Raw genomic sequence first — 284,880 nt, forward strand, 5'->3', positions numbered from 1 at the left:
GCTCCCCTCATTTGTGAAATGGGAATAAGGTACCTGCTCAGTGAGAGTTAAATGAGACAATGTGACTGGAGGGCTGGGGCACAGGCCTGGCTCACAGTAGGTACTCAGTGCCTCACAGTAGGTACTCAGGCTTCCTCCTTCCAGCTCCCCACCTCCTGCCCCACACCCACAAAAGTGTGCAGTGGGCTGAGCCACCCTACAGACGGTGGGAACAAGTCTCCCAGGTGTCTGCACGCCCAGCCCAGCCAGTACCCAGACTGGCCAAGCCAGCCTGTCCTTCCCTTTCCCCACTCTGCCCCTTTCCACACCCCGGGAGTTCCCAGGTTGACTGGGCCTCACCTCAGGACGGAGGGTCATGGCAGATGAAATGAATCCACATTGCTCAATGTAGTGATTTTGTTGTTGAGAGCAGGGCCTGGGCTTCCCAGCAGGGTTGCCACAGCCAGCTTCACAGACCATGCACTGCACAATGCCAGCGTGGGTGCCGAGCACACAGACTGAGACGTGAATGGTACCCTCAGGAGGTGGGCAACGGCCTGCCCCTTGGCTGTTCTGGAAACATCTGCAGGCCATTAGGTGTTGGAGCCGACAGGGCACAGGCGTTGGATTCAACCTCACTTGGTTTCAAATCCGTTTTACCACTTACCCACTGTGTGTCCCCGGCCAAATGACTTAACCTCTCTGAACTTCTGTAGTGAAATGGGAATAGGTACCCACATCACAGAGCTACTTGGGAATTAAACAAGGCAACGTGGAAAGGCCTAACATAGTAAGCCCACAATCACTCTTCTTTCCCGTCCTTGAACTTCTGGGATTCTTGTTCCCCTCCCCTAACTTCCAGACTGTTTGCACACCAGGACAAGTTCCTCCTAGATTGGCTGCAAAACCTTTCTGTCCTTGTCCCAGAAGCCTGGACCAGCACTGACACAGATCAGGAAGGTCTTCTAGGAATTGACCTCACAGATGCCTTCATGAGAATATACACTGAAGCATCAGGTGTAGAAACAAAAGACTGGAAACAGCCTGCGTGCCCATCAGAGGAGGCAGATTCATATATTACGTGCTTCCACGTGGTGGAGTACCACGCAGCCGTAACAGAGAGGCAGCTCCCAGCATACTGACAACAAGCCATCTCCAAGATAAAGTGAGGGGAAAAGAAAGGTAGAACAGTTCATTTAATTGACCTGCTGGGGATTCAGGATCTGAACCACAGAACATGGAAAATGACATGAGGGACAAATTCTCAGTTTGCCCAAGGATGGTACATAATTGGTACTACCTGGGATGCAGGGGAGAGAAGCTAATTCATGACACACTGTGATCCCGAGGGGCCATAAGACCTAGTTCTCTCATGGAACCCCACTGAGAAAGGCTGGCCAAACCATCTCTGGAAGGACACATGAGAGACTGAAAATAAGTTCCTTGAATGGGGAATTAGGAGACTGGGGTAGGTGTGGAAAGAAGTCATTTACCACACATGAGATCCTTGGGTACTTTTGAATTTTTGCCATGAACATGACTTTGCATGTTCAAATGACAGCAAACCATTTTAATTAAGAAATCTTTAAAGCCAATATGTACGAATTGGTAATAGTAACAACTTGCTATTTGACATGGGGCAAGGCTCATGGTAACTCCATTTCCCCATCTTTAAAATGGAAAAACCATCGGAAAAGAGAACAGAGAGGTGCTCTCGCATGCCAGCGCCCACCACTGTGATCCGGGTTGAGGGCCACCACTGGATTTCCATGGGGCTGTCCTCAGCATTGTGGGACCTCACCATCCTGGGCCACCCAGATTTGGGCACATGCTCTATGTCCCTGCAACTGGGGCGTGTTGTTTATGCCATTTTCCAGGGAGCATAATCACAGCAGCCCCTGGCTGAAGGGGTCTAATTTTAAACACAGGGTTTTGAGCAGACAGATCCTGACTACCTCCAAGACGCATGCACTAAAAACAGATGACCAAATGCAGAGGACAGAAGAGAGAAAACAGATCTCACCCCCCTCCCTCTCTCTCCTTCCACAAACTCCAGTAAGTACCTGTCCCAGCTGTGCCGAAGGAGGAGGCAGGCAGGTATCAGTGCTCTGGGGCAGTTCCTGGAGTCTCAAAGCTGCCTGACCCCAAGAATCTCACTGGGAGCACCAGTTCAAAACAGACCACCAGCCCCCAGCCAGGTGATTCTTAGGGATCTATTTGAATCTCTTACTTCATAAATGGCTTTCATTTATTTGGAGCTTTGTGTTTGTTGTTTTATAATTTGTTTAGATCAGAATCCTAAATGAGATCTATACCTTGTGATTGGTTGTTATGCCTCCAAATTTCCTTTATTCTGTCAATTCTCCATCCATCTATTTATTTACTTAGTTACGTATTCATCTATCCTTCCTCTCTCTCTCTCTCTCTCTCTCTCTCTCTCTCTCTCTCTCTCTCTGTCTCTCCCCCTCCCCCACCATTTATTTGTAGAAGGAATCAGCTGTTTATTAACAGTTTCCCACATCTGAAGGTGGTTGACTTCCTCCCCAAGGCTCTCCTTAACATACTCCTGCGGCTCCTGTAGTTCCTGTCAATTGTTGGTTGAATCTAGTAGCTTGATCAGATTCGGGTTTGAGTTCTGGGTGAGACTACTTCATGGGTGGGGCCACGGTCTTTCACCAGGAGGCTCATCCTGTCCGTCTTTGTGTGATGCTCGTCCATCTTTCTGTGATGTGAGTACCAGTGGCTGCCCAGTTCATTCCTGGTGGGTGGGACGCACTGATGAGTCTTTGAGTGTATCATTCCTTCTACCTTTTCAAGCTGGTATAAGTCTCCAAGTAGAAACGTCCGCTCATCAACCATTTGATTGCCCCCAGGTACCATTTATACGTGAAAGGTAGAACTAATGATCATTATTTCCTTTTCTTTAGGAGCTTAAGTCCTTTTTTGGTATGATAAATATGGGCTTGCAGTATGAGTGGGTACATTACTCTGAGCCTCTGTCTCCCCACCTGTAACATGGAAATGCTCGTGCACTCCAGCCTCAGTTAGGTGCATGGGGAGAGCTCAGTGCTCTTATCAAAAGCTGTGTGTCCCTGTGCCTTCTACGCACTGCACAACCAGGGCACACAGGAAGGCTTCTCAGCTGGCCCCAGCCTCAGTCCCAAAGCCACTGCTGGAAGATGGCAGAAGCCAGCAGGGCCTTCCCTAAGCAATGCACTCACAGGGTTTGCCTCTGGTGGCCCTCTCTGTGCCCGTTTCCTGTACAGTGAGGATGCTGGTGCGTTCCTCCAGGGTGGCTGTGGGTATGAAGTGGGAGAATGCGCGCACACACACACACACACACACACACACACACACATACACACACACACACACACACACACACACACACACACACACACCAGGCAAGGTCCCTCTGAGCAGCCTATTGTTCTGCCACTTCCCCATCCCGGAGAGGGCGGCTGGGAACTAGGCCGCCCGGCCCTTCCTGATGGGCGCTGACGCGTGGGCCACGGAAGGAACAGTGTGTCTCGGTGCCCTGCGCATTCTGTTCGCACCCGGGGGCCGCACGCACGTCCGCACCTCCACCTCGGCGCCCCCTCCAGCGCTCCTGCCCCCAGCAGCCTTCCGCCGCGGGTGCGACCGACCTGACTGGGGAGGGAGTATCTGGGAGGCACAGGGCTGGGGGCAGGTCCTAAGGGATCGCCCTGAACCTCCCCCACTCCCGCGAGGGCGGCGCTCCTTCACCCATTCTACAGCTGAGGAAAGTGGAGGCCAGCAGCGAGCAAGGATGCCCCGGGCAAACAGCAGAACTGCGCTAGTGGCTCGCAGACTCGGGTTCTCTTTCCTACACCGTGTTGCCTCCCTCCCTCACTGTCCCGCAAGGCAGCAGGGGAGGGCAGCACTGGGAGGGGGAAAGGTTCTGGGAGGAGGGACTCTGGGAACCAATTCAGGGCCTCAGGGCACCTTAGACGGGCGGATTTCCAGGCCAGTTGTTGTCATCCCAAAAGGGATGAGCAGAGGGAACCGGAGCCAATACTTTTGAGCTCCTACTGCTGTCAGGCCTCCTGCAATGACACTTTCTTATTGAACCCTCATGACAACCTGACCAAATAGGTATTATTTATCCCAAGTTCAGTTTCTGGCTAGGACGTGATTGAACCCAGGTCTTCCTGGGTCCAAAGCCATTCTTGTTGGGGAGCAGCGTGATGGGGGGTGGGGGTGGGGGTCTGGCAAAGGAACTGCAGAGTTCAAATCCTGACTCCACCACTCAGCTAGTTGCTCCGCGATAGCTAAGTTGCTTCACCTGTGTACCTCAGTTGCCTCATGTGTAAAATGGAGCCGATAACCATTAGGAGTACCTGCTGCATACGGTGCTTGTGAGCATTCTGGAAGACAACGCATGTAGCTCAGTTCTTGTTCTTACTCATTTCAGTTCTAGAACTAAAAGGGGCTGAAATGGAGCTTGGGTGACAAACTGTCTCAGTCTGCTTGGGTCTGAAGGGTGTCCTGGGTGCCAGACTTTTGGTGCTAAAATGGGGACACCTCAGGGAAAGCGGGAGGGATGGTCACTCATAATGACGCTGGTGTTTTAAAACTCCGCACTAATCTCCAAAGGGCAGGAGGATGGCTGTTGCATGCTCTCAGTGCTGGTGAATTTTCCCAGAAGCCTTCGGGCCCCACGCCCTTTGTCCTGGTCTCCCTTTTCTTCCCTTGCATAGCTGAAGGGAAACCAGACATTCCTAACATGAAAATTTTCCACATCCTTCAGGGCAATCTTCTGGTGCCAGAAATAGTCAGCAGGATTTGGGATTCAGCCCAGGCCACTAAAAATAGCTCCCAGGGCCCCCCTGGAAGGCCTGCACCATCTCGGTCCCAGGTGGCCTGCCACCCAATGAGCGGCCTGCCCCAGCCAGCACCTTAAATGACCATGAGCTCTGCTCATCCTGCTGACCAGTGGCAGCAGACACAGAGAAGCCTGGCTCCCACTAAGCTTCCTCAGGCCAGCTGTCAGGCCTTCCACCCAAAATGTGCCTTCCTCTGCCCCATGGCATGTACTTCCCCTCCATGCAGACAGGACAGCACACTGCATGTGTTCACACCTGGACAATTACACGAGGGCCTCAGCGCTGCTCACACAAGCAGGGACACACAGCTGCTCCCTCCCTGCCTGCCTACACCGGCACACCTCAGTACCCACAGAATAGCCACACATACACACAACAGGCATCTCATCTTCACAACTCAAATGTTTCCACATTCGTAAGGCAGTGTTTCCAAATCTTTATTGCCTTCACATCAATTCCTCCACGACCCCCACCCCTGAGAAGATTTTTGTCAAACTTGTTTTTCGCTGTTTGTACCTGGGGTTGACAATAAAGGTTGAATATGCACTTTCAAACTATTCCCAAGATTTGACATCTGCACGCCTGCCTACCTCCCATCGAGTTGGTGAGAACCCAAGGCCATCAGATGGGGAGGATGCCTGGGGGACACTGTGGGGGCTTGAGATTCCTGCCCAGCCTCCCGGCCTGAGCCTCACAGCCCTGGTCTGAGGTGCTCTACCCGGGGACAGGGCCCAGGGCTGGAGGCAGGGACTCCTGGGGATGTCACCACATGCTGGAGCAGCATGGCCTGTGCTCCCGGCCCACCCTAGTCTGTCTGCCTGCCTGCCTGCCCTCTGTGGGGGAAATGGAAGCGGAAGAGGGAGTGCGTTCCAGGACCAGCCCAACCAGGGAGCAGAGGCCACATCCTTGTTCTTGTGGGAAAGCAGAGGAAGGAGAAGTACCTGTGGGATTTGACAAGACCCAAGCATTGAGGCAGGAAGTTGAGTCCCAGTCAGGCAGCCCCACTCTGACCCGAGCAGGGTCCTTGCTCCTCACTCAACCTCAGCTCTACTGGTAGGTGGTTTGCACAGGGTGCCTTCCTGCACAGATAACCTGTGGCCCTGTTTGTGCATTCATCCCCCCAAATACTCATATGCATTGGAGCCTGTGTTGTGTTGTGTTGGGTGTGGGGATTAGAGTTCCAGACAGAGGGAAGGTTCAGTATAAATAAAATCAGTGTGGTTTATTGCCATGGTTGGGGGAAGAGGTACTATGCCAGTAGCAATATATACTGAGCCCTTGACATGTGCCAGACACCGTGTTTACTAACTCATTTGGCCCTCACCACAACTTGATAAAGTAGTTCTATTTTGAATCCATTGTACAGATGTGGAAACTGAGGCACCAAAAGTTAAAGCACTTCCCCTAGGTCACAGACATAGGAAGCACGAGAATTTAAACCCCAGAGGCCTTGCTCTTAGCAATTCTGTCAGGGACCACACTAACGGGCCCATGGAGGCCACAGAGAGACGTGAGTTTTATTCTGGGTATGATAGGAAGCCCCTGGAAGGTTCTATGACTTCATGTATCAGTTAGAGTTAGGTTCAGTTGCAAGAAAAGCCCAGCGTTAGCAGTGGCTTAAACAGCAGAGGAATATAGAAATACAGTTTTTTCTCACCCAAAAATGCCCACCAGATTTAAGAGAAAGAAGATAAGTCAAAGCCTGGGAGACAATATTTGCAAAAGGCATATCTGATAAAGGATTGTTATCTAGAAAATACAAAGAACTCTCAAAACTCAACAATAAGAAAACCAACCACCTGATTTTGCAACTGGGTAAAAGATCTGAGTAGATACCTTACCAAAGAAGATATAAAGGTGTCAACATAATATGTCATCAGGGAAATGCAAATTAAAACAACAATGAGATACTGTTACATACCTATTAGGATGGCCAAAATCCAAACCACTAACAAGACCAAATGCTGGTGAGGATGTGGAGCAATAGGAACTCCCATTTATTGCTGGTGGGGATGCAAAATGCTACAACCTCTCTGGACGACACTTTGTCAGATTCTTGCAAAATGAAACAGTCTTACAATACAGTCAAGCAATTGTGCTCCTTGTTATTTAACCAAAAAAGCTGAAAAAGTTATGTCTGCACAAAAACCTGCACACGGATGTTTATAACAGCTTTATTCATAATCGCCAGAATCTGGAAGCAACTAAAGTGTCTTTGAGTGGGAGAGTGGATAAACTGTGGTCCATCCAGACAAAGGAATATTATTCAGCACTAAAAAGAAATGGAAAGACATGGAAGAAAGTTAAGTGCATATTACTAAGTGAAGGGAAAAAGCTAGTGCTTTTCAGCCTATCTCCCCTGGGGTCGTTTCCTTGGCTTGGGGGTATTACCGTGCCTACACTTTGCAATGTTCACATAGGAGGTACAGGGCACTGGTCCATTTGTGTAAGAATAGGGACTCTCATGTGGGCTCTGGAAAATTCAGTTCTAGGGCAAGTAGATTATGCCTGGGACAGGTCCTGAGGCCCTTCTTCCATCCATAAAATCTATTGAACAACAATAAATTGGCTTCAGACCATTCGTTCCTCATCCCCTGGGGACAGGGGTCCTTCCTGTGCCAGACTTCTAGGGCTCAAGGGTCGCTTTCTCTAGGAAGCCTTTGCACCTTGTTCTTCCCTCTACCTGCTCCTCCCTGCATCTCCCCATCCCCTTGCCCATGCCCACATCTTGCCTGGCTTCCAGATCACTGCACTAAAATCATGGGTCCACCCATCAGTCTCTGCCTTTGGCCAGGAGAACCCAAGGTCAGGGATCGTGTTTTCTCCATTCCTTTGTGTCCAGTGTCCAGTGCAAGGCCTGGTACCAGAGCTCAGTCGGGGCTGGTTTCATGACTGGACTGTGGGCTACAGCACCTATCTCACCAAGGACCATCTGCCTTAGCCTCTCTAGTGTCATCCACAGTGGACACCAAACCCCAACCCAGCTGGCACTGACAGCGCCCCCACCACCACCACCTTGAGGCTCTATCAGGCTAGCAATATCCTAGAATGAGGTCCCTCATGATCCCCTAAATATGTCTTCATTTACTCAATCATTCACCTCCCCAACTTATGCCAAGCTGTGCATTGGAGGCTGGGGACACAGAAAGGAAAAAGGCATGATCCTACCCTTAGTGGCCCACAGTCTGGTGGGGGAGGCAGATGTCCTCTCCCCCGTCCTCCCTCCCTCCTCCCCGCTCTGTCCCTCCTAGTCTCCTTTCCCTCTCCCATATATACTGATTGAGCAGCAAGCATACAACCTCACAGAGTGATGAGCGGCAGGAAGGTGCTGTTGTGAGCTCCGTGGGGGAGAACCCCCAAAGGTCACTAGAGACCTTGGCAAAGGACATTTCCAGGAGATTCCACATGGATATCTAATCCTCCTATTAGATGAGAAGCTGTGAGTCATAAGCCCCAAGCAGCCCTACAGACTTCCCCATGAATCACCCACTGCTCCGTTCTCCTCATTAGAGGCACACGCATGGGGAATTCTCCTTCGGACAAGAGGGAAGAAACATGGGGGAAGTGGTGGGAAGATGGGGTTCAGAGTGGAGTCTCTGAGTAGATTTTCCCACCATCGTCCTTTCCAGGATCACAGTCCTGACCCCAAGAACAGAGCCCCAGGATTGCAGGTCTTGGATAGCCAGGCCCCTCATGTTTCCTGCTTATAAAGTGCTTTTATATACTTTATTTGCACACCACTGTGTGTTACTGGAACGTCTCCAAGGGAAATTGCCTCATGTGGAAGGGAAAGAGGTTGGTTGAGCAGAAAAGAATCACTTCCCCATAGCTTGGGACCAGGATCCACCCCAAAGTGGGTGGGGGAGGGGAATTGTTTAACATCTTCAGAGTTCTTTCATTGATTCATCAAAGTTATTGAATACACTCTACATGCCAGCCAGTGTTCTAAGAGCAGGAGGCCCCCAGTGAACAAGACGAAGTCCCTGCCCTCAAGGTTTTACATCCTAGTGGGGAGATAGACCATATACAAATAAAGGTGGTTATAAGGTGCTGTGTTGAGAAATAAAGCAGAGAAAGAAATATGGAACTGCCAGGGTTGGGAAAGGATGGTCAGGGAATGGCCCACTGATAAGATGACTTTTGAACAGATATCTGAAGGAAGATCGGTCCGGGCAGAAGGAAGAGCATGGGTGCCTGAAGCAAGAGTGAACTTTGCTCTTGCTGAAAAGAGTGACGGGGCCAAGTTGGCTGGCAGACATGAGAGGGAATAGTGGCAGAAGATGTGGTCAGAGACATATCATCAAGACAAGTCGTGTCAGGTCTTATAGCCTTTGTAAGGACATGGCCTTTATTCTGAGAGAGCTGGGAACCATGGGAAGGTGTTGAGTAGAGGAGAAAAATAATGCGTCAAAAGTTTCACTCTGGGTTTCTAAAAGTCTAACTCCCTTCCAGTCATGGCAGACCACATAACTCAAAACCACCCTACTGCTGAGCACTAGGAAAGTTGGACAAAACATCTTAAAATATTTCAGTTTGAGGACATTTGAGCACTAAAAGGGCAGTGAGGAATTATGGGATTAAAATCTGGAAGAAAACTCTGAGGGAAGGACACCGTATCTGGGGCCTCCTTTCCCCAAAGCGCAGTTGCCTCTTGGGTATTTGAAAGGTATCTGAAATAGGAGACTGAAAGGCTAAGAGGTAGAGAGCTTTAAAAAGACTCATGAGTCAAACGGGAGAGAAAGTAGAGTTCAGAGTACACCAAGGGGGAATCTGGTACGTCCCTAGGCTTTTTCGCATATTACCCAAAAAAGTAATCCAAGCTAGGGGGGGCCTGGTAAATTCCCCACACTTTTAGTTGAACCCCCTAAAGGATATACCCTCAGAATAAAGCTCAACTTCAAGTCCTCTCAAACCATCTCAATCTCTGCTTGGATTATGGTGATCCGGGATTCCTAGGCTCCCTAGCCACGTGCAATAAAGTAAAACCTCTCTAGAAGAGGGTAATACCACCTTAAGCAAAACTATTACTAAAAATTTTCATACACAGTGTCTGACAATCAAAAATAACCAGGCAAGCCGGCCCGGTGGCTCAGGTGGTTGGTGCTCCGTGCTCCTAACTCCGAAGGCTGCCGGTTCGATTCCCACATGGGCCAGTGGGCTCTCAACCACAAGGTTGCCGGTTCAACTCCGGTTCAACTCCTCAAGTCCCACAAGGGATGGTGGGCTCCGCCCCCTGCAACTAAGATTAAACACGGCACCTTGAGCTGAGCTGCCTCCTGGATGGCTCAGTTGGTTGGAGCACGGCCTCTCAACCACAAGGTTGCCAGTTGGACTCCCGCAATGGATGGTGGGCTGTGCCCCCTGCAACTAGCAACGGCAACTGGACCTGGAGCTGAGCTGCGCCCTCCACAACTAAGACTGAAAGGACAACTTGAAGCTGAACAGCACCCTCCACAACTAAGATTGAAAGGACAACAACTTGACTTGGAAAAAAGGCCTGGAAGTACACACTGTTCCCCAATAAAGTCCTGTTCCCCTTCCCCAATAAAAAAATCTAAAAAAAAAAAAAAAAAAAAAAAAGCATCTTATTAAAAAAAAGGTAAAACATTAAAATAAAACTACTAATGATGTATTTAAAAAATAATAATAAAAAAATAAAATAAAAATAACCAGGCATATGAGGGAATAAAATATGTTTAAAAAAACACACACAAGAGAAACAATAAGCAATAGATATAAACACAAGAGGATCCAAATAGTTATTGGTCACAGACATTAAAATAACTAGGTTTACTATGTGAAAGAATAGAAATGGAGAAAGAATTGAGAATTTTCTAAGCCTAATGAAAGAGATTAGGCCCCAGATTCAAAAGCACCACAAATCACAAGCAATATAAGTAGAAAGAAAACTGCAGAGACATTATAATAAAACTGCTAAAGAAAAAAGAAAGACAAAGAGGAAATTCAAAGCAGCCAGAGAAAAAGACAGATTACCCTCAAAGGGACAACACTAAGATATTAAGCCAGCTTCTCATAAGATACAATGAAAGTCAGAAGACCATGGGATGTATCTTCAAAGCCGTTTAAAAAAATAAGGTTGCAACTAGAATTCTTTGCCCAGGGAAAATATTTTTTCAATAATGAAAGTAAATAAAAACATTTGTAGGGAAGCAAAAACAGAGACTTTGTCATAAGATGTGTGCTATATGCAATGCTAAAAGGATGCTTTGGCTTCTGGTTGCAGATAGACTCAGAGGGATGGTGCAGAAGCAGGGAGAACAGCCATGAAGCTTTTGCAAAAACATAGGCAGCATGATGGTAGCTGGACCAGAGAGGTAATTTTGGAAGTGATGAAACGTGGGTATATTTTGAAAACGGTTATATTTTGAAAATGAACCTGTCTCAATTTGTGGATGAATTAAATATGGATTATAAGAAAATGAGAGCAGTCAAGGATGTCTCCAAATTTTTTTACCTGAGCTAATGGAAGGATGAAGTGGCCATTAACAAGGGTGGGAAGACCGTGAGAGCTGGTTTGGGGGTAAATCAAAGGTTTGTTTTTGGAATTGCCTGGTTTGGAAGTCTATTTGACCAACAAATGGTTATGTCAAGGAGGCTATTGGATATACAAGTCTGCAGTTAGGGGAGAGGTCTGGGTTAGAGATTAAAGTTTGATAGCTGTCAATATATATTTGTTCCTTTTTTCATCTTTCCCTGATGATAATGATGATGAGGATGGTGGTGATACTGATGATGATGGTTAAAATCATTAACATTTATTGTTTACTGTGTGTGGAGTGCTGTGCAAAGCATTTTATGTACATTATTTCATTTAATCTTGATCCCATGTGAATGAAGCAAATAGCTTCATCCCTCCTTTCTTAAAGATGTAAAAACTGAGGGTTTGAGAGGAGAAGTAATCCGCACGAGGTCATACAAATGTTAGTTGCCTATCAATTTTGTCCCAGGCTCTTGAAAGAATATCTCAGAATTTTCTTTGGATTAGTCTAACATCTACTGAACACCTTCTAGGGAATAACTGTTTCTCACTCCTTTATTCAGAAGACATATGTAAGTGCCAGCTGCTCACTCAGCCCTCGGCTGAGTCCCGGGGCCTAGAGATGCGTAAGGGAGGACCTTGACCTTGACAGACTCACAAACAGGTAGCTCCCAGCAGTCACACACACTCATAGCCAATGGGCTAGATCACAGCAAGGCTGCAATTTTTTGTTTGACCCACACAAAGTTTCTGAAATCAGTAGATTTTACATAAAAATGCAAATTCCTGTCTTCTTTTAAAAACAGGAAGTTCTGGCGACACTGGGTCTACATTTCCACCTTGACTGGCAGCTTTCCTGGGGTACAGAGCATGGACTTTTCCAATCACCACAGTCCTAGTGGCCCAATTCTCATTTATATGGCCTGCCTCACCCACGAGGTGGTTGGGTTACAGCAGTGGGGTGTAGCCAGATGTACTCAGGACGCCGTGTGATACACAGACAAGGAAGTCTTCAAGGTCAAAGAAGACTTTATGGATTTGGCCATATGTTGAATGGGGGGGAGATTATTTAAGCCACAGGAATAGCATTTCAAAGATAAGGGTAGCAAGAAAGCATATTGTGCTATGATAACTACACGTCTCAATGTGCATGAAGGGCTAGTGGGGACAGGGAAAATGATGCTGGACATGAAGGCAGTGGTCACATCCTGGAGGGTCGTGGATTCTGTGCCCAAGTGAGTCTGGTCTGAAGAGTGTAACAAGTTGAGAGAGAGAGAGAGAGAGAGAGAGAGAGAGAGAGAGAGAGAGGAATCAATAAACACATGAATGAATACGCAAAGAATGAAGAAGGAGGCAGCCAACCTCAAATGTCCATTCGTGGCAGCCTTGATGAAGCTTTTAAACCTGAACTTTGCAATGTGGTACATGACAGAGGATTGCCCAGAGTTGGAGAGAAGAGCGGGCGAGGGGGCAGGAGTATGTGATGCTCCAGCAGGACATTGCGGGGGACCCATTTCTATAGGGATGTCACATCTCCATTTACACCAACCCACCTTTCAAAGGTCTAGGACCCCTTTCTGCCCCTTCCCCAAAAAGTGTCTATTCTCTCTCCCCTCTGTCTCCCTGAACCAGCCCAAATGAACCCCAGGGATTCCAGAGTCTTCCCAGGCTTGGGTGGGTGGGTGGGGGTGAGGGGACTTAAAGCTGACATTTGGGCCAGAAAGGAGGATAGATGAAGGTCACTTCAGGTGTTTCTTACAGATGAGAAAACTGAGGCCCAGAAAGGGTCACACCTTGCCCACAGTCAATGGAGCAGGGCTGGTGGTCTCCAAACAAAGGCCAAGCCCAAACAAAGCTCAACCCAATGTGAATGCAGGCCTGGGGTTATGTGTCAGGATGGGGCAAGACTACCCACTTCTCTGTTTCTTTTCTCTTCACCAGAACACTCTAGGGAGGGGTGCTGTTGCTCAAGTGACAGAATGGGGACCTGTTGAGTCACAACAGGACAATGAGCCTTTCCCAAGCCTCTCTGATGTGTCCAGAGGTGACCGCCTTTTGTTTAATCCTTGAAGAGCCTTTGAAGGTCACAGGTTATTGCCCCATGTTAGAGATGGGGAAACTGAGGTTTAAAGAGTTCGGTAAATTACCCCCAGTAAGTCACACAGCTAATAAGCGACAGAATCAGGACTTGAACTCAGGTCTAGCTAACCCTAAATCAAGTGCTCTAGCCACCAGTCCACCAAGATCCCTCCCCCACTTCAAGTCTTTGCTGCCCGCTGACCTGGAACCCTCTTCACAGCTCACCCTTTAAATGAGCAACAGGGTTGTTATCATTCAGATCTTAGCTTAGCACCCCCCAAAGAGGCCTCCCTGATCACCAAAATCTAAAGGAGCCCCCTTTCCCTTTCATTAGCCCACCTTCATGGTCTTCATCATCTTATTTCTTAATTACCTTATTTATATATCCCTTTCCGCACCCCATTGTTAGCTACTGGAGAGTAGGATCTGTGTCTTGTAAGGAAGTATCCTGGGCCTATAGTCAATAAATATTTGACGAGTGAATGAACGACAGGACGTGCTGCTTAGCTTAAAAGGCCACAGTCAAGATAAAGGTGGCTTTACAGTAGGTATTTCCTTAGTGGAGAAGTTTTGTGGTGCTAGCAACATGCGTACACTTTGTTTTCAGGAGGAAAGGGGAGCAGACGCTCCTCTGTCCCCAGAGATTGTTCTCCAACAGGCTTGCCCTGTAGAACTCCAGGAAAGTCCCCAGAGGTGGGCAGCCCTCCCACCTGCTCCCCAGAAAGCAACCTGCGGAGAAAAACAGCCTGGGGTGATTGAAAGCACTGGGGCGGCCAGGGAGGTGTGGGAAAGCCAGCTGGCCCGGCGCTGGGCGGGCCTACCCTGTGTGGCTCGGGCTTTGTTTGCTTCTGTGTATGGCAACCAGAAACCACCGCGGCCAGCACTTCTCACTGCCGCCTGCCGCCTCCCGAGGCCCCTGCCACCCCACTCCCCTCCCCCCTCCTCCCTCCCCCCCATCTTAATCTCTTAAACTGATTTGTCAGCAGCAGGAAGTGACATGACAGCTTTCCTCACAAAAGGGAAACTCCTCCGTGTTACCATGGGGATGGAGGTCACTGTATGATCACAGATTTATATAATCTTAAAGGTGTACACACCACGATGGCATCTTCGATGGGTGTGGGAAGGAGGGAGGAAAATGGAAATGGACGCCGGAGGCTGCAAGTTCAAAGCAAATTAGCTACGATTTGCAAAATTCCAAGGAAAGGAAAGGATGCTGTGGAGGCGTTTGGAGTTCAAAGTTCCTAATGGGATAATGGGTGCCTGGAAACCGCAGAAAAGCATAAAGTGTACATTGATACATTTTCTACGTCCTAGAATTAGAGCTGGGAGGAGCCTTACCCACCAGATCCAGTGCAAACTGACCATATTATGGTGGGGAAAACCCAAGAACTCCAGAGATCATTAGGAGAGGGAAAAAGGTCTAAGTGTTTCTCCAGGACCCACTCCCTACCAGGCACTTACATTCATGAGTCCATCTCCTCCTCACAAGTGAAGCAGGTTTTATTATCTTCATTTTACAGATGAGGAAATTGAGGCCCAAATGGATAAATAGCTTCCCAACCCCAAATTACATGATACGACCATGGTGACATCTGGTTGGCTACAAAGTTCATCTTTTCCCCACTCCCTCAAGCTGTCTTTTGGACTCAACTAGGACTTTGGTCCCCATTCTTCTTACAACGTCCTTTACTTGCTGTATGACCTTGAGCTAGAATTAGAGGGCTGTCGCTTAACCTCTCTGAGCCTCAGTTTCCTCCTCTGTACAATGGGTACTATTAAAGGTTTAATGCGAAGATATGCAAAGCAGTTAGCACAGTGACAGGCACATGGTACTAGCTCTGAAATTAACAGCTGTTATTACTACATTTCAGTATTAAATGATTGTCTCTATTTCAATCTCCCACTGAGAATCACACATTTTAATAGTTTAAGCATCTTTTCATCATGTTACCTTTTTTCTCCCCCCTAAGAAAAGCAGTTTCAGGCTAAAAGTGACATTTTTCTGGAGGACCTGAAGACCAGGAATCAGATACATGGGGAAGGGGGTTGTTACGGTGGCTCTCCCTGGCTGGCAGGAGGTGGAGTGGCTTGTGCTGGGAGAAGTGAGTGAATTGTTTTCACTGGAGGCTCTGTTAGGCAGCCGCTGTATTTTTCCACTGCGTGGATCACATTGGAGATTAATTTTGGTTCAACCAGTGCCTGCCAAATAGAAAGTGATGGCCGGAGCCCACGGGGAAATCAGCCGTGGCATCTGCATGGGCTTGAAGCTGCTGGTACATTTCCACGAAGGGAGATGCTGGCAATAGTAAATTCCTAGGGTTTGATAAAAACACTGGGTACAGTTTGTTTTGAAAGGTGTGAACAGACTTGCAATCGGAAGCCCAGTGGAGGAAATGAGCTTGCCAGCCCAGGCTAAGTTCTTAGAACTTAGAACACAGGGATCTTTCACATCCTGGGAGGCAGGTGGCAGATGGTGAACCAGTAAAGAAAGGTCAAGGACACTGATTCTGTGTCAAGACCTTGAATGATGGGATTGGACAAGGATCACTACTCAGGGTGCTACTAGAGTTGAGTAGGATGTTTTCTTTCCTGCTTCCTACAACACTTTGTCCAGAAACAAGTAGTGGGGGCAGGAGTCAAGGGGCCAGTAAGCCAGGAGATTCACTCTTATTTAATTCAACATTATAGATTAGATTATGGGTTGGTGGTCAATTACACCTGCTGTTTTGGCCTGTTTGGCAAGAGAGAGTAAAAACCCAGAATATTGCCCTAGAGCAAGTCAGATTTACTTGCCTATCTTTTTCACCAAAATTATGAAATCAGAGCAAGTGACCTGGAGGCAGCTACCAAAAACGCTGTGTACATAGGTAGAGATGGTGACTGGATGTGTGCCAAACGTAAGCCGTCAGGTTGGGGGTGGGACTTTCAGGTGATTTGTCTATGTTGTACTTGTTTCCAGTGCTTGGGTTTTTAACCATCTGACGTGTTATTTTCACAAAAAAATAAAGGTCTTTTCAAAAGCATAAAGAGAGTATCTGAGACAGGCAAGTGCAAAACATAGGATTAGAAAACAAAACAGATGTAGGCCCCATTCCCCCACTCCAGCCACTTGGCCCTGTGGGTCCCAGCATCTGTTTACAAAAGCTCTTGCTGAGTTGTTTTGGGAGCAGGGAGCACACACCGCTTTGCATGTAGTAGGAATGTATGTCAAGTGTTTTGGAAAACTATCGTCCTCATGACTAGCTTTATATATTACGCTGGGGAAGGTAGTAAATGAAAAAAACCAAACCCAAGCAAATGACAATTTCTTTCTAGCTTTGGCTCTGGGGACACAGGCCCCCTGGGTGACATGTTAAGGGATACATGGGGGGACACTTGGATACAATACTATGTGTTCAGCTGCGCCTGTCTACCCCCCTTACAATCTGGCCATCTTGTGGGACCGAGGGGCCACCAGAGTATAGCATCAGATCCCAACACACATCCTGGAGGTCCTTGCCCAGAGTCTCCCTCATTTCACTAGTGGGACAGGGATCAGGGGCTGCCCAAGAAATAAAGCATTGCGAGTTCAATAGAAATGCCATAATTTATTCTGTTGTATAAAAAAAGTCATCCTTATATAACAAAATGTCTTCTTAGAAGAAGAAATATATTATTTCAGGTCATAAATAATCAGCAAACATACAACTAAAAAAAATAACACTGGTGCTTTCCATCAGTGCTGAAAACAAACCTACTTAGGATATATTTACAGGGTATTACAGTACTCAAAACACAAAAATTGAGGTATTTGGTTCTAGGAGTTGACACATTTGTGAAGGCAGACCGCCTACACAAAAATAAATAAGGTATATTCTCATATGTATATGTCGTCAGGAATGGTAATACTGGTAGGTATGTCAAGCATGAAGTTTCTACAAAAAAAACAGGGGCAAGCAAGAAGAAATGGGCTCACACAGAGTCCTTTCTCTCTGCCTCTTTTTGTCAGGGGGACTTGATGTACCCAATATATATATTGGTCCCGAATGTGCTGAGTTCAGCAAACGTCTTGACACTAAATCATCACTGTGACTGCTCAGGAACCCAGTGGAACTCGGGTGAAATTAAATAAATAAGGACCAGCCCTCTTGAGCTCTCTCCCTGGGGTTATTGCATTTCTCCCCTCAAGAAGGAGCCTGGAGTCCCAGTGGATTGTGAAGATGGCTTCCCGTGGCCTTTCAGCAGCTGGGAGAGGTCGTAATGGGGCTCTGCAGGTAACTCAATGCACTGTTCGTGGAGTGAACGGGGATGGAGACTGGGAAGTTGAAGACTGTGGTGGTGGAGGTGCCCCGGTCCAACACAGACATGGCGGGGCTCCCAGCCTCTGCCGAGCAGTGTGGGGCCAGGACCTGAGACTCAAACTGCAGCAGCTGGCCCATGAAGCTAAAATTGGGGGAGATGATGCTTCTCCTTTGCTTCACAAATTCAAAGGCCTCGTCCAGCTTGACTCGGTTAGTCCGCATGAGGTAAGCGAGGCAGATGGTGGCTGAGCGGGAAATGCCTGCCTGGCAGTGGACAAACACCCTTCCTCCGGCATTCTTGATGGAGTCTGGAAAACAAAGGGCGGCTGGTTACTTGAGAGCTCAGGAGAATGGCCCCAACTCCAGGCATAGGGTGGCTAAAAAATGTCATGTGTGTCCTATGCAGACAATGTCACCTCATGCCATCACACAAACACTGTTTAGGCAATGTGGGCACTGTGCAAAGAACAGAGGGATTTAAACCCAGACTGAGCATCCAGTAAGCAGATGGATGTTGGGCAAATCAATTCAACTTTCTGAGCCTTAGTTTACTAATTTGTAAAGTGGGACATCAAATCTCTAATTTGCAGAGACGTTAACCCACACCAGACGGGTATTTAATGTCTGGAGGAAGGCTGAGAAGAATGCCATTCAAGTCCTTGCTGTAGTTTGGGCTCAGTGGCTAAGATTGGGGGAGTGAGGCAGAAGTCCCAGGAATCTGTTCCATTTACCTATAAAGTCGATTGCCTCGTTGAACCAGGAGCTGATGTCTGCCTTGTGGTTGTCCTCCACGGGAATGCTCTTGTATTGGTAGTGACCCTCAAAATGGTTGGGACAATTGGCTGAGACGTTGATCAAGGCAGTGATGCCCAAGGCATCCAGCATGTCCTTGCGGGAAGCATGATAGGCACTGCCCAGGTACAGAAAGGGCAGGATCTCCACCGGGCCACCCTGAAATTCAGAAATATCCAACACTTGTCAAGCTTTGCTCAAAGTTACTGCCAGTGCCCACACCCCCACAAAAACTCCCTGCTGGAAAAGTCAGTTTCACATATTGGCTGAACTTCTCAGCACTGTTGCTGGAGTACAAATAGGGGACTGAGCCCATTTGCCTGGGCAGGGCCAATGGTCATTTCTATGGTGCCAACGGTTAAGAGAATCAGCTCCATCAGACCATTTAACCACGGAATAAATAATATCCCTGAGTCCCCTCTGTTATAAATAGAGAAAGCCACTTTCTCTATTCTCACTAGCACTGCTTTTCCAGGCCTTTGCCAGCTAGCTGTTCCTGCTTCCCTCTGGCACGGCTCCCTACTAACCTGATCGTAGAGTGGGGTGCTGCAGGAACTGCACCCCGATTCGGCGCTGTCAGGGACGCTAGTACTCAGGGGAAGGCTGAGCCCCATGGGGGTCGACTGTTTGCTGCACAGCTCTGGGCAGGAAGCTGAAAAAGCTTCATATCCTCCTGAGAATACAAAGACATTCATTTTTTTCCATTAGTACCGCTGGGACAGGGCGCCTTCGTACAACTCCCCCACCCACCAGGACTGGAAGGTTACCCCGGGAGTCTTTGTTCCTGGAGCCAAACAAAGCCAATGACGAGTCCCCAGAATACGACTTGGGCGACCCCGCGGCTCCAGGTGGGGCAGGAGCTAGGGGCCGAGTCCCGCGCCAAGGCAGCAGGGGGCGTGCAGCCCGCCGCGAGCTTCCCGGAGCGCGTACCTTGGAGGAAGAAGACTTGCGCGGCGCGCGCCTCGCGGCAGAGCGCGCCGGCGGCCAAGGCCAGGGTGCCGTCGCGCTTGGCGGCGTCCAGGGCGGCGCTGCGCTCGTCCAGCAGCACCACGGCGTGGTAGGCGCCGGCCAGCAGACGGCCGCGCAGCTCGGCGTTGGGCACGATGTGCTCCAGGCCCATGGCGCCCTTGGCCCGGCGCCGCACGATGGTGCTGAAGCGCACGTTGACCGAGCCGGCGATGTGGCCGGCGTTAAAAGCGAAGAAGGAGCGGCAGTCCAGTAGCAGGCACTGCGCCGCACGCTCCCGCAGCAGCGTCCGCAGGCTTCCAGCATCCAGTGAGCCCACCTCCATGACCATGGCCGGTACCAGTGCCCCCAGCGTGTAAGTCCTCCTGTACTCTTTGTCTTCCAAGCCAAGGGCAGGGAGAAGGCTTTCCAGGAAAAGCCCGACCTTGGTGGCTTTCTTTGCGCGGTACCCAAAACTGCCTTTGGACTGAACAGGGGCTGTGTTGCGGGTTTCTGTGCTGCTCTCCTGACTACCCCTTTAGCCCGCGTCGCACCTTCAGCCTGGTCGTTCTTCGCAGTGAGCCCAGCCCCAAGAGTGCCTTTTTATGTGCCCTGGACAGGGGCGGGGCGGGCGCGCAGGGGGAGGGGGTTTGTTTGTTTGAATGGCGGTCACGTGACCGGGGCGGTGACGTCACCCGCCCTGCCCATCTTGGCGCCTCCGGAGCTAGAGGCGAAGACGTCATCGGCTACAGAACGGGATCCGATGGCCGCGCGCTGGCTTGGTCCGCGGCCCCCAGCTCGGCCGTCCGGCCTGCGCCTGACGCGTCCCCGGAGACCCGGCTCGCGCCGCTCTCCCAGCCTAGCGCTGAGTAGAGGAGGGCGCGCTGCCAGCCGAGCGATGGCGGGGATGCGAGCGGTTGGGAGAGCAGGCAGCTTGCCACCGGCCTCTGCCTCCCTTCCCCACCTGCCGTGCCCCCTCCCCACACCCTCGCCGCTTCCCCGAGCGGAAAGTGGCTTCCTGCGCTGTTGCATACACGTGTGCCCCTTCTCATTTCCTGGCCCCAACTGGGGGAAACAGAGTCCCAAGGAGAAGCGATTTACTTGCCCAGTATTACACTGCCAGGTGGGGGATGGGGTAAGAGAGGAGCCTGAAATGAGGGTTGGAGAAAATTTTAGCAAATTTGTCCATAGAAATGTTCCTACCAAGAACAATCAGGGTGAGTTGGGATGAAGGGGTTCAAGGAAATGTTTTCCAGACTCCAATTACTTAAAAATACATACATTTAATAAGTAAAATGCGTTCCAATCCAACCCCTAGTAAAAAAAAAAAAAAAGTTCTTCCTACTCGTGTGGCCTAGAAGACGTAGAGCCTAAAGCTAGCGGGTCAGGGGACTGAAATCTCAGTGGGGGGGTCGCAAGGCGCCCTTGTGAGGGGTTTGCCTTTTGAGAAGGCGATAGACAGCGCCCCCAGAGGCCACCAGGCATGTTTCTGGTCACGTTTGCTTAAGACAAGATGGGGCTGCTCAATCTCTTTACTCCACGAATATATACTGATTGGGGGCTTACTAGGGGCTGGGCTCGGGGGCCGCAACTAGGAACGAGAGCCGAGCCCGACACCCTCGCCCTGGTTCTCGCCATCTATATGGGCTGAATTTGAAATCCAATACTATGGCGCTTAAGGAGGATAGGATTTCCAGGACTTGGACAAACGTTTGGGAAGACCCCATTCGGTCACCAGCGCCCTGAGCCCTAGCGACGGCCCCCTGGGCAGTGGAGCCCGCTGCGTAACACCAACGTGCTAGGTACACAAACAAACATTGCGCCACCGGACCAGGGTGCCGAGTCAGGAACATTTTGCGGTTTCTTCCGCTCTCCTCCTGGGGGGGGGGGGGGATTTCATTGCCACACTGTGTCGTTGATCAGTGATTGTATCACCAGAGGCGACTTCTGCATTTGCCTCCCTTAGCTACCGTGTTCACACATGCCCAAACTTTGTGCCTAAGTTCTAGAAAAGTTCAGGGCTGAGTGCTTTTTTTTTTTTTTAAAGGGTGTCTTCTACCTGCAAATGAACATTGGTTGAGGGCAGCAGAAAGGTCCTCAGATAATGGTAACACCCACCCTGTGTTTAAAAAAAAAAGAATTTTTTTTTTGTTTATACTACTTATTTAGCTGAGGAATTCATATTTTTTGCATTGAATCATAAAATGTTACAGCTGCTGACTTTTCACAGCATACCAATTTGATCTGCCCCAATTTCTTTTTTTTTAACCAAGAGCATTCATTATACCTTTCCCTGCCCACGTTTTTAAAAAAGAAAACTGTTGGGGGAAAAAAAGTTTTTTAAATTAAAATAAAATACAAAAAGAGAACCATTGTATACAAATATTGATTGGTGGTCTGGCCCTGGAGTCAGGTGCCTGCTGAGTGCTGTGAAGTTTTCCTCCTTTTCCCCTTCTGGAAAGAGCATAGCTTGGACCCCAGGCTGTCATTTTGCTTCTCTGTGATCCTAGGTGAATCTCTTCCCCAACTAAGTCTCTGAGGCCACATCCGTACAATGGGTTTACAACTGGCTACTTTGTGGATGATTGAGGTCCAGGTGAGAGATGGTGGGTGTAAGGAACCCAGGTCTTACTGCTCTCCTCCTTGTGATTCACTAAATCTCTTGGTTTTCTCCTTCCCGGCAGAGCAGTTCTTATATCACCATGGCACTGTGTATTTCCGGGCCTGGCACCAGAACCTGGGGAGGAGGTCACCACAAGACACCAGAAGGTGTGGTTAGGGACAGAGGCCCAGCACAGGGAAAGGTCCTTCCTTGAGACCAACTAATACACCTGGTCAAAGGGTCTGATGGTAAAGATGTAGCCACTGAGACACCCAGTCTAGGCAGTGGAGATGCTGCTTCTGGCTGGCAAAGGAGCCAAAGAGAGGTCCAGCCTAATCTGGTCTGTGGTGACAGAAGACACGAAGGGCTGGAATTGTGGGCCTGGTGGGCAAAGGGCACGGAGGAGGATGAATCAGTGGACGCTGACTCGGAACAGAACGGGGCCTTTCAGACCTGGGCTCTTCCCGATTTTAGACGTGCCTAGGAATACACCTGGAGACAGTGCAGGGTAGTGGGAAGGGTTTGACTCAGAAGGCCTGGCCCAGACACCCCACCTTTGTGTGTGGCCTTGCGGAAATCACTGCCCCTTGCTGAGCCTCTACTCGCTCCCCCTGTGATGGAGATAATAACATTATGTCTAGGGGTTGTGGAGAGACTCAGTGTAGCCAGGGTTGGCATTACCTAACAACCGTTGTCCGAATCCTGCCCTCAAAGTCAACTTTGGATCTGTCTTGGGGTCACAGGAGAAGAAAGGGTGGCACTCCCACAGATGACAGAAAGTGGCCCCAGTTCCCTGCTCTGTGATGTTGGACAAGAGGTTTAATGTTTCTGAGCCTCGGTTTCCCTATTTGTAAACTGGGAATATGATCCATGTAGGACTAAGTAAGACCATGGCTCAGAAAGGGCCTGGGGCTCTTGGGAAAGGGAGCTGGCTCCCACCATTCAGAATCCACAGCCCTTTTACTGTCCTTCTTGGGCTGTCTGGTGGCTCCTCCCTCTGCTCAATACCCTCCATGACTCCCCTTCTCCCACCAGATCTAAAGCTCACCATCACTGGGTCTCACCTACCCATCTGGCCCAGCTCCCAGCTACGCTCATTGACTCTCCAGTTGTTCTGTAGACAAACTCGGTGGGCCTATGTTCCCCGGATGTTTCTCATCCTTATCCACCCCCACACCTTTGCTCACACTGCTTCACCTCTCCCTGCCAGGCTCGAGCACAGTCTTCCCTCATCCTTCAAGACCCAGCCAAAGTGCCATCACCATGAAGCCTTCCCTGGTCTTTCCAACTTCTCAGGCCCCTGGGCCCTGGGTAACTTTGTCCCAACATTCCGATTGTGTCAAAGTCCCTTAGGTCCTATCTTCCCCTCCCTGAACTTGCTTGAGGGCAGCGCTGTGATTATTTTTCCTCTTTGACCTCCCTACCTTCCTACCTTCAGTGCAGCCCTGGCACGTAGTAGGTCCACAATTCGTGGCATGCTGGAAGAATTTTTTCAAAGCGCACTGTTGGAAAACCACCAGAAGAGCAGGAAACAGACATGGCCATTTATTAGGTCTCTCCCCTATTCCAGCTGCATTGCAGGTATCATTTCATGAACTAATCATGAGAGGATTATGAACCGTGAAGTGGTTGTTACCGCCCGTTTCACAGGCAAGGAAACAGGCTCAGAGAGAGGACGAGTTCAAGGTCACACATCGGGTGATCATCAGACGGAGGTCCAGACCCTGGGCCTGTCTGACTGGGAGATGGAGCGGGTTTCACTGTCGGAACGTCCGCCGGTTGATGCCTCTGCCTGTGCGTTCCCACTCCAAGCAGCACTGGGAGGAGCCTCTGACTCCCAGCTTGCCTGGATCTCTGCTCGCGGGGCACAGCGGTCCCTGGCAGCAGTTTTGGGGGGAGCCTAGACTTCCTAGGACCCCCAATTCAGGCCCTGGTGTCCCTGCTGCCTCTCTGAAGCTACTCAGTGCCTTGGGCCTTAGGGGCGCCACAGGCAGAGACTCAGCGGCCACTTGGCCCATCCTATGGGGCTGCTGAAGGGTGACTTCACCCTCCACACCCAGTCAGTTAGGACAGAGCCGGCTGCCATTGCACAATCCTTACAAACAGATCTCCACGGTCAGGGACCACAGAAAGTCATCTCAGCCGGCCCCCTCTTGGAGACAAGGGCCCAGAGAGGTTAGGCAACCTCTCCAAAGTCACTCAGTGTCCAGAACATTCTAATTCTAGTCAGCGTTGTGGGAACTGTATATTTTAACCCTTAAGTATTTATCCGTGGAGGTTAGGATTATTTTCATGCTCTTCTTTATAACTGTATGGTTTGAATAATTCAGCACAAATGTGGAACTTTTATAATCAGGAACAACAATCAGTGAAAAATATAAACAGGCAATGATAATTAAGGTTAAACCACATTGATAGTATTTAGGGTAACTTGTTAAAAGCAAGTTACAGCATTAGACTGCCTGGGTTATAATCCCAGTTTAACCACTCACCTGCTGTGTGTCTTTGGGCAAGTCACTTTAATCTCTCTGAGACTCAGTTTCCCCATGTGTACAAAGAGGGTAATAATAGCATCTGTCTTGTAGGGGCTATATCAAGATCATATGAGATGGCCATGCCGCAAACTATATAGCCCATGGGCCAAATCTAGCCCACTCCCTCCTTTTCTACAACCCACCAGCTAAGAATGGTTTATACATTTTAAATGGTTGGGGGACAAATCAAAAGAATACTTTGTGACACGTGAAAGTTGTAAAATTAAAATTTCAGTGACCATAAATAAAGTTTTACTGGAACACAACCACACCCATTCAGTTACTATCTTCTGTGGCTGCTTTCAAACTACAGTGGAAGGTGAGTAGTTGTGACACTGCATGGTTCACAAGCCTAAAATATTTACCTCTGTCCCTTTACAGGAAAAGTTTGCCAACCCTTGATATGAGGTCATGGATGAAAAGCACTTTAGAAGAATGCCTGGCACAGGGTAAGTGTTGAGTAAACTTTGATGTTATTAACATATGGATATTTATAAAATCTTCTCCCCCTAGGATGTGTTTAAAAGCAGTAATTGGTTTTATAGTGTATTTCGTTGGGCCTAAGGCATGTTAAAAAATAAAATTCAATCGAGTAAATTTGACGATCTAATTTGCTTTATGAAGCGATTCCTGATGGGGCCGTTAGCAACTAGAAGCGTGCTTTGAGGGGTTGTACAAAATGGAATGTTTTGATGGGCAGAAAGAGGGTGAGGCTAAGAAGTTAAAAGAGTGGATTATTTCAGGCAAGAACACCTTCCCTTAGGGGGAGGCAAGGGGTCTTATCAGGCACATGACCTCGCTAGTGTTGGTCAGGAAATTCCAGACTGATTAGTTTAAAATTCCACTCCTAGGAAAGGCTAAAACTGAAATTAGGTTAAGAATTAAGTTTGGTTCGGTGACGTGGCTTAGCAAAGGTGACTCCATTTTGGTGGCTGTTTCTTTTTCTGAATAGGCACATTTCTCATATTTTCACATTCGTCAAAGTGGAATAATTAGTAGTGTTTTTCTTTCTTACTGGTACATAAGTTAATGAGCGAAGGTCTTTTAACTGCTGACATTTTAGATCCAGTAGAATACAGTAACTTAAAACGGTTTAAAATGGGCAGTAATTAAAATTCTGCAGTCATTCAATTAGCACACATTCTAGCAGGGGGACTGACTTGCTAATAAACAGGTATAATCCAGGTGCTAAGTGCCAGGGTAGACATTGGGGAGGCCAGACAGGGTGCCCCCACTCACCTGAGAGAGGGTTATGAGGAAAAGATGCCGGGAGGAGGGCATGCCTCCCTGCAGACAAAGGCTGATGTAGAATAGAAATGTCTGGACGAAATACCTTGGAGAGATAGGTCTCTGTTATCTACCACTTTCCCCTTGGGAGCCTCAGTTTCCTCCCTTATAAAATGCGGCAGTCATAGCCCCAAGAGACCACCTCTCAGATTCTCTCTGAAACAAGATGAAGCCCCAGTAGCATGTGTGAACAGTCCGTAGGGCTGCCCATTTGTCTGTCCCACTAGCACAAACCTCAAAGCAGGTTTTTTGTTGGATAAACTCATGAAGATGAGCCTGGGAGCCCAGCAGAGGGACCAGGAAATAGCAGGGTCTCCATGAGTCAGGCAAGCCTGTCTCTGAACCAAGGACACAGCCCGCCAACACGGCCCGAAGCCACACCCCAGCTGCCGGGGGAACTGACACTGGGTGAGAAGTGACAGCTTTCTGTTATTAACTAATTTTTTTAGACAGAATACAAATGGAGATGTAACTTCCTTTTTGTAATTAGAAAACACTAATTAATGTTGGAGGGAGCAAATGAGGTCATAGTTTGTCTATTCCAAACTCTTCCCTGAGGGAAGGAGAAGAAAACGTTATTGTCGGTGTGTTCACCATCAATGGCTGAAGACGCCAAAATTGTGCACCCCAGTTTCACCTTTGTGGGTGACCTATTTGGGGGCACCTCTCATTAATAATACTTACCAATCTCTTGAGCACTTGCTATGAGCCTGGCACTTCGCTAAGTGCTTTATGGCTATTTCCTTGTGTGATAATGACACTGTGAGGCAGGAACCATTACCACCCCCATGCGAAGAGATGAGGTAACTGAGGCCCAGAGAAGTTAACTCACTTGTCCAAAGGCGCTCAGCAAGTGAGTGGCTCAGTTGGGTGCCTGGTGCTCCCTCCCTCCGTTTTCTAAGTCCTTTGTCCTTATCTCTCCATAGCACACAGTGGGTGTGTCATGAGGGTAGCATGTCACACCATTTCACCATTTCTTGGGATGATGACTCTTAGGGAGCTCCTTCTAGTTTCAAAAGGAAAGGGGAAAGGAAACATGCCCCACACTCAGGCTTTCTGCCTGGCGCTCCCTGACTCACCAAGCCACATTGCACAAATGATTCATTCACTGGCCCTGAGCTCAGTGGCTTTGGCCACCCATTGAGAGTGAAGTCACACCTCCAGCTTTCCAATGCATTCATTGGTTCACTCACCCAACTTCAGGCAGGCAAGAAGCAGGCCTGGTTGGGCTGGATTGGGTTCAGGGACAGGAAAGCACACAAGCGCCTCTTGATGTCCTAAAGTCACAGCTGGGCTGATCACTTCTGGCCTAAGAGACCCTCCGAGGGGTCTGTAGTAGTTTGCTAGGGCTGTTGTAACAAACTACCGCAAGTGGCGGGGCTTAAGACAACAGGAATGTGTTGTCCCACAGCTCTGGAGGCCAGAAGTCCTAGAACAAGGTGTTGGTGGGGCTGGTTCCTCCTGAGGGCTGTGAGGGAGAATCTGTTCCGGGCCCTCTTCTCGCTTCCGGTAGTTTGCCGGCACTTTGGCTTTCCTTGGCTTGTGGAGGTACCACCCTGATCTCTGCCTTCATCTTCACATGGTCTTCTCCCTGTGTGTGTGCCTGTGTCCCGATTTCCTCTTTGTATAAGGACACTAGTCATATTGGATTAGGTCCCACCTAATGACCTCATTTTAACTTGATTAACTCTGTAAAGACTGTGTTTCCAAATAAGGTCACGTTCTGAGATACTGGGGGTTAGGACTTAAGCGTATCATTTAGGAGGCAGATAATTCAACCCTTAACAGGGCCCGTACTTCCAAGATAGCCCCCTGATAATAATATGTTTAATACCATAAAAATGTCCATTTGGTCCAGGTAAATACATCCATTTCACGTGATCCTCATTGAAAATACTGAGGGTGTTCCCTCCCCTCCCCCAGAGTTAAATAAGTTGATTCTGAAGTTGATACAACATAATAAACAATCAAGAATAGCCAGGAAAACTAAAAAAGAAGGGCAGTGTGGTGGGGGTAAGCCTTATCAGATACTAAAACATGCCATAAAGCCTTAGCAATTAAACTGGTGTAGATGGGAACATGACTAGCCAGACAGATCAACAGAACAGAATAGGAAGGCCAGAAGTTGGCCCAAGTACAAGTGCAAATGTGGTGTATGACGAAGGTGGCATCTCCAATCACTGGGATGCAAGGGACTTTTTAATAAGTGATCTTGGGACAATCGGACAGCCACTTGGAAAAAAAAGACTCCAGACACCACAAATGGGCCAAAGATCGAAACCTTACCACTTGTAGAAGAAAACGTGAGGGGATTCCTTTATCACCTGTGAGTGAGGAAAGCTTTTTTCAATGTAGGACTCAAAAATGCAGAAATTATAAAAGAAAAGCCTGATACATTCAACTCCATAAAAATGAAAGCTAAAGTAAAAAAAACTTTTCACGGCAAAAGAAGCTCCATAAGCAAAGTTAAAAAAAATAAAAACCAAAAAACAACAAATGAGAGACAATATTTGTAACTTAAGGACAAAAGCTAATTTCGCCAATAGTTAAGGGGTTCTTAAAAATCGAGATAAACAACAACAAAGGATTTTAAAGTGGACAAAAGCCACAAGCAGATAGTTCACAGACAAAGAACTGCAGAAGGACCCTGAGCATGTACAAAGATGCTCATTCGTAATCACAATGTGAGACAAGAAAATTATTATAACTACAGTGACAGATTCTCATCCATCAGATTGGCAAAAACCCCCCAATTTGTCAGTACCCTCTGCTGAGACAGGGCAATTTGAATATGGACTGGAAGTTAGATGATATCATGGACGTGTTAGTTTTGGTGGTTACTTAGGAGAATGTCTTGTTCTTATGAAAGCACGCTGAAGAATTTAGCAGTGGAAAGAGATGATGTTAGCAACTTGCTCTAAATGTTCAGAAGAAAACACACACAAAGAAGGAAATATAGCAAAACGCTTAACAATTGTTGAGTCTATGTGGTAAGTATAAGGGTGTTCAGGGATGGTATTTTTCTTTCAACGTTTCTGTTGGCCTGAAATTTTTAATAATGATGTGTGGGGACCGGTCACATGGCCTCACAAGTGAACCCTGGGTGAAACGGAAGCTGTGAGCAAAAGCAGCTAGCTCAGCGGAGATGGTAAGAATTGTGAACCCGATGCAGAGCTTACTGTGGGTGCCAGCCCCAGTTTCAACAGTCAACTCATTAATCTTCATACTGTCCCCTCGAGGATGTCCCCACCTACAGACAAGGAAACCAAGGCCCCAACAATCTGCCACTTCCATGGAGATTTGTATTCCCCCAGCTCTGCCGATTGATTTTAATCTGATTCGTGAGCCAGTCCCTGGGAATCATGAGTAGGGTCTAGAGAAACAGCCTCACATTGGACTAAGTTACTAAAATTGGACTATGTTATTTTACTTAATGAAGCATCCAAAGGATTAACAGGGATCTTTCTGATACATCTTATAAGCACTGGTCATTTACAAAGACTAACATTCTGTTCTCTAATTTAGACTCAATAATTTCAGACACTACTTAAGGAGAGAGAACAAGGAGACTGTAAAAGAGAAACTGAGCCTTCAATCTAATAATTCATCTAGCAGCTGGGCAGTGGAAAACTATGGTATTCTTTATTTTTTTAACTAATTTATTTTCCAATTACAGTTGACATACAACATTATATTAGTTTCAGGTGTGCAACATAGTGGTTAGACATTTCTACCTTACGATGTGATTCCCCTGAGAAATCCAGTACCCATCTGACACCATACATAGTTATATAATCTGTTTAACAAACAGTGCTGGGACAGTTGGCTACACATCTAGATGCAAAAGGAGGAACTTAAACCCTTACCTCACACTACACATAAAAATTAATTCAAGATGGATCGTTGGCCTAAATGCTAAAAACAATAGAAGAAATTATAGGGGAAAAAAGTCTTCAAAACCTTGGGTTAGGCAAAAATTTCATAGCATGGTTTATTAAAAAAAAATTGTCACCCCAATAAATTAAAAACAAACAAACAAACAAAACGAAAAAAACAACAAAAAACCAATCAACCAGAAATTTACATTTCCAAAATGGAGGCATATAACGAGGGTCAGATTTGCAAGATGATTAGTGCCTCATACCAAGTCCCACAGCACAGGTCTGGGGAGACTTACACATGTCCTATGCCTGGAACTGGAGGTAAGTTCAGATGCCTGATGTGTTCATGTATCCTGCTTATGAAGAATAAAGGGATTCAGAAAACAGAAAAAAAAAAAAGAATTGAAATTCATCAAGATTCAAAACTTTCATGCTAACCATTAAGAAAATGAAAAGAAAAGCAATAGACTAGGACAAAAATATTTACAAAACCAAATCTCATAAAGCACTTCTTTCCAGTATTTACAAAGAACTTCTACAACTCGATAATACGACAAACAACCCAATCAAAAAAACCATATGAACAGATATTTCTCCAAAGAAGATATACCAATAGCTAATAGGCACAAGAACAGATATTCAACATCATTAGTCATTACAGACGTGCAAATGTGAAATGAGATCTGTATCATAACCCACTAGAATGACTTTAAGCAGAAAGACAGATAATAATACATGTTGGCTAACAGGTGGAGAAAACAGAACCCTTATGCATTATAGGTGGGAATGTAAAATGGGATGACATCTTTGGAAAATAGTTTGGTGGTTCCTCAAAAAGTTAAACAGAAACTTGCCATGTGACCCAGCAAGTCTGCGTTAAATATCTGCCTAAGAGAAATGAAAACATGTTCACACAAAGATTTGTGAGTCAGTGTTCTTGGCAGTATTATTCACAATAGCCCCAACTGGAAACAACCTAAATGCCCACCAACAGATGAATGGATAGGCAAAATGTGGTGAATCCATACACGGGAACACTGTTTAGCAATAAAAAGGAACAAACAAATGACGGGCTACCATGTGGATGAACCTCAGTGATGTTATAATAACGAAAGGAGCCAGACGCAGAGACCACACGGAGTGTCATTCCACTTCTATGTCCAGCAAAGGCAGATTGATAGAGACACTAAGTGGGTTAGTGGGTCTCTAGGGCTGGAGCGGGGACAGGGAGCCCCTGTAAATGGACATAAAAGAGGGATCTGACCAGGGGAACCCTGAGAATGTTCCGAAATTGATTTATCGTGATGGGTGCGCCACTTGGTAAAGTTACAAAAAAAGCATTGAATGGATAAGCTTATGGAGTTAATTTGTCATATTTAAGATCTAGCTCAATAAACCTGTTTTTTAAAAACCCTAGGTTGGGGTTGAGATTCAGTTTACCCCTGACCGAGGAAACCTTCCTGGGTTGTCATAGGCTGGGATAGGTGGCACCGTTTATCCGTAGAGTGCCATGGTTCATAGTGCCAGGCACAGCCTCTGTGTAGTGTCAGAATTGGTTACATACTGGACTCTCCATTTCCGTATAAGCTTCCTGAGGACACTAACGTAGTGTGTATGTGTGAAATCCTAGAACAAAGTCCAGGACTCCTGTGGGACTCGACAAAGGCTTGCTGAATGAATAAGTGTGGGTGGAAAGGCAGAGCCAAACAGAAAGAGAATGTGATTTCATGAGTGAGGTCTTTGATTGAGACCTACATGAGTGTGAGAATAATAAAAAAGAAAATGATAATGTGACAAAAGTACAGTATATTTACTATAATGCGATTTTATCCTATAAATAAGAATTTTGGGCAAAAGGGAAAAAATAAACCACCTGTATGTGATGAAGTGAGTAAACTCTTTCTTTTAAAGGGTTAGCAGGGATTAGAAAGTAAGAACAAAGGAAATATAGATATAGGTGAATGAAAACCTTGGTTAGGATATTTGATGTACCTGGAGGATAAAGATACGACATGGAGGGGAGGGGAAAGCGGGAGAGGACAGGAGGGGGGGAAGAAAGGAAAGAAAGGGAGGGAGCGAGAGAAAGCATGGCTAGAGCAGCAGCGGGCCAGACCCCGTAGGGCCTGGAAGGCACTGAGAGAACCTGGGCTCCTCCTCTAAATGGAGCAGGAGCGGGGAGTCTGTGGGGAAAGCAGTGACAGGGAGGACGTGTGTCATCAACAGGATAATAATAGGATTCACTTCACTTGGGAGTGTGAGGACGCGCTGACTTCACAGTACAAAGTTGAAGCACAGTGACACATAGCAAGCACCAAACCCACTAGTTAGTGTCACGATCACTCTTTTCTCCCCCTAACACTGTAGGTGCAGAGAGGTAAAGCACACGCTCTCTTAAGGTCACAGCTGTCCGTCTTATGGCCCGTGGGCAGCCAGGGCTAAGCAAGCACCTGCTCTTCAGGGTGCTTGCTTAGGAAGCCCTACGGCAGATGGTCAGCTCCTAGGGGACGGGTGCTGGGCAGTGAAGAACAGGCAGAGTACAAGGTGACCGTGACCCACCCACCATCTCCACTTCCTTAGCCTCTGAACCTCCATTCCTCACCTGGGGATGGGAGAGTAGCAGCATCACCTCCTACAGGGGCTCTAAGGGGCCAGCATAAGGCTGGGCCAGTGAAGCCCTCAGCCCAGGGCCAGGAGTCGGCATCTCACAAACGGTGCTGCGGATTCCGGTTCCTTCATGTGACACATACTGATTGGTACACATCACTGGCTACACCAGCCGGGACGCTGGGGACACAAGGTGAACAAGAGATACTTCTCCAGACTACACACATACACACACACACACACACATACACACACACGCACCATTAGTAAACTACCTGTCAAAACAACAAATTCCAGAATAGAGGTAATAAAATTCTTTCTGTAGAAATGAACACAGTGGGAGATACTTAGGCTTCCTTTCTCTAGGATAAACTGCCATTTTTCACTCGAAGCACGTATCATTAAAAAAAATTAATAGTAAAGGAAATGATTTGCCAGCTGTTAAAGAAGCTGCATGTTGACCTTCTTTCACTTCCTTTTTCTTTACCTATTCAAGGGACAGGAAACACCCAAAATTAGCCAGTAGGAAGGAAAGGTCAAGGTGGGGGCTGAGTCAGTGAGGCGAAGCCAGCAAGGGCTGAGCTGCCCCCACTCAGGCCTCCAAAATCCCTTCCAAAGTCCCTGGGCCTCTTCTGGGCCCGCAGCCTGGCCCCCCGACGGGCCGGGGTAATGGAGAAACAAGGGCTGGAGCAGGACCCAGAGTCCTGGGCTGGTGGGTCCTGGGCTCCCAAGCCAGCTGCCCCACAGGAATCCAGCCTCAGCACTCCAATGGGTCATGGTCCCGGGTGACTCATCCTGGTGACCTCAGTGTGACACAGCCAGCTGGCCCTGCCTCTGGGTGTTTCAGAGAAAATTCCAGGCATCTGGTATAGAGAGCCCACCAAGGGCTGCGTTAGCTAACATAACTGCCACGTGATGCTCTGTGAGGGCTGTACCAGGGTCCTCCTTGCTACTGCTGAGGACACTGAGGCCAGGCTTAGGGTACCTGGGTGCTGGTCCTAAGCCACACAGGCCCCTGAATTATTTCAGGTCCCACAGCACCCTGTGGCCCACAAAGCCGGGCTGTGGTCAGGTAGTCTCCCTGCTAGACTCAGAGCAGGGGACCTGATAATGTCTGTGACCGAGATGAGACCCCCAGGAAACCTGAAGCACGGCAAAGCACTGAGAAAGCCCCTCCCCCAGCCGTAGGAAGGCCAGGGTCCCAGCAGCACCTGCGTCCCACCTACCAGAACAGAAACTGGCATTACTGGGACATCTGCTCCGTGCCAGGTGCCTAGAGAGATTAAGGTCTCCCCGGGTCCCCAGGTGACATTACAGACCAGCACTGGGGCTCAGAGCCATCGAGCACACGTCTGGAGTTCTGGAAAAGGGGGCAGAGCCCTACCCAGCACAGGCCCTGCGGCGCTCTCAGAGGACCCGAATGGTGAGGGGGCTGGATGGCTTTGTTCTCGGCCCTGGCCACCTCACCCAGGTCTCCGCCTCTGGCATCTACCGAGAGGCAAGCTTAGAGAAGGATCGGGGTCGGGGTAGGTCACAGCCTCACAGCTGGCCTTGGCCACCTGCGTGGGCTTAGCCAAGCTGGGCTGGAGGCTGGGGCCGCTGGGAGAGCCAGCCTCTGGGCCAGGAGCCAGGCTGACCTGCGGCCCTCAGGCTGGGACAAGTGTGTCCCTTCCCACCTCTCTCTTTCTTAGAAGCCCTCTCAGCCTTGCACTTCCTGAAATCTCTGCCTCAGTCCCAGCAACCTGCTTAATCCCTCGTCTCTCAGGGCCTCCTTTCCTACCCCAGGTGGGGCCTCTGGTTCCTGGGAAGCTGACTCAGAAGCAGAGGGGAAGGGTCCCAGGAATTCAGCTGCCATGGGGCTCGAGGGGAAGAGAATACACATCTGGGACCTTTGAGGGCTGCATTTCAGCATCAGCTATTACTCTGTGGCCTTGGAGGCATGGCCCCTCAGAGCCTCAGTTTCTTCAGCTGTATATGGGGCTGAGCATGACAGCAGCTTTGCAGAGCACACTTGTCGATGGAATAATGAAACTTTGATAAGATACAAAATATGTTCTCTGGGCCAGGCACTGTCTCAACTTCTGGATATGCATTTCCTAATTAATTCTTCTCTTCACAACAAGCCAATGAGGCAAAAATCAGTGTTTTCCTCATTTTCCAGCCATGGGACAGAGAGGAGAGATAGTTGCCCAAGGTCACACTGCTGGTAAATGCTAGAGCTGGGGCAGCTGAGCCGAGACAGAGAGATCTTCCGTTTTGCCTCTGATGAGTACTAATACCACCTCATGGGATTTTTATATAGACTGTGACCCATGCAGGGAGCAGGCTGGCCCATTCACTGCGTGCCCCAGCACATAGTAGGGAGCCTGGCACGGAGTAGGTGCTCTGAATGGAAGAAGAGCCAATAATTGGAGATTTTGGAGAGTAAGTACCCTGGGCTTATAATGAGACACCCCCAGTTTGCCAGCTCAGTCATTCCAAGTTTTGTGACTTTATATAATTGCCTCTACCTCTCGGAACCTCACGTCTCCTCATCACAAAACGCAATAGTTACAATAATAGTATGAAAGGGTCACTGTGAGGATTAGAGGCATATAGAAAGGCCCCTTCACCTGCAACTTGGAAATGGTACCATATTATTCTTTTGAATTATTAATTCAAACTTTTGAATTTTATTCATTGAAATCAGAAAATGCCCACAGAGAAACTTTGAAAAGCGTGACTCAGTATCTTCAGATGTGTTTTGATGCTATTGCTCTGCCTGAGGACACGGATCGAAGGAGACCTTTCCCAAGTCAGGATGGAGGTGGAGGTTGTCAGCTTGAGGGAGGGACGTGCAGGGACATTTGGTATCACGCTGTGAGCCAACATGTGATGAGCATGAGCAAGGATCTGAGACACAGCCTGAGACCTGCGTGGGGCCAGACCGGGAGCAGGCCTCCCGTGGGACGTTCAGACCAGAGCCCACTCCTGACTGCAGGCCAGCTGAACGGCCTTCACAAGACCACGCCTCTCACCTCGGCCTCATCATCCCAGTGGAAAAATGGACATCCAGAAGGGGCAGGGGCTGGCCAAGGGGACTGCAGACCATCAAGCACAGAGCAGAGGCCAGAATCTCCCTCACCTGACTGAGCATTCCCACAGAAGCCACTCTGCCCACTTCTGGTGCTCGGGTGGGTGCAGACTGTGGACAGGTGGGTTCCAACCCAGTGATGGCCAGCCCCAAGACTCATCTGACTCCCACTGTCGCCTGTCCCTGGCTCAGCCCAGGCATGTGGTAAGGATCAGAAATACCTGCCAAGTCAATGACACGCTACTAGGTGCTGGGCCCAGGCTGGGACACTTGGAGCCTGAGAGGGCCGTGCAGGAGTTGACCTTGAGATCACAGATGTGAAAACTGGGGGAAGCAGTGAGAAGGGGGGCACAGATGTGAGAAGGGGGCACACCCCATCGGGGCAGAGGGGTGGTGTGGAGGGGCACAGGCTCTGGACCACACAGCCTAGGTTGAAGTCCCAGTTCCCCCATGGAATCTGGGGGCCTTGAGCCAGTTCCTTAGCCTCTCTGTGCCTCGGTTTGCTGGGGTCACAGCGTGCTCATTCCCAGGGTGCCGTGAAGACTCCTGAGACGCACACACTTGGCACAGGGCATGGCCCACAGTCCATGTTCAACAGATGGTAGCCGGTGTTATTGTCTAGCGTGGTTGTCTCTGAGCCACACATTTGCTCCCGTACACATGTGGCTTCCCCGGTAGCTGGATTGCTTCTGAGAGCAGGGCTGTCACCTCGACTCATTGGGGCAGAGCTCTGAAAGGCACCAGCGTTGCCCAGCTGCTACCCTTGGTCCCCTCCAGTTCTTTCTGGATGATTCCAGTCGGTCTGAAGCCCCTTAGTTCCCGCCCTGGGCGGTCACACAGCGATTTTCCTGAAGCTGAGAAACTGAAGCCTGTGAGTAGCCTGACTCTAAACAGTCCCAGTCTGCTGGTGAAACAGGGTCAGCCAAGAGCACTGGACAGGGAAAAACGAGCTCGCAGCGACCCCCATCTGGGCATTCTCCCCTGTGGGCCTCCACATTCCCTGTGGTAAAATAAGGGGTGATCTAAAATAATGGCGATCTCCGTCCGCTGTCCCTTTGATGGCTCACTTCGCTCTGTGAGTCTCTTTTTGTGTTTTCTGTTAACAGAGGCATCATTCCCACAGTAGCCAGCACGGATGGAACACCTGCTGTACCCCAGAAACTAAACTTAGTGATTGATCGGATAACCACGATCAGTTATCAGTGATCGGATGTGATGAGGCACCGGCCATGAACACGTTACCAATTATCTCAGTCAGTCCTCACAGCAGTCCTGTGCGTGGGGTCCTGACCATAATGGTGAGCAAGTAGTTTCCGTGGGAGGAGATGGCCTCATCCTGCTGGGATTGGGACCCGAGAGCCAGGCTCGTCATCGATAGCTGATGTCCAAGTCACTACCATGAGGTAGGAATTATCTCTGTTTTACTGATAAAATCAAAACCTGCAGCCCAGAGTGGGGAAGTGACTCAGCCCCTGTCACACTGTTGGAGATGATGGCTTCTGAGGATGTCCTGCTTCTACATCCCTATATTCTGATCGTTTCAGCTGAGGCATCAAAGAAATGCGCTTGGGGCTTTGTGACTGTCCCTTGCCACTCCGGTTAGTCCAGGCCCAGAGCTGAGCTCCAGATAACTGAGGGGCCAGCCTTTGGCAGGTCTGGCTTCCAGAGAAGCAGAGTCTTCATGCGGGAACAAAGACACAAATCACAGAAGGTCCCGCCCGTCCATGACCTGGTTCCTCAGTGAGATTCGGGGAGGGATTTATCCCACCAGGGCCCTTGCTCAGGCTTCACATTCGTCATCTTTGTGGCCCAGGACGTTTCCAGATCCATATGACAACCTTCACTTTGCAGGAAACTGAGGTCAGAGGGTTTATCTATGCAGGAATCCATGACTAGTGCCCCCAGCAAGTTATATCATCAAGGAGACTTTTGAAAATTCCTGCAGATTATGGAGGTTGGGTTGTTTTTCCACTTTGGGGGAGAGAATTCGAAGGTGCAGCCAGGCAGAGAAAGAGGTGCTGAGGAGGAGAGGTGGCTGCGGCTTTAAATACGCCTTCACTGAGAAGTCTGTCCCCTTTCAGTGGCTGCCATGGAATGAATGGTGGCTTGATTCCTCTTTGCAATCTTCCCTTTATAGACTCACCACCCCCCACCCTTCCAGACCTCAGGAGCAAAGAAAAGGGGAAGCCGCTGTTTGATTTCTGAGGGCCCAGGCAAAGTGAGAATGGGAGCACTCTTAGGAGGAGGGTGACTCATTCCCCAAGCAGAAGAGGCCTTGGGAAGACCTGGGCTTTTGTTCCCTTTGGGACCAAAATGAATCACCGATCTCACCAAGTCACACAGGCCAGTCCCAAACTTTCCCAGGTAGAGCCAGCACGAGCATCGATGAGTCAGGTGAGGCCCCATCACTGGACAGGAGCCAGGGCCTAAAGCCTGAGCTGTCCTCACTCGTCCTACAGTTTGGTACGTGGAAGAGGCCAGACTGGTCTTGGTTCTTCTTGGAGCAAAGTGGAGACTGGAACCAGAAAAGGAAGTTTTGAGGCACAAGGCCTCTAACTGGACAGGTCAGCAAGGTGAGGACCCCATCTGCACGCTGGCTGTGCAGGACTGCAGCCAACGAATGTGCTTGTGCGTCCATGGATTCAGGCGGGAGAAGAGCGCTGACTGGACGCCCGCCCACCGGGTGCCGGGCGTGTGGCCTGCTATCCCTTCTCCAGAGCCTGCAAAGGAGGAATGCGATCCTCATGCACAGATAAGGAAACTGAGGCACTGGCCCGGGTGGCCCAGCCAGGGATCCATCCAAGAGCCTTGCTTCTTTTGACCCTGTGTCTGCATCAGCGGGTGGACAATGCCCTGTCCCACATGTCACCACCTGAGTTGGTCCAGGAGAGCCTAAAAAGCCCAAGACTTTTCTCAATGAAGCTGCCTGGGTTATTTCAGGAAAGGAGCCTGCTGCAAGGAGAAGCAGAAAGTTGGGCCCGTCCTGTGGGGCGCCAGCATTCCAGAGGCCAGATGTGTGAGCCTGATGTCACTCCCCACGTCGTGGCCCCGGTCCAGGCTGTGCTCTGCTGGCTGTGACCCTTGCTCCGCATGCGCTCCTCCTCCCATCCTCAGCATGAAAGCGACTGAGTGGTGCTGGCAGCTGCTCCGCAGCATCTGGCGGAACATTCTGGCCCATAGCTGGGCCCCTCTTACTCCCCAGCCATCCCTGGGGGCCACCAGTGACTCATATTTCCATTTTCAATGCAGAGCCAGGCACCAGATCTTTCCATGACCACCAGGACTGGCCATATTGGCTTCGGGATTAAGGACATGAGATATGACATCAGATAGGTTGAGTTTAAATCCTCCTTCTGCAGCTTATGGGCTGTGTGATTGCAGGCAACTAGCTTGCCCTCTCTGAGCCTCTGTTTCCCCATTTGTAAGTAGTGACCTCGTCTATGAACTCTGATATCTTCTTTGTTGAAAAAGTTTCTTCCCTTTTGCTTGCAGCTCTGAAAAATGAACCATTCCCTTCTATTAGCTTTCTTTTTTTATATACTCACCATTCATAAGCCAAAGAAAGAGGAAGCTGCTGGTATTGGAGTTCTTAAAATGGAACAGTAATATTTATATACAATTTACTACGTGCTAGGATTTATTATAAGGTGCTAAGATCTATCGTCAGCCCCATTTTATAGATGAGGAAACTGAGGCCCAGAGAGGTAAAGTAACTTACCTACGGTCACACAACCAGTCAGTGGCAGAGCTGAGATTCACACCCATACTGTCTGGCTTCAGAGTCCATGCTCTTAGTCATTACGCTGAGAAAAGTAAAGATGAAACACATAAAGCACATTGCATGCTGCTGAATGTTTGCTGCTAGTATTATTACTATTATATTATTGCTTTGCCATTACCAGGTCTCAGTCTTATTTTTGATCATGAGAAGAAGTGGGTCAGGGCTCCCTGCCCTTCTGGCCAAATCCAAGAGTCAAGCTCTTGATTTAAAGAGGGCCAGCTGGTCTACCCAAATGTGTGGTTCCCTTGACATGACAATTAAATGTTCTTTCCATCTGCCCTTGAGCAACTGACTTCATGTCTCTGGGCCTCAGTTTCCCCATATGTCAAATGGAGATGCTCTGTTATAACGTATCCGTGATTGGGAACAGGACAGAAAGGGCTAGGGGTGTACTGAGTGCACTGTTAAATATTGGCAGGTTCTCAGCAGACCCTCCGGCCCAAGCAGCCTGGCACCAGAGGCCTATATTAACCACTGGGACCTACTGCTTCCCAGATAGAATGTTCCTACTAAAAGGCAGAGCTTACAGTTTGGGCCCCAAACCCCCAAACCAAAAAGCCAATGAGATGCTCGTAACAGAAGAGCCACCTGAGACAAAGTGTCCCTGTGAGGTTGTAAGTGAAAGGCTAGATGTAGGATTATCAGGAAAAGACAAAAAGAGAGAAGGGCCAGCGATATTGATAACAGACAGAAGAGAATTTGAGGTAAAAAGCACTCAATTGAATGATACGGGGACCCTTAACCCTCTTTACCTCTGGGTGCTCCCCTCAATTGCCTTCCTGTTCTGTTAGGCTTCCCAGACCTTCTCCACTCATCTCATTCTTCCCTTGTCACTGCATGACCCAAGGGCTTGTCTTCATATTCCATGAGGGACTAGTTGGCTCCTCATGGCCTCTGCTCTGCTGTTTGGAGGCTGCTGGCATGTTGAGATCTTTCCTGCCTGCTCCTCTTTGACCAGACGGGGTATTGCCCCTCCCTCCCCCTATTCCCAAGGCCCCATCCTTGCCCGCTCTCAGGGTAGGAGGGAATTTGTCTTCCAGAAGGAATGGGGGGCAGCTGGGTACCCAAAGGACCGCCACCTGGTGAGGTGCTGGCACGGCCATCTCCAGCACTAGCCTGTGAGTGCAGGGCCTGGCCCACAGTCAGTACCTACTAGAGGTGTGTTGAGTGAACTTAAACTGAACCCTTCGTCTTTAAGATTTTGTTCTTTCAGCCTGAAAAATGTGATAAGGAGGTCTTGTCTGGCAGCATTTGTCCTGAGCTACAGAGAATTTTAAAAAAATTTCCTATCTAAGGTATTCGGCTACAAAATATGTCCACTGGAATCTTCCAAGCCCATACCCCACCCCTTCCTTCCTTCATTCAGTGTGTGCATTGATTGTTTGTGCTACCAAGTTCTCGGTGTTGCAAAATTGTGTAAAGCTTCGAACAGCTAACACTGCAAAAGGGACAGGAAATCCTCTAGCCATTGTTCCATGTCTATGGAGCATCAGCTATTGAGCGCAGATGTTTATTGCATGCGATGCAGTTAGGGAACAAACACTTTATGGGGCTTACAATCTGGAGAGGGGAGGGTGATGACATCAACACCATCAGCATGGCAAGAGCCAGGCAGCCCCACACAAATAGCTACCTTTCAGGACACTCACTCTGGAGTCCAGCCAGACTGGCTTAGCATCTCGGCTTCTTCACTTTCTTCGGGTGACCTTGAGCAAGAGGTTTAAGCTCCTTGAGGCTCAGTTTCACTATCTGTAAAATGGAAATAATAATCACTTTCTTCTTAAGGTCATAATAAGAAACAACTCAAGTTGCTGGCGGGTTGTTTTTATTGTTATGATAACGATGATGACAATAAAATAACTACCAGATGAGTGGTACAGAGGAGGGAGGGGAATACTTCGCCTAGAGGGGGTGGTATAGATAAGGATAATTTTTAGGAGAAGGTGGTTGCTAGTGTTGAGTCTTAAAGGAGGTGTTGGATTTTTATACAAGGAAGTGGCCGAGAGTGAATCAGTTCAAAAGCAGAAAAATGAATGATTCAGAAGGTCATTAAAATAAAACAAAGAATCTAAACCAAATGACTGGATCCCTTAAAAATAGGACATTGCATTGCCAAACTAAGAAAGCATTAGTCAGGCGGGGGAGGTGGTTACTGGGAAATTTCACCCAGTTCAGCATTATTGAGAAGTTGGGGGTTCCTGGAGCCTTCAAGTGGGTGTTGTGCAATCCTGTGGGGTCAAGTTTGGTCCAGGGACTCAGAGGGAAGTGTTTAGGGCAGGATCGATACTAGAAAAAAGAAGCTACTTGAAAAGTAGAGCTGTCTCAAGAGAAAGTGGCTAAATGTGTTGGAGGTGTCTGCGGTGGCCCCATAGGCCAGCATACATCTGTCCCCAGGAACCATGACGTGGGACATCGGAAGGCAGGGATGGTGCATATCCAGGGGTCTGGGTCTGACCTACAGGGAAGACATACCCCAGTCCTTTCCCCCCAGTGTCCTGCAGCCCCTCCTCACTTTTCCCCACACTCTCACACTACAGGGACACAATGGCCTTTTCCATCCACCTGATGGAACTAGGCAGACAGGGCTCAAATCCCCGCTCTGCCATTTACGTGCTGTGTGATCTTAGGCAAGTCACTCCACCTCTCTGTGCCTTCATTTTTGTCTATAAAAAGGGGATCATTATATTCACTTCACTGGATTATGGTGGGGCGTTAATGAAACATACACCTGGCATATATAGGTGCGCAGAAAATGTCAGTTCTAGCACCTCCTCCCATTCTGTTTCTTTTTCTGACTTCACCCTTCCGTACCTATTCTGATGATTTCTTGCTGGGGTAACCATGGATTCTACAGGCAAATAATTGAACACCTCCTACCTGGTGCCCTGCAAGTAAGGTCACTGACTCATTTGTATCTTTCGACTTACATTTATAAATACCTGTAAAGTGATGAGCATTGTTCTTTGGGTAAAGGCTATTATTATATAAAGACAAATGAGGGGCATACAAGAGATAAAGTGCCACAGTGCAAAGGAAATGAGAAGGAGAACCCAGCATTCACAGTGCCCCTACTGTGTGCTGGCTGTGGAGATGGACGTGCGGCATCAGGAGGTCAGGGTGGCACAGTCGGGCAGACAGACACACAAACCCAAATGCCAGTTGTGGGAACGCACAGAAGGCCGTGCTTTTATTGTCTCGGGCAAGATGGGGAAGGCTTCTGAGAGGAGGTGACAGATGAGCTGAGTGCCGAAGGGTGAGTATGCCCCAGGTGAATAAAGCCAGGAAGGGCATTTTAAACTGAGGGACAGCGTACGTGACAAAGGCCCAGCCACGTCAAAAGACAGAATATTTGGGGAACGTTTGGGTGCCTCTTTAGAGGAATTGAAATACAATATTTTCATTTAGTACAAGAGCTGGCACAGAGTAAGTGCTCAATAAAAGCTGGTCATTATTACCATCAAATGGTCCATGAACTTGACTCCCAGTGATTAGCTGATATTGCTAAGACTCGCTGCAGGCTCAGGGTGAGAAGCAGGAGAGAAGTAACTTTCAAACAAGGAGAGGCTGTGGTATGGGCCAGGCCAGGGCTCATTTCCTGTTTTAGGGGGCCGGGCTGGTGTCTGTTCTCCCTGGGGCTGCACGTTCTGTTCCCTTCTCCAAACATCTTGCCAGCTGAGCAGCGCTCTGCTAACGGGAAGGTGGGCTGTGCTGGGCCCCAAGTCATCTGCTCGTCCTGATGAGCCAGGCCCTGGGGATTCCGCTGGCCTCAGGGAGCATTTAGAGAAGTACCCAGCAAGTCATCTGCCCTGTGTGGTCACTGCTTGTCAGGGGTGCGTGGGGTAGGCGGGGAAATGGGCGGGTTGCAGCACTGAGCGCTGGGCCCGAGCTGCCTGCCTCCCTGGGTCTGTTACCAGATGACAGTTATGTAATGGGTTCACCCATGCCCTCAACAGTCGTGTGCTGAGTGCCAGCCAGGTGCCAGGCGTTGTTTCAGGCTCTGGGGACACCGCGGGAACAGACACAGCATCCCTGCTTCAGGGAGTCGACATTATGGAGGAAAAATATGTCCCCTAATGATGTCCTCTTGAATTGATGGAGGGTTTACTCTGTGCCAAGTCCTGTACTGTGCACTCTGCCAGCAGGATCTCATTTAATCTCAATCGCTTACTGTCTCATCATTTTAACACGTTGCGTACGGATCACGAGAATCTTCACGAGGGATTTAAACCCCGCCGTACGCAACGTGTTAATCCCGTTTTATAGATCTTATTCTCCCGCTTTGAGAACACACCCAGAGGGCCCCCCTTCCCCAGATCCATTCATCATTGCCTCTCAAAGGGGGTGAGCTGAGGTGAGGTGCAAACAATGACACCTAGCTTTACTCTCAGCTGGCTCACGGTGACCTAACGGGGCAGGAATGAGGGGCCTGGCAGCTTCTGATAACAGTCAGGCACCGCCCGCCCAAACTACTCTCCCAACTCCGAGAGCTTTCAGATGCTTTCAGGGCCTTGTAATCACATCCTTTCCCAACATTCCTTAATCATCATTACTCTGGACTCAGGCATTTAATTGCTCATCTGTTTCTTCCTTCTCTCATGAATGGAGAGTTTCTTTCATGATTGGATCAGGGCCAGAGCAGCCTTGGACCAAATGGTGCTGTAGCTGAGTCCCCCGCCCCGGGAACTGCCCTTCTGCCACTCACTCCCTTTACCTGTGCATGAGCCTCGCTATGTGCCAGGGTCTTGGGTCAGGAGCCCCCAGGGAGGTGCAGGAAGAACCAGGCCTGTGTTACGAGGGTGACAGATGGGAGGCTACTGCAAGAATCCAATAAATGCATTTGAAAAAACTTGAATGGATGGATGGCAGGCTCTTCTAGCAGCAGAAGCCATCTGTGGGCATGAGATCTCGTCTACTTTCAAGAATATGTCTTCTAATACCTGCAGCCTTTGGATAGATGATCGTGGGCTGGCAGCTGTCCAAGAGATAGTACTGAATTTTAAAATTAGGTTGCAGGAGAGTGTAATCCCTTTTGTACAAGAAAAGTGAGTGGATGGTAGATAGATGATAGCTAGCTAGCTAGATAGACAGATGCATAGACAGATAGGGAGGGAGGGAGGAGGGGAGGGAGGATGAAAACTGCATGGATATGTCACCCAGGGGGACGTGGCCCCTCCAGCTACCCTGCCCCTGAACTGAGGCTGGTCTCAGCATAGCCTGACCATCTCCCAAACCACAGACCCAATCCTGAAGTATTGCCAAATGTGTGAATTTTGTTTTTAATTTTCTTTATTATGGAATATACATGTAAAAAGTATAGAGGATCCGGTCTACCAAATTGCCAGAAATAGAAATCTCAGTAACAGCCTTTACTGCTGGTTTCCTATAGAAATGGCGGAGGGCTGGGGAGCCTTCTGGGAACTCCCACTTAATCACCCCTGCTCCTTTCCCAGAGCCCCTCCGTCCACCTCGGCCCTGGCTCTCCACTCCCAGCTCTACCTGTAAACTCTCCTCCCGCTCTCCAAGCGCCTGGCGTCCTTTCCTTTCTTCTTGCCCTTCCTGGCATTTCCCACTTGGCAAGACCACAGCTAAGGGGACTGAACATTTGGCAACACAAACAGTGGGCCGATAGGCTGGGGCACGGCTGTGCTTCAGTGTCCCCAGGGTCTCACTTGTACCCACCAGAAACTATGCCATTTTCTACTCTTGGAACAATTAATTTCTTCTCTGGATTATATTAATTTCACATTTTAAACATAATTATACCCCTGTCCAGTCCTGTCCCTAACATTGCAGGGCCCCGGAGAAAGAGAGCGGAAGGAGGCCCCTGATCTCCCCTTACCTTCCTGTCCCTGATCAGCCTCTGGGCAGCTGTGGGGACAGCCCCGCCTGCATTTGCCCTGCCCACTCCCCCACACTCAAAAGCAGATCCTTTGTCACCCCAAGCGCTAGAGGTTGCCTTGAGAGCTAGGACCTGGAAAGAGGTCTCAGGAAGTGGACTTAGAAACAGTTAGGCAGGGAACGCCCAGGTCCTGGGTGCCCAGAACATGGAGAGGGCTGTTAATACTGCATCCAGCCAGTGACAGGACTGCCAAGTCTCTCCTAAATTCAGTATTTTTGGAATAGTTTACATCTAGCGGCACAGTGTTAACCTTTATATGGCCCTCAAATTATCCAGCCACAGTTAGAGGAACCAAGACCATTGCAACATGCCGCAGGAACGGAGGACACAGCGAGGGGGAGGGCTGGCACTAGGTAGACCTGTAATGTATTTTGGATTTTGTCACGCCTCAGCTGAGGGTCCTTGAGCAAGTTCCCTTACTTAACTCTCTGAGTTTCAGTTTTCTTCTCTGTCAAACAGGAATCGAAATAACCACCTTTCAGGGGTATTGGAGAGATTGAATGGCCAGGCAAATGAGTGTCACAGAGAATTTTTAACATGTAATTACTACTATTTTTGAAATGTTAATCAATGCCAGGAATATTTTGACAATCCTCATGGGGTGGTTTCAACATGCTTATTTCCTGGTCCTACTCACTTTCTCCGTCACCCCTTCTGTCATTCTCAGCCCTTACTTACCTCACCACCATTCTCCCTGCCCTGCCTTTCCCATCAGCCACCTCACCACTCCTGCCCCCACCCCCGCCACCTGCCTGGCTGGCGCAGCCTTAGATGTAAAGGGCCAGGGGACTACTTTCTCTTTTCCTTCAGGCTGCCCTTTTGACCTTCACCCTCTCCCTGACCCATTTCAGACCCTCTTTCTCACCTCTGTAGAAGCAGTGTGAACGAGGTCAAATCATGGGCTGACAGCTGTCCAAGAGATAGCATTGAATTTAAACATTAGGTTGCAGGACAGTACAATCCCTTTGTACAGGAAAAGTAAGTGGATGGTAGGTAGGAAGGCGGATGGATGGATGGATGGATGGATGGATGGATGGATGGATGGATGGATGTGTCACCCTTCCCAGGCTCATTTGCATGTTACACTGGATTAAGCTGAGGCTTTGGTGCTTGGTGAGCAAGCCAAGGTACAGAGGGGAATAAACTGGCCCTGAGATCCAGAGACTCGGATTCAAATCCTATGTCTGTTCTTCCTAATTGTGGGGTCTCTGAGGAGTCATTGCATCTCTCTGAGCCTGAGCACCCTCATCTATAAAATGGAAGAATGATTCGTACCCAGCAGTGTTGTATCGCAGATCACCAATAGCATGGTTCCAGGATTTTAAATAAACAAAACAGCTACTATGACCTTCTAGTACATATTCCCCAGTGCACATGGGCAAGAGTTTTTCTAGTCATATAATTAAGAATGGAATTGCTGGATCATGACTAAAGCTGGCAAAACTGGCAGTTCAAATGGGGAAACAATACCCTTTGGCACACACACACACACACACACACACACACACACACACAAATCAGGTCCAGGTGAGTGAAGGCCTTAAATGTGAAAGAAAAACCTGAAAACTCCTTTTAAAAGGAGAATTTTTTAAGAGAAGGAAATCCTGCTATTTGTGACAACATGGATGGATCTTGAGGGCACTATGCTAAGTGAACTGAGTCAGACAGAGAAAGGCAAATGCTATATGATCTCACTTACATGTGGAATCTAAAAAATACCGAACTCATAGAAAAAGATTGGTAGAGAACAGGGTCTGGGGGTGGGAGAGATGGGGAGATGTTGGTCAAAGGGTACAAAATTTCAGTCATAGGTGAATGAGTTCTGAGGATCTAGTGTACAGCATGGTGACTATATTACAATATATTTTATACTTCAAATTTGCTAAGAGAGTATCTCTTAAATGTTCTTACCACACACACAAAAATGGTAACTATGTGAGACGATGAATGTCTGAACTAACCTCATTGTGGTATCATTTCACAATATACACGCATATTAAGTCACGTTGTATACCTGACACTTCTTTGATGCTATTTGTCAGTTATAGCTCAATAAATCTGGGGGGGGGGAAACTCTTAGAAGAAAATATGGGGTATCTTTATGATCTTAGATTGAGACAGATTTCTTAAGCAAAATACAGAAAGTACATCCACAAAGAAGAAGATTGATGCATTTAATGAAATTCAAATAATTTCTGGTCATCAAAAAAGATGAAATGACAAACCGTAAATTTGTAGAAGATATTTGTAATGTGTAATCAATACGTGATTAGTATCCAGAATAAAGAAGTCCTACAAGTTCATAAAATGAAGGCAAACAATCTAATAGGAAAATGTGCAAAAGACTTAAGCAGATATTTTACATAAGAGAAGGCAAATATGACCAAGAAACCTGTGACAAAGATGCTTAATCCTGTAATTACTCATGAACATGCCAACTAAAACCACATTGAAATATCATTTCACACCCACCAAAGTGGTGAAAATTACAAGTCTGGCAGTAAGTGTTAAAATGTGGAGCAACTAGAATAATCATCGACCCTTGATGATGGTGTACATTTGTACTGCTGCTCTGGGAAGTAACACGCACACGTATCTGATGACCTGGCAATTCCATTCTTAACTAGATGACTAGAAAAACTCTTGCCCATGTGCGCCAGAGTATATGTATTAGAAAGGTCATAGCTGTTTTGTTTATTACAAGTCCTGGAACAATTTAACATACACATTAGGATGACTATTAGAAAACAAACAAAAACACCAGAAAACAACAAGTGCTGGTGAGCATGTGGGAAAATTGGAACCCTTGTCCTTTGCTGGTGGGAATATAAATGGTGCAGCCATTGTGGAAAATAACATGGCGGTTCCTCAAAAACTGAAAATAGAATTACCGTGTGATCCAGCAATTCCACTTCTGGGTAGATACTCAAAAGAACTCAGAGCAGGAGCTGGAACAGATATTTGTACACACGTGTTCACAGAAGCATTATTCCCAAGAGCAAAAAGTTTCCAACAACCCAAGTGTCCATCCCCAGAGAAATGGATAATTTGTCAGGGAGGAAAAGTTTCCTCTACCCTTCAAGATTCTCCTGGGTGGCATAATGACCAAATTGACATGAGCCAGATTAGCAGGAGAACAGCAAAGTGAAGTTTAATAACGCGAAGGGTTCGGAATGGGCCTCCCCAAGACCTGCCGCTTGGGCATGTGAATTATTTTCAACTGAAGGCAATCGAGACCCTGCAGGCTCACGAGAAACTTTTACTTCTCCCTTAGAGAATTTAAACTTAAGACTTTGCCCATATTAAGAGTTATTACTAGAGATAACTTTTTATGACCTATTTATAGGGCAGGGTAAATTTCTAATGTTCAGTGACCTTCCTCCTCGCTAAAGCCCTAAGATGCCTTATCTCAGCCTTAGCTCAGAATGTCACCTGTACCTTATTTTCTCTTTCTGTCTCTGAACTTTTCGTGTGTTGGGGGACTCTGACTCTGTCATGTATGTGGGGTTCCCATACAAATATATGTAATGAAATTTGGTTATTTTCTCTTATTAATTTGTCTCATGTAAATTTAATTGTTAGACCAGCTGAAAGAACCTAGAAGGGTAGAGGAAAATTTCTTCCTCCTCCACACAACCATATCTCCTGTATACATGGGAGAGACCCAAGAACACTGAGTAACTCACCAAAATGGCAAAAGCCCTCCCCTTAAATATTACCTTCAGCTAAAGATAAAAGAAGATGTTGGGGGTGGGGAATCAGTTACAGAGGTGACCAGTAAGAGCACAGCAAACAACAGTAAGATTGTTCTGCTGAATTAGGTCCATGCTTTCTCCACTGATAACAGTTTCTAGAGATGTGGCAATCTTCCTCTTCCTGGTACAGTGAGGGAAGCACCCTTACAAATGGAGATTTCCCTTAGAAAGGTAAATGTCCTTTTACAAAGGGTAACTTCTACTTGGTTCTCAGAGCTTCCCCCATATCTGCTTCTTGAAATTATCCAGCCTAAAGCAATCAGTATCCCAAAGAGGCTTATTTTGGGGTGGCAAAACTGCTCCCCTTCAATAAACAAAATGTGCTAGATACAACAGAATATTATTCAGCCTTAAAAAGGAATGAAATCCTGACACATGCTACAACATGGATGATCCTTGCAGGCATTATGCTAAGTGAGATAAGCCAGTCAAAAAGATAAATACTGTATGATTCCACTTGTATGAGGTACCTGGAGTAGTCAAATTCACAGAGACAAAAAGTAAAAGGGTGGTTGTCAGGCGTTATAGAGAGAAAAGAGTGGGGAGTTATTGTTTAATGGGCACAGAGTTTCTGTTTGGATGATGGAAAAAGCTCTGGAGACGGATGGTGGTGATGGTTCCTAAACAGTGTGAATGTGCTTAATGCCACTGAACTGTACACATAAAAATGCTTAAAATGGAAAATTTTATGTTTATATATATTTTATGTCCTTAATCATTTCATTTACTAAAATATTTTAAAGATGAAAAAAATCCTGGAAACCATCCACATATCCATCAGCAGAAGAACAGATAAATCAGAGTACAGTATACCCATGCAATGGATCGCTGTAAAACTATAAAGAAAAGCAAAAGGAGTAAGTCATACAAAATTCAAGATCATGGCTATCTCTGGGTGGGTTCAGAGGGAGGGGCACACGGGCTTCTAAGGTATTGGTGATGGTCTGTTTTCTTAAGCTGGGTGATGAATACATAGGTGTTTAGTCAATAATTCTTTAAATTGTACATCTGTGTTAGATACACTTTTTGGTATATCTGTTACATAATTTTTAAAAAACTGTACATAGAGAAAAGGCTGGAAGAATGCTAAATGAGATGATGTCTCAGTAATGGGCTTTTTTCTCTTTCCATTTTTCTGTAATGTTAAAATATTCTTTTGTACTTTTATAGTGAAAGAGACATTAAATTATACTGAGAAAAAAAGAAATGAAGAGAGCTTTTCCCTCCAAGTTGTTCGGAGAAAAGGGAAGTGAGAGGAAAGGGGTGGAAGCTTTGGGCTTCCCCTACTTCTAGTAGTAACAGAAGATGACATTGGAATTTTGAGGCAAAATGCTAATTAAGAGATAATGATGAGTTCTGTCCCCTTGAGGAGGGGACAGTTCCTCCAAAAAGTGAGCTCCCATGTCCTTCTCAAAAAATCCCTGCCAGTTTCAGGAGTGGGCAGAGGATTTTAATGCCCTTTTGAAAGAAGGGACATAAGTCAGAAGATGAAGCCACGATGCCCAACCAGCCCTTGGCAGGATTGAGTTCAGAGGAAACCCTTGGTGTGCGCATCCCCTTTCAGTAGCTTTAAAGACCAGATGAAAGAGAAGAAAAAGAGCGCCATCGTGGAGCTAAGAGAAACCCTTGCGCTAGGAGATGGTTTGGGAAACTATGATCCCACAGTCGGCATACTTTTGGGTAATATGATTGCCATTGGGGTAAATTTAACTCAAGAGATATTGGGTTTGTCTTCCCGGTGCTGTCATGTTGCTGACCTTGTCATTCTCCATCATCACTGAAACGCCCCACACAAGATGAACTCAATCGTTTGCTCTCCAAGAAGCATTCGTTGTACTCCACACACGTGTAGGCAGTACCCCCCATGTCTTGCAGGGTTTGTTTGGGGTCGGGACGTATAGGTGAAGGAGACCGCCACTCACTTCAAGGAGCTCCCCCTCAAGAATGGGAGGCAGATATAATGGCGCTTAGAAAGGATGGGAAGTGCTTTGGTAAGACGTTGTGGGCCATAGGGGCGTGACATCTAACCGAGCCTGGGAGTGACAGGGAAAGCAACCAAGAGGTCACGGCCGGCCTGCCGAGTCCTAAAGGAAGAGTTGCGGTAAACTAGGCAAAGGGGTCAGGGTGAGGAGCTGTCTTCTAGCCAGGGAGGATCGTATGGGTGAGCACATGGCATGACGCTACAGCCTTAAGTAGTTTGTTTTTCCTAGAGTGTGATATTGTGGTTTACAATAAGGAATGTGGATTTGGTCTTCCTCCCGTCTCTGGCACAGAGCTCCTAAAACCCTTGGAATTTTCTAAGTGATGAGAACAAGGTGTGTTGAAATTCATAACAAACCTCTAGCAATTACACCTGAGTTTATGTTAATGAGTGACTTTTGGAAAGTACCTAAGGAATGGGGCCGGTTCCCCTAGGGAACCAACCAGGCAATTAGAGGGTTGAGACTTAGCCCCCACCCCACCTTCAGGGAGTGGAGAGGGGCTGGAGATTGAGTTCAATCACCAGTGGCCAATGATTCAATCAGTCAGGCCTATGTTATGACTCCTCCATAAAAGCCCAAAAGGACGGGGTTCAGAGAGCTTCCAGGTTGGTGAACGTGCAGAAATGTGGGGATAGCAGCTGCCACAGAAGGCATGGAAGCTCCATGCCCTTTCCCCGTACTCTGCCCTATGTACTTCTTTATCTGGCTGTTCACCTGTATTCTTTATAATAAACTGATATACATGAGTACCGTGTTTCCCCAAAAATAAGACCTAACTGGAAAATAAGCCCTATCATGATTTTTCAGGATGACATCCCCTGAACATAAGCCCTAATGCGTCTTTTGGAGCAAAAATTAATATAAGATCCGGTCTTATTTTTGGGGAAAGACGGTATTAGGTTTGTGCAAAAGTAATTTCAGTTTTTACAATTATTTTTAACCTTTTAAACTGCAATTACTTTTGCACCAACCTAATAAATGTCTGTCCGAGTTCTGTGAGCCACTCTAGCAAATTAACTGAACCCATGGAGGGGGTCTTGGGAACCTCCCATTTAGAGCTGTTCAGTCAGCAGCACAGGTGATAACCTGGACTTGAGAATGGCATCTGAAGTAGAACAGTCTTGTGGGACTGAGCCCTTGACCTGTGGGATCTGATGGGCTCTCCAGGTAAAGAGTGTCAGAACTGAGTTAATTGCTTGGAGGTGTGGAAAGCGCATGTCAGTGGGAGGTTTAGCTTAATCTGTCAAGTTTTCATTTTGTTTACACAGAAAACGTATTCCTACACTACTTGTAGTACATTTAAAAATTAGTTTTAAAATAACCTAATAAAGCCCTTGACAGAGAGTGGGTGTTCAGTCAGTGTTCTTTCCTTTCCTCTTGCTTACAGTGAGATTTGGGGTCTCTCCAGGTCCATTTCCTAATTTACCCCAATTCCAACCCCAGCCCAAGGCCAGAGTTATTTCTATCCCATCGTAGTCACTCAATGAATATTTGTAGAACTTCTCTGATACGGTTAGTGGATCTCTTGGGAGTGAGTTAAAGGACCTGTTGGTGGACCCCTGACCCCAAGGTCTCCCCTGGAGACCACCCGAGGGACTGAACTCAGAGCTTGGCAGGGTCCCTGAGAACACTGCTGTCCCTCTATCCTTGTGGTGGACGCTCAACTCCTTGGCAAGTGCCCACTGTCCCTTCTCCATTCCAGGCCCAGAGCTCCTGGCTGGGAAAGCCGAGTGATGCCTGCCTCCATTGCCCTCCCAAAGAAAGGCCGGAGTCACCCCTGGCCCACCAGAAAGCCCAGTTCAGTGAAGAAAACCTTCAGAAGCGGTCAGTCGCCTGTGCTGGAGGCTGAGGGGACAAGAGAGACTTCACTCTCCATGTGGACCCTTTTCCCAGTTTGAATATCTTTTTTAATGTTACATTTTAAATTAAATAACTACTATTGCGTTAATTAAATAATTAGTTCATGTGAACAAACAGAAAGTTTCAGAAAAGCTAATTCTGTTTTAAAAACTCTGATTTAGGTCAGATTAGAGTTTTTGATGAATGTATGATGGTGGGGCAGGGCAGAAAGAACATTGGTTTCTTGATGGCTAAATATGAAGGATGGGGGGGTGACTCTTCTGGAGAGGAGGGTACAGCTGACGTCTGTGTCCATAACATAAGCACTTCCTGGGGCTAAGTGAGGATTTCTCGAGCTTAAGCCACATAGAAAGCCCTATCTAGGGTCTGCTGAAACTGTAGTTGTCTTGTAAAGGAGAAGAAAAGAATGACAAGGGAATGGATGAACTCAGAGTGAGGAGAGGCCTTGGTTATTCTGACAGATTTCACTTCACCAGTATGGCCACCAGACTAGTGAGGACGTGGGACGTGAGGTCCAGCTAGAACCAGATGCAAAACAGTGGGGGCTCTAACATGACCACAGAATAAACACTGGACCCTTCAACTACTCTGTGAAGTGGTTCTGTCTGCATTTTGCAGAGTAGGAAACAGGCTGCGGTGGGAATGAGACGTCCTCAAAGTGGCCCAGATAGGAACTGACTGAGCTTGGCTTAGGACCCAGATCTCTGACCCCAAAGCTTCCTCTTACGCCCTTGACCTCACCTCTAGTGCGGTTCTTGGGCTTACAGGGAGCCAGGTTTTCACTGAGCTTTCTCCATTTGCTGGCATCTTGGAACATGTGGATCTGGCTGGAGATGCCTGAACATATTATTATTGGGTTTATATTTATCATTATTTATGGTGCGCTTGCACTTGTATGTGAAGGGAGTTGCTGTCCTGTTTGCTGGTGTATCATCAACTTGCAGATGGATGGATGGATGGCTTCTAATCCCTGCCGATGACCAGTTTACAGAGGAACAGGTTGGGACTCAGAGAAGTAAAGGGACTTACTTCAGTGACTCAGGAATCACACCCAGAGTCGCCCAGGTCTCCCTTTCCTGTTTCCTCTTCAGAGTCAAGGTCGATTTGATACTCAGACAGTCTCAGTCCACCTTGAGGAAGCATAGCACAGTCATCAGCCAGGAGGACAGACCCACCTGCCCCTGGGTGTCAGAGCTGCCAACACACGGCGACACCCATGCACCATGACACACATTCACACTGAGGTCACACAAAGGTGTCCCGAAGCTCCCCGGGTCCAGCCAAGGAGCAGGAATGGAGGGAAGAGCCCGTGGGCGAGGGGCAGCAGCAGAGCCCTCTCAGAAGGAACCCACAGTGCAGACCCAGCCCAGCCCCAAGCCACGCCACTGGCAGTGGAGGGAAAGGTCCAGGTGAGCTCCAGGTTGGAAAGAGGTGAAGGTGAGTGAGCGGCGCTGAGTCACACAGCCTGCGAAGCTGACTGTTGGAGGCAGAAGTTAGCGGTGTCTGGCGAGAGACCTCAAACTTGTGAGCTTCACAGCTCTTGGAAAGTGTGGATAACATGCCAGACACTAGGCAGGCCAGAGGTCCACTGTCTGTTTGAGACAGAGGCCCCCTTCCTGTGTGGACCAAATGCTGCTACTCTGTATCCACCCTCCCTAGACTTCTCCTTGGAGTAGAAGGGTGTGGACAAACTGCCACTTTACTGAGCATGTACTATGTGTCCAATTCTATGTTAAGCTCTAGACCTGCATCAAGTAATTTAATATGATATACTCGTAAGCATTACTAATCCCAATTTACCAATGAGCAGATTGAGGCACAGAGTGGTTCAGTAACTTGTCCAGGCTCACACAGCCAGGAGAATGGAGGAGCCAGGATTGAAATGCATCTCCGTGTGTTCACCAGCCTGGAAGCTCTCTGAACCTGGTCCTTTATGGGTGTTCAGTTTTGAGTAATTTGTTATGCAGCAATAGATAACCAAGGCACCCAGCCTGTCTTCCTCCCCCTGATTAACACCTACTTGTTCTTCAGGTCTCAGCTCAGAGTCTTCCTCCTCCTCCTGGAAGCCTTCCCTGGTTCCCTGTAGAAGACACCTGATGATTTAGCCTTCCACCATCCTCTCCATCTTTGGCAATGCTGCCCTAACTCTTTTTTTGGGAAACCACCCTTCTCCCGTCTGAATCCGTGTGTGTGGCGTGAGACTGATCCTACTACAGGCTCTAAGGCCTGCCGTTCAGCCTAGGCCTGGCCAGTCAGCATGCTCCATGCTCCTGGAAGCCACTGTACAGGGCTGTGACCCGGCCAGGCCCCTGGGGGTCAGCCTAGGAGCCTTTTGCCGGAGGTATCAGGAAACAGGTCATCTTTATCTGCTGGAATTGCTTAGCTGGAAAACCTTAGCCTGCAGCTACAGGCAGACATTTTGCCAGCACGAAGGGGAGTTGGAGCCAGAAGGAAGAGCCTAGGGACGGGGAGAGAGATTCCTGATGCAACTGTGGAAGTGCTTGGATTAAACTGTGCCCGAAACCCAAGTCTACCTCTGGACTCTTCTCTTTGCCTGCCTGAGACAGTGTGCGTTGATTTGAGATGACTTCTGTCACATCAACTGAAGGAGTGCAGACCAGTTCATCCCATGGGTAGAATTAGGCACCCGCTCCCGGCCTCCCAGACCTCTGGTGCTGCCCTTACCACACAAAACTGCATCCACACAAGGACTTGGTGCCCCTGACCCTGGTTTTTGTAATGGCACTACACTCTTGCTTACCTCCTCCCTGCTTCTTCCAAACAGGGATGTGTCATGTTCATTTCTACATCCAGAGGACTTGTCATAAAGAAGTGCTCAGTGAGTAACTTGAATGAATGAATGTCTTCTGGTTGGTCAGGAGACTTTAATAGAGCAAGAAAGGAGAGTTGTTCGGTTGAGGCCCAAGTTACCCTTAAGACCTCTCTGAGCAGACACAGAATTATTATTTCTTAATCTCTTCATCTAGCTCACAGCTGAACCAGCCACACCCCATGGAACACAAACAAGTCTTCTATTACAGAAAAACAAATCTGACGTAGCCATTCCCCTGCTTAAAACAACTTTCAGTGATGTGTTTGATGGGAGGGGTGGAGGGGAATGAGCATTTGGGTCCAGGGAACATTCTATACTATAGAACATTCCACTGTTTATAGATTGATTCATTCAGCAAGCATTTAATCAGCACCTACTATGTGCTAGGCAATGGACATGTTATTTCACCTTCACAGCAAGCTTTTAGGGCCATGTATTTGTTATCTGTTGCTGCATAACAAATTACCCCAAACTTAGGGCTTAAAACAACAAATATTTGTTATCTTGCAGGATCCAGATACAGCTCAGCTGGATGCCTCTGGGTCAAGTTTTCCCATGAGGCTGCAGTCAAGCTCTCTGCCAGGGCTGCGGTCGTCTGAAGGTTCAATTGGGGCTGAAGGATCCATTTGCAAACTCACTCCCAGGGTTGTTGTCAGGCCTCACGATTCACTTACAAGCTCACCCACATGGGCTTCTGTCCCGGGCTGCCTTATGGCATGGCAGCTGGCCTGTCCAGGGCGATTGATCTGAGAGTCAGAGAGAGTGTCCAAGACAGAAGCCACCATCCTTTCATAACGTAGTCTTAGGAGCAAAATGCCATCACTTCTGTGACACTCTGTTCTTTGGACGTGAGTCATTAAGTCCAGCTTACACTTAAGGAAGGGGATTCCACAAAGACACGAATACCAGGAGGTAGAGTAATTGGGGTGGTGTGATTTTAGAGGCTACCTGCCACAGGTAAGGTATTATCCTTCATTTCATACTCAGACACCCAGCGAGTTACGCAGTGTGTCCAGGTTACCCAGCTAGAGTGTTGTCTGACTGAAGTGGTTTTCCGTTTTACTAGACCAGCTGGGGGATAGAGTCTGTATTAATTATCTCCTCTGTGTAACTGATTACCCACAATTTAGTGTCTTAAAATCAACATGTATTATCCACATAGTTTCTAAGGGCCAGAAATTCAGGAGTAGCTCAGCTGGGGCAGTTCCTTGCCACATGGACCCCTGTACAAAGGTGCTTGAGTATCTTTATGACACAGAAGCTGGCTTCCTCCAGAACGAGTGAGTCAGGAGAGCCTAAGCAGCCTCAATGCCCTTGACAGCCTGGCCTCAGGAGTCACACACTGTCATTTCTGCAATGTCCTGTTGCAGAACAGGTCAGCCCTATTCATTGAGGGAGGTGATTACACAAGGGCATGGGAATATCAGGAGACGGGGCTTACTGGAGGCTGGCGACACAGGGTGCCACCAGATTAGGAATCCTGAAACTCCACTGTTATTAAGTCACTGCCCTGTCAAAGAGCCCGAGCTTTCCCACTTACTCCTTAGCTCCATCTCCCTCTGTCTTTTGGGCAGATAGACCATCTGGGACTAGGAACCTCATTGTTTACAGACCTCAAGAGCCCCCAGAGATCCTTGTTGATGTGCCCCCTGCCCACCCTCTTTGTCTGTGGGAAGGCCTGCCTCCCTGGGAAGCCTCCATTCAGCTTTCCCCACATACTTAGTGCACCCATTCCATGTGCAGACTCTGCTTGGATGCTGGGGTATGACAGTGAACAAACAGGCATCCATCGTCCTTGGAGAGCTTCCGGTCAGGATGGGAAAGTAGTCATTAGCCTATTAATAATGTAACAAGTTCTCCCAAGGAAAATGACAGGTGCCATGGCAGCCTATAATGGTGGGACCTGGCCCATGCTGCATATATTATTTGAGCCGAGTCAAATAATTAGTCTGGGCAGGTGTACTAGCACCTGGTTTGGGTGTAAGTGTCTGAAAATCCAAAATAACAGTAGCTCAAACAAGATGGATGTTTATTTCTCTCTTGCTTAGACATCTGTTGGTGTTTGAAGACAGGTACTGTGCCACTCAGTGATAGGGACCCAGGTTCCTTCTATCTTGTTGCTCTGCTCTATGTGGCCTTCACCACATGGTCCAGTCTGGTAAGCCAGATGGAGAAAGGGACACAGTGTAATATACCAACTATCCCTGAAGCTGTCATAAGATGCTTCCCTTTACATCTCAATGGCCGGAACTTAGTCAAGTGGCCACACCTAGCTGCAACGGAAGCTTGGAAATGGAACTTTCATCCTGAGCACCTATATGCCCAGTCAAAAGTTGAGAGCTCCATCATCGTACAAAAACAGCAAAGATAGTGAACCCTATCTTGCATTTGCTCTGTGCCAGGCACTGAGCTAAGTCCTTGACATACATCAATGCACTTCATCCTCATGATAGATTTATGAGGAAGGTACTAGTATTGTCCCTATTTTCCAGATGAGGAGACTGAGGCACAGAAATAAAATTAAGAAGTGCACAGGAAGCTGGACCATGAACTCATGCAGTTTAACTGTAGTCTGTTCACATAGTTAACAGGAAGAAAGGGAGAGTAGCTGATGGGAGACATGTGCATTCTCTGTCTATACAGCAGGGTGGGAGGCAGAGAGGGGAAAGTGCTCCAGGGAAAAGGAGCAGGAAATGCACCTCCAGGAGCCAGGTCCTTCATCACAGCAGTGCCTCTCAAATTTAAAAGTGCCAACAGATCGCTTGGAGATCATGTGAAATGCACACTTGATTCAATAGGTTTGGGCTGGGGCCGAGAATCTGCACCCTGGTACCCCAGCAGCTGGCCTGTGAACCACCAGCAGGCTGCGGACCACATTTTGAGGAGGGAGGACTTGTGGTCAAGTCCACCACTGCATGACTCCCTCCTGCACAGAGCCAACAAACAGTCCTTTGGGCCCAATGGCTGCTCAAGGCCCCTTCATCTTCCTGTTGCCCCCAGCTTTCCGGTTTAGGCTCAGATTGCCTCCTCTCTCCCTAGAGTACAAGGCCCCTTGTTGAATGATGAATGAATGAATGAATGAATGAATGAATGAATGAATGAATGAATGAATGAAAAGGGAATGCCAGAGGTCAGAGAGAAGGAGAGACAACTAACTGATCAGGCCATCTGCGTGCTGCAGGGCAAGAGATTGGTTCACAAGCCCACTCTGCACAGACCCTGTGCTGGCACTGTGAATTCCAAATCCTTCCAGAGGAACAGGTACCATGTTACCCTCTATTTATAGAGAAACAAACTGCCTGCAGGCCCTGCTCTTTGAACATGAGCCCCACCTTCCTCTCTTGGGATTTTTCAAACCCCATGTCACCGCAACCTAGGAGGTGGGGCCAATGACAGAACCTGGGGAAATTCAGAAGGAGTTTCCTCTACAGAAGTCTTCTGTGTTACCTCAACCACCATCTATCCTTTAGTCTGGGGAGATGTTGATTTACCTCGAATTTCACAGAAGGAAACTGAGGCTCAGAGAGGTCCGCCCTGGGCCAAGTCTGCCTTTATGACAACCTGCATTTCCTGACTACCATGGGAAGATGGAAGCAGAGACAGCTACTAGGCTAAGCACAGTAGCATCAGGTGACTGAGCCCTTAGAGGTGCCAGACGCTGCACTAAGCCAGACTGCAACTTTCTCATTTGAATCCCAGAAAAAAGCACCTCGAGTAATTGTCATCTCTGTCTTTGAGCAGAGGCGAAAAAGGGTGTGGCTCAGAGAGGCCAAGTGACTTTTCCAGAGAGGCACAGCAGTGAAATGCCCTTCTTTTTTTTCTTCTTTTTTTTTTTTGGTAAAAATGTGCACTTTACAAATCTGCCCGAGCTCCTCCTTTCTCACCCAGTATTAGGCCCTTACTCGGAGCTAGACTCTGCACGGCCCAAATCAGGACCATTCCATTTAGTCTTCACAACTCAAGGAACCTGTTCTACAAATGCGGAAAACGGAGGTTCAGGTAGAGGGATTTGCCTGAAGCCACCAAGAGAAAGAGAGGGAGGCAGTGAAGGAAAACACAATGGGGGTGGGGGGCTTGGAAGGGACGAGTACATCTTCGGGGGTTCCCTTCCCACCCGAGAGCCTCGACCCTGGCAGGCCCGCTCCTCCGCTGCCCCGGCCCGCGGGCCCCTTTAATCGAGCGGCGGAAGGGGCGTCCAGGGCCGGCGGCGCCCAATGGGCTGCGCGGAGCGTCACTTCCCGGCGGCGGGAGGTGAGCGGCGAGTGTCTGGGCTGGGGGCGGCCGGCGGGGGCGGGGCGGCCGGAGGAGGCGTTGGCAGCCGGCAGGGACCCACGCGGCGCCGCGGCCCGCCTGGCCTGCAGCGCTCCCACCCCCGGCGGCGACGGCACGATGCCCTTTGACTTCAGGAGGTGAGTGTGGCGACTCCGGCCACCGGGAAATCCCCTCCGCGGGCACGGGGTGCTTGGGCACGCCGCGGACCCCTCCCGCCTGGCACGCAAATGCGGCCCCCGTCCCAGTGCATGCCTCGTTAGGCCCTCAGGGGCCCCGGGCCGGCCGCCATCCGCGCACAAAGCCAGCCGGAGCCTCCGAGGGCTCCCTCGTGCAGCCCCCCACTTCCCCGCGCAGAGCCCCACCTCCCCGGGCCTCCCCACCTCTTCCCTCCGCGGAGCCCCTTCCCCAGCCTGTCCTCACACCTCTCAGATCCGCATCCTTCTCCCCCCCATAGTGGGAAACAGATTTGCTCCTCCTCTAGATGGGAACACAGAAGCCATCCCCTTCCTCCTTTCCATAGAGCCCCCTTTCGTGGAACCCAACCCAGCTGACAGGTGCGACCCCCGGCACCTTGAATGAGCCCTCAGGGATCCGCAGGAATCTGCAGCCCAGCCCTGCCGGGTGGCAGCTGGAAGGTTTTAGGTTTCCATAGGCTCAGCCTGCCCCAGGCTGGGCAGAAGAGGGGGCCTGTCTCCCAGCCAGTCCTGGTCCTGTGCGCTGGGTATGGGGGCGCTATAGGGAGGGGAGGAGGCCATGGAGCTGGGGGCAGGACTCAGCAGAGGGTCTGACCTTGGCTTTCTGCAGTTACCACAATGGGTCCTTTGTGGATCCAACTGCCTCATGGTCCACGTTGTACTGGGTTAGGCCTCTGGAAGCCTGCCTGGGAAGGGGTATCCCCACACTTCTCCTTGAGGCATGGAGACCCAGGAGATGCCCGGGCCGGAGGCAGGCACACTGTGGGTGTCTGGCCAGGAAAACTAGCTGAATTCGAATCCTGGCTCTGTTCCCTCCACTGAACAGCTGGCTGTATTCTAGAAGTTCAGATATTCTAGAAGTTAGGGCAAAGGCTCTGGGTTCAGACTGCCCCTTGGCTGCTCAGCTGGATGATCTGGGCAAGTGTCTTTGCCCTGTGAGTCTCCACGTCACCACCTGAGGATTGGGGCTAAATGTTAAGTCCCACCTGTGGGGACTGGGTACATGAGAAACTCTTTGTCAGCCTGGAGGGTTTAGAGCTTAGAAGTGGGAACTGGTGGATGAGCAGCTTCTCCATGAGGGCCACAAAAATAGGGATTCTGGGACCTGCCTCACAGAAGGGAGCTCTCCCTCCCTGCATGCTCATTCCCTCCCTCCAGGTGTGAATGAAGTTGGTAAAGTGACAGCTTTCCGAAGTAAAGCCTGGCAGTGACCCCCATGGCAGGTGGGGATTAGGCCTGGAGAGGGTGTTGGCCTCGGACTTCTTGTACTGGCTGACGTGGTACTTCGCTTGTCCTGGGCACCGATGCCATCTTGCAAACATCTGTCAGCTTCCTGCCCTTTCCATGCATCCCTGAGGCTGGCACCAGGGTCTCAGACAAACGTTTGCAGACACTGGGCAGTTTCGAACAAGGAAAGCCCCTCTGATGGAATTCAGGGGCAGTCTTCATACCAGCATTGACATCCAGGCTGTGACAGCTATGCTTGGCACATCGACTCCTGGATCCACAAAGCCTCCTCTTACCAGGCTGATAATTCCTGCCCCTTCCTCCATCCCCATGTGATTCAGTGATTTTGACCTTGTTGGGGGAAATGACTGCTTTTGGTCATTTCATCCCTTCACTCTGCACCTAATTCCCCCATCGTCAGAGGAGGAAGTTGAGGTCCAGGGCTGAGGGTCTCGCCCTGGACCTCACAGCAGCTAGACTGAAGGGTGGGCCAGAGGCCCATTCATGGACAGCTCCTGACCCGGTGCCCGTTGAGTTGGAGGTTGGAGTGTCCCGTGCCATGGGCCCAACTTAATGAGGCATTTGAATTAATTCCTTGGGGGGCGTAGGCTCCCCATCTAATGGCAAGAGTGGCTTCAACACTTTACATTCACACCTTGGAAGATGAGCCATTTGTGCCCAGTAACCTGCACTCTTTAAGATGTATTAAATCCTTGGCTCAGGTTCTAAGAAAGGTTCCACCGTCCCAGGCACCGCTTCTGTGTTCATTTATCAAACCTTTACCACATTCGGCCCTCTGCCATGTGCCCCACGGAGCGGAACTGGGAGACACATGGCCCTGTCCTCTCAGCACTGAAGAGGAGAAGGGAGGTGGGCATCGTGGGGTCCCGGGAGTGGGTGTGTGTGTGTACAGGCACTACTGTGGGGTGCAGTCTTGACGTCTGTTCCCTTGCACCTGTGAGAGAGTTTTAGTCTCATTTTAAATCAGAAGCAGGGGAGACCATTTGCCGGTGGCCAAGGTGAGCTGGCAGAGCTGGGGTTTGACGTTGGGGCTGTTAGCTCAAAGCCTTAGCTCTGGGAAAAAAAGGAAGGCTTGGAGTGTCCCACAACCCTGTCACGTCTCTTAAAAACCATGGGGAGTGGAGAGGGGCAAACTCTGATTGGACCCCCTCCCCTACTTTGAGGCTTGGGGGAAAAAACAGGTTTCCTGCTTGTTTTGTTCTCCTTAAAACAAAATCAGGAGGATTTTGCCCTTTCTTATCAATACTTTTTTTTTTTTAACTGCCTATGGGACCTTGTGCAATTTACCTCCTGTGTGTTTTTCTGTCTGTGAACTGGGGATGACAACAGTATCCATTGTTGAGAAGATTACATGGGATAATGTGTAAAGCATTTAGGCACAGAGTAAGCACCCAATACATTTTGGGTACTGTTTTCATTATTTGTGTTTTTTTCATTTAAGGAGCTATATTTCCTAACATGGTATAATTCACTTAATTATTATGCTCATTTGCTTTCTCCCTTCCATTAAAACAAGAGCTCCCTAGGGCAAAGATTTTATCTGTGTTATTACCTGGTAACAACTAGAATAGTGCCTGGGCCAGACTGGCCCCTGGGAAGTGCCTCTCAAGGCCTCCAGGAAGGCAGAGGCATGTGCGATTTGACAGCCCCTTCACCAGGCAGATTTTCAGCTATTGGAGGTCTTCCTCCCTTCTTGCCTTGAGTTTGCTCTAAATTGTTGGGGTTGGGGGAGGAGGCAGAGTGAAAGGAAGGATCCGGGACTTTCAAAGGTTACTTGTGTTTGCTTTGCTCCTGTTGCATTGGACGTTGCCTTTGTGGAACTGGCCTTGTGACCCAGATCCGTGGGCGTTGGCCTGGATCGAACCCAGTTCCGGCTGGTGGGGGGCGGGACTGGTACCACCTGCTGCCTCGGGCTCCGCCTGGGGTAGGTGATGGGGGACAGTTCTGCAGCCCAGGTCCAGGGGAGACTCAGCACTGCTCTCAGGGAGGTGGAGGTGGCCAGCTTCCCCACAGTGGTGGCCCTCGTTGAAACCCGAAAACCTCGGGTGTGCGGCTCCCTGCCACTGACCAACGGCGCCCTGGGACAGTTAACTTACCTTCTTAGGGCCCCAGTTTCTTCATTTTAAAAAACGGGAGCATAACTTTCACTGCCTCACCTGGAAGGGTAGATGTAGGGCAAGTGAGATATTCCTGCAAGGTAGGGCTGGCTACATAATTTGGGGGGCTGAGTGCAAAATGAAAGTGCAGAACTCCTTGTTGGAAAGGTATTAAGAATTTGAGGATGGTGACAGCAGAGCATTAAGCTAAGCACGAACCCTGGGTTGGCTACACAGGTCGCACACCCATGACGCCAGTCCTGTTGCAATGCCTCTCACCCTGGCCTCTCCCCGGAGACCCCAGTGCTCTAACTCTGGAGCAACCCAGAGTGAGCTTTTGGAAATGACCTTATTTTTTCATGTCCTGGTTTCAGCCTTCAAGCAGGGCCCATTGTTCTGAGAATCAAGTATGAATTCTTTAGCTCCTCATGTGGCCTTGCCCAAGGGAGCCCCTGCAAACCCTGTACCCCCCTCACTCCCGTTGTCAAGCTGTGCCCCAGCCACCACAGGGGGAGTTAATTAACACTCAGCAGATAGTAGCTAACTTGAGTGCCTGTATGTCTGCCCCATCTCATTCCAGAAAGAATTTGGGGAAGCTGACAGGAACACAAACTTCACAGCAAGTTTAAAAAAATATAACTAGACTTAAACAATCAGGGCAAAGGGGGAATAAAGATTAGACCAGAGGAAAATTTATGTGGAAATTAAGCCAGTATTTCGAGTTTATTGAGCATGTACTAGGGTCTGGCCCTGTTGTAACGATCTTACGTATATCAACTCATTTAATCCCCCAGCAGCCCTACTAGGCAGACACTATTCTCCCACTTTACAGGTGAGCCAGCTGAGGTACAGCAGTTAAGGATCATGGCGGGTGGGCAGAAGACACTGGGATTGAAACCTTGCCATCTGGCCCCAGAGCCCCACTTGTGTCCTGTAGGCTCATCTCTGAAGCTTTTCCCCAAACATTCACTAAGTTCAGAGAGACTGGAACCTCCTCTCATTGGATTCGTTGACTTTCTTGTCACTAATGCTTTCCCAGCAGTGCTCATTGAGAACCTTGCAGTCATCAACCTCTTTTGCTTTTTTTTTTACTAGCCTCATGCGGTCTGATTCTGAAATTGTCTTTAAAGACCCCCACTGTGGTCTCACACCAATTTCTGAGCATCTTGCTCTAGAAGGTACAGGTTTTTCCTCTTCGGAACCCTGGGGCTTTAGAGCAAAAGGCATGTGTGTATCTGCTCGTCTGGACTCAGAATGGCGTGGAAACTCTCTCTTCCTGAGGTGCTTTGGATTCTTGGCCATGATATCATAATATCTTGAGACCCGGCTTCAGCCAGCTGTGGCCTTGTTGAGTTCCATTCCCCATCTGGTAATCCTTTCATACTTTGGAGTTGCTGTAGGCGGTTTTCCTCAGGCGTTGGCCAGGCAGGCAGGGTGTGGGGAGGGCATTTGGGGTGAGGCTCACCCGCATCACTGAACCTCCATTCTGGCTGTACGTTAGAATCACTGGGAGAACTTAAAACATCTCCAAACTCAGGCTGCATACCAGACCCAGCATTCAGGATCTGAGGGTGGGGACCCCAGGCATGAGTTTTTAAAGCTCCTCGCGTGATTCCAGTGCCCAGCCAAGACTGAGATGGGTCTACGTCGGGAGAACCAATAGCAGCCGGATCGGGGAGTGGGTCCTTGGAGGGGAGGCCGGGGAGCCGAGTGTGGGCCCACCTGTCACTCCTGCATGACCTTGGGCAAGCCAGTTCCCTCCTCTGGGATTGATCTCACCAGTAAAGGGGTCCCTAAGGGGGGTCTTATCTTTCCACTGATATCCTTGCTCTTTAAAGTGTGGTCCCCAGACGAGTAGCTGCAGCATCACCCAGAGTCTGTTAGAAATGCATAATCGGTGCCCACGCTGAATCGGAATCTAGGTTAACGAGACCCCCACGTGATTTGGATACACGGAGAAGATGAGGCCCTGTTTGCATGACTGACTTGATACAGCATCTCCCGGTCTATACTCCTCCACAGTGTCCCCTGCTTGGAGATTCATAGCATGTGCGAACTTGCTAAAGGCTCTGAGAAGTCCTGCATGAAAGGAACCAGAGTCACTTGGTTCAGCCCCGCTTTTGCCAAACTTACTGTCTAAGCCACCCTGTTATTCATAGAGCGCTGGGTACCATTACTCAGTGTAGTTGGGAAACAGCTCTAATTGATCCTTTAGAGGAAGTGGTGATTAGCCTAATTGTCTGTTGTCAACTTTAACATTTAGGTCTGTTGATTTAATTACGTTGGCTGTATGTGCAGCAAAAGTAAAGGACAGGACAAAATCTCCAACACTAGTATGTATTGGTTTTTAAAAATCTTGACGCTTGGGGGTGGGGTAGGGGTTGGCCAGTTAGCTCAGTTATTTAGAGCGTGGTGCTGGTAGCACCAAGGTTGCAGGTTTGATCCCCGCATGGGCCACGGTGAGCTGCGTCCTCCTTAAAAAAAATTCTGACGCTTGGGAGAGGCAGGAACAACTCAGGGGTGCTTCTCTGTACTGCTGAGAGCTAGGGGACATGCACAGTGCTTTACTACTCTCCTGCCCTCTGAGTGGGCATCATTATTCCTGTTTCAAGTCCAGGGAAATAGTTTTTCAGAGATGCTGGGTCACAGTGAGGGGCCCTGGGGATCTATACACATCTGACACTGTACTCTGCCCCCTTGAACTCCAGCCTTCCTCCCAGAACCTGCCGGGCAGCACGGCTGGACAGGAAGCAAATCTGTTTGAAATGGACTGAATGTTCTGTTTAGCCAAAAGGTGGAAGCCCTAGAGGAGATGAGTGGAGATGAGAGGTCTGGCTGTTAGTCAACTTGAGGCTAGTCACGGGTCCCTGAAACACTGGGGAGGGGTGTTGTGACAGCCCCTCCCCAGCTAGTTTTAACTTTTTTCTCTCACATTCCAGTAACGCTGATCTTATAAGTAATGCCTGCTGGTTCCTCAACTTCTGACGTATGTTGCACTGTGCTGGACTCAAAAGTCACCCTGGCCCTCAAGAGAGATGTGATTATTAGGAATTTATTTTCTTTATTTTTTACGTTGACATATAGTCACATTGACCTTGCGGGAAGTGTACTCTCCTACGAAATTTAAGGCGGTGTATCATGTAACCACCCCCACAATCTAGGTACAGAACAGTTCACTCACCCCCAGAAACTGATGCTTTCACTTTATAATCACATGATTGATTCAGTTTTTTACAAACTGTGGTCAGAACACTTAAGATGAGATCTACCCGCTTAACAGGTTTTTAAGGGCACAGCACCGTGTTGTTAACTCTGGGCAGTGTTGTCAAGAACTGACTCATCCTGTGTAACTGAAACTCCGAGGGGATTGAATAGCAGCTTCCCGTTTCCCCTTTCCCCGAGCCCTGGACACCCACCATCCTGCTTGCTGTAAGCCTGACTGTTTTAGATACGTCATCGAAGTGATGTCAGGTAGTTTTTGTGCATCATGACGGGCTTATTTCACTCAGTATAATGTGGTCCACGTTCATCCATGTTGTCGCATATGGCAGGATTTCCTTCTTTAAAGGCTGAATAATACTCCGTTGCGTGTGTATATCATATTTTCTTTAGCCATTCATCCGTATGGGGGCATTTCGGTGGTTTCCACCTTACTGTGAAGAATGCTGCAACGAACATTGGGGTGCACCTATTCCTTCGAGATCCTGATTCCAATTCTTTTGGATAAATACCCAGTCATGGGATTGCCAGGTCATATGACAGTTCTGTTTTCAATTTTTGAGGAACCTCCGTACCCTTTTCCGTAGTAGCTGAACCATTTTACATTCCCACCAACAGTGCACAAGGTCTCCTTTTTCTCCATATCTTTGCCAACACTTACTATCTCCTGTCTTTTTGATAATGGCGCTCCTAACAAGTGTGAGGTGACATCTCATGGTGGTTTTGTCTTGCATTTCCCTGATGATTAATGGTGCTGAGCACCTTTTCATGTACTTGTTGGCCATTTGTATGTCTTCTTTGGAGAAACGCCTATTCAATTCCTTTGCCCAGTGTTTGACTGGTGTTTGGTTTTGCTGTTGTTATTTTTGTTTGTTTGTTTTGGAGGGAGTGGATTTGAAGGAATGTCTTATTGTTTTGGATATTGACCCCTTTTCAGATACATGGATTGCAAATATTTTCTCCCTTTTCACTCTGTTGTTTCCTTTATTAATTCAATTTTAAAACAGGAAGCTAAGGCTCAGCGCTGGGAAGTGACTGGCCCAGGGCACACGGCCGGGAAGGGCAGGGCTGGGAGTTGAACTGGGTGAGTCTGGAGCCAGGGGGCTTTACCACGCGGACACCTGGCCTCGCTGATTCCTTATTGTTGTTAATTTTTATGATTCCCCACTAGGTCTTCTCTCTCTAGCACCAGCCGCTGACATACTGAATTTCACCAAAACGTCCCTTGAGAACTTTGTGGGACCCTGGTGATATTTGGGCTGTGGTGATGTTTTGCCGGGTCCAAGAGTACGTTAATGGTATGGAAAAAGTGTCTCCAAATTTGCAGGGGAAAGTGTACTCTGGCCACCCCTGTAGAATATTCTACACTGAGGACCCCTTTCTCCAAGGGCTGCATACAGTGGGCTTCCCAGAGAGTATGGCCAGGCCCACCCTCAGAACAAACCCTCACATTGTGCCCATTTGGCAGATCTCTCTGGATTCGAATCCCTTCCTCATGTTTTCTAGCCGTGGGACCCGGGGAAAGACACTGCCTCTGGGAACCTCAGTTTTCCTCATCTGCAAATTGGGGTGCTCATACTTTCCTCGCAAGTTTTTGTGAGGATGAGGTGGGCCCATGTGGAATGTCAGATGTGCTGAGAAAACGGGAATATGTTTGCCTCCTCCTGGCTTTGCCTGGCAGGATGTCCCCGTGCTTCTCACTGAGCCCCACGAGACCTCAGCAGGGGATCATCTGATGGGTGGACACAGTAAAACCAGGGCCCCTTGGGTCTGCAGGGCCAGTGACACACTCACGTGAGGACACCTGGGGAGGTTAGATCTGGAGCCAGACTCCTCTCTCTGAGTGGCTGCCACACAGTGACCCCAGACACCAAGGCATAATCTGTGGTGAGAGAGAAAGGGGTCAAACAGTCACCCACCCCGATGTTCCAGGGCCCAGGCAGGTGCCTCGGGGCGGGGGGGCGTCTGGGCAGGTGCAGGCTGTGACCCACCGGGTCACAGCAATGCTCCACGGGGAAGGGGCAGATCTAGCGCACTCTGTGACTTAGTGGGCTTGCACGTTCCTCAGTGTCAATGGCCTGTGGCTGGCAACGTGCAGGCTGGCCAGCTGGGCAGGACTTGGGGCACAGCCCACGGACTCTTAGGACGTGTTCTGGTGGCACGGACTGGGAGCTGGAGGCAGAGCAGTGAGGGACCCACAGGTTTGGGGTGAGGCAGCCTCGGGGCACCCCTCCTCTGGATGGCACTGGCATGGCACTGCCAGCTCTGCCGCTGGACCTCACTTTCTTCTTCGGCAGTCCGGGGGCTGGCCAGAGCCCAGTCTGAGTGACACCCCCTTGTTCCAGATCCTTTAACACTTTCAGCCCCCAGGGTGTCTCTTTCAGGTGACTTCCCAGGGCTGTGCTGTAATAACAACGACAGTGCCCACAGTGGTCCCCATTTATCAAGTGTCAGGCTAAAGGCCCTTTTGGGTTCCCTCCGTTCATCCTCATAGGCGGTAGGACCCAGGTATTATTCCCATTTACGTGATGAAGATGCTGGGCACAGAGAGGGGACAGGACTTGGCCAAGGTCACACACACCGCAGGTGACGCAGCTGAAACTCGAGTGCTCCTCTGTGATGCCAGAGCTGGCTTTCTAAAACCACACATTCGTGCCTCCGGGGAGCGTTATCAGCTTGATATTTTTGGGGCCACTCCATGGACAACCCCAATGTCAGCTGCCATCTACTTAGTTGTGTTTATAGTTTGTTGCCATGGAAGCCTTGGGTGGCCTCTGGGTCGCTGGAGAGGAGGCTGGGCCAGGTGATCATTTCCTGTGTACTGTGCGTATCTGTGGGTGGGAAATTACCACCGAACCCCTGCTGGGGAGCAAGGCAGGGGGTGCAGCCCTTCCTGTGGGGAGTGGGGGTGCTGCTCATCGTGCCCTTTTTCTGACCAGTTTTTGGAGCCCCCATTAACAGCCTCAAATACCACCTCCTGCGAGAAGCCCTCCCTGTTCTTCCTGAGTGGGGATGCTCCTCCCGCTGCACCGTGCTTTCCCACTGCCCTCCCTGACTGCTGCCCTCTTGTCTCCCTCTGACTCTGTGCCTCCCTTGCTCTCTTCCTGTGTCATTCACAGGCTTCCAGGCCCTGAGAGGCTCACACTTGTACTGTCTTCTGCAGGCCCCAGCCAGGGACTAGCCCACAGTCAGGGCGTGGCAGTCCCTGAGTGATGTGCTCAGCAGAGGCTGCGTGGCATTGTGGCAGAGCGAGGGCTTTGAGCATGTCTGACAGGCCTGGGATCAAGTCTCGGCTTCACTACTTTCGAAATATGTGACTTTGGGTAAGATGCTTCACCCCTCTGGGCCTCCGTCGCCTTTTTGAAAGTCAAACCTAATAATAAATAGTGCCCGGCTTCCAGGACTGTCATGAGGATTAATTGAGGCCATCTCAGCAAAGCCCTCAGGACCTTGGCCTTACAGCTGTTAGGTGCTCAGAAATTATTTGTTACAGAGTAAAGCACCAGGATATCCAGGCTGTCACAGAAGATTTTTGGGTTGGCAGGAAATTGGACTCCTTTATATTGGCGTAAGTCAGCTAATGCCCATAAACCTGAAAATCTCAGTGATTTAATGCAACAGAAGTTCATTTCTCTGTCATGTACAGTCCCAAGATGGGTAGGGGTGTGCTGTCTGTTACTGGAACCCAGAGACCCAGGCTCCTGCCATCCTGTGTCTCTATCCTCCTGGCGGGTGTATTCATGGCCTGGCAGTGGGAGGAGAGAAAGGAGGACACGGAGGGCTGGGCACAGGGTCTGGATGTGGCACCATCACTTCTGTCCTTGAACTGGCCTCACCCTGCTCCAGGAGCGGTCAGGGATGTGGTCTAGCCATGTGCCCAGGAAGAAGAGAAAAGCCTGGGTTTTGATGCGCATGTCACTATCTCTGCTGTGGTAACCAGTCCACGTTCAACCTTTGGGTACCATCTTCATAATTTGGGGGCATATTCCTAAACAACATGTGTTGTTTGGTAATTTTTCTTTACTCAGTGTTTCGAAGTTAACATTTTTATTTAATCTTTGAAAATGGAAAAGCAGTATCACCTGCTGTAAATAGATACAAATCATTGCAGGGTTGTTCAGTCTTGGCTAGCTGGTGCCTGCCGAGGTTGGTAGGTCTGCTACAAAAGGGACTATTAGCAAGCACTAGAGATGAGAGGCTGAAGACCAAATAGCACTGTGCTGGGTGTTCTTTTCGATGATTTTGAAATTCTCAAATGAGAAGGGAATAACCTCACGGTGATGTCTGATGTCACTGAACCACCAGGTCCTGTATTGCCCTGAAATCACCTCAAGTTCCACTGGTGACATAGGTGCCATGTCACTATGGGAAATGCTGGCTTAGGGGACAGTGAGCACACAATTTGTACACAGACGAATCCAAAACTCGGAGCAGGGAGAGGTGGATGAAAATCGCCCTTTCATCTGTAACACTCATCACATTACGGTTTGTACCTTGATCTGTGAGGGAAGAATTAATGGTGTCACTTTACCAATGGGGAAATTGAGGCTCGGAGCAGAGCATGAGCCCTCTCCATTTCCCAGGGCCGCACAGCAGACTCGAGTGCTCTTTCCACTGTCCCTGGCTGCCTGCTGTCTTCGGTCTGGGAAGGCTTCCTGTCACCTGTGCGACCATACTGGACAGGGTCACGTTTATTCACTCTGTCCCTCCCATCTCTCTATTCCTTTTCCCATCGCCTGTCTGGTACATGTGGCTGTATTTATGCAAGAATGCCGGCCTGCTTTGAGGAGCCAGGAAATCAGAAGACAGCCCTGGGCATGCTTGGGAACTTGTCACCCATTTGCTGTCCCTGTGGGTGACATGATTTATTTGGTGACAGCATCAGAGGGCAGTGTTTATCTGCATGCTGTTGAAGGGAGTGTGCTCCCCGTGTGTCTGGCTTGTCTTTCTGCCATTGTTTTGTGCTCTTGACTCGGGTGGAGTCCATGAGTGATTTGTTCACAGGCAGAGGAGTCTGGCTTCCTGTCCTGCTCCCAGTTTCCCTCCCCTGATGTCCCACCCACCCAGGTTATAAGAGCACCAAGCCCTACCCATTGAAAACAGGTGTGTGCCCGGAATCACCCATACCATGGCTGAAAAGTAATGTCATTCCCATTGTGGGGACGAGGAAGTCGAGGCCCAGGGAAGTGGGACTTGTTCATGCATCCATCCATCCATCCATCCATCCATCCATCCATCCATCTGCTTACTCAAAGATTTATTGGGGAGGTTTCCAGGGAGTAAACAAGACTGACATGGTCTTTGCCTTCATTGCATTCCGAGGGTGGTGGGGAAGGTAGGCAGGTGAACAAGTAAGTGCACAATGGTTCTTGTCCCTCGTGGTGAGTCCCGAGGAGGGAAAGGAGATGGGACGATGCAGGGCTTATAGAGGAGCCACTAACGGGGTTAGTTTGGCCGACTAGGACTCTTCCTCCAGAAAGATCTCCCCAGACGACCTCTTCAGTCTCATTTGGGCCGCCCCCCACCCCTTCCCTGGCTGTACCTTTGTATCACACCTGGGCATGTCCTTCCCATCACATAGCACAAGTGCAGTGATTTCTGTGGGTAGCCGTCAGTTAACGTCTGTTTGTCTCCATGGATTCTAAGCCCTTGAGAGCAGGGACCAAATCTATTCGATCATCACTGGATCTTGGTGCGGATCCCAGGGTCTGCACACAGCAGGTGCTCAGAAAATACTTATTCAGTGAAGGAAGGAAAGAGGCAGGGAGGGGGCCAGTTGAGTCAGAATCAGGTCCCAAGTCTGTGGATGTGGATGCTCCCCTCACCTCGCACCTGCCACGAACCCCAGTTGAGATGAAATTCCCCGCCATGACCTGGCAGAGGAGGCCAACTCCACCTGCATTGGGTGCTTTGTCGCCGTACCTCTGGAAAATGTTCCTGGTTTTCTCCTAAGGGTGTGAGTGCATCGGAAAAGATTTATTTCTCTCGCAGTGGGAATGGAAACTGTTCCCTATGGATTACGTCCGGAGGAATGGGGAAATCAGACATTACTCGGGCCCTGCCCAAAGGAGGAGAGGGTGGCCTGTCCTAATGGGAGGCTACCAGTAACCCCCACCTCCCTCTAGCTCCACTTAGGTGAAATGGAATGTTAGCCCCAGAATCAGAGGAAGGGCAGTTGATAGGGAGGGGACACCTGACATTCTACCCTCACCCCAGCCTGCGGGTTAGGCCTGATTATTCCCATTTTGAGGAAACGGAGGCTCAGAAAAGTTGAGAGCCTGGCTCCGAGTCACACAGCGGGCAGTGTAACAGAGCCAAGCCTTACACTCAAGACTTGCTCACCCCCCAGAATAGGTGTTGGCTCACCTATGCCTGGCGATCCAAGTTTGCCTGTTTTCCTGTTTCAGTCAAGCAAGTGTTCTCTCTAGAACTGGCAGGTTTCCCTGATCATCTAGGTCTTGTACTCCACTGCCCCTCACCTCTCTGGTCCAGTCTGCTCGGCCTGGAATGGACCTGGGAATCTGCATTTCCGAAGTGTCCTCAGTGATTCTTAGGATCAGGTAAGCTGGAGAAACCCTGAGGAAGGGTTCCTCATTGTGACTCACGTATGATTCTGGAACTGAGAACCACAAATCTTAATTGACTCAATAACAGTTATCACAAAAGTGTTGTATCGGACGTAAGTGTTTAGAAAGCCCTTAGAAGATGCGTGCGGTTTGGGGATCATTGTGTTCGCTGAGGAAACCGAGGTTCAGAGGGGTTAGGTAGCCAGAAAGGGGCCACAGAAACACAGCTCCCGTGAACTTGAATCTCATACTTTTTCTAGTCGACTGCAAGGGGCCTTTGCATCTTGAAGAGTGTTAGGTCCCCGGAGCCCTCCCAGTGACACAGCTGTGGGTTTGCTCTCTTTGTCACAGGTGCAGAGAACTAGACCTGACCCGACTCTGCACTCAGATGTTTCTAGAAGGAAGGAAGTGAGAAGCCACAGGTGCTAGACAGCTGGGTGGGGTTGTGATAATAGAAGTGAACACTTACAGAGCATCATCTGGGATCAGGCACAGTTCTAGATACTGTAAATAGATCTTATTTACTTCTCACAGCAAACCTAGGAAGCAGGGGCTTTCAGTGCCCTCATGTACAGGTGAGAAACCGAGGTGCAGTGATTTGCCACAGTGTTGGTGTGTGTTAAGGTTCTGGGCTGATTAGGGTCAGTAAATATGGGGGCTGCGAGGGCCTGGAGGTGGATACAGCCAGTCTCTTTATTTGGAGCTGGGGGCCCCAAGGGTCTGAAAGCGAGGGCCCTGCCCAGATTCACCCAGCAAGCCAGGTGGCAGGGGCTGGTTCTGCTCTTAGACCCGCCCGACCTTCCTCAACTCGCTTCAGTTGGCTGAGCAGCGAAACTGGGTCACGCTTGAAGCCAGATGGTTTGTCAGAACTGAGTTAACCTTGAGTCAAAGGAGGTACGAGAAGGTTCACCCAGCTGCCTCCTCCCTGTCCCTCCCCACCCCACCCCATCCTGGATCAGGTCCCTCGAAGTGGGGCCACACAGGCACGTCACCCCACTTGGACCTCTGCCTGCCCCACACTCACCGGAGCAGGACAAGTCGGGTACCCGAGACTCGGCTTGTCCTAGAGTGCTGTTGTGTGCTGCCAGGCAGACCTGGGACACATGGGCTCTGGAGCCTGACGCTTCCACCCACTCGCTGTGTATGCTTGGGCAAGCTCACTTCACCTCTCTGAGCCTGCTTTCAGGTCTGCAAATGGGAACATGAACCCTGACTCCACAGGGTTGCTACACAGAGTTAAGGAGAGAGCCTCCCCCAGTTCCTGGCGCATAGTAGGTCCTAATTCAATGTCATGGACCCTCTATTTTTCTTCCCTTATTTATGAAACTTCCTGACAGACTTGATCTAAAGCAGAGATTGTAAACTGGTAGCATTAGGAGTTGAATTCTGCCCAATCACAGATGTGATTATTGGGTCCCCACATTAAAAAAAAAAAATTTAAGTTAAATACCAACGTTTTCAGATTAGGAGATCTCACATGAAAATCTGGATTTCCAGTGCCTCTAGAAAAATGGGGCTCCCTGCCCTCCCCCTCGAGCCATGCGACAGCATGCAGCTGTTACTAAGGGACATCCATGTCCTGTGGACGGGGCAGATGTTCTCCAGCTCCCTCCATTCCCCATTGCCTCATACCCACCCTCATTTATGAGATCCGCACCCTAGTTCTTAATAGGCCAGCTTTTGGGGACAGGGTAGTCTGAAGAGAAATGGGCTACAGGCAGAAGTTGGGCTGGGCAGAGCCCTTGGACCCTGCAAGTGGGCAGGGAGGTGTGTGGGCTGGGGTCAGAGGCCCAGGGCCTAGACCGGGAGGTGTGTTGGTTTTGGGGTTTCAGGCACCTAATAGGTGCCTTTTGTCGGTGGATTAGCCTACAGCACCTGGTTTCTGCTGGCCAATGTCATCTACCCCAGGCCACCCCCCACAGGGTCTTCCTATGGGCCTCAAGCCAACAGTGGACCCAGGCAGGGAGGTCTCCCTATGGAAGGAGCCAGTGGCCTTTGGGAGACAAGAGACCAGGGTTAAGAGCTTGGTCTGTGAGTCTTCCACCAGCCTGTCAGTGCCCTGCTCTTCCTTGGTCACTGTTGAGTCCCCCAGGCCTGGGACAGTAATGGGCACACTAAAAAAAAGTTTCAAATAGTGAACGAGCAGTCTCCCTGGGGAGCAGCTGCTACCTACAGGCTCTCTGATTTGCTGGCACCTTACCCACGTCATCAGTGGGAATGGCAGTGTGCCATCCTCCTGGGGGACAGTAGAGCGTCAATGAGAGCACATGGGTAAATCGCTCAGGGCGGCACCCTGCTGGGGTAAGTGCCCAGTACCTGTGGCTGTGACTGTCTTTCAGTTTGCACAGGTATTTCTGTGTGAACCTCAGTACAGGCTCCCACATGGGACTCTGGCCCTGTGGGTGTCAGTGTTAAACTGTCATTCTGGAATCTACCTGAGCATGCTGGTGTAACAGCCTAGGGGAGAGGCCCTCTGGGGCGGGCCAGCCTTGTTTGTCAAAGAGCGCCTGTGTGTCCTTATGTGTATGTAGGTGTGTGTGTGAGTGTGTACGTTGTGGAACTGTGTGTTCATGTCTTTGCTGACGGCCCACAAGATGACCGTCACTGCCGCATCTGGCGTCACACCGTGAGGCTCCCTAGGTTGGGGACATGGGTTGTGGGCCTGGTGTCCACCCTCTTACCTAGCTGAACCGATTTGCCATGTGCTGTGTGGTTGCCTGAAAAGATAATGCACAGAAGATACAATAAGGAGGAATATTTCCTCGGCCCAGCTGCTGGTGACTTGTGAGCGGCTCCTGGATCTGTTGCTGCCTCAGGTGGAAGCAGCTGGAAGAGTCCCAACTGCAGTCCCCTTGGTGCTGGATGCTGGCCTTCGGAGGTCGCTTTACAGCCTCGAGCGCTCCGGAAGTAGAAGCGGAGGGGCTGGTTGGGCTGCCCGGAGGTGTCTTCCTCAGTGGGACTTTCTACCAGGTACCCCTTCGCAGTTTCTAGAACACACACCCAGATTTCCCTCACTCATCTCCGTGAAAAGCTCACTGTGGGCTGAAGGGCAGAGTGGGGCAGTTAAGAGCTTCCTGTAGGGTCCGAGTGAAGGTGCTGGTGGTCTGCACTTCCCACACACCCGGCCCTTCTTTAATCACGCACTAGAAAGCGACTCAGGACTGGCTCTTAGCTAGACCAGAATCCTGTGTTTATGCAGAAGAAAAGTCACAGGCGCCAGGATTGTGTGTCCCGGAAGCCTGGGGTGGGGCCGAAGCCTTTGCTGCATCGCCAGCTATCCTGTGGCCATGAGGATAATAATCCAGGCTGCTCCTGAGGAACCCAGGAAAGGCTGTCTTTTTAGACCCTGCTGTGCGCCCAGCAGATCCAAGTTGATAATCCCGCTGGGCATTGGGACGTGGTGGGACCGGTGGGAGTGCCCTTCTGTCCAAAAAAAGAGAACGGGGCCATGAGGGACTTGCCCAAGATCCCACGGCTCCTGCGTGCTGGGAGTTTGGGGCCAAAGTCCTTGCTTCCCTGCCCTCTAGGTAACACCGGAGAGAGCATGTCCCTCCTTGTTTCTGAAGCACTTTGGACTGTCACATCAGGTCAAGTTCTGTGTGTAGCCCACAGGGCCTGTGGCTCGGAGGGTGTGACTTCTGAGGCTCACGTTGCCTTTTTCTGCCACCTAGTTCAGGCTCCCTTTGTAGCTTCCTGGGCCATCCCCCCGCTCCCCAGGCCTGAGTGGGCAGTGAATGGCCTTACCCAGGAGGAGTCTGCTCCCTCATGTCCTCTCTGTGTCCCCACCCCCCAAATCATCCTTGGGCTTTGGGTTGAGGCAGGGCCGTTCCTGTAAATACCAGCCTCCTTACATGTGCATTTTTTCTCTATGATTTTTCCTGTTTTGATGAAACACTGCTCTTGGCTGTGCAGGGTCCCAAGAGGGGACTGAGGCCCTGGCCCGTCCAGCCGGTCATTCAGGAACTTTGCTCCCAGGCCCAGCCCCACACCCTGCCTGAATTCTCCTGGGGCCATAACCTTCCTGCTCTGTGTGAATGGGGCCCGTCCCTCACCCTCCCCTCACCCTCGATTCCCAGGGTTCCCAAGGTCACCTCCTTATCTCCTCTGCCAGCTGAGTGAAAAAGGCTGCATTCCAGCCAGAAATTAGCCTCGCCCCCCTCCTTTCTGTTTTCTTCCAGACTCGGGGTGTGAGAAAGAGAGAGTTCATAATCCATGCTCACCTGGTTTCCAGGCTGGCTCTAGGAAAAGGACAGAAGGGGTGCCTGTTAAGTACATTAGCTCGTTCATTAGTTCACCTGTTCGGTCATCCATCAAATGCGCTGAGTACCTACTATGTGCCACGCATCGTTCTAGGCACTGGATATAAAAAGAGTGGAAGTTAAAAAGTGTCACGGAGGTAACAGTGCCGTCCGCCCGCCCTGTGAGTTGTAGCTGCTCTCACTGGCTCTTACTTTGTCAGGTTCCCTGGGGCTGCCACCTCTGTGGGGATCACTTTAAAAACTCCCCTTCTTTGGGTCCGCTGGAGCCCTGTGCAGCCCGCACACTTCTTGGCTGAGCTGAGCGTGGACTAGATTCCAGCCCTCGCTCTCTGCCCTGGTCAGGTGTCATTAGGCAGGGGACAGCATGGCTAATGCGTAGGTGGTGGCTCCAGGATCTGGGAGCCAGGCGTCTCTAACTCCATAGTCAGTTCTTCGGGGCTCTTGGTGATCTAATGACCTGCTTATCTCCATTGCTTTATTTCCCTGTGGTGCTTCTGGCCTTTATGCTGTGCTGTGCCTGCCTGCAGGCCTTGTTTTAATCACCCCACTCGGCCAGAGGTGCTTTTGTTGAAAGTATTTGTCCTGAGTAATTCCAAGCTTTAGATCACCTTTGACGCACATTTACCCAGCCCATCCTCCTGCGTGTTTGTTCATTACTTATTCACTCTTTCAAAAAAAAAGGGAAAAAAGAAAGGAAGCATTTCTTCAGTGCCAGGCCCTCTGACAGGATCAGGAAGGACACCAGACGTGTCCCTGTCTTCAGGGAGCTCACAGGTAGAGGCAGTGAGAAGGTGGGCGGTGGCAAGAGACCCGATGGGAGTAGCCGACCCTGAAGTGCATTCTCAGGGCACCTGGGTCCTGCCTTCTCCCATCTATGAGCTCATGTCGTCCTCATGGCCACCCCTAGGAGGGTAGGATCTGTTATTATAAATATTTTGTACAGTGGGAAGCTGAGGCACAGAGAGGTTAACTCACTTGTCCCGGGTCACTTGGCTAGTGTCAGAGCCAAGATTTGAACCCAGGCCTCCTGGCTCCCGAGTCTGAGCTCTTCACCTTAGCAACATACTGCATGACTGTGAACTCGCTAGATAAAGAAGTGGTGGAACAGCACGTGCAAACCTCAGAACTACAAAAGAAAACAGAGTGCTCCAAGGCTTGTGTGGTGGAATTCAAGCCAATGGGCGCCTGGATGGAGCAGTCCTTGGGCTGCTGCCGAGTGCAGGCCCTGGGGGTCAGGGCAGGGGACAGACTGGGGTGCAGTCCTCCCAGAGCGGGCCTGCTGCATGATCTCGGTCTGTGCGAGGAGGCAGTCCAGGGTGTTCGCCACGCCTGTGTCTCTTTGTGAGCACAAAAACATCTTCCAAAGCCAGACCCTGAGTTCCACGGGGCTTGGAGCTCTGCCTGAGGACCTGGGCTGGTGCTGGGGGAGGAGGAAGGGCCTGGCGAGGGTGGATGTAGGCTAGGCCAGCCTCGGCCGGAGCCCGGCTCTGTTGCTGGCCGCTGGGGTCACTCTGGGTGAAACGTGGTCCTCCCTCCTGGACATTAAGTGCTCTGCTTTAAATCCAGCTCAGAGAACAATCCAGAACCCTTTCTTTGGCCTGCAGCGCCCGCGGGGTCCGTCCTTCCCCATCCTGGCTGACCTCTCCTTTGCCACCTCCCCTACCTGTGCCGCAGCCATGAGGCCATTGTTCCTCCCTGAGCAGATCGCCCTCACTCCCACCTCGGAGATTTAGCTGAACGCTGGCCATTCTCTGTGCTTGGAATGCCGTTCCTGGGCGCTTGGCCTGGGCGGCTCCTTCCCTTCCTTCAGGTCTTTGCTCAGAGGGGCCTTCCCTGACCACTCAGCCTGAAGTGTCCCCTGTCACGCTCTATCAGAGCACCCTGTGTGCTCCTTCCTGGCTCTTAGCATAGTTCAAAACAATCACATCTCGTCTGTTAGTCAAATGGTGATTTGTATGTTCCCTCCACGTAAATTCCTCATTCATGGGCCTCGCCTGGTTTGCTCACTGCCGTGTCCCAGCACCGTCCATGGTGCCTGGCACTGGTGGACATTAAATATTTGTTGGCTGAATGAATGATCCTTAGTTTCCTCCTCCATAAAACGGGAAGCATCTTACTGATCTACTAACGTTGGTGTAAAGATTAAATACGTGTGTTTAGATTAAGGTGCCTGGCACATAGTAGGTACTTAGGATTGGTAAATGGAGCCAGTGTTGAGCCAGTGCTGAGGCCCAGGTGTGATTTCCCAGCCTGGTTTGGACTCGGTGCAGACTGCAGAGCTATGTTCTTTCACATCGGCAGGCCAGCCTGGCACGCGCCGGCTCTAAACCTCAAGGCGATGGGCGGGCAGGAGGAGGTGAGGGAAGGAGAGAAGGAAGGACAGAAAAAGGAGAAGTCCTGGGGTTCAGTGGACTGTGTTTCAGAGGAAACATAGAAAGAGATGGTTTATCTCAAGGCTGGCTTCGCCCACTGGAAAGTTTGTAAATTTCTGCCAAGGACTTTTATTTTTTGGACCAAAAAAAAGTGGGGGTGGGGGTGGGGGTGGGGGGGCTCAGGTATCCCAGTTAATAAATGTAGAAAGAATGATGGAATTTGGAAGTCACCATTAGACCATCACAGTAATAACTGCTTCGATGAAAATCCACTGATGAGCGCTAAAACGAGTGAGCAAAAGTTTAAGCAGAAATAAGATATTTGTAGAGTCTCAGAGTATTTTTCCCCCTCCCCCAAGTACTTAGTCACTGCAAAGGGGAAAAGGTAGCTTCCAGCAGAGAATCCTGGCAGATCCCATATGAGCCCCGTGATCATGGCCAACATCACCGGTGACAGGACATACAGCCATCGTGTCCCTTTATGTGGCACAGTGACAAGGTCACATCACTGGGGGGGGGAGGTTTCTTCCCAGAAACGCACAATCTGACTTAAGTCACAAGAAAAGACCAGACAAACCCAGTTTGAGAGGGAGTCTACAAAATAACTGACAAACACCCTTTAAAAGTGTCAGTTATGACAGACAAGGCAGGACTCGGAACTGTCACAGATTGGAGGGGACACGAAAGCCAAACGCAGCGTGGGACCCTGCATTGGATTCTAGACCAGAAAAGGACATGAGGAGAACAACTGATGAAATCCTAATGAACTTGGCTGTTGCTTAATGGTGTCGTACCAAGGTTAAGTTCTTAGTTTTGAGAATTTTTCTGTGGTTTTCTATGGTTCTGTAAGATGTGAACGTTAGGGGAAGCTGGGTGAAGGGTATGCGGGAACTTTCTGTTCTCTTTCTGTAACTCTCCTGGAAGATTCAAATGATCTTGAAATAAAAAGTCGAGAAGGACGGCGTGAGATTCAGAGGAAAGATAAAGAAGTACAGAAGAGAAAAATGTGAGTGGGGACTTGTGGCATCAAGACCACACAAAGGAGCATGTGTTTGTAGAAAGCCTGGGGATGGGGATAGGAGCACGTACCTGTCAGTTGTAAAATTCTGTTTTCCGGAAGAATTTTTAGCGGCTGGTTGGCTGGCTGGCCTTGGCTTTGCTCTTCCTTAAGGAGATCTGGCCCTCCCCTCCCAAGCTCTGCCACCACTTGCTCAGCAGGAGGTGTGTTCTTTTGTGAGGCCCATTGATGTCAGGTTGTGAAAAACCAAGGCAGCCACAGACCAGGGAAGTCCTTAGCAGAGTTTGCCAAATTTCAACCACTCCTGGGCCACTTTCACACTTTTCGCCATATCTACCTCTGCGCATACTGTTATAACCTTTATAGTTGATTTAAATGAGGTGATAAAAGACCTACTAGTACCAAGTGAGACTTTCTCCTCCGCTTGTTCAGGAGCAGTGGGACGGGAGTAACTCCCTCACTGGGTGATCCGTGGTATTTGCCAACCTTTCCGGGTTCCACCTAAGACCACCTTTTGCAGGATCACTGCAAAGCCCCCCCAGAGCCACCTGGCCCTTCCTGAGGGACAGGAAATATAGGACCCTGGGCCCAGCTGGCCACATTGTCATCCTGGGAGGCCCTGAGTCCCCCTGCCGCCTGGCCCAATTCTTTCTTTTAGCCCCAGGAATTCAAACCTGTCTTTGTATACGTCCAGGTCTGAAGCCACTTCCTCTAGGCAACTGTCCCTCATCTTCCCCACCTTCAGAGCACTATGGGCCTTTAAAAAAAAAAACACCAAACATCTGATTTTCTTGGAAATATTAGAATTATTCTCATCGTGCCTATTGTTCCTAGTTAATTCCAAGAACTGGGCTTTGTCACATTGAGCTGGTACCTGCTTTGTCACAGAGTTGCGTAGGGTTCTACAGATCAGGACTTTTAATTGCTCTTGACATCTACCCTTTGTAAGAAGTGCATTGTGTATCACAACCCAGCGTTCAATGTATAAAAACTCAATAGTGTTAACTTTATTATAGTCAATGTAAACATATTTTCTATTCTATTGTAGTCTCATTTTTTTTCATGCTGGTTTGCAACCCCCTAAATTGATTTCTCAGCCCCACAAACTGGTCGTAACCTACAGTTGGTAAAACATTGCTCTAGAGGGTTAAAGCATGAACCCTAATAACAGATCCCATTTGTTCGAGCACTTAGTAGGTGCCAGGCACTGATGAACACTGTCTTGTTTAATCCTGACCTCGTTGGCACATCAGACCACTGAGTCTCAGAGGGGGTGTCACTTAACCCAGCTCATACAGCAGAAAGGGCAGAAGCAGGACCCCCACCTGGTTGCCCATGGCCTTTGGGCCTTGGAATACTTCCCCTGTGGCTCTGCCATTGAGCCTTGCTCAGGATTCTCCCCAGAGGACGTCTTGGTAGATACACGAATGACAGAACCAAACATCAAGTTGGCATAGAAAGAAATTCATAAACAGTCTCTTTTATATTATGCTATGCCCATGCAAGGGGTTCCCAAACCTGGCCGATGATTTGAGTGGTTTTTTTCTTCTTAAAATTATTTTTAAATTGCAGTATAGCTGATCATAAAGTGTTCTCATCTTAAGTGTGCAGCTGGACAGCTTTTTACATACATACCCGCGTGGCCGCCCCCAGGTAAGACACAGATTTCCAGCACCCTGGAAAGCTCCCACAGGACCCATCCCAGTCAGGACTCCCACCAAGAGGGAACCCTTCTCCTGACTTTCTTCACCGTTGATTAGTGTTGCCTATCCTTCCATGTCACATAAATGGAATCCTATAGTACGCGTCAGTGTGTGTCCGTCTTCTTTCATTCAGTGTAACATCTGTGGGTTTCACCCACGTTGTTACGTGTATCAGTAATTCATTCATTTTTAGTTTCGTGGTGTCTGATTTGGAGGAGGTTCTTTTAAGCTCTTTAAAGAGCTTTTTCATAGAATATTACAGGCACATCAAATAGCATAGAAAATCATCTGTACCCCTCCACCATTTTAAGAACCAAACCTTAAGCCCCCATCATTGCTCTTCTGCTTTCACGTATCCATCTGTGGTGCGTCCCCACCCCGATCCCCGGATAACTACTCTCCTAAATGTGATGTTGATTTTTCCTGTGCCTGTTGGTGAGTTTTTACTACCTATGTATGAATTCTTATTAGATCCTTAATTTGAGTGAGTGAGCGTGTGCGCACGCGTGCATATCACTTTTTTTTTTTTGCATTGTTCAGCCCAGATTTAAATAAACTTTGTTTTAATGTTCCAAGACTTTCTGGAATTCAGAACCTCAGCTCTGTGCTGCTGAGGTCAAGAGAGTTGGATCGGAGTCCAGGAGGAAAGGCCAGTCGGGGAGGGGCAGGAAGAGAGTAGAGTGGGGATTGAGGCCTGGGGCCTGGGGGTGTTTGGAGGAGGTGCTGCCAGACTGTGTGAAGCAGCTATAACTGGGGGGTCCTTGGGGCCTCTGTCTTCATATCTGAGCTATGGGAACTCAACATACCCCTCATTCTGACCTGATTTCCTGGGTCCCCGGGTGCCACCTCTGCTGAGCCCACCCTCAGAAGGACTTGTGGGGGAGAACGAGGTTCTCCTTTGGGACGAACATGCTTAGTGTGGTCCTCTGTACCTCACACCCTCAGGTACTCGTAGTAACAGGTAAGGCGGTGAGCACCCACTCACGGGGCCAGGCATTGTGACTCAATAAACACTATGTAGCCATACCTGGACCCCCTCAGAGCAACTCAAAGAGGTGGGCACTGTTTGACAGACTGGGACACTGAGGCACAGGGCAGTGAAGTATGTTCCCCAAGGCCACAGCTGGCGAGTGGTGGAGCTGGGTCTCACGCCCAGAAAAGCTAGCTCACATTGTAGCTCGAGGGCCTAACCCAGCACCCAGAGCAGGGTAGATACTAGTGATATGTGCGGAATTGATGCTGAGTGAATGGGCAACAGTGCAGATGCAGAGCTGTGGGAAGCCACCGTGAGGAGGCCTCCAAGTGGCATCTGCAAATCTGAGGCTTTGGTGAATCCAGAAGCCAAGGCTTTGAGTCTCAGCTTCCATGCTCCTTAGCAGTGCCACCTCTGGGGACCATATCTTCCTCTTCTGGAAGGTGGAGACTATGACAACCCCTCCCTCCCGGGGTCACTGGGACTGCACGGTCAGGATGTAACACAGCACAGACCTTTCTGGGCACAGGTGGGCCTCCCCGGTAGGCGGGTCCCAAAGACCGGGGTCCTCCTGTGGGAGAGCGCGGGAGTCATCGTTTAGGCCCATGGGATTCACAGGTGGGCACACATGAGCTGACCGACCCAACTGATGCTGCCCCTGAACTTTCCCATGTCCGCGGGTCTCCCCGCGGAGGCCAGCCGGCTGCAGGAACAATGCTGACTGGCCCTGGCCACGGTCTCCGCCTTTCAGCCCTTTGCTGTCATGTGACACCAAGAAGACAGCCAGCCAGGCCTTGGCCAGCTGCAGAGGTGTCACTGCCCCTGGTCGGTCCTGGCTGTGTCCTGGCTGGGCAGGACAGCACTCGCCTCTCCCCACTCTCACTCTGCATTGAAGCCACCCTTCCTGGCTGGTAGTAACCAGCGGGCTCTCATCCCCACCCTCACATACCCCCACTGTTGACCTCTGCATTCTGCACTCAGCAGGGCGGTTCACAGGAAATCCAAGCACGTTTTCCTCACAGCCTGGAACTAAGCTTCTGTGAGTGCCTACTGAGTGCCCAGGGCTCTCTCTGCATTTTAGTGAGTGATCACATTTGTTTCTCAAAATCACGTTAAGAGAGGTGTAATCTCCCCCCCCCACCCATTTTACAGGTGAGTAAACTGAGGCTCAGAGAGGTCTAGCCAGTTGCTAGACATAGGCACAGTCACAGTCAGGATTTAAACCCCAGCCTGTGTTGTCTGTACTTCACCCCATGCTGCTTTGTAGAGAGAAGGCAAAAATAAGCCCATGAATTGTGGCAGCCACGGTACTGGTGATAGATGATAATTGCAGCCAGCACCTGCCACGTACGTGCGTGCTCCGTGCTGTGCACTGTAATCATTGCCTTCCATGTGCTCCCATTACAGTCCTTCCTTCCTGAGGTAGTTGGTCTTTTTATCCCCATCTTACAAGTGAAAAACACTGGAGGTTCCAGAGGCAGGCAGCAAATGCATGAGGGGGAGAGCCCTGCACATGTACACCTTGGGGATTGGAAACCAGGTACCATGTTTCCCCAAAAAGAAGACCTAGCCAGACAATCAGCTCTAATGCATCTCTTGGAGCAAAAATTAATATAAGACGCGGTCTTCTTTCACTATAAGACCTGGTATAATATATCATATCATATAATATATATAATTAATATAATTAATATAATATAAATACCATGTCATATTAATTTTTGCTCCAAAAGACGCATTATAGCTGACTGTCTGGCTAGGTCTCATTTTTGGGGAAACGGTACACTGTGGTCCATCTAGACACTGGAAGATTATTCAGTGCTAGAAAAAAAATGAGCTACCATGCCCTGAAAAGACATGCATATTGCTGAGTGAAAGAAGCCAATCTGTAAAGGCTACATACTGTAGGATTCCAGTTATATGACATTGTGGAAAAGGGAAAACTATGGAGACGAGATCAGGGGTTGCCTGGGGTGGGGAGAGGGATGAATGGGCAGAGCTCAGGATTTTTAGGACAAGTGAAACCACTTTGTACACACTGTAATGGTGGATGTATGTCATCACACATTTGTCCAAACCCATAGAATGTGCCACCGCAACAGTGAATCCTCATGTAAACTATGGACTCCAGGTGACAATGACATGTCAATCTAGGTTCAGCCCCTGTAACAATGCCCCACACTGGTGGGAATTGTTGATAGTGGGAGAGACTGGGCATGTGTGGAAAATCTCTGCACCTTCCACTTAATTTTGCTAAAACTATTCTAAACAATAGTCTATTTTTCATAAAAAGCAAAGAGGTATGCAGTGTACTTGGCAATGGAGCTGTCACCAGCCTGACCCCCTGGCATGTACTCTTCGCAGGACCCCAGCAATGACGCGATGGGGGCGTGGCCCTGCTTATGACGGGGCTTCCCTGGCTGGATTATCTGTGGGCTCGTCTTTTCCAGGAGTTCTTCCAGGCCTGCTCTCAGGTGTGGCTTGAAATCCAGTCCAGGAGTGTGCAGTGTGTGGGGCGTCAGAGGGAAGCAGTGGTTGGAGCAAGGTGACCAGAAGAGGCCGAGGGAGGGCAGGCACACCCTGGCGCTCTGCCAGGGGTGGATTGATCCTCCCACTTGGGGGTGAGGAAGGAGGAGGTGAGGGAGGCGGTAACCACATTCTTTGGTCCCCATTCCCCGGGACAGTGTGTGCTCAGGCTGGCCTCGCCGCTGCCAGGGCGTTGCAAAATTCAGGCTCAGTTGAATCAATGTCCTTTGGAAAAGTACATTTTGCTCAGGAGCCAAGAAAAACTGAAGACTCTGCAGCCGGCACACTGGAGTCGAGAGCCAGCCGTGACTCACACCAAGTGGGAGGGCGGAGGGCTGAGCTCAGGGCAGGCCACGGCCCTCGCGTGGGCCCAGGCTCCCTCTGCTGCCAGGCCCCTCGGCCAGCTCAAGGCCCTCTGCTGGGACAGTGTGTGTGTGTGTGTGTGTGTGTGTGTGTGTGTTGTGTGCACACCCTGTGGTAGTATCCTCAGTCGGCTTCGTCAGGGCTCAGACCCCCCTCGCTGTTTAGAAAAGGTTCTGTCCCTCAGAAGCTATGGACAAAATGAATCGCTATAAAAATCAGATAACAGCTCCAAAAGCCTAAAGATTTAGGGGCACCTGGGGGTCTGGGAAGAGTCCCAGGTAGGACTCACAGGTATTTCTCACTTTTGACATTAGGAAATTTGGTGTCGCTTCCTGGACTTCAGTTTTTCTGCCTTAAAAATGGGCCTGGACTAAATCAGCCTTGAGGATACCCAGGAAGCATGTCGCTTGTGTACACATCCCCATAGGGTGGGGAGGAGAGGATTTATTAGGTCTCGGCAGACATTGCTAATCCATGTCAGCACTCGTCCACCAAGTCCACTGTCACCCTTAGCAGCTGGGCTGCTAAGTCCCCAGGCCAAATCTGAGCCACAGAAGTGTTTTCCTTGATTTGCATATTGTTTTATTTGAAGAAAAACTGGTTACCATCATTTTTAAATGGGTGATTTCGCCTTAGACCCCACATTTCTGGTTTTTCCTGATCTGACCACCCTGGGGCTCCTTGCTCTAGCCACGGGCCAAGCTGGGGGGCCTTCTACCCCCGTTAGATGGGCTCTGGACCCTTCAATTTGCCCCAGGCCTCACCTAGCCCACTGCTCTCCTTTCCAGCACTTGCCTCGCCTCGCATTTTTCTACTCGGGAGAGTCGTCTTCTTTCAGAGACACGGAATGCCTAGTTGTCTCTTTGGGTGACATGAGCAGCTAGGTGATCAATGCCTGGGCCCATTAATTCATTTGGGATGCTCAGTGTTTCCTAGAACCTTATTCAGAGGGAAAGGTATTTCCTATCTATGAATAATTACTCCCTGGTGAATTTGTTTTATTTCATTTCCCCACATAGACTTTCCTTGAAGCAAGGGCTCAGATAAGCCATGAACTATTAAGGAAAACACAGGTTGAGGCAGATGTTGGACATAGGTGGTTGGGGCGGCGGTCCCATCCCCTCCCTGTCTCACTACCTCCCTGCCTCTCATCTGTGAAGTCTCATTGCTGGTGAGTGGTTAGGAGGCCAAGTGACTCCCTGAGGAAACTCACCTGCACATCTCAGGTGAGCTCCGCCTCGGAAAGACCCCCAGTCTTCTGTGGCTCAGTGTGCCTCTTGTTGCTTAAAGATGAGGCTCTCTACTTAAGATTGCAGTACCAGAGCCTGGGTCCCCAAGATGTGTAAGGCCAGTTTCTGCTCTTGTGAAGTTCACAGCTTCATGGGGAAGACACCAATAATACCGTTTCCCCGAAAATAAGACCTACCCGGACCATCAGCTGTAATGCATCTTTTGGAGCAAAAATTAATATAAGACCCGGTTATATTATATTATATTGTATCATATCATATCATATCATATCATATCATATCATATCATATCATATCATATATCATATCATATCATATCATATCATATCATATATCATATCATTTCATATTATATAAGGCCCGGTCTTATAGTATACTAAAATAAGACCGGGTCTTATGTTAATTTTTGCTCCAAAAGACGCTTTAGAGCTGATGGTCTGGCTAGGTCTTATTTTCGGGGAAACACGGTATTAATGAGACAGAGTGGGCTGGGCTATTCACTCATGAGTGCGGTCCACACATGTTAATGATACACACCATGTGCCAGCTGATGACAGATAGAAGTTCAGGGGCTGTGGCAGCCCAGAAGAGGATTTCTCAACAGGCCTGAGACTGATGGAGGTGGCTTCTCAGAGAAAAGGATGAATGAGCTGAGTTTTAAAGAATTACCTGGGGCTTCTGACGTCACCTCCCACTCCAACTGTATCAGCCTCCTTGCTGTTCCGGGAACCTGCCTATGTGCTCCCTGCCTCAGCCCCTTTGCACTCGCTGTCCTTTCTGCCTGGGATGCTCTTCCCTGCATATCCATATGGCTGCCTAGCTCACATAACTCAGATCTCTGTTTGCATGTCACCTTGTCACGTGAGCCTCCTCTGAGTCCCCTCACACCCCATCTAAAACAGGACCCACATTACACTCTCTCTCCTTAGCCTGTTTCAGTTTTCTTCATAGCACTTATCAGCGATGACGTGATAGTTCACTTACTGTTTGTCTGCCTCACTAGGGTGTAAACTGGGTGAAGGCAAGGAGTTTCGTACCTGACCACTGTTGTATTCCTAGCTTGGTCCACAGTGGGCACTCAATTATGACAGAAAAAATGGATGAGCTGGTGAATGAGAGAGAAGGGGTGATGCAGACCTAGGGCACAGTGAATGCAAAGGCACAGGATGGACCCTTCTGGAACAAAACTTGGGCGGGGCAGTAGGGTGGGGCGAGGGGTGGGTGGGCAGATAATACACAGACAGGGGCTAGCTAGCCCAGAACAGGCCTAAAGACCCCGTCTTTGTTTCTTTCATTTACAACCTGTTTGTTATAGATCAACGGAAAAGTACTGAGACGTACCAAGTGCAAACAGTCACCAGCTAGCCTCTCACCCAGGCCAAGGAGAACACTTTGATCCCTTGCCCTGTGCCTTTTTGCATGAACTTGTCTGAGAAATCTCACCTTCTAATTTGTGGGTGACACCTAGCTTTTGAAAGCACACAGCTGGACCCAGCACAGCGTGGTAACTCCCTGCTCAGAAGTTACTGAGGGCGCAAACCACAGCTTTGCCACATACCTGGACTGCTCCCTAGCAGGAGCTGTCACTCTACCTGAGACATCCTTCCAGTCTGTCCCCCAGCCTCATTTCTGCTTGTCTTTCTAGACTCAGGATCTTAGCCCGAGAGTCACCGTCTCTACACAGTCTCTTCTGAGCTTTAGTTTCTTTTGGTGTAAAAATGGGGACGAACCCCTTTTTTTTATCTTAGACCATTTTGAAGAGTCAATGAGATGACATGAGATAAGAGGCTGGCCTAATAAATCCTCTCTTTCCCCTTCCTATGACACCTGGTCCCTCTCCAGCTTTTTTCTCTGTGATTCTTTCCTCACCCTGCAAACCTCTTGAAATCTTAATCCTGTCCTAGGCTTTCACCGCCCAGGCCAGGCCAGAGCTCAGCCTTGACTGTTCAAGGTAGCGGAGAATGTTGTCCAAAAGGTGGTCTCATGGCACACAGTAAACTTGAACCCCCTGGGAAGGAGGAGGTCAAGGCCCTTTGGGATCCCCTCCCTGAAAGGGGCACCTCCCCCAGGTATCTTGGCATAGCTGTCTTTACCCCCAGTATTCTCCTCTTATGCTTGAAAACACAGGCACCAATAGCTCCTTCCTTTTAAATCTGTTGAAGGCCGTGCCCTGGCGGGGAGCCACAGCCATGAGAATCCAATCCCCGGAATAGCTCCTGCTGCTCAGCATTTAAATGCCGCCTGTATTTTTATCCGATGATGGGTCACTTCTGAAACACACCCCCCTCAAGTTCAGCCCCTCTAAGAATACATTTCCATTTATAGCTTCTGCCCTCGGGATGTTGTGTCCTGGGCCGAGGCCGGCGGCCACGGCCCATTTCCAGTGATTTAGAAATACTTTGAGGCCCTAGCTGTCCCTCAGCCTGCGCTCCCTGTGGCCTTGACAGCAGAACGCCTGACTCCCAGCCAAGCTCAGGCTCTGTCTGACACCAGGCCTTTCCTCTTTCCGTGAGAGCAGGAGCTCATCGGGCTGTTGCTGGTGGGGGACGCACATGGGGATGAGACCCCTGTCCAGCTGTGCTCTGCCAGGGCCTCTGGGTCGCACCACACCTCAGTATGGGACCCGTCCTCCTCTCCTCGCTGACAAGTACCCATAGACTGCTGTCTTGCCAGGTTCTATGTGGGCACAGGAGGACGGGTGAGCACGGGCAGCCAAGGCCCCCAAAGGCCAGTGTGGAACTTTGGGGAGGCCGCAGAGGGACCGCAGAGGGTCAGTCCAATCCTGATTCTGCTTCTTGGTGGCAGTGTGAGCTCAGACAAGTGGCTCCATTTCCACATTTGTGAATGGTATAAGTGTTGCGGGGGGGTTCGGTGGGTAGCGTAGGTCAACTCTGTAAGTAGTGCTTGTCTTGTGGAGCAGGAGCCCAGGAAATACCAAGTCCCTTTCCCACCCCTCTGGTGACCTGTGGGGTAGGTACAAAGTGAAAATTAGGGGAAATAAATTAGGAGTTGGAAACAAACACGTGACTTATGCCTTACCCGTTCTAACACTGGCATCTCCTGAACTGCGCACAGTGCCAGTTCCTGCCCTCCCGCCCCCATTCTGGTTTAGTTCATTCTATGGGGGGGCCTGGAATCTGAAAATTTAACCATCATCCCAGGAGACTCTGAGGCCCATGGACCACACTTTGAGAACCGCTGCCTCCTTCATCCATTCCACAAGTGTTTCTGCAGACCCGCTGTGTGCCTGTTGCTTCTCTAGGCCCTGGGAATAGAGAGGAATTCAAAGGTAGGTGAGGTCCCTGCTCTCTTGTAGCATATCTTTTAATAGTGGATTGGGGCTGTGAACAAATACATAAAACACAGCATTGTGACGGGCCAGCCGCCACGAGTCGATCAGTACCTGAATGGGGGAGTGGGAATGAAATAAAAGACACACACAAATGCTAATGCGGCCGGTCTTCAGTCATTCTGAAGCCCTGAGTTTATTATCTCTAACCAATATATACAATTTGAGTACGTGCAGTTAAACAAAGAAGATATGCATTATCTCAGTGAAAGTAAATCTTTCCAGCTTCAACCTTACTTTGACATAGAAGATACAAGGTCACTGAAACTCACAAAAGTAAATATTTCAAGGAGACAGAATCTACTATTTGTCTAGAAAGCCCTTAGTTTTCTGTGTCTGGGAACTGGCCGTTTTCACCACATTCCTCAGCAGCCGTTAGGCGCTTTTCAGATAAGGCAGAGACAATGTTATGGGGGCAGAAACCGAGCCAGTCTGCAAGGTTCAGGGCTGCAAGAAACCATGGCTCCCCACATCTCCCCCTTTTTTATTTTATAAAAGCAAAGTCCATCCAGCCAGGATGGCGAGGTGACGGTGCCTGACTTAGGCATCCCAGGACGCCTGCCTCAACTTACCCGTCATTGGTACTCATATTTTATTAATACAAGCCCTGTCTTAGGTGTTGAAGCGGCTCCCAAGTATTTGCCCGTCGTTGACTAACCCGCCCCTCTAAATGCATGGGGGAGAAAGACTTAAGGCTTCGCCTTAAGCTCAAGCTGATGGATGTCAGCTCGTAAGTCTAACATCCTGCTGATGAAACATCTGATGAGGATGGGGAGTAGGCACAGAACCAAGCAGACACAGATGCCCAATGTAAGAAATATTATAACAGAATGGGTAATATAAGGCATAGAGGGCAAAACACTCCTAAGAACATCAACAAACTCAGAGGCAGCCTGAGCTGCATCAAATTTTAAAGGTTTAGCTTCTCTCATACTTTGAATTTTATCATGAAGCCAGCTTTTTTTTATACACACAGAAACAAGAAGGTTACATAAAGCGGCTAAGGCAGCAAGTACAGATTAGTTATGTTTTCTCAAAGTTTGGCCCTGACTGTCTTTATCTCTTTGGTAATTTCTCATCCCCAGAACAGCAGGTGTCTGTTTTTTATGCTTATCGGAGTTTCCCTCAGCCATCCTCCCAAACTCTGCTTGAAGTTACATTTTCTTAACCCTTAATGCTCCAATTCCCTACATATCCCCTTTTTTTATTTTTATTTATTTATTTATTTGAGATCGTGTCTGGCTTAGGTAGTCAGTACAGACATTCTCACTTACCCGTCATTGGATATCGATCATCAAAGCGATCGACTCCTGTCTTAGGTTGTAAAAACGCTTACTGATCATTACCCGTCATTGGCTACCGATCTCCTTTGAGGAAAGCCAGAGACAGCAGTGGCTTTTCCCAGGCAGGGGGAAGGAGAGGAAAGGCTCCTTTTTGGATCTTTTAAGGCAGCTCATTGGGGGTCCCCACTCGGTTTTGCCTGGCTTAGGTTGTATCTCCCGTGAGATATCTTACCCGTCTTTGGCTGCAAACCATCTTTTGGGGACCAGATAGAGAGACATAAGGTGTAAAATATAGAGATAAGCAAAGTTCCTAAAAAGACACAGTCTTACAGGCTCTTCTTTCCTTAAGGAAAGACATGGGGGGGACAGTCGGCTAGGCTGTTGTGTGACTACATCTCCCCCTTTTTTTTTGAAGTATGAGAAACACAGAACGTGTAGTTATTTCATTTACAGCCTGTCGGAGGGCTATTTGTCCACATCTGAGGACTATGTAAAATAAACAGAACAATAAACAGAATAGCAATATCCCCAGCAAACCCTCTACCCAAAGTCTTTATCCATTTAACAGGGTCTGAAGCGGAAAGTCCTTCTGCAGCTGTAGAAAGTGAGAGCTTTTTCACACCCTAGGGGCGTGGATGGGTATCTATAGATGTCTCTTCTTCTGTGGGCTGTCGCTCATGGTATGGTTTAACACCGACCAGGAATTCACAAAGGTTTTTCTTCCGGACCTGGAGAAATACAAGCAAAGCCTCTTCCCCGTGTTATCTCGCGGGGAGAAGTAGGATCAGCTTCCCCACGTAATATTTTAAACAAAGGTTGTAATTTACCGGTTGTCAACCGCAACTGAGGTCTAATCCAATTAATGTCTCCCAGTAACTTTTGGAAATCATTTAATGTTTTTAAACAATCTCGCCGGATTTGTATTTTTTGAGGCACAATGGCCTGAGGCATTAAACAGTATCCCAGATAAGAGTAAGGAGGCACTTGTTGAACTTTTTTTGGGGCTATAACTAGCCCATAATTGTGGAGCTTTTTTTTTGTAAATGAGCAAAAGCAGCAAGCAACTTTGGTTCACAAGAGTGGGCAAGAAGTATGTCATCCATGTAGTGGATGATGTAAATATCTGAAAATGTCCTTTAGGTAGGTTTTATAGCAGCTGATACAAATTTTTGACATAATGTAGGGCTACTAGCCATACCCTGTGGTAGCACTAGCCAATGATATCTCTTAAAAGGTTTTTGTAAATTAACAGAAGGAACACTGAAAGCAAATCTAGGGCAGTCATCAGGATTTAAAAGTATAGTATAAAAACAATCTTTTAAGTCCAAAACAATTTTATATGTGTTTTTTGGTATGGCTGTAGGACAGGGCAAGCCTGGCTGTAAGGCTCCCATTAATTTCATGGTTTTATTAACTTTTTTTTTAAATCTTGTCATAATCTCTATCTACCAGATTTTTTTTAATAACAAAAATGAGAGAATTCCAGGGAGAATTGGAGGGAACAATGTGTCCCTTTTAAAGTTGCTCCTGTACTAGCAGCTTGTAAACTCTTTTGTAGGGGGGACTTCTGATCTTTTACGCCTGGTAGTTGTCTCATTGTCACAGGGGCTACAACAGGGGCCTCAGGCTGTGGATCTAGCCCTGTAACTACACTTGGAGGAGAGCTTAATTGTAACCTAGGCTTCTATTTTGATTGAGATTTTAATAAAGGCCCAGTCTGTTGAGCCTGGACTAATTGCATTTGAACAGAGAGGGAAGTGAGTGCAGCTTGTAATCTTTGCACCTCTGCTTCCAAGGGGGATCTTTACCCCGAGGATTCCATTGATTTCTAAAAGGAATCTGGGGACTCCGAGGACAATTTCCTTCGTCCACAGCAACTTTAAGCTCAATCAACTGTCCCTGAATCTTTTTTAGCTGATCTGCAAAAGAAAGTGTAGTGCCTGCAGGTTGTCTGCCTTCTTGAGCCATAGCCACCAAAGGAGGGTATTTGTTCCTATTATGTTTGGCTGCTTCATCCTCTAAGTCTTCCTGATCCTGAGAGTCTAAATCTTCCCAGTCCTCGACCGGAGGTTCATAATAAATAGGCTCTGTATCTTTAAAAAGTTCTTCTGTGGGTTTGGCTTCCTCCCCCTTTTTTCTCTCTGCCAGAGAAGCGGCAGATGAAAGAATTTCTTCATTGCCAGCTTGTTTTACTTTCTCTAGTTTACAGCTCTTACGCCTGAGATCTAAACAATCTCTAATCAAGGTCCACAACTCGAATGTTTCTACAGGGATCTGCTGAGGTCCGTGGGCAGCATAATAATCTTGTAACTGCTCTCCCACTTTCTCCCAAGTTTCCAGACTGACAGTGCCTTCTTCTGGAAACCATGGACAAACTTCTTTTACAAATTCTAAAAACTTATCTAACTGTTCTCTGCTCACCCGACTGCCACGGGCGGCAAGCAATTTCTTAAGTCCTCTAACATACAGGTCCTTGCTGCTAGCGTGACCCATCCTTCACCCTAACTCGGCCCTTCTTTCAAACAAAGAAAACACTCTGATGCCCGTCTGGCCGTGCCCCTCGCGGAGCCAAATCTGTCTTGGCTAAGGCGCTCCGGTATAATTCCCCGGACAGGTAGACAGAAGTCCAGTCGCCGTTATGCCGTATGACAGAACCGGAACCGCAGATTAGGGCCCAATCAAGCTCCGTAACACGAAGTCGTGGAACTATCACTCACTCACACACTCATTCGACCGAGGGGTATTGTGCCTTACTCACCACGCATCCACTGATAAGCTCTCTACGAGCTGGGCCCTTGCCACGTGGTGTTCCTCACTGTTACCCCCGTATTCAGGTCCCTGTTCGGGCGCCAAGTGTGACGGGCCAGCCGCCACGAGTCGATCAGTACCTGAATGGGGGAGTGGGAATGAAATAAAAGACACACACAAATGCTAATGCGGCCGGTCTTCAGTCATTCTGAAGCCCTGAGTTTATTATCTCTAACCAATATATACAATTTGAGTACGTGCAGTTAAACAAAGAAGATATGCATTATCTCAGTGAAAGTAAATCTTTCCAGCTTCAACCTTACTTTGACATAGAAGATACAAGGTCACTGAAACTCACAAAAGTAAATATTTCAAGGAGACAGAATCTACTATTTGTCTAGAAAGCCCTTAGTTTTCTGTGTCTGGGAACTGGCCGTTTTCACCACATTCCTCAGCAGCCGTTAGGCGCTTTTCAGATAAGGCAGAGACAATGTTATGGGGGCAGAAACCGAGCCAGTCTGCAAGGTTCAGGGCTGCAAGAAACCATGGCTCCCCACACAGCATAATATCAGGTAGTGATCTTAAAAGCCGTGAAGAAAAAGCAGAGGAAGGAGATCAAAGATCAAAAGCGTGTTTTAGTTGGTGGCCAGGACTGGCCTTTCTGAGGAGGTGACATTGGAATATAGACTTCATGAAGTGAGGGAACAAGCCATGCAGCTGTCTCAGGGAAGGACATTCCAGATAGGACAGCAAAGGCCAAGGGCCTGAAGTGGGAGCAAGGAACAGATGGCATTAGAATGTAGAGCTGGAAGACCAGTGCCCCCTCCCTCCCTGCAGGGCCCGTGGCAGGAAGCTAGTCTTGGCTGAGTCTGCCCACTGTTGAGGGCGTAAGGGACCTGTGTCATTGTTAAGTGTTCTGCAAAGCAGGAGCTGTTTGTTACTTATCTCTTCTTCTTGTTGCTACAGAGCTCGATACTAGTATCTGCCATTGTTATGAAAAATCCTGAATTCTAACAGGTAAAGGGTGTGGTCTGGCCCAGGGAGGCCTCCATCTTTTTGCCAATTGACCATCTGAAACATTCTGAGAATCTCCTGGTCACCTTCCTGATCGGCTCATTTTACTTTCTTGCTCATCATCGTTGCCCCCGCGGCCGGCACAGTGCGTCTCACCACTTCTCAGGCACTTGGAAAGCCCAGGAGGACACAGACGATGACTTGGAAAGAATCTGGAGGCCTTGTCTTTCACTAACACAAAGTGCTGCTGCCCTGTCTGTGCTTCACTTTAACTCTCTGCAGATGAGCAAGTGTGGATGCCACACCCCCTGGGCTTCCTCCTACCTCTGTTGTTTTGGGATCCTAAGAACAGGTTTTGTGTGGGAAGCTGTTGAGTTTTAATCTGGGCGTGTGCAGTATGATTGGCAGGCAGGATGCCTCTGGGAATGAGGAAGCGCCGTTGGTGTCACTGTGTGGGCTCCAGAGGACAGGGTCCACATCTATCTCGGTGACTTTCTCCTGGCTCTCTGGAACTTGGCACAATAAATTAGGGCATAGAAGAGTTGACTGTGGGAGTTAAAAGAGAAAGGGCCTGAACCCAGATCCTTTGGGGTGTACCTGGATATCAGGGTCAGGCGGAAGAACGGGAGCAGACAAGAGGATCCTGAAGACTGAGGCTGCTTGAGGCAGCCAAACGAAGAGACAGATCCAAGAAGGGACAGTCAGTAGGCTCAGTGCGGGGGCAGTACTGAGGAGAGCCAATGGTATCTGGCCCTTGGAGACTCACGGGTGATTTTAGCTAGAGCAGGAAGAGAGAGTGGGTAAGGAGGGCTGGCATCACACTGCTGTGGGATAAGGCTGAAACGGAAGGTGAGATGTGAGGTTTTTATTTCTAGGTCAATCATTGAGAAGTATGCTGTGTGCTTCCTATAACATCACATTGAATGGTACAGAATAACTGGGTGTCTTCTCTGTGAGACGCTAAGATTGATCATTGGGTGCCGGTGGCAGCTACCTGATCCATCTATTCGCGAAATTTCCCATCATTGGTAATATTTGCCTAGATTCAGTATTTCATCAGAGGATGCACAGTGATGGTTTTTACAATTTTGTTCGTCCTTCCGCTTTATTCTTTGAAATTATTCTACAAAATAGAACTTAGTCCTCACCAACTAATTGGCTGCCTAGAAACACATTTTATATATACAATGAGTCAAAATAAGTGCTTTTCCTTTATCAATTTCAGAATAATGAGTTGGTGGCCTAGCATCTCCTAAGGTGTCCAATGAGGCTTTTTTGTTCTTGGAAGTATCATTATGAACTCATAGATTGCTTAATGTATATGATGTGTTTCAGTCATGAGTATCATTAAAAATTTTTTTTCTAACAGCTTTATTGAGATGTATTTGATATACAAGAAACTTTATATACTTAAGGTGTACAATTTGAGAAATTTGACATGTGTACACCCATGAAACGATCATCACAGTGGAGAATGATCACCTCCCAGAGTTTTCTCGTGATGTCCCTTCCTCCCTCCCCAGGCAGCTGGTGATCTGCTGTCATTCTAGATCACTTTACACTTTCTACAATTTTATATAGATGGAATCATACCATGTGTGCCCTGGTTTATTTTTCATTCAGCATAATTATTTTGAGAATCATCCATACTGTTGCTCAAATCGATACTCCCCTGCTTTTTATTGCTGAGTAATAGTCCATTGTGTGGATATGTCATAACTTGTCTACCCATTTGCCTATTGACGGACATTTGGGTTATTTCCAGTTTGTGGCTATTACAAATTAAGCTGCCATGAATATTCATATATGTGTGTGTCTATGGGAATATGCTCTCATTTCTCTTGGGTAAATGTGTAGGGGTGGAAAGGCTGGATCATATAGGTATATGTCTAGCTTTTAAGGAAACTACCAAACTTTCCTCTGTAATGGTTGTACGACTTTTCTTTCCCACCAGCAACGTCTGAGAGTTCCAGTTGCTCCACATTCTCACCAACACTTGCTATGTTCAGTATTTATAATTTTAGCCATTCTATTAGGTATGGAGCAGTGTCTCATTGTGGTTTTAATTCACATGTCCCCAGTGACTTTGACGTTAGCATAGTTTCATGTGGTTATTCACCATCAGTAAATCTTTGGTGAAATGCTCAAATCTGTTGCCTAGTTTTTAATGGGTCATTTTGTTTTCTTACTGCCGACTTTTGAGAGTTCTTAATATCACCTATAAATCCTTTATCAGACGTGTGGGTCACATATATTTTTCCCCATCTGTTGCTTGTCTTTTCATTCTTTTAATGGTGCCTTTCGAAGAGCAGAAGTTTTTCATCTTGATGAAGGCTTATTTACCAGTTTTTTCTTTTATGGATCCTGCTTTTAGTGTCTTATCTAAAAAATATTAAAAAATTAAAAAATAAAAAATTTTGCCTAACCAAAGATCACGAAGATTTTCTCGTTTTCTTCTAGAAGATTTATAGTAAGTCCTGAAGTCAGATCCAACTTTGTTCTTTTTCAGAGCTGTTTTGGCTATTCTGAGTCCTCTGTGATTCCATATGAATCTTGGAACCAGCTTGTCAATTTCTACAAAAACGTTTGCTGGGATTTTGTTTGGGATTGAGTTGAATCTGCAGATCAGTTTGGAAAGAAATGCCGTCTTAATAGTATTGAGTCTTCTGACCCATTAACACAGTCTATTTCTCTGTTTATTTAAGTCTTCTTTAATTTTCTCCATCAATGTTTTAGAGTTTTCCGTATCTGGGTCTTATACTTCTTCTGTCAAATTTATCGCTAAATATTTAACAGTTTTTATGCGTTTCCTAAGAATAATAGGAGTAACCATTGTGTTAGGTTTTGGTTACACCTTCTATTGTTTCTTTCTAAAGATACCAGCAAGGATGTAAATTTATTTTCATTTACCCCCCCCCCCCCATCCTCCCACACAAACACACACGTAAAATTGAACAGAACACAGTGTTCAAAGCTCGGTTTTTTTCTCTTTGTGTACGGAGACCTTCCTCACTCTCCTTTACAGCTGTATCACCCTCCACTTCATGGATGGTCTGTAATTTATGCACCGGTCCCTGTGGATGGACGTTTGGATGGCCTCCAAGTCGTTTGTGATGAATAGCCCTGTGCACATGTCATTTTATGTTTTTTACCTGGAATTTACTGAATACCATTAACAGGCCAAGCCCTGCATGACCCACAGGAGATTTAGGGACAAAACTTGACCGGTACCAGCCCAGCAGGAGTGGAAGACCCTGCAGCAATGTCGGGGCTTGGCCAGGAATATATAGGTATGCAGAGCCCTGGGAGGTGCAAGAGGCTACCTTGGGAGGGGCCTTCTGGAATTTCAGTGGTTGGATTTATTCCTCTTCCTCTTTGGCCAGACTTGGTGGCTTTTGTGGGAAGGAGGGGAGGAAAGAGGGCAGGATTTTGTGGTCTGAGAGGGTATTCTGACATGGGAGAGAGGTCACAGGTGGAGGTGTTTGGAGCTCGGAGGCTAGCCTGTAGATAGAGGCCTTCACATGGGCACCGAGATTTGAGGAGAGAGCCACAGGGGATGGGCTGGAGCGAGACACAGTTGTGTGTATTAGTGTTGCATGCAGAGGTTCATCACCCAAACCTCCTGTCAGTACAGGAGGTCGTCTCCCTGTCCCAGGCAGGCCTGTGGCACAGGGGTTAGACACAGATACCGGGAGCCAAATTCGGGAGTTTGAGTCCTGACCCTACCTCTTGGGCTAGTGCAGTGGCAAGAACGAGGGTGTCGACCACACGCGAAAGCCCTCACTGTGGGGCCGGTCGTGAGGCTGCGCCTGCTACTCTTATTATCCCTCCCTCAGAGCTCCTCCGTCTGGGCTGGAGAGGGAGACAGACAGACGTTTCTTTTCCTTCCTTTTGACACTCGAGGGAAGAGTGATGTGAGCTCATGTTAGCAGTTTGAATGTCAAGGACAGGATGGGGGTGCGGTGAGAATGATTCTAGGCTGCATTAGAACTGGTGCCTGCAGGGCTCAGCTCTGGTGCGTTCATTTACCTCTCTGTTCTCCAACACGCGCACACACACGTACACGCGCACACATGTATGTACACACGTACACACACACACCCCGGTGGTTCTCAATAAGGTAAAGGAAATGAGCAAGTGAGCAAACAAGCACACTGTTCACCTAACTCCCTGACACTCGGCGTTGAGGGCTCTGACAGGCTGGTGGGCAGGGCTGACCAGGCCCAAGAGCCAACTAAAACCCTTGCTGGCTATTTTTGGGACAAATGACCCACCACTTCCAATGACTTGCTCCTAAATGGCGTCTAATTTCATTAAGCCTTGGAAACAGTGACATCACAAGCGCCTGCCTAGTACCCGCCCACGTATGGCGAACCACAGAATGATCTGAGATTCTAGGGCAGAAGTGAGGTCCCAAGCAGCAAACGTTAAAATAGCAAAGCTGAGGCATTCTGTTATGAAAAGAAATTACAGAGGAAGTCCATTAGTCAGACATTTCCAGCGGCAGTTTTCCTTGCTTGGGAATGGGAGAAGACTTACGCCTGTTTATTTTAGGTGAGGCTATACAGCCATTCCTCGCCCTGTCGGCTAGCCGTGGCCCGTAAAGTGAATTTCTGTTAAGTAAATCCTATATTCTCATTGACTACTAGTGTCCATGTACATTTTATCCTAAGGAATGATGAACTGAGAGGCACAGATTCAGCACCTTTTTGATTAAACTAGTGACACGTGTACTTACTGTACCGCTAGAGAAAGTAACAAATCCGGACAGACGTTATTTTTCTCCCTGTGGGGTCCGGGTCCTTTGCCCAGTAGGCTCTGGCCTTCTCAGGCACAGAGCAAAGAGGGAGAGGGAAAGACCGCTTACTTTTACAGATTCCTGGTCTCCAGAGGGGCGATCAAGGCAGGGTCAGGCCTTCACCCAGCAGGAACAGAGGGAACCAGAGGCCTCTCGGAGAGGGCACAGGCTCGATGGCAAAAGGAGCAGGATTCCTGCATGTGACATTTTGGTCTGTGTACAACGGGAGTTCTCTGCTTTAGCACGAAGGACATTTTGGGCCCATAATCCTTTGTTGTGGGGACTGTCCCGTGCATTGTAGGATGTTTATCAGCATCCCCGGCCTCTACTCACTGGGTACCAGCAGCATCCCTAGTATGACAACCAAAAACGTCTCCAGAGATTGTCGACCATCCCCTGGGGGGGCAAAATCACCCCTGATTGAGAACCACTCGCATGAGAGATAGCAAAGATTTCACCAGCTTTTTAATGGCTTGTTTTTGTTGTAAATACTCTGACTTTAATTATACCTTGAACTGGGCAGGTCACCCCTTTTCTTGGGGCTTCCGCTTTCTCATCTGTACAATGAATGGGTTGGACATGGTGACTTCCGAATACCTTCTCCACCTGACAGTGGAGAGTGTGAAAGGCAGGAGGCCCTCTGGGGTCTCTGTGTGAATCCTGTCCCAGCAGGTGGTAAGCCTGGGCCGCCTTGCCTGGGCACTGCTCCTGTTCTGGCATCCAGGTCAGTCTTACTCTTAAATCCAGTTCATTATGCTTTTGCTTTCATTTAAGCCCATTTTGACTTTTTTTTCTAAGTGGAAATTTCTAAATATCCACAAAAGTGGAAGAGCCCCGGGGGCCCCTCACCCAGCTTCCTCACCATCCATTTCATTTTAATCTTGTTCCTAAGGCCAGCCAGTGGGCCTTTTCTCTATGCAGATTCATTCACAGACTCATTCGTTCAGGTCAGTTCCCCAAGGACTTGGGTTGGGCCGGGCTGGGCAACAAGGAGGCCCAAGTCCTGCCCTGGAGAAACTCATGGCTCAGTGGGGGGGACAGGGAAAGAGCATCTTTCCTTTGACAACCATAAAGAATCCATCCTTTAGGTCTCTCTGTTCGAGACTAAGCAATTCCAATTCTTTAACCTTTCTCCCTAAGAAGTATTTTCCACCCACATGGTCTGGTTTCTCTCTGCATTATTGGGGAAAACAGCACGAACATAAATTAGGCCTGGATTCAGATCCTTGCTCTGGCACTTCATAGGTGGGCAAGCTTAGCCAAGTCACTGTCTTCTCTAAGCCTCATCTGTAAAATGGGTTAACAATCCTTAACTCGCAGGTGAGCCGAGAGAACTGGATAAGAACATGCTAGTCAAGGGCCTTGCATGAGCCAGGCACAAACTAGGTGTACAGTAAACATCCCTTCCCCCGCTCCCATTCTTCTTACCCTTTCTTTCACATTCTCTTGACAGTGAGTAGCCACGGCTAATCTCATCACCCATCATGCAGTGAGGGGCTGACTAATGTGAGACAAAGAGGATGGACGGCTCACTTCCTGGTCTGTCACATGCCTGAGTTCTCACCACCCTCCCAGTAGCCCATTTTCTTGGTGACATTCACTGCTGAGTCATTTGGCTTGTGGTCAGCTCTGAACCCAGGGTCTTTTTCAGCTCTCCCTTTATCCCACCACCACTCCTCAGCTTGGATTTGTGGTATGGGAATGGGATCATTATTAGAGAACATTCTATTTAGGTGACCCTAAATAGCAAAGCCAAAGGCATTGCTAGACCAGGGGCTACGTCTACATTAACCACTTTTATTTTCCCACCGTCTAGAAGACTGACAGTAGGTATCTAGTAAATATCTGTTGAATGAATTAATGTGTTTTGAACTGGTCCCTGTCTTCCAAGAGATTCGCACCTGCTCTGAGGCAGCATCTCTGGAAAATCAAATAAAACCTTGTGACTTTAATTTACCAATAATTGAGTTCTAAATTGCTTCACAGAAGTGTGGACCCAGACTTGGGTTTGAATCCCAGCTCTGCTAATCATGGACTTGGTGACTTTAAGCAAATTGCTTATGGTTGAGCCTTAGTCTTTTCCTTGGGAAAATGGGATATCAGCATCTGCCAGGGTTATTGTGAGAATTAAATTTAAATATATATGTGCAAGAGCCCAGCACAGGCTAGCAGTGATCTTGGTTTCGTGTCATTGGCTCTTTCTGGATCACTTACCTCCTTTGATGGCTGTTGCCTCCAAGTCTAACCTCTTCTCTTAGACCTTTGTTCAGCCTTCTTCCCCCTTCCCGCCCCCATCAAGGACATACTCTGCCTGACACCAACTACATTCAGCAAACATTTGTTAAGCCAGTTCTTCAAATTCAGATGCCTACAGGGACCAGGCGTGTGTGAAGAAAGCAGGCTAGGTAGGATTTTTATGTGAAATCTCCCCCTTACATTTAAAAAAAAATTTCCTTTAAATTAATTTTTTTAACTTTTCATTTTGAAATAATTTCCAATTTGCAAAAAAAATTGCAAACAAACAATACAAAAACTTCCCACGTGCCCTTTCCTCAAGTTTCTCCAAATGGTAACATCTTATATAACCAAATACCATGATCAAAATCAGGAAGATAACACTGTGCAGTACTATTAACTAATCTACAGATCTAATTCCTGTCCCCTCTGTCGTCTCATGATGTCCTTTTTCTGATCTAGGACATCCCGCCCAATTTGGTGGTCACGTCTCTTCCACCTCTTCCAATCTCTGACAGTTCCTTAGTCTTTACTTGCCTTCATGACCTTGATACTTTTGACAAATGCTGGCCATTCATTTTGTAGCATGGCCCTCAATTTGGATTTGTTTGTTGGTTTCTTATGATTCATTTGAGCTTGTGCATTTGGAGCAAGATCCCCACAGCAGTGATGGTTTGCCCTCACCAGTACGTCATATCAGGAGGCAAATGACATGTCTCCTTACTAGTGACACTCACTTGGTCATTTGGTTATGATGATGTCTGTCTGCCAAGTTTCTTCTCTGGAAAGTTACTCTTTTTGCTTCTGTAATGAGTAAAGATTTTGTGGGGAGGTATTTTGAAGGTATATAAATAGCCTGTTTCTCATCAAACTTCTAATTTATTCATACCTTCATTTATAGCTATATAGATTCTTGCCTTTCTATTTTATCCAGTGGGTTATAATCTATTACTGTGATTATTGATTTTAGTGTTCACATTGTCCTTTCTTGGCCAGTGTGGGCCCCGTTAAACTGGTTTCTTGTCCTTTTCATACGTCCCCATCTTTCTTGCTTTCTGATATGAAATGATGCTCCAAGGTCATCTTTTATTTTCTCTGCCCCAGCCCTGGAATTAGCCATTTCTCCAAGGAGCTGCTGCTTTTTTTGAGCACCAGATGTGCCCATTGTTCTCTGGCTGTCACTGGTCCTGGACCCTCTCTGTGGAACGAGCTGGGAAATATATGTATATATGGTGTGTCTACACCTACATGGATATTTATGCATGTTGAAAACTATGAATTCACAGCGATTCTTCCATTTCCACTCCCCATCACAGGGTTTATTCTGCTTTTCTCTCTGTACCTCCCTTTCCCGACAGTGAGGCACCTGGGCCCCATTACCTCACTGTATTTACTTATTGGATCGGTCCCCCTGTATATAACAGTCTCCTGTCTCTCCTTCCTCATCCTTACTAGGTTCTGACACTCTGCCCTGGGCCACCCCCATCTTGTCACCCTGAGCCACCTTGGACTTCCCATAAAACTCCCAGGTTTGAAATGATAGTTCATATATTTTTAAAACTGTGAGGCCCAGCTTCTGCCCGTGGGCCTTGGATGGTGACTGGAGTAACTGGACCAGGAAGCTGGATTGTTAGCCCTTCCCACCTCTCACGGGGGGCACTCCCACTGTCCCCCCTCCCAGCACCACTTGCAGGTGAACACAGCCTCCAGCACACCGGGATTCACACTCCTCTTGCCTCTGCTTTTGCTGTTCTCACTACCTGGGCTGCTCTTTGCCTGCATCCATGCTTCCTGCTTTGTTCAGACATCACCTCCTGTAGGACGCTTCACGGATTACCCCAGGGGCCTTTTCCGGGTTCTCTGGTGCCTCCAGCGAACCCCACGTTGGAACATCACTGCCTTCTCTTCCTATTGCTTTGTGTCTGCTGCTGAACTACAGACGCATGAGGCCGATTTCAGCTCCGTGTCCTAGTGCCTAAAAGAGAGCCCAGCACGTAGTAGGTGGTCATAAGTGTTACTCACATGAGCATTAATGATAGTAACAGCAGTACTCAAATAGCACTCCCTGGGTACCAGGCATGGTTCTAAGTGCTTTATGTGCTCTAAGACATTCAGTCATAACCCTTATGCTGTGAGATAGTTGTTGTTGCCCCATTTTAAGACAGAGGAACTGAGGCACAGGGAGGTTAAGTAAGGGATGTGCCCAGAGTCACACAGTGGTGGAGTCACATTTGAACCCAGGCAGGCTGACTCCACAGTTCTTGCTCTCACCTCTCAAATGCCTCTCATGGTAAAAGGGGTCCGCATTTTCAGAATAAGGGAGGTGTGTACGTATGGATTGTTGAGTCCCGTGGACCCCACCTTCCCAACCACATTGCCAGCCCCAATTTCTAGTGCCCTTATGGGCCCAAGCACCTGGCTGAACAGGCAGGAGAGAAAGTGGTCCCTTTTAACTCTGTGGCCCACAGAAATAGTTTCTCCCCTGAGGTCTTAGGAAACCAAGCACTGTTCACGTGTTGTTAGAGTGAGCACATGGGAGTCAAGTATCAGGTCTTACGCAAGATTTCCAAGTCATTGCATTGGGTTGGCAGGGCACTGACACTGTTTCCCAATCACCAAAGGGGAACCACACGCTGGCCCATCAACCCCGAGGGCTAGAGCAGCAGCGCTTCAAGCCAGGCTCTACCAGAGAGCCTGGGAACGATGTGTGTGGACTTGGAGCGCCATCAGTAAAGCTCATCGTGTGATAGCTGTCTGCTCAGGGTCAAGTGCAGGGGAGGAGGCTAAGTGTGTGACGAGCCTCCCCCGTGAACGCTCCATGTCAAATCTGCCAGACATTTATTTCCCTTATACCTCTCAGTAGCCTACTGGGGTCTGGCAGTAGTAGCCCTGTTTTTACAGACAAGGAAACTGAGGTTCAGAGAGGGGAAGTCGTTTGCCTAAAGTCACACAGCGAGGAAGGAGATTAGCCAAGATTTGAACGCAGGGCAGTCTGATCCAGGGCCTTACCTCTTAAACAGCTGGCCATATTTAAACCCATGGAGTCTGTCTGACTCCAATACCCCAAATCCTGCCACCACACCCCACAACCCCTGTCTCTGCCCTGATGGGATCCCATTGAGAGAAAGGCGCCTACGTCTGGGCCGGAAACCCACATTAAACGGGATCCAGATCCAGCACAAGCTGATGCGGAGACTGTGGGCCCCAGGCAGGATTTGATGTTAACCTCATGCCTTGGAGTTAAGAAGACTCTTCAGGAGCCTGAGGAAGTGCGGAGTGGAAACAGGAGAACGAGGAGGAGGCGGGAAAGGGAAGAGGGGGTGGAGAGCTGACGCCGGGCAAGATTGCAGCAGTGCCGTCATAGGACTCAGGAAAGACTGCATTTCCCTGTTTCCTTCAACGTCAGAGGAACCTGAGCCTTGGAGGGTTCAGTTCATTCCACAATGCCTATTGAGTGCTGACTATGTGCCAGGCCCTTGCTGGGGTCTGGGGACGTGGCAGGGGACAAAAGCTCACCAGGCCCCTGCCCTCATGGGGATGACGTTCTGATGGGGGAAGACCAACCAAGAAACATAACCAAGTGAGAGGTCAAGGTCCTCTCGGGTGCTGATAAGTGTCATGAGGAAGTGTGCCAAGGGTAAGGGCAGTCGGGGGGGCGGGGGGCCCACCAGAGGGGGTGTCCCAAAGGAGTTGGTTCTGGGAAGAATCGTGGCTTGCCGAGACATGTGACACACGAGCTGCCTGAGCCCCATCCTTTGTGCCCACCTCACGTCTGTCCCCTTTGCTCTCTGCAGGTTTGACATCTACAGGAAGGTACCCAAGGACCTTACGCAGCCGACGTATACTGGGGCCATCAGTGAGTAATCAGCCGCCATTCCTACCGTTGTCCCCACCCCTACACGCCCCCGCCCCCGTACCTGTGCCCTCTCTCCCTCTGCAGACCTGCTGGGCCAGGGAGGAAAGGAGAGGGGAGGAGGGAAGAATTGATGGGCATCTCACCAGGCCCTCCATATAGTTCCTCGTCCCATCTCTGTCCTCAGCGTAACCTGTAAGGCATAGGTGGAATCTGTGTCTGGGAGGATACACCAGAAATCACTTGTACCTGCCCTGGGAGAGGAAACGGGGACTCGGGGATCAGGAAGAGACTTACATTTTATATCTTCTAAAATATTTGTGTTTTTGACATAAACATGTCTTTACCCATTTAAAAAAAATAAAAATCCCACCCAGATTTGGGTTCCTTTTATGCTTCAGTAAAAGGACCCAGGGCTCCTTGGAATAATGGCTGATTCTGGGGCTGGGGCTGGGAGGGCACAAAATGAGCCTAGAACAGCTTGTGCCAGAAAGGAAAGAGTTCTCCGGATTAAGAAAAAGATGGTGTGTGTCAGCAGGACACAGGAGCCAGCCTGGAAGAGACCAAAGACCAATGCTAGGGCAGTTTGAGTAACAATACAGTGGCATTATTGGCTTACAACCCAGAGAATTAAGAAAAAGGTCCATGAGTCCTTACTGATGTAAATAAATGGGGACGAAGGGGCGATTATTCCTTAGGAAGCATTCCAAAGAATATATACGAATATGTCCCTGTCCAGGATTTAGAGCGTAATTGTCCTCTCCTGGAGTGTGGGCTGGACTTGGTGACTCGCTCTTAAAGAGAAGAGACTGGAAAGGAAATAGTCACATTTCCTGATATGTGGAGCCGGCACCTTCACTGAATGATGACATTGGCATCAACCAGTGAGACCTCACGTGGATGTCACACACCCGCGATGGGACGCGATAGGAAGGGTGCCTAACCGCTGTGAGATCTTCCCTCAAACCACAACCCAGTCTAGTCATGAAGAAACATCAGCCCCAGGTTGGGACATTCCACAGGACACTTGACCACTACTGTTCCAAAGTGGCAAGGGCTTGAAAACCAAGGAAGGACTGAGGAAGTGTCACAGATTAAAGACTAAGGACATACAATGACTGAATATAAAGTGGGGTCCTGGGTTACTTCCTGGAACAGAAAAATGGCATTAGTGGGGAAACTGGTGAATAAGTCTGTAGCTTGATTAGTAATAGTATTGTACAATGTTAATTTCTCTCTCTTGACAAATACACCAGGGTATGTAAAATATTAACAGAAGGGGAAGCTGGGAGAAGGCTGTATGGGAATTTTCTGTACTATCGTTTTATCTATTATTACTCTACAATAAAAAGTTTATTTAGGAAAAATAAAAGCAAAGCATAATGGTCCTGCAAGCAGAAATGATTGAACTTCGTTTACTGGAAGAGAAAAGAGCTTAGAGCGAGGAAGTGACTTGTCTGAAGTTTCACAGCTTACAAAAGGTGGAGCCAGGACTGGGACTTGGGTGGGCCTCCCTGCGCCCGAGTGGTTGGTGTGGGAGCGGGACCTTCCCCCTGGATGTCCCTTGGAGCTGGGCAGCCAAGTTGACGTCCACTGTGGCCTCCCAGGGCAGGCCATTGTTTGGTAGGGGGATGACCTCGGGGATTGCCCCACCCTGGCCAGCGCTGCCGGGCTCTCCCTCCCGCCAGCTCAGCTCCTTGAAACCGTGGATGCCTTCTCGCGTCCTGGGTTTCCACATCTCTGGGGAAGGGCTGTTTGTCTTGCAGGCTCAGGAGTCCCGCAGAGCCCAGTTCATTCTCCCATTTGGCAGCTAGGTGGCCTTGGGCAAGTCACTTTACCTCTCTGAGCCTCAGTTTCTCAATCTGAAGATTAAAGGACATTGTGCCTGCCAAGTGTGGGGTATGTGCTAAGTCCTCAGTGCACGGATGACACTTCTTATCACCATTCTCCTGGAGCCCACAGAACCCTGAGTGTGACCACAGAAGCTGTGACACTTTGCGCCTTGATCCCCACAGAAAGGCTATTCGGGGGGCATGAGAAGAGGAAAGGGGCTTGTTCTATCTGTTCCTTTCCCACCACCGACTAAGAGCTCAAACCACTTCTCAGTTCTCCACAGTCTCTCCCTTGATAAGTATGTCTAACAATCAGGTGTGTATCCTTCTAGAATTGAAAAAAGTATATACGGTAGTCAGGCTTTGATATCCCTATATCATTGTTTGAAGCACAGATGGGAGCATGCTTTGCATCCACACCGTCTTCCCTGCCTTTTCTTCCGCTGACATGTCCTAGACACCGTCACACCGACACATAACCAGTCACCATTCTTCTTTCCAGCTGTGCATGTTCTGTTCTCTGGGCGACCCACGGTTTATGTAACCAGCCCACTGAGGGCGGGCATTTCTGATTTCAGTTGACTGCTATTGCAGACATTCTTGTCCATAGAGTTTTGTATCCTTGTATGGTTATTTGTGTGAGGTCACTTTCCTAGAAGAGGAATTACTGGGTCGAAGGGCACGCGTGCTGTAAAATTTAGAAGGTACCTTCCTGCCAGATGGCCCTCAGGAGACGTGGTCTGTGTTGCGGTCCTAGCCACAGCACACAGTGGCAAATTCCTTTACACAGAGGAAAGGTGTGTGGCCTGGGAAGCCAGCCTTTTGCTACTGTGTAGTGAACAAATATTTATGAACCAGGTCCTGGGGCCAGGCCCTGTGCCAAGTGCTGCGACCACGTTGAAGGGGCTTTGGGGTTTGTACTGGAGGAGCGTGGGGCCGAGGGGGCAGCAGACACACAAACACCATTTCCTGACGTCGTGATCAGTGCTATTAATAACTGAAGGAACCCGCAAGGGCCTCGGAAACTCACTGGTCGGCTTTGAATTTTGCCTGCTCCTCTTAAGCATTAAGAATTTTGACCTTGGACAAAATTCATTGACTTCCCGGAATCTTGGATCTTGGGTCCAGTGCCCCCTTTGCTGGCTGCATCAGGTTGCCCACTCGCAAGCATTCTCCTGGGGTCACATTCCGACTGTCTAGTGCCTGAGTCAGTCTCGGAAGGCTGGAGTCAGACTCTTAGCATCTTGCCCAAACATGGATTGAAAAACCCTCATCAAGCCTTCAGAATCAGAGGCCATTCTGGCTGAAATGCTTCCTACCTGCCTTTGCATTTTTCATTCATTCCTTCAACAGGTATTTGTTTTGTACCTTCTCTGACCCAGGCTCTGTGCTAGACCCTGAGGCCGCAGTGGTGCTGAGACACCTGTTCGGTCCTCCCAGTCTGGGGCCAGGGCTGCGGGGAGCAGACACAGCACGTGTGATCGGGGCTGTTGAACGCTTGGGTTTTAGCTGAGCAGACTCGGTGTTCATCGTGTCCACCTGCCAGGTTGACCAGGGTTCCTGCAAGCCTTGAACAAAGCACATGGGTTTCAGGAAGAGGCCTTACCAACCCTGTCTCTCCACCTCCGATCTCGACAGAGTGAGAACTTGGGGGCCCAGTAGCAGGCTTGGGGCAAGGAAGGCAGCTAGAAGACCTGGATTTGGCTTACGTCAGCATTGACCTCCAAAAACCTTGTCATATTTTGTGCTTGTTCATCATTGCAGCATCCGATGGGTTGCTAGGGCTGAGGGTTGGGTGGGAGGGGTGAAAAGGGTTCTGATACGTGAGTCCCTGTGATATGATGCTGTTCAGAAACAGTGCAGGATACAGGTGAGGGGTGTTGAGCCCGCTCGGTGGGGTTTTTTTCCCAGCACACATTTGAACTGCAATTTACAGGTGAGAAGGAGAAGGGCATGAGCCACGAAACTTTGATTGACAGCTGATCCCCTGCAGTGGATTTGCTCAGCAGCTGGAGAAGACATTTGAAATTCACTTCTGTGCCATAAAAACAAAAACAAACAAACCTGGCCACTCTGTATAAACTGATGTGACACCTGCTTAGACATAGCTTGCTGAGTGAATAAAGCACAGCTGAAAAGATGTGTGTATATTATGCTGCTGTTTGTTTCGAGCGAAGAAAACAAGATTTATACGTTGATGCTCATGTGCTGATGGAGGTACACAAGTCTGTAAGGGCCACACCTCTGGGCTGTAGGGTCAGGAGCCAGGAAAAGACTCACATAATACGCCTTTTCAGGCAGCTTGAGTACGTTTCTTATCATATGTGTGTATCATCTCTTCCAAGTAAAGAAAAAAGTAAAACCCTTTAATGCTGCCCTATACGGCTTTTTCCAAGTTTGGGAGATTGGGGAGTAATTCTGATAGCCCCCATGTCTTCGTGTGTGTGGTTTTGGCAGTTAGTTGGGGACTCGGGATGTCCCTGTCCCGCCCTTCACTTGGACCCTGAATTCTTGGGGTTCCTCAGGGCCTTGGCTCTAGAATGCACAGGTTCCAGGCCTGTCCCCCCAGTGTGGTTCTGGGCTAGTCTCTTCGTCTCTCTTCCCGTCCATTTATACGCCCTTCACATGGGCTCATGCCCCCTGTCGGGAGTGTGCAATGGCAAGGTGTCCATGACATTCCCACAGCAGGGCACGTAGTAGGTGCCCAACAAACACTCATTCTCTTCCTCCTCGCCAGAATGCATCTTAGACTGTTCACTATAGACAGACAGACAGACAGACAGACAGACAGACAGATAGATAGATAGATAAAAATAATCACAACAATGGTGATGACAGCGATGACGACGATAAGTAACCGATGTCAGCGTCCAGGGCAGTGGCTCAGCCAGTCCAGGCGCAGTCTGTCAAGAATGTAGCGGAATCAGCAAGTAGGACTGGGAACCTTTTTCTCTTTGCAGGACACTAAGGATCAACCCATTTGTCATATCACCTTCCCCAAAACAGCAAACTTTCCCGGGTCTCTCTGATGAAAGTTCTAATAATGAGTTAATGCTTGAGCCATTATTACCTGCCAGGCACTATTTCCAGCCTCACCCTCTGGTGTGGACATTTTCAGAGCAGCCCCATAAGGCACGTACTATTACTGTTGCCATTTTACAGATGGGGAAATCGAGGCAGGATTAAGTACTTTACCCAGGAACACACCACGCGTGCTCTTGCTCACCATGTGGCCCTGTGATAAGCCCAGCTGAGGCCTGCTCAGCCCTCGTTCTGCCCTCTGGGGGGCTGACTCCTGCCTTACCCTTTACGGTGTGCCAGGCACTGGAGCCATGGAGTTTTTGCCTTCTGGGATATCAGTCTAGTGGGGGAAACAGCCACAGATAACCATTAAAGTGTGGAAAGTGTTCAAGCAGAGGCTGGGAACACAGAGGAAAGAGTGGCCAGCTCCAGGGACATTGGCGCTGGGCCTCAGCCTGGGAGGATGTGTAGGAGTTCACCACACAGAGGGGATGACCATGGAGGAGGAGGGAGGGTGGGGAAGGTCATTCCAGGCAAAGGAACAGAAACGAGACGCATATTTAGGCCTGATGTGACTGGGTGCTTGGATGTTGGGGGAGTGTTCAGAGATGAGAGCCAGATCCCAGGGTACTTAGGTCCTGCCCCAGGGAGTGACTCCAGGGCCACAAACTCCAACATCTTCAGAGGCCACGCAGGCGAAGTGAATACGAGTGCACTGGGCTGACCCTCGAGCTCGTCCACGCTCTGCATTTCAGCCTTGGACCATTCCTCACTTCCATAAAGAATGGCCCCTTCTCTTGCAGCACAACGCTCAGCATCCTCATTTTCCTCCTTCTGATGGGGACATGGGCACATGTGATATACCACAGGAGGTGGTGATATACCACAACCGACACTCTGCCTAGGAATCAGGGAAGCACGAGGGAGTGGTGGGGCCTGCGGCAAACTGGTGAGCTCTGGCCCCTGTGGGAACGGGCTGCAGTGGTCTGGAGCCGCCGGAAAGCTGGACTTTTTATCTCTGGATTGTTCAATGTCAACTCCAAACTTTAAAATAGGTATCCCTCAAGCCAAACAGAACACTTTTGGGGGCTCCCACTTTGTGGCCTCTGTTTTTGACTGACCTCTGCTTTAAAGGGTTCTTGTGGAAGAAAGCGCTGCCTGTAGTGGGGTCAGTCCACGGGGAGGGTCAGATCAGAACTAAAGGCGGCCCCCTTTCTGCTTCGTACCGAGGCCAAGGGTAGGAAGGGGCTTTGGAGGGTGTGCAGGTGGGAGTGGGGCCTCCCCCTCCCTCTAAGCAGCTTTTCTCTCAGGGCAGAGGGAGGGCAGGGGACTGGAGGGACCGGCCTCCCTCAACCAGTGCCCTCCACCCTAACGGTGTGTCTCTGTTTCTTCCAGTCTCTATCTGCTGCTGCCTCTTCATCCTCTTCCTCTTCCTTTCGGAGCTCACCGGATTCATAACGACAGAAGTGTAAGTTACATCCCCCACCCCCGTGGGACATTCCAGAGCTTTCCCAGATGAGAAGAGGGAGGGGCTTTAAAATGGAGAGAAACCTCAGAAGCTTCCAACTGCCAGTGCCAAGTCTGTGGCATCGGCACTCCTGTTTCTTAAAAGGGTTTTAAAGTTAGAGCAAAAGTGAATGCGGATTTGTTAAAGCTTTGAAGAAAGAATTTAGCTTGTGTTTTGTGTGTGTGTGGCGGGGGGAGGGATACGGCGGAGGGGAGTTCTGAATCCCCTGATGAACAGAAATCATTTGCTCTCTTTGCTGTCCCTTTGTTTGGCCAGGGGGCTTTTTTTCCTCTGAATCATCAGGGTCATTTGGTGTTAAAGCTGGAAGCATTCACAGAAACCCTGCAGTTTCCTATCCGAGGGGGCGACGGTGCTGACATCAGAGCCCGGCCCCTCTGCTAAGCCCCCTGCCCTCTTCCCAGGCCCACACTCAGTGAGGAATTGGTGTGGGCTTCCTGGCAGCGACTGACACATTGTGAATCCATCCTAATTCCTAATAAATGCTCTGGGCCGTGTGTAACACAGATGCCATTGGAATTATTCAGTCACGGCCTCATCCGACGCCCCTCTGAGAGGGGCTTAGGCCCAGGAGCTTCCTGCCTTGGCCTTGGCCACGGGCTTGAGGCTTCCAGGCCTCTTTGTTTCCACGTTTACAACCAAGAGTCATCACGGGGCTGGGTCCTGGCCACTCACTCCCCTGGTCAACACTGGCATTTTCTTTTTCACTCAGTGGAATTTCTTGATTTCCTTTGCCTCCCTCTCAGCTACAAGACAGTAGGAAACTGCAAACATAGCTGCTGCTTAGCCCAAGGAGAGCCTTGGTGCTGTACAAGCATTACCACCGTGAACCCTCAAACAGCCCTGGGAAGCAGTCATCCCCTCTTTACAGATGAGGAAACTGAGGCTCAGAGGGGCAGGGGACTTGCCCACAGTCACGCAGTTAGTAGGTGGCTCCTGAGACCTGCCATCTCTCCTCCCTTAACTCGTCTCTGGATGTAGCTTCTTACCCTCCACTGGCATGGGAAGGTTTGCCTTCCCTGCCCCTCTGAACCTAACCCTGGTGGCAGAAGGCCTCATGGAATGGTAGAAAGAGCACTGGACAAGGCATCAGGAGACCCAGGGCCCGGTCGCTGCTCGATTACCACTTTGCTGTGGGAAGCTGGGTGAGTTGTCGAACGTCTCTGGGTCTCAGTATTGCTGGCCAGACAAGGGACAGTGAATCAGAGTCACAACTCCCTTCCAGGTCGGGGGAGGTTTACCTGCTTCCCAAGATATGATCCCTGACCTTGCAGGGGTCAGAGAAAGGACTGTGTGTCCCCCCCCCCCCAAACACACACACACACACCCAGCCCCTAATGGGGGATGACCTGTCTGAGCCAAGTATCTTCCATCACAGTTGGGCCATTGACGTCTAAGGGTCACCCCATCATGAGTTGGAGGTGGAAGCAGGGAGATCAAGAAATGGAGACCTGCTGGCGTTATGAAGAACCTGCTGTGCAACAGGCACCTGCGGATCTTTCCAGGCTGTACCCCATTTCCTGGGAGGATTACTGTGCAGGCCCCTCATGTCCTGAGCAAGATGAGAGGGGTACATACGTGACAGCAACAATCCCTGACCATGCCCCAAGCACCAGGTGCGAGGCTTTACCTGTGTCAGGCAGGGTGCGAGCAAGTGCAAAGGCTCTGAGGCAGGAATTACCTGGTGTGTGTGAAGAGCAGATAGAAAGCTTGGTGTGGCTGGAGTAAAGGGAGCAAGCAGAAAAGGCAGCACATAGAGCAGGTGGAACCGAGTCAGGCCACGCCCTGTACACGCTGCTGTCTATTAATGGCAATCATTCTCGGTCCTGAGCCCGTAGAAGCCAGGGGCCAGGTCTGCCTTATGCCGTGCTGTGTGGTTCCAAGCTCAAAGGAGCTGCAAATGCCAGCAATGGACACAGTCAACCAGCAAACCACGCTAGAACATATCAATTAGTGATAAGGGCTCCGAAGGGAAAAACAAAGCAGGGTAGCACGTAGAGGAGGTGTGTGGCATTCTGTGAGGCGTACACAAGATCACAGGCGTATCTCAGAGATATTACGGGTCCAGACCTCCACAATAAAATGATTCATAATCCTTTTGCTGGTGGAGGGTCTTGCCTTCCATTTGTAAAAACCCATGACGTGCAATAAAGCGAAGCATAATAAAACGAGGTCTGCCTGAAAGGTACTTGTTGTAGCACTAGATATATTTCAACAGCAATAGGTCCATAGCTCTCTGCGCATTTACTGATAGCATATTTATTCCCCATCTAACACTAAAAAAGGTGGTAAAGCTGCTTAGCACCTGGTACAGGTGCTCAGTGCTCCTTGAATGTTCATTTCCTTGTCCCCTCCCTTGAGTTAAGAACTGGCGGCCCTCACCTCCTGCTGACATTGGAGGGGTGGCTCAGTAAGCCCTTTGTCAGCCCAGCCTACGGTGAGGTAGGGTGCTGAGGCAGGGGGCCCCAGGCAAGTAAGTTTTGACGTCACAGCTTGCACCTGGAGCAGGTGGGGCCCCACCTGCTGGGTGCAGAGCCGCTCTAGCAAGCCTGAACAGCGTTTTCTGTTTATCCAGGGCAGGGCTCACTCCTGTCCCAGAAGCACAGTGTTCCCACAGCCCTGCCCCCTCCCCCTCTCCAGAACGTCCTTCTCCTGGCTCCTGGGGCGTCCTGAACACTCTGGTCCCACCACCATGTCCCTGGAGAGGAAGAAAGATGGAGGTGAGGGGAGGAATCAAAACACGAGAGGTCATTCATTGAGTGTCCACTTGTGTGCAGCCCTGCGCTAACAAGCGTTTCTGCATTTGCAATGTGCGTGCCTGGAGAGGGGGGGGGGGAAGTGGGGACGAGGAGAGAGACCTGCTTGGGCCTGAGGCTCCATCTGTGATGATGCAGTGACCCTAGTGCCCCCTTTCTCTCTGCTGCCACCTAACCATGGTACAGAAATTGCCCAAAGGGAGTCTACAGGGACCGAGGACGCTTCAGAAAAACCCAGAGGGAAAAAGGATAGCTCCTTTGGGGTCTATCCTGTATTCAGAAGCTTGTCTGACCCCTGGAAAGCCCTGCCGATTTGGGAAGAACCGAAGGTCACAATTCTTTTCCTTTTGTGGGAGACTGGCCCTCCCTGGCAGTTGTGTGACCACAGTGGGTCGGTCCTCCACCCCCCATGAGACTGTAACCCAAGGAAATGAGGTCACCGCTGGTTGGATCAACATCGGTCCAACCCTGGCCTGTGGTTATCAGTGACATAAGACGCTATTCTGGCCCAGCCTGGTGGGAGAGAGGCCTGTTTGTTTGGGTGGTTGGACTCCAACCTGGGCCCAGGACAGGCCATTAATTATCCTTGGGAAATTGGCCCCACGGGGTGCTCTGAGGCCTGCGTTTCCAGGGGAGCAGTACACTCCACTCCCGCCCCTGCCACCCATCGGAGAACGTGGCCACAGAACATTCTAGCCTTTTACCGCCTGAGCTCTGGTTACTCTTAATTATTAACCTGATGAGGATGTATAATAAGAAACTGGGACTCCCTATTGATCATTTATAGCATAACATAACTCATTATAACTTCCAGTTCTGATTTATAGTACGTGAGCGAGTGCCAGCCGCCAGGTGAGCACTTTGTGATAATCAGCTCATGGAATCGTCACAAAACCCCTTGCGGTAGGTACGACTGTCGACGTTAGCCCCACTTTACAGCTGGGGAAACTGAGGCACCAGGAGGCTAAAACCACAATGAGGTTTATATAAGTGGTGGAACCAGAGTCAAACCCCGGTCTGTCTCGCGCCAGAGCGTCACCCTGGCCTGTCATCCCACCACCCTTTTCTGCTCAGAGCATTTTGGAGCCCCCGGCCTGGGAGCCACTGCTGTTTGGTCAGAGTAGTTGACCAGAAGCCTTCGGTGCACCTCCCTGGTGAGGTGGCCGAACAGGCAGTCAGAACTCTAGGAGGCCATTGGCCACCCGGTGGGAACTTGGGGCTTGCCTTACCTTGAGCTGGGTCCTCACGTTCCCCTCGCAGGCCCAGAGTGGGAGGCCAGTGGTTCAACCAGGAGGAGGAGCCCAGGTCACCCACTCAGGGCCAGGTCGAGAGCCACAGCTGTCACATGAAGGAGCAATAGGAGGCCTGAGGCTTCTGCGCACAGAGTGACAGGATCAGGTTTGCGCCTCAGGAAACTTACCTGGTGTGAAGATGGGTTTGGGGTGGGGTGACCCTGGAGGCCAGGGCAGAGAAGCTGAGGGCTCCTAGGGCACTGGCTGTAGAGAACAAGTGGGGACAGGACTAGATGTCTGCGAAGGGCTGATTTGTGGACATTACTACCTGGTCGGTAATAATGCACTTACACCTGGAGCGGTCAGGACGTAAAACGCAAGGGCCCAGAGAGCTGGCTTACGTAACCTGTGTCCTTTGCCTCCCTCTCCCACTCCTGGTTCTTGCTGCGGCCTCACTGCTGTGTAAGTTTCCATTAAATCCAGTTATTAAGCATGGAGGTCAGCGACTCTGGGCAGGAATCTGAACTATTCAAGTGCTCTTCTAAAAGCAAATAAAATTGTTTTCCGTCGATGTCATAGGACTCACGCCTCAGCCGAGAATTTCAAGGCCCTCCATCACATTCCACCTACGCTCCCCCTCATGCCTCCCCAGTCTCTCTCTCCGTCTCTCCCTACATGGCCATGGCTTACCCACCCCCACACAATCCGCCTGACTCCCTGACACTGTCTGGCATCCCCCACCTGGAATGTGCCCCCCACTTCCCCACCAGCGCAGTTCATTACTTCCTCCGTTTGTTCTGTCCACGGAGGCTGTGAGCATGTGCTCCGTGCTGGTGGCTCAGGGAGCCCTCATCCATTAGGGGAGTCAGATGCTGCCATCTACGGGGTGTGGCAGGTGGAGGTGGCAGGGAGGCTTGTGGGGCACAAAGGGAGAGGACCCCTGAGCACCTCCATGCCCTGTGGGTACTTGGGCCATGGGTGGGGTGGGGGATGGGCATCTGAAGATGATCAGAAAGACGGTGACACCTGCATCACAGGTCTGTTCGGGGTGACGTGCCCTCAGTTTTTCATTGATTCCTGTCCCATCCCATGTAATGCAACGGAAAGAGCATGGCTTGGGGCTCTGGTGGCTCCAGGTTCAGACCCTGCCTCTGCCTCTTCCTGTCAGGTGACCTTGCCCAGTTTTCATCTGTCTTCTCTGAGCCTGGTTTCATCCTTGTGAAAAGAGAAAAGTAACCCCTATGAAACACTGGCTTGTTCTGTGTGTTAAATGAGATGCTGTCACATGTAGATGTGAAAGCCCCCAGCGTCGTGCCTAGCACCAGCTGGGAGCTCAGCAGGGACGTCTCCTCTGATTCGTTATAAGTAAGGCCAAATTTAATGCAGGCCTTAGACTATACCAGGGCTGTGATGGGCACCTAACATATACGTGTTTAATCCTCACCACAATGGGACAAGACGGACGCTGCTGGTCTGGTCCACCTGTTATCATCAACTCGGTAAACACTGATATTAGTAACATTAAAAGTAGTGGACATTTATTGAGCACTTACTGTTTACTAAAATTGTACCCTGTCTATGATTGTGCCTGTTTTATATCTGGGGAAACTGCTGCTGATGGAGGCCAAGCCCCTTGGCCAAGGTCCATCTGCCAGTAGGTGGCAGAGCCAGGATTTGAACCCTGGGAGCCTGGACTTTCACTGTGCTATCTTATTCTCTTTATGGAGAAGGGCCTGTGCTAGGCCCTCAAGAGATAAGTGAGTGACGTACGCAGCCCTGCCCAGGCAGCCTGACACTTGATCGCCAGTCCTCACACAGTCCCGGGAAGTAGCTGGAATCCTTAGCCCTCTTTCTTCTTTCTCTCTTCTTTCCTCCTTTCTCCCTCCCCACCTTTTATTCTTTCCTTTCCTTTTTTTTTTTTTTTTTTTTTTTTAAGTGGGGTGTATATAACTTACAGATAGCACAGTACACAAATCTTAAAGGTGAGACTTGAATGTTTGCCGGTATTTACACCCGTGTCACCATCATCCCATCAAGACAACACATTTCCACCAGCTGGAAGGTTCCCTTCCAGTCAGTAACTGCCCTCCTCACTATTCTGACTTCTATTACTATAGATTAATTTTGCTTATCTTTAAACTTCATAGAAAGCGTTCCCAGTTTTACAGTTGAGGAAACCAAGGCTCAGAGAGGAGAAGCCACTTGTCCCCAGTCCCCCAGCTTCTTACTGGCAGAGCCAGGAGGTGAGCTCACATCTGTCTGCCACTGCCCCGTGGGTCTTCTCATTGCTCTGACTAGTGACAAGGAATCAGGCCCATGAGAGTCCCCAAACAGCAGTGAATCCATAAAAAGCATTTACTTTAGCAACAGATGGGCTTATTCTGGCCATCATTCACCTTTTAAAATCAATTCAGCCCTAGGCAATAAGATCAGCTCGCCTTGGCAGGCACCTGCGAATGGCAGCTGTGAGTGAGGCTGCGGCACTGGCTGGGGGTGGCAGGAAGCCAGCAGCCCTGGAACATTTGGACATGGAAGGTGGCCACACTGACCTCATCGGGCGGGCGGCACAGGTGATTGAACTGTGTTTATCCCACAGCCCAGGACCCTTTAGGAAGGCACCTGGGAGCAGCCAGTTCAAGCCTTACATAACCAGACTGGCCCCGAGCTCTGCAGGTCAGTGCTGTTTCTGCCCCTCCCCAGCACTTGGGCCCCTTTGTCTGGGCAGCAACAGGGAGCTTCGCCTCCTGGGGCCTCGAGGGTGAGCTCACCTTGGCGCCACACCTAGGATTCACCTCGCTCTGCGCTGAGGTCACCTCCAGAGGATTGCCAGGGGATGACATCATCCCACAATTCCTCAGTGATGTGCAGAAGCCACGCCCCTCCAGGTGGGAGAGGTGAGTAGCTTCAAGGAAGAGTCTCACTGGGCAGGGAAGGGAAGCTACGGGCTCTCCCTTGGTGACCATTCTGTTATTCACCCAGCAGTCTCATTACTCAACAACCCTCCTGAGTTGCAGTTTAAGGCTGGGGTGGAAATTGGGCACGAAAGGCTAAGAAGGAGCGTTTGGCTGTGGAGAAGTCCGTCCTGAAGCGTAACCTCCCATGATCCTGTTCGCTCCTTCCCCACTGGCTCATTTGTTCTTCCTGTTCTTTGATGTGGGCCAACGCTGTGAACCTGCCAAGCACAGGCCCTTGTCTTCCCTTCCCACACCCTGTGGCCTCAGAGGGCCAGGGCCCCCCTCTTTTTCTCCCTTGACCCTGGATGCTGAGGACAAACGCGAGGGAGGCAGAGTGAGTCCTGGGGCTTGGGCAGAAGGCAGACCTGGGTTAGGGTTGCAGCTTAGCCATTTCCTGCTGTGTGATCTTGGGGGTGGGGCACACCCTCTCTGAGCCTCAGTTTCCTTAGAATGGAGATCAGGACACTTCACAGGGGCAGATGGGATAGTGTGAATGCACACAGACCCGACGGGGTCTTTCCTGGCTTAATGGGCTGGAGGCCCAGCCAGGCCTGTCAAGTCTCTCTCCAGGCACACCCTCGTGACCCTCACAAGGAAACAAGCCCCGGGTGTGTTTCTGGGCCCACCGTTTCTTGTTAACTGAACTCCGGCTGTATCGCACTAGGGGCTAGGGGCACAAAGGCAGGACCTTAGTAAAAACAAAATGCTCTCGTCCTGGCGACTCATTCTTGCCCAAAGAGGTGGCCGCTGACTCTTGTAGAGTCTAAACATTTAGAGCCGCAGTCCTTTATTTGATTTACATCCTGTGCACAGGACCCAGGGGGCCTCCTCAAGCACTGCCCATAGCTGCCCACTGAGCCTGCCTTTAGATTCAGCTCTCTGCCCCCATGGGGAATTATCTGGGAACCAGGCTTCAGACACGGTCCTCCAATGTCCACTCAGCGGTTCCTCAGGGGTGTCTCTAAGACACCTCGAGCTCAGCACGGAACTTGGTACCTTTCCCTCCCCACCAGTCCCATCCTTTCCCTCCCCACCAGTCCCATTCCTCTTCCAGGGGCTCCCAGCCCAATGCATGATTCCAGTTTGCCTGCGTGCCTCCTTCGACCCACCCTCACGCCCCGTCCATCAGCCAGTCCTGCCTCCTTTGGCACGTCCTACCCTCCTGTCCATCCCCACTGCGCCCCGGCCAGGCCGCCATCTCTCACCTGCACTGCAGCAGCCTCTGGTCTTATCTCGCCGGGGCAGTGGCCACTCCTATTGGTCTTCCTTGCAGCAGCCAGAGGGAGCCATAAGTGCAAGCCTGACCATGGTGCCCTGCTAGGATGGAGTGTGAGGCCTCTCATGGCCTCGGAGCCCTCCTGACCTGGCCCCCGACTGCACCCCACACCCCACTTTGCTCGACACTCCAACCACAGTGACCTTCATTCAGTTCCCAAATGAGCCGTGCCCTTCCCAGGTCCCCGCCTCTGCTGTTTGCCAGGACAGCCTCCTCACCCTTCAGATCTCAACTCCCGTCTCCCCACAGAAGTCTGCCCGTCCATCCCTCTCACGCCACCCACAGCTTCCCGTCAGAGCAGTAATCGTAATTGGTATAAGGTATTTATATAGGAGGCGATGGTGTCTGTAAGCTCAGTGAAGGCAGAGACCACATCTGGCTGGTTCTTCACTCTTTCTAGTGCCTGAGAGGTTAGGTGCTCAAAAAGTATTTGCTGGATAAATGTGTGTTGCTAACAGATCCCAGTGTGATGCCACTGTCCCCAACAATAAAGTGTCATGGCTGTCCATGGAGCCACCTCCCCCAAACTATGCCTCCCCCCAGAGATGTCCATGACTCTATCCCCAAAACCTGTGAATATGTTACCTTTTGTAGCAAAATGAACTTTACAAATGTGATATGTCAAGGGCCTTGAGATGGGGACGTGATCCTGAGTTTTCCAGGTGGGCAGGATGAAATCACAGGCGTTCTTATAAGAGGGAGAAGGTCAGAGAGGAGAGAAGACGCCATGTGGCTGGCTTTGAAGATGGAGGGAGGGGCTGTGAGCTGAGGCGGCCTCCAGAAGCTGAAAAAGGCAAAGCGGATTCTCCCCTGGAGCCTGCAGGAGTGCAGCCCTGCAGACCCTTTCTAGACTAGACCTCCAGAAGGAGAAGATAATAAATGTGTGTTGTTCTAAGCCATTAACTTTGTGACAATTTGTTACAGCAGCCACAGGAAACTAATACATTAGCTTGGTTCTCTAACTTGATGACCTCCCAGAGATTTTTGTAAGAGCTGGGACTTGAAGATGGGATCCCCAACTTCACAGTGGGTGGGCGGGGCACACAAGAGATGAGGGGGAAAGGTGCTGTGTGCCTGCAGGTGCCAGGCTCTGATCCCTAGTGAGACCCACAGTTCTCACTGAAGTGTTCAGACCACCCCATTCACAGTGGGGGGTGGTAACCCATATAACAAATGGTTTCACAGAGCTGCCGTTTTCTGTCCAAGTTCACACAGAAAGTGGCAGAGCCAGGATTGGAACTTGAATCTGACTCGGAAGCCAAGCTCTTACCATCACCCCAGCCCCTTCCTCCATGTGGGCAGGCCAGCATTTGGACAGCGCCGTGGAGATGGGAGCCCCGCTCCCCTGTGCCTGAGCAGGCGCAGGCTCCCCCCAGAGGGGAGTCCAGGTTATTGGAGCAGTAGTCACCAAGTCAAGTGTCCCTAGCTGTCCCTTACAGCCGGGGTGGGTGCCTCTGTCTCAACGAAGCTTATGCTTGTCTCCCTCAGCGTGAACGAGCTGTACGTCGATGACCCGGACAAAGACAGTGGGGGCAAAATCGACGTCAGCCTGAACATCAGTTTACCCAATTTGCACTGTGAATGTGAGTATTCCCAACAGCTCCATCAAGACACCTCCTTTAGGCAACGCTGTGTGTGCAGAAATGGCGAGATGACCAGGACCAGTAACGTGAACAGGGCAAGCTGCACACAACAGGTAGCATAAGAATCTCCCCACTGTTTTTAGGGGGAAAATGTAATCTAATGTGCATGCAGTTGGTGGTTTTCTGGAATAAAGAACACAAGAAATTGCTAATGGGGGTTACCTATGGAGAGTAGCCATTTTGGGGTGGGAAGTGTCTCTTAGGTCTGGTTCCCAAGAAGCAGAGTCTGAGGTTTTCCACAAGTGACTTATTGAGGGAGGGCTCACGGGAGGGACCTGAAAGGGCGAGAGGGAGGCCAGAGGATGAGCAGAGATGTATGGCGTGTGAATGACACCATAGTTTGCCCCACCCACTGGCAAGGGGCCGGGCTGTTACCAATACTCTTGATACCCTTAGCTAACGGCTACAGGGTGGTGCGTGGGTGATCGGCAGGGGTCGCATAACCTCCCAAGCATCTCAAGGCAAGGACACCTCCAACCAGCCAAGAGTAGTCACATGGGGAGGGAGGCAGCTCTGAGCTGTTAGCAGCCATCAGAAAACTTTTTTTTACTTCACACTTTATTTTGCTTGTTTGCTTCATTTGTTTCAATCAAGAGAATGAATTACTTGTATAAAACAAAACTCATTGGAAGTGAGGTGTGGAGTCAGATTCTGGCTCCTTTGCTCACTAAAGCTGTGTGGCCCTGGCTGAGGTAACCTTTCCGAGCCTCAGTTTCCTCATCAGTAAAATGGGTTTAGTGCTATCTGCTGCATGAGGTTGTTGGGAAGATCTGGTAAGCTGGTTCCTGGACTTGTTAGCAAGTGGACTGGGTGTCCCCTCCAAGACTGGGGTTCTAGCTGTCCCTCTGCCCCGGTCTGGCACATAACCACCCCTCCTTCTTACCCCTAGCCCCTCCCTTCCTATTGAAGGGAAGAACATTGGGTGGGTCTGCAGCCAAAGATAGGAAGAGATTCAATCCTGTTATTGCTTTTGGTGAGAATTACATCACAATTTTGAATCAACAGTGGGCTGGGAGCCCGGGAACCTGTTGGAATAGGTTGGTTTTATTTTTATTTTTTTCTTTCTCTTAGAGAAATAATTCATCTGGCAGCCCCTCGTTCAGGAGTTGGTAATGTCTCTGGAACAAGGAAATTCTTAGGCCAGAGGACTGGGACCAGTGGGGCAGGGGAGGGAAGGGATGTGGTTTTAGGCTGCGTCCCAGCTCCAGGCAGTGGCCCAAGAGGGGCTGGGCAGCCTCCAGCGGGGGCTGCACTGGACCACCAGGCTCCCCGGGGCATGACCCAAACTCGGGCAGCTCCCACTAGAGCCCCACACTGTGCTTTGCTTTTAAAAACTTCAAGTTTTTGTTATAGGGAAAAAAAAAGCATGCTCATCATTGTCCCTTGGGAAAACCCAGAGCGGCAGAGAGAGAAGAAATCACCCATCATTCACCGCCCCCCACAGCAGCGTCAGTGCACATTCGAGGCCATTCCGTTCCCGTTGGCCTTCCTTTCTGTACATTTCTAAACCCAGCTGAGATCATGCTGCATATGCAAGCTCATATCCTGCCTTTAAAAATAATGCTTTTTGTGTTACACAACTAACACAACAATACCTTTTTTATTTTTACTTTTTAAAGATACATGTTCAAAATACAGAAATAGATACAGAAAAAAGTAAAAGAAGGACATGTTCCTTGTTGTGCTGTCCCCCCCGGAGGGAGCCTCTGCTAGCAGTGGGGACCCCTTCCTGCACGTGTGTGTGTGTGTGTGTGTGTGTGTGTGTGTGTGTGTGTGTATGTATGTGTGTCTGCAAGCATATCATGTTTGGGTTTTTCTTTTTACATAATTGGGACCCGCTATAGGGGACCTTTCTGGGGTTTCTTGTGGGTTTTTTTCCCAGCTAATATCTTGGAGCTGTTCTTCTATTACTCAGAAGATTAGTAAAACAATAACAGCTGGCATTTATTCAGGTCGGAGTCCAGGCGAGGCCCAGGCTGAATACTTTGGCTGTGTTAGTTCATGAAGAGGAGAGGTGTTCTAGCAGAGTTGCTAAAGGGTGTGGGCTCTGGATCAAGACTCCATGGGTTCCAACCCAAAATTCATCATTTCTTAGCTGTGAGGTCTCGGGCAAGTTACTTAACCTCTCTGTGCCTCAGTGTCCCCCCACATAAGAGGGCCGGTAATAGTATCTTCCCCACAGGGATGTTCAGATGGGACGTTCTTACATAAAAGGCACTTAGAAGAGTGTCTAGCACATAGTAAGTGCTGTTTTAATTTTTTAAACCCTCACAAGCCTAGGGTAGAGGAGGAAGCTGAGGAACAGAAGAAAGGTGAGGTAACTTGGTCGAGGTACACTCTTAGCCACTGCCCTGCCCTGAGCTGCCTCTGCCCACATACGGATTGAGCTCATCCCTGTACCTGCTGTTCCACATTCCAGAGGGGCTGTTCCATTGACCAGTCCCCTGTTGACAGGCAGTTGGGCTGCTTCCAGTTGTCACGATGTCAAATAAGGTTGCCCGGAGCAGCCTTGCACACACGTCTGGACATGTGTGCATCTGGAGGATGGACTCCCGAGGAGGAGGGGGAACTGCTGAGTCAAATGGGGACCTGCTTGCATTTCTTATAAACCGAAGGCTGTGGCATCAGCCTTCCCCACATACTACAGACATGTGCGTGTCATATTTAATGACTGCATCACATTCCCTTCTATGGATGGGCTCTCGCTCACTTCCCCATCGCCGCTGAGGAGTCCGGGGGTGTTCCCGTTTTTCCCTTTTAGGGTTGGCTCACTTAAAAAATTACTCCCAGCTGCTCTTTCTCTATATTGCAGCCTCCTTCCTAGCGTTCCTTCCAGGGAAATTCTGCGTTTCTATAGTTTATCAGGAGCCCCCCCACCTCACCACTTGGACCATCTCAGGGAAAGTAGTTGGCATGCACCTGCCCATTTTACAGGTGGGGAAGCTGAGTCACAGAGGTGGTGGAGCCCCACTGGAGTCAAGGACCAGGACTCCAGGCCCCAGATTTCTCATTTAGTATACTAAAGAACCCCGAAAAGTGCCCAAGCTCCTGGAGGGCAGGGCCTGGAGGATTGGGCATTGGGTAAAGGAAGATGTGAATGAATGAGTGATGGATGAACAAATGACTACCTGAGCTTGTTCACTCAGTGAACCCAGAGAGACTGTCTGAGACACAGTAAGTGCTCACACGTATTGAACACTTGCCACTTCCTGTGCATCAGACTCTGTTCTAAACATTTTCTACACATATTAACTATTTGATCCTCATGATTTTCCAAGGAAGGTGAAATTATTATCCTTTCATTTTTCTGAGAAGGAAACTGAAGCATTGAGACGTTACATGCCTCAGCCAAGGTTGCACAGCTGATAAAAGGGCCAGGATTCAGGCAGCCTTTTAACCCTGACCCTCTGCCTCCTGCCTGTACCCTGTCGTCCTGCGTCCCTGGCCCCATTAGCTGCTGCCTCCTGAGCTGCAGGCAGTGGCAGAGGGGGACATGGGGTCTGGCTCCCTCTTAGTCCAGGATCACATTCTCCTCCTGCCCTTCCAGCTGACTTCTTCTCTGTGGCTCTGCGCTTCCTAGAGGTTCCCAGGCCCGCCTGTCCATGGAGTGGATGGAGGAGGGGTCCTGAGAGTAGGGGCCGCCCCCCTCTCGTTTCTCCAGGGGTTTGTGACTCTCTTCTCCCCTTGCCTCCCACAGTGGTTGGGCTCGACATCCAGGATGAGATGGGCAGGCATGAAGTGGGGCATATCGACAACTCCATGAAGATCCCACTGAACAACGGGGTGGGCTGCCGCTTCGAGGGGCAGTTCAGCATCAACAAGGTACAGAGGCCCTGGTGGCCTTCTCCCCGCTCCCCAGCCCCTAGGTCCCCTTCCTCCTGAGAAACCAATAGCTAAACTGTGCGCCCACTCAGCCTCCCCCCACGCAGTCCCTGGCAAGCACCTGGCAGTTCCTGCTGAGAATCTGGGTGGGGATTCCAGACTCGCTGGGGTTTGGAGCCCCTGCTGGCTGGTTCAGGAAGGGGCTACTCCTCTCCCCAGTGGGAAAAGCAGTGGGTCGTGAGAAGACCACGGCGTTTGTCTCTCTGAGCCCTGTGTTCGAGTCCTAGCTCTGTCCCCTCTTGGCCAAGCGACACCCTCCAAGTCAGTCAACCTGTCTTAGCCTCAGTTTTTACATTTTTAGGTTGATGGGATGATGATAATTATATAATGATACCCCCCCCACTTAACAAAGTTTGTGTGAGGACTAAATGAGCTATTACACATTCATTCCTTTCAGACATTTTTATCAAGCTCCTTCCAAGTTCTGGGATGGCTGTCAGCTCTGGGGCAATGCATTACGTCGGCGGGCAGAGCTCCAGTGCTGTTGGAGCTTCCGTTCTAGAGGAGCGAGAACAACAGTTTACAAACTGAAAAGCACTAGACCCCAGACAGCCTGGCCCCAGGGTTCCCACTCTTTTGCCCTGCGTCCCCCTGTTGCTTCTCGTCAACAGCTCAGTCACGTGTGCCATGACCAGTATGTCCATTCACTCCAAGCACAGCTCAGGCCAGCCTCTGCCCCCCACCCTTAGAGGGCTGGGGGTTTGTGCCTTCAAGGAACTCTCAGGCAAGGGGTGCTTGGATAAGGAAGCCAACTGTGACGATGGGCGAGGTCTGCAGCCGGCCCCCACCCCTTTATCTCCCAGCATCAGGCTTATATGTGCCCTGTGGCCTCCTCCTCTGTCCATCAGGAAGTTGGCCAGCAGCCAGAAGGGAGACTTCACATGTTTCCAGCTGTCCTGGCAGCCCCCAGCACCCCAGACTCCTTGCTTAATCACCCAGGCCCCCAGGAGGAGGGCAGGATGGGCTGGGGTTTGGGGCCTGGCACCATCTATATGTTTTTAAACTCCAGCAGAGGCGCTGACGTAGGTGCCCAAGTCACAGGCTCTAAAAGCGTCGTCTTTTCTTTCTTCAGCCCAGTGTGTGCTGGTGTGAGTCAGCCACCTGTGATGGAGGGGGAGTGGGTCACTGAGTCACAGCCTCTCGGGGCGCCAGCGGGTGGCAGATGTGAGGCAGCCAGCCTCTTTGGCTCACTTAACTCTGAGAGAGTGAGGCCCAGCCCCCAAACCCGATTCTGAACTCTGCCCACAGCGGGGTCCCTGGGAGGCCCCATGTGACTGCATAGAAACACTCTGAGGGACACACACTGGATGCTGTCAGTTTCTTACTTCCAGGGGTGGTAGGCAACGGGAACTTTAGTCTTGACTTTATCACATGAATATTTTATAATACAGATGTACCCAGGTATTATTTATATAAGTAAAAATGAAGTTAGAAATGTTTTTTTAAATACAGTGGGCTTTTCCCCAGGCCCTGCCTTTGTTCATGCTGTTCCCTCTTCTGGGCGGGTCCTTCCTCTTTCTCATGACAAACATGTCCATCCTACAAACCCAACCCAATAACAACTGCCATCAGTTTTGCACGTATCCCCTCATTTAATCCTCCCAATAATCCTTTGTGGTTATTTCCATTTTGCCGATGGGGAAACTGAGGCCCAGAGTGGTTACTGACCATTCCCGAGGCCCCCCAGCTAGGAAGTGGGGCCAGATGGGAGCCCATGTGTGGAAGCTGGCTGCTGCTCTGCCACAGGTGACTGGGCCCCCTGAAGTGGGCAATGCTGTCCCCCTGACCCTCCCATCTTGTTAAGCCGTCATTCCTGCTCACCCCAGGCCCAGTGAGTTACCCCTTCCAAACTCCCAGGCGCCATTCCAGCCCACTCAACTGTGAGCTTGCTGAGGCCGGGCCGTGCCTGTCGGCCAGGGACTTCCCATGTCGGCCCAAAGCTCAGGCCCTAGTGAAGACAGGAATATTCCTGTGAGAATATTCAAACACAAACAACTTTGTGTTTGAAACGGCCATCCTTGTAAAATCAACAGACTCTGATGGGCAGCTGCTGAGCCGTCAGCCATACTCCTTCCTCTAGTAGGTGACAGTGTTGATTTGGAGTTCAGGGAAGCTTCCTGGTCTGCAGGCCTAAAGGTCGTCTGCCAACCCACTGTGGGGACAACAGCCAGAGGGTTGATGGTGGGGAGCTGCCATTTCGAGCCCTGGCCTTGTACCGTGCGCCCGGTTGGCATGCTTTCATCCCATAGCCCTAGCAGCCCCCTCAGGTCGGACTGTTAGTGCCTCATTCTACAGATGAAGAGCCTGGGGATCAGAGAGGGGCAGTGGCTGCTCCAAGATCCCATGGCTGGGACCAAGGTTGGGGTTCAAATCCAGATCTGACTCTAGGTTGAAGCCCTGTGACCCACCCTCGGGAAGCTCACCAAACTGCTGAAACTTGCATCTCTCCCCAGGTCCCAGGCAACTTTCACGTGTCCACACACAGTGCCACGGCCCAGCCACAGAACCCAGACATGACCCATGTCATCCACAAGCTCTCCTTTGGGGACACACTACAGGTGAGCAGGACACACTCCAGGTGGTGTGGGTGGGGGTGGGCATGCCGGGGCTGTGTCCCAGAGCCTTCTGTCCTCCCTGGGCACAGGGAGACGCCCTCCCAAGGGACCGCTGCCTTTGAGCCTCTGCTCCATCACACAACTCTCTGTGATTCCTTCTGAGTGCGGCTGTCATGTCATCGTCAGTGCGCTGCCCTTGGGGCCTCAAGTTGAGACCTAATGCCTGGGGAAAGGCACTCACTTTTCATGTGCAAGTACTAAGTACTGGTGCTTTCTCTCTGTCAGTGCAGCCTTATGAAGTGGGAGGGGGCACCTCATTTTATAGTCGTGGAGCTGGGCCCAGAGAAGCCACTTGTCTGGGGTCCCCCAGCAGATCTGTTTGACTCCACAGTGTAGCCCACTCCCCACCACGGCCCCCTGGGCCTTCCTGCTCAGGGCCCACGTCCATTAAACAGGTAACGCAGTGTATGAAATATTCTAAAAATCCTTGTGACTGTGATCAACAGGGCCACCTGTAGCGGGCCCAGCCCAACAATTTCTCACCCACGACAGCAACACACAGGCATCAAACACTGACCAGCTTGTTTGTGCCACCTGCGGGCAGGGGAGCTTTGGTGACCTCTCTCTTCTCCACCCACCACCGGTCCTGAAAGCAGATTGTCTTACACCCTATTTGACAAGGGGAACGAGGCTCAGAGAGGGAGATAACTGCCCAGCCCCAGCGCTGGGATTGGGAGCCTGGTGCTGACCCCAGGCCTTGCTGAGTGAGACCTGGCTTCCTGGTTGAGGATGTGGAGGGTGGGGCCCTCTGGCACATGATGTGCGCCAGGGGCTCACACAGGCCCACACCGACATGTGCGCCCATACTGTTAACGCCACTTATGTACACACACAGTCAGAATTCAAATCCAGTCTCTGCAGCGCACCACACCCTCCTCACGGAAACTCGGCACCTTCAGCCGTCACTGAAGCCTGCCCTTTGTCACTTAGAGAACAGCATTGTACATGCCCCTTGTTTAATCTCTCAGATCCTTCCTCAAGGATGCTGGGTGGGATTTTTTTTTCCTGATAAGGAAACTGGGTCAGAGAAGTTTAGTCACTTGCCCAAGGTCACACAACTTGTAAGAAACCAGGTGTGTCTGGCTCAGGGTCTTACTTTATTGTGCCTTATACAGTCATGGATTCATCAGATCCTCTAGAAATTTCTGGTCTGTACCAGGCCCTGGGGTTATAGTAATGGACAAACAGTACAAGGTTCTCACCTTCAAACGAAGAAGAGCTCGAATGTAAATCAACATGATAACGTTGGACAAAGAGGGCTAAAGACAAGGGAGGCATAGGCTTCTGGGCAGTGATGAGGGGTGAGGGAGGGGTACCCCTGTAGCCTGGGAGGTCAGGAGGGCTTCCCAGAGGAGGTGACCTGTAAAGTGGCATCTAAGCCAAGCCCTAAAAGCTGAGAAGGATTTGGCCAAGCACAGGACAGGGAAGTCTCATGGGCAGAGGGCATCTTACACAGCTCCCACTCTGTGACTCACCCAACTGGTCAGTTTCACAAAAAAGGCCCTCACGGGTACTTTTAGGAAAAATGGGTTGGCAGGTGTCCACATCAGAATGATATTCTGATGTCGGTGAGGTGCCAGAGGCCAGGGGCTGAAAGCTGTTTCGAGTCGGCTAAGAGTGCTCAGAAGTGTCCACATGGAGGTGGAGCAGGGAGCTGGGTTTTATGTGGGGCGAGAGACCCCTGTTAGATTTAGGAGGGTGAGACTGACTAGGGGTTGGCATCTTAGAAAGAAAGAGCACCCATCTGTGTGGAAGATGGGCCCATGAGGCAAGGCTGGAGGCTGGGAGGTGAGGGAAGGCCCGTATTCCGGACCAGGGGAGAAGAGGACAGACGGGAGGGACAGGAGGCGGTCTTGCATTGGCGTGTGACACTCGCAGAAGCAGGACCGTAAGAGCCTTCTGCTTCGTCAGTGTTATGGCGGAAATAGGATTTTTCTTTAAATGTGAAATACCTAGCGGAGGGTCCATCTACCCACCATTATCCATCCATCCATGCGATACATATTTATTGAACACTTACTGTGTGCCAGGTCTTGTACCCATATTGGTGAGGACGGGCATGGTCCCTGCCCATGTGGAGGTTACAGTCTAGAGGGAAAGACAGAGGTTAATCAGATAGTCATACAAATGAATGTGACATACAACCTGTGACATGATGGGAGGGAACGTTCTCGCACTCTTATCTCCAGAACCACTGTCCCCTTGGGTTAGAAACCATGTCTTCAAACGATCAATCCCAAGGCAGCAACGGACAAATTTTCCTTTCCTTTGGGCTTCTTGAGAGTGTGCAGTTCTGTTAAGTGCTCAGTAAACATCAGCCACCTGAGGCCAGCATCAGGGGTCACCCAGCTGCTGCCACTGTTCCTGGAGTGGCCCTCTCTGCAGGAACCTGTCCCCATCTACCTCTCTGACCTCCCTCCTTCCCACTCCTCACCCCCACTCCCTTCCTTTCTGGGCCATACAGCTCTCTGTCTATTCCTTCGTCTGTAGGCTCATGTGTTTGCACATGCTGTTTGCCTGATTAACTTCCCACTGTCCTACAGATCTTGGGTCAGTGTCACTTCCTCCAGGAAGCCCCCCCAGAGTGTCTATCTTGGCAGCCCCTGTTAACCATGCTAATGGTCGCATGCCCCCTGTACCTGGTGTTCCGTGCCCTATTTTATTTAGATTGTCCTTGAAGCTGACCTGATTGCCCACTGTGCTCAGGGAAGAGGTGGGATGTAGTCTTCAGCCCTGCTCTACAGCAGCCCCTACCAGGGGGTGTCACAGACAGGCCGGCGGCTGCTGTGAAGAGAGGTCTCTTCACAAGTGTTATATGTTCTCTGCAGCAAACAGGGTAGGAGGCCAGAAGCCCTGTGCCTCCTTTCAGAGGGCTGTGGGAGTCTCAGAAGGAGTGTGCTGGGACCAGATCCACCTTTGCATGAGTTTTCTGCATGGCTTAATGGAAAGAGCTCAGGCCTGGGGTCAGACAGACCTAAATTTGGACTTTGGCTCAGCCATGTATCAGCTGTGGGACACTGGACAAATTTCCATGCTTTTCCAAGCCTTGATCTGCTCTTCTACAAAATGGGCCAAATGGTACATCAGTAAGGTCATTGAATGCGATGACACAAAGTACTCAGGACAGAGTGGCACATAGTAGCAGCTACCTAAGATGAGAAGCAAGCTGGTGCCTCCTGGGTACCAGGCCTGTGCTGTGTCTATCTTGGTTCCCATAACTTCCCTACGAGACAGACCCTGCTGGATCCCAGTTTTACGTACAGATGAGGTCTCTAAACCAGGTGGCAGTCGCCTCACAGCCAGGCCTGGGGGTGGTGGCATCTGAGGTCAGTCCCCTCACTGTGCTTCTCCACAGGTCCAGAATGTCCATGGAGCTTTCAACGCTCTCGGGGGAGCAGACAGACTCACCTCCAACCGTATGTATCTCCGCGGGCAGCAGCCTCCTGCCACTGGGTTCCCAGTGCAGCAGATGTGGATTGGGGGAGGGGAGGGAACGTTTATCAAGCACTCCATGGAAGCCAGGCTCTTCATGCTTCTTTTCCACAGCTAGTTTCTGAGGAGAGTGCAATTACTCCTGTCTTACAGAGACGGGAAGAAAAGTGACCTGTCCCTGGGGAAAGGAAAGTATGTGGCAGCCCTAGGCACTCCATAAGTGCGCAATGAGTGCCAGCTATTATCATCACTTCTGTTATCATGACTGCAACATACTTGTTCTTAGTAGAGCTAATCACCCAAGGTCCCACAGGGAGTGATGGCAGAGCCAGAATTCATCCTAGATCGTGTGGCACCGTGAGAACAGGTCTGTGGGTGGCTCAGTCAGGTCTGGCCACCTGGGCCACCTCCCCCACCCCAACCCCAACCATCTCTTCCTGCTTGAGCCGCTCCTACCCACGAATGCCCCCTCCCTGAGCCCTGTCCCCTCTCAGCTCCCTGGCACCAGGCCCAGATCAAAGAGAACACCATGTCTTCGCACACACGCAGAAAGCACACACACCCACTCAGGCGTGCTCACATACTTGGTGCCTTGCACATGTGCACAGAACAGGCCAGGGAGGCCTGTCTGCTCAAGCGGATCCCGTTGGATCCTGCAGGACAGGTTACCTTGCCTTTTACCTTGCCTTTGCCTTTTCTTGTTTCCTCACCTGAGCTCACCTTTTTTTTTTTTTTTAATAAAGATTTTATTGGGGAAGGGGAACAGGACTTTATTGGGGAACAGTGTATACTTCCAGGACTTTTTACCAAGTCAAGTTGTTGTCCTTTCAATCTTAGTTGTGGAGAGTGACGTTCAGCTTCAAGTTGTTGTACTTTCAGTCTTAGTTGTGGAGGGCGCAGCTCAGCTTCAGGTCCAGTTGCCGTTGCTAGTTGCAGGGGGCACAGCCCACCATCCCTTGCGGGAGTCGAACCGGCAACCTTGTGGTTGAGAGGACGCGCTCCAACCAACTGAGCCATCCAGGAGGCAGCTCAGCTCAAGGTGCCGTGTTCAATCTTAATTGCAGGGGATGCTGCCTGCCATCCCTTGTGGGACTCGAGGAATTGAACCAGCAACCTTGTGGTTGAGAGCCCACTGGCCCATGTGGGAATCGAACCAGCAGCCTTCGGAGTTAGGAGCATGGAGCTCTAACCGCCTGAGCCACCGGGCCAGCCCCTGAGCTCACCTTTTCCATCCATAAGGCTTTTCTTGTCATTTCCCATTCTGCTCTGTTAACACATTCTGCTCTGTTAATAGTCAGAAACCCAAGCAAAAGAATACATCTCTCCATGACCTGCCCCTTCACCCCCCAACCCCCCCACCCCTCGCAAATCAAGCTTCTCTGTGTCCCTGTGAATCTTGCTCCATGAGCAGAAGTCGTTTTTTCAAAGCATGGACAGTAGTTTCCCTCCTAATTTTTGTACTCGGCCTCATGACGTCACCACAGTGTGTGTTTAATTTTTTCAGTGGTGACGGAGGCATGGTCGCCCGCCTAGCAGCTCTGCCATGCTGTTTTCAGGCATCGCCTTTGCATGGAAAATGCCTGTTGTTTCCAGTTTTTCACCATCACAGTAATGCCACTGATATTCGTGCTATTTGCTTTAGTTACCCAGTGGCTTCCCAGCCAGGTCCACCCTCCAGCAGCATCTGAGTATGCGAGTTACCTCCTCCTGTTCATGAAAATGTCTGATTCCAGTCAAGGGAGGGCTCGTACGGTGGGCTCGTCATGGTAGTTCTGTGTGAGGGCAGCATGTTGTCCATCTGCAAGGTGGCCGTCCACACGTGCTTGCAGTTAGCACGGACCCCTCAGCTGCCTGATGTGGAAAGAGGAGCAAGCTAGGAAGGCCCAGAGTGTGCCAGCCGACAGAGGGTGTGGGCAGGAAACCTTCCCTGCTCTGGGGCGAGTGACAAAAGCCATCTCAGGCTGGCTTCGTGGAAAGAAAAATGTACAGAGTCAGGCTACAGCCAGCCAGGGGTAGGGCTGGCTTTCATTTCCTCCACTCTCGAACTCTTCCCCTCCCTGGCCCCCTGCTCTTGAGGGTTCCTCTCTTCTCAGGTCTTCCCATGGGGACTGCTTCTCATTCAGGTGTTGGCTCAAATGCCACCACCTCAGAGAGGCCCTCCCTGACCACCTTATCTAAAGTGACCCCCACTCCTAGTAACCTATGTTTCTTCTAGCACAGACCTTTCTCTTTGAATCAGATACCGAGGACTGATTGTTATTTGAGCTATGGTGATGGCAATGTGGTGGTAGTTGTGTGTTTTTGTAAGGAGTTCTTATCTTTTAGAGAGACATAACTAAAGTATCTGTGAACAAATTGATGTGATGTCTGGGAGTAGCTTCAAAATATAATGAGGGGAAAGGAGCAATTGGGTAGAGATGAAGCAAAATTGGCCATTGTTAATTGGTGACTCTGGGGAGTGGATCCATGGAGGTTTGTTATATGAGCCCCTATTTTTTTTAACGTTTGAGCTTTTCCATAATAAGATGACCGAAGGGTGGGAGGGAGCAGGAAGGGCCTGCCTGGATCAGGTTGGAGCCGGCAGCCCCCAGGAGGGGTCCGCTGACAAGGAATCCACGTGGGTGTGTTAGGTGCACTGTCTCTAATGGATGGTAGGCAAATTGCATCAAAGGCCTTAAAACTGGTCATTGCGTTTGAGTCATCAGTTCTACTCAGAAGAGAGTAAGCGAAGGAAATAATTAAGAGAGTGTACAAAGATTTAGGAGAATGACGTTCATGAGGTCATTGTTTATAAGAGTGAAAAGGAGGAACAGCGTCTCTGTCTAGCCACGAGTACACTGTACGTGGCCACGCCGTGGGGCCTCGGCCACCACTGACGGCCGTGTGTCAGAACCTTGCTGGCTTTCAGGCAGCAAAGATTTATTGACCACCCACTTCGTGCCAGGCACTGTGGTAGGGGACATGTGACGCATAAAACTGACACTTACATTCTGTGTCTTGGTCCTGAAGTGGTGTCTGTGGGGTTCAGTTCTTAGAAAAAGATACAGTCTGATCCAATTTTAGAAAATCATAAATATATGGGTAAGTGCAAGTCTGGCAGTTTGTACGTGAGAGTGCAAATCCACGGTTTTCTGTGGAGGGTAGATTTGTTTTCTTTATGATCATCTGCTTTCTGTACAAACGTTAACAGAACTATTTTTAAAATCTTATTTTTAATTAAATGGATTGGGGTACCATTGTTTAATAACATTACGTAAATTTCAGGTGTACAATGTTGTAATACAACATCTGTCTACACCATTATGTGCTCACCACCCAAAGTCTGGTCTCCTTCCATCACCATATATTTGACCCCCTTTGCCCTCTTCATTCTCCCCCAGCCTCCTTGCCCTCTGGTAACCTTCATTCTGTTTAACAGAACTATTACAGGTGTGAGTTTCATACCTTCAGAGTTTTAACCTGGGACGTGTGCAGTGGAGCACCATATTTCAAGTGTGGTCTTGGACTCCTGGTTTAAAATACACACAGATTCCGAGCCCCACTCCAGGACCACTGAGCAGGAGTTTCTGGGGGTGACGCTCACGTGTCTGCCTTTAAAATCCTGGGGTTGAGGGACGGGTGTTGGGGTCTTCATGGGCTTAGCCCTGAGGCCGCAGGGCTATCCCCAGGTTTTCAGAGGCGTCGGGTCTCCAGACATTTCAGGAAGCACTGTCTTTTCTTTTACCAATACTCAGTATTCGCAGGAAGAGGCCACGAACACCATCTGTATCCCATGCCTCTTACAGAAGCTGAGTTCCAGGTCTCAGGGCCACTGAGGGTCAGAGTTGGGATTAGAACCCGCAGGCCTAAATGTCTGTCTTATTTTAGCTCCATGGTCCCTGACCCAAAATTCTAGGAGGTAATAATAGAAGGGTCCTTGAGTTTCTTTTAGCCTCCCGGGAGGCCCAAGGGAACTCATGCCCTTCCCGAGTGATATTTGGCAGCTTTGGGTCCGCATTCTGTCAGCCTAGTGTGTGATTCTGGTTGCCTCACGCTTATCAGGAGCTGCTTCATCTGTTCTCCCATTCATGCCTCTGACCCGTCACCCGCCATCCGTTCATTCAGCCAATAAGTATTTGCTACTGTCCGCTCTGTACCAGGCCCTGCACGGGGTTCTGGGGCCACGGAGATGAGTACGGCTCGGTCCCTGCCCTCTGCGGCCTCCCCGTCCCACGAGGGTGGGGGTAAGTTACAGTGGAATGTGACGGCCAGGGGGAGGGAGAACTGATCTCCCATTCATTGAAAATGGGGAAAGAAATTAATCAATGCTTCACAGATGCAGTGTTTTTGTTTGGTGGGCTCCTCTTTTTTAAAACTTAAACCCGGTGTGCCTCAAAGGTAACAGTATTCAAACAGGACCAGAGGGTGCGCAATGAAATGGGATCTTCATCACATCCTGCCTTCCTCCCCGGAGGCTACAACTGCTAATAGTTCTTTGGGCATCTTTCCAGAATCTTCTTCCATGCATTCCCCATATAGACAGAGTGAGCGCTCCCTGCCCCCGGTGTACGGACACACGCTATTCACCCTGCTCTGTGACTTGGTCCTTTTCACATAACAATCCATCTTGGAGAGTGGCCTCTCCCCGCACCTACCCACCCTTTAGGGGTTTCTCTACTGATAGGCATTGCGTTGTTTTCAGAATTTTAATATTAAATACAGCAGTAACCCGGTGTTCAAGGGGAGAAATGAAGAGGGGTTGTTTGGTGATGAGAATGTGGCCCCCTGGCAGTGACAAGCAGGTGTAAGGTTGACATGACATAGAGCTGCCAGCTAGGCAGTGCCCGTCCCCTTGCTTCATTCTGCTGTGTCTTTCCTGCAGCCCTTGCCTCCCACGACTACATCTTGAAGATTGTACCCACGGTTTATGAGGACAAGAGTGGCAAGCAGCGGTACTCTTACCAGTACACGGTGGCCAACAAGGTACGTGGGCACGGCTGGGCCCAGCCGCGTGCAATTGCACCCTCTGCTGGCCGAGAGCAGGGGTGACAAGTGCCTCGGCGAGATTTCTCCTGGTTCCCTTGGAGGCGGCCTTTTCTGGGAGGCTGCTCTGGCCAGGCTCTGTCCCTGGGTAAAGACAGGAGGCCAGTCTCAGGGTCAAAAGGAAGAAATCTACCAGGAAACAGGGTGTGATCTGTTTGAGAAAGAGCAGTCAGATGCCCTCCCACAAAGGTCCCAGGGGTTGCAAGTGTCTCCACAGCTTTACATCTTCAGACTCTGGACCCTGATTGGTCAGCACACACCAGACGCTCTGGTTCCCAGGGCACAAACACTTTATCCAAAATCATAAGGCTCTTGAATTACACTGAATGGCTGTTGGTTAACAGGAATGTTCCAGGACCCCAATATTCAAAGTCATGGAGAAGCGGGCAGGCCTGGGTGGGAACAGAGCATGGCAGAGCCAGCAGAATGGGTACTTTCAAGCCGGTACGGCCTCAGGCTTCCTTGGAGAAGACCCTGCCAGTGGGACGTGAAAGCCTCAAACACGTTGGTTGAGGCACCCCCAGTAGCCCCCGTTACCACCAGGACTCCTTTTTCTTCTGTTCCAGGGCCGTCCAAACCGCCTCCTAAGTGATGTATGCTTTAGCTCAGTTAATAATAATAATATAATAGTAAGAGCAGTAGCTGTCATTTATTGAGTCCTTCCAGTGGGTTGGACGTTATGCTAAGCTCCCTACCCCACCATCTTTTTCATCGTGACAGCTCTGACATTGGGACTATTATTGTCCCCATTTGACAGATTGGGCCATTGCAGCACTGAGAGGTGGTCGTTACGCTACAGAGTGGCCAAGTGGGGATGAGAACTGGGTGCTCCCCGTGCTCCAGAGCCTGGCCTCTTGAGCCTATCACCGCTTAGTCAATGAGGGGCAAGAGTCTGCTAGGCTAGGAGCTGCTCCCACTCTGGGGACTTGAGGTCCCTCTGCTCTGATCCACCTGTGCTGATGTTCTGTCTAAGTCTCCACAAGGAAACCTCTTTCTTTTATTCTCTGTTTCTTGGAGGGTGTCTCATTGTCACCCTCAAGTGTTGACAGCATCTGACAAACGGGGAAATGTGGATGCAGTCTGGGCAGAAAGTGTGTGAGCTATGGGCCCGGCTGCTGGTTCAGAGCTGTTCAGTCTCTAAGTCACAGAACCCGTTTACTTATTTGTAAAATGGTGCCCACCTCCTAAGATTACTGTCAAATGAGGCAATGCTTTTAAAACCACTTAGCCCACAAAGGCAGCTTTGGGTACATAGTACCTACCCCTGCTATGTTTCATTATTTTTCTCTGTGCCTCAGGCCTGGACTGTGACCGACAGTCACCCTGCCCCATCAGCTCTCCCTGGAGAAAGCTGATCTTGTTTTGCCCAAGGCTCCTTCCCTGAGGCTTTGGCAAGGGCCCAGCGGCCAGAACAGCTTGCTCAGCTCTATCTATGGCCTTGGCCCAGCCTGCCCTGTGAGCGACTGGGGCTGTGCCCGTCAGGGCCGGTGGCAATCCAACAGAGAGGGCAGGTCTCGCTCGCGCTTATCCCCAGGAGAAGCCTTGGAGCTCGGGCCCAGCATTTGGTGTTAGAGGTGCCCCGGTGGTTCAGCTTGGCCGCCTGTTGTAGATGAATGAGGGTAGCCTGGCGGTTTTCAGCGTCCTGAAGCACCCTGACCAGAGAGAGGACACACTGTTCATTCAGCCCCTTCGCGTCCTTTTAATCCTGGCCGGTGCCTTCTCAGGAAGGCTTGCGGGAGGGCAGCAGGGCTGAGCCCTCTGCCTTTCCAGTGCTGCGTGCTCCTTCTTCCAAGAAGCTCACTCCCCACATGGCCTTTATACTTCTCTCTCTCTCTTTCTCTCTCTCTCATGCACACAAATGCACACATACGTATACTCCTCAAGATGTCATGTGTGGCATAGAATGCCCCCTCCTCACCAAGCCTTCCAGATGCCCTGTGGAGACTTGGTCATTTGTTTATGCCCCCTCAGCCCAACATGTCCCTCTTGTCAGGGCATGTGCAATGTTGCAGTATTGCGGACATTTTCACGTCTGCGTCCTCCAGACTATGACCCCCCCCTCTGGGGGTGATGGGGCTTACTCCCCTTTGGGGTCCCCAGCAGCCAACACACAGGAGAGCTGCTCAGTAAAGTATCGTTGAATAAATAAATGGGTTTTGCATGGCCCAGGAGTTGAACGGGGAAATAGGCCTTTACTTAGACTGAGCCCAAGTCACACTTGTCCCTTTCCATCTCTGCTCTCAGATTCCTATTTTGATTCTGGTGCTGCTTCCAGGTCATATAGTCAATTTCCAAAGAGCCAAAAGGGTCCAGCATGATCCCAGCAATGTTGTCTGTCCTGATACTGATGGCAGAGCCTCTGGGGAAGGGGTGTGAAAGGAGGGGCCGGTGGGGTCTGGCTCCCTGGGGGAGCGAGAGGGAGGAAAGAAAGCCCATTCTTGTGGGTTGCCGGGGAACCCTCTATAATCCAACCCCCACCCGCTGCGATGTGGTCTGTGTGCCTGAATCTCATGCCCTCTCCCCCTCGTCTCTTTCTCGGCCCCAGGAGTATGTTGCTTACAGCCACACCGGGCGTATCATCCCCGCCATCTGGTTCCGATACGACCTCAGCCCCATCACGGTCAAGTACACAGAGAGACGGCAGCCTCTGTACAGGTTCATCACCACGGTGAGTGGGTGGCGTGCCTGCTGGGGGCTCCTTCTCTTGGTGCCCTCACTGGTTCTCGAAGAAAGAGGGCACAGCCTTCAGGGCCAGGGGCTCAGGCTGTACACACTAGGCTCTAATCCCTAGGATGTTCAGAAATGTCATCAGAGCCACATCAATATCGGTGATGTTTCATCAGGAAAATACGTTCCAGCGGGGAATGCCACTAAATCCATTTCATTCCTTAAGCGGGTCTTTATACGGCTCGATCAGTCGTTCACATTTTCTCCAGTTTTTCATTTTTATGGAAAGGATGCTTAGCAGGGTTTATCCTTTTCTGTGTAAATATTTCATATCTGTTTTCCAACTATAGCTACTGATATTGTCAGGTGTTTTCTTTCTTTCCTTCCTGCCTGTTCTCTTTTCTTTTTTTCTTTTTTTTTTTTTTTTTTGCCATTGTCTCCACCAAGTGCCCTACCACTTTTCTGTGGGGCAGCTTCAAGCTGATGTCAGTTTTTTTTTTTTTTTTTTAACGCTGATTATTTCTATCAAGTATACTCTTCCCTGGCCTCCCATTCAAAATGTCCTTGGAATCAGAATAGCAGGGTCACCGTGTCCTGCTTCGGTCAAGGGTCTGAGTCAGCTGAGGTGAGGAAATGGGTGATTATCCCTACCTCACAGATTTGGAAACTGAGGCCTAACGGTCCTTATGCTTCTACACGTCTTTATACTTGTAATAATGATTCAGGATCAGGGGTCCAGTCCTGGCATTTTCATTTCCAGCTCTACTTAGATTTGTATTAGTCAGGACTCTGTTACAGAGTCAGAACTCTACATCAAGCTGGCTCGAGGGCTATGTAGGCCTCAGGCATGGCTGGATCCAGGTGTAAATGTTGTCTGGAATAGGTCTTCCTTCATCCTGGTTTCCTCTGCAGTGGTCTCATTTTCAAATAGGATTTACCAACAGAAGATGCCTCTTTCTCAGTAATTCCACCCTGAGTCCTGGATATGCTATTGCTGTCATTGTCCTGGCTCAGGTCCCATGCCATCCTTGTGGCCTGGAGAATGAATAGAATACCCCAGCTGGCCAGCCCCACTCAGATCACAGGAGAAAGATTGCAAGAGAAAAACCAGGGGCCAGTTACTGGAGGAGTGAGGAGTGGGTGCTAGGAGGCAGAAGATCAGATAACCACAAAGTGTCCATCTCCTAATCTACAAAACAGGAATAATAATCCATATTCTTCCTACCTCCCAGGACCTCGTGAGACTCAGAGGAAATCCTGAAATGAAAGTTCTTTGCAATTACAGAAAGCCATCTGGATGAATGCGAAGGCTGTCAAAAATCTGGGGCTTACATGAGCCTCAGAACAGCCTTTTCCATTCTCTGACTCTATAAAAAAATTAAACTTCCATTCAACAAAGGACACCTAACATAAAGTTGAAACACCAGACACAAATAGGGAACAGATACTTGCCAAGCAAACAAGAAGTTTATATATAAAGAATTCCTACAAATCAGTAAGAAAAAGTTAAATGATCAAAAAGAAAAATGGGTAAGGACTAGCCCTTCACAGAAGAGCCCACACAGGAAGTGAAAAGATGCCCGAGTTCACTAGAAACTGGAGGAATGAGCTAGTAGGGGAGATAGGTGAGCACAGAGTGAGCTGCAGTCCCACCCAGCAGGGGCACCGATGGAACTGGGCAGCAGGTACGGCAGCGACAAAGAGGTGGGCACAGTCTTGTCTATTTGGAAAGCTCCCAGAAGGAAACCTTGAGATGGGTCCTGAAGGGTGAGGTGACATTTTCTAGACTGGTGCGTGAAGGAGAGAGTGTCTAAGCAAAGGGAATCGTACGTGCACAGGTGCCCAGCACAGCATGTCTTGTGAGGTCATGTGGCCTCTTTCGATGGGGAGGGACTTCTGAGAGCTGGAAAGCCCAAGAAGTCACGGGAGGAGCCTTCCCTTCATCACCCAGAGGCCAAACGCCTCTGTTTCTTTCTCCATTTGACCACCAGCCCCTCCTCCATCCCTGTCCCAGCCACCTCCACCTGAGTGTGAGCAATGCTGCAGGGAACCTCCAGACAGCATGAGCCTGGTAGTTTTTCTGAAGGCCCCATGATGCCATTTTAGTTGCATGGCAACTGTGGGGTCAGCCTCTCGTGAGCCGCTGGCTGTCCCTGGCAGATGGCGTCATTGTGGGGCTTCAAAGGCCCTTGTCACAGGACAGCAGATGTGGGGGATGACGTTTGCGTGCGGACACACAGCACAAAGACCCCCAGCAGCCCTTGCGCAGGGCGGGGTGGGGCCAGGATGGAAGTGGAGGCACCTGCTGTGACTTCTCTTTCACTCTTTTTAAAATCAAACACTTGTGTATAAAGCCCCTGAACCGCAAATGGGGGTCTCTGCAAATAGCTCCTCGGAGGGGCTGCTGAAGAGGGGTCTTAAGCCAGGATGTCGTCATGTGACGGCTGCGGAGGCAGCTGTAGGTGGGCTGGAATGAGGGGTGGGTGTAGTGGGGGTGGGGGTCTCCCCGATGCAGCGCTAAGTATCAAGTGCCTGGCTTATTCAGGGCTGCCCCTCCAGGGTCTCATGGTCTGGAAAGGACTCGTTTAGTCCGAGCCTGAACGGAAGAGGGCTCCTCCTCCAGAAGTGCCCACCAGGCTGCCAGGGGCTCCTCTAACCACCCAGGGCGCCTTGCTCAGACCTCCGCTTTGTGGTCCTCCAGAAAATTCCACCACTAAGGAAATCAGCAGATGGTATTTAACAACATGCAAGTGACCCCCCTTCAAAGTGCCCCTCCCACACATGCACATTTGTCCCCTGCCACTTGCTGCAACCTCTTTTGTGAGATTGCCTTCAAGTGGGTTTTGGTGACAGATTGGATGTCTTCAGAGGAGTCACATCACTTTCCTTGTATGTTTTATTCTATTTGCGGGGAGCAGCCAGAAGTCACAAAGTATCAAATTGGGCCACTATGGCCGTGACAGTTTTTGTCCACCAAAAAGTACCAGCTGGTACTGACGTGCTTCCACTGCGCAGTAGGGGTCGCTGCATTAGACATGATCCCTCAAGGTGCTCCTTGCCAGTGAAAGAATCCCCCAAATTTGAGATTGCGCTGCATGGTTGCCAGGCAACTAGGTGTCCCCAGCATCTAGTACAGGGCCTGGCCTGGTCATAGGTGCTCAGAACAGAAACAAAGGACAGCTGCTTGGAGAAGTGATCACATAGCTACACTTACTGCGCACCTACTCTGTGCCAGGTAGTTTTACAGTTACCTCTTGTAACCCTCCCAGGAGCCCTCCAAGGTACATGATATCATTCCTATTTTATATGTGAGTTAATTGAGGCCCCGAGAGATAAAGAACCTTCGCTAAGATCACACAGTCAGTAAATGGCAAGGTTGGGATTTGATCCCAAAGCCCACCTCCCTCTTCCAAAACAACGGCTCTGGAGGATGGATGTTCCATGTGGCCCTTGGTAGGACACCAGGATCATTTGATACAGTGGCTTCTGTCCTGGGAATCAAGAAGAAGTAATAGCAGGAAACAAAGCGATGTTGTGAGCACCCGTGATACTCACAGTCATGCACATGCAAACCATGAAACAAAAAGGCAAACTGTTCAAACTTGTGTTTTGTAAGTTTTTCTGCCCTTATCTGATTACCTTTCGCTCATCTGTTTGGGCACCTGAAACAATATGCCGTAGACAGAAAGCCGCAGGTGCTTGGGGGTGGGGGAAGAGACGGTAAAAAGAATTAAGAGGAGACAAACTTAAAACTGAGAAGGTTTTACCTGCCAAGATTGTGTGAGTTGGGAAAAGACCAGCTTTGTAGCTGGACAGGCACGACCGCCTTTTCAGAGCCTCCATCCTCTCCTCCTGACGTTTCTGTGTCACGTCTCTCTCCCCGGACCGCGAGCTCCAGGAAGGCAGGGCTGGGTCTCTGTCACCTCTGGTCTCCAGACCTGGGACAGTGCAGGCAGGTGATAATAAACAGGTGTCACACAATGAACAAAGAGATGGAGGGGTACACATCTTGGCCCACTCCCAAGACAATTCCCGTTATCAGAGGAACAGAATAAACCCAGATTAGCAGCTCAGTTAGTTTGGAAATGTGCAAAAATCTTCAGTTCAGGTCCTTTCAGACGTCTGAGCAGAGCTAGATCTTCCAGAAGGCCGTGTACCAGGGATGGATGGTGCCAACTGGGTCTGAACACAGGTTTCTCAGTTGGATGGCAGCTTTTCTAAGGCAAATTCAGAGACGTATGAGGAATATTAGAATGGAGTGGGCTCCCTTTTACACACTATACTAATTTTTTATTTTTACAGCCATATACAGCTTCCTACTCCGTAAACTTTGCTGATAAGGGGCCCTTTACTTGAGGACATTGGATACGTAAAACTTAACAGAATTGAGAAAACAATATGAAGAAGCCATCCATGCATGACGAGGGGGACTGAGGGGCACCTTCAGTTTGGGCTGAAGTGGGGGTGTCTAACAGAAAAAAGCAGACCCTTTGCAGCCTCCCAGACCTGGATTCTTGTCACCCTTACCTACTTGGTGGCTGTGTGACCTTGGACAGCCCCTCTCTGAGCCTCTGTTTCCCCATCTGTGGAATGGGGTCACCCCATTTCCCCCAGCACTTGCAAGGATTGAATGAGAAGGCAGAGAAAAGTTCCATTTCAGGCCTGGCACATAGTAGGTGCTCAACCAAGGTGGGTTTTTTTCAGAGGGGGAGGTGGCTATGTTGCAGCTGCAGCCAATGTAAAAAGGGTAGGGAGAGGACTCCACTGTCTCCCCAGACCCTTGCAAAAGAGGGTGAGAGTGGACAGTCTGGCAGGCGTGACACCACTGTGAGGACCACCACACCTGCTCCTCCACCCCTCCCCCACCTTTCCAGAGCCCAGTCATTGGCTTCCCGTCTGTCACAGCCCCACCTCTGCCTAGTCATGGCACTGTGTTCTCATCCATGGCTCCAGTCTGTCTGCCGCCGCCAGCATCTGATGGGACTCCGATTCATTATTTATTTCTCATACTGTGCTTTTCCACAAGCTTTCCAAGCAACGCTAACTGGACGATGAAAGTGAATGAACAGCTCCCGGGCACTTACAGCATAGCAGGCAGCCAGACAGAGGTCATCTCAGTCCTCATAGGGGGCCCCATTTCACAGATAAGAGCAACTGAGGCTCAGAGAGGTAAACTGGCTTTCCCGGCCAGGGTCACAGAGCTGGGATCAGACCCCAGGAATATTTACTCCAGAAACCACAGTCTTCCCCACCTCTTGGTGGTGTGTCTGTCATGCTTCTTTGTTGTACTCTAGAGAGAAGTAAATGGGGGAGGGGTGGCAATGGATGGGGGAAGCGTTAGTGCTGCTGGGACACCAGAAGGATTCAGCTCTCCAACCAGTGTGGTTGGAACACGTCCTTTCCATAGTATAAGGAATTAAGAGCTATAACTGAAATGTAAGGGAAACACACACACACACGCACACACGCACGCGCGCGCGCGCGCGCACACACACACACACACACACACACACCACCCCCCACCTCCCACCCCCACCTTCTTTTCCAGGTAGACAAGCTAACTTCATTTTAGCCATAGTAGGCAGTCAGGAAGCTGGTAGAACCGCAGGGAGGAGGTCTCTGCAGAAGAACAAAGGGCCATTATTGATGACTTCTGCTGAAAGCAGAGTAATGGGCCTCTCTCAGACTCACTGGGGCCTGGATATCGAGTTGTCCTTGTTTTCGTTTCTAAAACTGGGGCTGCTGACCAGAGTAGGGGTTGCATGTGCTAGCTGTGGTGGCCCTTTCTGGCTCAGGGGCTCTGCTCCTTCACCCCCACCCCCACCCCCACACACACGTTGTCCCTCCTGTCTTGGGGCCTGGTCAGGAGGTACAAAACATGGCAGCGGTGAGGGAGCAGGGGAACAGGCATCCAAAGGTGGCATGGTCACTCATTTCATCCCACAGCTATCCTGATGGGTAATGATTAGCTTTCTCATTTATGAAAGTAAGGAAACAGGCACAGGGAGCTAGGGTGATGCAGGGCCCCCAGTGCAAGGGGCCGCAACCATCCTGAGTCTCCTGCACACCCCTAGCCCCTGGCTGACACCCCTGTGAGTGAGTCACCTCTGTCCCCTGCCTTGGGCATGGACCCCTGCTCCCTTCCTGAGCAAGTCATTTATTCATGCGTTTGTTCATTTAACACTCACTCTTCCACTCCCCATTCATTCTCGTTCACTCCTTTACTCACTCAGGAAGCATATCCTGAGTGTCTCCTGCATGCCAGGTACTTCTGCTGTCTTCTTTCCCGTGGGCTGTCAGGGAAACGAGAGTTTAAGCGGCAGGGTTGAGGTAGGGCATTGTGGGGGTATGAGGCACCCCCTGGCTGGCCAGAGAATGGAAACTACCTGTGGCCTAGGTGTGTTGCCTGGGTGGATGTTCTTCATCCCAAACACTTCTTGGTGCTTACCTGAGGACACATCCCATCTACGCCTCAGTTTCCCATCTGTAGAATGGGCCATTGGCGTGCTTGGGACCTGGGCAACTGCAAAGATTCTGCCTGTGGTCACCCTTGCTGTCCAGTCTTTCTGTAAATTGACTTCATCTGCTTCAATGAGCCAGGTAGAAAGTGGAAATCGAGACCCAAAGGCCTGATCTGGGGAATGTGACATTTTACCCATTGTTCTTAGAGTGGGTCTCGGAGAGCTTTAGAAAATCTCGGTCTTAACAACAAGGTTGGAGCCTTCTGGATAACAGAACGATGAGATTGGGGGTCATTTACTGAGCACCTCCTAAGTGCTAGGACCTCCAGAAGCATTGCCTGCAGTACGACAAACTGGCAAGGTAGGGATGGTTTTCCTATTTTGTAGATGAGAAGACTGAGACCCAGAAAGGCTCTCCCAGGCCAGAGTAAGTGACAGCCACGACTCAGCTTCCGAAAGCTGCGAGCTCTTTGTGCCGCCGCAGCAGGGAAGGCCCCGGTGGACTCCCCGCGTCCTTACCTCACCCCAGTCTGCTCGAGCCCCTCTTCACATGTCCCCGGCCTCTGTGCCCCTTGGAGGCCCTGGTCTCCTTGCTCTTCCGCGTGTGGAGCAGCAGGCTGTGGGAACTGAGTGTCGTGGGCACAGTTCTCTTTATTTTCCTTTGTATTCATCTTGAGCCCGTCCCCACAGGTCAGGGAGATGCAGTCACCATCCTCCCTGCTTCCAGCCGTTTCTTCAATCCGTTCTTGAGATCTGCTTCAGCCTCCTAACATCTGTCCATGGTCGTCGTGTCCCCCACCACACTCCCCCCGCCACCAAACACACACACCAGCCAAGAAATCACAAAGGAAGCCTTTTATTTTGCCACCACCTGAGTCCAAAGAACCACACCATTTGGGGAACCTCATGGCTACCTTTAGTTCCCTGTGTTTCACACGTAGGAACCGTGTGACAGATGGCGGGATGGCCATGACTGACCACCTCCTTGGACAAGTCCAGGTGTGCTGGGAGTTTCTGTGACCACCCATATATCAGAGAGCACCCCAGGACCCTTCTCACGAGGCTGCCTCACCTCACACTAGTCCCCACCTATGCATATGAGCATGTGAGAGAGGCCCGAGCAGGCTGAATAAGGAAAAATAATGAAAGCAGGGGCTATAGCAACATCAGGAGGGCTGCTAGATTTCTCTCAGCTTTTGAGCCACCCCCTCGAATGTGCCAGAATTCCCCTTCCTCAGTCGACCAGTGACCAGCACCTTCAACAGCTGTAGGATAGTGGGGAACATGTTGCTGAGCTGGGGGATACCAGTAGGTTCACTGCGGGGCCCCCTCAGTGGCTTAGCAGCTTCCATGCGCCCAGGGCCTCAGTTTCCCCACAGCTATGTGTTTTGGTGGTTTTTTTGGTACCTCAATGCATGTGTTGTCTCCTGCTCTGGGCCAGCCCAGTGAAAGGAGGCTTCAGACTGGGTGCCAGTTGTATGTGAATCATAGGAACACTCGAGTTTCAAAGTGTGTAGATGAATATAGATATGTGTGTGAGTGGTTATTTTTTATTTTTTTTATTATTTGCTCCATTGCACTTAAGTCACATTTTCCTATCCTCTGATCCAAGCTCTAAAAGCATTTTGTGGTATAAAATCTCCCATCATCTGATCCACTCTACCAAAATAAACCAGCTCCCCTGCCGTCATCTTCCTTGAAAAGTGCCCCTGCGTCATGCTCTGAGGCTGGCAGAGAGAGGCCTGGCCCACTGAAGATACTCCACAATAATCCCCTCAGCGCCCCCAGCCTCTTCACTTCCTGGGGGGGCTGCTCCGGTTTCTTGGGCTGTTATTACTGGAATGCCAGCTGCTCCACTTACCACCCCTCCATACAGACCGGCTCTGTCTGCCTGGGGCCTCACAGGCCTCCGCTTAGCTCATCTCGTGGAAATATCATTTTAAAAATAAATGCCAGTTCGATTCACTCGCCCCTCTTGCCTCTGCTGTGCCTCCTGGCCTCCTCCACTTGGCACCAAAGAGTCCATTAAGGCACTGCCTTCTCCCCGAGTCCTCCAGTGGTCAAGTGTCGGTGACTGGCCAGCCACTGGTGGTGCCTTCAGCGCAGTCTCACGCCCTCTGGGGCTGCCCAACAGGGCTTCTTCTACATGGTCATTTAAGTGCCACATAAATTTGGCATGTGGGGAAGAGTGAGAGCTCTGCGGGCAGACCGACTTGGCTCTGCCACATACTTGCTGTGTGGCCCTGGACGTGAGGTGCCTCCCTCCGAGGCACATGGAGTGGTGGGTGGTATCGGTTCCTAGGAATGGCATAAAGTATGTGCTCAGGGGGAAAAATACATTTCATGTTTCCTTGCAAACCCTCTGTGGACTTCTTTTATCTTCCATCGCTCATACTTTGATTCTTTAATGGCACCAGACAGCAACTCATAGGTAGGCAAGAGTTTTGAGTACCACATGGCATGCGTTTGGTACGTCACAAGAGTAGTTTTGACAGCTTCACAGCAAAGTGAGTTATTCACTTGGGTAGGCCGTTTCATGCCCGAGAAGCAGCAATGTCCTGTTCAGAGTGCAGACTCCACAGTTTGTACCCCCGTTCGGCCGTCAGTTGCTGTGGCTTTAGACAGGTGATTTGGTGTCTTTGTGCCTCAGTTTCCCTGGCTGGAAAATAGGTATAAGAATAGCACTTGCCTCGCTGGGTTGGCCCAGGGACTCAGTGACGGGAGCATGAAGCACATCAAGCCGAGCCTGGCACAGAGATGGTGCTGTGAGCACTGCTCTGTGGCGGTTACATTATTATGTGGCAGAAAATTATGAAGCACAGCCATACGGGTGACATTCACTCTTACCCCCTTACTACAGCCGCTTTTCATCAGGAGAATTGTGACCTCCAGGGGACATTTGACAATGTTTGGAGACATTTTGGTTGTCACAACAGGGACGAGAGGGTACTACTGGCTTGTCATGGGTAGAGGCCCAGGAAGCTGGTAAACATCCTTGAAAGGCACAGGACAGCCCCCCCACAACTCTGTGTGAGCTTTCTGGGAGCACCACGGCCCCCTCTCTCCTCCGGAGCACTTGTAATTTTGTATTTGTCTGTATGATTATTTGATTTTTACCCAACCCATGAACAGAGCACAAGATTTGCAGAATGAGAGGTTTGTTTCTCGCTCCAGTCCATCTAGGCCAGTGCTGGGTGGACTGATCCCGTCCAGCCCACCCCAGATCTCAGTCCTGGGCCGCACTGAGCCTGGACCTGTCAGACCCGGGTTCAAGTCCCACGATTGCCACTTGCTGGCCGTATGACCTTGGGCCAGTGGTGCCACCTTTTTGTACCTCCATTCCTTCATTTGTAAATGGGATTGTAAAAATAGCTGATAAATTTAGAATAGAAATTAAGACCGCAGGCTCCAAGGTCAAGATACACCTGAAGAGTTCAAGTCACAGGTCTGCTACTTACTGTGTGAACTTAGTTTCCTAACTAAGCCTCGGTTTTCTCACCTATGAAATGGGTCTAATAATCCCTTTCCTCCTTCAGAAGGTTAACATGGGAATTAAAGGAGCTGATGATTATGCTTTTGTTATTACTAAATTCATCATCCAACAAGTGGGGTTTTCTGAGGATGTTCCCGACCCCCTGGCTTACCATGTGGTAGGTGTAATGGGCATCTGCACTTGCTCATCTACTCGTGATTTGGGAGGGGTCAGGCGTGGCACTCCCTCCAATGCTGACCTCTGACCTCCCCCATTTTCAGATCTGTGCCATCATTGGCGGGACCTTCACCGTTGCTGGCATTCTGGACTCGTGTATCTTCACAGCCTCGGAGGCCTGGAAGAAGATCCAGCTGGGCAAGATGCATTGACGACCTGCCCAGCCCGACGGCCAAGGACCTATGGAGACTGAGACCGTCAGCCCTGCCTCCAGCGCCTCTATCTGGCCCAGGATCTGGCTGTCCCAAAGTGGGCGAGAGGGAGCCAGGGGGTGGCTCGTGGTTTCGCAGCTACCTCTTTCCCCCCCGCATTTAATTTTAGATGAATCACACTGCCTGAAGTTGTGATGCTGCCTCCCCTGGGGAGCACCAACCAAAATCAGGCAAGGGGTGCTCGGGGATGTTGGGGACCACTGCTAGAAGGGCTATAGTCCTTTCTCTCTTCCGGGAACAGCCCAGAATCCACGTCTACCAGCTCTCAGCCAGGCTTTGACAATCTCATAGCCTCCACCATTTAGACACACTAATCACTAATCACGTAGTTTCCCCCCTGAACAGCCAACCTGCAAACCTGGGCTGTCAGCTCTGGACCAGGCTGCCCAAAGGTACCCCCCCCCCCCCCCCCGGCGCCTTCAACAAAGAATGGTACTTCTGGGCAAGCCCCTGAGATGTGGCGCTGTAGCTAGAACCCTCACTGCTGCCCCATCCCTTTCTGCCCAGCCAAGAGCCCAGGCCTTCAGAGCCTCGCCTCCACCCCTTTCTTTTTCTCCCAAGAAGCAGATGCCCAGTTGTTAGGCCGCAGTGGTGAAGATTCAAGTCTCCCATTGGTCACTGGGCGGGTGGTGGGTTCCCCTTCCTCTCTTCACCTTGATCCTCTGAACCCCCCACCAATGTGCCTCAGCCCCCATGCTGTGTAACAGCAGCTTCTCTTGGTGGAGGGGCTCGTTGTGACTGGGAAGTCATCCTCTGAGAACCAGACAGCTTGTGCACTTATATCCAGATGCAAAGCATTTTTCTCTGCAACCCTAAAATAATCATGTCTCGGCCTCTCCCAGCCAGCTGCCATCAGTCCCAAGGCCTTAGGCAGGGTAAGCAAAGCAGACCCACCCTTCTCCCTCTGGACATCTGCCCTCTGGGCTCCCAGGGGCTGCACAGCCATGGCCCTCTCTACAGCCCAGTTGTGGCCCACTTGCCACTGAGCTCCCCCGTCGGCTGGCCACACACCAACACATTCCTGGTTCCTGGGTGGCTCCAATGTCTCCCCACTTGCTCTTGAGGTGGGACCCTACCCACTGCTCCCCCTCATCGTCCCCCTTTAGTCCTGAAAGGGAGGGACAACGGTCCAGGCACTACTTCCACCCAGGGAATTTCAGGTATGCTCTGGTGCCCCAGGGACAGGGCCGCCCACCTGCTTTCCATTTATATCAAGATTGTTTGCATACTTTTGTAATTAAGGGGAGTGTCCAGTGGAAGCAGTTTTAACTTTATATTAATGGCTCATGTCACTGCCATTTGTAATTTTGGCTCGGGATTCCATATGCCCGGCTTGCGTATGAGTTGACTGATGTGCATTTGGTTATTTCTGGTATCTGTGGCCACTTAGATGGACTGTTTTTACATTCTGTTCCCCAATTACAGAAAGGAGTCCCTTTGGTGTGTGAATATGTGGGCCTGTAGGGGGGTGTGGGCGGGGCGGGGAAATGTGTGGCATGTCCAGGAGTTGAAATTCCACTTTTTGCATTAAAAAACTTTTGAGGACATAGAGGATGTCAGTTTCCTATGGAAGAGACACCTCCAACCCATTATAAAGAAAATCTTAAGGGAAAAAAATGTTTTCGTTCTTTTCCCCCCTCATTGGGTTCAAATAGATTAAATGGCTGATTTTCAGAAATAACGCTGTGTGTTTCTTGTACTTGATTGTGGCTGGGTAGCCCGGAGGCTCAATCCTAGAAGGGAATTTAATTCTAGAGGATAGAAATTGGGAAATGGGGGAAAGATCTGTGAGGATGAGCAGAAAGTCATCCTCTGGACTTAGCCCTTCCTTTGTTGAATCCCTACAGAATGTTCCTGGACCTGTCACGTTCTAGCTGTGTGCCTCAGGCCAGGTCCCTAACCGCTCAGTGCCTCAGTTTCCTCAGGTGATAATGGGGATAGTAATAAAACAACCTAGTAGGGCTGTTGCAGAAATTAAATCTCTAGTATGTGCAAGTCAATTATACTGGATTAGAATGAGCTCATGTGCAGGAAAATGATACATGGTAAATATTCAAAAATGGTAGTTGGTTCATATTTGGTGTCCCCAAACAGAATATAATCTTGAGACCAGAGCTAACATTTTCCCACAACTTTGCGCCAAAGGTTGCATAAATGAAGGTGTTTCATAAATTCTTCTTGATTGCCCAGGACCTGGCTTTCCTTTTTCAACCTTAAGCTCCACAAAGGGAGATCAGGACCAGCTGTGACAAAGGGACTTCCGTGGATATGTGCCAACCTTCACGGTCTTCTCTGGGACAGCAAACGTGGATAAGCACAGGAGGGATGAGTGTGGGAGTGAACCAGTCTGCAAGACACTCTTTATTCACCCTCCCCGTTCCTCTTTAACAGCCTGTCTCCTACTTGAGTTACCGTGACACTCAAAGCTGCTAGCGGTCAAGAGTAGTCTGCTCACTGGTAGTCAATTATGTGTGTTCCCGGGCCTGCTTCTGCAGCTGTGCGCTATGCTATAATGATGTGAATTAGTTAACCAGTGAAATATGACTCAAAAATGAAAGACTAGTAACACTAAGTTGACTACTTTGGAGAGACCTGATAAAGGTGAGTTGCTACTGAATTTGCTATGAACCAGACTACAGAACAGACTTGGGGGACAGAGGAGAAGTCCTTGAGCATTCTGCCTTGGCATCGAAAGTGTCTAAGTTCTCATTCCATGTTACTCTTAAAGAAACCAAAAACTGGAACTCTGGCGGGTTTAATGTAAGGAACATGAGGGAGAACCCCACTGGAGGTTTGCCAGTGAAAAAGCCTTGCTTCAGAGTCGAAAGGTTGGTGAATGTGCTTTAAGTTGGGTTAAAACATTTAAGGTATGTGTGTGTCATTTGTATGTTTTCTCCCTTAGACCAATTCTTTCCCTTGTCTCACCAAGCGCAGATTACAGTGTTTCCGTGTAAGATTTCTCAAGCAGGATTACAGTGCAGACCCAAGTTGGGGGAGGTGATAGGTTGGGGGCAGTGGTGATTCAGGCAGAAATGGCCTCTCCCGGGGAGGTGTTGCAGTTGCAGGAGAGATGACATGTAGAGAAAAGCTTGTATGCTGCACCTGCGCTGCCTGGGGTGGGACGGTGGGCAGAGGGGGTGTGAAGCTTGGGAAGAAGTGGGGCATAGTGATAGCACTAACACAGTAGCTGTGGCTTGTTTCTATCACTACAAGTCACAAATGAACATTTGACTCTTCACAGAAACAAAGATACCCATTTTCTCAATGGAGGTCCCACTGGTGGTCCTAGTCGCTTCATTAGCAGCTCTAACTATAGATGCAGCCAGCGGTCCAGGAATGTGAGAGGGGACAGGGAGGTGGGGGACATTCACCCAAGACCCTATTCCTGCCCCACCAGTTGCCTTCTGTCAGTTATGTAATGATGAGCTCATGCACACTATTCTGACCAAAAACAAATTGTTTTTATGGTAACTCTTGTAGGAATAGCTACCAGGGCTTGGGCATTCTCCGCGTGCCAGGCAAGGAGTGATTGTTCAGGCCTTGTCTGTCTGAGTCCTCACAGCAATGCTAAGAGGAGGAGGTGGGCGTTACGCTTTTTTCGGAAGGACAAAACAGAGATTTAGTCATTGGTCTCCGTCACACAGCTAGCAGGTGCTAAAGCTGGAATGCAAGCCCATGGCCACCTGACTCCAAGAATGTGAAGAATTGTATGGTTGGTTCCCTCTCAGTCCCCAAGATTTTATCTGTGTCAAAAGGGAAAACTGACCCTCTTCCCCGCCAAACAAGGGAAAATTGAAAGTAGTAAGGGTACTTTCGTTTTCTTCCTTTTAAACAGCCTGCAGAGCAAAGCTAAACTGAACATTGGGGATTTTCTTAAACAAAAATGTTAAACTTTTAAAACATGATTTTAATTACACAAATAATACATGCTTATAGCCCCATTGGAGGAAAATCAGAAAAGAGCAAAAAGTTAAATAGGGAAAATTAAAGTTATCCTGAATCCCATTAATCAGAGATAATCAATGTTAACATTTTAACAATGTCCTTCCATAAACAAAATGGGATCCTGCTGTTAATATTCTGTGGTTTACTTTTGTTCTCACTTAATAGACACCTTTCTATGTTAATAACTATGGCTATCATCACTGTCTTTATTGGCTGCAAGGTAACAACCATATGGAGTATCTGACGCTGGGTCATGTTCATCGCCTCTCCATTTCATTCAGAGCCTATTTTCTCACCTGTAAAAGGGACAATTCGGAGGGTTGTTTACCAGATTAAATAACGTAATGTCTGTAAAGCTGTTAGCACAGTGCATGACAGTAAATGCTCAGCCTAATAAGATTGACCATTACTATTCATTTAATAATAACTTCTACCATCCATTACGTGCTTACTTGGTGTCAGGCACGGTGCTAAGGGTTTACTTAATCCTGACACTAAACCGATGACTTAAGTCCTATCATTCTCCCATTTCTCAGATGAGGAAAGTGAGTGACCGAGAGGCTAACTACCTTATCCAAAGCGACAGGGCCAGGACGTGGTGGAGATCCAAACCCAGGCAACAAGAATCCAGGACTCACACATTTCCCCACCACATCACCGTCTGCCTCTGGGACATAAAAATACACCCTGGGCATTTCCTCTGTGCCAGGCACTGTGCTAGGTCTTGGGGCTTCTACACCAGTCCCTGTGTCTGTTCTAGGGTGGGCATGAGGCAACATAGAAGCCAATCCCACTAAGCCCCACTTAGAGTGACAGCCTCAGGCTCTCATCTTATCTGGTGATGTCATGGCACCTGTCTTAATTTTACTGAGCCATGGAGGGTGGGTGTGGCAGGATGTAAAGAAATGCCTCTGCCCTGTTGGATCGTGAATACAGCTTGATTGTCTTGGGTTGTAATGATCTGTCCTCACTTGGTTGTCCTTCACCAGTGAGGCTCTGTGCTCCTTGGGAGCAGGGACCAGATCTCACTCCTCCCCAGATGTCTCTTATCTAGCCCTGTACCTGTGGCTCCATGTAGGTACCAAATAAATGGTGAATAAATGAATGAGTAGATGGATGCATGTGTGAGCAAATGAGTAGGAGAATGAGTTAATGAATGAGTGTGATAGAGAAGTGAACGAACTGAGAAGCCAGTGAGTCAGTGAGTGAATGAATGAATGAATGCACAGATGAGTGAACTTACGGAGGGGAGGGGCTTGGGTCTGACGAATACTGCAAGGGCTGCTGCTCTGAGAACCCTCTTACTTTCCATGTGAACTCAGTCCTAACAGCATATGCTTCTGCCTTGCCCATAGAAAGTGACCTTTTTTTTTTTTCTGTCCCTGGCTTTACTGTTATAAGTCAATGTAGTTGACTTACAACATTTGTAAGTTTAAGGTGTACAACGTGCTGATCTGCTACACCTACATATTGAGAAGGAGACGGAATGCTTAACACCCCCGGCACCTCACATACTGACCACGTCTTGTTTGTGGAGAGAACATTTAAGAGCTTCCTTTATGACTCCTTCCCCCGCCTCCTTACTCTGAGCCTCCGCGCATAAAGGGTGGCCTTTCAGTTGCCTTTGCCTGAACAACTTCCCCTCGGCTTACTCTGCTGCCCTGGCCTCTGCGAACAGACCAGGCGTGGCCATCCTCCCAGAGTCTGAAAGCCAGAGAGGCCTCCAACACTGACTGCCGGGGGTCTGGAATGAAACCTAAATAGGTTCCAGCGAGTCCAGGGATCAAGTCGCAGGCCCTGGTTGACCATGAGTATTAGTAAATACCGGTGTTTAACAATTTCAACACCACATATCAGGAGACAAACGGAGAGGGCATGGGATATGCTGGCATCTAGCAAAACATTCTCCCCTCTCTGAATTTCTCGGTGCTCATCTGTTAACCGAACACCGCAAACTCTTCTATCTGGCATCTGGCACAAAGTAGGCGCTCAATGGATTTGAACTGAATAGAAGAATTAATCAGTTCAATCAATCAATCAGTCAATCAATGGGAGTTTCCCTCACAGCGAAGCCTACATCAGAGGGACCTTTCATCTCCAGGGGCCGCACAGGGTGTTTCAGACTAACGAACGGTTGGGTAGTGCCCGCACCTCTGGGCGGTCATCCGGAGATGGGAGGCGGAGCCCTGGCACGACCCGGGCGGGTTTTGTAGGGCTGTGGTGGAACACGAAAATCTGCATTTTGAACAGGCTTCTCGATGATTTTAAGAAGCAAGTCAGCAGATTGCATTTGGAGCATTATGATGTTTAAAGTACCCCGATAACAGGCCTAGATGACCTCTGCGGAGAGTAACTGGGCAAAGAAAGTTTGCGGTAGGAGAGAGACTATTGATGGTGTACCTATTAAAAGAACACCAATAAGCCTCTATTGCAGGTCCTACGAAAGTATACCCCTTCTCTCCAGAGGCGCTATGTCTTCGGGGTTCTGGGCATGACCTCCAGAGCCGCTTACCTCTCCGGTGGTCCCTGGAAACGAGGCCCTGCGATCCCACCCCAAGCCGCAGGGGGCACCATTCAGCTTCGTTCCGAGGGAATGGGGCACCGCTTTCTTTCTGCGCTTGCGCGCCAAGGCAGCCTCATTTCCTGCCCTGCGCGCGCATCGTCAGGGCATTTCCGGCGCCAGGCAGGTGAGCGGAGGTTTGTGCGTTTTGCGGCTGTGGAAGTCCCTTGGCTCCACAGGCTCTTTCCCCACTTGCTGCGGGGCTACCCGCTTTCCCAGAGATTTCTTTGCGTGACCCCAGCCATGCATTCTTTAGCCCAGGTCTCCCCCTTCCGTCAGCCTCGAGGCCCCAGTGCCGCCCTCTCCGCAGGGCTCCTCGGGTTAGGCCCGCGCCCTCTCCTGCACGCCTTACTCAGTGTAACACCCACACCTCCCTTCATGCCCCCCCTTCTCCCCCGAGTGCCTTCTTCCGAGGCCACCTCCTCCCGTAGAGCAATTGAGTGGGGATGGGGAGGAATGTCCTGATGGAGAGCCGGCGCTGGTACCCCACTGAGCGCCCTTTTGCTCCCTCCCTCATGATTCTCTGCAGACGGTCGCCATGAAGTTCAACCCCTTCGTGACCTCGGACCGCAGCAAAAATCGCAAACGCCACTTCAATGCCCCCTCACACGTGCGCCGGAAGATCATGTCGTCCCCGCTCTCCAAGGAGCTGCGGCAGAAGTACAACGTCCGCTCCATGCCCATCCGCAAGGACGACGAGGTCCAGGTACGTCCCCCCCAGGTTCTAGTTACCCACCTGCGTAGCGCGCGGGCGCCCCTTTGCCTAAGAACTTCGTGCGCGCTTGGACGTGGGGGAAGCCATAGACTCACCCTCAGGACCCTGGCACGTAATTGTGACCCTGCAGATGTGTTAGACGGCAGATGGAACGCAAAGCCACCAGCGAGCGCCTGCCCAGCATAATCAACATTCAAATTCGATTCTCTAATAATAATAGTTTCCTTTTAAAAACAGTGTGCCAGCCAAACTAAACTCTGCTGTTTGATTTAGCCCTTGTGGCAGCCAGCTTGCCAGGCAGGCATTGCTCAGGGTGTCTCTACACCAGACTCTGCAGGGGATGATTCCAGGTCTTTGTTACCGACGCGATGGCTTTCTAGCTGTCTATGGAATACTCCACTGGAATGTCTCCAGATATCTCAAACTCAACGTGTTACTATCTATTCTTTCCTAACATCTCTTTGTTCCCCCACGTTCCATGCCTCTGGGAAAGGCATGTCTAGCCAGCCAGTTGCCTAACCAGACTCGGTGTCATCCTTGCCTCGTCTCACTTTTTCAGTCTAGTTGATTTAGTCTGATCCCGTCTCCTGCCCGCCTCCTCATTGGGTCAAGCGTTTATCTGCTTCTCTTTAACCCAGGTGTTCCTTTGGACTGGTTTTATTAACGTCTTCAGTCTTGATCTTTAGTAGAGGCTTTTTCACAGACTTCCATGTGAGAGAGTCTGGTCTATATAGAGTGTGCTGGATTCTCAGTGAGGCGTGGCTGTTCTCTTTACAACCTGAAAATCACCTTGGTAAATAAGGTGAACAACCTAGGTAGACATTTTTAGGAGTATTGCGGTTCTCCGGTTTTTTAATACGTGGTACTTCATCTGTGCTTGTTAATGAGCGTCATTTATATTGTGGCTACTGTTTAATAGGCTCTTGCCATCAGAGAAACCATCATCTAGTTGACTTTTGAATTGAGTTGACGCCTGAGCAGATTTTTAGTACGCAAAACAGCCCACGAGAATTTTAACATTTACGTTTTTTTGACTGTAAAACATTAGAATGAATTGTAGAAAGCTTGAAATTTGGAAGAATATAAATTTTAAAAATAGTCACCTGTAATCCTACTTCCTGCCTACTTGTAACCATTGTCAACATTGGGCTATATTTGCATTCTATCATGTTATATGCCGTATATTAAAACATACACACCTCACTCTGATGTTCATGCATTAGAAATGGGGGACGTTCTCGTTTGTGTTTTCTCTCAGGTGGTCCGAGGACACTACAAAGGTCAGCAGATCGGCAAGGTAGTCCAGGTATACCGAAAGAAGTATGTCATTTATATCGAGCGGGTGCAGCGTGAGAAGGCTAACGGCACAACTGTCCACGTGGGCATTCACCCGAGCAAGGTATGGCCTGGCCTGAGCAGTGGTAGCGGCCGTTGCTATTAGAGTTATTGACATGTTGCTGCGATCTACACAGGCGGCCCTGGAAGAACTTCCAGAGGAAGGTCAGGAAGGTCTGGAGGGAGAAGAGACACCGTTTCTTCCTGTGGCTCTCACACCCATCTAGTGGAATACACTGTTGCTCCTTTGCACTCCTGTTTTATACACTGTATTGTAGGGTCTCCTCCAGAATTTCAGATCCTTAAGGCAGAATAGAATGGTTGGGTCTTGCTTTCCCTTATGATCCCTGTATTGCCCAATAGCTGAAAGGAATGCAGATGTTTCTTAAAATGTATTTTTGCCAGCCAAGGGACGATAGACAAACCAGAAACATGTTGATAGTATAATTTTTCCCGACTCAAAGGACATTTCATGTCACTAAACTATCTAAATGGTCTCCTAGATCCTCAGGAGTTAGTGGTAGGAGGTTGGTAACAGATGGAACCTAAGCTGTCGAGGAAAGCTCTGCTGTACAAAATAATCGTGATTACAAATCCTTTCACTTAAGAAACAAAGATCCATTTGTTTTCTCTCTCCTAATAGGTGGTTATCACCAGGCTCAAACTGGACAAAGACCGGAAAAAAATTCTTGAACGCAAAGCCAAATCTCGACAAGTTGGAAAAGAGAAAGGCAAATATAAGGAAGAACTTATTGAGAAAATGCAGGAATAAATATTAATATAACCTGTTGTCTGTGCGACCCCAGCTTAACTGCAGATTTTTAGCCTGGTTTTGAAGGTATCTCTGGAATATTTGTTTCCTTCTTGTTTTGTTATTGATATGTGGCTTTGTAAATCTACTTTTGCTGTTTTGATCTATGAATAAAAATTGGAAGTGTTTTCTAATTCCAGATGGAATTTGTGTTGTTTTATAGATAAAGTCCATCTTATTATCAATTCCCAGTTGGCAGTCTTTCAGGATTTCATCTGTGGAGCCGCAGAGTATTGATGGTTTAAAATGCACCAAGTAAATTTGGGAAAGTATGGATTAGGAGGTATGTAAATATGTATACACACAGCATATGAAATAGGGTAGGTGCCCCACATAGCAGCTGTGTTATTAGTGCGTTGAGCTGTGTGTCTAGTCAGTATAATGAGCAGGTCAACCCAATAAGATCTATAGTTTGATTTTTCTCATTTGAGTTTTGTCTTTATTCTCAACCAACATGATTTAGGACCTCAAAAGTTGCATAGAAGTCAGCTTTCATACTAGATTAAGTTCATTGTAAGGATGACATATTCTGATGCCTGGTCTGGACCCTAGGCTCCAGCCAGTACTCTCATCACTAAAGTTAAATTATGATAATTTCTAGGAGTCAGACTTGGCCTGCTTCCAGCAACTTGTGTAATACGTGATAGAGATAAGGGCTTTGAAAGTTTATTACTTGAGATACTGCATGTAATGCACAGAGAGTTCAGCACATTTGAGCTATTGTCTTATAGGAGAATGGAAATGGGTTTGTTTGCAGGGGCAGAGGGAAAAGTTTCTCTCCAGGGAGTTCAGACAAATGCTGGTTCTTGAATGAAAGGGAGGGTTTAAGGGCAGCAGTATTATGTTATGGCTGCTGCAGGAAATGGAGACTGGAGAATGCCAGATGGGTGGGCCTGCCTACCAAGGTTCAGGCCCTGGGGTATTAGCATGTTTCCTGGAATGACTGAATTCAACAGTTTCCTACTGACCTTTCCATCAAATCTGCAGATGTCCCTTCGCTTGAGTGAGTCCCCTTGTGCTATTTTGGGAAGACTCCAAACGTTCAAACTTCAGATAACTGCTTCTGAGTGTCTGCTTTCATATTACACTAAGACATGAGCTGTTCAGCTCCAGAGCTTTCAGTGTGAGTCGGGTAGGCAAGTAATTGAATCTTCTGACAACCAGATGGAACTCTACGAAGCAAAAGTCCAGTGGTCTCTGCTGATGCTACAGGCGTTGAGCAGTTCCCACCTGGTGGTGGCTTGGGTCTTTTTTCATTGTTCTTTTAAACTAGTTATTTTAAAGACGGAATGCTTAATATGGTACAACGTAAAAAGATGCACAATTAAATTTCCTTGTCACCTTGACTCTCAGTCATTTAGTTCTCCCCAGAAGCAGTCACTGCTTCTTTTGTATCCTTCCAGAAATAGTCTATCTATATACGATTGGGTGTTTACTAAAAGGTTGGTCCACGAAGAAGTCTACATGAGAAAGGCAGGTCGTCCAGATTGAAACAGCTATATAAGGTTGGTTTATTCCCTGAACACATAAAGGTGCAAATATTAAAATCTTTGTCCATTAGAAATAACTGAATCAACCACATCCTGATTCTAGAACAGATTTTTGATGGTCTCAGTAGGTGTGTCTATCTTGTTAAGTAGTGTGTAATTTAGGGTTTTTCTAACTATTTGAAATAGGAGAGGCAGCATGGCTTAGTGGGAAGAACCCAAGTTATGAATTCCTAACACTCAGATCCCAGTTCTGTCACTTAAAACAGCTAGACGGGGCCTGTTACAAATCTGAGCCTCTCTTTCCTAACGTAAAATGGATTTAATAATATTTCTGTTAGGTGTTGTGAGCATTGAATGGGACATAATTCAGAGTACCTAGTTCAGTGGCGTGTGGCCATCACTCAAGAAATGGTAGCTGCCATAATCATCAGTGGCCGCCCATAGCGCATGTCCGATACACGCGTGCTGAACAAATGAGTGGTGAAACATGCTAGAGCATTCGGCTTCTCTCGGAACTCCAGACTTCCAGAGGACTCCAGAAGGAGCTTTATGACTCCATGGCTTCATGACTGTGTGCCAGTTTTTATTCACAGGGCCAGGCTTAGGAAAGGGGCTCACTATAGCATGTCAGTCAGTTCTTATTTACTTTATCCCATTGGGGTTGCCTCTGAGACTTTTCCTCTAGGAGTGATTCTCAAACTTTTCAGTCTCGACCTCTGCTTACACATTTAAACATTACTGAGGACATAAGAATATAGTCCATAATGTTGCAACAATTGTGTATGGTGCCATGTGGGTACTAGACTAATTGGGGGGGGATCACTGCATAAATGAAGTAAATGCCTAACCACTATGCTGTACACCTGACACTAATATAATACTGAATGTCGACTGTAACAAAAAAAATTTTAAAAATTGAGGACCCAAAAATCTTATATTTATGGGGGTTCTATCTGTCATATAATTTGCCACATTAGAAATTAAAATCTTAACATTTGCATTCACTTTAATAAAATAATGTTTAAACAACAAATCCAGAAATAACATTTTATGAAAAATATCTTTTCCAAAACAAAACAAAATGTAGTGAGAAGAGTGACATTGTATTACATTTTTGTAAAATTGCTTGATGTTGGCTTAATAGAAGAATGAATTCTTACAATGCTTCTGCATTCAGCAATATGCTGTTTGGGGTGAAGCCCAGGAAGAAAATTCATTGTCACACAGATTAGTTAGGGAAGAGAGGCACTCACAGACCTCTGGGGGAGAGTCTCACGGGCTCCCCAGGGGTCCTTGGACCACACTATCCAGCGTCTGATTTATTTCCCGAAGTGGACTTGAAGTGCCTGAAGGCAGGTAATATTTCTTCACTCGGGAGGCCCCTGAATCCTAGCTCCTGGCCTTCCCTACAGTTTTCCTTTGGAACGTGTGATAAAATGTTTTTGACAGATTCACTGGTAGAGGGAGCTATTGGCCAATACTAGCCCACAAATATAATACCGAGATTAAGGATTTTTCTCATTTCACACAGGATGAAACGGACATATTTACACAGAACTGGTATCTGAACTGCCACATCCCTGTGCTCCCCGACATCTGCTGCTCAAAGAGGCTGCTGAGAAGGTCAGGCAAAAGTTAGACTTAACGGGATCAACTTAAAAGATTTGCATTTTTTAAGGAATGGGAAAATTTCACAATAGCCAAGAAGTGGAAGCAACACAAATATCCACTGCCAGATGAATGGAGAAACAAAATGTGATCTATACGTACAGTGGAATATTATTCAGCCTTAAAAAGGAAATTCTGACACGTGCTTACAACATAGATGACTGTTGATGACATCATGCTGAGTGAAATAAGCCAGTCACAGAAGAACTCTGTGATTCTGTTACGGGCTCGGGGGGCCTTGCCACTCTCAGGATAGAAATCAAGCGAGTGGGCAAAACAGTTTTGCAGAGAGAAAGGTTTATTAAAATGAAAGCTTGATGCACCAAGCGAGTGCACTCAGGAAAAGAATGGATGTGGCTCCTCCAGGCTTATAGGCAGAGCAGTTTTATAGGCTCTTGGGATTAGGGGCCACCCCTTCCCTTTTCCTCTTTCCCTCCCCAAAGTATGTTGAGGTGGGTCCTACACTGCACCTGCGCAATGTACCCACATGCTACTTCATGCGAGACATGTCACATTAGCATCTTAAATCTCCACTCGGGAGTGTTTTTTACCATGATAATGAGGGAAAGCTAACTATAGGACAATTCTTTTAACTAATGTGCATGTGCGACTTTAGAAACTGTCCCTGGGCTCACTTATCTCTCCTGCAATTATGGTTCCGCTTGTTTTGTATTGGTCGGGGGATGTGGCTCAAGGTTCTCCCCAGCTTCAGGCTCCAGCTACGTGACCATCCTATGTGACCACTGACTACAATTGCACTTATCTGAGGTTTGTAGCAAGGTCAAACTTACAGAAACAGAAAGTAGGATTGTCAGGATCTGGGGGGAGGAAAGAATGGGGAATTGTTTGATGGGTATGAAAAAGTTCTGTTGATTGGGTGTACAACAATGTGAATATACTTAGCGCTATTGGATGTACACTTTTTAAGTGGTAAATTAAAATGGTACATTTTGTGTTACGTATATTTTACCACAGTTAAATATACATTTTAACAAATGGGAAGTAAGTAGGAGCAAATTTCTTTCTCTAATTTAGTTCTGGTTGATCCCACCCTTTCTCAATTACCCAGTCCAGCTGTATAAGCGTTTATTGAGCACATTCTATATATAAAGTGCCCTAAGGAACAAAGATCAGTTAAACAGCGCCAGTTCTCAAGGAGTTTGCCCTCTAGTAGAGGGTTGGTTAAGATACACACACAAACGACTACAAGGCCACAAGAGATGCACCAGCAAAACGAAACAGGTCTTGGAGACAGCGGTGCTTGGACTGGAACTTAAGGACAACAGAATTTCTACTGAGGCTGAGTTTTGGGGAGCAGCATAAGCACAAAGGTGAGCAACGAGCTTCCTACCTTGTTGGTCAGGAAAAGGCTCGGACTCGTGTTTGAAGAGTTGGTACAGATGTTACAGATTATTGGTCCAACTTCCCATTTAAGAATCCATTCTACTTGATGAAGAAAAAAAGCGAGAGGTAACATGAGGGAAGGAAGGATGAGTATCGCAGGAAACTAGTCCACGGTAAAGCACATTGGATTCAGTGTAGAGATCTGCTTTCCATCTTGCTTCTTACCTGTGAGCTCTATCCATCTCCTTCGCCTCTCTGAGAATTGGTTGACTCCTGTTCAAGGGTTGTGTATACTGTAATTAACATATGGGAGAATCCTTGGCAAGCATTAGAAACTCCATGTTTATCTCCTCCTTACTATTCTAATTCCTACTCCGCTTTCAAGGCTCAGCTCAGGACTGGCTAGGGTGGAAAGTTGGAAAGTCGTGTACTGTTGTCCACTACCTTCGCTTCATTGAGTGGCTGGCTCGCGTCTACGTCCTCAGAAGCCTGTGAACTCCCTGACGGGGCCTGATTGGTTTCCATAGCCCAGAGCCTGGCACAGTGCACAAGACATACAACAGTGCAGTAGTGAAGAGAGGGAAGAGCCTGGCTTTGAACGCCACGCCATCAAAGGCTGAGCCCTGGCTCTGCCACTTACGAGCTATGCGACTTTGGGCCAGATCCTTAACCTCCTCCCTGGGCCTTACTTTCTTCGACTGCAAAGTGAGGATAATCATTAAAACTACCTCATAGGCTGCAGTGAGATGTTCAAAACGAAGTCAGGCACTTGAAGTTCATAGCGTAGTGACTGGCACACAGGTTGCATAAGGAGAAGATAAAGCTGTAGCTACGCTCTTTTCCTTAAAGGTCTACTCTTTACTGGAAAACCTGGCTGTGCCTCCGTGGCTTTACCCTTGGCTCTGGATCTCTGCGGTGAACAACGTCCCTCAACAAAGCTGTAGCCCCGAGACCCGCCAGGGGAGGGCGGAGCTCTGTCTCCAGGCCCCTGGAGGGGCGGAGTCAGCGCGCGGGTCACGTGGGGCGCGGGAGGCGGGTCCTTGCGCGCGCTGGTCACGCGGCCCGGTGTTGACACTTCCGGGTGGGACCAAAGTGAGGCGGTGGTGCAGGGCCTGCAAGCTCCCGCGGCCACCATGGCGTACAACGGCCTCACGGTGCCTCTCATAGTGATGAGTGTGTTCTGGGGCATCGTCGGCTTCCTGGTGCCCTGGTTCATCCCTAAGGGTCCCAACCGTGGGTAAGTGCGCCAGGCCCGCCTAGGGAGGGACGCGCGGCGGGGAGCGGGCGGGGGAGGGGGCGACCCCGCTCGGCTCAGAGACCTTGGCGGGGTGGCCCGCACTCCAGAGTCAGGCCCCGAACCGCATGCAGCCCCCTGACTTCTTTATCGCAGCAGCGTCGGTGATCCCCGGTTCGAACATGAGGAGGTGACCTCCGGCGGACCCTCCTTGGAAGAGAGTTCAGGGGAATTTTTTTCTCATCACCGGCCTGTGTGGGGAGGGTGTAGTCGGAAACGGATTTATACCGACTCAAGAAGAAGTTGAGGTTCGTCCCTACACGACTTGCGCCCCTTGAGCCCTGCCCTCCACCCAAATGAGGCCTCGTTTGCCCGAACTTGAAAGAAAGGGGTCAAATAAAACAAATTGCCCTTTCTGCCTCCTATGTTGTCGCAGTTGCACAGGACAAGCTTGTGCAACAACATCGAGCCCAGGCCTTGCATCTAGTGGCGCCAGTAGGTAGTTGGGGCCTGATCTAGAGCGAGATTAATTACCGAAGAGCAGGAGGTATTGTTTAGAAACCCCTGCGTCATACCTTTTGGAGGGCGCTCCCGTCCTGTGTGTAAGTGGTTAAGAAACACACTTTTTCACATATTAAATAGAGCTTTATCTATTTTGTAAGTAAACTTTTATTGGAACACCCCCCTTTTTTTTTTTTTTGCCTTTTAGTTCCTCTTTTGCCTGTTAGTCATTTTTTCTCAGTGCACGATCATGTGGGGTGAAACTTAGAATTGGAGTCACAGTTTGTCAGAAACACCGCGTTTTTATTCCTTGAAATTAATTAGTGGCTTCAGAGTGCTTTGCATGCATAGTAGGCATTGAGTAAATATCTGTTGAGTGGATAATTCTATTGCCTTTATTAAAGGAAAGAAAATGCTATTCCTTAATATTTTGTGACTTGAACCCCATTTGCTCTCTGGAATAAACTTGTATTAGATCTGTTACATCTATCTAGCTAAAAATGAAATATAATTTGTTTAAAAAGGAAAAATGGTAGATGAATTTCTATCAATTGGTAGCATCTTCCCTTCCTCCCTCCCATAAAACACGTTATGGAGGGTCATCTCTCCAGCCTGTAAGATAGAGTTTCAGAATCCCAGGGGTATTAAAACAATTTGTATTAATCAAATTTAATGTCTTAAACTGGTTTTTCCTACTGGGGTTAGAGAACAGCAAAGTACTTCTTTGTTTCTAGCTTCAACTGTTTCATTACCCTGCTGTCTGCTTTTCCAGCCTTCGTACTCAGAAAAGCATTTATGAATGTGCTGGTAGCATTGACCACTCCTTTCTTAAGGACGCTCATGTAGGGCCCACCTGCCCAGCCTTGGGAGTTGATGCCACTCTGTTATCCAGGGTAATGAAATGCCTGCCTCCTGCAGGACGTGGGCTGCTCAGTTTCTAGCCCTAGTGTCATGATTCAGGTTTAACCTGCTGGTGAAATGTTACCCTGGTCTAAGGCACCACCTCCACTCCAATCCTTGTGGTTACCCGCTCTTGGCAGGATTGAGCAGGTCTGAAAACACAGCAGCTCCTAGGAGTTACTGTATTACACTTTGAGAAACAGTGCCCCTAGCTGGGTGATCCCTGTGACCTTGGACAATTTAGTTAATTTTTCCACATTCCCATTTCCTCGCTGTAAAATGGAAATATTAGTACTGAATTAGGACTAGTTCCTCTTTACCTCCTGAAAAGACTGCAAATCCGTTTTTTGTGTTTTTTTAATACCTGAAGGAGCTGTATTGCTTCAAGGACTCTGATGAATTTTTAATACAGGAGAGCCTTTCTGATTTGAACGATTAAAAACACCTTCATTAAGGAGATAAATAAAGGTACTGTGTGTGAAGGGAAGAAGGAGACTTCGATGTCCCATCATCTTTCCTGCGAGACCCCTGCACATCAGAATGCAGAAAATTGGGTGGTGAGGTTTTCAGGACCTGGTGAGGCAGGGAGAAAAAGGGCAAAAGGGAAAACTCTTCTGAATCTGTGGACCTAAGGCAAACCCCTTTATCATTCTTTTTTACAACTAAGAAAGGGCAGGAAAAACCACGTCTGTCGGAATCAGCTTTCCCCGCCGTTCCTGGTTTTCCTGATTTCCTTCATTTCACTTTAGGAATCCACAGATCTGTAAAAGCTTCAGGTTTTTTCACAGTAGCTCCCTTAGTAGTAGTAGGGGAGGAGGTGGGGATAGGCACAGGGATTGTGTGCCCGGAGTTGTCAGCGCCAGTGTTTCCATGCAGAATATTTCCAAACATACAGAAAAGTAGAAAGAGTACGAGTGCTGTAGAATCAATGCCACCTCGAATCAATAATTGTGACGTATTCATATTTGTTTAATTTATCAATAATTGAGTGTGCATGTGTACATATCTCATACAGCACTGTTATCTCACTCCTGGATACTCATGTCCTTTCCTGCTTTATTTTTCTCCATCAGCATTTATTAACCCTCTGGCATACCGATAGGTAGGTAGATAGATAGATAGATAGATAGATAGATAGATAGATAGATGATAGATAGATGATAGAGAGAGATAGAGAGAGATAGAGAGAGATAGAGAGATAGATAGATTAGATAGATTAGATAGATAGATAGATTAGATAGATAGATCGATTAGATAGATCGATCGATCGATCGATCTTGTTTGTGTATTGTTCATCTTGTTTCTTGTCTGTCTTCCCCCATTCATGTCAACTTCATCAGTGCAGAGGTTTCCATCTGTTTCCTTCACTCTTCTCTCCCGAGAGTCTGTACATACTAGACACTCGGTAAAAATCTGTTGAATGAATGCATGGATGTACCAATGTATTACACACACACACACACACACACACACACACACACACAACTGCTAAAGGATGAGTTACAACTGAGTATAAACAGGAGTTCTGATTTTGCTTCCTGCCGTCTAGAAGGTAGTCTTGCTTGTTCCATGGGGTGTGGACCCTTCTCTTTGGACACTGCTCCTATGGATGATTGGGGGGCTCTGAAAGGTGTTAAGCCCTAGAGTGATGTGATGAAAGGAACATTTTAGGAAGATTCATCTGAGGAGTTTGTGGCTAGAATGAAAGGGAAAGAAGGAAGTTTTGAACCTGCTAGCAGTTAGCCATGTGAACCTGCTGAATTTTGGTGCTAAGGGTGGAAATGGAAAGGAAAAAGTCTACGTAGGGAAAGTTGCTTCCCAGGACTGATCCACAGCGTCTGGTGTGACTGAGGATACAGAGGGGGCCTGAGCAGAAAGATGACAGGTTTGGGGCGGGTGGGAGGGGTGGAAATGGCAGAGCTGCTTCTGGGGAGTAGGAGATTCAGACGGGGAATCTTTGGAAAGAGAAATGGGACCAGTATCATGAATTCAATTTTAGCAGTGTTGAAATTCACCTGGTCAGATATCCAGGTTTAACTTTTTTTCAGATAGGAGTGGAGACGGGGAGAGGTCAACACTAGAGAGTCATATTATTAGACGTATAGTGCCATTTCCTTGTAGAGAATAGTACCAAATAGGGTAGTTATTTGGGTGTCAAAACTCATTGTCACTGCAGCCTGTGTGTTCAGTTTCAGATGAGTTTGGATTAGACGCCTAAGCTGTGGCACGCATATCCCTTTAAATTCAAACCCATGTTTGATTATTTACTTAAACTTCTACCAAATGTACCCTGGCGTGCACTGCAGTCTATGGGTGTTTGAACAGATTCAAATGCATTTTCTTGGTGCACAGTCCATGCTGGTTTGCTAATTTGGGAAGGGGACTTGAACCACCCTGCAACGTCTGCATAGGTTGCAAATTATCCAATAATGTTTCCTTTAAGAAAAATTTATGTTTTAATTACAGTTGACATTCAGTATTAGTTTCAGGTGTACAACATAGTGGTTAGACATTTATGTAACTTACGAAGTGATCCCCCCCGTAAGTCTAGTACCCACCTGGTACCATGCATCGTTATTACAATATTATTGACTATATTCCCTATGCTGTACTTTACATCGCTGTCTTTTCTTTCGTTTTAGAGTTATCATAACCATGTTGGTGACCTGTTCAGTTTGCTGCTATCTCTTGTAAGTATGTTTCTCTTGTAAGTAGTTTTTCTTAAAATAAAAAGCATTATTCTTGGTGTTTATAATAATGTTTGTGATTGAAAGTGAAATCATAGGCACATGATTTTGAAACTTCACAGCTTAGTTTCATCGCAGCTTGTCCCCATATAACATCTAGAAATAGTGTCCTAAGATTGAAAAGAGCACTCTTTTCCTGCTCAGCCCATTTACATAAGAACTGTACAGATACTCTTCTCCCTCTGTCAACATAAGTACAGTTTGTTTGCCACAAGTTTAAAGCTTATAATTAGCCAGAAATTGTTATTGTACTACTTTTTATTTCACTATTGTGAAGTTTTGAAACCTCATTTCGCTTAAATCTCTCACTGTGAAATCAATAAAGCCATTCTTTATTGTGATTTGTGTTTATCTGATGAACAGAAGTTGAGCTAGAATTGTAATCAAATAGAGTAAGGACAATTTTTTTTTAATTTCAAAAAAATTGTGCCAAGTATCATATAATTATCATCTTGACTACATTGTATAGTTTATGTAAACTATTGAATGGAAACTGTTTTAGGATATGTAAGGTAATTCCTCAGCATATGTTTTTGGAATGCTGTTCTTTACCTTTGTGAGTGTCAGAAATGGCAGAACTGCCAGTTGAACTGTTGTAAGGATGATTCCAGCTCTTGTTTACTTTCTCCCCTTTCAGGAAGAGGAGAACAAGTCAAGCCCCAGAAAATAAAAATTGAGTCTTCAGTCAATTTGGAGAAAGTAACCATTTCAGAGTATTCAGAGGCCTTGTGGTTTCTTTTGTTTTTGAATTGAGATGTATTTCACATACCACAAAATGCATCCTTGTAGGGATTTCTTCTTAGGGTCTTGAACCAGTGATTGTCCTTTCTGGCCTCCTGAGACTTGGTTATAAGGAGAGGTCTGGTGTTGGCCAAAGTTTGGTTCGGTGCCTCCAGGAGGTAGGAAGCAGCAGTTCAAATCCTGGGATGAAAAGCTATGGCTCCCTGTGACTCTGCATCTATGAATTTCTTACATCTTTGGGCTGGTCACTAAAGTTTTTCAAAGAACATGGGGATGAGCCAGTTCTAGTTCCTGGCATAGATTGAAACCCACCCCTGACAGTTATTACCATAAATTTGACCTTCTGGCCAAGCATTCCATCACTTGTTTAAGAGCAGGTTTAAGTGTTTAAAGCTGAATCATAATGTTCCCTACAAGTGTGGCTGAGTGAGGATGGTGTTTGACTGCCTCTACATCAGGGCTTGGATAATGAGACTTTCCACAGTTGGCTGGTTTAGCCTTTTTTCTGGTGAGAGAGGTAAAAGGTTTTTTTGGGTGATAGCTCAGCCTCTAGAATGGAAGTCTGACAGGGAACATGTGGAGGGAACGAGCGAGTGTTCATTCCTCCACCAGCCCTGCTCAGCTCTAAAGGGTACATGAGGAACAATTTGCATCGTCAGGAATCGGTCATTCCAGTAGGCGTGACCGAGACCGTACACGGCCCTCCTCAGTCTCCTATTGAAATCCCAACCAGACAGCTCTTTACCAATCCAAGAGCCAAGGAGTGTCCTGTGATTGAAAAGGCCCTTTTTAAATTTCTTTGAAGATCTCTGCTGCCTGAGGTTGGTGGTGAGGTCTTAAAAAAGAAAGAAAATGTTGCACAGAGGAATGGCTTTAGATTAAACCAAGATAGGACAAAAACGTTTTGTGACTTTCTGGTCCCCCATCATCTTCGCAGTGCAGTGCATTTTCATGATATTCTCTTTAAAACAAACGAAAAACCTTTCTAATCACTCTCATGCCTCTCGTTTTCATTTCCAAGTGTAAGATGAATATTTGGACTTGGTTGGAAATTATATCACTTTGAGTCTTAATGACTCAATTAAGAACAGTCCGTGAGCCCTTTCCTCTTGTTGTCTAGACCACGCTTTTCCTTTCTCCCCATGTGCTCGTAATGGCTATGTCAGCAGTGGGTTAGAACTGCCATCCGGGTGTTAGTAAAGGTGAAGCACAGCGTTCCAACATGCTTCCGGAGGCCATTTTATGGGGAAGTGAGCTGGATAGCGTAGACTTTTTGAAATTATTTTTTCTTTTTTGTGTTTGAAACCTGGTCATGTATCCTCTTAGCAAAATATCTGCCTGAAACATGGGTGGAACTCAAGCCCTAAATATTGTACATACCTGATTCCACAAAGGGGTGGGATCCTATCATAAATTAGAAAGTCAAAGAAAACTTCACTGTTTGGTGCTAGTAATATGTTCTTGAAAATAACCTTTTTTGAAGGAAGACACTCAAAGAAACTGGATTTCCTAAACAAAGTCATGTTTTGAAATATGCTCATGAACTTTTAAATTGCCTTCTGTTTGTGGCATTTTTTCTCTCTTTCCAGTTTGTTCTAGTCGAAGGTTAGATTCTGTGGGGCGTGACGTGTCTGAGCTCTGAATTAAGCCAGTACGACCAGTTCGGGTTAATAGTTCAGCAGAGGAAAGTCAGAATTTCAAAACAAAAATTCAGGTGGGGACATACTAGGATTGAGACAGACGCCCGTGTAACTTGTAAGAGCTATCATAGGGAATGGATACAAGGAGAGAGATTTGAGGCAATGAGACTGTCCGTAATTTCCTGAGGCAGTGGTTCTCGCCTGGGGCTGCTGCTGGCATCGGAGGGTAGAGGCCAGGGATGCCGCTGTCCTGCCTACAGTGGACAGGACAGCCACCTCCCAGCAAAGAATGATTCGGCCCCACTGTCAGTACCACTGAGGTTGAGCACCCTGCCCTAAGGGAAGGGGAGGGCAAGGGAAGGGCCAGAGCTGAGGTGCCAGCATTTAGATGTACAGATGGGCCAGAAAGGGGCAACCTTGAGCCTCCTCTGTTGAATTAGGAGGTGTGACTGGAACGGATGAAGGGATCAGACGGTAGTAAAATCAGCAGGCATACACCCCAGAGGAGAGGTCAGCTTTTCATAAGAGTGGGAGAGAACTGTCTGGAGGCAGCACAGGGGGAGCAAAGATGTTAAAATTAGTTCCCCTACTGCCAAATCCTGAGTTACTGGGGTATGAACAAGCAGCCCTTTCTGCTTGAGAGAACCTGGGGAGGGGGACAGGTTTCAGAGAAGCTGGAGGCAGCCGGAAGTGGGAGACTAGAAGGAGGTGTGTGAGTGAGTGGCAGCTTTGAGCACGGTACGAAGTGTGATCAAACAATACGGTGAGTGTTTAAATTTTAAAAACATTATTACAGTAAAAGACACATTGCTATTAATTCCCTTCAAAATACTCCCCTTCTCTTCAAACACTTATCCCATCGTTCTTGCCACTTTCTGAAGCAGTTCTGGAAGTTCTCTTTCGTGAGTGACGTCGTGACTGCCTCGATATCCGGAATCGTTTTGACTTTGGAGAAGAGCCAGAAGTCACATGGTGCCAGGTCTGGTGAATAAGGTGGATGAGGACACACTGTAATGTTTTTATTGGACAGAAACTGCCATATACCAGAGCCATTTGTGATATGGAGCATTGTCATGGTGGAGGATGAAATACGGCACACTTGAAAGTGCACCTTCCCTCACCTGTCGCTCACAGCCAACTGACTGCACCAAACAAGTTGAAACTAGTCACACACTGTTACTAAGGTTCAGTGCACCGCTTTCCGTATTGGAGATCCCTGCCTTTCCATTGGATGGCACTCGGCAGCAGCATTCACTGTATTTTGTGATCACAATGGAAAGGCTCCATGTCACACATCACTTCTGGTATGGCAATTTCTGTCAAATAAAAACATTATGGTGTGTCATAAGGTGGATGAACCTTATTCACCGGATCTGGCACCGCCCAACTTCTGGCTCTTCCCCAAAGTCAAAATGACCATGAAAGGTAAACGTTTTGAATCGATTCAGGACACCGAGGTAACCATGACAGCACAACTAAAGACACGAAAGAGGACTTCCAGAACTGCTTCAGAAAGTGGCAAGAACGATGGGATAAGTGTGTTCAAAAAGAGGGGGAGTATTTTTTTTGGGGGGGAATAATGACAATGTGTCTTTTACTGTAATTTTAAAAATTTAAACATTTTTTGATCACACCTTGTACAGAGAACACAGTGGAAGAACAGGAAGGGCGGGAAGTTAGATCCTAAGTGGTGAGATGAGCCGAGCAGTCTGGGGATGGAGTTTGGATCATAATAGATGGTCCTGGGAGGTTTGGGGGAAAAAATTTTCAGAAAAAATTAAGGTAAGCAAAGATATGAGACCTGTTGAACTTAGCTCTTTCAGTTCCTGTAATTAGGCGAGGACTTGAGGCCTTCCACAGCAGCTTGGCAGTGGAGAGGCTTTGGCAGGTAGGCATGGCTGCTTCTGACGGCCACAGGCACTAGAATGGTGGGATCAAGCTTTAATGTGGTTTTGTGTTCCCAGTGTGGATATCCCGTTGTTGCTGCACCTCTGGTTGAAAAATTTCCTTTCTCCATTAAATTGCTTTGGCATCTTTGTTCAAAATGAACACATATGTGTGAGTCTGTTTCTATACTGACTATCTCTTCTGTGCATTGATCTCTTTGTCTAGCCTCATGACAATACCATACTCTTTTTTTTTCTTTTTAAGGACTTTATTGGGGAACAGTGTGTACTTCCAGGACTTTCTTCCAAATTAAGTTGTTGTCCTTTCAGTCTTAGTTGTGGAGGGCGCAGCTCAGCTCCAGGTCCAGTCGCCGTTGCTAGTTGCAGGGGGCACAGCCCACCATCCCTTGCGGGAGTCGAACCTGCAACCTTGTGGTTGAGAGAACGCGCTCCAACCAACTGAGCCATCCAGGAGCTCAGCGGCAGCTCAGCTCAAGGTGCCGTGTTCAATCTTAGTTGCAGGGGGCGCTGCCCACCATCCCTTGCGGGACTCGAGGAATCGAACTGGCAACCTTGTGGTTGAGAGGATGTGCTCCAACCAACTGGACCATCCAGGAGCTCAGCGGCTGCTCAGCTCAAGGTGCCATGTTCAATTTTAGTTGTATCCCTTACGGGACTCGAGGAATTGAACTGGCAACCTTGTGGTTGAGAGCCCACTGGCCCATGTGAGAATCAAACCAGCAGCCTTCGGAGTTAGGAGCGTGGCGTTCTAACCGCCTGAGCCACCGGGCTGGCCCAATAAATTGACATTTTTATCATTATAAAATGTCCTCTTTATCCTTGGTAATACTCCTTGACTGGATTTTTATTTTGTCTGATATTAATAATCATATGTAACCTTATGCTCATTGTATCTGTGTCTTTGTATTTAGAATGTGTCTTTTTGCATACAGCTGTCTTTTTTTATCTATTCTGACCATCTTTGCCTTTTAATTGGCAAATGGATAGTCCATATATGATTAATGTAATTACTGATATGTCTGGGTTTGGGTCCATTATTTTGCTCTTTTCTGTTTATCTCATCTGTTTCTTGTTCCTTTGTTCTTCCTTTTTTGCTTATGTTTGGTCAATTGGATGTTTTTTAGTATTCTGTTTTAATTCCTCTAAGAGCTCTTTAGCTATACTTTTTTATATTTTTCTTTTTAATGTTTGCTCTAGAGATTACAATGTGCATTCTTAACTTTTCACATCTACTTAGAGTTAATATTGAACTGCTTTGAGTAAAATGTAATAACTTTGCCACAATATAATTCATTTACTCCCCATCCTTTGTGCTATTATCATTTACTTTACATCTATAGATGTTATAAAACCCCTACTATAGTATTACAGCCTTTATCTTCAAGAATCATATGTTTTATAAAGAAATTAAGAGAAAGAATCTTTTATGTTTGCCCACATATTTACCATTTTTAGTGTTCTCTCTCTCTTTTCTTCCTTTTTTTGTAGATTTAAGTTTCTATCTGGTGTCCCTTCAGCCTAAAGAACTTACTTTTGGATTTGTTGTAGTACTGGTCCACTGACAAATGCTCTCAGCTTTTATGTATCTGAAAATGTCTTTATTTCACTTAGTTTTGAAGGATTTTTTTTCAGGATAAAAAATTCTAGGTTGACAGGATTTTTTTTTCTTTCAAGCAATGTTAAGATGCTCTTTAATTGCCTTCCGAACTTATTGTTTCTGCTGAGAACTTAGCTGTAATTTGAATAGTTCTCTTTATGCATTCTTTTTCCTCTGGATGTTATCAAGATTTTCTCTTTCTTTTTAGTTTTCAGTAGTTTGACTGTGGTGTTTGTAGGTGTTGTTTTCTTCTAATTTATTCTGATTGGGGTTTATTTATTTCTTCTATTTTTTTTCCTGCTATATACTTTTTCTCCTTCTGAGAGTCCAGTTACATGTATGGTAGACTGTTTTGGGTTTTTTTTTCTTCCCAATATTTTTTTTCTTATTTCTTCAGATTGGATAGTTTCACTATTTCTTCTATCATCTCCAGTCAATTAGTAAACCCATCCAAGGATTTCTCAGTTTGTATATTATATGTTTTAGTTCTAAAATCTCCATTGTTTTTTTTTTTTTTTAATTATAATTTATTTTCTGAAATTACCAATCTCTAGTACCATCAAGTAGTTGTTTTTCATATTTTGTTCAGAGTTTATAATTATTGTCCATAGGATGAGTCTGATAAAAGCTACTCTGCTATTACCAGAACCTCACCTATTGACGTTTTTATTTTTCATTTCTATAGAAATTCTTTTTGCTTCTTTTACAGTTGTGCTTCCCCCGTCCTTCTCTCCCTCCCTCTGTCTTTCTTCCTGCACCTATTTTAAGCTTATCTTGTGTCTTTAAGACATAGTTTATTTATAGTTCGTATCCGATGATTCCAGGATCTGTGTCCTTACCGGTCTGTGCCTGCTGTTTGCTGTCTGCTGCCTCTCACTCATGGTGCCTGGTTTCCATATATGCTAAGTTATATTTGACTGCCAGCTCTTCATTTTCCTGTAATTTTATGTGTATGACTTCTTTGAGGCCTGGTGTAAAGGTGGGCTCCTCCCAGAAGGAATTTACATTGCTTCTGCTAGATGCCTAAGGCCATCACCAGTGTGGGTTTAAATTAAGTAAAATTGTTGATATGTGGTTTTTTAAAGCCATGTAGAATGAATTTGAGTTCCAAACCTTCATGACGACCAATCCTCAGTGTCAGTGTTTTTTTTCTTCCTTCTCGGTTCTTATATTTGAGACGGGTGATTTTCCTAGCATTTCTTTTATGGGGATCCTGTCTGATTTATCCTTACCTTGAGTTAGGACCATTTGGGATCTCAACTATTTGTGGGGAGGTATGTGAAACTTGCATTAGACTCTCTACCTTGCATGGACCCTGGGCTTTGTCTGCTGTTTCTCATGCCCTGTGAGGTCTCCAGTACAGCTGTTTCAGTATATGCTCTCAAGGTACGGAAAGCAACCTGCAGTCACTTTCCTCTCCTCTCTGGATACTTGCCTTTACTTAGCTTTTTGGTCTGAGAATTGTTTACATTTCTCTCATGGATTCATTTAAAATATTTATGTATTGGCTGTTTATAGTGGAAGGTACCTAGCCTAGCATATTATTGTCTGCTGTGTGAAAAAGTTTTTTTTCTTATTCTGACTTTATGATCTTCTTCTTTACAATTTGGCAGGTAAGAGGATGTTACAGACTTGGAACTAGAAGGCCTGGTTTAGAAAGTATGGGGAAAAGAAAGATATTTTAAGAACTGGCAAATATAGGGCATGTCCCTGCGGTAGTGAAAGGGTCATGGTAGAGCTAGGGTTGGCATAAGATCAATGGAGAACAACTTTGTGCCTTCGCATCTGGAGCTTAGGTCCCTCTTCCAACCCCCTTGGCTGTGGCAGAATATAGTTCCTTGTGGTTGCAGCAATTCATCCTGTAGCGATCTGAGTCCATTAAGGAGCTGAAAACTACACAGTAGGTTAGACCGGGGAAGTTGAACATAATATAAAGGCTGATAAGAGAGTAACGGCAAGATATAAGTACACTTTATATTTTGCTCCAGGGCTGAGGGAGGCCCAAGGAAGGCCAAACTGGGAAGGGGTTCAGACCTCATTGGAGAAGGTGTGTTTCTGCCCACCCGATAGCAGAGAAGTTCCTAGGTCTGGTCAGGCTGGAGCTGGTCTGGAGTTGCTGGGAAGCAGTAGGCCGCCCACTGGAGGACAGGCAGGAGGGCGGGTGACCAGTGGCGTGGGTGGGTAGTGGGGTCCCTGCGCCAGTGCGAGCAGGAGGCCTTCAAAGCATGTCGGCCGCGCAGGGGCTCTGGTTTCCGTGTGGAAAGGGCTGCAGGAAGGTTAGTTTCAGGCTGAGGCTGCGAGATCAAAGAACAACCATGTTGTGGGTTGGAGCCTGCACAGGCTCCACCAAATGTCCTCAGCCACGCCGCCAACTTCCAGCCCTCCCCCCGCTGTGTCCCTGCAGCTCCCTCTACTGAGACAGTTCAGCATTGTGCTCACTCTAAAGGAGGAAAGAAGGAATTCGGTTGTTTATCACAGAGCACATATCACATCCGTAGCCCATCGGCAACAAACTCGTAAGTGACGCACACGCTCCATCCAACGCCTTTCATCAGGGAGAGTCCTGGCCCTTTCAGGAGCTCACCCGAGGTCACATCCACCCAGGATAACTTCCCTTTCTCAGAGCCAGCTGTGTCTTAGAATCTAATCACAGGAGCGACCATCCCATCATACTCACTGGCTTGGGTTTAGACAGGGTGTGTACGCCAGGGGATGGGAATCTTGGGGGAACATCCTAGAATTCCGCCTGCCACAGATGGGCGTGGAGGGAGGTGGAGACTCAGTGCCAGCTGAGAAACGCCCATGTAAAGTGCAGGTTGTATTTCATTCCTTGGCTTGAGTACATCTCAGCTGTCTCAGAGAAAGAGGGATGCCTGATATTTATTAAACATCTATTCGTCACCTACTCCACAGAGCACTTTCCTGTATTGTCTCTTTATTTCTTAACATCTTGAGGCAGAGGATATTACTCTCATTTTACAAAAGGGGAAACAAGTTCAGGGTTGTAAGGTCACTTGCCTAGAGACACTCCACTAATATTTGGTACAGCTGGAGTTAAATGCCACCCCTGCCTAATACTGAGTCCTGGGTTTTCTCATAGCGTCTCATAACACTGCTGCCTTCAAAAGAATTTGTGTCATTGCACTGAGATAAGGGGATATGGCAGAGGGCAGCTCGGGGGAGGGAGGGCAAGTCGTTCTCCTGCGTCTCTACTATCTCTACGGAGCCCCCTGACAGAGGTCACTGCTGCAATGGCCCTTGCTTGGAGGGACGGTGGCTCAGAAGAGACGTCCTTGCCAGACTTCCCTGTTCCAACAGGGGAGCTGGGCGGTTATGTGCGTCACGGGGAAGTAACCATGCCTCTGGTCCCTGTTCTCATATCTGAATGTGGAACAAAAGAACAAAGCAAGATTTGAGAGAGCTAAGGGTAGCCTTTTCTGCGGGAGAGGCCTCCTCTACGCTTGGAGAATTCTAACAATCAGGAGCTGAGCGCATGACAAGTGACCGGGGGTGTTTGTAGAATGAGACCTCCCGTGTGGATCTCTATCAAAGCACACTCTACTGTTGTTCTGGTTCCTGTCTCACAAGCTCGGGAGCCCCTGCGTGGGGGTGGCCTCCCCTACCGATTTTCCTTGCAGCCTCAGAGCCTGACATGGGGCATAGCGTTGGTGAATGACTGCGGGATAGATCAGAACTCCTGGGCTGCTGGATTTGCTTCCGCCTGCTCTAGTGGGCCTCGGGAGCCCTGGGCCCCATGGCTGATTCACTCTGGGCCAGTCCGCTCCCTAGGACTTAGTTTCCTCATCCTTAGATTTAGGAACGTGGACTTGACTTCTGGGCCAAGTCCAGTTCTGCAGAAAGGTGTTACCGCGCCGTAACTGCTCAGTCGTTTGAATACTCTCAGGTGGTTGGTTATTAGGCTGGACTTGAGGTATGGAGACGTGTGGAACAGTTTGGGCAAATATGAAGGGTACGTATCGTTCTCTTCCCTTGGACCCATGAAGGAATAGACTCATTGGAATATAGTCTCTTCCTCCACCCTCTTCCATCAATGCAGACTGGATTTTTTTTCTCCTTCCAGTTCTTCACCGTGTTTCTCCGCTTTGAAGGGAGATTTTAAGTCAGGCGCGAGTCAGAAAGGCAGGTATAGAGCTCAGCTGGTCAGAGGGAGAATTCCTCCATGAAAATTCAAATGAACTGGCCTGGGCTGTTTCCCAAGGAACTTTCTTGAACTGTGGTTTGTTGGGGTTTTTTGTTTTTTTGTTAAGTGAGATGTTTTGCTTGAATCGAAGCATGAAAAATGGATTATGAATTAAATTCAAAGCTTCTGAATGCTAATCTGAGCAAGCAAAGTGTACTTCATTCCTGCTTCTGGATGTTTCCTCTTTATCTCAGGTACCAAAGGCTTGTGATGGACTGAATAATCAAGAAGTGGCTTCTTTATTTCCTTAACTCCCAGACAGTTCAGGTTTAGCTAAATGAATACCTTCTGAAATGTCAGTTACAAAATTTTAGAAGGTAACTAATACGTAGTGGGAACATTAGTCTGCCTGAATTTCTGGTTCAGGGGTGCTACCACCTTGCTATATGGTGACCACAGACAAATCACTGAGCCTCTCTCTGCCTCAGTTTCCTTAACTATTATGGGAGAATTAAAAGGAACATTTCATGTGAACTAGAGCATCTGTATTTTTAAAAAGCTCCTTTATAATGTACAGCTAGGATTGAGAACCACTGCTACATAACATCATAGACAGTGCTGGGAGGGGCTGTTTTTATTTGGTATACATTTTTGGCAAAGAAAGGAAACAGGCTAGTTTATGTTGTGGTATTTTTTTTAATTTAGATTTCTAGCATTGGCCAGTTATTTCCGTCTCTTACGAAAGGACGGGCAACTTTTTATAGTCAGCTTCTATTGCCTGCTGGGATTGGGGAAATCCTGGGTCTGTGTGGAATTTTCCATGACTCTTAGCTCTGTACCAGCAGTGTTAGTGTTCACTGCTGTCACAGAGCTTTCCAGTGTGTCTGCCTGGGCTGTCCTCCTCTTTCTGTTCTGACAGTGTCAGATGTTAAACCTCAACTACACATCTTCGTCTTTTATTTGTGTTTAATACTCTAGTTCTAAGGACAGATCAGAGGATCTCATCTGAATTCACTTTTTGTTTATAAAGTGAGTCAGCTTGAGGTATCTATTTTGGCCCGATTTCCTCAGGTGTCATGTTTCCTGTCACAAAAGCACCTTTTGTGGGGCTGGGTGGGGAGGGCGGGTGCACTGTTTCTGTAGGCACAGGCTTGTGCAGTGTGGCGCTGGCAGGTTCTCCAGCAGTCTGGTCATTGCTGATCAGAATCGGCTGTTTGATCCTTTGGTGGGAAGAGTTCTAAAAATAATGGCAAATGGAAGAGAAGAGATCGGACCATATAATGGCTTGTTTGAATTTGGCTAGTTCCCCTCTTATAAGGGAAGATCAAGTCCTAAAATTTTAGAAGGAAACTACTGTAACAGTGTATCTCCCATTTCCCTAGAAAGCAATTCTCTGTATCTCATGCAAGGAAGATAGCAGTACCAGATTATGTGGCTAAATCTCCTCTCCCAGATCCCTCCGTGGAGGCTGGGCTTGGTTTCTGCACCCCCTCACCTCAGAAGAACAGAAGTTCTGAAGTTCCTGTGTTTTGAATAGGAGTTAAAGGCAGTGTGTGTTGTGCGTCAGTCCTGTCCCCGCTCAAGTGGTACCTCCTGGAGAGACCTTCCTGACCACCCTAGCAAGTCGGGCCCCGTCTCTCCCCCATTCTCTACTCCTTCATCCCACTTTCTCTCTTTCCTGTCATTATATTATGTGAGCTTCGTGTGAGTAATGACATTTCATTTTCTCCCTTCTCTAGGTGCTCATCAAATATTTGTTTAGTAAGTAAAACATGGAATGGTTTGAATGGCCAGGCATTTGCATACTGTCTTTGTTCCTGGCTTTGGTCTCAGCTCGGTGATGCTCAGACTTCATTGGGTGTATGAATTACTATATCAGATGTAAAACCAAGTTTACAGAACTTTGTGAGCAGTATAAGAAAACGTTAGACAGTTTTGACTCTGTGCTATTTTTCACGTCTAACCCTGAGGTAATACTATAACACCATTATACTTCCTCCATAATTAGTCTATAATACAGAGGAATAGCTTGTTAATTAGATTCTGAAGTAAGCAGGGAGGGTTAAATGCCCATTTAGTTCAGCTCCACTGGGGCCCAAAAGATGTTTTACATATTTTAGTGGAGAAGGGGCACTCAAGCGTTAAGAATCTAACTGGGAGATGGTGGGCTGAATTTTAACCTTGGCTGTATCCGTAAAATTGGCTGTGTCATATCATTTGTGGGTCTTAGCATTTGGAGAATGGATAAAATAACACCCATTTTTCCTGAGCCTGGAAATTGTAGTGATACATTGAGATTAGGTAAAAATACTCTGAGGTAAAGATATCACATGAATTCAGGAAATCTTGGATACTTGGGATTAAGAAAATGAGAGAAAAGACAGAGATGTACTGTGATGAAGCCTCCTGGCTGGCTGTGTTATATATATGTAATATGTATCGAAGGAAGGCAGTGTATTTCTCTGAAAGCCCATAAGTACCGTCTGTTATGAACTTGTATGGAAGGTTTGATGTGAATAGAATAGACTTAAGTTTTACTAATGCACATTTTTTTCGTCCTAATTGAAAATGATCCTGTTCCCTCACATTTCATCACTTTTTGTGTCGTTCCTCCCCCATTATTTTTCAGTTGGTTGATTGCAATTCTGGCTCAACTCAACCCTCTCTTTGGACCACAGTTGAAAAATGAAACCATCTGGTATCTCAAGCATCACTGGCCTTGAGGAAGAGGACCTGCTCCGGCGCTCCGGCATCGAGGTGACTTTTCCCTTGACCTTGCACGGCAGTGCTGTCAGTCGGGCAGCTCGAGTTGCCTTGACTTTTTCTCAATTCTACGGCCATTTTAACCCTTGGTAAGGGCAGGCTGCTGAAAGTAAACATCATTTGAAGAGTAGAAGTAAATTTGGAACTTAAGCCATTCACTTTATCACAGGATTTATCCATAAGATTCTTTAAAGTTCTGCTGGTACCTTTCCATTTAACATGCAGGCTGATGCACAAGATTAGGACTGCACGCAGTCTTCTCCACACAGCTCAGGAGAGTGACCGTTGATACTTGGTGTCGTAAGACTCAGCAGCTTCAAGAAGTGGCCGGCAGGTTTGACATTAAGAGCATTTCTCAATGTTTTGATAGAGACAGGTGCTTTTTGAAAACTTGTCTTAAAATTGCAGCTTTTATTAGTTCTGAGGATCAGAGAGGGAAAGAGTGGTATAATGGAAAGATTTACTCACTGGCTGAGAGTCAGAAAAGCTATCATTTACTTTGTTCCTCTGTCTCCATTATTTAGATAAATGGAAGTTAGCGCTATTTGAGTAGATTCTGGTACAGCTTTTTGGGCAAGGGTACTTCTTCGTGCTACTGGGACCTTCGTATCACCTCATACACAAGATACACGGTGTTTGGCTCTCCTGTCTTTAGTGATGCTGAGATGTTTAATGGGTTCAGGTAACGACAGCCTGGACCCTCCAATTGTAAAGTTCTCTGTCAACCTTTCATCCAGAGATTTTTATCCATTGATGCTCTTAGCCTGAATTAAGCATTTCAGTAGAAATTGCAAAGTGGTGATTTTCTAGTTCTGTCATTGACTTCTACATTTGATTAGATGAACTGTTTCTATAAAGAGGAGCTTTCCCTCATCAACTAGGCTTATTTAATAACCTTGAAATACAGATCATACAGGAAAAGCAGAACACATATTTAATTCTTTTTGTTTTTAATTTTCAAAGTAAGATGTTGGTGCCCAAGTGACTTCTAGGGTATCCAGTGAGGTTTTCTTTTCTTTCCTCTTTAATTTTAGCCAGTTAACATTTATTATCCGTTTTATGTTCAATTGTTCTTTCTTTGACCTATGGGAGCTTGTCTAGACTGGCTATATGTCCTTTTGCTATTAGTCTTTGACACTTTCCGTATTCTCTGGCAACATCAAGATGCCCCAAGACCCCTCTCTGTATGTTTCATGTCCCAGACTTGGAACCAGCTGGTCTTCCAATTGCTTTAGAAATCTCCCACTGAAAGGGTCCTGGTTCACTAGTCAGTCCACAAGCCTAGCTGGCCCTGGGTCCTTTTAGTGGGAATGGTATTTAAAAACCAAGAGCTGATCGCTAGGTGTGTCCATTATTTCTAGGATGTTATTGCTTTAAGTCTTTATAGTGGACAAAGCCAGGAAATGCGTACTTTTTCTTTAAATTTAAATCTTTGTTTGTTTGTTTGTTTGTTTTTAATTTTATTGGAGAGCAGTGTGTTTCTCCAGGGCCATCAGCTCCAAGTCGTTGTCCTTCAATCTAGTTGTGGAGGGCGCAGCTCACTGGCCCATGTGGGAATCTGACCGGCAACCCTGTTGTTCAGAGCTCGCGCTCTAACCAACTGAGCCATCCCACCGCCCCATGGAACTGTGTACTTTTAAGAAGAAAAAGAATCAGTTAATGTTAGTATTTCTAATTCAAATTTAACATTACAGGGTTTTTACTTTTGTGTTCAATTCATAGTAATTCTTTTATTTGCTACTCTTTTTTGAATACGTAAAACATATTTCCAAAGTCAAAATTATAAATAAGACATATTCAGAGAAGTCTATCCTTGCAGTGTTTCATTTTGCAAAGATAAGAAAATACATGAATTTGTGTGTGTGTCTGTCTCTTTGTCCCCATCCTCTCTGCACACACACAGCTGTTATAGAAGAGATATATAGAGGGTGCCAAAAAAATGTAGACACATTTTAAGAAAGGAAAGCTTGTAATACTCAATACATACTGAAAACAAAAGATGGATACAAGTCACGTTTGACATCTGCAATTACAAGAGGTACTCAGAGTGGTTACACCAGCGTCCAGACACTTCTGATTACTGTTTGATTACTGCTTGAGCAACATTGACCAAAGTGTCCACTTGTATACATTTTTTTGGCACTCCTGGTATATACTATTTTGTAGCTTGCTTTATGAGAGTGCCTGTTTCCTGGATTTTTGCCAATTTGAAAAGTAACTAATCAGCTTGTTTTTCCCCTTACAGTTCTATCTTTGCCCAAAGGGGTTTTGATTTCCCTCTTATATAGGTTTTTTTTTAAACATCTGATTAATGAGATTTTTTTTTTTTTTTTTTAACCTGCCATTTTTTCCTTCAAAGTCTCCTGTTTTCTATCCTTCCTGTTTAACTACAGTGGATGTTAGGTAAGGATTGATTAGGCTTTAAAGCTGAGGACTTAAGATCTTAGAATTGGATCTCGTTCTAGCATCACCTTAACTTTTTCTGAGCCTCATTTCTTTTCCTGGTAACGAGAGAATTGGGCATCTTTGGCTCTGGGTAACACTGGGCATGCGGATCTGAAGGTTTCATTTGCTCATTCTTTTCAGTTTCGTGTGTGTTAACCTGATGACGAATTCCTAACGTTTGCACGCTGGTCCACAGCACCAACTGGGGCTGCTGCTTGAAACCCTTATATTAAAGATTGTTCCTTTAAAAACGAAATGCCAGGAAGTTGGAGGGCACGGGCCAGCAAACCCGAATTGTGAACTCTGTGTTACCTTTATTCCGTGTTTGAGGTAGTGATTCTGGCGGTACCATACTCTAGGCCTTTGGAGTCGGCACAGGAGATCTAATTTCTGCCTAGCATTGGAGCAGACAGAACTCTCAAGACGTAACTTCTCTTTTCTTGGTGGGAAAATCAAGACCGCACTAAATCCCTTTTGAACTTTGAACTTGTACACAACAGTGGGATGAGAAAGGAGTGCAGAACCCAGATTTAGGCCTGTCTTCATGTGGTAAGGAAAAGTGTTCGATTTTGTACATGATCTGTTTAAGCGGCCAGATTTGGAAAGTAGGAGATGTAAGCTAGACATGGTGTTCAGCAAGAGAAAAATGGGGAACAGTCATGAAAGCTGGAGAGTAATTTTATACAAATGAAATCAACTTGATCTGAACAACACAGTTAAACATCTAGCTGATGTTTTGTTACTTTGCTCACGTTCCTTGCCCGCCTTGATTTTCTTTCATGTGCTGATGATGGGGTGAGTTATATACACATTATGTTTATTGGCTGGAAGTCTTGCCCAGGACTTCTAAGAACAGTGCTCACTCCATCTTTGCCCCTGCGAACCTTGACCCCCTTGCTTGTGGAACTGTCACATCAAGGTTGCTGTTTTTGTTGCTGTCCCGTTTTCCTATAGCCCTGGGGATGTGATACTGGTGTGGAGTCTCTTTGGAGGGGATTTGGCTCCAGACCCAGTGTCCTGTATGTTAGTTCGTTTACCACACCATTGTAGTGCGTTACATGAGTTTACATGGTTTCCCACAGCCCTAAAGGGCAGAAAGTTGGAATTTTATTCCAAAGTCTGGACAGGAGAATAGAGGGTATTGGTAATTAGGCCTCTGCCCTGGCAGAGCTGTTTTTCTATGCATTCGCAAAATATTTGCATGCTCATGAGGTGCATGGTACTGAGTGAGGGGGGATTTCAAGAAAGGCTGTGGGTGCTGGAGGGGTTTGTGATCTGTTGAGAGGTTGAAATGAAGCCATGCTTGTGACAAGTGGAGCAGTGCAAGGTGTTTTGTGGTGGAAAAGTGGATTTTTTACTATCAATCACTTCTTTCTCCTCTTCCTCAAATCCAGTCGGTCCTGTTAATGTCTCTACCTGCCTTTCCTTTCCTGCTGTGGACACCCTCATTTCTGACCCCGAACACTGCAGCTCTGACGTCCTGCAGTGGCTCGTTGGGTCTCCCTTGTCTCTAGGGCAGTATATCTACAAAACACCGCCCTGCTGATCTTCCCCATGTAGCTCTTCCTGAAACAGATCACTGCTTGCCCCGGAAACTCTTCTCCATGGAGTACAGCAGGGTTTTATTTTTTTTAACCCAAGGTCCCTGAATTCAGTGGGTACATGTCGCTTAAAATGCTATATAACATGTTGCAAGCACAGCTTTTTGTCAGGGTCACCAAAGGTCCCATGAGCCACAAGAGATAGGAATGACTAATCTGCAGGTTATATCCAGCTTTGTAATTTGGCGGTCATACCACCCACTCTGCCCTCAAACCACCTTTGCAGCCTTGTTTTCTTCCCTGACCTATTGGTAGCAGCCCTAACTGTTCTCTTGTTCTTGACCTAATTAGCTTTACCTGCCTCTTGCTACCCTTTGACAATCATTAATTTAGAAAGCAGGTTCCACCCACGACTGGCAAGAGCCGGCGGGGGCGGGGCGCAAGGCTCATAAGACCAGCGTGGGCCCGGGAGCTGTGTCTTACACACTAGGCTGAGAAAGAATGGCATGAACCAGAGTGGGGGTGGGAGGTGGAAAAAAGGGGGGAAAAAAGAAAGCAGATTCCTAAATACTCTTCTGCAAACATTGTTTCTGCTTTCTTGCCTCCACTCCCCCATTCTGTCTTACTTCTTTCTGATGTCTTCTCTTTGAGTGTCCAGCTTGTAAGTGTTTGCACTTCCTTTCCTGGCCACTTGTTTTCAAGGTGATTTCTTCTTTTCCCTACATGTATTTAGCTCCCTGGTTTCTGCCATTTGTTTGGCGCATTGCCTTGACTTGTTAAATACACACATTCTTAGTTTGCTTAAATACCTCTTGTAGTTAATCTCATACAATAAATACATACCTTACGCATGATAATAAACAAGGAATTATTTTGTGAATTTATCTAAAATGAAAAAATAAAAATGACAACCTATCCTTGAATAACAAATATCTTCACTCATCCTTCCCTGAACAGACTTCCTGGTTCTGTCCTTCATGTTTCTATGTTGTCTTCATTCTCAGTTTTATCTGAAAATAGCCTTAGCGATTCCCTTATTTTACAACATGAGAATGTGGACCCTTTGGTTGCATTCCCCACCCCCACCCCCACCTCTAAATGGCTACTTCATATCAGAGAGATGATCAGAATATGTGCTGCTTTAATTCACTCCAAAATCAAACCACAAATCTGTGCTATTTAATATAACAGTCACACTCAACATTTATCTTAAACTGGGTATCACTGAGCTTGAGTGAAAATTATCCCCGGTTTCTATGTGGTTTGTCAAAAATGAAGACCTGTTTTTCCGTTTTGTAATTGTTCATTTGTCCAAAAAGACCTAAACGCTGAGGAATTCTAACCAGCACGCTCTTCATAGAAAATGAACACACGAAACATCTGGATTCACTACTTCAGTGTTCTCATGTACTTTATAATCTTCCTGGTACTCAGGTCTGGGCAGAGGAGCTGTTCTGCTGGCCGAAGGAGGAGGAAAGAAAAAGATCAGATTAGAGGGAGGTTTCCCAAAGCTGGGGGCCACAAGAAAGCTCTGGTAGCTGCCCGTGCCTGGCCCACTGCGGTTACTTCCCAGGACACTGTAAAAACAGCCCTCTGATTACACCTGGAGGTGAATGTACTTCGTTTGCAGTGTCCTGCCCTAGCAGGTCCCTGGCTGTCTGGTGCTTTCCACCATCAGGGCGGTTGGCTGGTCCCAGCCTGCACCCAGGAGACCTAGCAGCAGTCTCGTGTCTGCTTCGGGGCACCTTGGAGCTCGGGCCTTGGGAAACCTTTTATCACACAAGGATTCTCCCTGGTCCGCGCACTGACTGGGAAAACCTCAAGGTTTTCTACATGCTCTTTGACCTTCAGTCCTGTCACTGCCTGCCACAAACCCTGTCTCGTTGAGTGTAGCCCGTCACCCCACCTGCACTTAACCCTCAACATTCTGGCAAATTGTGTGTCATCACCAGCTTGTTCTCTTATCTGCCAACTCAAGCCTTGTGTGGAAATTGTCTCTGAAAGACATTTTATTATTGTTTTAGTTTCAAAAGTAGTATATGTGGCTTTATTTATATAGACATTATAAAACAAGCTTTACATAAAGGAGTTTATGTGACTGCTATTAGCAGTTTGATGTGTGAAGATGCCTGTTTTAATATTTGCTCGCCCTGCAAAGGTGGTGTGCAGCTTGAAGCTCCTAGAAAAAGAAACTCACATTCGTCACCTACACTTGTGGTGGCAAGAGCAGGGAGCAGACTAAGAGCAACTTCCGGTACCAAGGAGCCTGCTCTCTCTAGGAGTCCAACAGAGAAAAGCGTGCCTCGCCTGTGGGAACCGTGCTACCCTTCTGTAAGAGGGGAAGGGAAATACAGATTCTTGAAACCGAAGTGAACGCATTAGATTCCAGTACAATCGGTCTTAGTCAGCTTCGCTCTTCCTGCTTTCTATGACAGTCAAACCTACTTGTGACCCTCAGTTTGTTCTGTCCTTGGTAACGGGACCTTTTGGCATAGCCCTGCAACACCCGCCGAGGCTTACACGTTAGTTGAACCCACTGTGATTCAAGTGTGTGTTGAGTACCTGTACATTTTGAATTACTGGCCTGACTGACTGTCTTGATGGTAAACTTGCCCTCCTGAGGATGGTGTGAAGACCAGTGACTAGAACGGCTTTGTTTTGCAGGTCACAAAGAGAACTCTAGATGCAGAATCACCTCCAAACCCACCCACCTTCCTCGACTCGCCTGTTTTCGGCCATCAGCTGCCTTAAACATCCACACCACATTTGAATATCTTATTCTACAATGCAGTGTTTTTTTCCTCTCACCTTTTTTACACTTTGATGAAATACGTGCCTCCTGAATCTACACTGTGCTGATGCCATCAAATGTTTATGCGCTCTTCTAAGGTGGAAGGTGCTACTCTTCTAAGAAACGTCACTCTCTCCTTGGAACCTGTGGATTTGAAGATGGCTCCTGCCCACTCAACATGGGAATCAGCGAAGTGTTTCAAAACTGTCACAAGACACTGAGAGTCCAGTGCAGCAGCCACTAGGAGAACAAGTTCAAGGGAAGATCTGTCCCAACAGAATTACACCAAAGTATATTTTCGGGATGAATTTCTTATTTCTGCCATCTTTTGGAATAAATTATTTTTCTGCTTTCTATGGAAATCTGGTTTTGGTGTTTGTTAAGCTCATTTTTATAAGCTTTTCTATCTCTAGATAATGCCTTTTTTTTAAAAAAAAAAGGATTTTATAGTGCAAAGTCTGGTTGGATGTATAAACCTGGCCAACTAGTTTGAGGTGCCTAAAGAGACTGGTAAGTACTTTCCTTGATCATTCAGTAAACATTTGATTACCCACTATAGGCAAGGCACTGGAAGAATCTTAAGATGTGGAAATTGGGGTCCCTGCAAGTTCAAGGGCTGATATGCTACTTGGAGAGGTAAGATCGGTTATATGTGGAACTCTTAGGTAGGTGCAAAAGTAATTACAGTTTTGCAATTTTTTTTTTTTTAACCTCTTAAACTGCAGTTACTTTTACACCAACCGAATATAATACAAGGCCATAAAATGGTCCATAAAAAAGGCCACTGTCTATAAAAAAGTGATTATGATGGTCAGCAGGTCAGTCCCAGACATAGGGACAAGGTGGGACCAGCAGTTCTTGTACCATCGCGCCCTTAGACGTAAGACTGAGGAAGTCAAGAGTGAGTAAAAAGCCTGGGATGGGGGCGTAATTCTGTTTTGACAGCAAGCATTTCAATAATTCACTAATTTGGGGATTTTATTGGTTAAAATGGATCTAAATTTTCACCAGCTCATGGCTCTTTGACAGCCAGCCAAGAATGGATTTCCTGTTTTGCAGTTTTGTACTTTCCTATTCTTCCCAAACTCTGAACTCATTGCTTTGCTATTCTCGTGACCAAAGAGAGTTTTAAGTTGATATGGCTCTCCTGCTTTCATTTTTCTTTCCATTCTTTACTTTCCTTTTAACCTTAAAGTTTTCCTGAACATTCGGCAATCCCATCATTTATATTTGTACCAAAAGGGCCTCTTTACCTAATTTCATGGAATCCATAAAGCTGACGTTTTGACGTCAAAGGGACCATAGTGATATGTGGTAACTCCATCGTTTTATGGATAAGGGGTCTGAGCCCAGACAGGGAAAATCGCTTGCCCAGTTCAATGCCGCTGGTCAGAAGCAGACGGGGGGAGTGGGGTCCATGTCTTCCAAGTCCCACTCAGGAGCTCTTCTCACTTGCCACCCTGCCTCCCTCAATTGCATTGGCCAGTAGCCAGCAACTCTGGGCCTCGGGTGAGAGGGAAGAATTCTGCCATTGTGGGTGACCAAACTGCCTGTCACTAGAGCAGCTTACTTGACCCTCAATCAATATTTGTCATCTGAGAAAGCAGTGCTGGTGGTTACTGTGGTTACACAGGATGCCACAGTCTTTGAGCCCAGACCGCGGGGGAAAGTGGGACTCTAGCACAGCAGTGTACCAAATTCTTCAGGTCAGGCCCTGCAGCCCATTTCGCTACGGGCCAGTCTGAAACCTTCCCAGCTCTTGCCCCGGACTGCTTTCCAGCAGCCCACCGTGGTTTTGTAGCTGAGCCTTATGACTGTCAGTCATGCAGTGGTACTTCCCCTTGAGTGTTGCTTTGCCTGTCCTGACTTCAGCGGACAGCAGCAGCTGCCAGGGAGCTGACCTCTGCCGTGGCCTGCTTACAGCACAGCTTGAGCGGTTGCCTTGGGAGCTCTTCTCATTCATGATCGTGGGTTGGCACATTTCCAATTTAATGGCATCGTTGAAGGCAGAGGTCACGAGCCTGGCCGATCTAAGTCCCCGAGTTCTGCCTTACTCTGTTACTTTGTACCGATCCATTTTTCTAGTTCTCGTTTGCTCGAAGTTAGACATTGGGAAGGAAACTGGATTACGTTACTTTTTTGCACTGGGACTTGCGCACCATTTGGCGGGATCCGATTCCTGCAGACACGAGGGAGGAAGAGGAGTGTGTTGGCGGCACTGACGAGGACAGGATCACTGAACGGACTGTACCAGGGACGTTGGATCATCCCTGGAAGGAAACGCAACGTCCTGCTCAGTACGCCTTCTAAGAAGGTAAAAGGCCCTAATAAATTAAGCAGCAGCTCAGGCCTGAACCTAGAGGGTTCGGCCTAAACCAGGGGTGTCCAAACTGCAGCCCGCGGGCCAACTGCAGCCCGCAAGCCGCAGCAAATTTCAAAAATATATTTAGTAGTTACTTAAATAAACCAGGTGAGGCAATACGTACTTCACCTCGAGTGAGTGGCCCGGCTGTTAGTGTATTTTGCCACATATGGCCCTTGGTGAAAAACGTTGAGAAAAGTTTGGACACCCCTGGTCTAAACCCTACTGGCACTTAATCCTAATGAGGCCATAATGGGCTCCACATAAAGCCTATGAAGAGGAAAGGAGCTCATTTCTTAGCCAAATTGGAACTAGAAAGATTGAGTGCCAGCTCCGAAAGGCCAGGTACTGTGACTGTCACCACCTGGCTGTATTACTATGACATGAGGGATGATGACATCAATTCAGATTTTGTAAGGGAAACTCAACAAGATCCCTTTGCCTAGGAAGTCACTTAACCCTTGAGCCTGGGTCCTCATTTATGAAAGGCTTGAGAATATTCAGTGCAGTTAATCTATAAACTCATGTGTGTTCCCATCTCATCTTGACAGTTGAACCCTTTTGTTAATGCCATGACCCAGCGTCTGAGGTGGATGCTTGTGAGTCATATTTCCTCTTCCAGTTCCCTTGTGGGGCCTCCAGAGCCTGTCCAGGTGAACATGTGTGGCCTCCGGGGACCACCTGTAGACTCGAGCTTTGCGTGCAGTCTTATTCCATCACTTGCTAGCTATGTAACTTGCGACAAATCATTTAATTTCTGAGCCTTAGTTTTTCCCTTTATGAAATGAGGATAATACCTGCCCTTTCTGCTATACGAGGTTGTCACCAAATGAGATGATGGTGGTGAAGATGATTTGTAAATTATAATACACAAAGGGTATTTTCCAAAGAAATGAAAATTTCCAGGATCCACTGACCGTACTTTTCTGTAAAGATAGGCCCCAGCAGAGCAGCCACCTGATTGGGTTTTCTACATGTGGTTTCTATTTTGATTAGCCATTTGTATTTGAGTTACAGAAAAATTCAAGGCACGCACCAGGCTCCAGGCCTGGGCTCTCGCAGGGAGATGGATGACTTAGAAACAATAGTAGCATAAATGTCTGGACCACATCCTCCCTGCCCTTCCAGGTTCTACCTACTAGCTCTTGTACCAGAATGGAAGTGTTTGCAGCATGCTTTTGAAGATGGAGTCAGAGAGTCATTGATTTCTTTTAACATTGTTTTGTTGTTTCTTTAAACATACAGTGCTGTCTATATACCCTTATCACTGACCCAACAATTGTTATATCTTTCGTTGGTGTTGCTTCAGAAGTAGCACTTTTCTTGTTCATTTCTTCTAGCCAGTTTTTTAGCAGTGGTCAGTGTCCTGCCATGCTGAGGCAGATTTAGAATTAAGAAATTATTTTAAATTGTTGCTCAGACTCATGGAAGATTTTCATCTTCAAAAATTGGGAGAGTTAGTTGCTCCTTTATTAACTATATTGAAATGATATTTTTAAATATCTATGTAGGATTTTAGAATAGTTTCATTACCCCATCCATCAATGCAATTCTCTTTCATTTTGAGGAAAATGTATTTAAAATGGAGATGGACTCTTAAGCAAAAGTTACGTATTACATTTATCCCCAGCCCTTTATTTCAGCTGTCTCTCAAGAGTTGAATGGATGAAATTAATTGTAGAAAATCCGTACTTTTCAAAGGAAAAAAAGCACAATGTAAAACACCACTGTAAAGGATATTTATCACAGCACAATTAATGGAAAGTAACCTTAATGCCCAACATAGGGAGACGCTTAGGTAAGTCGTGCTGCATCCAAATGAAGGAATATCACGGAGCATTTAATTGCAGTTTTTGCAGTTATTTTTAACATTTTAAACCGTGATTACGTTTGCACCAACTTAATAATTTTTTCCCCCAGAATATATGCCTAGAAATGAGAGTGAAAAGACAACAAAACTATTAACATTGCCTCTGGATGGTAATTGAAAATAATTTTATTTTTTTCCCCAGCATTTTCTCCAGGGAAAATGTAATGCTTCAGTAAAAAGAAGAAACAATAAAACTTACTTTAATAACAAAATATAATAGAATATTATGTTAGGAGGAAAAAAATGGGATTTTAAACTTATGTACATAGCAGAAGTCTTGGTAGGGAATAGACCAAAATGTTGATAATGATTATTTATTTTACAACTTTGGTGTGTTTTCCAAATTTTCCACAGAGAGTATGTGTTACTATTATAATCAGGAAAAAGAAATGGTGTTTTCAGAGGGGGGGACCATTGTTAGAATAATGTTAGTACTTTAAACATTATATAACACACTTTTTTTTTTTTTTTTTTTTTTTTTAAGAGTAATTCAAAGTCAGGGGAAGTGAAGTCAGCCAGATTTATTAAAGCACTAAAGTGCTTCTGAATCAATGAAAACCAGTGGTTCACACAGCAATTCTGATTAACCGTTTTCATTGTGAGGACAGCACTGAGTATTCAGCTTAGAAAACTGGCCTCCTTTTGTGTAGGTGCTCACAGCGACAGCATGGGGAAATGAAAAGGGAGCAATGATTTTGATTCTGCCCACATAGGAAAGTGGAAGCCTGGGGTATTAATGTTCTGGGGTGCCACACGGGCTAGAAAAAGCCCCACTGTTCTCCTCCCAACTGCTCTAAGCAAGTCTTTCATTCAGGCTGTGTCCCTGCTTCAGTTAAAGCCCCCTCCTTGTGAAATGCATTGGCCCTTTTCCCCCCAACTCCCACTCCCCCCTCCGTGAGCCAACTCAAAGCAGTATTCTAGTGGCTGAGGATGCTGAGTGACTAATGCCTCCCGCTACCTGGAACACCTCTCACCCTTCTCAGCTCTGCCCGCTGACCCCAGAGTCAGGCCCTGGAGGCACTCGCCCACCTCCTCCCTTCTCAAGTTGTGACCCCTCTGGGGTTCCAGACCAGCCTTTGCTTATTTCTGTCACCCAACTGTATAATTTACAGGGTGTTTTCCCTGAGGTTGCAAAAGCTTTGCTGGGCTGGATCCCTGGCTTGTTCAACGGTGAGATCCCTGTAACCTTGCACACAGTAGGTGCACAATAAGTGTTATTTAATTTGTTGCGAGTCCTGTGGGAGGCCCGCTCTCAAATGAACATTTTGTGAATTCCATTTTCTAGCTGTTGCGTTTACGTCAAGTACTGGTCAAGCTTCAGCTGTCTGACGTGGAGCTCTGAGGTCTTGCTGAGCCAGCTTCATGAGCCTGGGACCCCTGCTCCACCCTCAGGTGGCCCCGCACCTGGTTTAATGCTCTGTTATCGTCAGGATACTTAATACTTTTGAGTAAGGGTCCCTACGTCTTCCTTTTGCACTTGGCCCCACAAGTGATGCAGCTGTGCCTGCACACTGGAGTGTGTCCCTCTGACCTTGGTGGGTCCGAATAGGGCATTACACACATATCTGCACATTCCTGGAAATCACCTGCAAAATTAGATGCATGTATACTTGTGTACGTTTTTCTGGAGAGGAAGTCTGTGGCTTTCATCGGATCCCCAGAAAAGCTCAGAACCACTGTCAATAATGACAGCAATTGCGAACCTTTACCTGGTGTTTGTGTGCCAGGCCCTAAGGAATCTACAGGTGTTGTCTCACACGTCACCAAATTGTAACTGGGCCAGGGCAGGGCAGAGAGTGGTACTCCCAACTCCTCTTCTCACCCAGGGAGGAGAGAAGAAAACCACCAACAGGGTCCTCCCTGTTCTCGTGGCGATTGCTGGAGCCCTAACCTGTTACACTTCCTTTGTTAGGGGGAGAGAATTCCCCCCACGTTTTCCTAATCCCTCTTCAATTCCCAGTGCTACTCCCAGTTTTCCCAAAGGTGAAGTTTCTTTTGCCACGCTGGGATTGGGTAAGTGGGCAAGAAGCCCCCTCACGTCCAGCCAACTGGTTGTAGGGGCAGCGGGAAAGAGCTGTAGCCAGCTCTCTGGGACTCCTGCAGCCAGACTCTTTGACTTGAGCATGAGTGATGGGTGCACTGCCCAGGTTGGCAGGGAGCAGGTGCCCTCAGGGTGCGTATGGAAAGGCAGGTGGCCACTGAGTTACAGGGCTGAGTGAGGGCAAGGTTTCCCCCCGGTACTGCCCCTCCTAACACAATCTCCAGTTGCCATTCAGGTTTGTTCATGTCTTTATGTCTCACCGTGACAGGAGTGTGAGTGCAGCTGCAGGATATCGGACCCATTTACACATCTCACTCTTGAACCGGGCCTTCTGAAAACAGGATGAAAACAAAACTACTGGGCACCGTCCCGGTTTTGCTGTAGCGTGAAGAAAATTTATGACCTTGTGAACTTGTGGGGGGGAAACAGTTGGATACAGACGACCCCCCCAATGTCACCCTCAATTTTCTAAACATTTTATGATGTATTTCTTTCCCATAGCAATCTCTCTGAACTGTTTACTTCCTCTATTTGGAAACCCAGCATCACAGTTTGACACCAAATTGGGTCCTTTGGCGTGTGTGTCCATTTGTGGTTCAACAAACTATTATGGCTACAGGTCTTGGTTCCTGCTTCTTATCAATCTGTTCCTCCACTTTGTGTTTTTATCGTCCTACTTCTGGCCTCACCGACAAGAATGTCTCATTGTACCTGTCCTCTGGGAGTCTTTCCGACAACAAATGCTAGATTGTTCTCGCTCCCTCGCTTCCTGGTTTGCTATCAGAGTTGCTGATACTAACAGTGTGTGTTCAGCTCGGCACTGGCAAAAAACAAAACCAAAAAACAAAACCCACAGGAACTATTAGTTGTCCTAGAAGTTTTCAGTCTTAGTGAAACAGACGGAACAGGGACAGTGCCGGAAAATAATGGAATCAGAAAACAGTCTGAGTTGCTTGCTGCTTTCTCTTAACCATGCGACTTTCCCTTCTCTGCTGCTGCTTGTCTTCTCAGAAGCTTCCAGTCACATTCCCCCTGGCAGGTGGACGTGGGGAGGGGCGACCAGCACTGGGGAGCCCCTGTTATGCATCCGGTCCTGCGAGAAAGTGGCCTTGAAACCCACATTTGTCATGTTCTTTACAACCGCCCGAGGGCCACCCCTCTTGCAAACTCTCTCGTGATGTTGGCTTTCCATCTTAGTCTGCTTTACCAGGTTCCACGTTCCTCCAGGGCAAGGACTGTGTCTTTGTGTACCCATTAGGCACTCAACAAATGTCACTCTCTTTATTTCTCTCCCTTCCCTTCCTCTACTCCTCCCTAAACACAGACTTGAATATGCCATCTAATGACAATGCCTCGCATGCTCCATAATTCAAGGATATATTAGCGTTTAGGCACTTGATTTAATTGAAGAAATGATAATCAAGGCACATGATGTGAATAATACAAAGTAATAAGTCCATTAAGTGCTCAGTTGGGAGGCAGAGGAAAGGAGATTAATGAGGGCAGAAATAGATGAAGATGTGGGATCTCGAGTCATGGAGGATGAATAGGGTTTGGGGTGTTAATCTGTGCATTCAGATCACCAGTGGTTATTAAGCTCCTATCCCAGGGCCGGCCTGGTTCTAGGGATGGAGACTGAGGAATCAGGTAAATGGTAGACTAGGGAAAAGCATTCTGGACTGAATTTGGTGCTTTCTGGGAGAAGTGAGAAACAGAAGCTCAGAGCTGTCACTTAACACTATGTCCTCTTGAGAGAGGTAAGGCATGGGAAGAACCTATCTTTTTTCTTCCCCCAAAGAATATCTTTTAGGAAAGATGAATGAGGCATGGGTACCCACTGCCAGCCATCAATTAGTATATCTTTTAGATTCAGCCTCAGCAATGCTCGTCTTCTCAGGAAGAAAATCGGTTTTTAGAAGTAACAGAAGGACACAGCTTTTCCTGGAGATCTTCCAGCTTTGAATTAATTCATCTCACTTCTGAAGCTGTGAAATCTTAACATACCACACAGGTCCAGGGGGTTCTGAAAGGAAACACTTAGATGCAAAAGGATAACACTTACTTAGAAGGCGTAGGCATAATCAGCAGGCTGGGCTCAGTCTGTGCTCGAGCGAAGACGTACACACATGAAGCTTAACCTTTTAGGCCATAAGGAAAGTTAGGACCTATGGCAACTGCTTTAGTTTTTTTAAGAGAACTCAATGTTAAAGTTAGAAGTATTGTGGGGAACATCCGGTTCTAGTCCATATCCCTGCTGGTGAGGAACTTGGAACCCAGAGAGGTCCAGCCTCTCACCCTGGACTTCATAGTTGGTCAAGTTCAAATTGGGGTCTCGGGTGCAATAACAGTGTTCCAAATACATCTAGGTTTAAAGTGGGCGAAATGTCTGCGTAGACAAAGAATATCTCTAGAAAGATACACAGAGTGGGAAACTGGTTGCTTCTGAGAAGGGGAACACGGGTGGGAGGGAGACTTAATATTCACTGTACCATTTTTACCTTTTGAATTTTGTGCCATGTATATGTTACCTACTCAAAAAAGGAGCTAATTTATTTTTAAGAATTCAGTGGAGCCCTAAGTATTGTTTTGCTCTCCCTGTTGTCTCATGTTCTTGTAAAACATATTTTTCTGACTCAGGCTGTCCCAATATGATTCTGCAGGAGCAAGGTTAAGCACTTTGGAAGTGGCGATGGCAGTTGGTTACTAAATACTTTGTGGCTAGAACAAGAAGAGCCTCCTGAACCTCAGGCCAGTGCTATTCCAGAGCCCCAACTTCCAGTCAACTTTGTGGCATAATCTGGCAGGATAACACCCAGGGAAACACAGATTAATTAACAGTCAGTGATTTCATTCACTTCAGAACATGATATAGTCACGAACAAACCTTGATCGAAAGGTCTCTGTTAGCCAAAACTCTTTCCTTTCCAAGACAATGGAAGATGCAAAGGTGAGAATCCAAGGTAATTCACTAGTAAACGCCTTCAATGGGCACAGCCTAGTGCTAGAAGGATAAGGCTGGTCCTTGGCTCCAAGGAACTGGTGCCCGGTAGAGGCGGTGAAAATGCCTGTGTCCCAAGAGCAGTGTAACAATGGCAAAGCTAACCATCTGCTGGAGTTTTTCCAAAAATAGTATTAAAAGAGAGGATAGCGTGTGGTGTATTCCAAGAAATGAATTTCATTGACTGAGTGAGAGGAGCATGGCACAAACTTCCCAAGCTAGTTTTTCTATTGGGGTTTCAATGTTAAACTCCAGTTGATATGGAAAATTAGAATGTATATGTTAGACTTAAAAAAGAAAAAAAATGCTATTTACCGTGCAGTAGGGAAAATATTCCTTCATTGGGTATTGAGATCTTAAGGCATTTTGAAGGATGCAGAAGTGAGATTTACTTTTCTCTTAGGTATTTACATATATCTTCCTACTAATATTGTGTACAGAAGTACTATTTTAGTGGATGTTGAGCTGCTAAAGTCTGGAGTTATCCTTACTTGCTATTTCATCTACAGTAGATCTAGGATGTGTTTGAAACAATCCAGTAATAGTACTACCATTCATTAATTGTTCACTATACGTAATGTACTATGGTAAGAGCTTATATGAATTTTTTCACTGAATTCTCAGTGATAAGTACCATCAGCCCCATGAGGTACATATTATAGAGGAGCCTTGCAGAAATCGAATAATTTGTGCTGGTTCACATGTGGTAGAGAGCAGGGATCCAAATCCAGGTTGTTATTCAGCCAGTATTTAATGACTGCCTGTGTGCCAGGTAGAGGATAAACCTGGATAAAGGTAGAGGACAAACAACACACTGAGTCCCTGTCCTTTTGAAGCTTGTTATAGAAGTCTTTTGCACTCCAAAGTTCTTTGCTTTGACGTTGACATTATACACCTTCCTTAGATCAATGCAAAGAAGAGCTACGTGTTCAAAGTCGGTTACTCCTAAGACAAAACGCATCCTGAAGGAACCTGGCCAAGCATTTCAGTCCCCGAATCCTACATTCCCTATGCTTACTAAAATCAGATTTCTGTTCTGTGCTCAGAAGTAGAAAAGTAGTCTGGAAACACAGGCTGTGATAGCTGGGTCATTTACTAGCTGCCTGACCTTAAGTTTAACTTAACCCCTCTGAGCCTTAATTTCCCCGTCTGAAAATTGGTGTATTACCACTGCAGGAGCTTGTAGGAATAACTAACTGAGGCAATAAGTCCCCCACATAGTACCCCTTCAATGATAAAGGGTCGCTATCGCTATTAATAGGATTAGGAAGCACAAGAAAACTTCAAGCCCACGTGTTACGAAGGCTTTTTTCATCCAAGCGCTTCTAGTAGTATAGTTTGTGTAAAGGTCTTGTCTCTCTTAAGGGTGCACGCAATCTGATTATCCCCGTGTCTGAGGCACAATGACCATTAGTTGAATGAATTAGTGGAGTGAATACTAGTTGAACGACTGAAGGCAAGGTCAGTCTCTCAGTGAATTACATTCAGATGGGTAGGATATTTATAAAACAAAGTCGATACAATCCCCCTTCTAATTAATGCCCTCTGTTCCCGTAGTTCCCTTCAAGTTTCATTGAACTGTAAAATGGGCATACGGACACGTCAGGCCCAACCGCGTAGTTGAGCGATGAGACAAAACGCTGCATGTGAAAAGCCTCCGTAAACGAACATCCTCTACAACGTGCGTGGGGCTGGATGTCAGAGATGGCCCCCGCCCACGCTGCAGTGGCGGGCGCGGAGTCCACGCTCCGCCCCCTTCTTCCTGGTTTATCCCGGCAACCCGCCCCTCCGGCGTCATGTGACAGGGGTGCCTGCTGAGCCGAGCTCCTCATTGGCCGGGCTGTAGAACGCTTTGCGATTGGCCGGAGGCCGGCGGGCCCCCGCCTCCCTCCTCCTCCTCGCCGCGGCCCACGTGAGGGGGGCGAGTCACGCGATTTCCGGGAACCCGTCAGGAAGGACATAAACAAAACAAACCCGAGGCAGCATGGAGAGGGGCCGCGGCCCCTGCAGCGGAACCGGACCCAGCCCCTGAGCCACCCCACACCCACAGGTGAGCGCCGCTGCCTGCAGCCCGTAGCCCGCAAGGGCTTGGGCTGGGGGACGAGCCAGGCGGGGGGCGGAGGAGGGCCGCTGGCCTAGGAGGCAGCAGCGCCGGGGCTCTGAGCCGGGCCGGCACGGGGCGGGGGCCGGGACCAGGGCCGAGTCTAGGGGCGCGCGGGCCGCAGGCTGCCGCCTGCCGATCACGGGGGCTCCAGGCCCCCTCCCCCACCCTCGGCCCGGGAGTTATATAAAAGCGCGGGGCGGCGGTAGACGGGACCCACAGGCGGGAGGCAGGCTAGGCCAGGGATGGGCAGCACCGGGCGTCCGCCTTGCCGGGCCGCCAGCTCGTTCACCGCTGCCTCAGAGCCCGGGGCCGTGGCTGCCTGCAACCGGCCTGTCAGAGAAGCGAGCGGGTGGGAGGGGCCGGGGAAGGGAGGGGAAGCGAGGCTGGCGGGGGAGGAGGAGAGAGAGGGGCGTGTGAGTAAGGGCCGGAGCCACAAAGGTTGGAACCGGGCTGGCAGGAGACGGGGAAGCTCTGGCTGGGGGTAGAGGGGTCCAGGCAGGGGTGTCTCGGGCGTAGTTGATCCCCCTTTCCGTCCCCGCCCCAGCGATAGGCAAGAGGGGCCTCCCTCCCGGGATTTGTTTATATGTCTTCTCAAAGCAGCTTGAAGCTGCTCGGAGGCGGAGCCCTCGACGAGGAGTGGCAGGCCTTGCCGTCCAATAGGGCAGGCAGACGGGGGCAGTCTCACCAATGGGCGTAGGGGAGGCGGTGCCGCGGGACCCCAATTGGTTAGGCTGTGTCGGGGGTGGGCCGGGTGGGGCGGCCATGTTAGATGGGAGGGGACCGGTGGTGGTGGGTCCCTGAGAGGGGAGGAGACAGGGCAAAGGGCGCGGGAGCCGGGCTGGGGGCGCTTCGGGTGTCCGAAGGCGAGTCCGATCGGACCAGGAAGTAGCTCAGGGGAGCCTCACCCCGACCCGCCGCTCTCCCCACCCGAGCAGAGGAGGCAGGGAAGTACCGAGGGCAGTCCAGCCGCCCCTGGGGGTGGTTCCTGGGACTAGATGGAGCTCAGTCTCTGGATTCTCGCTCTTACTCGGCCCTACGCTTCCTGACAAGCCGGGCTGCCAAACCCTGTAACTGACCTCTAAATCAAGATAGTAAACCTTTCGCTGTTTCTGAGCGGACTTGAGCTTTAAGACTACCTTAAGAAGGTACTTGGATAACTAGAGGTCTGAATTTCTACACCAGGCCTCAGATAGAGTCAGACAGGGAGGAGGAAGTTCTGCTTTTCTGGATTTTGCACCGAGAAAACCAGGACTAGGAAAACAGACAAAGTTAAGGGCTTGTCGGGGTTTCCATTTTTTCATCAAGATACCTTCTAAAGATCAGTCTCTCACCCCCAACCCCTAGTCTTAATTTGCCCCCTTCACATTGGTAGCTCGTGTAAATGAACTTAATGAGAAAATTACGTTAGGTTTGAAGGTTCTTTAGGACGTTGTCTTGCGAATAATAACCTGCAGGTGAGAAATAGGATCAAGATCTGACTTTTTAAAAAGCAGAAAATAAGACTTCTGGGTAAATCTTGTTATCTGTGGTAAACTGTCCCTTGATTGCACTTTAAATATTTTTTCCAGTTGTCTTTTTAAATCCAAAATAGTTAGGAGAAACACCACGGAAGAAGGGGGAAATGGTTTGAGTAGTTACAAAATCACTAATTGTACTTTAATTGTTTCGGCATCCTGTTGGCTTTATTAAATGCTTAATTTAACTTTATGTTAACATCAACTTACAACCTGTGACTACATTGGTATTGTCAAAGGTACCAGGCTGTTGATGATGCATCTTTGGTTAAGCACTTAGGGGTAGGAACATGCCTCAGATATATCATGCGAGGGCTGTTCAAGAGTTGACTGTATCATTTAGGTATTTGCATTGTCTACTATTTTGTTAACTGGAGAAAAAATAATTGGTAAATAAATGATTTATCAGTTTCTCTATTAATTTGACATGGTTGATTCACAGTTCTGTTAAGAATGGTACGTAAAAATATAATCCCTGTTTAGGTGGTAGACTTCAGTACTTAAATATAACTTTAACAGCAAATAAAAACATTAGCTTATTTTTTCCCCTCTTATTCTAAGAATGGCAAATAGATCCGCTAGAACTTACTTGGGTGTAATTCTTTTATATGACTGATCTAGCATCTTTGGGGTTTTTAAGCTCGTAAGCAAAGAAGAGGCTAACTACATCCAGAAGAAGAGATTTTTGTATGCTCCACTTGCCATCCCATTCTCTGTCTGTCATGGCAAGGGAAAAGAAACTTTTACAAAGACTTTGTCCTAGTTAGTTTATTAGTTCATTCATTGTGTGTGGGTTCTTGGATGTTAGCATAAGGAGTAAAGGAACAACTAGTATGGTTCCTGGTGGTGGTTAACTAAGTACAAGTGACAGTACAGGTACGATGAACTTCTATGTTGATTCTTTAACGCAGTGCGGTTTTTAAAAGATTGAGAGGACCAGTCGCTTTTAAAGTTTATTTTATGATTGCTTTTACAGTTTATTTTTTAGTTAAGAGTGACAGTTTTGTGACTTTGAATCAGCAAATGTTCCATGTGGGTTTCTACTTGGATTTTTTTTGGGCAGAATTCTTTTTCACCATATTTCAGTTCATCTTCCAGGGTAGATAAACTCTTAGGCTGGACATAAATTTGTCAGACCATTGGTTCCGATGATTCTAAGGTAGGGGTCAACAGGCTTCCTCTGTACAGAGTCAAATCTTAAATGTTTAGGTTTTTGTGGTCCGTATAGTCTCTGTCACAATGACTCAGCTCTGCAAACTGTAGCATGAAAACAACCATGGATAACATGTTTGGGGCCATATTCCAATAAAACTTTATTTTCAAGAGCAGCCTGTGGTTGAAGGCTGTAGTTAGTTGGTCAAACCCTGTTTCCTGACATCAGTCACTGGGTTCTGAGTACTTTGATGTCAGATATTGCAGAACATAAACACTCACTTGAATTAATATTTGAGCATGTGCATCATGTATATATCTCCTGCCTTGGAGAATTTTTAGAATTAGAGCACATGGCAACCTTGTATTCTATATTTTTATTTCATTTGCAAATAGATGTTTTCCTGAAAACACATTTCAAATGAACGTTGGAATATTAAGTTCTATTTAAGAAATGCGTTCAGAATGAAAAAACTTTGGCTTTAAGATATGATACCTAAGAACCTTAACATATTCAAGGGTATGGTCCCATTGAAGTTTAAAAGTGCATTTATCATATCATTCCTTACAAAACCTCGTATAGCTGTTTCAAGAGCTGTTAGTCAAGTGATGAGTCAACACAGCTAGCTCATATATACATACATATATGTGTATATATATACACGTGTTTATACATATGTGTGTATATGTATATGTACATATAGTATATAAAATAATTCATTTGGAAGCCACATTGATTATGCTGGTGCCTGAGATATTTATAGAATTACCTAAGTAGGGTAGGATACTTTTTCAAATCAGACCCAGAAAGATACAGGTTGCACCACACCTCCTTGGAAAATGTCAAGTGATGCTAAGTGCCCACTGAAGCAGAGATGCCTTAACCTGAAAATATCACACAGGCAAATCCTTAATTTGTCAGCTTTTTTCTTTGTTTTAATGTGATATTTTCCCGTTGTTTTTTTTATGTGAACTGGATTTCAAGTGCAAGTCTGAAAGTTTAGAAAGGAAAACATATTTTAACCTAAAACTGTATCGTCTACTTTCTAGTTCTAGTTAACCTACTGTTTGGCTTGGTGACTGTGGGTAACTCAGTTTATTAATTTGTAATGGTCAAGATTAATGATATTTTCTGTCTCACAGAGGGATATTGGGAAATTGTGTTCTCAGCTCTTGCACTTTGAATATGTATGCTAACACTTTGGGCTGCTTGGAACCACCTCTCAAATCTGGATTCGATTTTCTCTTGGCTTTATTGCTTCTTAGTGCTAATCTTTTTAGCACTTGCCTTACTCTACAGTATTTCTCTACCATTTAACAGGTGAGCTCCTTAAGGTTAGAGTCGGCCTCGTATTTCTATATCCCCCTGTCTCTGAACACTTTTTAGTGCTTCTGAACTGTTTAAATAAATGATGCTAAAAACTGTTTATCTGGAAGGTAATAAAGCCAGTCTGCTGTTAGTAGAGATGTTGGACTTTTCTTAGTTGGAAGGGAGGAATTAATCACCATCTGCGCAAATAGAAAGCCTTCGTTTAAAAACTGACCCTTTTTAACAAAGTTTATATAGAGGCTATTTTGGTGATGTCAAAAAATCCCTTGAATGCTTTTAACTTTTTTGTCAGATAAATTCCATTGGTTAGCCTTGTTGAATACTCCTTCCAGGCACAAAAAAACCTTGTCCTTTGTCCTTTGGATTTGTGTTTGGCTCTTGGCACACTTGGCAAATGTGAGAGGAATCTCATTTCTTAGCGGTTTGGGATAATTGTTCATCTATATATCAGGGTCCCCTTTTGGAAGGAAGCACTGTGGTAAAATCATTCTTGCTAGTAATTCTGATTCACCACGGTGGGGAGGGCTAGACTTCGAGTTTGATGCAGGGGAATGCAGTGGTTCTTTGTGACTGCAGTACCACCCCATTCCGTCGCCAGCCAAGCCTTGTTTGCCTTTTCACCAGTTCATGACATTTCTTCCAAAATCTATACTGAAACACTCTTCCCTAAACAACTTTCTAAACTAGTCACTCCCTACTTATTCCCAGCAACTGATCAGCCTGTCATTTTGTCCTTTTAATACCAAAACCACTTTCACAGCTTTTGTTACAAAGTCATGTTGTCACTTATCTCTGGGTATTGCTGACTTTGACAGTTTCCCATGAAAGTCATGAGCTTGCTGACTTCTTGTCCTGCTCCAGTTCTCTTCAGATTCTTGTTGTTGCTCATTTTCTTCAGTAAAGTCTTCTGCCGTTGAGAGTTTAAGGTGCGCCTTTTTTAGAGGAAGCCACTCCTTTGCTACACGCCGTTCCTCATGCAGTTTGTCTTCTCAATTCTGTTTGCCATGCACCGAGAAAATGAGATGCATTACAGAAATCAGACTTCAGAGAAAGTCCTGGACGGTTTGGGGAAGAACCAGGGGTAGGGTGGATGTACTCTTGTTCAAAAGATGCGCTTGTAGAATTCCCTTCAAACAGCAAGGCTCCTAGCGTCCTCCGTGTGTTGTGTAAGATGTGATGGCCTTGACAGTTTTTGGAACTGCTTTTTAGTAAGCGTTTTCCTTCTTACTATCGAATCCACTTTTGGAGCTGCCCGTAGACTAGTAGAGGAGACAGACATTGCAGCTCAACATTGTGATAATGTTTAGAACAACATGTTCTGAAAATATGGAAGAGGGACTACTAACTGCCTGGGAAAGTTGGAGAAGCTCCACAGAAAAGGTGGCATTTGAATTGGGTTTGAAGACCAGTGAAGGAAGCATTCTCGTTAAGTCCAGGAGGTATAAAAAGTGTGCAAAGCGTGTGGGATGGGGTTGGGTGTGAGAGGGCTTCACCTAAGGGGGTGGGGGACTGGGGGTGGGAAGGAGCAGATGGACGCGCGGGAGGAGACTACTTTGCGAGATTTAGGAGAAAAGAACTTTCTTGCTTTCTCCTTGTCCGCTAATTCTCCTGGGCCTGCCGTCAAGTCGCTGGGCTCTTTTCTCTGTAGCTCTGACTTTGGTTGGTCTTTTTCCCCAGTTTTTACGTTTACTTTTAATCCCTCAGGTTCTGACACGCTTCCCTTCTCTCTTCTAATCTGTCGGTACCAAGGTACCTTTGATTCTGACCCAGTGTGCCCCTAGTCTTTATTTCACCTCCTCCTCTTCATTCCACCTTTATTCCCTTGAGTGCCTTTTCCCCTTTTTGATTCTTCCTTTTCCTTTTGCTTTATTTAAAAACAAAACTTCTTTCACACTATCTGCTGCTTTTGCGTATGAACAACAATATATGTCTGAGGTGAGTCCCTCTTGGGAAATCTTGTAGGATCAACTTGTCTTTGATACCTATTCAAATACTAATTATCCATCTCTATCCATCTCTTTCCTTTTATGAAGCATTTTCCTTTGTATTCAGAGATGCTACTTCTCATAAAGACAGTGCAGAATGTGACTGCTTATATACCGTGTTTTCTGCTTCTTATGCACCTTAAAATGGTTCTATGATGAGATCAATTCAAAGCTCACCTCTTCCTGAAGCTTTCCCAGACTTTCCCAGGTGGAGATGGTTAGACTCTTCTCAGTGGTTTTATAGAATTTTTCTAAACAACGTCTTTTTAAAAGCAGCTTTATTGAGGTATAATTTACATAAAATGTACCCAATTTTCAGTTGTGACACATATATGCAGTCATCTAACCATCTCTGCAGTCATGATATGGAGCATTTCCATCACTGCGAAAAGTTTCCTCATGCTGCTCTTCACCCCTGGCCCCGAGTTTTCAAATTTTACTCTCTATGCCTATGGTTTTGTCTTTTTTGGAATTTCATATAAATGCAGTCATAGGATGTGTTGTCTTTTGAGTCTGGCTGCTTTTACTTAATGCTTTTGAGATTTATTCACGTCTTTTTGAGTAACAGTTGAATACTTATTATTGTATAGACGTACCACAATTTGTCCATTGGATATTTGGGTTGCTTCCAGATTTTAGGCTGTTGTGAACAAAGCAGGTATAAACTTCATGTACAGGTACTTTAAATATCTCTTTTAACGTTAACTACCTTTTATTTGGAGGTCAAGTTGCAGAATGGTTAAGAGTGCAAGTCCTGGAGTTAGCTATATTCCCAAACTTTTTGCTAGCTCTGTGGTTTTGAGAATCTCTAAGCTTAGATTCCCCATCTGTAAAATGGGACTGGCTGGAGATTGGAGCAAGCTGGAGAGCACAGGCCAGTTTAAAGGGATAACTCGGATTTCAATTGAAGTGATTTTGTTGGGAATCTGTATCCAATGTTGTCACATCTAATTTTTTTTCCCCTAAGAGAGTGGCATTTGATAACAGGATTAAGAAACTTTATATGAAATTTCCAATTTAAATGCTGACAATTAAAATTTATTTTTTGGAAACATTAACGTGTGGGCTGAAAAAAACCCATATGTAGGCATTGATTTGTGGCTGCAGTACAGTTTGAGACTTTTGCTTTAAATCTTAAATCAGCTAATTTTGTCTTTTTGTTTTAAAATATATGTATGCCTGGTAGAGTGAACTTGTTAGGACTGTGTCTTATATATTAGCATAATAATTTGCTGGTTGTCCAAACTCCCAAGTTAAAAATGTATGAGTTACTGTAAATGAATTTTATTCTTTCCTCAGATTGGAGGGATATAAGAATTCTGAGTGTCTGATAGGAGGGTCGGACCAGGTTCTTGTTACACTTTGTACTTGTCTGATAGCTGCTGATTCTATTCAAAGCTGTGTTTTCCCAGCAGTTGAAATAGTCAGCTTCCTTTGTTTGATTTATTCAGAACCCTATTGAGACAAGTATGGCATAGATTAAACTGCGTGTGTGTTTATTAGAAACTGTAAGGTAGTGTAGATATGAAGATAAATTTTCTATAGGTCCATTCCCTGAGTTGCCCAAAATCTATGGTGACTATAAACTCTATATATAGTATAACTATAAAAAGAGATAAATCGTATGTAATTGTTTGAACAATAAGCGCAGTAATCTCTCTGAGGAAGCCCTTTCCCCTATAATGTATCTGCCGATTCTTTATGGTGTTACTGGTTTGCAGCTTTGTGAATTACTTTGTGAACCCAAAGATCCTTTTGTTGATTAAACCAGCATAATTGACGTTCACCCTCATAAAGCCAGGGCAAGGGTGTTAAATGACCTGTGTTGCCTGCATATCCCTTATTCACCCTCGTTCCAGGCAGTTGGGTTTTTGTGATAATTAAGTGTGGAATTTAGACAATCTGAGATTGAGTTGAGTTTGGGTTCATAACTTCAGTTAGCAGCAACAACCCAGGAAAATCTTATACCAAGGAAGGAATCTGAAAATAAAATCAGCCACTACTTATTGTCTGTTTAGTGCCAGAGCTAGACACTTTACGTATTATCGTGAAGCACAATATTCTTGCAAAGTAAGAAGGGGAATTCCTGTATTTACAAATAAAAGAAGGCAAGGGCGAATCTGGAATGAAGTTCCAAATATTCAATGATAAAGGAAAACCTTTTATCTTGAATCTAGAGTTTGCTTCTCATAGAGGAAGCCTTTTAGGAGGATTAGAATCACAGAGGCAGCCAGCCTTTCTCAGTGTTGAAAGACATGACCTCAAAACTATATTCATCATCTCTCTGTGCCGTAACCTCTGTACCAGCTGTTCCGTAGTCCAGTGCCCATTTCACAGAGTAGGAAGGAATTGGAAGGGAATTTCAAAATTGTCTCTACATTCATGCTACTTTTTTTTTTTTTTTAAAGATTTTATTGGGGAAGGGGAACAGGACTTTTATTGGGGAACAGTGTGTACTTCCAGGCCTTTTTTCCAAGTCAAGTTGTTGTCCTTTCAGTCTTAGTTGTGGAGGGTGCAGCTCAGCTCCAGATCCAGTTGCCTTTTCTAGTTGCAGGGGGCGCAGCCCACCATCCCTTGCGGGAGTCAAACCGGTAACCTTGTTGTTGAGAGGACACACTACAAACAACTAAGCCATCCAGGAGCTCAGCAGCAGCTCAGCTCACGGTGCCGTGTTCAATCTTAGTTGCAGGGGGCACAGCCCACCATCCTTTGCGGGACTCGAGGAATCGAACTGACAACCTTGTGGTTGAGAGCCCACTGGCCCATGTGGGATTCGAACCGGCAGCCTTCGGAGTTAGGAGCACGGAGCTCTAACCGCCTGAGCCACCGGGCCGGCCCCATTCATGCTACTTTTGAGAAGTGTCAAATCTGAGAAAGGAGGGAGGAGAAGAGCCCAGATCCTTCATAACAGAACCAAAGTTAGGGTATGTCCTGTGATGGGTATTTGCCTGGAATCTTGTTGTGTGGCCCAAGTGTGGTCTTTCCTTCAACACTGTCTGCTTTTATGCTGCTGCTGAACAACTCAGAAAATGAAATGATTCTTTAAAACTCCAACCTCAACTTGTATTACATATTTTGTTTTAATTAAAAGTGTGTGTGGGGGGGGGAGGGAGGGATGGAAGGGGGGGAGGGGAGAGAGAGAGAGAGAGAGAGAGAGAGAGAGAGAGAGACACCAGAGTAACATATCAGTCCCGTGCCTGGGTTCAGTTGGTTTAAATAAGTTTTAATCCTTGTCCTTTCTCTGCCATCTCCTCCCTAAACAAGAATTATCTCAGGTCTTTAAAAGTAACTGAAATTCAAACAGCACTCTTCCTGGAAATTTAGAAGAAAATTCAGGAGTACGGTTTTAAATATTTTTGCCATATGATACTACAGTGGTTCAAGACAAATTATCAAGCTACTGCACGATACTCAGAGCACGTAAAAGATGCTCAATAAATATATATTAAATGACTGACTTCTGTGTAATGTCCTCTTTGTGTATGAAGAACCTCACACCCCATCTCCTTATTCAGAAGGGCCTGTGATCTTGAGATTTCTCGTTCATTGTCAGTCAGCTTTGTCTGGATGTGTGTGCTGGGCAAGGCGTTGCTTTTGGCGTGCACTGTGGTGAAATAGACATGAGGTGTAATGATCATTCTCGGAGGTTTTACAATCTGGCAGTGGAGGCCAGGGGTTGGGGAGGATGAGGAAGAAGGAAAACGTTGTGAGCAAAGGCATACAAGGCCAGAGTCTCGCTGTTGGAGCTCCTTAGTGGAGCGGAGGGGAATTGAAAGTCCCTCACGGATTTGGGGGAAATTGAAAGATCAAGCAAATATTAGTGTTATAGAAGAGTAATGGAAGATGGGGTTGGAGAGATAGTTTCATTGTGTCTGAGTATCTTGAGCATTATCCAAGAGATGCTTTGGAGTTGCTGCAAACTTAGGAACACAGTGCTGATATGATGTGGTGGTTTAGGGAGAATAATTTATAATGGGGCAGAAGAACTGGAGAGGGAGAGGCTGGAGGCAGGAAAATCTGTAGGCAAATATTGGAATGGTAAACATAAAATGATGAGGTCCAAGTAAGGTTGAGAAAGTGGGAAGGGCCAAGTCAAACAGATGCCTGTGTGCTCACTACAATGGAAGCTGTCAGTTGATCTGTGTTACAGAGAACAGGCATGATTTAAACTTGAGTGGGGAGGATGAGGAAAAGAGTCCGGGCTAAGATCAGTGTTCCACCCTGGATGTCTGAGAGCGATGGTACTACTGCAGAACAGCAAATGTTGGGATGGGGAGGTGGCATGTGAGCGAACATGGAAACACCTGTGTCTCAGATGAGAGAGTTCGTGCTTGCGTGTTTAGGATGAAAATGCAGATTTGGATGTCCTCTAGAAATGGTCTTTGAGGCACTGAGGGTGGAGATGGTGTCTGATGATAAGTTGGAATAGAGGCATCCTTTTACTGAATGACCTTGGACAAATCTCTTATCCTTGCTGAACTTCTTTTACTAATATAAAAACGGTTGGACAAAGGGTGGGGAGTTGTAATGATGCTAATACTTCCCCTGACTACTTCACCAAGTTGTTTTATGAAAGGACAGGGTGTAGCAATACGCTTTGTGATCTGTAAACAGCTACACAAATATAAAGTGAATATTTTGTTGCCCGTGGTAACCAAGTGTGGCTGGGGTTAGAAATGCATTCTTTGCTTCTGTCTAAAATTGTCCCATGCTCTTATTCTTGTGCCCTGAGCAACTTAATTGGCGGGTGTCAAGGCTGCAGAAAGCCCCTGATATCTTGTAGTTGATAGTTTTCAGAAATAAAAAGTAGCTCTTCCCATTCAACTCACATTGATCCAAAAACCTGCTTTAATGGTCTTCCTTATTGGTTCCCGAAGTGTTTTAATTAAGCTCCCATATGTTGTTTCTGTAGCCCAAAGATTAAAGTTGGGTGAAACCTTTGGAAAGGAATTGAATAAAATTGTGAGCTGTCTTATGTGTTCTTCCAAGAGAGCATTCCAAGAAGAGATCACTTTTGAGATTTAGTATCTTTTCTTAGCTCCTCTGGGTTCTCAGTAAAATGTGGTTTCAATTACTTTAATTTTTGTGGCAAACCTAGCTCATCCCCCATATTCTGTAAACTCTTGTAGTGTGAGGATAAAAGGAGACTATTGCATTGACCCAGGGACAGAGTTCACTGTGTGCTATGGCGGAAGGAGCACTGCTGTTACAAGGTCATGCATGGTAAGTACTGCTTGTCTAGGAAAATGCCCATTCCTCTCCCAATCTGAGGGAAAAGATAGGTTTTCGCCCTCATTTCTCTCCTCTTTCCTTTATCTTCCCTCCTTAAAGACCAGCAGCATTAGGATTTAGAAAATAAATAGTGGGGATCTTGTGCTAATAATTCCTCACATACACTATCACCATCTAGTTTCACGTTTACTTGCCTGTTTTCTAAATTTTGGAGTTCGGAGAACTGCTGTTGAAGGGTAGAGAATAGCTATTCACCGGCAGTTGTAGTCACAGGGTTTATATTACATAATACAGGGAGAACATGGCCTCACCTTTCCTCCAGTGTGTTCTTTGCATAGGCAGCCTCTGCTTCCTCAGTGGTGTGGAGATTTGGGGCTCTCTGGTTTCTGCTGCACCATAAAACAGGTAGTGGCTAGATTTAGTAATCATTGGAAGGACTGTTCAGCTTGTCTTTTGCTGAATAGTTTTCAGAAGGAGAGGACTTATTGAGTGGGACATATGAAGTGTAGCAGAATGGATGGAATCTGTGGTGGGTGGGTCTGGTCTGCTGAGGAGTCTTGCCAAACTAGGGGGTCTCCTGGGGTATACGCATGGGATATACTTTGAAATGACCAAGTCAGTGGTCCTTCCTTTCTCCCTCTATCTCCCCTTTCTCTCCCCTCTCTTCCCTTTCTTCCCTTTCTTTCAACTTTAGTTGGGGATTAAGCCTCAAAAGAAATGATTTATTTAAATTAGGGGTCAGGGCAGTTACTACCTCATTGTGGATCTGGTACAGTTTAAAGACAATGTGAAATGATGAGCGTGAACCAGCAAAGGTCAGGAAAGAGCAAAATAAACCACGATATATTAATTATGTAACAGTATAAATGTGTTGGCATTTCTTACCACAAACAAATTTTTTAAAATATTTTTAATTTTGGTAAAATAAACATAAAATTTTCCACTTAAACCATTTTTAAGTGTACAATTCAGTGGCATTAATTGCCGTGGCAGTCTTGTGTAACTATCACCACTGTCTATTTCTAGAACATTCTCATCATCACAAATAGAAACTCTGTATCCATTAAACACTAACTCTCCCAGCCTCTGGTAACCTCTATTCTACTTTCTATCTTTCTGAATTTGCCTATTCTGGCACCTCCTGTAAGTGGACTCATATAATATTTGTCCTTTTGTGTCTGGTTTATTTCACTTAGCATAATGTTTTCAAGGTTCATCCATGATGTATCATGTATCAGAATTTTATTTTTATGGCCGAATAATATTTTGTTGTGTGTATGTACCACATTTTGTTTTTGTATTCATCTGTTGATGGCCACTAGGGTTGTTTATACCTTTTGGCTCTTGTGAATAATGCTGGACGTGGGTGTACATGTATCTGTTTAAGTCCCTGCTTTCAGTTATTTTGGGTGCATATCCAGACAGGTTTTGCTGGATCATAGTATTAAGTTTGTGCTAAAGTAATTGCGGTTTAAAAGGTTGAAAATAATTGCAAAAACCACAATTAGTTTTGCATCAACCTAATAGTAAGTCTGTGTAACTTTCTGAGGAATGGCTACACTGTTTCCCAGCTGCACTATTTTGCATTCCAACCAGCAATGCACAAGGGTTCCAATTTTTCCATATCCTCACCAACACTTGTTATTTTTCATTTTTTTGGATAATAACCATCCTGATGGTGTGTAAAAATGCTTTGAGCATCTCCTCTGATGCATGTTGGATGACTCTGAGTGCTGCTTACCATTGTGAGGGACCAGTTCCCTCGAGTTACTGAGAGAGCAGGGCCTAAGCCAAGGCCAGGTGAAGCAGGAGCTGTGAGGATTGCAACTGTCAGGTACAGTACCTGCTATTCCTAAGACATTTACATTTATAAAGAGGTTTCTGTTTCTCTTCTTGTCAACCTTTTTCTGTAGTGGACTCTCAGGGATCAGATGAAACTCTCAGATTCAAAAGCGCACAATTGAGTAGCGCTTGGAGGTGTGTGAGCTGCCTGGGGCACACCAGTCAGCTCGTGGGTTTGGCTTTGAACGTTTGGATTAATGATTTGAGCAGTCCCAGAGGGGAGCCTTTGTAAGAAGGTCTTTGACCTTATCATCTGTCTTTACCTCTTGCCTTGCCTGATGTGCATAGTAAGCCTCTACATTCTTTCAAACGGAGAACCAAGAAAACTAGGAGGGCCCGGTGGAAATGGCTGTGAAAGCGATTGAAGGAAGTTCTGGTGTCTTCAAGTGGTGCCATTGCTGCTTATCAATCAATCCTTTGCCCCGTCTCACTGCTTCAGAGCTGGTTCTCTTACCAGAGTGTCTTCCTGTGCCTACGAGCTATTCAGTAGTTTTGAAGGAGCCCTGATAGAAAATCCATTGGTAAAGATTATTTCTTTCTGATGGACCACAGTCTTCTCTCCCTTGAGAAACAAAACTGGTGGGAACTGGTGAGCCAGAGCTGTGAATAAAAGGAAGTAAGGGGAAATAATTTAGCCTTTCCCCTAGTTTTTTTGTTTGTTTTTGTTTTGTTTTGGTAAGAAACACTAGTCTTGAGGTCAGCTTGAGGGCAGAGTGGAGGATTTTATGATCAAATAAGTTTGGGAAATGACATGTTTTATTCATCTCTTGGTGATCTGTAATGCGCCTTACACCTTAAAGTTTCCAAGAAGTCCTGCATAAATGCAGTATAACAGTTTTGTTTAATACAGCGTTTTCCCAACGTCAACAACCCTTTTTGTGAATAACCGTCTAACATTCCTTGGAGTCAATATTCCTCAGGTCACACAGTAGGAAATTAGATTATTGCTATTTATGTACGTTAGTATCAAAGCTTTGAGGAAAAGAGGAATATTCGGGAGCCCAAAGAAGTGTGAAGGCACCCTGAAAAGCAAGTCCTTACACCTTCCTCAGGTTCCTCAGCCATCTAAGCACTAACGTACCCTTGTAGATGGCTCCCTGGTGTAGGGGATAGTTTCGGAGCCGTGTATCTTATGGAAGAGTCCGGGTAATGGTAATTGCTGTAGAAGCCTTTATTTAGTTATGTTTTCTTCCACTTTCAGGTGGGGGATTTTGTTGTTCATGGTTGTTTCTCAATATATGTTTGGAATGGTACCTATATGTTTGGAATGGTACCGAGCAAGCATTTCTGGGAAATGGGTGCAAAACGGGGATGAAGATACTTTGTTGTGAATTTGGGTCACTAGTTTTAGAGACCAGAAGAGTTTATTTATCAATGAAAAGAGATCCCACTGCTTAGGGGGTAGAGTTGGCCCTCCCCCATTTATGTTCACTGCTCCCTGAGACCCTAGAAGAAACTGAGGACCTTGAACTATCCCAGGCGAATGAGCTCAACCCTTTACATGGTGGAGACCCTCTCTTGGGAATGGGTGTCTTTAAAACATTCAGCCTCGCTGCCAATAGCTGTCACAGATGTTGAGTGTCTGAGCTGGACTAGTTATGGGACAGAAGAAAGCATTGGCAAAATATGTCTGTTGATAACAATCACCTTTCAGATTTATTACTGAACCCTAATTTAATATCTCATTTAATTCTCATAACATTCCTATTACATAGTTAAGGGAGAATAATTATAATCCCTCAGTCTGGGAGCTACGGCAAAAATTTAAGTAACTTGCTCCAGTTCATAAGTCTGTTTAGTTTTAATTATGGGATCAAAACTGGAATCCAGGTCTCCTGTCTCTCAAATAAGTGTTCTTTTTGCTAACTGCATTGACTGAAGTTTGCTTTGAGGCCAAGTGTCTAAATACAATTTTAAATAAATATTTATATTTGTGTGGAAGTGTTCTGGCGTGGAAAATTTGGTAGCCAGAGAAATGAGAAGAATGAGGCTTAGAAAGGTTGGCCCACCCGATGTTGTACTCGTATAGTTTTCAAGTGAGAGCTACAACTAGCTTTTCGGCTTTTTTGTTTGTTTGTTCAGTATTTTCCTGATAAACCAAACTGTTGGTAGATGGTATCTTTAGTGGATTCAAATAGATGGATGTTGAGTAGAACTCAATCTCTTTGAGTCCTCAACCTTGTTGCCAGTAAGGGTCAGTTTTGGGTTTTACAGAGAAGCAAACTTTTTCCCCAGATCCAGGTTATAGACCAGACTTACACTGGGACACTTTGTTGAATGCATCGCTTGAATCATATACCTTTTTGGGCTCTAAGTACTAGGTCTAGGAAAGGCAGCTGACCTTGTTTGTCACGGAATCAGAGGAAGAGTGAGTCAGGACTGAGACTAGATATCAGCAGTAGGACCAAGGCATGAGGCCACATCAGGAGCAGCTCGGCCAGAGCTGGTGTCAATCCACTTAGATGGTAGCAGTAGTTAATTCTGTTTCTAGGCCCAGGCTGGGCCCTTGATGATGGTGTTTCCTAGGCTAGAACAGAGAGCTCGGAATGACAACCCACCAGAGGGGAAAGCCCAGTGAAGATCCAGGAAATACAAATGGGCGTCAGTTTATTAATCTAATTAAGTGGAACAATGATCGCATCCCTTGTTGACTATCGCTTACATGTTCAGCAAGGGATCTTTGAAATTGAAATAATGTGCCACTCTAACCTTCTAGCCCAGAGAATGTGTTGACTACAGAAGGCAACTCAGCTCAAATTGACTCTTCACATGTTGAATAGAGCTCTTTATATTTGTGTGGAAGTGTTCTGGCGTGGAGAAATGATACTGGACATGGACTGAATGAGAGCAAGGAGGTCAGTGTAGGCAGTGGTTCTCAGCTTTTAGAGAGGGTCCGAGTCACCTAGAGGGCTTTGTTAAAACACACAGCTGGGCCCCACTCCCGGAGTTTTTGCTTTAGTAGGTCTGGGCTGGGGCTCAAGCTTTTGTACTTCTAACAGATTTCCAGGTTCATGCTGACGCTGCTGGTCCTGGGATCACACTTTGAGGACCACTGATCTATGAAAAGATGATGAAATGGATATAGCTATTTAGTTTCTATTAAGGCCTTCACAGAGGAGGGAAAAGGGAGCTAACATGTAAGTCTCTCCCACAGTCAAGACCTTGTGCCAAGTGATTTGCAATCATTGTTTAATTCAACCCTTAAAACCACTGCAAAGCAGTCTTTCTTCTTGTTTCCCCCTCAGCGTACACGTTTAAAAACTTACTGGGATAATTCTTACTTCAAGGACAGCTTTCACTTATAACTCAAAGAATAATGTGTATACCATTACAAATATGATTTTGTCTAATGTAGAGGACATGTTAAATTCCGTCATTCACCACTACGTGTTCATCGCTCTTGTAGCTTTATGAGTAATTTAAGATGTTGATTAATTTAGCAGTAATGATTACACAATAGATGGAATTAAATGTTGAGACATTGTTCTCTTATATGCAACATAAAGTAAATGGGAGCTTTACTTTAACATTAAGTATAACACATCTTTCAGATCACAGGAAAAATGGGCTTGTTAATTTTTCCGGGTTTTTTGTTTGTTTGTTTTTTTAACGTGGCACATTGCTTATTGACCAATCCTGTTTTAGAAATAAATAAAGGAAAAAATGGTGAATTATAGAATAGTTGGTGCTAGGACCAAACACTTGATATTGTAATCACTTGAGTTTGTACTTCTTTAAAGTAGTCTTTGTTAATGTTTGTTTTTTGAAAGGTCAGCTTGTTTTTAATGGTTTTCATTGAAGTTACTTTGTGTTTTTGTTCCACAGATTCACACAGAATTATTTAAAAAAATAAAGCAGTGATCCAAGCAGTTGAATTGAAGGCGTTCTGGGGAAACCTGCCTCTGATTGTGAAAATCATCTTTGGTCTTGAAATTAAAAGTAAAGCTGGAAAGGAATTTACAAACGAGAAAAAAAAGAAGTTTGGGATCGGACTCACAGGATCTGGGCTTGGAAATGCCTCAGGTAAATCATACGGAGTAGGTGCAAGGCGTTACATTTTCCCACCACAGAAAGTCAATACCATTGGTTCTGTAAGTTCCCTGATTTTTTTTTATTAGTTTCAGGTGTACAAACAATTGAATAGTTAGAGATTTATACCCCACACAAAGTGATAACCACCCACGGCCCCAATCTACTACCCCTGTGACATCATATATAGCTGTTACAATTGCTGTGGCTGTATGTATATTAAATTATAGTTGTTCAGTATTATTCAGCTTCAGCTTCAGGTGTACAGAGCAGTGGTCAGGCATCTACACCGTCCATGAAATGGTCTTACTAATAAGACAAGTGCCCATCTGACACCCTATAGAATGTTTACAACATTATTGATTATATTCGAAAAAATATATGCACCCCTATGTTTATTGCAGTTCTCTGATTCTTAACACAATTTGACATACTGCCTTTTTAAGACATCTTACTTCAGATTTCAGGTAGTTTTGAATACATACCCTTCCTTCCACTGCTTCTGTTTCCTCCTCTGCTACAGTTTTACGTTTAATGAGCTTGATACAGGGAACACGGTAAATGAAAAGTTGGTTAAAAAGTGGACAGATCTGCTGACTTTATAAGGGCTAAACCAACTCCCCTGAAAATTAATCTGCCACACAAACTCTAGTTCCATCTTCTCATTTTCTTCTTATTTCCCAATAGTTCCTTTCCGTTCATGCTTGTTGAATTTAAAAGTAATTAAGAAGAAATGGTGAGGGAGTTCAGCCTCTGTCTTTCATACACGTACACATATACCCAAACACACACGTCTATACCTCCCACGAAACATGTCTTATTAATGATTATGTCTGTTTATACTGCTACTTTGAATTGATCAGTTCTGCTTTGAGGCAATCACTGAAACAATAAATGAAGCCCTATTAGTCCCCACTTTGCAAGAAGTTCGTCCCAAACTTCTTCCCTTCCTCCTCCAGTGGTTACCTCTTAACCCCTCATCTCTTTGTGGTCAGGGCTGGGGAGAAATCTAGAAATAGTGAGAGGACAGGGATTCTTAGGTGGCTTTATGTCAGGCTAGGCAGAATTATGTAGTGAGCGCAGGAAATCAGCAACTTGATGGAACTGTCTGGTGACTTGGAGGCAGGCAGCAGAGGCAAAGAAAGGGGATTTGCTAGCTGCTATTAAAAAGACAGGTGGCCTACCTCCACCCCAAACTCCCTGCCAAGTGGACTACACATACTCATTTAGCGTTCTTTCCTGTTCAGGGTTTAATTTGCTATTTTAAAAAAATTGGAAAAAACATTCAGTTACAGTTGACATATAATACTACATTAGTTTCAGGTGTGCAACATAGTCATTAGACATTTATAATTTTCTGTTTACTGATACTTGAATGTAGGGCTATAAAACACCTATTTTGAGCTTGCAGCCTGGTAGTGTTGGAGAAAATCAGAGAAAGAAAAGAATGAAATAGAATAAAAAAACAAACAAACATGATATGAGAGTGTGTGTGATAGTCTGTGGTAGGTAGAAGGTATATGAATAGAAAAATACAAGCACATAGACTAATGCCATTTTTTAAAGTTTTGGCAGAAACTTGCAGAAGAACAAAAAGGCAAAGAAAGGATTTTTATTCTTTCCCATCTTCTTTTTTCGTGCGAGTTGGATTTCACAGCAAGGCCGTTCCCTGTTTGGGCCACTTTAGTTAGGAGTGTGAGCCCCACCTTCACTCTGGAGTGATTTGTAGAGATGTTGAAATGGAAAAGGGGGATGGAGTAAGTCTGGGTGCCGAGTCTGTTTCCCTTTCTTATTTATTATAGAATGAATTGTACCCTTGTCAGGGATCAGGATTAAGGCTCCTGAGCTCACGCCCAAGTTTCTGGTCTCACCCAGGGGATTTGTGCTATTTGGCTGATCCTATCTCCACCGCATTCCTGGAGGCATTTGTTGGACTAGAGATGCCCAAATTGTCTTCCAGCTTGTTTTGGGAAATAAGACAATGGACTCACTTAGGAGTACAGAGTCAGACTGACCTGCTTCCTTTGTGAAACCCAAGAAATTCTCCACTTCAGAGAATTAGAAAAGAGAGTGTAGTTAGAGATGGATTTGAAGAGTGTATATATATCTCCAAATAAAAGTACTGATTAGTGTATATGCTGACTCTGGTGGTTAAATAAGCTTTAGTTTTTAGAAATTAGGTGTTTGTTATTAACATTTGGCACTCTATTTCTTTTTCTGTGTTTAAGCATCTTATTTTCCTAATATAAGTCCACCCTTTAATGCTAGTTAAATCTCTTAAATGTACTAAACAATAGAAAAAACATGGAATTGTTTTCTGAAAATAATGTTAGTAGACATGGGGGTGGGACATACATGTAATCAGTTGGTCTTGAAGTAGTCATTAATGTTCTGAAATTCACACCATTCTGTTGTAGCCCAGTGTAAGCGGGATGGATCCGCCTTTTGGGGACGCCTTTCGAAGCCACACATTTTCGGAACAGACTCTGATGAGCACAGATCTCTTAGCAAACAGTTCAGATCCAGATTTCATGTATGAACTGGTAAGTAACATTTTCCTGGATTCTGCTTTGATTTGGGGTTAAAGGGTTGTGGTAGAGTTTTTATTTATAAATGACTGAAAGCAAAAAGGATGTGATTAGCACAGATTTGGTTCTTGTGACTGTCAGTCTAATGATTTTAGAAGGATGTACGAACCCATTGAAAATAGTAAAAGGAAAGGTTATCTAAGTATCTTTAAGTCTGGTTTTTCATGATGAGGATGGGAAGCTGTCTTTTTTAATATGCCTAATGCTAAAGGACTTTTCAACGGAAAAATTTAGGATGATAACATTGAGCAAGGCACATGACACAGAATGTGAGACAAATACAGCAATTTTAAAGCAATACCTAGATATACTTATCGTTTGTTCTGGAGGTAAATAGACACTTAAAGTTCCTAAGAGAAACATTTAAAAAATAATTGTAATTACATACAACTTAAGCAACACAGAAGCATATAAAAACTGGACAACTAAGAACACAACAAATTGGTTAATTTACTATCATTGAATGGTATACTTAATATAGGTGAATTTTATGGTATATAAATTATACTTCAATAAAGCTGTTAATACACACACACACAAATACAAGCAAAAACAAAAACAAAACAAAGAACCCTAAAGTAATACAACAATGAAAACAACAAAAACAAACTGGGAAGCTGAAAACTTCCTTATTTTCTTCCTGAGCTTCCACCCTCCAAACCTTCTCTCCAAGGGTAACTGCTACTGACATAGTTTTTCTATGTGTATGTAATCATATGAATATTTTTAATAGGATGGCATATTTATAGGTACAGTATTCTATAACCTTTTTTAATCTAAAATATATGGTAAGCAGCCTTTCATGTTAGTACATTAGAGCCTAACTGCATTCTTTTTAGTGGCTACATAGTCTTACTCACATTTTAAAAATTACATCTCTACTCATGAGTATTTTATTCCCCATGGCCAAGAGTTGTTACAAGGTCTTACCAAAGGTCTTACCCTTACAAGGTCTTAACAAAGGTCTTACCCTATAGAGAGTTCCAAGTCTCTCTCTATATATTTAAGTTTTCTCAAGAAGACAAATTCTTCTGTGATGAAGGTAAAATCTTCATTATTTGCTTTGTAATTGAAGCTTGTTTCTAAGGAGATCTCCAAATCCTTCTAAGTCAAAGATCAGGAAATGTAAACTTTTCTTCAGGAGGAGTGTTTACAGTCAAGTTCAAGAGCCTTTGCTACTTGGACCATACCTAAGCCCCTCAGGGGACATATTTTCCCTCTTTTTTTTCTTGCCCAAGGAAATGATGTTATATGGAATGGTAAAGTGTCAAGTGAGGAGCCTTTATCTTAAACTAAAGCAGACCAGAGGTGGAATTTGATATGTGGAAGTGGATGGAGGTGACTATTTCTTTCCTAAAATACAGTGTGTAATTTTTTTTTAAACCTTTCTCAGGACAGAGAGATGAACTACCAACAGAATCCTAGAGACAACTTCCTTTCTTTGGAGGACTGCAAAGACATTGAAAACCTGGAGTCTTTCACAGATGTCCTGGATAATGAGGGCGCTTTAACCTCAAACTGGGAACAGTGGGATACATACTGTGAAGATTTAACGAAGTACACCAAACTAACCAGCTGTGACATCTGGGGAACAAAAGAAGTGGATTACTTGGGTCTCGATGACTTTTCTAGCCCTTACCAAGATGAAGAGGTCATAAGTAAGACTCCAACTTTGGCCCAGCTTAATAGCGAGGACTCCCAGTCTGTTTCTGATTCCCTTTATTACCCAGATTCACTTTTCAGTGTCAAACAAAATCCCTTGCCCTCTTCATTCCCTGGTAAAAAGATCGCAAGCAGAGCAGCTGCCCCTGTTTGTTCTTCTAAGACTCTTCAGGCTGAGGCCCCTTTGTCAGACTGTGTCCAGAAAGCAAGTAAACCCACGTCAAGCACACAAATCATGGTGAAGACCAACATGTACCACGCCGAGAAGGTGAATGTTCACGTTGAATGTAAGGACTATGTGAAAAAGGCAAAGGTAAAGATCAGCCCGGTGCAGCAGCCGCCGCCGCCGCAGAGCCGGCCGGCCTTGAGCCAGGCCCGCGCCGCCGACGCAGCCAAGGAGAACACCTGCTCCTGCGGGACGGTCGCAAGGAGGCCGGAGAAGAAGGGGACGGAGCCGCTTCAGGGTCCTGCCACTCCCGCTTTGCCTTTTAAAGAAACCCAGGAACTGTTACTCAGTCCCCTGCCCCAGGAGGGGCCTGGGTCGGCAGCGGCAGCGGCAGGAGAGAGTGGCAGCCTGTCTGCCAGCGCGTCGGTCTCAGACTCATCCCAGAAGAAAGAGGAGCACAATTACTCCCTGTTTGTCTCCGACAACGTGGGGGACCAGCCCAGCAAATGCAGCCCCGAGGAGGAGGACGAGGACGAGGAGGACGCCGAGGACGAGGACCACGACGAGGGCTTCGGCAGCGAGCACGAGCTCTCGGAGAACGAGGAGGAGGAAGAGGAGGAGGACTACGAGGATGACAAGGACGACGACATCAGTGACACCTTCTCTGAACCAGGTACGGTGACCCTCGCAGGCGGCCACACGGCCCTGCCTCCTGCTCCCCGGAAGGAGGAGGTGCTGCTGCGCATGTTCCCTTTGTCTTAGTTTGCGGATTAGAAGACTTAGTGTGTTGGCTTGGACATGCAGTTGCGTTTTCCTGTTCAGACAGCTCTAAAACCACCTCTCTCGCTCCTGTAGTGGTCCATATGCCGATTCCTCGAGAGCTACTTCTCCATTTATTTTATGTTAAGTGACCCGATTTGTCACTCTCTTGAGCAGCTGCGCAAAGATGCCAAAATTGATTGGCTTAAAATCTATTCCTGTGGATGCACGTGTCCCCCTATTGCAGTTGAGGTAGGTGAGGAGCTCCGGTGTGAGCCCAGGGAGGATGGTTTGTGTTCCTCACGCCCATAACCAACAAAGCCTGCGGAATGGATAATGTGAGAGAGCCTTTGCTTTGTTTCTGCTGCGTCTTTCATTGGCACAGTATTTTTCCATTTAAGAAAAAGACATGCTATAATTGAATGAGCATGAAGGAGACTCTGCTGTCTTTACATACAGTGCTTACAAATAAAAGGGAGAAAGAAAATGAAACCTGTGGGGAACTGGTTCATTTCAGCATTTACATGCTTGGGCTATTGCCACTGTTGGCTCGTGCAGTTGATTTATGAAAACGGTGTTGCCAAGTGGCACACAGTTTAAAATGCACAAAGAAGAGGAGACCTTCAAGTTTAAGCAAAAGTTATATTTTTCAGAAATAACATTGACACTGTAACATGTACATAAAACACTAATTTACAAAAAAAAAACGCCTTATAAATTGTCACAGAGTACCCTATTCCCTTTTGTTGTGATGATTGCTGGAATTTCCAGCAGTGTAAACATTGGTATTTAGTTTTTGGAAAGGTTTTTAAGGCATAGTAGCTGTTTTGTAGGCACTGGAGCACTATTACTGCTGAAAGACTCCTTTTACTGCCATCTTTCTGTTACACAAATGCTTAGATTTAGGTATTTGATAGAACCAAGTTGTTTGACTTGGGTGGAGTTGCAAGTAAGGAAAAGGTACTTTACGTTTAATGTGGAGGAAAAGGCGTTTTGCTTTTTCTTTGGTTTACTTTAGAACTCTGTATAGTCTAGATAGAACAATTGTCTTTTCTACTTAGCGGGAAATTTTTTCTCTCAACAAATTAATAAAATCTGCCTTGAGATGTTTCAAGGCGAGTTGTCTCTGTAACTGGTGCTAGGTTACTTCGTTTCCTCCCATAGGAAGATCAGAGTGCCATCTGTGAGGAGTCCTTAAGTCTGGCAGGTCAGCCTATTGGTTGAGTCCATGTAGAGGGTTGGATAGGAGGGTAGGGGGGGTGACACAGACAGGAGATGGGTAATAACCAGGGGAAATTTACCAGCTGGTGCTTAAAGGAGTGTGTAAATCAGAAGGAGTAAGGGAATCCCACCATCACCAACCAGGCGAGGACTATGCTGCCTAGCCCACTTCTGGTTGTAGTTTTGCTTTTCTTTGACTTGGAACTCCACTTTAAATTCATTCTTGATCGTTTGACTTGGTTTCACCTGGATAAATGTGTTGAGAGATGAATAGGCCCATGAGGAGCGACCTCTTGGTGGGCTAACCCTCGTTTCCATTTTCTCAGCCTTTTGACTGTGATAGGAGGGGGGACCAGTGTTACAGTCGGTGTCCTGTCATGCCACATCCTCTTGCTGGTGGTAAGCGACCAGCACTGCTGTAAAGCAGAGATGGGTCAGCTGGTGCTCTGCTCCGCATGACGCCTCCTTGGCACTGCGTAACAGTGCTAACCGTGTGGATGGCGTTGCGTTTACTCACTTCCAGTGGACTTGAAGTAAAACCTCTTTGGTTAGTATTACTTGGACAATTCTCACAAACTTTAATGAATGACATTCTTTAAGCACAATTTTGTGGTTGTAATTTGGGCTCTATTCACATTTGCTAATGAAAATTTCCCTTTTTCTTTAAAGAAAGAGCTAAACAAGCGACTTCAGGAATGCAAAAGTGAATTATTGGTGAGAAGAGCAGGAGGAAATTCTTTGAAGCAGAGAAGTGGGGATAGTTAGAGTTTCTTCAGAGCGCTAGTTGTAGAGTGGGTTGATTGGTTTAATTCACAGCAGTTTACAAAGGCCCTTTTGTGATGGCTGGGTCCCTTGATGCTGGTTCTTGGCAGTTTGCTACAACAGTGCCTGAGCCTACAAAGCTCTAGGAAAGGTGTAAAATGGAGTTTCAGTCCTTATTCTGGACTGGCTCCCAAGTTTTAATAGAGCCTATTCTGTGGACATGCTACAGCTGCTTGGGGTCAGGGATTACATGGTTGTGAGACTAAGAACTGGGCCCGCAGAATGCGTTTATGTTGTAATCCCTGCTAAACGTGTTCACGATGCACTTTACCAGCTTCACGGCAGTCGTCCTCACTAGCCACAGGTGTGTGCTTGGCATCCGAGGCAGTAAAGACGCCTTTTCGACTTCCTTTGGATAATCACGTCAGGAAGGAATGAGTGAGATCAGTTTGGTGATCCATCAAACGAAGGGAAAAGCCTCCTTGGGAAAGGCTGCATTAAACAAATCATCGACTTGTTAAAAAAAAATCATTTTTTTTAATGAGTATCTCCTTTTGTGTCAGGCACTGTGTGTGTTAGGTGTTGTAGGGATTGGCCACACAGAGGTGGACAGACTAGACATGGTCCCTGTCTTCTTGGAACTTATTGCTGAGTAGGTTTACTTGCTGTTAGGATTTCTATCTTCTAATCTGCTTATGTGTGCTGTCACTTGGCAAGAGACAGATGCCGCGTGAGAGCTTCCTAAAACCTACCTGACCGTAGAACTCACTTGGGGATGAAGGCATATCTTGTAGCATAGTGTTCCTCAGAACATGCTTTGGGAAATAGTAATTACCTTAAATGCTAGAACGAGGGTCTAGGAATATAATTTTTCTGCATTCTACTAGATCGTGGTAGTCTCTATGTTGAAAAGTAGATGACCTTAACTAACAAATCCATTGTGTGTGTATGTGTGTGTGTCTGTGTGTGTGTTAGGGTGAATTTATGGTGTATACTAGTAGAAAATATTAAAATATTAGGTCAGAGAAAATTGACCGCCCTTAAATACTTTTTTTTGGAAACAGCATTTTTGGAATATATATAAACAAATAGAACTGGTAACTAATTTGGGTGGGACAGAAGAAATAGAAATCTTCATGAGTCTTTGAATTTAACGTGGAATGTATGTGAAATAAAATCCATTTAGACCTTTAACTGGGATAGGCACAGGGAAAGTGGGAAGCCCAGTAGGAGCTAGACTCCTTGAATCAGGGGGCCTAAGCCAGTCCCAGGCTCTGCCAAATCACTTATATCCACCATGAGCATGTTTCTTTGTGTAAATGGGGTTAATAATCTCTTATACCAGGTTCTTATAAGGCTCAAATGAAATATGTGTAAGTGAAATCTGTGCATACAAGTTGCTAGCTGAGGGAGCCTAGCAAATAAAGAGTTGTGCGGGTGGGTTCACCCCTTTTAACTGTACACGTCTGTGAGTTTTGACAAGTACATGCAGTCACGTAACCACCACCCCACAAGCAAGATATGGAAGAATTTAATCACCCCCGCCCCCCAGTTTCCCTCGTGTTCCTTTATAGTCAGCCTCTCCCTACACCCCCAACTCCTGGCAACCACTTTGTCCCTGTAGTTTTGCCTTTTCCACAATGTAATATAAATGGAATCATATTCTTAATTCTGAATTTGAAGAAAACCTGGTAAAATCCTAATTTTTTTCCCCAGACTCACAGACATCATCACTTTCTTAGTGTCAGTTCCAGAGGAGTCATGTTTTTTAGGAGGGAAAGTGGTTATTTTTGCTTGGCCAGTGCTGCCCAGGTTTTTCTGACTACCTAGGTGTAGGGCTGTACATCCTGGGCACGGCCCATCCCTACTACCCCATGTACCTAGCACTAAATACGTGGACTACATCTAAGATGGGCGTTCTCTGCGGGTATTTGAGACGGACAGGTCATCCTGTATTGGGTCTGACCAGCAGTTCTAGCAGCTCAGAATTAAGTATTTTCTGAAACTTCCCATTAGCAAGGAAAATAACTTCTTAAAAAGTGAAGTAAATGCAAATTCCTTCCAGTAAAATATTAGTTAGACTAAGCAAATGAGTTTTTAATTTGATAGCCTAGTGAAAACTTTCATTTTTACACTTTTACAAAAGGGTAGGGTGGGAGGTAGGAAGAAAACCACTGCTGCCTCACAGAGTCCGCTTAGTCGGGTACTGTTCCAGAAAGAGATACAGTCTTCTGTCTGGGGATGTTTCAGATGCATAAATATTAGAAAGAAGACATTTTAAAATCACAGTATAGTGGCCAAGTACTTTTATCTAATGGTGCTTTTGACATTTCTGTAGCTATATTTCATTATACAAGCAAGTGTGTCATATACTAACTTACAAAAACCAAAGAGAAACCCCAGGAAGATAAATAGTGTGATTATCTATGTTTTTTGATCTCTGAATAGCTTATGAGCTTTCTATATTAAAAGTTACATTATGGATCTGGTTTATTATCTTTGACGTGACAATAATAAACCATGATGTTTTCAGATGAAAGGAAATGTATCAAGTGACAAATAGAAGGGTTTTTTTTGTTTGTCCTGATTGGTTTATTGAAATTTATGGAACTTAAAAGTTGTGGGGGGGGCGGCTTTCTTTCTTTTAAGGCTATGAAAATGATTCCGTGGAAGACTTGAAGGAGATGACGTCAATATCCTCTCGGAAGAGAGGTAAGAGAAGGTACTTCTGGGAGTATAGTGAGCAACTCACACCATCGCAGCAAGAGAGGATGCTAAGGCCGTCTGAATGGAACCGAGACACCTTGCCAAGTAATATGTATCAGAAAAATGGCTTGCATCATGGTAAGAGGGGATTGCGGTCAAATATTTTGTATCAGTTTAAATAGAGATACTAAACCATAATGCTTAATCATTGTTTATAGGCGTTCAGCCCTTCCTAGGAAACTGGAGAGGGGAACAGTAGAGCTGCTTTGTTTGCTGTTCACTCACAAATAACTTTTACCAGCCTTGAGAGCCATCACCTAAACAGGGAGAAAGGCCTGTGCAATAACAATTTCATTTCTAGTCACTTCTCATTCTACTTATTCTACCCAGGAAATGGTCAGGAGACTGCTGAATCCTGACCTGTCACAGTTGCTATAAACCAGAAGGGTTGGGGAAAAAAGAGATTGGGATCAAAACGGTGGTGAGGAAAAAAGGGGGGGGGGGGAAGAAAGGAAGAATAGTTTTAAGAAAAGGAGAGAGAAGAGTGGAAAAGTAGGAGTTGGGAGAAACTTGTATCTTAGGTAGGTTACATTTCAAAATATGAACCCCGGCAGATGGAATTAAATAGAATTTCTTCTGCATAAATGTTATTTTTACATTAATCCAAAGTCTGTTGCATATTTTTACATCAGTCCAAAGGGGAGGGCACTAGTAAGTTTGGTGCTCAATATACAGTTTAGTAATCACTCATGCTACAGATTTAAGTTGCTAAGCATTTTTGACACTGGAATTGTGTCAGAAGTATATTTGTGACTCGTTTTCCCTTTCCACTGGCACCCAGGTCTGTACTCTACTGTCTCTCACTGAATAAAAACCTGGTTGTTTGCCTTCAGATCAATTTTCTACCAGAAATGAAAAGACAGGTCCAATAAATAGGTCCAGATAGCATGTGGCGAGTACTAGACAAGCTGTTTTGTGTGCTGTAGTTCTGAGCACAGAGCCTGCTGGGACAGGCTAGGGCCCCTGGAGTCTTCTGCAATGTTATTTATCAAACTAACCGAAGAAGAGCTTTCAACAAAGGCAAGCCTTACTTGTTGGACTTTTGAGTCCAACACAAGAATAGACGTATACATCTGACAAATTTTCAGTCATAGCATCAAAACATCTTGGTTTGGGTAAAATCTTCAAACTCTCTTTCTGACTGTCTGTTACACCCTCGCCCGGATTAGTGTGCGCAGGGCAACTTGCGCTCCAGCCCCAACGTTTGAGGTGCTTATTACTGACCTGCAAATAACTAAGAATCTCATACGAGGGCAGGAAACCTTAAGGTGGAGAAAGACTTGGAAAAGGCTGGAACTGCCATCTGACACTCATTTCTTAGAGTCACACGTGGGGAGGAGAGGAGATCGGCTCTTCCAGGTTGTTAACATTCCGAGAAAGAAACGGAGATCGGGGGAGAGGACTGTGATTTTAAAATATGGCTGTAGAGTGTGTATCTGAAATAAAATGATCTAATTGAACTTATTTGAAACCATCTATAGGAAAATATGCAGTAAAGAAGTCACGGAGAACTGACGTGGAAGACCTGACTCCAAATCCTAAAAAACTGTTGCAGATCGGCAACGAGCTACGGAAGCTGAATAAGGTGATCAGCGACCTGACTCCGGTCAGTGAGCTTCCCTTAACAGCCCGGCCAAGGTCAAGGAAGGAAAAAAATAAGCTGGCTTCCAGGTAAACGCTAATCATGGTCACTCGTGTGAATACTGTCTAGAAGGGGAGGTTAGACGTTCCCTGAGCTTTTAGAGAAGCTCATCTGACCCTCAACCATTTATTCAGAAAAATACTTTTATAAAGACTACAATGAGCGTATTATAAGTTTTCCTTTGAAAGTAAAACAGTATTTATGCTTGATGGAAAACGTTTTTAAAGGAGAGAGCTGAATGGACTCAAGTCCCTCATAGTATAACAGTGAAACATTTTACCATTTTGGCTTTGTTTTTTATTTGTTCTGTAGTAATTAAAATTCATCCCTTTTAATGTACACTTCTATGAGTTTTGACAAACATATCCAGTCATATAACCACCACCACAATCAAGGTATTGAACATTTTCATCCTCTTAAAAAATGTCCTCATGCCTCTTTGTAAAGGTAACCCCCTTCTCCTACCCGGAAGCCCTCACAAGCACTGACCTGGTATCTGTCCCTACAGTTTTGCATTTTCTAGAATGTTACGTAGATGGAATCCGACTATATGTAGCCTTTTGAGTCCAAGTTCTTTGATTGAATGTGATGCATTTGCGATTTGTCCATGTGGTTGTGAGGAGTAATAGTTTGTGCTCTTTATTGCTGACTGATAGTCCTCGGTAGGGGTATACTGCAGTGTATCCATTCACCAGTTGAAGGACTTTGGTTTCTAGTTTTTGGCAGTTATGAATGAAGCCACCATAAACACTCGCTTACAGGTGTTTATGTGAACCTAAGTTTTCATTTCTCTTGGGTAAATACCCAGGACTATATATTTAATTTTATAAAAAACTGCCAGAATAGCTATTTCCAAAGTAATAAAGTAAGATTTTTAAAAATTACTGTTTTCCACAGTAATTTACATTCCCACCTGCAACATATGAGGGTTTCACTTCACATCTTCTACAATTGTTATTGTCAGGTTTTGTTTGTTTATTTTGGTGTACTGGTCAGAGCTTTATGTTTGAATATGTGCTTAAAATTTTTAAAAATCAGTTTGGATAAATGATTATGTGTTTTTTGGTAACTGAGTTACTTATTATAAATATCAGTAGGCAGTGGTTTTTGGTTGCTGTTAGAAAATGTCTGACAGCAGCAAAGAGAAGTATATTCTGAATGTTCACTTAAAAAAAAGTGAACTAATTGCTCCTTCCTTTCACAGGGCTTGTCGGTTAAAGAAAAAAGCCCAGTATGAAGCTAATAAAGTGAAATTATGGGGCCTCAACACAGAATATGGTAAACCTAAACTTTTAAGAATTTGATTAACCTCCTGTTACTTTGCTGACCACTCTCTTTTTGGTTTTGTTGTGTGCTTTCCCTTTATCCTGTCCAATTTAGGCCAGCCTCCTTTTCAAGTTCACCCATTCATTAAGCTCTGCTCTTCCTCATTCACGTCCTCCTCCCAGTGTGAGTGTCCGTCTGTGGCTCCCCAAGCCAGGTCTCGTCTCTGCCCTGAATAGCTTGTGTGCTTTGAATACAGTCGTTTCTCACTTCCGTTTTACAGTGGTGGTGCTGAGTTAGCCGGATCTATTGACTCGTGTTTATTTTAATCTGTGAGTGGATAGTTTAGAGCTCTGCTTTACAAATTGTATTGCTTATTGGAATCATCTCTGTACATGTTAAAATACAGATTCCTGGGCTTCTCCTCAGGTCCTCTGAATTGGAATCTATGCAACTGGAACCCAGGAATTTATATTTTTAACACCACCCGTTACTCTTAACGCAACCATCCTAGCACATACGTGGGAACTGTTGGTTTAGATCATTGCTTCCCAGTATTTCACATCATGGCACATGGAGAAAATGATCCATCTCTAAGGCATCCTGGAATATAACAGAGTAGGCTGCTCATAGGAGGAGGCACTTCTGGGCTGAGGCTCATTTTCACATCTGGAACCCTTCACAGCATCCTGGAGGCTGCGAAAGCTCTGGTTTTGATCTGTAGTAAGAACCTCCCCTCCTTTCCCCCGTGCTCCGTTACTGTCTCTTAAACTTGACATCATAAGAGCTTGCATGTTCCTTTGCCTCTAAAATTGTCCTCTTCACTGTGTAGCTCTTGGGCTAGTTGTATATAAAAATGAAACAGTGGCAAAATAATCCATTATTATTTGTTTTTAGAGATTTTCTTACATCCAGCATGATGTCTGGCACATAGGTGCTCATAAACCTTGTGCAGTTTTTCTCAGTCCTTTATCTCGATTATCTTGTTTTCATTTGTGAGGGCAAAAAGAGGATTTCCAACTGTGAAGTGTACAACTTAGAAAATGAACTGATGGTTTTGTTTATTAAAGGCCACTCAGGAACCCTAATCAAGGTAAATGAATTAGGTAAAACAATAGTTGGTTTGTAATAATGAGAAATATACCCATTTCTTATTATTCCTTCTTGCTGTTGAAACCCTTTGACCTTGAGCTCTGTGAGTATATTTATATAAAATGATTGCAATGTCATGGGCATTATTCATGTTTCTTTTAAAATCCGGCTGCTCACACTGCAGGGAGATAACGGTGAGCCACAGGGAGCCTTCTGGGTCTGTGTTTCTTTGGACACATGTTGGCATCCATCTCTGTGGTGTTCAGTTAATGTATTTATTCATAATTACAAGTATGTACATCTGTGTGGCTATATATTTTTGCATTTTTATATATACACACGTTTTGTGTCTGATGTAAATATATTCTGGGGTGTTGGTAAGGGTCAGGAGTACGTGTGTTTCTGAATGTGTTCTGTCTGAGATTGAGTTTTTATGGCTCCCTTAAAATTTTCTTGTTACCAAAGTTAACTTAAAGCCTCTGGTGTTTTCATGTAAACAAAGGCCTGTCTTTAAATAGTAGCAGTTTCTTATCAGTCAGCACTGAGGAAGGGGATCTTCTCATTCACTTATATATCTTCTTCTGTCTTACTGCCTTTTCTTCTGCAGTCTCTGGGAAAGAGCAAGAACAGCCTCAACTGTTGGTTCAGAAGCCATCTCAGAACCAGTGAGATGCTCTTTTATAGTTTGTCACATGGAGTTTGAAAATTATTCCCAGAGTTTCTGGTATATCTCCCAAGGGAATGGTACCCTTGATTGCTCTAAATACCTGGGAGTCACTCTGTCCTGCCTTTTGGAACACTTACTATCTATTAACCTAGTGGTTTCTAGAATTCGTGAGTCACAAATCAGTGACATTTGAACAAGATTTTGGGACTTGGCAACTATAAGGTTGCCAACTTTATATTTTGCCAGGTGAGGATATTGAAAAGAATGTCATCTGCAATTACTGTAATTTCATACAAGGAAGGCTATTTTAGCATTAAAAAATTGAGACAGGCATAATCTCAGCATAGCATAAAATTAGCTTTGTGAAAAGTGTACTCTGTTGTCCTTATTCTTTTTAATTTGTTACCAACTAGCACTGTTCCAAGGACTAGCTTCGGGGCCCCAGGGCTATACTGCTCATCCTCTGCTATCCTACCAAACCTCCTCCTCCTGCTGGTTCCTCCTGCCGAGGCTCACAAGAAGCGGTTCTGTTAATCAAATGTACATTTGTTGACTCAGAATGAGAAATAGAACTATTAAGTGGACATAACCATCACCCTGTCTGACGTATTTTGTCCCTGAGCAAGTTAGATAGGAAAATTAAAATTGGAAGTTTCTTGGATAAACATGGAATCAGCGCAGGAGGGATCTGTGTATAGATTTAATGTTTGGCCTCGGTTTCTGGGAGCCAGATACCTCTCTTTTCCTGACAGAGGTTTACGGTAGTGAGAGCCCTTTGCCTACTGTCCCCGCCCCCAGTGTACTGGATGGACACCACCCAGGTTTGAGAGGAACTGTTCTGCTCTGTTTTAATTTTGATTTTCATAGTGTTCTTTTTTTTTTTTTTCTTTTCTGTTTCAAAAGTGGCCTTATTTACTCTTCCCTGCTGAGGGTAGGGGAACCTCATTGTTTCTCATAAGTCCAGTCTGCATATAAATGTCCTTACTTATATTTGAGTAAATGGTGTTCCCTCTTTTAGAAGCAGCATAAATTTCTTGTTTCATTTGATACAGGGAATCAGCTCTGCTTTCCTTGTTTAGTGACACATTTTACATACACTATCCCTGCATGTAGTTTTCAGCTGCCCACCCCTGGTATTTCTCACTTCCTTCTTCAACATCAGTCTATATTGGTCTCTTAGTATTACTAGATGAGGAATAAAAAATCACTGATTTCAAAGGCGTCTCTGAGGACGTAAAAATTTCAGGCCGTAGGATCTGTATGTTGAAATTGAATATCTGTTTTCCCCCTCCCAGCTTGTTTGAGGTATAATTAAAGTATAATAACTATACATATTTGAAGAGTGTAATTTGATTTGTTTGGACATATGTATATACCAATCAAGATAATGAACATTTTGATCACCCCCCAAAGTTTCCTAGGACCCCTTTGTAAGCTACCCCTCTATCTACTCTTATCCTCAGGCAGCCACGATCTATACTCTGTCACTATAGATTAATTTGCGTTTTCTAAAATTTTATATTAATGGGCTCCTAGAATATGTTCTCTCTTTCTGCCTGGCTACTTTTACTCGGCATAATTATTTTAAAATTTCACCATGTTGTTACCTGTATCAATAATTAGGTCCTTTTCATTGATGAGTAGTATTCTACTGTATTGGATACACTATAATTTATTTATCTGTTCAGTTGATGGATACTTGGGTTGTTTCTAGTTTTGGCTGTAAATAGCTGCTGTGAATATTCCTGTACAAGTGTTTGGGTGAACATATGTTTTAATTTCTCTTGGTTAAATACCTAGGAGTAGATTGGCTGGATCATGGTATAGATGGTATATATATTTAACTTTATAAGAAAACCCCAAACTGTTTCCCAAAGTGGCTGTTTCCATTGTACCTCTCAAAAACAGTGTAGGAGGGTTCTAGTTGATCCATACATACCCTTGCCAATGCTTAGTAGGGTCAGTTTTGTTAATTTTAACCAACTTAATGGGAGTGTGGCAGTATCTCATTATGGCCTTAGTTTGCATTTCTTTAATTAATGATATCAAACATCTTTCCTGTGCTTATTGGCTAGTCATATATTTTGTGTGTGTGTGTGAAATGTCTGTTCAAATATTTTGCCATTTTAAACATTTATTTGTCTTCTAAAAGTTTGTTATTCTAGATACAAGTTCTTTGATATATATATTTAAAATATTTTAGTTTTTGGCTGTTTTTTTTGTTTGCTCTTTGACATCTTTCAAAGAACAAAAGTTTTAATAATGAAGCTAAATTTGTCAGTTTTTCTTTTTGTGTTTCATATTTTTTGTGTTCTAAGAAATTTGGCCAACTCCAAAATTGCAAGTATTTTCTTAAATGTTTTCTCCTAGAATTTGTATAGTTTTAGGTTATACATTTAGGTTTATGATAAATTTTAGGCTAAATGTTATGTATGGTGTGGAGTAAGAGTTTATGTTCATTTTTTTCCGTATGACAATCCAGTTGATAAGCACCATTCATTGAAAAGAGCTTCCTTTCCCTATTGAATTGCTTTTGCACCATTGTTAAATCAATTGATCATGTATGTATGGGTCTACTCCTGGACTCTGCATTCTGTTCTATTGATCTATTTGTCTGTCTAAATACAAACTATCTTGATTACTGTATTTTATAGTAAATCTTAAAGTCAGGTAGTATTAATCCTTGTTAGTCCTCTAATTGTGTTCTTTTCTTTCAGAGTTGTTTTGGCTCTGCTAGGTCCGTGTATGACCATATAAATTTTAGAATCAGTTTTAACACTTCTTACAAAAGAGCTTACTGAAATTTGATTGGGATTGCTTTGAATCTATAGATCGATTTGGAGAGAATTACCATCTTAACAAAATGGAGTCTTCCAATCTATGAACTTGGTATCTTTCCATCTACTTAAGTCTTCTTTAATTTCTCTCCACCTTGGTTATATAGTTTTCAGTATAGAGTGCTTGAATGTCTTTTGCAAGATTGACTCCTGAGCATTTTTTATTTTTTTGCTACTGCTGTAAATGGAATCATTTTTGAAATTTTATTTTCAAACTCTTTGCTGCTTATAAATGCATAGAAAATGGATTTTGTGTATTACTCTTGTATCTTGTTATCTTGAAAAATTTATTAGTTCCAGTAGTAGGTATGTAGAAGCCCTGGGATTTTCTATTTAAGCAATCATCATTTGCAAATAGGGATGGATTTATTTCTTCCATTCTGATCTTTATACCTTTTATTTCTTTTTCTTGCCTTATTGCAATGTCTCAGATATTAATAGAAGTGGTGATTGCCTTGTTTGCAATCTCAGGGGGAAAACCTTTCACTTTTGTGTATGATGTTGGCTGTAGGCTGTTTTGTAGATGAGATGCCCTCTATCATTTTGAGCAAGTTCTCTTCTTTTCCTAGTTTCATTTATCATGAATGGGTATTGAGTATTGTCATATACGCAGTTTGGGTGGGGGTGAAAGGGAGCTTGCATTTATTGGAACAATCATGTTGTTCTCTTTCTTTTTTCTGGTAATATGTCACATACTCACCTGTTAATATGGTGAATACATTAACTGATTTTTGACTATTAAATCAACCTTGCATTCTTAGAATAAATTCTACTTGGTTATGATGTATTTTCCTTTTTATATTAGAGTCTATTGCAAATATTTTATAAGATTCTGTTCAAATATTTCTATTTTTAATATTTTGTTAAGTATTTTTGTGTCTATACTGAAGAGGGATATTTGTCTGTAATTTTCTTTTTTTGTAATGTCTTTGTCAGGTTTTGATATTTGGGCTATACTGGCCTTATACAGTGAATTCGGCCATGATCTTTCTTCCTCTAAAAAATGGGTTAAGGTTGACTTTATTACTTCATTGTATATTTGATAGAATTTGCCATTAAAAACTTCTGGGTTTTCTTTTGGGAATATTTTTTTATAAATTCAATTCCTTTACTAGAAATAGGCTGTTTGGATTTTCCATTTCTTCTTGTGTCAATTTTAAGTTGCATTTTCAGGAAGTTTGCCCATTATATCCAAGTTACTAAATTTCTTGGCATTTTCTTATTATCCTTTTAAAGGTTCTGGATTCTGAAGTGATAACCTCTTTTTCATTCCACATACAGGTGATTGATCAGTCTAGCTGGGGATGGGGCATAAGGGATATCAGTTTTGTTGATCTTTTGAAAGAACAAGCTTTTGGTTTTGTTAACTTTCTCTTATGTATTTGTGTTCTGTTTTATTGATTTCTGCTGTTATCTTTATTATTTCCCTCCTTCTATTTACTTTTGGTTAACTTTCCTCTTTCTTTCTAAGCTTCTTAAGGTGGGGAAATTTGTTTTTAAAGCTTTTGTCTTTGAAGGACTTTGTTTGATTTATATAATAAACATTTACTAAGATCTTATAATTCGATATACCGGACACTGTCATAGGTCTTAAAGCTAAGAGGACAAGTAAGGCAAGTTGCTTACAGGATAGTGGACGTTGACACACATCTACAGTGTGTTATCAAAAGTGGTACATCATTTGATATTAGTCTCTTTGGATAAGAAAGCTTATAACCACCACTGCTTAATGTTTTCTTACACATTCTCCATTTTTAATTTACTATTTGTTATTACATAATTAAAAGTAAATTCTTCCATGTTAGTGACACGTTCCAAGTGTCTTGTTCTGTCTTACAGATAATTTATTGTTTGTAATCAACTCCATCAAGCAAGAGATTGTAAACCGGGTACAGAGTCCAAGAGAGGAGAGAGGACCCAACATGGGGCAGAAGCTTGAAATCCTCATTAAAGATACTCTTGGTAAGAAGAATCTTGGATAAATTAATAACAAATAATAATATGTAGTATAAGATATATAATTCAAGGGGATAAGGAAAAACTCAAGTGCTCTCATTGTAGTTATTCTCCTTTACAAGTAGTTTTTTATGTCTTTTGAGATTCAGCATTCATAAACATCTCGTGTACTGCTGGTTACCACAGTGTTTTATTTAGCCCTCATCACTGAACAACTTTAACCCTTAGGGAAGATAAACTTCTAGCAACTTTAACTTTCTCGGGGGAAGATAAAGATCCCTCAACTGTCAGGCCTACAGTTTATACTTTAGTGGAGGTACTTACCCATTTGTTTGACGCTAACGCATTTCACTGGATTCTAACAAACTGGGCTGTCTGGTTTCCATCCCTGTACAGATTATACAAGATGGGAAGAACAGAGAGGTGGGGTGGGCATTCCGAAGTTAGGCGGAGCAACACCTGACAGGCAGGCTAGAGAGCTGATACAGACAGAGACCTGAGAAGGCTAGAGGCCAGGAGCTTAGGTGCCAGGGGAGCAAATCCCTTACAGATGGGGAGCATCTCAAAGGTATCGCAGCAGGATGCAATCCATGAAAACCCTGAAGCATCGTGAAACGGCGTCAGCTGGTTATGTATTCTTTGTTTGACAATATTTGTTCCAAGACTATCTGTTGTAACTGGTTCTTACATAGTCATTGTGTTGAGTCGTAAACTTTAGTTACCTGAGAATTTTCTTCTAGTTCGTTTTTCCCCAGGATGCTGATCATGTATTGAATTAGGTCACTTCAAAGAATGAGAGCTTACTTTATAATCCTTAATTAGTTATTTACCTGAATTTTAGAGGAACAAACATTATAATTTGCTTTATTTTTTAAAATTGTAAATATCTTGGAATTTTTTTACATTTCTGCTAAGACAATTTTTCCTGACTTCCTGTTATTATAAATTCACTCATTCCACAACGTTTTTTTTTTCAGTGCCTACTATGTGCCTGGTATTGGGGGATATAGGGGCGTATAACAGAGACTGGGTTGCTACTCTTATGAAGCTTTTAGTCTAAAAATGGAAGAGAAAGCATAAACAGAAAAACAAATAATAGCAAATTGTGGTAAATGCTGTGAAGAAATCAGGATGCTTAGATGGAGGGAGTGAGCAAGAATAGTTTATTTCTATACAGAAATACTTCTCATAGCTACCAAAATGATTGTGTTTTCTTTCATTGAAAATAAATACATATTAAATACCTCCATGCACTTAGTACGTTTCTTTGAAATTGTTAGTTTCTCTTGGTAGCATTGTGTTCATACTGAATGTAAAGGGCAATTTAGAATCATTAGTACAATTAGCAATGCATATAGATTTTGACCCACCGGTTTCATGAAATTTGACAACTTTAATGTTTGAAGGTCAAAGGAGAAGATATAAGGAATCCTGGGGGAAAAAAAGGATTTCTTAGGAAAGGATACCAGCTAACATTTATTGAATACTTACTATGATCTAGGCCCTGTCTGTTAAGGTTGTTTAGTCATTTACTTCCACAATCCTATGAAGAAGGTATTATTATCCTGCTTTTACAAATGAAGGCTTGGAAGCCAAAGTCATATAACCAATAAGTGGGAGAACTAGGAGTAGAAGTAAGTTCTCCTAGCTGCATTGCTTACACTGTACCCACATGTCATCACTTGGCCCTGTCATCCAACACTCATCTCTATTATAGTTTCTGAACCATGTAGTTCCCAGGTGGCCCTCTAATTGCCTCATTCAGTAGGCTTACCTGCGGATTTCTTTTTCTTGATATTCTGTATAACATTTGATACTTTTGCATATTTTTGTCTTCAGTTTTGAAACATTTTCTTTAAGATATTTTAGGTTCTGCATGCCTTTTTTCCTATCTTTGTTACCAAAAACAAAAACAAACAAACAAAAAACACGCTAGTGGTTTCTCTGTGACTCTAGCAATACCTTACTGGTCATGTCTAGAAATTAAGATTATGTTTTCAGAAAACAAAAGCTCATGTAGCGTTTAAAGTCATATAGAGTGTTTGGAATCAGTTCTAGATTCAAATCCTGGCCCTGCCACTTACTATTTGAGAACCCTAAGGAAGTGACTTCACTTCCCTCAACCTACTTTTGTCCATCTTTAAAATGTGGACAGTGGTGTGGATTGAATGGGAAGAGTGCATATGAATAAAGCACTTGACACACTGCTGAGCACATAAATTCTCAGTACTCAGTAAGGATTAGTTCCTGTTTCCATATTACATCTTAAACATTCATTTGTGTTTTTTTCAAAAAGTATTTTATTTCCACATTGTTCCTGAAATACATCACTCACATTTTAGCAAACTGAAGATGTTTTTCTTGACTAAACCATTTAAAATCAGTTCAATGCCTAACTTGCACACTCACAACATAGCTTAACCTGGGATTATTTGTAATATAACTTGCTAAGAAAATAGGTATATTTTCTTATTTGAGTATTCCAAAAAGTATGGCATTTCAGTGATTATTGCTTATTAATAGTTAATAATTCCTTTTGCTAAGCTTTGAAAAATTATTTGTAGATAGTGACTGGGTATGTTGATAGAATAGTGAAATGAATTTGCAGTTATTTGCGGAATTTATTCAAAGAGTAGCATCGTAAATTCATATAAAAATAAAGTACATAAGAAATGAAACAAAACTAAGAATAATATATTTGTATGAAAAATTAACACAGTGAAAGGTCAAAAGTTTATCATGAACAAAACTATATTTACATTGGAAAAAATCTTAGGTGAAGAGTAGATCCCAAATATTAATATTTTCCTAAGCAACCCCTTCTTACCTTTATGTAGATTAATTCAAATATTAAGCAAATATTAAGCAAAACGGAATAGTAATGGTGAGTTTGCTTGACTTTTTGTTCAGATGGATTGGTGTTATTTTAATATGTAGTCTTTTCAGGGCATTTCTGTCTTTTCTTTCTTGTTCTTTGAAATCATTCTCAATCTTCCTTTGTTAGGTAGAGGGAGGAATTTAGTATTATAAGAAAAAAATCTTTTTACCTTCTTACTTTCTAATTTAAAGGCCTTGTTTGTAGCTAAGTGCGTGTATTCCTTTTATATCTAAAAGTCAGTTTTACCAGATACAAAATGCTTGACTCATATTTTCTTTGAGTGTTTTAAATGTATTTCTGTCTTTTTGTCTGGCATTAAATGTTGCTATTGAAAAGCTAATAATTGCTTTTTTTTTTCCTCCTTATAAGTCATTTGCTATTTTTGCCTAGGTGTCAACAGGATTTTTTTCTTTGTCTTTAAATTCCAGTAATGTTACTAGACTGTGTCTTGGAGTTAGTCATTTTAGGTTGGTATTCTCTTCTCATATGTCACTGTGATCTTTCAGTATGTGGCTTCCAATCTGGTTGGTACTTGATCTATTCCCTTGCTTTGGTTTTCTTCTTCAGGGACTCATTATTTGTGGGCTGGATTTTCTTTGCCCATCTTCAGTATTTTCTGAAGTATATTACATTTTTCTCAAATCTTTTTTTATCTTTTAATTGCTTTTTCATGTTAAAATTCTTTCTCCCTTTCACCTGTTTCTCTTAAAAGCATTGTGTTTTATGTTTGTTTGCTGCTCTTGTGTTCCTTTTAGTTTCACCTTAATTTCAAGAATTTTTTCTTTGTTTCTCATTCTTTTCTGAGTTCTGTTACCTTATTTCTGAATTTTTGTATTTCTGATTATGTTCTTTCATATCTTACAGCATTTCCTTTAATGTCTTTTAGTTCATTTTGAAATAACAGTGGATATAGTTTTCATCCATTTTGTGGTCATTCATCTCTTTTAGACACACTTTCAGTGTTTGTAGGAATCTTCTTATTTTCTTTGACTTACGGTGATTTTTTTTTGGTTTTTCACCTTGATACTTTTCTGTTGATCATTTGTATGTGAAATTAGTTTTTTTGAACTTTCAAAAGAAAGTTTGGTTCGGGATAACTTTTCTAACTTCAAACTTCACAGAATCTTGTTTTCACTTAATGTAAACAAAAAATGTTTATTGTATTTGTCATGAGATGGTCATTCACATCCAGCCAAAGGAGAGGACACAGGAAAGGAGCAGGAGAAGAAAGTTTATCCTAGAGAGACAAAGTGACTGCATGCCACCGTGGGGCCACCTGGAGGGAGTGCTGCGGACCCCGTGCCGGTGGGGAGGAGACAGAGAGAGAAACACATGAACCAGGGCAGGTGCTTTAATGGGGGTCAAGGTGGAGTGCAAACGCAGAGGATGTGAAGGGGTTTCTTTGATGCATTGGAATGTCAGTAGGCCACAATCAGGTGAGGGCAAGAAGAGGGACTTGTGGCATGGCCAGCCTTATCACACTGGTGCACATGGCAGCTTGCTCTTGGAGATTTCTTGTTCTGCACCCCTCCCCCATTTTATCTGGACATCTTTTTCTTTCCTATCCATTGTTCTGTCTTGCTCAGTTTTGGTTCTTATCAGTCCTGGCTCCTGTCCTACAAGGGAGTCCTGGATGGTCATTTTTCTGAGTTCACAGAGGCTAGGTTGCTCCGGTCCCTTCACCTCTTACCGTGGGCAACTTGCACTCACCCTGTACTCACTGTTCGATTGGACAAAACCTCGCACAGCTTCATGTGTTCTCATTGACCTCCTGTACCTTCAGTGAACCTGTCGGCTATTTTACACTTCTTTTGTTCTCGGGTCCATTACTTCCTTTTGACTCATCCGCACAACCATTGGTATTGTTAATACTATGCAGGTCTTCTAGCTTTTTGTAGTTTGTTCCTACCCTTTTGAATTGTGGGTTCATGGAGATACATTGTCACTTGTTCAAGTTTTCAGCGGGTTTATGGTTTTGCTATTTAATTGCTCTGTTTTATGTGGGGAATTGAGGAGATTAAAAGTCTATGCTGCAATATAACCATCTTCCTAGAATTCCCCCTGGCGCAGTTTAAAATACATTGGGGTTTCCTTTTCTTAAAGGTTTGGTAGAATACTCTGTGAAACTTCAATCTGGTCCAGTGTAATTTTTGTGATTAACTCTGAAAACTTCTTCTGTGTGCCCTATGATAATTTGTCAGATTACAATAGCTTCTGAACTCAGTTTTGATAATTTAAAAATTCCTAGAAAACTATCCACTTCCTCCAGGCCATAAAATTTATTAAAATTGTCTTTGTTTTTTAATTTCCTCTGTATCGGTGGCTAGTGTTCCATTTTCATTTTTTATTTAATATCTCTTGTGTTCTTTATTTCTTGAGTCAGTTATAGTATATCTAATTCCCCTCCCCCAAGAACCAGCTCTTGAATTTATCAGTTCTTGTAATTTCTTCAGTTAAATGCTTAATTCATTTCTTTTTTTCCCTTTTTTGTTCATTAATACAATTAAAAGCCTTTAAAATGTCTTCCAAGTGCTGCTTTAGCCGTATTTCATAAATTCTGATGTCATATTTTAATTGTTTTCTGAATACTTTGAAATTTTAGGTTTGATTTACTCTTTGATCTAAGAATTGTTTGAGAGAGGTTTAAAATTTTCCAGAAAGCAGGCATTATTTTCTAGTTTTATCATTCTATTTTTTTGTGATTTATTGAGATTTTTTTTTTAGCTACCTGATACATGATTACAATTTTAAATGTTTTGTGGGCATTTGAAAAGAAGGTATATTTTCTGTTCTATATTAAAACTCTAATAAATGTCGGTTAGATATTCTTAATTAGGTCTTGTCTTCTTTTCCTTTTTATTTTTATAGGGGGTGCCCATTTACTCTCTGTAAAACTGAGAAAGACCTCCTCTAATGTGTTTCAGTTTCTTCTCATATTTTCTCTGTTTTTGCTTTTGAATGCTGGGATGTTTGAGTAGCATTCATTACTGCTCGATCTTTATAATAGATTATAGTCTTTATCATCATGAGGCATGTTTCTTTTGTCTTGCTTACAGCTTTTTCCTTGAATTCAGTCTTGTCTGATCCTACAATCATACATGCAGCTTTCTTATTAGGTATATTTGCTTCGTATCCCTTTGCCTACCCTTTTATTTTCAATCTTTCTCAATCACTTTATATTAGATACATCTCTTTTACAAAACATTTTAATTTAATTTAATTTTTCATTTACATACCATAAAATTCACTCTTAGATTTTTATATATAATACATTGTTGGGTTTTCTTTGTTAGTCAGTCTGGGAGTTTGTCTTTAACAGGTGAGTTGAGCTCGTATTTATTCTTGATACACGTTTGGTTTTAGTTCTGTCATCAAAAGATCTGTTAAGACCTATTCATATGTCTTCCTTTTTCCTTTTTATGTCATTTACTGTCCGATCATTATTATAGTCTAATTTTTGTATGTATCCTCTGATAATTTGCAAGCTCTGCATTTTTTTTTCCGGGCTGTTATTACTTGTCACTTACCCCACTTAAAATGTTGCTTAATTGTTCTTCATGGTTGTTTTTGGTTTCACCCTTCTAATCTTAAAATTGTAGGCTCTAATCTAGAGGGTAGGATTATTTTCTGGGCTGCAGTAACAATGAGCAGAGTGCTTCTCTGGGGTGAGTGTCACTCTGGGGGTCACCCTGACCCTCCGATTTTCTTGCTCCTTCCTTACTTTCCATTCCTGCCCTCTCCATTTCTGTGTCTAAGTGTGCCTTTTATTCCTTTCCTCAGGTCTCCCAGTTGCTGGGCAAACCTCAGAATTTGTTAACCAAGTGTTAGAGAAGACTGCAGAAGGCAATCCCACCGGAGGCCTTGTAGGACTAAGGATACCATCATCAAAAGTGTAATCAGCCTCATTCGGCCACTGGTCAGAAGTTTCTGAGTTTGTCATGTTCTTCATTGTAAATTTTCATTCTGTTTTGCATGTCAGTTTAGCATTATGTAAACATTTACAATTAGGTTACATTGTTTTAAGAACTAAGTAGCATTAAGTGAAGCATGACCCAAAATATTTGATTATTGCATTTTCAGAGCATAAACCATGGTTACAACTGCTACTGGCATCAGAATTGAATCGCATTCGTTTAAGTAAATGTTTAGATACAGAGTGCAGAAATCTGTTACAGCAAAACATGTTGGAGGAGTGACGATATTAGTAAATGCCAAATATTGTGGCAGGTTTATGCTCTGAACCACACACAAAAAAATTGAGGAAGCATTTTTTTTTTAAACAGTCAGTTTAGATTGTTTTTAGAATTATTGCTTTTTGTTCTCATTTTCCACAACCATTAATCTCACTCGTACATGGCACAACCCAGCACTCACGCCCGTGTGCCATATTAGATGTTCATTTTCTGAGCTCAATATGGTATATATAAATATATATATAAATATATATATAATGTCTGTGCAAGTAAGAAAAAAAAGCATATTCTTTGTGCCTTGTATTTTGGGGAAACTATAAAACTGGTAATATTTTGTATGATGAAAACCCTAATAAGGATAAACAAGATATATAGATGGAAAAATTATGGGGTTTAAATGTTTTTTTGTTCCAACTCTTTTTCAAATTTTTGAATGTATATAGGACTATGTTGAAATGTAGATATATGCCACAGAGTCTGTGTATTGTATAAAAAACAAAACAAAAAAACAAACAAAAAAAGATGGCTCTAGAAAACTCATATTTCGGTACTTGACCGGAAAAAGACAAATACTTGCACATTATTGCGATTGTTTTATTTTTTGTACCAAAGACAAATGCAACTGATATGGCAAACTGCCAGTCTAAGTAAAGTTTTGCACAGCTTACATGATACTGTATGAATGTATGAATAAAAGGAGGAAAAAAAAAGAAAAGGTCAGGGTTAGGGATCTTACTGAACTGTGAATTTTATTTCTGTTTGGGTCCAATTATCTACAGAAGGAGCATCCACACATACAAATATTATTTTGCTGTTCCTCTAGTTCGCTTCCATAGTAGATAAGTTGGTGGCCATTTAGGTGTCTGTAAATCTTTTTATTTCTGCACTTATTGTAGGAAATTTTAATATATTTCATTTTAGTAAGCTATTGATAAAATAGTTTTTGACCTTGAAATTTAAAAAAGTTTATTTAGCTTATTGTAGTATACTTCCACCAAACAACCAAAATACAGATTATTTTTATTGTATTATGTATGTATATATATGTAAAGACAAAGAAAAGCTAAAAATATCTAATTCTTTAGTTGCCACTTTTCCAATTGATGTATTATTGTGCATGTAATATTTTCAAAGATCAACACAAGCTTAAAACAAAAACAAAAAAATTTATAGATTTTTATATTTTTGTACAGGTATTTTCAAACTAGCTTCTTCAAACCTACATGTGACTTATTTTTCTTCTAGTTTCTAGAACTGAGAAATATTAACACATTTAGTTTTTAGGTGCTCTTTTTTGCTCACATAAAACAGCTTCATTAGTCAGTGTTTTAACTATGTTAAAGCTTTACCTCTTGATGAGAAATTTCTTGTATCAAGGCAGCATTATAAACCTTCCCCACAGATTTTTTCCTCCTGTCTCTCTTACTGTTTTATTCTCAAATCTTGTGGTTTGAACTCTGAAAACTGGTGACTTAAAAACTATAATTAAAAAAAAAAAATCCTATCTAGCCAAAAAAAAATACCAAAAATTTCAGACCTAGATGCTGGGAAAATATCTATTTCTCCAACTATTTCTCCATTACCCCTTGGAGAATTTTTTCTTTAATTGTATTTTGTCTGTATAGGGTATTTCCTTTTCTTTTAACACATTCTCCCCCCGCTCCCCATTCGTAAGCAATAGCCCATGAAGCTATAGCTTATAATCGTTTGATTCTAACACACAGTTAGAGTCAAACAGCTGAACAATGCCTGTGTGCTTCTTTGACATGGGGATCTGTGACGCACCAGCTTTCCTGGTGTGCTTGGTGGAAATGTACCTAGTTAATGCAGTCACACTGAACAGATGATAAGCTCACATCTGATGGTTGAATAGAATGTAAGTTCATTGTTTAAAGTTCTCATTTTTAGGTGGGAGAAGGCAAAGCACAGGTTTGTAACTTGGAATTATATGAGGTTTTGACAGTGTGTTTGGCAAATTTAAACGTATTCGAAAATATGGCAGTTTTGCAATCAGGTGAAAATCACTTCATGATAGATTCAGCTGATGAGGTTTATAAAATTGCCCCTTTCTAGCTGCTCTGTTAGGAATTCTGGTTTTTGATACTTTTTTCCTGTCTGCAAACCAGAATTTGATTTTTTGGTCTTGCATTTCAAAAAGACTTTGAATCTGTTTAGTAGATTACATATCCTTGCATTTCAGTGTTTTATATGTACTACTTAAGTTAAATAGTTAAAAGCTTTTAAATAGTTGAGCTTTTTAATGTTGACACTTTATTTTGTACCTATTTATATATGTATGTATATCTTAGAAAAGCACTTTGTTAAAAAAATTTGCATTTTATATGATTCCTGCCATTTGCTGCTAAATCTGGGCTGGTCAGAATGCTGCAGCGATACTTGATCTAAATAAAAACCTGGCGGTAAAATGTAGAGTGAAAGTTAAATCCTCTTGCTGTTTTAACTTTATCATAAAGATGACATAGGCAAGCTGTGCAGCTTTACATTTTAACCAGGGGACTCTGTGGCATTTAAAACCGTCTAGAAATGGTTGTACTTTAATGCCAGTAATAATCTGCTTCCTCTATTGTCATTAAAATATATACGTTTAGTGTATCACACAAGCAAATCTTATAAGGGTAATGTAAAAACCCCAACAATTGTACATGTTCTGTTTTTGAAATTGTGGCATGTATTTTTGGGTGAAGATCATTAGAGAAGAGCTCTCTAAAGGTTTTCTGTGTTCATACATGGTATACAGATAGCTCATAATGAAGTCCAGAATCTTACTTTAAGTGAAGGCATTGTGAATTCACCTCAAATAAACCCCATTGTTCCAAAAGCAATTATATAAACGTTGACTCTAGTACTACTATGACTTCAAAACAAAACAAAACAAAAAAGACAAAAAAACAAAAAATGTTCTTCCTCGTTTCAGATACACTGGATTCTTTATAGAGTTTGTCTCCACATGAAAGCATGCTGTCCAGTTGTTCTTGTTAATACGATCTTGTCTGAGTTTTGAATTGGGTGCCACACTTTTTCAGTCAATATGACCGCTTGTTCTACTGTACCATGTATGATTCTTGTCCTTTCCTAGATCCTTCATGACACATTATGATGTGGCTTTATATTGTGCCTTACTTGTACATGAAAACAAAACGTCTTCATTCTCTTCCACTTCCTAAATCTTTCACTTTGATCTTTTTAGTAAGAGAATCAGAGCTATTATAAAAACATCATGAAGGATTTCAGATGGGTCTGGTTTCAAGTTCCCTCTCTTTATAGTTATTTTATGTTTGTACGGAAGACCAGTTTTGAATGGTCTTTGAATATGAGGGGGAAAGAGTAGCAGTAATTTTACTACATCCCTTTTTTTCTAATGTTCATGCATTTGTCAGACATCTTCTTTCTGATGCTTGACTTTATTTGCTCCTTAGCAATAGTCTGCATTTAAAGAGATGTGTTCAGTTCATCAGCTTGAAATTTACTATTTCATTTTTCCAGAATTTTTTAGGAGAAGAGTACCCATTTTGTTTGTTTTATAAAACAGATGACAAGTCTCTTTAAAAGAAACAGAAGTACAGTAATTTTGAAACACAATGCTGTTAGTTTGGATTTCTTTTTTTATATATAATATTCATACAATTATCTGATGTTTGCCTTCATTAATAAAGCTGTTAGTTTATTCACGAAAATGTCAAGAATGGATGTGCTTTTCTTTATTCCATACATTTAAAACTATTTTAGCTGCTAAGATTTAGTCAACTTTCTAAGAGACGAATTCAAGTTGCCTTCAACAGGAAGTAACCAATTTATGTTCCCTTTCTATAGTCTTCCTGAAATTCTGTTTAAGTATTTTCTAGTTAATTATGTAACAGAATGTTAGCATCTCTCCAAATCTTGAAACTTGAATTTTGAGAATGCATTGAAGTATGCTTTCAGTGTTAAAGTAAAAGGTTTCAATTATCCTTCTAGTGAAGTCTATTGTGGAATACCATTTCCCGTGGAACTGAGGCCATTTCCACAACTTTGCACAGAACTGCAGTCTTGTTCTTCCCTCGAATCATGACAAATAAGTCTCACACAGTGCCGTAATACTTGTGGATTCTTTTGTAATCTTTGTAATCTTACTAAGGGCATTATGAGAAGATGACTCCATGTTTTTTTAATATTTCAAACACAATGGGATGTAACAATGTCAGCTGTAGGAATGGTTGTTTCGTTTTAAGGAATAAGCGCGTTAGGGAAAGATGATGAAAATGTACTACTGAAAGTCGGACCCTTCCGTAGGCAGGTGGGGTTATGTGTTGAAGCATAATCCTCATGCTTAGTAAACTGACTGAAATTGTAGAAACTACACCTAGCAATGGAATTATGCCAAATTGCCATTTTTTTGTTTCGAAAAGAGAGATTTGGGGGTAGTAGTGAGGGAATAGAACCTTAAAACTACTTCCAGACAGTATTTTGGAATTGTAGACTTGGTGACTACTCAAGAACATCCGAGTTGGGTATTTCGGTGTGCCAAGTTCAGGTGAACGAGGTTTGCCTTTCGTAACTGTAAACACAATGGTGTCGTTGAATTCTGGGGGGACGGGAGCGGGACTGATTACTGTGTCTTGCCCTTCGCCCTATTTTTTTTCAGAACCAAATAACAGAAATGTGTATGTGTGTACTGTATCTGCCTTTTGACCACATTTTTATGACACTGTACTCCACTGCCTGCTTTTTTTTTTTTACCTTCTTTCCCTAGGATTTGTCCTATAACTTAGAATTTGTGGTTAACAGTGATACGAGGGCTGACCGCACATAAGTCACAAGAGCAGAAGGGCAAGAATTCAAAGCATTTGTTCATACAATGTGGCAACCTCTCTTGCATAGCTGTGTAGGATCCTGTTTGTAACGCTATCATAAATATTCTGTAGTTTTGTTTCCCCACCCCCCTCAACTGGAGCTATGAAACTTTTTATTGGATTCAGTCTTGTCTTTTGTCTAGAAAGAATTTTATCTTGTTGACGCATGAGCTGTTTAAAAATTATTCTATTAAATGTTGGTTAATAGTTGTGCAGTTTTTCTTTTCAGAAGAAAAGGCAATTCAGCTGTTGCCTTTGTTTTCTGTCATCTTCCAAGCCCTCAGCACTTCTAGTCAGATACAGATTCATCAGTGTATGCAACATCCTTTGTAATTTAAAATAAAAAAAGATGAAAAGAAAAGCTCTTGAATTGTTTGCCTCATGTTTTTGCCCTTCTGTCTCTTGCTTTTCTGTTGCTTACTGAGGTAACATCAACTCCTCTGCCAGAAAATCCACTGCAAAGAAATTCCAAACTAAAGACAGCAATGAACTATGGATCACGCCCCCCCTTCCCTTAGTGTAGTGTACAAAGAGCTAACTTTTTTTTTTTTTTTTTTTGACACTTTGGGCTGATTCTTCCAGTAATTTAGCAAAACTTAGCTATTATGTAGAATTATTTGTTGATAAAAACACTTGCATTCTTCATAGTTTAGAGCATAGTTTAGTTTATAGTTATTTCTCCTCTGATTCTTTGGGCAAGTGATTTCTCTGAGGGAAATTAAATATTTTGTTTCTTCTTCATTCAAACATCTGCAGGTTTTTGTGTGTTTAATAATTCCAAGTAAGTCCTCAAGCTAGGCTGGATATACATAGAGCCTTCAGTCGGGAGACCACTGTAGCAGTGAGTTCCTTTAGCCAACAAACAGACTTGTTCCTTCTGCCAAGACTTGTGGTAGGCACTGGGCTCTAAGGAGACTAGAGACTTCCAGTCTGCTGAGGGAGGTGGCCTGTGAACAGGACCACAGAACAACACAAGAGCTGTTACATATGCAAAGGGCTCTAGGTATGTCACCACTGAGTTATTTGCAAGGACACAGATACCACATCCAGTGGGGTATGTTAGAGAAGAATTGACAGGCTTGTGTTCCTACATGCCTGGACCCGTGAAGAGGAGCCCTTTTTGCTTCCCTTGAGTGACACTGAGGCCGTCAGGAAGCAAAGTGGACATGGCCTCCCATGGACTGGTTGTGCTTCAGGACTTGACCTCAAGACCACTCTTCACAGGAGCCTCTTTCATGGTCTAGGATCTTGAAGGAGCTGGGTGAGCCAGGTCTGTCTCGTCCTTAGGCAACTAAACCTCCTGTGTCACTCAGTTAGATGGGTCATTCAGTTGTCCCTGCTCATCAACATTGATTTCAGAGCCAGGAAAGCTCCTTAGCCACAAAAACATTAGTTGGGAAATCTTTTAATGTCCCAGCTGGAAGGTTCAGAACAGCAAGAAGGCGTGAGAAAGTCCTAGATGGCCAGGGTGGCATCCACGAAGCCCCTGGTTGGTGCTGTCCTGTCAGAGAACTCGGCTCCTGCTCTCAATTGCCCAGTGAAGTGGGTGGTCATCAACTAGACTCAGATAAGGGCACTCACCTCGGACCCAGCATATGATAACAGCTCCAATTCAAACTCCGTCTGTTGGCTGCACTCGGAAACAATTCATACTCATCTCTAAGGCCAAGTCACAGGCAATATTTGGATGGATGTCTGTGTAGGATGGAGATAATGGGCTTAGAATCTGAAAACCAGTAAGGACTAAAGTCAAAACCTAACATATTTAGTAACCAAAAGCGAGTCTCAGGATCAGTGGGTAAAGGTGAGAACAAAACAGCGTTGGCCGTTTGGCAGTGGGTCACCAAATTGCAAACCTATCTCTCAAAGATGGCCGCTAGCTGGCGGGCTTAGAATTGGATCTTTTTGTTAGAATGGAGTATGTCGGAGGGTAGAGAAATGGGGAGATGTGTTTTCTTCTTTAATTGCTGAGAGATGCAATTGGGAACTGTTGATTGCACAGGTATTTCCAGCAAGAAGCATGATGTGAAAGAGCCCAAGCTCACATGGGCAGATTGTCACTTGCAGACTTCCGGCTCCTTCACTGTCTGGAATAGGGAGCTTTTGTTTGGGGTCCAGAATGTATGACCCGAAAAATGTCAACCTCAGTTTCTTTAAAAGGTTTTAATTTTAACATTGTCAGGAATGAACTTAACTGCATGAGGTCTAAAGGAAACTTGAAAATGCTAAGGACACAGAAAACTTGAACAAATAACAAAGATAGACCAAGTTCTTGAACAGGAACAGTCTAAGAAAATGTTCAAGAGAACAAAGCTGTCAGTTCTAAGTTAAATAAAAAATGTAATGCCATCCCAATAAGGACATACCAATAGGGTTAAAAACAAAACTAAGTTCACATGAGGAAAACAATAGGGGGGAGATGCCAGGGAAGGAAAAGGGGGTACTCAATCCCAACATACTAAAACACATAAAACTATAATTGAAAGTCATTTTGGTACATGAATGAATAGACAGGCTAATGACAGAAATAGATTCAAACATAAGAATTTAGTAAATGTGGCATCCTGAACCTGTGAGAAAAAGATTCTTCAGAAAATACTGTTGGAAAAACTGGGTAGCCCTCTGGAAAAAATTAAGTTGGCTCTACACCTCACATTATAAGCCAACATACTTTTCAAAATGGGTAAAGAGCTAATGTAAAATTAAAAAAAAAAATCAGAAAAACAATTCCCGTGGGTGGGGAAAGGCCTTTTTAACTTGGATTCCAAATCCAGGAGTCATAAAGACTGATAAATTCTATGTGGAACAAAAATAAAGCAAAAAATTTTAAACTTTAAGGCCGAAAAAACACCATAAGCCAACTCATCATTCTCTAGGCTAAGAAAAAAGCTCACGGCTAACGGCTTAATCCTCCTAATACACAAAAAGCTCCTGGGAACTGATATGAAAAAGACCAACAACCCAATAGAGAAATGAGCCAACAAGTCAATACAAATAGTCCTCAACCTCATTCATGATAAGAAACATGCAAAATAAAAGATGGCGTTTTTCACTTAATCAAATTGGCAGAAATCCCAGTGTTTGTTAACACATCATGTTGGCAAGGCCGTGGGAAAGCGGGCATTTGTACCACATGGTAGCGGGAGTATAAACTGATATGACCTCTGTGAAGAGCAGTTTGGTCGCATGTAGCAGAATTTTTAAATGCATGTATCCTTGGACCTGGCAATTCCATTTGCGCCGGGCAAAGTTGTTATTCTCCTTGCCTATTTCCTCGTGTGTAAAATGGGATAATTCTTTCTCATGGGGTTGTTACGCGAGTTAAGTTAGATGATACACATAAAGCACTTAGTACAAGTACCTGGTGCAGAGGAAGTGCTCCCAAAGCGTAATAATAGCCGGCAAGGGGCCTTGTGTTCTTACCACATGTCGCATTACTACACTGTGCGAGGTGCTTTTCATGTCTTATTTAATCCTCAGCCCACCCTGTGATTCCACCAGGTGGCCTCTGAGGAAACTGAGGCACGAGACGTGAAGTGGGTACACTGTGAAATATGAAAATACAAGAAAGCTTAAATAAATATAAAACAAATTGTTAATGCCACCTTCCCGAGACATCCCAATCGATACTTTCTTTCCAGTCTTTTTTTTTTTCTCCCTATGCAAAAAAAGTCTGTAACCATTACAGTGGCAGATAATGGGGGAGAGGCCACCGCGAAAGCGTTCTTGATGTTCCCTCTTCCTCTCCGTTTTATTAGGACCACACCAAGAAACGAGGCCGACCCCCCCCCACCCCCCCCCACCCGGCGTCAAGGACAAGTCCCCACGACTCGGCGCCGCCACTCTCGCTCGCCTCGGGCCGGTCTATAGGGGGCGCTGCCGCGAGGCCGGGAGGCCGAAACGCGTTTAAACTTGGCCACCGCCGCTGCCTGTAGTCGGCGTCTCCAACATGGCGGCTGCCCAAGATGTCCACGTCCGGATCTGTAACCAAGAGATTGTCAAATTCGACTTGGAGGTGAAGGCGCTTATCCAGGTACGGATTCCCGGGACCCATGCTGGGCTCCAGCCGCCCTAAACCCGGGCTCCGCCGGTCTCCAGGGCGCTCCGCCGTCGCACTTTCGCGCTTTCCCCACTTGGGCGGGACCCCAGCTGTGGGAGGACGCACAACGCGCCCCGAGCACTCAGAGGTCGCTCTGTGGCCGGCTACCTCCTCTCTGTACCCCTTGATCCCTTCGCCTTGACCATGGGCCTTGAGCTTCCATCCGGGTGCCGTTGGCTCGCCCGCATCCGGGACACCCCCATGTCCCCCTCCCTGCCCAGGCTTCCCCTTCGTGGCCCTGCTTGGTCCCTCCCATCGCACCCCTGGCTGTCGCCTCGCCCAGGACCACCTCACAACCTACCTGTCACCCTGCTTGGCCCCGCCCCACTTTTGGGTGGCGTCTGGAGGCATTAGCCCTGCCCCCTGCTGGCCAGCTCCGCTGGGTCCGGTGCCTCGTGGCGCCCAAGACCACTTGGCGCGGATGAAATGAATGCAACCTGAACCGTGGTTGTGATTTTGTAAATGAGGGAATCGAGTCAAGTGCCAGCGCCTGGATCAGGAGGCAGGTAGTAGCAAACCCGGGACCTGCAGGGGCAAAGTCAGCCTTCAGAAGGGACTTCGTCTCCACCCCGAAGTAATTGAAGGTGCTTTGGCTTACGCCACTTAAATAAGGCAGAAAGCTGTCCAATAAACCACGGCATAGGCAAGAGTTAGGAATGTAGAAATAAATGGTTCCTGGAGTTTAGCAAAAGAAACCAAGAGTTTTAAACCCAGGTTTTAAGCAAGTCGTTTCCATTTCCAACAAATGTTCTACACATTAGGCGTAGGCTCAAAGTTTGCAGCTAGCTGAGGCAAACAGTGAAGGAAAGTAGGGCTCCCCACGGAAACCAGATGTAAAATAAAACGAATTAGTGGTTTATCACATGGTGCCAGGAATTGTGATTTAATGAGTAAGCCAGAGAACAAATGAGGAAACTTGATATAAACATTTAAACTTCTTAGTTAATTCTCCCATGCATTAACTAAGAAAAGGACCAACTCTAGACTGATGAGAAAGGTTGATGATAGCTAGATTCATTGCACTCTTAACTGTGTTCCAGCCCCTCTGCCAAGCACCTTCCATACATACATGGTCTATGAGTTAGGTAATGTGTTGATGAGGAAAGGGCCCAGACAACTCAAGTGACTTTTGCAAGGTTACATAGTAAATTGCTACAGCAAGAATCTGAATTCACATAGTCTGGCTGTAGGGCCTGCTCTAAAACCTGACTCCAGTAATTCTGAATGTTCAGGAACAAATTCTAAGTCTACCCTAGAATATGTGTATAAACACTGTGATTTATAGTAGGTGGTTTGTAGAATCAGATTGAAGTCAATCTTGTCCTATGATGCCAAGAATTTAGCACCCTGATTTTCAAGTTGGAAAGCTCTAAAGTTATGGTATCACTTTTGGCTGTGCATTCTAATTGAACACACAAGCTGCGTTAAGCCTTTCCTACCGGTCGGGTGGCATTTTGTTAAACTTTAGGAGCCAATAAGTCGAGACAGAGTTGTGTTTCTTTGTATCCTTTAATATTACCTGCTCAAAATTAATTTAAAGAGGGATGAGAAAAATGTAAATGGTAATGTTCTTGCTTGTGCCGCAGAGGTGAACAGCAGAGATCACGTCAGTAGGCATACCTTAGTGGTGGTCTAAGCTAACTCTCTCACCCTACAGACAGTGTCATTTCATTTCATTGCCTTGAGAAAGGCCCCTCACCTCTTCGATGTCTCCTAGGATATTCGAGATTGTTCAGGACCATTAAGTGCACTGACTGAATTGAATACTAAAGTGAAAGAGAAGTTTCAACAGTTACGGCACCGAATCCAGGTGAGCGGCTGCAGAACTGAGATGCTGAGAGTGGGGGACTAACAAGGGGGCTTGGTCCTGGGACTCACCGCTGCTGTCCAGGTTCTTGAGGAAACGTTCAGACAGTGAGAGTAACTGTACTAAGCTGCTGTCCAGGTAAAAATGAGGAACTTGGGAGTGCAGAGCACTGCCAGCTGTGCTAAGTGGATGGCAGGGACACCAGTCGTCCTTGCTTGGAATTTTTCAACTTGAAAATTCTGAGGTCATTTGAACTGCTTTCTTTTCTCTCCCACTCTCTCCAATCCATCACCTTTGTCTCCTGGGTTGTTGTTTTTTTCAGGCTGCCGCTTTGCCCAGCCCCTTCCTTTCTGTTTTCTGTAGTGACCAATCACAGCATATGCACATATAACACTCTTGAATTCAACTGTGGTACAGGTGCCGTCTCAAAAAACAACAAAGGGAGAGGTACCAGTTTGAATAGTACTGGTGTTTCTGCCTCTGTGCCTTCAGTGAGGGTAAAATGGGAGGCGTGGATCTGCCCATCTCTGGGTGAGTCTTGCGCACCTGGTCTGGCTGCATATGGTACTGAGGTTAAAGACTTGTGCTTTTCATATCGCGTGGCCCTAAATGCCAGTCAGCAACTGTTGTTCCTTAACAGAAGAAGACAGTCTGTTCCAAAGCTGGTAGAAGAACTGGCCGTTTAGACCCTGAGAAACAGTATGTCTATGTCCTGTGTGTTTTTCAAGCCCAGTTTTGAAAATACACAGTTTTTGTCATAGGAGTTCACTTTAGAATTTCAGCAGTGTCACTGAACATAGTGTCTTTTCTGCCTCCACCTCTAGCACTGATTTAATCATTTAAATTTTTTTGAAAGGGTGTTGTTGTCACATGATTTATACATATGTGTGTGTATGTGTGTAAATACTGGCATACAGTGAAGTCTCAGTTATGCCGCTTTTGTGTTCTCCAAACAAGTAACCAACCACCTTTATTTGTTACTTATGTATCTTTCCATAGTTTTTTCTACTCAGAGACTGAAAAAGGCAAATAACGTTATTTCTTTCCCATTTCTCATCTAAAAGGCAACATGCAAAAACACTGCCTTTTAAAACTTAACAATATGTATTGGAAACCTTTCCATATCAGTATTAGGGAGCTTCATCTTTCTTTCTTCATAGCCATTTATTTGTTTTTATTTAGTCCTCTATCAAAGGACATTTATTTGGATTGCCCTTTCTTCTTCTTTTTTTTTTTGCTTTTTAAAGCTAACTTATTCCCTAAAAGACCTTTCTTTCTTCAACTCACGTGACTTCAACTCTCCAACCATACCCACCAAATATTTCCTTGTTCTTTCTGTTAAGTGCCTGCTCACCCAATGTTTATTTCCTTCACTAATGCAAATTACGTCCCCAGTACGTTTACATATTTATTATGTCGATCCCCCGCCCCCCATCATCAGCTCCTCCTGGCACCAATCGAGGCCCTATGAGCACGTGGACGGTGAATGGGTAACCCCATCCCAGCTTTAATTTGTATTTCCTAAACATTCGTACCTGGAAATACATACAAGATTTCTATTTGTTTGATTTTTTTCAGATCTGACATCCTCTTTATATATTTGCAACAAGATTGTGTGATGCTAGGAGAATAATTGACCCCATAGCCTCAGGATATGGTGTCCTGTACATAGTAAGTGCTGGGCAGTGACTGTGGAAATATCTGTGTGAGTGTCTTTGTGTGCGAACTACTTTACCCCTTTTCTTCCAGAACTATCTCTGGGTCTCTGTGAGAGAACTTCCAGGCAACCTTTCACGAGGAAACTGTACATTTTTCCCTCCCTCCGTCACCTCCCTTCCTCCCAAACATCCGTTCTTTCCTTGGAGGATTTGGTGCCTAACACGTATCAGGCACAAGGGGTATATTTAGTGAACACTAGATACAGCACTGCTTTTGCAGACTTCATATTCTAGTAAGAAATCTAGATTTTAAACAAAGAATTATGCCAATTAACTAATTACATTTGCAGAACTTTTCCAGTTCACATCCTTTTTCCTCTACCTCAGCAATATCTGGGGCCATAAGTTGGAAGTCACCTCCGAGCTATTGAAATGGTGGGTACAGACACTTGTTCTTGACCAGCATGTGCAAAGTGCAAATTAGTATATACATAATTGGTATAGAAATGAACGAATACAGTGTTGTTTTAGCATCAGTAGCTTGATTGAAACTGGAACTTGTTTAATCTGCAAACCAAAAAGCATGACTTGAGAGCTGAGGGGTGGAGCCATCTTTAATTAAGTCTGTCGGCAGTTCCGTGTCTGACGAGCTGGGTCTGGGGCTGCTGGCTCTTACGTGTGCGGCCCCTCGCGGTGGTGGACCGTTGGTTTCAGCGTTCGGCTGGGTGTAGGCCTCTCCAGCAGACCTTATCTGTGCAGAGAGCAGCCTGGCGTGAAGCTGAGTCTCGGAGGTTTTTGCGTTTGCTTTTGCCAGATCTCCTGGGATGACCACAGGCCTGGGAGCAGTTTTCATGTTCATTTCTCCTCCTGGAGGTTCTCGAACCACTCAGGGAGGATGCATTTGAACCCCAGGTCAGCATGAGGGTAGCTTCCTGGTTATAAATTCTCAGGCGCGGTGTTTCATTTCCCTCTAGCCAGAGCCCACAGCAAAAAAGGACAAGCTTCCGTGTTGTCTCTGTGCTGGTTGACAGACGTTTTCCTCGTTCACCTGTTCAGTGAGGGTGAAGTCCTGTGTAGGTCCTGCTTTGTGGTGTTCTCAGTCTGATTCCCAGCCTCAGGTGGCCTGGGCTTCATTTTCTGTCCCTACATGGGCTTTAAAACCAGCAGAATGTGTACCACCGGTCTGTAGTAAAATAGGTGCTGAGATTGGGAGTGAGCATTTAGAAGCATCTAGCAGTTTGCTGTGCCCATGAGGTCTGTGAGCCAATGGGTGGATCCTGTTCAATAATTTCTGTTCCTTTTCATTTCAGGCACGCGCTGCATTACAGGAGCGCACCCCCACTCCAGGGCAGCCATGCACCGCTCACGGGCTGACCGCACTGGCCCTTCGTTCCCTCCTCACTTTGGGGTCTTGGGATTTTCCCTAATTTCTTGCAAACCATCTATGAGGATGTTTGTTATATGTTACCTGTTGTTCCTAGGTGTTCTGTGCAAGGAGGGTGTACAAGTACTGTCGTATGACATCACTAGAAATAGACGTGCTCTCTAGCTTTTATGTTGGCTTATAAAATCATTTTAATATAGAGCTGTTTTCTTCCAAAGGAGCTTGAACAGTCGGCTAAAGAGCAAGACAGAGAGTCGGAGAAGCAGGTTCTGCTCCAGGAAGTGGAGAGTCACAAAAAGCAGATGCTCAGGTAGGTGGGGCCTGGCCTCCTGCCCGTGGCCTCTGCTGCGCCACCTGCTTTGCCACCTGCTTCCTGGGAGGCTTGGGCCTGGGTTTGCCTAACCTGCGTTTGATAACTTAATTGTGTCGTTTATACACAGACTGAAGGTTCTCTCTGGATCAGTAATTCCCAAAGGGAGGGGCAAGCAGATAGTTTACAAAAGCATATTTAACATTACACTGTATTTTATATTTGTAAAACAAAACCAAAAAAAAAAAAAAAAAAAAAAAGTTGCTATTGTAATACAGGTCCTTTTTATCTAAGGAGAATTGATGCCAGAAAAAGTCTACCAAAAGTGAACCTGTTTAAGATGGATCAAAATGTAGAAACTTTTGAGTGGGACTTTATCTTAAAAAATGAAACAAACAATGCAAATAAGCTTATGTTATATTAAAAAAAATTGAGGTTATCATTGCAGCTATGTGCTAATACTTGATTATGTATTTGAGCTATTGTGCTATTTCTTGGTGTTGAATTAGGAGACTTTGCCAACAAAATTGTCTGATGGCATGAGACGGTACCTGTCCCTTCACGTTTGACTTTTTGCACCATAATGATAAGAGGGTTTTTATTACAAAAATACTTGAGGGCTCCATCACCTTATCCAATCCTCTGGTAGCCACATCATTTCTTGTTTAAAGCCCCTGCTTGGCTACCCTCCTCCGAGGCATTCTCTTCACTCTTATTAATTGGTCAAACTCTGTCACATCCGTATTTGTCTATGGCTTTGCTTCTGATTTGAGTAATGCTCCAGCATCTTCCTGGCTGACAGCAGCTGTGTTTATAGCACCCAGGAGCAGATGGACTGACAAAGACGTGGGCATGGTGGCGGCTAGTTAGGTAGGAAGGGTTGTGAGTGGCAACCAGTGTTCAAGTGCTTGGCTTAGTAGTCATACTTTGTGTCATGATGACTTTTGCTTCCGTGGCCACCAAGAGCATCAGATTATACACACTGAGTAAAGAGCGCCCCTCATATGAAGTATATAGTAAGTAATGGCGGACAGAACCAACTCAGCATGGGTTTAAAGTTGAGCATGGCCGTTTGTGGTGTGGAGTTGCAAGTGGCAGGAGAGAAAACAGTAAAATCGTGCTTTGGCGGTTGTGTGCGCAGTGCCTGTGCTTGCCGGGGTGATCGTGCTTGTCACACCCAACAGTAAATATTTGCTTGCATGTCTTGCTTCCCGAGAAATGTGAGCCCCTTGAGGTCAGGCACTGTCGCTTGTTCACCTCTGCATCGCAGGGCCCAGCAGAACTCCCTTGCTAGCAATCTGAAAATGTGACTGATTCCTTTTAAATATCAGGTGTGAAATGGCAGAGCAGCTGCTGATCAGGGGTCAGAGAGTTCGTCTGAAGACTTTCCACATAGGGCTGCTGTTAGAAAACCACCCCATTAGTTCCTGTACTCCATGCTTGACTTTGTGGGTATTTCAGGGGTTAGCGCAGTTGATTTGAGCCAGCGCATAAGAGTTCTAGAATGAGAGTGCTTCTCTGAGGGACCCAGTTACCTTTATAGTCCTGGACAGAGGCTGCGCTGCTAACGCCAGCGGGCTGCCCACCAAATTGGACTTGTCTCTCGCAGGCAGGGCGGGTAAAGAATGTAAATAAACCACATCACCTCAGGCCCTGCTGAGGCGGTGTGTTCATGGGGTCCACAGTTTGTCCATGGTATATAAAGAACAGCAAACCTTGGAGAAATACTGAGGAAAACTGTCTTTGTATGATTTTCTACTTCTTACAACATACACTGCCTGAATAGCTAATGGGCCAGAAACTGTTGTTCTGGTGATACAAAGGCGGGTAGGCATGATTCTCGAAACAGGACCACCCAGCACACAGTGCAGAACTGTAAAGTATGAGAGGTGACCGGGCCTCATGCTCAGCAGGGGGCGGGAGGTGGGGGGGTTGGAGGTTCCCCTGAAATCTGGAGCTTTTCCGGGCTATACACAGAGCTGTGCCCTGGCTACACTGCTCCCTCTGGATGCCTGGGGGGAAGGGAACATCCCGGAGGCGGCCAGGGTCCAGATGAGAGGGTTGAGGCCCGAACTGGAGCTGTTGCTGGGGCAACCAAGGGGAGGACGTGGCGGGAGGTGGGGATGGGCACTGGGCCACACCTGGGTGCCCTTGCCCATCACTCCCTGCCCGAAGGAAGGACTGCTGTGACTTGAGCGGACTGGCAGCCGGGTGGAGTCAACAGAAACTCACGCATGACCCTTCTGATTCCAGCAATCAGGCCTCATGGAGGAAAGCAAACCTCACTTGCAAAATGGCTATCGACAATGTAGAGAAAGCAGAACTTCTCCAGGGAGGAGACCGCTTACGGCAAAGGTATCTCTCTCTGTTCCAGAAGGAAGCGCCAGCGTACGTGCCCACTGGTGCTCTTCGGGAGTGTGGTCTCGGCACACCTTTGCCAGCACTGACCATGAACATTTAAAAAGCGTCTGTTCATTTGATAGATTACAAATGGGATCTCATCTGCATATGGGGCTTTCTTGTAGCCTGGCTTTTATTGACTCCCTCCTCCCACTCTGGACTTCTAGGAAAACCGCCAAAGAGAGCCTGGCCCAGACGTCCAGCAGCATCACAGAGAACCTCATGGGGATCAGCAGGATGATGTCCCAGCAGGTCCAGCAGAGCGAGGAAGCCATCCAGACGCTAGGTAAGGCCAGGCCTGCAGTAGGAAGTCTGGCGCGGCACCGGTCCCAGGTCCCTCCCTTTCTGCCTCCCCCCGAAGCTGGCTAACTTGTGTGGCTCCTCACTTCTGTGACAGTGTGGCTTTACCCAGAGTGGGACATGCTGCTCTCATTTCTCTTTTGGTTTCTGTAGTACATCCCCATTAAAAAGTTTCCCCAGCAGAAGCTCTCCCAGGGGCTCGTGTGAAAAGCAGAGGTCCTCAGACCCTGTCCTGCGGAGTGGGTGCCCGCAGGGCTAGCAGAGGGGCCTGGGAGTCTGCTCTTCATCCAGGGCTCTCGGTAAACCCCAGAGGCCAGGCCACTTTGGGAATCATTGGCCGGAGACACGCTCACTGTGTTGGCCGCCGGCCTGTCCGCTAGAACCTCAGCTTACAATTCTACTTCCCCAGTGTCAGTTTTACTATGAGCGCCTTTAAAAAGATAGAGGCCACAGAAGAAGCTGCCTGAGACCATCTGGTTCTCTCCAGCAGCTTTCCCATGGCATCTCCCTTGTAACGCAGAAGACAATCAGCCCTCTCCAGGGTCCTCCGCATAGGAAAACGGAAGAGCGCTTACTCCTTGAGACACTTGTGGAAGATTTCACACAGGACAAAAGTAGAGAGCATGGTGCCCGAACCCCACGAACCCATCAGCCCGCTCCAACAGCTGTCAACTCACCGCCAATCTTGTTTCAACTCTGCCCTCCCTGTGCCCCCACCTGGATGATTTTGAAGCAAATCCTAGACATCGTCGTAAATATCTCAGTCTGTCTCTACAAGACTCGTGAAACAAAAAACAAAAGAAAAAACCAAAACCACAATACCATTATCATCCTAAAAATTATCTGTAATTTTGAACTACTTTTTTTTTTTTCCCCCAAACCACACAATTCAAACAGGCCAAAGCAAAAGGACAGCTATCCCCACGGTCACTCCCTGTGTTTGAAACTTACCTGGGCATGTAGGCTCAGGACCAGCTGGTCCCTTCGTCTGAGAGGATGCTGGGCACACGGCCTGCACCTTGGGAAAGGCCTTGGAGACTGTGCAGAAGGGGCGCCTTTGAGTCAAGGGCTCCTCTGTTCTATGCAGGTGACAGGCACCCCACCCTCACATATGTATCAGAGGCAGAGGATGTATTTAAGGGGTGGGAAGTGAGCGCAGATGCTGATGGGTTCTGGGGTGTTGAAGACTATTCTTGGGGCACGTTTTGTAGGAGAGTTTGCTGTTGAAGAAAGAAGAATGCAGTTCTTAATCCTTTCCTGTGGCTCACAAACTCAGCTTGATTTAAAAGCCTATTAGGGCCACAATTTTTTTTAAAACAGTCTATTAGGGATACGATGTCTGGAATTTGCTGCAAAATTGTAGGAGTGGAGGGAACTGGGTGGGGGGTAACAAGGGGGCAAGATGGCCAGGGAATTGGTGGTTCTTCATGAGGGGTGATGGGTACGTGGCATTTTACGACACTATTCTGTCTACTTTTGTGATGGTTTAAAATTCTCTATGAAGAAAGTTTAAAACGAAAGACCTGTTAGGTTTTTGCTTAACAGGTTCTTACTTTGGTTTCTGAAATGCAGAGGCGTGGAGAGAGGGGGCTGAGAGGGAGTTTTTTTGTCAGTGTTCATGTGTTTTCCCCCCTTGTCTGCCTTTTTCAAAATACTTCTCCGTGTCTCCCAGTAATTTCTTTTATTTACGTATTAACTTTTAATCTTGTGAATAAGTCACATGGTTAAGGAAAAAGCCTTTAGGCCAGCACTGCCTGGTGGAAACATAACGTGTGCTACATACGTGACTTCCGGTTTTCTAGGAGGCACATCAAAAAAAGGAAACATGAAATTAATTTTAATAATACATTTTATCTAACCCATTATATGTAAAATACTACCATTTCAGTATGTAATTAATATTAAACATTATTGAGATATTTTACATTCCTCTTTTCCTCATACTAAGTCTTTGAAATCTTGTGGCTATTTTGTACTCACGCAGTTTTGATGGGCCCCATTTTACATGCTCAGGCACCACGTGTGTCTGCCGGCTGCCATATTGGACTGCACAGCCCTAGTGGAACGAGAAGGAAACAGAAAGACAGCCCTCCCTTTGACCACCCCCTCCGACCTCCAGGTCTGCTCCCCAGAGACCACCACTGTTACCGGATTCCTGTCTATCTATCCTGAGATCCCCAAGGCATGGATAGCAGAAGCAAATTACATTTTATTTCTCTCCCTCTTTCTTACGTAAATGGAAGCATTTCACACCTTGCCTTTCCAACTTAACAACCCATTTCATTCTGTGGGTGTTCTGATGGTGCCTTGTTTTACTTCTGGGAGAATCGTGCCAGTTAAAGCTTCTTCCCCAGGTGTCAGGCCCAGATAAGTGGATGCCTGGGCACAGTGAACCTTAAGGGATATGTGTGTGCTTCCTCTTAGGTTTCCGGTGTCCAGAGCTGGGTGTCACATCATTAAAGCTGCAGCCAGTGTCCCAGGACTGGGGACTGGTGTGTGTGAGGGCTTGTGGCAGGGCCCAGCCCAGCCTTTCGGGACCCCACAGAGAGCAGATCTGACCAGCAGGTGACCTGGCAGGGTGCCCCCCCCTGCAGATGGGAAGTCCTGCTGCCTCCCAGCTTCTGCCCCATCACCGGGTTAGTTTTGTGGCTGGTGGTTCTCAGCAGCACCTCCTGCTTCAGAAAGCTGAGGTAGACGGGGAGGAAGAACCCTCCTCTGTCCTTTTCCCTGGTGACGTCCACATTTGAGGACGCCTAGTTATGGCCCTGTGACATTGTATTGTACAGAAACAAGCCACATCCCTCTCTGAGCTGGATGGGACCTGGAGAAGTGCTTTTCCTTGTTTTCTCCTTGTTCTTTGCTCCTCGGCTTGTCTGTCCGCGTTCTCTCCTGGCTCAAGGAACTTGCTTCCGAGTGCCGTGTTGTTCGCCAGGCACCCAGCCAGCCCAGCCGTCTTTGCATTCTCTGCTCTGTAGTCTCTGAGTCAGACTCCCTCCCTCTTATGTTTCAGCCAATTCTTCCCGGACGATCCTGGATGCCAATGAAGAATTCAAGTCCATGTCCGGGACCATCCAGTTGGGACGGAAGCTCATCACAAAATATAATCGCCGAGAACTGACGGACAAGCTTCTCATTTTCCTTGCCCTGGCCCTTTTTCTTGCTACGGTTCTCTATATCATAAAAAAGCGGCTCTTTCCATTTTTGTAAGATCTGAGAGCTGCCAGCTTCTGCCCTGTAAGCTCCAGTGTCAGGATCCAGTCACGCTCCTGAGCTCCGGCCCCCCTCCCCCAGTCGGCTCCAACTGCTCAGCAGGCTGGATGGAGAGTCCCCTGGGGCTTTGCAGGTGGCTTCCCTGTAAAGGGTGAGCAGAGCAAGGGGACGGAGACCTGTCATCAGGACACCTACAGGGACACACGAACTCTTAAGAACCATCGCACATTGTGGGTGGCTGCCATTGGGCACTCAGACCACCCTCAGGGATTTGATGATCCTGCTCTGGCTCCCTCTCCTGCTGTGGCCTCCACACGCATCTGCTGGAGGGAAGAGAGCGCGGGGAGGAAGGATGATGAAAACTCATGTCCGTTCCTTGAATAAACTTGACTGCATTCAGTAGAGTGAAATGCATGTGTTTTTACAAGGTATCCCCCCAGGAATCTGCGTGCTTCTGTTTGCTGTCCGGATCTCTAGGACACGAGCTTAGATCATTCACTTGTTCATCCAACAAAGAAGTAGGAAGCCACAGCCACACGCAGTGTATGATAGACACTGCTGACTGTTACAAATACATCGATCAAGCAGCCGTGGTCCCTCCCCCAAGGAGCAAGAAGAACAAGCTCCCACAAGCGCTAAGGAAGGAGCCTGCCAACAGCCCCCACTGCAGGTGGCTCACCCGCCATCTGCAAAGCTGAGGCAGACAACCTCTCTCTGCACAGCAGCCTGGCCGGGGGTGTGCAGTGTCTCGGCTGGCCCACGCCTTTCTTTTTGAGGTCCAGAGCTAAATATAACCAAGGAGAGTGAGGCGAGTGATAGGCTGAGGCCTGTCTGGGCCTGAGTTCTGTTGAGGCCAAGGGGGTAGGGCCCAGGACAGGCCGGGCTAGAGATGTCAGTGTCTGTGCCACAGGCCTGGCTAACGTCGTCGCACATGAATCCCAGCCTCCCCCACTATTTATAGCCCCAGAGGCCCTGGGAGGGGTAATGTGGACAGAGCGTGGACTTTGAAGCTTGGTTCAAAGACTTGGTTTTGAGTCTTCGCTCTACGACTAATGGACCACATGAGGATGGGCTAGTTACCCTTGTCACTAAGCCTCAATTTCCCCACCTGTACAGTGGCCACGATAGTCCAGGTAGATGCTCGTGGAATGAACTTGACAATCAAATGAGACCATAAAGGAGCAGCTTCTGTCTGACTGAGCAGTGAGCTTCCCAAGGCGCCACCTCCAGGACCCTGGGCCCCCAGGTTTCCTGCAGCAAACAGCAGGGGCCTCAGGGAAAGCTAGTTGTTTAGATGTGTTTGAGCAGAAGGGGTCAGGTAAGGCCTCAGTTCTGAAGCGCCAGATCGTCACGGGACCACGTTACAGAGATTGGCCGCACACCCCAGACCCGCTGGTGTAATGAGTAGGTTCTGAGTTAAAGTGTGTGTGTGTGTACCCTTCATGTGCGTCATCCTGAAACAATTTCTGGCCCCAGAAGACACTCGGTGCAAATGGAGCACGCATGTGTCTTATTTATAGTCAAATTAAAGCTGAGAATAAAGCACAGATGGGAAATTCCCGCTCAGATTCCAGCTGTAAGGGCAGCAGATGGATGTTATCAACTTAGGATTTTCTCGTCTTAACATTTTTCTTGACTGCTTCCCGCTAATTGTCAACATCCTCCTTACAATATGGAAATGTGTGGGCTCTGTACTCCCTAAAAATTCTCCCTTTGACTCTACTCCTCTTTACTTGCCTCCTTCTGAAAATAGTGTTGAATTTGACCCATTGGAAATATCATCGATAACATGTATCTTACAACCCCAGTCAGCCACCAGGTTAAAAGTGCTCCAAGCTGGCTGGCTGTGCAGGAGGCGGCCATCTCCACGTTCAACCAGGAGGGGGCAGTGTTCACATTCACTCTATGGTCTGGCCGAGTCCGTCTATATGAAATGCTCTTACGGATTTTTTCTTTAACAGATACCAGGTTTTTTGTTTTGTTTTTTGTTTTTTTAATGTACAAAGCTTATATATCTTGTTTTTGGAAGACGTTTCTTAAATGACTTTAATCTTCACTGTTAAACAGTAAGGCAAGCTTGTATGCTACATTTTAAGTAGTTGACAGTCAAGGAATTACAAGTATAGAACAGCCTGTCAAGAGATCTTTCATTCAGGTCTTTACTCAGCACCTACTTTGTGTCAGGCATTCTGTTTGGGTACATAGAGAACAAAACAGACTTCCTATCATCATGGAACTTATAGTCTGGGTGGGAAGGAGGGCAGATGATAAACAACATATAAACATTCATCGTGTTAGTAAGTGTTTGGGGGGAAAGTGGCGAAGGCTAATATGGATCTGGTAGGTAGGCATGGTCAGAGGTGGCCTCATTGACTTGAGGGGACACACACACACTCTTAGTAAGTGGACAGCCAAGAGAAGAGGGTTCCACGCAGGGACCAGCTAGAGCAAAGGCCTACGGTGGACGCATCTATGAAACTGATTTGTAATAAGAAATATATATTCAGTCTTAGTACTGTGCCTGGCACAGAGCCCCTAAAACCCTTGGAATTTTCCGTGAGGAGAGTGGTAAATATGTCCGATGTTAATGAGACTGCTTTCCTTTCATTGTAGAACTTGTTTATAAAAATTCATTCCTTGAAGTATTTGGATCCTTTTTAATATTAACTACAGCATTTGTACTGTTACTTTTTAATATATTGAAAAAAAGAAAGAAAAAACAGCATCGTGTACAGACAAGCAGTATATAGAGGAGATGCGGGAAGGCAGAAACTTAACATTTTACCAAACAATTCAACTTACCCCTTCACTTTCTGAATCTCTAGAAAACACAAAACTGTAGAGTTTTTGTGGTCATTTGAGCTGTGTTAATTTTTTGCACCTTTAAGTTTCAGTTGTATTCTTTTACCTGCATGTGTATATAACCCTTTTGGGATACAAAAGGCAACTATCCCTCATTTAGGTAAACATTTTGGGTCCACATTGAAATGTTCTTTGGAGGCTTCACATTTGGAATTGAGATCCTTCAGTTCCACTGTGTTTCTCGCCCTGGTTTTGTGCCACCTCGTAGTTCCTCTTCTACGCTGCAGCCAAGGGTCCTTTCTGGAGAACAAGTCGAATCAGATCTGTTAAGGGGACTGGTTGCCAGAGAAGCCAACCATGTGATTAGAGGGTTGGAGCTTCCAGTCCCTCCTCCGACCTCTGGGGAGGGGAGAGGGACCAGAAATGGAGTTCAATCACCAATGGCCAGTGATTGAATCAGTCATGCCTTTGTGAGGAAGCCTCCATAGAAACCCAAAAGGCCAAGGTTCAGAGAACTGGGTTGATGAACACGTGGACATTCAGGGACAGTGTCAGGAGAGTGAGCGTGGAGAGGACATGGACGTTCTACACCACTTCCCTATGCCTTGCTCCATGCATCTCTTCCATCTGTTCCTGAGTTATATCCTTTTATAATAAACCAGCGATCTAGTAATATCTCTGAATTCTGTGAGCTGCCCTAGCAAATTAATTGAACCCAAGGAAGGGGCCTCCAATCTGTTGCCTGTTGGTCACAAGCACAGGTGACAACCTGAACTTACCATTGGCATCTGAAGTGGAGGGAGAGGGCCGTCTTGTGGGACTGAGCCCTGAGCCTGTGGGACCTGAAGCTCTGTCCAGGTGGACAGTGTCAGAATTGAGTTGAATTGTAGGACACCCAGCGGGTGGCCGAGACTTGCTTGATGGTGTGGGAAAAACAGACACATGACATCTGGGTGCAGAACTGAGCATGACTGGTACATTTGGGGAATAGCAGGAAGGCAGCGTGGCTGGAGCAGAGTGTGAGAAGTGCAGGAGAAGTAACACTGGCGATCAGAGAGACACGGGACAACGTCACGAAAAGCCGTATAGGTCACTGGAAGGGTTGGCCTAGTGCTCTGAGTGACATGGGGAGCCATGGGGGGCTCTGAGCAGAGGGGTGACTTGATCTGACTATGGGTTGATAAAGTGAAGGGGACAAGGGTAGAGCAGAGAGACCAGTTAGGAGGACGTTGCAGCCATCCAGGTGGCAGATGATGGTGGCTTGTACCTGGCTGACAGCAGAAGACGTGGAGAGAGGTAGTCATATTCTGGATTTATTTTGAAGATAGAAACAACTGGATTGGGTTTCCTGAAGGAACGGACATCATTCTTGAAGGAATGAGAGCAAAAACCAAGATTTTGGCCTAAGTTACCAAAGGAGGAAGAAGACGAGGAGTTAGGTTTTGGACGTGTCAGGTTTGAGGTGTCTGTCAGACACCCACGTCGAGATGACAGGTAGGCAGGCGGCTATGTAACCTGGAGTTTGGGACCCCAATCGGGGCTAGGGGTGTACATGTGGAAGGCTCTGGCATATGGACGGAATTTAAAGCCATGAGGTTGGATGGGATCACCCAGAGATGTGAGTATATATAAAGAAGAAGTAAAGACAGAAGAAGAAGAACCAGCAAATGACTGAGAAGGAATGACCAGAGCCAGAGGAGGCGCTCTTACTAGTCAGACTTCTTGGGGGGTCGGTTATTTTAATCCCCCAAACAAAAGATTTTTTCATCTTCAAGAATCTGTAGCTTTCATCGTCATCACTCATCGTCATCAAAAGCATCAAATATTTGTCGAGTTGCCACTGTGTGGGAGGCACCTGAGGACTGCACATTAATATGAGGGCCCCTGTCCTTACGGGAAACCCAGGATGACAGCCCTGCCTGTGCCCTGGGTGCCACAGGGGATCTGCAGGGACGGGGTCCTCTGGGACTGGACGCCGAAGAGCTTGCTTCCCCTTGAGCCACCGCTGTTTCTTCTCTTTACTGCCCAGCTTCTGTGCAAATCTCCGCTGCCTCACCTCCCACTCCCCGTCCACTTTAGCCTGGCTTCTGCTACCGCCATCACTCTCCCCAAAACAAGCCTTGCTGAGGTCATCTGTTACCTCCGGACTGCTCAGCGGGAGGAGTTCGCCCCCACCTTTCCTCATGTCGCAGTTGTGGACCCTGTTGGTCACCGGCTCTTCCCAGGGACCTCCCGCTTGGTGACACCACGCTCTTCGTTTGCCTCTAGCCCCTCTGGCGACTCCTGCTTGCTCTTCCTTCTTCATCTTCTTCCTTCATCTTCTTTTCAGCCTGAAGTGCTGGCTTAGATCTTCTTCTCTCTTCTCCCTCTATATGTTCTCTCAAAGGCAGGGTCATCCATGGTTATCAGCAGTACTTCCACAGTTGTATCTCCACAGTAGATGCCTCAGGTGAGTGGGGGACCCCTCCCTCATCTCCATTCAGGAGCCTCTGGGCTTCTCCACCTCTGCAGGTCCTTGACCTTGACCTCTCCCTCCATACACAGCCCAGGCTTCCCCCACTCCCCTCACACCTCCCACTGCCCCTCCCGGGGTCCCCTCTCCCTTCACCAAGCCTCTCTCCCTGACGTCTCTTCTCACTGTCCCAGGAAGTGAGACTTCATTCAACAGATACCAGTCAACATTGTTCTGAAAGCACAATGGGTTGGTGAATTTAGGGACCTAAGTAGGCCCTGCTGGAGGCAGCGTGGCCCAGTGACTCAAGGTGGAGATGCTTCTAAGGAAAACCAGAGAGTAAAATGTAAAATAAGCTATGTTTTCTTAGCTAATGATGGCCTCCCCTGGGGCCCTGCTTGAGGGTTTGCCCAAGCTGTGTTTCTTCCTGAAGCAAGGGCAGAATAAAAATAGCTGGGGGCTAATCTAAGAGATACCAGATAGGAGTCTCAGCCACATTGTCCGGAATGAAGGGCTGCAGGCTGGGGTGAGGGGAGGGGGGGTGTTATCAACCCCCCTCCCTCAGCCCCCAGCAGCAAAGCCCAGACCCGAGGTATTGGAAACTTTCACTTTCAGTGGACCGAGGTGCCCAGTGGTCAAAGTGTGGCCTTTGGTGGCAGAGAGGCCTGGGTTCTACTTGTCCCCTTCCCAGACATGTGGCCGGGTCAGGGCTCGCCCCTCTGTCCTTTCCTCCTCAGGACACAAGGACAGCCGATGACTTTGACCCTTTAGGGGTGCTGGGAGGATAAAAGGACAAAGCTCGCACACCTCTCCCACCACAACCCCTGTGGCTACTCATTCCTCCCAAACCAAAGCACAGGGGCCTCATTACCCTTTCCTGTGGGGCTTTATTTTGGGGAGATGGTGCTTAGGCCTAGAGGAGGGATCCTGGGTTGGGAAGGAATCAGGACCCCAGGGTGGCATGGAGTTTCTGAGTGACAAAGGGCTGAGAGCAGAACCGAGCAGGCCGGGCAAACTGGCCAACTTTCCCAACCCATCAAAACATGTTCATGAATGAGCTCAATGGAAAATATCTTCTTTTTTATTACTGGGAAACCTTCGCTCTTCTCCACCTGTAGTCTTGTTTGCTGGCAGAGTGCTCCTGGATAACTTGAATCCATAAAGTAGCAAATGAATACGGACTGAAACGTGAGGTAACGGCCAATCTGTCTTCATCCGACGGTTTGACAAGTATGAAAACCACGAGTGCTTCGGACAGAAACCGCACAGTTTCTAAGAAAGCTGTTCCTGGTTTGCCAGAGCTGCCTCTTCCATGCTGTTCTCTGCTGCCACCTGAACGGGTGGAGGACCAGTGGATTAGAGGACCAAGGGGGTGTGCGTGGTTGGACTCCGCAGGCTCCTGGCTGCCTTCCTGAAAGACCTCACCCCCCTACCGCCACCCAATCCATTCCAGAATCTTATCGAGTGTGTGCTCTGGCTGCAGTCTGTGCTGGGCGCTGGACAGAAGAGGAAGTCCACCGGCCTTAGGGAGCCCGCTGCCCGTCGGAGACAGACCTGGAGCCAAACAGGTACACTAGCAGGTGGCAAGTGTCCTAGATGGGGCCCCAGGGGCCCTGGGGAGCCCCAAGTGATAAGCCCTTTAGACTGCTTAGAAACAGCAAATGGTAGGCAAAATGAAAATTGACGGTAAGCAATTATAATGAAACCAAAAGCATTATGGGTGAGGTGTTTAAGTCCCGTAGGTGATGACAATGGTAATAAACTTGCTCAGGGCTTGCTATGCCAGCTACTGTGCGTTGTGTCACTCGATCCAGCAATTCTACCAACACGTAATGTGATTACAGTGGACGCAGTGGAGGCCCAGAAAGGTCCAGAAACAAACCCAAGTTCCCACTCCCACCCCAGCCCTAAACAACCACTAATCTGTTTTCTGTCTCTAGAGCTGTCTTTATTCTAGGCTTTCCTATAATGGAAATCATATAGTATACGGTCTTTTGTGACTGGCTTCTTTCACTTGGCGTAATACTTTCAAGGTTCATCCATGTAGCAGGTATCAGAGCGGCATTCCTTTCTATGGCTGAATAATATTCCAGTGTGTGGATGGACCACATTTTGTTTATCCATTTGTCTGTTAATGGACCTTTTGGGTTGTTTAAAAGGTTGGACCTTTTTTTGGCTCTTGTGATTGTGTTATGAACATTTATGTAAAATTTTTTGTGGAGACATGGTTTCATTTCTCTTGGGTATATACCTAGGAGTGGAGTTGCCGGGTCACATGATAACTCTAGATTTGATGCTTTGAGGCACTGCCAGACTGTTTTCCACAGCGGCTGCAGCCGTTCATGTTCTCGGGCTCTGCCATTTCTGAGTTGTGTGATATTGAGCAAGTTCCTAAACTTCTCTGGGCCTCATCTCCTCTCAGCTTTAAAAAGAGACTGAAAACTCAGGGTTTGGGGGAGGATTAAATGAAAAAATGGATATAAGGACATTTTGCAAACTTGAAGTGGTTTAGTAAATCTAAGGGCAAGTTTTTTGTTTTATTTTAAATTTTTGCTCGATTATACGTGTACGTGTATTTGGTTCCATGATGAGGCACTTGCTTTCATCCGAGGACACTAATGAGCAGGAGACCCTGAAATGTCATTATCTTCTCTGACCTGTTCTGGATAAGGACACTTAGCCAGTCAGTAAGCCAGCACTGTCTGGAACTCGGGGTTCCTCCTCTCAGCCCTCTGCTCAGAGGGGCCCCTGAGTTTACAAACAGCTGCCATGACTGCCATTCAGTAGTGAAGTTGACCAAAGTCGGGGTCTATGGCATAGCTGAGATAGTCGGTCCATGCTGGCTGAGCCTGGCTCTCAGCTCCTTACAGCATTTCCAAATGACAAGTGGCACATGTAGTGTAGAAAACTCTCCCAAAGGCCCCGGCGAGTGGCCTGTACCCTCGGTCATGTCCCTTGTGCCGCATCCCTTCAGCGTGGCCATGCCAGCTGGTGTTTTATGGGGCACTCCCCTGGGCAAGCCCACCAGGACGGAGCTCGTCAGTTGGGAGGGAGGCAGTGGGAGCCCAGAGAGAGGCGCACCAAGCTTAGAAACCCAGACAGCCCTCAGAATGGGCGTAGCTGCCCTGTGGGCCTCTTCTGGAAGCTGCTTGTCGGAGAGCCTGTCCGGGTCCCTGGGAACCCCTGAAAGGTGAGCCGGGTGGGCGGTGCGTTGCTGGGAGTTTGGGGGCATGGCCCAGAGAGGAGTCTGTCTGTACAAGGCAGGATGGTCTGTGGACCCCGAAGCCCCAAAGGTGCCAGGAAACACAAGCAGCCAATGGAGGATGAAAGGCTCCACCTCAACTCGGAGCCTCCAACACGGAACTAGAACGGGTTACCCTGTGTTGCCCGCGAGAGCAGCACAATGAAAAAGCCCGTTGATTATTCGTGTTGGCAAAGGTGAGGGGTGAATGGGCACAAGCGTCATCCCAGTCCCCACGTGTGCTGGGTCGTGAATTTCAGACAGCAACAGGCTTTCCGGTCTTTCTTTAAATGGGAAAGACCCCACTGCATTCCCAGTCCATCCAGATCCCACCCCATCTGCCCAACTATCACGGCCAACGCACAGAGCGCCTTGGGGACTTGGACACACAGCCCATCAAACGTTTCCGCATACTATCAAGCATTTAAACGTTAAGCACACATAAAGTGAGTCTGCGTTCAACACAAAGTAATGCCATACAGTATCCAAAACAAATGACATTTTCCTCATTTATTTGTTTGTTTTGTCGTGAATTTATTATGTGTCACTCCTACCTCTCTTCTAGGTCTCTTAGGTGACAAACTTTTCTTCAGCTGATCTACTTGTTTTCTTAAACACCAGTTGTTGTACTTTTTACAAAGATGTTTTCACTGCATTGGGTGGGGTGCTTGACGTGCTATACCCAGCCCATTTGAACACCGTTAGTGGACTGCGACCCCGCAGAGCTGGTGGGACACACTGCCCCAGCCTGCCCTACAGGGTCATCACAGCCAGGTTTCCGCTCAGCCAGTGAACTTGGGGTAAACATTTCTACAAGCCACCACAGCGAACCTTCAGCTGGCCACAGCTGCCACCCCCGTACTCCTGTAAGCGAGGATAGTTGATGGAGCTTCTAAGAAGGGCGATTTGGCAAAAAGTATTGAGATACAGAATGTGCGTTGTTTTCACCAAGGAATTCCTCTCCTAGGTGTTAGTCCAAAGAAATCTTTACAGGTGTCCATTCCCGGACACACTGGGGAGTCCTTAGATGCCTTTGGAGACGTCCACACCCTGGGGTCCGAGGCAGAGTGAGAAGCTGTGAGGGGACGTCTGTAGTGGTGGGGAGCCCTCCAGGACACAGTGGTAAGTGAACAAAGGACTGCAGAACCAAACTCAGAAGGCATTCATGTAAAATCATCCACATTTGAAACAAAGCTACATGTTTTTATCTGGATGTGTGTGTGCATGCGTGCATGTGTGTGCATGTGTGAACACAGAATGGAAGGGATTGGTGGAGCTATTTCTAAGGAGGCAGCTGGGGGGGGCCAGTGGACTTTTTTATGACTCTGTACGCCTTTGTGTTATTCAGCAGTTTACAATGGTAACATGTTCATGTGCATTAGATTAAATTAATCAATAAGCAAAAAATGTAAAACAAACCAAACTGGACAGGTTGAAAGTATCTACCTTGCAGGCTGTTGGGCGGGCTGAGAGGCTGTGTCATGCTCCCCGCACCTTTTCCGGCAGCAGGAGGCCCTCAGTCCATGGGCCGCTTCCACCAGGTTCATGTGGAAAGGCCGCAGTGCTCGGGGAGTGCAGAGCTCAGAGTCGGGTAGCGGTCAGGGAGGTGGGAAAGGACAGACCCCGGAGATGTCCACATACATGTGACCCATCAATGCCTTCTGGGCAGATGAGGTCTCTCAGAGTGAGAAGGGAAGGGAGGGAGAGGGCTCTGTGTTTGACTCTGGGCCACAGGGATGCCCAGGGCACTGGGTGAACAGGAACCAGCAGGAGAGAATCACAGAGAGAAACACGGGAGAGGAAGCTGGGAGTGAGGGGCCCGGGAGGCAAGTGCAGAGAAGGAAAGAAGGGGCCATGGTGTTAAGGGTGAGGCAGGCCCAGGAGGCTGAGGTCTGAAGAAAAACCTGGGCCCTGCTGACCTGCCCAGAGCGGTTTCAGTGGGTGGGAGGGCGGACGGCAGCTTGCAAAAGGCGGGCAGTGAACGTGGACCATTCCATCAAGAAATGTGGACGAGATGGGCAAGAGAGAGACTGCTTGAAGGGGCTGCTGGGAAAGGAGACTTCCATTTTGCAAAGCAATACAAAGGCATTTACTGGGGAAGGCGGTGTAGTGCTTCCTCAAAAAATTAAACAGAGAATTACGTATGACCCAGCAATCCCACTTCTGGACATGTCCCCAAAGGAATTGAAAGCGGGGACTCAAACAGAAATTTGTACTCGCGTGTTCACAGCACTGACTCAGCCCAGATCAGAAAAGAGATTGCAAATATCTTCCTTCTGGAAAATGGATTTACATCGGAAGGTGAGCTTTCAGGATAATGTTTACATCCATCTTTCAGCCACGCTGCTCATGTTACTTCACGTCACCTTGACTTCAAACACTTGTACCCAGCAAGCACAGGCGTTGCCGTCCGCCACTGTCAGGAACAAATGTGGTCGTGTAATCCCAGGGCCTACAAGGAATGCAGCAGCAACTGACCAAATTATTAACCATTTTCTAAACAAGAAACCTAGAAAACAAATAGCAGAGGGATTCCTGAGCAGATAACATTAGTGATTCAGGATTTTATCAACCTTCCAACCAAAATCCACCCAGTTCCTTCTCACTTGAAAGACCCCACTCACGAGGTTAATGTTTTTCCTTATGCGTTTTAACACACTCAAAAGTGCTTTGCTTCTCTTGTTTTTTAGCAGTGATGTAACTGGTAGAAACGAGTGAGCAGAGCTGAAGGGGTAGGGAAATGGGCCTAGCAAAGCACAGATGTGCTTACGGGATTTGCTTGTGCCAGGGGCAGTCTGGGAGAAGGACCCCACTCCTGTCCCTTGAGCAGGGCAGCGATGTCCCTCTTCCCTTGGTTTGAGGGCTGAGGGGCAAATGTCCTGTGGTGGGCATCTGTCTGCTATCTGCCTACCCCACATTCATTCTCACCTGGGAATAGCCCCCCTGGTTTTCCTTTGGAGAACTGCCCTTCCCCGCTTCAACCCACATGGTTAAAGTGGAGCTGACCCACCCCCGATGCCAGGGTTGAAGATGTGACCTGGACAGCGAGGGTCACAATGATTGGCTCACTGATTTGTTCACATGACCAAGGCGAGGCCACCTAGCATTAGTCCTGGGATATTTGCTGGAATTCTCTGGAAAGAAGCATTCTCTTTGGGGTCAGTAAGCTCATAGGAAGGGATCCTGGAGCTGCTGAGGGGTCTGGCCAAGAGAAGAGCTGAGAGACAGTGGACAAGGGCACAGCATCCTTTTCACATAATTTGAGCCCCTGGATCCAGCCATGCCTGAAGCTAGACTATCTCTGGTTTTCCTACTTAGGTCAGCCAAAAATGACCTTCTTTTACTTGGGCTTCTATCACATGCAACCTTACACGGGCTTCAGTGAGAATGGCAAAAGTTTGCTTCCTTGGAGGTGCTCTGCTTTGCTCTCTATGCCAGAGCATGTGAGCTGTCCCCGCCATACAGGTGTGCTTCTCTTGAAACTCAGGTGTGCCTGAGAGACTGACACCCCCATTCTTGGGGCAACCAGGCAGAGCCTGGGCAGCTGGAGCCCCTGGGCAGCTGGAGCCCCTGGGCTGTGAGCCGAACTTCAGGGAGGCCCAGGTGAGCAGGTGGGGCCCGGTGCTGGCCCAGTGGTGCCACTGTCTGTCTCTGGAGCATTGTCAGTCTCAGTGGCATGTGTTGATCTGGGCAGCGTGCGGGTGCAGCCAAGGAGATGCTGCCACCTGGACATCCATGGCAGTAGCCAGCCGCAGAGTGCCCTGCTGCCTGAGTTGGCAAGGGCCACGAGGCTGGTGGGACTTGTGTCCAGGTGCTCAGAAGCAGTAGGGACTGACGCAGGGAAAGAGGACGATGGGAGCAGGTGCCACGACAGGCACAGCTCCGGGCTGCTGGCTGAAGTCTCGGCTTCACACAGACACTTCTGCCGGTGTGGCTGATGGGTCCCTTCAGGGGTACCCATGCCACCTGCAGGCAACCGTCCTCACCATGCCTGAGTGTTCTATAGTTTGGTTCATCATCATTATTTTTTATTTTATTTTATTTTTTTGGGGAAGGGGAACAGGTCTTTATTGGGAACAGTGTGTACTTTCCAGGCCTTTTATCCAAGTCAAGTTGTTGTCCTTTCAGTCTTAGTTGTGGAGGGCGCAGCTCAGCTCCAGGTCCAGTTGCCGTTGCTAGTTGCAGGGGGTGCAGCCCATCATCCCTTGCAGGACTTGAGGACTTGAACTGGCAACCTTGTGGTTGAGAGCCCACTGGCCCGTGTGGGAATCGAACCGGCAGCCTTCGGAGTTAGGAGCATGGAGCTCCAACCGCCTGAGCCACCGGGCCGGCCCTCTTCATCATTATTTTGACACACTCTATATGAAGAAATGAGACTGGATTCAAAATCCCAAGAAGTTCCTACATTATACTTGCCAAAAAAAAAGAAAAGAAGAGATTCTTAAAATGTAGTTTTAATGTAAATTTTAATGTACATTTTTTGAAGTGGCAAAACAAAACTTCCTAAACCTTTTTTTAACCACTTGTGAAGCAACATTTCTTGGCAATGATGACTGTTTAGAATTCGAAGCTTTCATCATTGAAGCGGGGATCACAGGTGGCCGTGAGCTTGAAGCCGGTCGTGAAGGTTACATTTGGGAAAAGAAATTCTCATTTGCATTTTTGAAAAGATGTCATTCAAATTTCCCATGAAATATGTTTCCTAGCCTTTGTGATTTGTTTTTTTTTAATTGGAGATACACAACATGAAGGGGTAGCAAATTTTTTTCCGAAGCCCTACAGAGGCACGCCTGAAACCCCTCTTGTTTACGGCAGTTTGCCACAAAAACATTACCGTGTTGGTAAAACTGCTTTCTACCTCTTGGGATGTGAACTCAGGCTGTTCTCATGATCTGGAGGCTGTGGGTGGAAGGTGGGTGTGTTGTCCTGGTCACCTGGTCACCTCCAGCACTGAGCCCAGAAAAGGCTCTCAGTGACTATGTCTGATGGAAAGAACAAATGAATGAGTGAATGAATGAAGGGAAGGATGGAGGAAGGAAAGAATTCCCACTGCTTCCAAAGACTGAGGGTCCTTTTCCTTCTAGTTATCACTGTCGACTAGGAAGAGGTCTGGCTGCAGCTCGTCAACTGAAATGAGAAGTGGCTTCGTTTCCGGACGCTTAGTCCCCTCTGCTCCCACGGTCATCCATTTTGTTGGGGACCAGAGGTCACTGACGGCAGCAGTGCGTTCTTCCTGTCTCTCCTCTTGCCCTCCTGGCAGTGTGTATGGGTCCTTTTAACAGAGTGGCCCTTCCAGGTGTGGCCCTCTGTCTCCCCCTTGCTCAGTGCCCCACTGCTGGCTTCAAAGGCGGCCCTTTCAAGGGAGCAGACATGGCTCAGCTGTCCGTGCCCATGAATAGTTATGAATTTGGGCGGGAACACTAGGAAAATGCGAGCAGCTCTGATTCCTGTGCTTAGGGCCAGTCAATCCACCCGGCTTTGAAGCCCCAGCTGGGGCATCTGTGTAGCTTCCAGCGGAGCAGAGTTCAGGGGAGGAAGACAGATGGCTGAGTCGTTAGCAGAGGATGAGGGGACAGTATCCTCAGGCGAGAATCCAGAGTGTCACATGGGTTTCTGCATTTCTTTGGGGATCTGAGCCTTTGGAAGAATAAATCCAGGATGCCGCCTACCTCGATGGCACCTTTGGGAGTTGGAAAAGAGTCGCCCTCTGGGCATCACAGGTTCTCAGGCCTGTGGCTGGCCAGTGGGTGGCACCCTTGTGTGAGAGTAGTGTACCAGTCCCAGGGGAAAGCTCAGGTGCCAGGAAGAGACGTCTGGCATGCAGGCTGGGACAGGCTATGAAGGGCTGTGATGTCCCTGCCGATGGGTTTGGCCTCATCCTGTGTTTGAGGGCAGGGCCAGCATGTCCAGTCAAGTGAGGTGTACCCCAAAACCTAGACCTGAGGAAAATCTGGTCTCCTACCTAATGGATGTAATTGGCTCACGCGGTTTTGAAACGTGGCTGCAGAATGTTTGACACTTCTCCTGTGGAGGAGGAATCTGTGTATGTCCAGAGGCTCCACGTCCTTCTGGAAAGTCCATGGGCTTGGCACAGCTTTGAGCGATGCCCTACAGTGGAGGTGAGTCTGTATGACTTCCAAGGTTAAGGGGACACAAGCCTGTACAGCTTCCATCTGCTTCTCTGGAACCGTTGCCCTTGGAGAACTGAGCGGCCTTGGAAGAAGTTCAGTTACTCTGAGGGCAGCATGCTATGAGGAAGCCCAAGCCATGTGGAGAAGCCCGTGTAGGTGCCTGGGTTGTCAGTTCCAGCTGAGGCCAGCCTTTGAATCTTCTCAGCCCGGGCACCGGGCCAGTGAGTGAAGGAAACTCCTGATCCTTCCAGCCTCCAGCCAGTCCATCTCCCATCATGGAGTTGGGACGAGTCACCCACACAGAGCCGCCTCTGAATTCTTGCCCCACAGAAGAGTTAAGTGGTTGTTTTGTGCCACGAAGTTTGGGGTGTTTGTTACACAGCAACGGACAACTGGAACATGAACAGTAATCTGAGTGAGCCAGAGAGCTTAACCCCAGATGCTGTCACTAGGACAAGGCATGCAGTACAGGTGTGACAATGGGGCCTGGAGGAACCTGGAGCAAAAACACTGCCTGGCAAACGGAACACCCACCTGATGGCCGTGGAGTGAGCCCTTTGTGACATCTGGATTGAGCCGAAACACCTTGGTAAATATGAATGAAACGTTTTAGGGACACCCCAAACTCCAGCCGATGTCATGTGGGACAATCTCAGGGAGGACCAGCTGTTGAACAGGACGGTAGTTTCCAAAACAGAAGCCTTCGCTGTTGTGTTGCTCCCATCTGGAGAAGCAACCTGGGGTCATGTCAGGAAAGAGGACGGGGAGGGCCTCCCCCAGAGGCCTCGCCTCACAGCGCCCCCAGCTCTGTCCATCATGGACGAGTGGGTCCTCCCCTCCCCCACCTCTGCTTCCAGTCTCGCCCACAAACACCTTTCCTGCCACCTCTGGCCCAGGCCCTGCACCAGCACCCCCCGGCCCCTAGGCCTCCAGATGTGTCCCCAGGGCCCAGCAAAGTGTCCTCACGTAGTAGTTGCTCAAAAGGTATTTGCTGCATGCGTAGGTGGCTTAAAACAACAGAAAATTATTGTCACATTTCTGACGGCTCGAAGTCTGAAGTCCAGGTTTCTGCAGGGCCTGCTCCGTCTGACGGCTCCAGGGGAGTCTCCTTCCTTGTTCTTTCAGCTTCTGGTGATTGCAGGCAGGTTGGTTTGGACGTTTCCTGGCTTGTGGCTGCGTCACTCCAAGCTTTGCCTGCACCATCACACGGCTGTGCTCTCCCTCTGTGTCTTTACCGTATTCCCTCGGTGCACGTCTGTCGCTGTGTCCAGTTCTTCCTCTTTGTGAGGACACCAGTGACAGCGGATGAAGTTCACCCTAATGACCTCATCTTAACTAATTCCATTAGCAACGACCCTGTTTTCAAATAAGGTCACCTTCTGAGGTGCTGGGGGTTCGGACTCCACATATCTTTGTGGGGGACACAATTCAATCAGTACAGCTTGCATAACATAAGTGCACCCCTGGGATAAGGGTCCACTCCCAGGAAGCTGCTCCAAGCCTCTGAGCCAGCAACATGGGGGTGAGAGCCAAACCTGGGGGGATTCGCCAGGTGACCAGGGGCACCCACCCTCCTCCACCCTGGGGGACCCGTGGGAACCGCAGTGCATCAACTACACCTTAAGTTTACTGCCCGGTCTAAAGGTGGTCCCCCCTTTTTATCATCTTTCTGCCTGTCTCTTCATATGGCAGCCCTCACTTCCTCATGTCAATATTTTATTCACTGTAAGCTCCAGGAAGGACAGGGAACTTCTGTATCTTATTAACCACATTCCCAGCCCCCAGCACAATGTTTCAATAAACATCAATCTAGTGCAGGGGTGTCCAAACTTTTTTCAACGTTTTTCACCAAGGGCCATATGCGGTAAAATACACAAACAGCCGGGCCACTCACTTGAGGTGAAGTACGTATTGCCTCACCTGGTTTATTTAAGTAAACTAAATATATTTTTGGAATTTGCTGCGGGCCAATAAAAAATAGATTGCGGGCCACAGTTGGCCCGCAGGCTGCAGTTTGGACACCCCTGATCTAGTGCATGCATGCATGAATGAATGGTGACTTGTTGGAGGGAAAAAGGATTCAGAAAGCTCCCTTTGAACCACTGTGGCGGGGCAGAGACCAAAGTCCAGGGGACCAGGGAGGTGGCCGCAGCCACAGGCTGTCACATAGCATTTGAAAATTGACTTGTGGAGGTTTCAACCTGAAAGCAAATTGCCGCCTGAGCCTTCTGGGAGATAAGGCGTCCGTGTCCAGTGATAACGGTGGCCCTGGGAGCCAGGGAGGCTGGGCAGGGATCAGTGCACACTGGGCCCATGGAGACACTAGTGGGTGGTAAATATAGAACAGCCCGAGGGCAGGGACCCTGGCCCCCTCCTTCCAACTGTGTGGCGATCAAACACGACCAAGCAAGGCTTCTTAATCCGCCCCTTTCCAGGCCTGTCTTGCCCACTACACCTTTCCTTTCTACTCTCCAAGTGTGGCCAATATCACCAGGGTCCAGTGACAGCAGAGTGACATGTACAGTCAGCAAATCCTCTTGCAAGAAGCAGTCGTACTGGCTGGCTGCTGGCCCGTGAACAGGCACAGCAAACATGAGAGTATGTTTCTGTTCAGTCCACATTATACAAAGCCCATTCAGTGGTTGCGAAATTCTTTACTAACTGCCACTGAGTGAGAGCTTCCCTGCCTCAGTGTGTGCTCACAGCAGCTCCATGAGGTAGGACCTCGGCACCCCAGGGACACACAGCAGAACCCGAGGCACAGGGGGAAGTGTCTTGGCCAAGGTCACGAGCTGGTAAGTGCTCAGGGCTGTCTGTGTCCAAAGCCAGGCTCTACCCACACTGCCACCCCACCTCCAACTGCACCCACCTGGTGAGGGAGGAGTCCCAGCTTTGGGACCTCAGACTGAAACCGCCTTAAGCCCAGTCTCTTGCTTGAGACAGAGGCCCATGAAAAGTGGAAAAGGGGGCTGACATTTGTGGAGAACGTGCATTATGCCATTCCATACCCCCAACAACATGGCGTGGGGGCTTTATTAGCCCCATTTTACAGTCCGGGGAATCAAGGCTCAGTGAGGAGGAGAAAGGCACCCAAAGTCTCATGATGGCAGAGCTGGGATAACAACTTAGGTTAGTGGGTGCTAAAACTAGTGCTTCTGCCACTACCCCACGGCCCCTTCCAGACGGAGACCTTTCTGCACCTCCCTCTACTCCCCCTACAGCAGGTCCTGTGTGTCCCGCAGGACTGGTCAGTCATGGGCCCTGCTTGCTTGTGGCTGTAGGAGGTGGCCGGTCCTCCCTCCAAGGCTGAGTGCCATGGAGATTAGAGGGTGGGGACTGGGCATTTAGGGATGGGAACAGGCCTCATCCTGGCCAAGTGCAGGTGTTCACCCCAGGTAAGCAAAGCCCTCAGGAGCCTTTCCTTAGATTCAGGGTGAGGATCTGCAGGTAACCAGTGAAAGTTGACAAGGCCCCAGAGTGAGACACATGTAGAGATGGCCCCTGAGCTCCACTGGGTCAGCTCACTTGCAAAATGTTTACCAAGCCCTGGTCGGGGGGGGGGGGGGGGGGGGGGGGGATGGGCACAGGAGAAGAGGGGAGCCGCAGAGGCTGCAAGCTGAGGTTCTTAAGTCAGGCCGCCTGGATTCATATTCTTGCTCCTATAATTGCTATTCTGCCATGATAGCATTTGCTGTATCATCTCACACTCGCTACTTATAATTCTTTCTCTCTGTATCAGTTAGTCGCGACCACAATGAGGCTGCATAACAAAAGAAGTCGGTGAACTGCAGTGGCACTCACAGTAAGCAGTGGATTGGCTCTGTGGCTCTTGTGGACCAGCTGATGCCGGCTGGGGGTGGGCTGATCTTGCTGGTCCTCTCCACTCCACGCGTGTCGCCCCTCCTCCATCAGCCAGCAGGCCAGCCCTGGCTTGCTCTGCTCACAGTGGAAACAGACACACGGGAACACAAGCCAACCCTCCAGCCTTGGCTGCCGTTTCATTTGCTGACATCCTGTTGGCAAAGGCAAGTTACATGGCTGAGCCCAGAGTTGGGCCAGGAATATACTCTCTGTCCATGAGATTGTGGGATGACAGGGAATATATGGGATAATAAAGAGCTCTACCATATGTCCCCTCCACACGGGCTCCAGTGGGACATGTGTTGTTTGCTGGATTCCTAGTCCCTGGCACAGGGGTAGGAACACAGAATAGGCTGTCAACAGATGATAATAGTAAGAGCTAATATTGAATGAGCACCTACTATGTGCCAGGCACTGTGCTAAGAGCTTTACTTCTATTTTCTCATTTAATTGTCTTAACAACTCTGTGATGTAGGTGCCAATAGTCCCATTTCACAGATGAGAGCACTGTGGTCCAGAGAAGTTAAGTAAGTGGCCCCAGCACACACTAGGACACCTGAGACCAAACTGATGTGAGACAAAAGAGACGTCAGTCTGGACCAGCACAGAACCTGTCTCCTTGTTGGTGCAGAGAAGCAGCAAGATGTTTTTCTGAGCTCCTGGTATAAACTTTCCAGCCATTACATCAATATTCATGAAAATTATGTACACAGAGAAGACAGAGAGGACAGGTCAGAGCCCAGGGCTCTGTGACTTCTCTCGGGAGCCTTGTCCCTGAGCCTCACCCTGATGTGTTGTCACCAGAGCACGGGCAACCCAGTTTGGAAGCTGCACAGGAGTTCGGCTTGGGGTAAGGCAGCATTTCCCATGGTGTGATTTGCAGGTCTGGGGGAGGGGGCGTGAGAGACCATTCTAGATGGTACACAGAAAACATTTTTGTTTTCAATAGTTTTGCACTTATTTTGGTGGATCTTTGGGAAATACATCTGGCATATCAAAGCTGTGATTTCACAGGTATTATTGTTCAGGAGTAGGCGAGTAAAAGCCGTGAGTCGATTAAAGTGAACTTAACAGAAAATATGAAGTAAATAACCATGTGAGCGGTGAATGAACATTGTAGAAACTGTGAAGGCGGGACTTGAGTGATAGGCTGGCTTGAGTTCAGGTTTCCAGTTCAGTCCATGACTTTTGATTGCTTTTAGTCGCCTTGCCTATGCTGGACACTGGCTGGGTATTTGCCACAGATCAGGTCACTCATTGCTCACAATCTGCCTGGTAAGTCTTTTCGCCCTCATTTGAGGATAAGAAATCCTGAAGGTCAAGTGACTGGCCGGGACACTGACTCCCAGGTCAGTGGCTCTCAGGGACAGAGTGACCCAGGGACATTCTGATTGCAAAGAGCTCCAAGAGGCTAGGCTGGGGTAGGGGTCCCCTGGCTCAGGGACTGACCTTGGCCCACAAGGGAAGGACATTTATCAAATGCTGTGTTGATTGAGCACTTGTTGTGGGGCTAGGTGCAGGGACAGCCAGACATTGTTTTGGTTTATCAACATAC

The 284,880-nt window shown here is 46.8% G+C and overlaps 6 protein-coding genes and 2 long non-coding RNA genes across 18 annotated transcripts; 6 read left to right on the plus strand and 2 right to left on the minus strand.

The window, feature by feature from the left end:
- Positions 1 to 16,974: 16,974 nt before the first annotated feature.
- On the minus strand, positions 16,975 to 20,013 carry DUSP1 (dual specificity phosphatase 1). The gene is made up of 4 exons (XM_019741327.3): positions 19,410 to 20,013; positions 19,007 to 19,152; positions 18,419 to 18,638; positions 16,975 to 17,995 (listed from the first exon to the last, which is right to left on the minus strand). The coding sequence occupies exons 1-4, from the start codon at positions 19,774 to 19,776 to the stop codon at positions 17,625 to 17,627; spliced, it is 1,104 nt and encodes a 367-aa protein (XP_019596886.2). The 5' UTR covers positions 19,777 to 20,013; the 3' UTR covers positions 16,975 to 17,624.
- Positions 20,014 to 24,956: 4,943 nt separating this feature from the next.
- On the plus strand, positions 24,957 to 152,774 carry ERGIC1 (endoplasmic reticulum-golgi intermediate compartment 1). 2 transcript variants are annotated; one of them, XM_088798774.1, is made up of 12 exons: positions 24,957 to 25,009; positions 106,796 to 106,857; positions 113,103 to 113,175; positions 119,817 to 119,893; positions 120,006 to 120,114; positions 122,939 to 123,033; positions 126,791 to 126,915; positions 129,429 to 129,533; positions 132,946 to 133,006; positions 137,884 to 137,984; positions 140,590 to 140,712; positions 150,926 to 152,774. In XM_088798774.1, exons 1-12 carry the CDS (start codon positions 24,972 to 24,974, stop codon positions 151,031 to 151,033), a joined length of 1,077 nt encoding a protein of 358 aa, XP_088654900.1. In that variant the 5' UTR covers positions 24,957 to 24,971; the 3' UTR covers positions 151,034 to 152,774. The 2 variants fall into 2 exon arrangements, with proteins under 2 accessions (XP_088654900.1, XP_019596898.2); XM_019741339.3 differs by lacking the exons at positions 24,957 to 25,009; positions 119,817 to 119,893; positions 120,006 to 120,114 and adding an exon at positions 59,756 to 59,924.
- On the minus strand, positions 38,768 to 60,979 carry LOC109452450 (uncharacterized). 2 transcript variants are annotated; one of them, XR_012489881.2, is made up of 5 exons: positions 60,577 to 60,979; positions 53,712 to 53,812; positions 40,836 to 40,935; positions 39,124 to 39,208; positions 38,768 to 38,899 (listed from the first exon to the last, which is right to left on the minus strand). It is a non-coding gene; the product is annotated as an uncharacterized LOC109452450 (long non-coding RNA). The 2 variants fall into 2 exon arrangements; XR_012489883.2 differs by lacking the exon at positions 53,712 to 53,812 and having other exon boundaries at positions 60,577 to 60,977.
- Positions 43,065 to 57,537, plus strand: LOC148758301 (uncharacterized). Of its 2 annotated transcripts, none has more exons than XR_016021381.1 (2): positions 43,065 to 49,697; positions 54,714 to 57,537. It is a non-coding gene; the product is annotated as an uncharacterized LOC148758301 (long non-coding RNA). The 2 variants fall into 2 exon arrangements; XR_016021380.1 differs by lacking the exon at positions 43,065 to 49,697 and adding an exon at positions 49,714 to 52,646.
- A 4,840-nt stretch (positions 152,775 to 157,614) lies between the features above and the next one.
- Positions 157,615 to 160,598, plus strand: RPL26L1 (ribosomal protein L26 like 1). 2 transcript variants are annotated; one of them, XM_019741351.3, is made up of 4 exons: positions 157,615 to 157,725; positions 158,128 to 158,304; positions 159,572 to 159,712; positions 160,292 to 160,598. In XM_019741351.3, exons 2-4 carry the CDS (start codon positions 158,137 to 158,139, stop codon positions 160,418 to 160,420), a joined length of 438 nt encoding a protein of 145 aa, XP_019596910.1. In that variant the 5' UTR covers positions 157,615 to 157,725; positions 158,128 to 158,136; the 3' UTR covers positions 160,421 to 160,598. The 2 variants fall into 2 exon arrangements, with proteins under 2 accessions (XP_019596910.1, XP_019596920.1); XM_019741361.3 differs by having other exon boundaries at positions 157,702 to 157,735.
- A 5,413-nt stretch (positions 160,599 to 166,011) lies between these two features.
- On the plus strand, positions 166,012 to 190,271 carry ATP6V0E1 (ATPase H+ transporting V0 subunit e1). 2 transcript variants are annotated; one of them, XR_012489880.2, is made up of 4 exons: positions 166,012 to 166,198; positions 170,239 to 170,286; positions 182,999 to 183,221; positions 189,783 to 190,271. XR_012489880.2 is itself a non-coding variant. In XM_019741393.3 (4 exons), the coding sequence occupies exons 1-3, from the start codon at positions 166,095 to 166,097 to the stop codon at positions 183,090 to 183,092; spliced, it is 246 nt and encodes an 81-aa protein (XP_019596952.1). In that variant the 5' UTR covers positions 166,015 to 166,094; the 3' UTR covers positions 183,093 to 183,126; positions 189,783 to 190,271. The 2 variants fall into 2 exon arrangements, 1 of the variants encoding a protein (XP_019596952.1); XM_019741393.3 differs by having other exon boundaries at positions 166,015 to 166,198; positions 182,999 to 183,126.
- Positions 190,272 to 201,088: 10,817 nt separating this feature from the next.
- CREBRF (CREB3 regulatory factor) lies at positions 201,089 to 253,580 on the plus strand. 5 transcript variants are annotated; one of them, XM_088798775.1, is made up of 11 exons: positions 201,090 to 201,230; positions 209,949 to 210,189; positions 212,395 to 212,488; positions 218,165 to 218,362; positions 220,786 to 220,911; positions 222,350 to 223,457; positions 228,176 to 228,370; positions 229,774 to 229,963; positions 231,139 to 231,212; positions 237,633 to 237,755; positions 253,429 to 253,580. In XM_088798775.1, exons 4-11 carry the CDS (start codon positions 218,354 to 218,356, stop codon positions 253,578 to 253,580), a joined length of 1,977 nt encoding a protein of 658 aa, XP_088654901.1. In that variant the 5' UTR covers positions 201,090 to 201,230; positions 209,949 to 210,189; positions 212,395 to 212,488; positions 218,165 to 218,353. The 5 variants fall into 5 exon arrangements, with proteins under 5 accessions (XP_074170004.2, XP_019596963.3, XP_088654901.1 ...); XM_074313904.2 differs by lacking the exon at positions 212,395 to 212,488; XM_088798776.1 differs by lacking the exon at positions 209,949 to 210,189 and having other exon boundaries at positions 201,113 to 201,230.
- On the plus strand, positions 253,546 to 267,561 carry BNIP1 (BCL2 interacting protein 1). 2 transcript variants are annotated; one of them, XM_019741425.3, is made up of 7 exons: positions 253,546 to 253,703; positions 255,487 to 255,583; positions 256,759 to 256,904; positions 258,840 to 258,928; positions 261,182 to 261,283; positions 261,496 to 261,614; positions 264,639 to 267,561. In XM_019741425.3, exons 1-7 carry the CDS (start codon positions 253,620 to 253,622, stop codon positions 264,833 to 264,835), a joined length of 834 nt encoding a protein of 277 aa, XP_019596984.2. In that variant the 5' UTR covers positions 253,546 to 253,619; the 3' UTR covers positions 264,836 to 267,561. The 2 variants fall into 2 exon arrangements, with proteins under 2 accessions (XP_019596984.2, XP_019596975.1); XM_019741416.3 differs by lacking the exon at positions 256,759 to 256,904 and having other exon boundaries at positions 255,487 to 255,579; positions 258,837 to 258,928.
- The last annotated feature ends 17,319 nt before the right edge of the window (positions 267,562 to 284,880 follow it).

The sequence above is a fragment of the Rhinolophus sinicus genome, chromosome 5 (assembly GCF_057876585.1).
Source record: "Rhinolophus sinicus isolate RSI-liver-muscle chromosome 5, RSI-T2T, whole genome shotgun sequence".
Classification (NCBI taxonomy): domain Eukaryota; kingdom Metazoa; phylum Chordata; class Mammalia; order Chiroptera; family Rhinolophidae; genus Rhinolophus; species Rhinolophus sinicus.

What these genes read in the sequence shown, in the direction of transcription:
- DUSP1 (XM_019741327.3), bottom strand. Translation starts at nt 19,776, where the DNA reads ATGGTCATGGAGGTGGGCTCACTGGATGCTGGAAGCCTGCGGACGCTG. An exon ending in GCAAGTCTTCTTCCTCCAAG is followed by an intron (nt 19,153 to 19,409) that starts GTACGCGCTCCG and finishes TTGTATTCTCAG; the next exon opens with GAGGATATGAAGCTTTTTCA. An exon ending in GCACCCCACTCTACGATCAG is followed by an intron (nt 18,639 to 19,006) that starts GTTAGTAGGGAG and finishes TCTGAATTTCAG; the next exon opens with GGTGGCCCGGTGGAGATCCT.
- ERGIC1 (XM_088798774.1), top strand. Translation starts at nt 24,972, where the DNA reads ATGGATGAAAAGCACTTTAGAAGAATGCCTGGCACAGG. An exon ending in GACGTATACTGGGGCCATCA is followed by an intron (nt 106,858 to 113,102) that starts GTGAGTAATCAG and finishes TGTTTCTTCCAG; the next exon opens with TCTCTATCTGCTGCTGCCTC. An exon ending in AGTACACGGTGGCCAACAAG is followed by an intron (nt 137,985 to 140,589) that starts GTACGTGGGCAC and finishes TCTCGGCCCCAG; the next exon opens with GAGTATGTTGCTTACAGCCA.
- RPL26L1 (XM_019741351.3), top strand. Translation starts at nt 158,137, where the DNA reads ATGAAGTTCAACCCCTTCGTGACCTCGGACCGCAGCAAAAATCGCAAA. An exon ending in GCAAGGACGACGAGGTCCAG is followed by an intron (nt 158,305 to 159,571) that starts GTACGTCCCCCC and finishes GTTTTCTCTCAG; the next exon opens with GTGGTCCGAGGACACTACAA. An exon ending in TGGGCATTCACCCGAGCAAG is followed by an intron (nt 159,713 to 160,291) that starts GTATGGCCTGGC and finishes CTCTCCTAATAG; the next exon opens with GTGGTTATCACCAGGCTCAA.
- ATP6V0E1 (XM_019741393.3), top strand. Translation starts at nt 166,095, where the DNA reads ATGGCGTACAACGGCCTCACGGTGCCTCTCATAGTGATGAGTGTGTTC. An exon ending in CCTAAGGGTCCCAACCGTGG is followed by an intron (nt 166,199 to 170,238) that starts GTAAGTGCGCCA and finishes CTTTCGTTTTAG; the next exon opens with AGTTATCATAACCATGTTGG. An exon ending in TCAGTTTGCTGCTATCTCTT is followed by an intron (nt 170,287 to 182,998) that starts GTAAGTATGTTT and finishes ATTATTTTTCAG; the next exon opens with TTGGTTGATTGCAATTCTGG.
- CREBRF (XM_074313903.2), top strand. An exon ending in GAAAAATGGCTTGCATCATG is followed by an intron (nt 228,371 to 229,773) that starts GTAAGAGGGGAT and finishes AACCATCTATAG; the next exon opens with GAAAATATGCAGTAAAGAAG. An exon ending in AAAAATAAGCTGGCTTCCAG is followed by an intron (nt 229,964 to 231,138) that starts GTAAACGCTAAT and finishes TTCCTTTCACAG; the next exon opens with GGCTTGTCGGTTAAAGAAAA.
- BNIP1 (XM_019741425.3), top strand. Translation starts at nt 253,620, where the DNA reads ATGGCGGCTGCCCAAGATGTCCACGTCCGGATCTGTAACCAAGAGATT. An exon ending in AGGTGAAGGCGCTTATCCAG is followed by an intron (nt 253,704 to 255,486) that starts GTACGGATTCCC and finishes GATGTCTCCTAG; the next exon opens with GATATTCGAGATTGTTCAGG. An exon ending in GGAAGCCATCCAGACGCTAG is followed by an intron (nt 261,615 to 264,638) that starts GTAAGGCCAGGC and finishes CTTATGTTTCAG; the next exon opens with CCAATTCTTCCCGGACGATC.